This window comes from Alligator mississippiensis, chromosome 16 (assembly GCF_030867095.1).
Source record: "Alligator mississippiensis isolate rAllMis1 chromosome 16, rAllMis1, whole genome shotgun sequence".
NCBI classification, from domain to species: domain Eukaryota; kingdom Metazoa; phylum Chordata; order Crocodylia; family Alligatoridae; genus Alligator; species Alligator mississippiensis.
This window is the reverse complement of record NC_081839.1, coordinates 24137167-24346125: the sequence shown is the minus strand read 5'-3', so window position 1 is coordinate 24346125 and position 208959 is coordinate 24137167. Positions and strand designations below refer to the sequence as shown.

Here is a 208959-nt window from a genome sequence, read left to right as displayed (position 1 = left end):
AGCCAGTCCTACTATCAAGGGCCAAAAAGGAATACAACAGTCACATATGCATGATGTAGGGATCGTGGCTAATTCAGGGCAACCTTCCACGGTCTCTGCATGTTGCTTGCATTAGCCCGGAGCACAATGCATCATCCACGTGTGACTCTCGCACTTTTGGCAGTATATGCCAGCCCCCGATCCAATTCTGCTGCCAGAATTAGGGGCTTATCTGCCAGGTGGAATGGATCAAAATGGGGGGACCCCATTGTAACCTTGTTGGCAGTGAGGAAAGATTTCATCTAAAAGGTCCCCAAACAGGATTTATGTTTGTGAAGACAGCCCACACAGTCCTAACCCTCGGAGATTTTATAAAAGAAAAGCAAACGACCTTTCAAGTGCCTCCCCTTTTGGACTGCGGTGGGCGATGCTTACGTCCTTAGAGACCCAGTTCCCAGTGGGGAGTGAGGGTTAGTTCTGCCTCTTTTGAGACCAGGACCAGACTCTGGACGTTGTTTCCATAACAGCACAAAGGGCAGTGTCACCTTCACAAAAGCATTAGCTTGGCTTTTTCTTTCTTTTCCTTTTAAAACCTTCTAATAAAATTCAAAATGCATTTTTGTGCTGGGGAAAGCTGCCAGGCCTGCACATTATGGAGCCAGGAGGGCACGGGCTGTATCAGGACAAGTTTTCTCGGTCACAACCCTACTGCCTGCCTCCTTTTTGACGCAAATGGACCACCTCTAGGGGAAAGAGAGGAGTGGAGGCTCCAGGGCCCACTGGGTCCTTGGATTTGCAAAGGAAGACACCGATCAGTAAAGTAACAGTGGGGTGCTCTGTGTGATGTGGACATCACCCCACCTGAGGCTGGGCGTTGAACCGCCAGCCTACCTGACATCATTTTGTGCGAGAGAAATATTACTGCACTTCATGCCGTTCGAATAAAAACCTTCCACATTGTGACCAGATTCCCGTTTTCCCTGTTTGGAGACCGAAGCTCTAGTGCCTGACAGATAGTGCCACCTCCTGGTGCCGGGGGTTTTCACACTTGGCTTTGTCGACAAATATGGATGGAGGGAAATAGCAACAGAGGTTTATTAAAATAAAAGGTAGAGGGCATGGGTGGCAGGGCTCTGCAGCGTACCCTCAAAGCTTACACACCCTGTTTGCCGATGTAGTTCAAGTTCTCCTATTTCCTGGCTTTTCAGGCCCCATGTCTTTCTTTTAACCACTCCATGTGTGTGCAAGTGTGTGTGGGTGCAGACGTTGTATTCTTTGGGCTTGATTTGGCCTTACACTGCTGTAAACACAGTTTGTCCACTGATGCGAGTGGAGTCACTCCTGCTTTACGCCAGCATGAGGCCAGAATCAGCCCTTTTGCATGTTGGCTGCCTGGGGGCGACACATTAGCAAGTGTTATTAATGGGAGTTGTGCTGAGACGGCTCCCAAACTGCCTGTGTTCCCCAAGCACAGGCATCAACTTTTATTTTTGCCAGGTGGGGGTGATAAGATTTCATGGACATTAGGGCTGGAAGGGACCTTGGAAGATCATTAAGTCCAGCCCCCTGCCCCAGGGGCAAGAAGTCAGCTAGAGTCAAAGGATCCCAGCAAGACAGCCATCCAAATGTTTCTTCGGATGCCGATCTTGCTGGGATGGACATGTGAAAAGTTTTATGCATTTCAGATAACAGCCCTCTTCCTGAAGGGAGCCAGGGCCCTCAGGTCCCCATGGACTTGGCACCCACGTCCCCAAGAGTACCTGGTGTCTTGAAGAGTCCTGGGTGTTGGCTGGTGCAAGGGCATGATCTACTGTGGAGAAAACAGCATCTCCGAGAGGTCCTCAAATGTATCATCCTGATCCATCCTCCCAATTAACGGGAGTCTTAGTTAAATGTATCATCTTCCCAATTAATGGGAGCCTTTCCATTAATTTCAGTGGGCTCAGGATGAGGCTCGGTATTTGTTTCAAGTACGGACTGGCAGAGGTTGGAAATTAAGAGCTCTGAGGCTTAGAGACAGCCGACAATTCAGAGGCTCTTTGCTGGAGCTCCCTGGCCCTTTTGGTTCTGCAAAAAAATGGTTTGTCTGGACTTCTCATGAGATTAGTGGACTTTCCTGTTTCCCTTCAGGTTGAAAACCCAAGCTATCTTTGTAACGCTTTGGGCAGCCACAGCTCTGGTTCTCATCTGGCTGTGTGGGAAGGCAAACAGAAAAAAGGAACTTCACCAGGGAACTTGTCTTTCAAGGGTCAGCATGAGTCCAGATTCCTATCAAGAGAGATTCCTGTCTATGTTTTGGGGTGCTCAGTTACAAATATTAGTTCATTCCCGCCCCTAAGCTTTAGTAGGCGAGTGCGCAAGCCCTAATATTTATTTTTCATTTCTTTTTAAAGGCCTCCGGGAACCGTTTGTTGGATGGAAATTATGAAGATCAGGTAATATTTCATTCCTGGTTGGTGGAAACAACATGACAGGGTGTGACAGAACAAGTCCTTAGTCTCATTTAGGTAAAAATAAATGGCTCTTTCTGGAAATTAAAATGAAAAAAAAAAGAAAGACTCCCGAAAACAATGACAAATACTAGTTGGGGTTTATTCTATTCCATCTAGGATTCAAACAGCAGAAACAAATTTTTGGGAGTATTCATGGACTGGATGGATATTTTCTTGCGCGCCCCTGTCCGGGGGGGCTCTGGACCCACACCCAGGCTTGAGCATACAACCTTCTGGCTTTGTATCCAGCAGGCAAACCCCTAAGTCAGGAAGCCAGGGCACCCCTATCTCCCCCTGGCTTCATTGCACATAAATGAACCATTCCCGCTGATGACAGCACACCATCTTATGACATTTATAGCTCAAAGGGACAGTCTTCAATCTGTCTCTTCTTGGGAACCAGTGACAGGTTATATGGCTTGCTGTGATCAGCGGTGGCTGTCTGGGGCTTCACATCTAGCCAGAGAGAGGGGAGTAACAGCACCTTCAGGGGGCATTTTAATTTGCTTTGCAATTCGGTCACCAGGAGATGGGCTGTCACTTCATGTTTGTCAGCCATTAACCTGGCATCTTACTAAAAAAGAGCCATTGGAATCGGAGCTAGAAAAGGCTTTAGATCCTCTTGTCCATCTCTGCTCTCCCCTGATGCACCTGAATGAACCCGGGCTGAAGCATCAAGTGAAGCTCCTGGGAATCTAGATCAAAACCAAATGGCAGTCGACTAACTCCGCTCAAGTCTGCTTTGTGTTTTGGGGCTCCTTCCAAGCCGCAAACTCAAAGTGGCACGAGGGAGGTGTGAACACGTGCAGCTGGGGAATGGAAAAGTTTCTGCAACAAACTCCCAGTTTTCCACCTACTTCTGCTAATGAGCAAGTGGAGGAGTTTGCCTGCCACTTGCCTTTGATATGGTAATAAGGAGCTAATGCTAACCTAGGGAAACAGACAGCTCTTCTTAGAGTTATATGAGGCCATTGTCTGTTACTAACCAAGGCCAACAGTGGTCTCCGGTTTTTGCTATCTTTTCAGGTTTTCAATGCCCATAAATGTGTTAGTTCATTACTAGGGCAACCCCCTTCATAATTAGTCCCTCATTTTGCAGCCTCAGTGGAAAAGCCAAAGGCTGAGAACTTGGCTCTAAGTCTTCGTGATGGACCCAGGGTTGAGCACATTTGCAAAGGGCACTGTGTGCATGTTCACAGCGCCTGTGCGTGGAAGCTTTCACTATTTGAGCTGCACCTACCTGGGGGATAAACCGTGACTTGTCTCCAGGGCTGTCTAGCTGTCAACTGTTTGTGAGCACAGAGATAAAAATGCATTAGCAGCTGTGTAGTAATAAGAACATTTTACAAAGACACAATTTCCTTGCTAGGTTACCAGGATGCAAAGCAATCACTTGCAAGAGTGAATCTGTTGGTTTTTCATCTGCGGATTGTATGGCATTAACATTCATCCCCATGTTGCACAGAGTTTCTAACGTGAACACCTATGGGTAGAAACAAGGATACAGTCCTGAGGATTTCCTCTTTCACCTACTTGTTTCCAGCCTGTATGTTTAGCTCCCTATCACCTCCTTCTCTGTTCTGCATATGTAAGGTACATGTTTAGCTGTTCAGAAACAGTGTGAGAACCACACCACTACTGAAGTCATGATATTCACACCGGCCTGCGAAGCAAGGCAGGGCTTTCATCTCCATTGTACATGTGAGGACCCGAGACACGGAGAAATTAAGTGACTTACCCAAGAGTCGGCCCAAAGTCTGATGTAGTTGACCGCTGAATCTGGGTCTCTCAGCTTAGGCTGGTTCCCTAACCTCTAACATATCCTTCTTCTCTTCCTCTGACACCATGAGCTGTGTAAAATGTAGGCCATTTGATTTTTAAGCCCTGTTATATTCTGTTTGACTACATGCCCTACAAGGTTTGTCAGCGCTATTTTGCCTCTGGGGAGGAAAGCCACTATTAACAAGACGCAGGTGGAAAATGTCTGCTCTAGAGAGAGAAACCTGGACCAAGGGAAAACTGTGAGCAGAAGGCAGCTGCATATCCTGCAGCACTGAAATCTCATTGTAGGGTATGTTTTGGGTATTCATTTCCCCTTTGCTATGTCAACTGAGAACATCAGGGTTTGCATTACAGGAAGAAGAGCATGCCCTAAGGAATGGGTGCAGACCAGGGAATTTCAGAAGCGTTCAAGTGAAATTTGGGCCCTGCTGATGTCAATGGCAAAGCTCCCATTGATTTCAGCAAAGCCTTACCCTAGGGTGCCTTAGCCTTGAGGCTTTGGTCTGTTGTATAATAAAGATGCCAAATTTGGATGCTAACTACATTGTATGGCGGGGAGAGGACAGGGGATTTTTGAGATCAGAGCTTGGTGGTTTTAGTTCCCTTTCCAGTGCAGGGCTGAGATAAAACTAGACCTTACTACTTCCTATTTGGCATTTCCTAAGCCACCAAAGAGATTAACACAATAGATTCATCATTTAACTCCTGCTGGGCCCAGCAGAGAATGGACCTGAGTCCAGGCAACTCTGCAACTAGGTTTAAATGCCTGAGCTCTGCAAGGCTAATTCTGCTCTTGGACATCCACATGAGATCAACCATAGGTAGCAGTGTACACCCCAAGCTAGGGGAGGAGGTCTTTACCTTAATTATACAAAGCTAATTACACCTGACACTTCAGAAATTTGAAGCAAAATAAAGCAAAAGCTACTACTACACTTATTTTCCCAAGCAGGAAGCAACTGTGACCACCTGAAATCTGAGACACTGCTCCTGCCTTTGTTTCAAGGTAATTTGCATCCTCACAGAACCTCACATAGAGCTATATCAGCTACAAACTGACTGCCCAGAGGAGTTTTCCATCTATTGACTCCTCTGTGAAATCCTATGAAATGCGAACTTTCATTTCTACCCAGGAGAACTTTTACAATCTTTTCTCCAATGCCTGATGAAGGGTGTTTGTGCCTGAAAGCTTGCAATTAAAGAACTTTTTTTTGCAAAAATCTTGTTGGTCCAATAAAAGATATTGTCTCTACCATGAGGCCTGATTACTAACACACTTAGCATTTGTTTAATGGGCAGCCTGGTAGACAGCACAGAGATGATTCCCGAAGGACAGAGTCTAGGCAATGAATTTCAGCCGCACATTTCACGTCAGCAGCATAGCACAGCCAGTCCATTTATTTGGCGCAGCCTAGTGTTGTCCATCCCGTATGCTAAGCCTGCAAATATGCTTCATTGTCTTGTGCATAGCTGAATCAAAGTAAACTCCCCAGGATTAAGGGCAACTTGGCACTCCATTGACAGTCCAACACTCTGGTTCTTAGTTCATGTTAGGTTCCTTGACTTCTGGTTTTCTGGCTGTAAAACCTTAGGCCTGTTTGTTCAAACAGTTTTATTATCATTGTTTAATCTTGGATGTGCAGTTAGTACCCATGACAACCACAGAATGGCAGCCCTGGTGACAAAAAGCTGTTGGTTAGCTACATAACCAGGAAGCTGGGGCAAAGCTTTTCCAGGGCTGTCCTTGTGTCTCAGACTTATCCAAGTGACTGGACAGACCAGGTGTATAGCCAGAAGGGACCTGTGGGGAGCTGAGAGACAAGTGAGGCAAGTACCTTGATGGATTTGTCTGAATAACTGTCTAATACATCCTGGCTTCTCTGTTGCTATTAGTGCTAGCTGTGAAGGTGGTTTCTGGATTATGGAACCTTGTCTCTTGGAATCTAGATACGGGTCACTGATCTGATGGAAAAAGCCTCAGTTGCTACTAACCTGGACTTGATTTGAATTGCTCAGGGTGCATACCTCCCTATCCCATTCCAATTCACAAGATACCTAGCTCCTATTTAAAAAACGTCCAGATGCTCTTGTGCAAGGTCTGCATGGTAAAGGAAGGGTTGAAAGGAGTAGATCCAATGATGACCCCTGCTCCAACATCGCTAGCAGCTGAAGACCAGACACCTGCTGTGAACTGCCAGAGCAGAGCGTGCTCCATCCTCTCTCCTCCCCCTTAACTGGGGCTGAGACAGCCACCAGCTCTGCCAGGGAAATTCTTAGCTTGGCAGCCGTGGCATGATCGCCATCCACTGTACTGCTTTGGCAATGTAATGTTGCTGGATTGTGAATGCATGTCATTCTTTTGTGCAGAGCAGAATTTCAAATCAATTTGTGAAATGCGTCACAGCAAGGAACCCTGACAATTGTTTAAGTGGGACGTTTCTTTTCCTACAGTGGGTTGTGTCTGTGACGAGTCTGCTAGTCTTACACAGCAGAAACTCCTTTAAGTGCAAACCTCTCAGTTTCTTGGAAAACCCCAGTTATACCAGTGGCTAGCAAGCTTCTGGCTTTCCACATCATTTGCTACCACCGGGCACAATCCCAGCAGTATTTCCTAGCTTAAAGCATAAGGGAACTGCTGCACAAATTTATTTCCAGGCTGTGCAGCAAAATGTAACAGTTATAAATGCCTGAAAGACTTTCCATCTCTGACAGCAGCACACAAATGACTATTAAGGAAAAATAAAGCACACTATAAAAATACATTAATATTTTAAATCTCCCGCAGACTGCAAGATGAAGATATTTCCAGCTAACTGGTTCATATGTAGTTCAACAGAATAACTGGCAAGAGGAAATACATATATTTCCCCTCCCCTCCAGGAATGTAGTTTTCTCCCATCCACATACCTATAAGTATCCATTGAATATCTGTTCATTAGGGAGTGAAATGCACCTGGCAAAAAGCCTAGGCTCCACCTTAGTCACAGGCTCATAAATTTTAAGGCCAACGGAGACCTTTCAATTGTTTAATCCCGTGGTCTCAAACCTTTGCTGGCCCATTGATAACAGTAGTGAGCAAGTAATGTGCTAACGGCAACATCATACTCCGCTCTCCCTGTCAACCTCAGCTTTCAATTTTTAATTTCCTGTGGCTCCAAGCAGACAGAGAGTCTTGCAGGCAGCCTGTTGCCTATGAGCTATTATTGGGGATTGCTAATCTATTCAGTCGTCCTGTGAAACAGAGGCTACAGAGCTGCATCCAGTTATTCCTTTACTTCATACAACAATCAGGTGTTGACTAAAGCAGAAAGTCATTCTGCTCTTTAAGGTGAGGGGCCAAGTGCCACACAGACCTTATAATGATTGCTTGTAAAGGATGAATTTCTCTCTAAAAGAACTGTGTTACTTACCAGTGCACTGGCATTAACTCTTATAATGCTCTTGTGAAGTGTTGTAAATAATCTCCCATAATCTACGAAGTCCTGCAGACTGGGGAGTGGTGTCAGCTTGTTTATGTGACACCCCAGAGCCCATTTTAGAGCTAGGAGTGGGAGTCAGGGTGAGCTGGGTAGCAAAGTACCCATCCCTTCGGACCTGGAGATGCAGCATGAGCAGATACAGCTCTGGGCTGACTCAGTATTTCTGGGTGCCTTCCACCCCATGAGCACGGCCGCTTTCCTAATTGGGAGTTTAAATGCACATGGCTTGCAGTGGCCCAGTGCACATTGTGCATTTCCCTCTCTGTGAGCAACATCCATTAGTACAGCTGAGAAAGAGCAAAGCTACAAGGGGAGACAAGGCAAGAATTCACATAATTAGGGTCTGTCTTTTACTAGGAGTTGTTACTGTGTGACTTGGGGCTTTAATTTGCCAGAACGGCCTGTCACTATTGGGGATTTCTAATTCCTAGAAAAGTCTGGAGGCTTGTGAAGAGTCAAACTCAAGGCCGATTTCTGGCCGGAGTTACACATACACAATTGCCATGGTGCCCAGGGGTAAGATTTGTCCCTAAGTGATCATTTTGTTATAGGCTGGAGGTTAGCAAAAGCCATGGTTAATACACTACCACATACCTGGCCTTTGTGATTCATGACAGCCTCCAGCATGACACTGAAAGGAAACTTATCCATCTCCTGATACATCCCTGGAGTTCAAGACAGCAGACCATTCAGACCTTAGCTTATATCACTGGGGAGTTTAATGCCAAAAGTCAAGAGCTACAGGGCAGGTTTCATTTGCTAACCTGTAGTTCGATCTCCCTCTGTTAATCAATGGTATGTTTTTCAGATTGCTCTCCCTCTTCTTCAGACACGCACATACCCTATAATCATCCTACACTGCACTGGAGGAAGCTGGAAGTAAGACTGGAGATAATTTGCTAGACAGAGGAAGGACTGCCAAGCACATTTGTTAATGAAAGGCAAAGCACCAGCTGACTGCTGATGGGAGCTGCCATATCCTAGAGCAGGGGATCCCAAATTTCTGTTCATGGGAAGCCACTTAATGGGTGGAACACCATGCAGGGGGCCATGTAACAATGAATCCACAGTGTAATATCTTCATTTTCAACAAATGAACCGTACCTTGCTTTACATAGGCAGAGTTACAATAAGGAGAATCCAGCATCATTACTTAGCTTAATTGCTACTGAACAGGCAGTGGCTGTAGCCTTGCCAATAAGCTGGTTCTGTTGTCAAAGGCCACCATTAAAAAGTCCCTTTGTGAGCCGCATACAAATATTTTGCAAGTCCAAGTTGCCCATGGGCCACACTTTGGGCACGTGTGTCCTAGAGGGGAAGAATTTGTGGAGCTGTGATTCCTTCTCAGACTTCCCCCAACATGAGCTGGGAACTGAAGACCACCTGAATCACATGAACTCTCCTAAATGCATGAAACTCAGAGGAGGACAGATGGCTGGAACTAGTAATACAGGAACTTCAAGAGGGGGCTGAGGTTTGAATGGCTACATTTCTAATTTGAATAGCTAGAACAATTTGAAAGTTACCATTTTCTGGGAGTTGTTACCTCATTGTATTCTAGCACCCAGGGCTATACATGTGCCTGATGCCTGCTCTGGTGCATGCTAATTAATTAGCATGCATTGGAGCAGACTCAATTAATGTGGGATGCTATATACATGAGATGCTGTGGGCACTTTAATTACAGTGGCTCCTGAGAGCTGCTCTAATTAAAGCATGGCCCCCAACCCCGGAGCATGTGTAAAGATGCCCAAGATGTCCTTAAAAGAAACATAGCTCTCTTCTCTAAATGTATGCATTCAAACCTCTTCAGTCTTGAAAACTGGGCTGAGCAGCTAGTGCCAATAGATTCGGATCTCAGTGGTGGGCGAGTTGCTGCTTTTGGGTGGGCCAGCAATGCCAAAAGAGAAGAGTCTTTCATTTACGTCTTTTCTAGACTCAGCTGAGAGCAGATGATGCCAAAGCTGTAAGTGAAGAAGAGAGAAAACTAAACACTCCAGAAACCCAGGAAAGGTTTAGATCTAGAAATGAGCAGATACCCAGGCGAGGAAATTTATTTCCTCACCTCTGAAACCAGTGTTCCCATCCCTAGTGGACATCAAGTTCAGCCTCTCTAGGGTTTAACAATGCAAACAGCCTGCCAGAAGTGAGCTACAACTTGCTATTAATGTTAATATGGCTGCAGCCAGTACAAAGGAGGCATTCCCAGGTGGGCAATTAAGCCACCTTTTGTATCAACACGACTGTAATAAAGCCAAAACATGTGAATGCAGATTTGGGGCCCCTTTCTTCAAACTGCAGCACATGATGCCAAAGAGAACTGGCCAGGAATGCCCCATCAAAATCTATATTCAATGAAAATGTAAAGAAAAATGTAATTTCTGCATTTTTTGCCAATTTTCTTGATCTTCTTTCAAGAAAATGTAAATGAAGTATCTCATTTGCAATCTCAGGGTTTCTTTGACCTGAAATGAAACATCGCCTTTTGCAGAACTGAATCTCACTTTTATTTCAAGTTGGTTTGATATTAAACCACATCTGCTTGGCTCAGGCACTGTAATTTGAGTGCCTTATGGTTTGGTGCCTCATTCTCTCATAAGAGCTGGGATCGTTAATCTTATCATATGTAGCAGTCACAACAGAATGAAACAAAATAAACCTTTATCACCTCCCATCTGCATAATGTACAGCAAGGGGGAAGATTCAGTTCTCCAGGCCTGTTCTAGGCAGGGATTTCATTTGATCATGTCACACTTAGTCCAGTGAGCTGCTTAGTAAAACTCTTATTCATTTGGCTAGGAATTTCCAGGAGGCATAAGGTCAGAACAGCTCCTACCGACTGGGCCAGGAGGTGATGAGTATGAGCTGAGAAGTCCAACAAGAGATGAACTCAGAGGACTGCCCCCCTGTGTTTCTGAGCCATTGCACTGTAGCTTTCTTCTGCTGGATATGAGAATGAGTATGAGCTGGGAGGGGCAGAAGAGCAAAAACATCTCCTTTTTCTGTCTCTGACTTCCTATGGACTCGGCAGGTTTAGATGAAGACAATCTTATACCCTAGGCATAGAACGGCATGCCTCTGTGTCTCCATGCCTGAGCCTCTGGTGGTCTCTGCTCCCCTCTGGAAGAGGCCCATGACACTTTCGTCCTCCCTATGAACAGCAGCCAGAGTCTCTTCTCCCTCCTGGAGGGATTGCAATAGCAGCAGAGATAACCAAGTGCTTACTGCAGCAGCTAGATTTACCTGCTTGGGTGGCTAGGATGGGCCCAAAACATCTGTTATGATGCACAGAATCCCCTTCTGGGTTTGTTTGTCAAAATCCCAGAGCAGGAGTTTAGAGATAACTATGATGCATGGTGCAGTTCACATCTTTTTGAACTGTTTCAGGCTGTGTGGTCTGAGGCAGATATCCCTGAACTGATGATACTCAGATCCCATTTTCCAGTTTTTCCTTGTATCTGTGTGTTCACTTGGTGCCTAAATACTTCTAAAATCTGGCCCTTACTTCTTATTTAGAATAGAAGCTGAGATTTATATGGCTCTCATGGGGGACTTCAATCACCCTGATGTGCTGGGAGAGCAATATAGCAGTGCACAGGCAATCCAGGAAGTTTGTGGAGAGCTTTGGGGACAACTTCCTGGTGCAAGTGCTGGAGCGGTCAACTAGGGGCCATGCTCTTCTTTATCTGCTGCCCACAAACAGGGAAGAATTAGTGGGAATAAATGTAGTAGTGGATGTTAACTTGGGCAGCAGTGACCATGAGATGACTGAGTTCAGGATCCTGAGGAAAGGAAGGAAGAAAAGCAGCAGTCAAGACCTTGGACTTCAGAAAAGCAGAATGATTTCATCAGGGAACTGTTGGGAGGCCAGTCTGGGGAGGAGAGGAGTCCAGGAGAGCTGGCTGTACTTTAAAGAAACCTAACTGAGGGCACAGGACCATAGATTCATAGATTCATAGAATAGAGGGCACAGGACCAATGCGCAGGAAGACTAGCAAGTATGGCAGAAGACCAGCTTGGCTTACCAGGGATGTCTTCAGTAAGCTAAAACACAAAAAAGAAGCTTATAAGATGTGGAAACTTGCACAAACAACTAGGGAGGAGTATAAGAGTACTGCTTGGGCATGCAGCGATGAAATCAGGAAAGCCAAAGTACAACTAGAGTTGCAGGGTCCCTTACTGAATGGGGGAGGCAGCTTTGGGACAGAGGATGCAGAAAAGGCTGAAGTGCTCAATGCCTTTTTCACCTCAGTCTTCACAGGCAAGGTCAGCGCCCAGACTACTGCACTGGGCAGCACAGTTGAGGAAGGAGGTGAGCAGCCAACAGTGGTGAAAGAACAGGTTAGGGACTACTTAAAAATTCTGGACATGTACAAGTCCATGGGGCTGGATGGGATGCACCCAAGGGTACCCAAGAAGTAGAGTTCCAGCATTAGTCCTCGTAATAACGCGTCTTGCTATAATCATTGGGCAAGTGAGTTGGCCAGTGTGACTGCAGAGCCACTGGCCATCATTTTTGAAAACTCATGGCGATTGGGAGAGGTCCCAGATGATTGGAAAGGGGCAAACATAGTGCCCATATTTAAGAAAGAGAAGGAGGAGGGTCCATGGACATACAGACCGATCAGCCTCACCTCAGTCCCTGGAAAACTGGGGCAGGTCCTCAAGGATTCCAATTCTAAGAATCTGGAGAAGAAAAAGGTGATTAGGATCAGTCAGCATGGATCCACCAAGGGCAAGTCATGCTTGATCAATCTGATTGCTTTCTATGATGATATTTGGTATACCTTGACTTTAGCAATGCTTTTGAAATGGTTTCCCAAAACATTCTTGCAGGCAAGCTAAGGAAGTATGGGCTGGATGAATGGACTGTAAGGTGAACAGAAAACTGGCTGGATCATCAGGCTCAGAGGGTAGTAGTCAATAGCTCAGTGTCTAGATGGCAGCTGGTATCAAGTGGGGTGACCCAAGGTTTAGTCCTGGGGCCAGCTTTGTTCAATACCTTCATAAATGACCCAGCAGATAGCATACAATACACTCTGAGCAAGTTTGCAGATGACACTAAGCTGGGGGGGAGTAGTAGATAGACAGGAGGGTAGGGCTAGGATTCAGAGAGGCCTCAACAAATTGGAGGACTGGACCAAAAGAAATCTCATGAAGTTCAAGAAGGACAAGTGCAAAGTCCTGCACCTAGGACAGAACAATCCCGTTCTGCACTGGTAGAGGCTGGGAACCAACTGGTTAGCTCTGCAGAAAAGGACCTGGGGGCTACAGTGGACAATAAGTTGAATATGAGCCAATAATGTGTCCCTGTTGCCAAGAAGGGTACCGGCATCCTGGGCTGCATTCGTAGGAGCACTGCCTGCATATCAAGGGAAGTGATTCTTCCCCTCTATTCAGCACTGGTGAGGCCACATCTGGAGTGCTGTGTTCAGTTTTGGGCCCCCACTACAGAAAGGATGTGGACAAGTTGGAGAGAGTCCAGTGGAGGGCAGTGAAAATGGTTCGGGGTTAGGGCACATGACTGCTGAGGAGAGGCTGAGGGAATTGGGCTTATTTAGTTTGGAGAAGAGAAGTCTGAGGGGGGATTTAATAACAGCTTTCAACTAACCCAAAAGGCGGTTTCAAAGAGGATGGAGCTGGACTGTTCTCAGTGGTGGCAGATGACAGAACAAGGAGCAATGGGCTCAAGTTGCAGGAAGGGAAGTTTAGGTTTGATATTAGGAAACACTTTCTCACTAGAAGGGTAGTGAAGCACTGGAGTAGGTTACCCAGAGAGGCTGTGGAGTCTCCATCTTTGGAGGTTTTTAAGGCCTAGGTAGACAAAGCCTTGGCTGAAATAATCTAGTTAGGGATGGTGCTGCTTTGAGCAGGGGGTTGGGCTAGATGGCCTCCTAAGGTCCTTTCCAACCTTAATTTTCTATTATTTAGCCTTTGCCTCATGATATCAATAGATGGAGCCCCTGGAAGAGGGCTATAGTGCCTCTGATTTAATTTGGCTCTTGATAACACTCTATTATAAGATACGTTTTATAAGAACATGTTATACATAGGGCAAGCTGCACTCCACATTCATCAACTGAAAGAAGAACTGGTCTGATATGGGTTTGAGGACTGAAATCAGAGGCAATGAAACAACAGGAATCCTCAGGGATCTAAGCAAATGTAGCTGTTATTAAAAATAAGAAAATGCTTTGGTATTCTATAGTAATAGTGCATAATAGCAAAATCAGTCAAGTAATCTCAACCTAACCTATCCATAACACTGTCAATCATGCTGACATACAGTTGCAAATAGCTCTGAAGGCGTTTCAGAAAGTAATGAAATTTTGAAAAAGAACTATTTTCTGTGCAATAAACATTTACTGGACCACATCACTTCTCTGCATAGTCATAAATGATGGGCACATTTGAGAATGCCATCATCAGTGTTCCCTATGGCTATGTAGTTTCCCACTCACTGGGTATATCTACAGGTGAAATTAAGGTGATGCAATAGACTCTGGCACAGTTCAAGCTCCTGGACACGGCATCAACACGTGTGCCTGGGAGAGCAGCACTTTGAGCTGGGGTGAAGCATCCTTGGGCTGGCAGTGGGCACGGGGGGTCAGCCCCAGGCTCCAGGTGATGTCTTTGGGAGGTGGAGGGACTGGTGTGGGGCACAAGGGTGTTGACAGTGTGGAGCCATGTGGCTAGGCGATGGCTAGCCCCTGTATTTTAGCGCTTTTGTGCCCCAGCCAGCCCCTGTCACTGTCTACACATCCATTTTTAAAGACATGCTTTGGGAGGCAGGGTGGAAGTGCTATGATGAAAAGCCAAGCTAATTAAAAGAGCCCGAGTGTCACATGTATCAGCATCCCCACACTGAAAAATGGCGGCGGGGTAGTTTGAACTAAAGCTCATTGAACGAGTTTAATTTTAAAACACCCTACCACCATATTTCAGCACTGGGACGTTGCTACATGTGATGCTGGAGCGAATTAAAATCAACGCTCCAGCAGACTAGATTAATTGAGTCTGCTCTGACGTGCTGGATTTACAGCCCATAATGACTCTGCCATAGGATAGTACCATCTCCGACAGTACTGTGATTACAGTGGAGTTAATTCACTTAGTGTGCTTTAATAATGGAGCATGCATAGATGATGATACCATACTGCAGAGCAAATTAGTCAACTCTGCAGCAAAGTGCACATGTAGATACACCCATTGTGTGCAAAGTGTTTTTATTTTCAAATTGAAGTTACTTTCTGAAACAACCTCGTATTTCTCAGCTGGAGAATAATAGCATCTTAATGGGCAAGGCAGACAAGGGTGTGTGTGTGGGTGTGTGTAAGAAACAGAATCATGATTTATCTGAGGTTACACAGAAAATCAGTAGCAGAGGCAGAAACAGTAGCATTGGAGACACTGTAATAGGCAGAACAGGGTCTTGCGCCAGGAATCAGGAGACTTACTAAGTCATCACTGCTGGATTTTGTAGGACTTTAATAAGATGCTTCCCTCTTCCATACAAAATGAAGGGATTATGCTCAAGCCAGGATTCTCCACAAAAATGAAAGCAACTCTACTGCTCAATGATGCAATGTAGTAAGAAGGTGATTCTGGATATATCTGTGCCATAAAGCACATTTCTATGAACACCCCTGTGTCTTTGTTGCCTGACTGCATTGGCTACAATCCAAGTCTGTTTATGATGGCAGTACGCCTGGGTCCCTGATTCCTGGCACATCTGTGCCTCTTGTTCTCAGCATATTTGTATCTGCAGTACCAGCTAATCTTGAAACGGTCTCATCACTGAAAGAGTCTGAGGGTTGAGAGCCTGCTGCGCACCCTCTCACACATATATATTTCATAGTTACTCTCAGAATATTCTCCCTCTGTTCAATTTGCAGAGATGACATCCAATAATACTGGAAATGTTCTTGTTGTCCATTGGGAGGTTTGTACAGAGTGAAACTCATGGAAATTAGAGACCTATCCAGCATCCCCCGGTACAAGTTCATAAATATAAAATTACAGCTAATGTCTGGCTCAGGCAATAAGGACAAGATGTCCAAAGACGTTTTGGCCCCAGATTTCCTGTTTCTACCTCCTCCACATTTCCAGCTCTTGCAAGGGAGGGGGGTCCTTGTCACTCATTTTCTCTGCATATTTGCACAGACTGGAATCACTGATGCATTTGCTAGGAGGCTGAGCTGCCAATAATATATCGCTTGTATAATAGGTTAGCAAAGTAATGTTGTGTGTCTGCTTCTTGTAACAGATCCAGAAGATTACAAGGTACTACTACTGCCTGATAACAATACCCATTTTTCCTCAAGTAGCAGAGCCTGTGGTTTGGCATTGAAGATATCAAGATCCCACCCTCCGATCTATCTAAAATATCCATATGGCTCCCTCCCACTGCCATAGTATCCAAGTGCCTAATGATCTCTAATGTACTGTGTTTACTTGAATCCAAGACCCCCCCCCAATTATACAAGGGGAGGGAGGCTCTCATCTTGGATTCAAGTATGGGGTGGTGAGGCGGTGGCAGGCAGCTGCTGCATCTCTGGCTTCAGCTGTGGTCTGACCTGGGGTCAGAGCCAAAGCTGCAGCTGCTGCCTGCCCCACTCCCCCAGCCTTTGTCCCCTACTTCTGCTTGCTCTGCAGCCTCAGACCCCCTACCCACCATTCCCCACCATGTTCCCTCACCATCCCCACCACTTAGCCTTGCTCTGGCAGTCTCTGGCCCTGCTCCAGCCTGGGGCTTGGAGCACGTGCTTGCTGTGGCCCCATCTCAGCCCCACAGTAGTGGTGGCAGGAGCTTGGGACAGGTCCTCAGAGCTTCCACCATGGTGCCGCTACTACTATGGGGCCAGCCTGGGGCTGAAGCAAACACATGCTCCGTGACCCAGGCTGGAGCCTGCCAGAACTGGAGCAAGGATTAAATGGGGGAGCAGGAGGGCGGGGGCAGCAGCTGTGAGGAGGAGAAGACAGGGGGCATCGGGACCTGAGGCCGTGGGGTGGCAGGTATGGGGGGCAAGGAGCAGGGGGTCAAACTGCTTCATACCCCAACCACCATCTGCCCTCCCTCTATTACCACCCCTCATCTGCACCCCCATTGCCTAGCCTGTCCCCCTACCACCTGCCCATCTCCACTTAGCCTCCCAACCCTCCCACCTCTGCCACTGCTTCCCCCACTGCAGTAGTGGCAGGGGACAAATTTAAGATGATCCTACAATAACTAGATTCTACACATGGAAAATTATAACAAATTTATAATGTTTCCACATACAGAATCTGAATGGGGGGAGGGTCATTTTAAATTCAGTGTTGTCTTGGATTCAGATAAATATGTTAACTTTCCTCCTAATGTCTCGGGAGGTAGAGAATCTGGATTCTGAAGCACAATCTTTTGAACATAGTTCATGTAGACTGTGTGCAGATGAAGGAGGTACATGAAGGGAATGATTTCAGGAGGCAATAACCAAGAAGAGGCAACAGTGACAGCCTATTAACATGACAGATTGTTGTGATGCATAAGCTTTTACAAGTGTTCAGAAGGAGTCAGACTTGAGAAAGTCATGGGAGGAAAATATGCCTTTTGCAAACAGTGTTTTTCAATAGGACAGCACCCAGGCAGTTCCTGATTATATAAAAAATCCACTTTTGCGTGTGCAATGTACTGGTGCCAATAAGCCCTTATTCAGAAGTTCAGCAGCATATACTGGGCTGAGCATCTACTGTGCTCATAGTGGTTCTCAGTGTATTTAGACTTGAGGCACCCCTGGGTAGACTTGAGACACCCCTTTGAAAATGCCAGCTCTTAGTTTTCACTCTTTTTTTGACTACAGAAAAATACCAGAGCAGCTTTTCTGTTGCAAAGAACTCAGAAAGACCACAATTGTGGAATACAATTTGAAATCTCTGGGTATATCTTGTAGATTGTATTTGTAAACCTAACAGTGGCGCCATGATTGAGAAGCACTGGCTTAAAGCAATGAGCTTTTCATCTAGTGTTATAGGTCAAGATGCATTGAAAAAGCTTTTGCAGCACTTAGTTCACTGATGCTTCCTCCTTGGCTAAGTCCAGCTCTATCCATCCCTGACTTCCATAGGCACAAATTTGCAGTGAAATAAATCCCCCTCCCTAATTTTTTGAAAAAATAATTTTTAAAATGAATGCAATTCTGGGATTGATTTGTGTCTAGCCTTCCTACAGTGTGGGAATAGCTCTGTGTCAGCCTTAATCAAAATCCCCTGATGCCAAGGGCAAAGCTCCTATTGATTTTGATGTGCTTTGGATCTGACCCTAATATGAGAGTGCACAGTTACAGGCATTATTATTGGCTCCTGCAATACCCACATAATAGCCTTCTGCGAGGGATCACTAAGTCTTTAACCTTTTATGTGGAAGCAATGGTGAACACAGATAGTGCACATGGACAGGGAGGCTGATGTGGAAAGAGTTAGATTTGTGTCAGGAACTTTCAGTATAGTCTTCATTAAGGGATCCCACCTTATTCAGACATTTTGACTAGCCTAAGATAGATGTCCTAGGAAGAGTCACAATCTCTCTTGCTTTAGGATACAGGGGAAACCAGTGATGGGTACCTTTGAGGCAATCCTGAGAAATTGCCTGTCATATCATTTCCAGATGATAATTCCAAGGTTAGAAAGTCTTTGTGCTAGGTGCTATACAAGCATATGAGAAACATCCTGCCTAAAGCAGTAGTGCTTAACTTTTTTGCCAGGTGGGCCAGATGGGCAGTGCCCAGCTTGTCTGTGGGCTGGATCTTGCTGATGGTCCTATTCTAGCAGCTAGGTTGGGTACAGCAGGGCCCCATCTGACTGCACAGAGTGGGGCAGAGGGAAGCCTGGCCCTGATCTAGTTGCAGGTGGAAGGGGACATGGCCCAATCTTGATCTGGCTGTGTGGAAGATGGGTGGGGGCTCAGCTCTGGCTTGCTGTGGTGGGCTTGGGAATTTGGCAGCATGAGAGGGTGGTGGTATTCATTGCCATGGTTCCCTCACTGCCAAATTTTCTGACCCATGAGGGCCGGGTGCCAAGGCTCCAGGGCCGGAGGTTGAACACCCCTAGCCTAAAGCATCTTACAATCTACGTAGACAAGACAGACAGTGGATGGGATGGGAAAGAGGGGCACAGAACGACTTGTCTGTGGTCACAAATCAGTGCAGTAAGGAAGCAGGCTTCCTCATTCAGGACTCCCAAATCCTGATCCAGAGCTGTCTGTTGGATAATGCTTTTTCAAATGACACTACCTTTGCAATATGTTTCTCCAGCATTAGGAAAAATAGCACTGAATGAACTCTGTGCACAAATTAATGGAGAAGCTCAGTGAGCTTCATTTGAGCCCTTTGCTATAAGAACAATTGGTGAGTCCAGGTTGTGGGCAATTTTTTTGTGCAGTTCTGGTCACCACATTCGTTCTCCTTCCACTCTCCCTGAACGCTCCCTGAATGTGTTGACAGCTCCAACTTATCCTGATATTTATCTTTTTGATGGCTAGGATAATTCTCACCTCTTCTGAACATGGATGCTCCCAACTGAATCATTATGGGCAACAACTGTCCAAGAGCCGCAAGCTGGTTCATAGTGAAACAACAACATGCTAGGTAGCATGGCTTTGCTGAAGCTATTCTCCAGCATCAGCTCTGAATGAACTATGTGCACAAATTAATGGAGCAGCTCAGTGAGAGAGACTTTGTGCTAGGTGTCCCTCAATCTTCTACATGCCACAGTGTCTTCTGGAGAGATGGATGGATTGTGTCACCTCAGCACATAAATTGCCCCTGGGTATGATCTTTCCACACTCATACTACCATTGAGACCTACAGAATAAATGCTCTTCTGCATGGAGGTAACTGATATATTCATGTTGACAACTCTTGTCAGGCCATTCAAACTATTGAAACTGGATTGCCATACTAACAGAAAGACTGTATTTGTAGTTTTGGACTGTTTTTCAATGACTTACTCAGCTCTTGGCATCAAAGCCAAGAAAATTAACCTATATACCTAGGCCAGATTCCTATCTCATTTGCACAATTTTAAATGTGGGACAGACAGCCCCAGGACTGAAGTACCCTTGTGCCCCAGCCAGCCCCGTCACCATCTACACCTGCGATGATACAGTATTTGCTGCTATCCTGCTGTGGAGTTTATCAGTTTTGTGCACCCGAGTAGGGGCACACTTGCAGATGCTGACACATTTACTGCATGGTTAGTCAACTGCACAGTAAATGTCTCATGTACATGCACCTTCTAACTTACAAATCTACCTTTCTTTGTTGTGTTCTTGATACCTACCAGTTTATTAGTTACCAGAAACCTTTTTGTGGATTTTGATTATTTTGGGCCATCCTGTGACCCATTCGTGCTTCCCACCCACATTTCTGCAAAACATCCATATTTTCCTCAAAACACTCAGCATATCCAATTCTGCATGTTTCTGGTACAACATGATTTTGCCATAAAAGGCAATGTTCAGTCACATTTTTCACTTGAGAAACTGCTCCTACTTTAAAGTTAAAGCCATGACATGCTGGGGACCTTTGTTTAACCAAAGTAGACAATGTGTAGGAATGGCAATGGAGGATTTCACATTTTGCTTTGAATCTTTTCCCAAGACCCATGGTGTGGTGCCTGCACAGCTACTTCTCTGTGTTACCCAGCAGAGGGGGCTTGAGACCTGCATGGATCGTTTGCTGCCTCCCAACATAAAGGGCCTTGTTACACGTTACATTGTTAGCCGCACAAATATCGATCGGTTTAGTGCTAGTTTGCAGGTCATACCTTCAATTTAAGCAGCACATCTGTGGGGAGTGGCCACCTTAATGGAGCTGCATTATGCAGATCAAGAGATAATCCTGCCCTGTAGTGGTGTCATTTTGAGCGGCATAACAAGTGCTTGGTGTCACTTAAAGGTATTAATGTGGAGACAATCCAGGAGCCCTAGGAGCCCCCAAAATTAATGTGCAATGTGGCCCAAAGACACACAAATTGTTTCTGTTCACAGGAATTTTAAAAGGGGTAGCACAATCTAGAGGCCATATTGAAACAAGTTATTTTTCTATAGATCAGGTATGGATATTTTTCTGCATAGCTCTGTGCATGGAAAGAGACTTCGGGGTGTTTGTAGAAACTAATGCCCAGTATCAGAACTTGTGTCATGCTCTGCGGTATCATGGAGTACTGCACTAGGTAATGCTGGCAGGCCTGGTTAGACTATAGTTCATAGTCTTGGCTCTCCCTACCTAAAGGATCAGCCTCATTTTTGCCACAATGACCCATTCATTACCTTCCTCATCATGGCAAATACATTTCAGCAGAGTGTTTGAGTGAGGCCTATGGGTACATGAGGCAACACTTTCACAGAAGCCAGACATACCGTGGGACTCCCTGCCGCAAGAAATAATCAGGACCATCTGCCTCACCATGTACAGAATTCAGGCACCTGCTCAGAAGGTCACTTAAAACACATCTTTAAGTGCTGCTAAAGACATGGCCCCATGATCTTTTATGAATGCCCAGTAAAGGACTGACCCTAGCCCAGAGAATACAGGCTAAACCAGGGATGCACAGCCCAAACTTTATTGAGGACTTCTTGCCAGGTGCCCTTTCCCATGGAAGCCACATCTAGTGGGATCCACCAGAATCAGCTGCGGACCCTCAGCAGGTTTGCAAGGAGAAAACTGGACTGCATGTGCAGGCACAAGCAGAGAGTAACTAATGGCTGTGCAGCAAGGACATAGCACTTGCTGTTTTGCTTTTCAAATCTTTAAAAAAAAAAATAAAGTAAGCTTAATGAAGATTTATGGCAGGCCACCTGATAGCCTGTGTAAGGCTTGTGGGCCATAAGTTGGGCACCCCTCATCTCAACAGAGAAAGGCAAGAAGGGGAACAAAGGTACATGGAAACAGAGTGACTTCACCAAGGTCACAGACAGAAACCAAAACAGAAAGCCCTACCTATTAAATCACACTGACTCACATTTTCCACCCTCTTTTCACAGACTTTTCACAGTCTAATGCAGAGGTGTCAAATGCATCCAGGCTCTGTGAGCCAGATAAGCATTACTGAGCCAGTCCATAGCTGGCACAGGGACTGCTCCCCTGTGGAGCAGCTGCAGCTCAGGGTTTACTCTTTGCACTGGAGGCAGCATGCTCCAGTCGCCAGAAGCCAGCATGGGGAGTGTGCTACCGATGGCATGTAGGCTGGACTCAGCACTGCAGGCAGCACAGGGGTCCGGTCTGGGATGACACATGTTGCCTGTACCCTGGATTCAGCATATGCACCATGGGCAGCACATGCACAGAGAGAGGTTGGTGCATGCTGTCCATAGTGCTCAGAGCTGAACTACCTGCAAATGGCATGGGGCTGCACTCCATACAGTGCCCTGACAACTGGCCCTGCACACTGCCTTTGGGTCTGGTAGGGCCAAGGTCAGAGCTTGGGGTTGGTCTCTGGATCTGGCCTGCAGGCTGGATGTTTGACTCCCCATGTCTTGTGTATATAAGCCTGCACTAACATCCATCTCTCATGTGCTGGTGGCAGATTATTATGACACAGCAGATACTTCTCTTTGCCTGAATTTTATTACTGAATGCTGTAATAACTGTGCTATCAACCTGTTCTGACTGCCTCCCCTCGTGACTCACTTCCCAGGGCTCACTCAACTGTGAAGCACAATCATTCTTTAGGTGGTCATTTCTAATGGCTGTGACCTTCAGAAACATGCCAGATATAAATATTGCCAAACTGGTCATTTCCCATGATTTTTATGGAACCTCATTTTAATGCACACCTTAATATACAGCATGCATCAGAAATACTTGCAATTCTCAGCTAAGAAAAAAATGAGATATTTTAAATCAAGGCTTTTTTTTTTTAACAACAGTGACATCCTGCAAAAACATGGCATCTTTGCCAATGAACACGAGACTAATTTTCAAATAGCCTTGCTGCGGTGGGAGGCTGTGGCAAAGCTACTGCTTATCTTTCTTGTTCTTCTTCTTAGTAAGCATTTATATTGAAACCCTAGCTAATGGTGTGGAAGTTTTAGCTGGTCAGCAGCAGAGCAGACCTATTTGGAGACTGTCTGTGATCCCTCTGGTGCCACATTCCCACCACTTCAAAATAACTAGATTGCACAAAGGGATTTTATTCTCTTCCTTACTTTGCCAACCACTAGCTATGGATGCAGTCCAGCCCATAGAGGCCAATGAGAGACTGTCCATTGGGAGTTGGATGCAACCCCACGTAACAGTGGGCAAGGCATTAGCAATGTGCTCTTCAGCTCTCCTGACAACTTGCCCTGATCAACCCTCACTGGCTGGAGTGGGGCCAGGATTTCAACCCAGACTTTAAACCTTCTTTGCCCTCTTGGTTTTTGCTTTATCATGACTGAAAATGAGAACATTAGTACTCTCTTATCTCTTAAAAGTGCAGGGAAGTTTTATTTGTTAAAGATAATAAAGGTTGGCATCCTGTCATGGTCATCTAAGTATCCATTTTAGCTGCTTATGGCATTTTTGGCATGTATGCACCCAGAGTCATTCTATTCCTGGCTGCATAGCCTTGCACACATGGATGACTATGTACAACTACATGGTCACACAGATGGAAAATGTGCAGTAGCAGCCATAGCAGATACATGCATCCCTTGCGGATGCATAATAATCCTAGATAACTGAAAACGGGGTCCACTAAAACCAATCACTACCAGACTCAGCGTGAGGACAGAAAAGGGGTATGTGCTCCTGTCTCTCACTCACAGCTCAGTGCCTGGGGCACTCACATGGGAAGCTGGAGGTCTTGGCTCTAGACTTCCCCATGCAGAGGGGTCTCAGATTTCCCAGCACAGCACTCCAACCACCATGCCATGGGTCAACCATTGCGCCCACCCTTCTCCACAACTCATATAGAAACGGAGCCACTAACATTGTCTTTGAAAAAAAAATGAATCAAGAAGCAAGGGGGAAGGTCCAATAGGGGACAGGGCCCAGGCTGGAACACCCACTCCTTTCTGAGCCAGCAGCTACTGAATTAGCTGCCCATCCTCTCACTTGCTGTCTTATTCCTGGTCTCGTTTCTCTCCAGGCAGTCAGCTTCAAAAGAAGCACTAGAAAAGAGCCTGGACAATGGCTGACTTGTTTCCTGGTGGTTTTAGAGCTGTGCTGGGCAGTGAAGGAGACCCCCTTGGATGAAGGGGTGCTAGAAATCAGATCCTCTGACTGACCAGATGAGTGCTGTGGGCATTGAGCTGTTTGGGAGAAAATCTGCCTTGCATGCATTGTGCTGCCAGTCTGAGTGACTACTTAGTCATGCACACGTGCAGGGCTATGCATGCAAAAATAGGATTCCTTTGGGGCATAAGTGCCAAGCATGACCTGTAGAAGAATAACATATTGTTCTGTCCTGAGGAAGGATCGTGTTTTATTATTTATTTTCTATGACTCCTGCCCTGATTGCTAAGCAATTGGGAAGTTATCCAAAGTAAAAGCAATGTACTAGTAATAATAATAAAATAGGCAAGCAAACCAACCATGCCTAGGTTTAACAATCTATCAAATGCTGCTTCTTTACTGAGTGCCAACAGGAAGACCAGTAAAGTGAGGAATAGATCCTCAGTAATTGCCTGTGAGAGGAAAAGTCAGAATGGTCAATAGTGAGCCGATGTCAAGACAGATGCTTTGAAGATGGCTACAGACAAGCATTGCTTGCATCTGATTTTCCCCCCAGCCACTTCCATGCCACAGCCAGTTCACTGTACCAGCTGAGACTCATCACTTCATTGCTCTGCAAGGGCTGGATTCCCAGGACCCATGAAGTAACCCAAGTGGTTTATTGTGGGTTGAGGAAGGTGCCACGCTGGCCACAACCCACCAGGTCCCTATATTTTCAGGTGAAATAAGCACTTGCCTGGGAGTAAACTTCCCAGCCTCTCTCTCGGTTTCACTCTTTGGTCAGTGATCCGTATAAAGCAGCTGAATTTGGCTACATTAAATGCAGGCAATGAGAAGAATTTGGCTTTAGCTCCTCTACTGATCAAGCCACTTGAAAGATACCTCCCTCAGCGTGGCATTAACAGTACAGATGCCCTAACCTGAGGGCTTGCCTCAGGGTTAAGGGGACATCTGAGGTCATACTGTTCCAGGAAACCTTCTTCATCGCTGTTCTTTTGAAATAAAAGGCAAAGATAACAGAGACTTGTCATCTGCAAATCTCTGCCAGGTGAAAAGCAGGATTCTCAGAACAGTACGTGAATGCACACCAGAAAGAGTGTCTTAGATGGTCAGTCTGTTGGTGACCAACTTCTTCTCATCCAGCTTCCCCTTGGTGGAATTGGTTCTGATTTATAAATCACCAGCTCTGCATCTATTCTCCTTCTAGCCACTGCTACTCATGGTTGAGTCAGGGGCATATGAACTATGTTGGCAGATAGTGTCATTTCTAGCGGATAGGGGTCCGTACTGCAAAATAAGTGGTGCACCATTGTTACCGTCAGAGATTAGCCCCTTGTCTGAAGAGAAGCCAGGAACTAACTATATATAGCTATCACACACTGTACTTTCATCCCTGGACAATACTGGGGTGAACTGGGAGCTCTATCATGGTAGTGATTAGACATGGTAGTGAGTCCTCAGCCTCTGCTAGAAGGAGGCCAATTTGGAAGTGAGGCATGATGGCTTGCCCTTCTGCTTTCCACACTGTTTTACAGACAAAGAAAGTGCTGTGGTCTCAGTGCCTGTCAACCTAGACCTTTCATTAGTATTCAAAATCACCTGCTATTTTACCTGTTAAAGAATTACCAAGTGGTCCCACCTAGCTTCAGGCAATGATGGGATGAGCTGTGCTCCACATCACCATGAAAACCTGGTTTGTAAGCCTGTGCATCCACCGTCTGCTGACATGTTTGTCTGTCTGAATTTGTGGTTTTATTTTTGTAAACTAGGACCCTAGCAGGAAGGACTCTAGACTTGCTCTTTCTCTCTCCTTTAACCTTAACACACTTCTTTACCATTCTACCACAGCTTTCCAGGTGCTGAAAGTAGGTTACAAATATTTTATCAATGAATTTAACCTTATAGCCGACAGTACAATTACTCTCATTTCCAAGCTGGGACATGGAGGCTTAGGGAGTCAAAATGATTTTCCAAGGATCATGTGGAAAATCTGTGGTAGAAGTCTTTGACTGTGATATGGGTTTTGGTTGTAGCGGTGTTGGTCTAAGGACAGAGGCAGGCAAGGTTCAGTGTTAGACCAACTGAGTAGCTGGAAAAAAGTTCTTGGCAAACTTTCGGGCGCAGTCACCCTTCTTCAGGCATTGGGAGCTTTTATTCTGGGATCCTATAGAAGTACAAGCCCATTGTTCCTCTTTAAGTACCTCTGACATATGGAGATAACACTCTACCCCACACATGGGGGAGTGCTAGTTTGAGTTAATTGCCAGTCAAGCTGTATGTGCAAACAACTGTCTGTTGCCTATTTTGATGCAAGTGAAAGCCCGGGACAGTTAGACTCAGGATAAACCAGATGATTGTTTTTAGCTTGAGGTTGCTAACTACCTGCAGGATCTCATGGAGACCTGATACGGCAGGGCTGCAATACCATGAGAGAAATGGTTCTCTGCAGCACTGCCAGCTGGACCAAGCAGAGGCAGGTGGGCCACAGCAGGCGGTGTGGACAGTGACCTGCACTGCACACTGGTCTGTACATGATCTGAACATATTTCAGGGTGGAGCAGTAAAGACAGCAGCAGAGAAGAATGGACACGATCCAGGAACCAACCTTTTGTTCTTAATTTATAAAGCATAAGCACACCAGGATCCTGGCCCATAGCTGGGCTTCCTAACATGAATATTGACCGACTTTTCAGGAGCGGCTTTGGGTGCCTCATTATTTTCTAAACCCCAGACGACTTTCCACCCTCAGTGACCTTACACAAACTTGATGTTCAGAAATTGCTGAGCGCTCCTTATTGGAAAATCAGGCCCCTTTTACTGGTGGCAGCTTGGGCATCCAAAAAATGGAGTACACAAAATCCTTTGCCATAGTATTGTTTGCCAACACACTTATGTATCTTGTGAAACATCCTCAAGAGGACTTATATATATGAACCTCCCAGCCTCACTTGGCTCTAGTCCTAATAAACTTACAGCTTTCTGACAGCTCATCCCAGTCTTTCCAAGGGTTGCCCACTGCTAGTTGTCCTTTGTGAACACTAGGTGGTTTGCCCCACCTCAGACCAACTGTACTATACAGGTTTCCCTCACTTTATGCTGTATATGCTTTCCTGGAAAATGGCGCATAACTCAAATTTGCATAAAGGGATCCCACTTTACAGTGTAACAAATAAGGATACGTTCCAAGACCTCGACTGTACTGACCCCCAGGCCCATTTCTACCACTTTTACAAGACAGTTTTGGTACTCACTAGGTCTGTGCGAAGCAGCTAGTATTTGCTTTGGATTTGGCCGATTCGGGGGACAGTGATGATTCGGGGACTGAAGATTCAGCGAGCTTTGAATTGATTCAGACCTTTAAATTGGTCCCCTGATTCAATTCAGATTCGGAGATTAGGCCACCAGATCGGGCTGAATCTCCTCCGAATCAAATCACCACCTGAAACTTCGTACAGCCCTAGTACTCACCAACAGCAGACAGTACACACAAGCCCAGGGCACTATCATAACGCGGATGACAACTACAGAAACACGTGTCGCAGACAATGAGCAAGGAGCACAGATCCACACACAAGACTATAGGTTGGTGTGCGTCACTCCCACAATGCATCGCACAAAGCAGCTGACTGCAGGCTCCCACCACACCGATCGCAGAAGAGTGAATTTACTTTGCATATTTTTGGTATAGAAAGTGTCATCACATAAGAGCAAATTTGCACGTACAGAACCCACATAAAGTGAGGGAAACCTGTACATTATTCTGATTGGACCAGAGAAGAATTAGTGCATATGTGACAAGGTTTTGGAACTGACCTATAAAGTAATGCACATCAAATAGTTGCCACACAGCACCAAAAGTATCTTGATAAGCACTGGAATTGAGTGTGGTGGGAAGGAAACCAGTCCACTTCAAGGGATACAGACCTTGCCATGTGCAGAGTAGCAATAGCTGAGCTGGCATTGCTTGGAGGGGGCAAGCATTTATTTGTGGGAAAGCACATGAGAACTGTAGGACAACCTTCCCACCTTCAGTTAGGCTGGAGTTTTATAGGTAAACTGAAGCCGGCATGTTCTTTTAAGTCTGCAAGGGGGCTTCACAATCCTGTCAGAGCAGGGTTTTTGCATGAAGACTTCACCTGCTCTTTTTGAACTTGGAGAGCAAGGGAGTTATGAATCTTTTGCTCTCATTACCAGTAATCACAGAAGCTAGTGGGAAGGAGGGCAGGCTTAACAGCATGAGTCTGTTCAGCTGCTCTATCGCAGAGGCGCAGCAATGGCCGCCTAACAGCTCAGGATCAACATCAGCCATTGCTTTAAGTCTGTTAACACGCCAAGGCAAGTGGCTGTCCATCTGGGGAGGTATGTCTGGTGACTCATTCTGTGCCATGGGCTCTGAGTGGGGCTGTTCAAGAATACTGATACCTTAAGGTCTTGAACAATCATTGCAAACTACTTCAGTGCTCCTTCACATAGGACATTTTGTCTCAGACCAACACAGCTACCAAGTACACCCCTTCACATAGGGGAATTTTTAGTGAGAAGTTCATTCATCTCTGCTATGCAGACACAAATTAATGAAGATTCAGCTGACAGTTACTTATGCATCCATAACTGCAGTAGCACCCAAGAAATACTCAGCACTTCACAACATATTCCCTGTCACAGGGAGAAAGTAAAGACAAATCTTTTGGGGTGCAGAATGAATTTGCAATGGATTTGAAGGGTCTCCGGGCCCCTCTACATGTGCAGGTAAAGGAGGTGTGATTGTGGGATTGCTCATCAGATCCTATCACACCCTACAGCTGATGCAGAAGGAGCCCAATTCTGCTCCCCCACCCCCACCCCACCAACCCAATGGCTGGGATATCACAGCAGCTGCAGTGTCCTAGCCCCGTGGGGGGATGGGGAGGTGCGCCCCTATGTCTGGCAGATTGCAGCTGTGCCCTGTGGCTGCCCAGACCCAGAGTCCTACAGCTAGTCACCAACACTGTGGGATGCTGCTGTGGGACTCTGGGTCCTGGAAGCCATGGGGCACTGCCAGGACCCAGCCTAGCTCTGCCAGGGCTGGGAGCCCCCTAAGTTGCAGGGCTTCCAGCATTAGCTGGGCACAGTGCACCCTTGTAACTGGGGGCCTGGTCAGCTGATGGGGCTCCCAGCTTCTGGGGGGACCCTGATACAAGTGCAAATTAAAGCTGGATAGCAACCAGTTATTAAGTTAGTACACATTTTTGAGGTCTAACTTTATAGCTGGCTGGATCTTTTTATGGCATGGTAGGTCCTTTGCATGTGCAGTTAATTGTACAATTAACCATTTCGTTCCATAATTCCTGTAACATGTAAAGGGAGCCTCTGCCTCACATGCACAAAAAGAAATCATTGCCAAGAGACTGCCAGGCTGGCTACACTGACTGAAGTTAATGAATAAACAGCTCCTTGCAGTATTGACTTTATCACTGTATTTAAAACACATATGGGAGACATCTCAAGGAAGCCTTTTCCTGTATAAATCATCTTTTCCAAAGATAAAGAAGTACCAACAGCATTAAATCTTTCTGTTGACAAAACTGATAAACTGGGTCAAAAAAATTCAAGTCAAAACTGCTTTTTTGCAGTTCAAGTTGAAACTGCTCATGGGAGATGGGGGGAGGGGTTGGCAAAAATTGGCTCCTCTCTGCAGAAAATGTTGACTTCATGTTAAAAGAGAAAAATCCCAAACCCCTTGAATTTGGAAATGCCCTTGGGTAGCCTCACAGCAGTAATAATTCAGTTGCCTTTTTTCTTCTATTTTTCCATGTATCACGTCCCCCACATAAAGATCTCCCATATAATGCACTGTATAGACTCAGCAAATGAGAAATCATAGTGGATCACAGGAGATGGAAACAATAACCAGTGGGACTCCAGCTTTGAAATACTTGAGTCATCTTTTCAAATATGGGGTTATGTACCTGGGTCATTGAGGTGCTTCTGAAATTTTCACACCCTGTGCTTGAGGTTCACAGTGGCATTTCAATAAAGGAGCTTGAACTGTCAAAAGTGACTAGGAATTTTGCATGTGCAACTCAAGGGACTTTGAATGGGCCTGATTTTTCAGAGAGTGAATTTTCCATATGTTCTGAAAAACAGGTCCGTCTAAGCTATCTCTGGTTGAGCACCCAAAATTCACTCACCACTTTTAATGGCAATTTCCCTCTTTTTTTTGCATAATAAGAAAGAAGTTTCTAAGCTCAGACTAAACAAAGTTGTTAATTATATTCTTGCCTAAACTTCCTCATCTGAAATTCTTTTGGGGAGTCTCTAAAAGTTGTATAAAACTATTCATTTTTACACCAGACCTGCAACACACCACAGACAAAAAAGTCAGAAAGCACATTGTTCTGGATCCTTCTTAAATGTCTTGATTTTGAGGATAATGCTTAATATAATTAGATCACTTTAAGGGCTCAGCCATGCTCTTTAAAACCAGCGGCAACATTCACATTAAATTTGGTTAAAGTAAAATTATGTCATAACTGCAACAGTAGGCTAAATTGCCCTGATTGCTAGGGCTGTGCGAGTCGGCAGCAATCCGATCTGGCTTTGGATCCGGCTGCTTTGGGTAGCCGCAAGCTGATCCGGAGCTCCGGACTGGGCTTCCGCCTCGATCCGCCCAAAGCAGCTCCGAGATCCGGCCATAGGGTATAACGGGGAATCAATAAAATACCTATAACTTTGTTGTTTTTTGTCTGATTTGGACAAAATTACAGGAATGGTAGCCTCTGCTGAGATCATGAAACCTGCCTAGTTTCAAGATTGGTGTAGGAGTTTGGGGGGAACTGTACCCCAAATTCTTGAAAGCCAAACTCATGTCATGGCTGTGTGTCACACCACAGGGGGGTGACAGCTGCAGGGATGTGACGCCTGCGAGCTGTGGAGGAGATCGCTCAGGGCAGCTCTGGGGCCCTGCAGCCCTAGCTGCTGACGGGCAAATCTAGTGCTAAGGCTGTGTCTGTCCTGGGACAGTTGATTGTCTGTATTGAGTCTTTCCTCTCCTTAGCCTGGTTTTGTAGGTGCTAATTGCTGCTCGTTAAGTCGTTATGTAGTAGCCAAGTCCTGTGCATTGAGCTGGTCCCTGAGTGAATCATGACTGATGTAGCTGGGAACACAGCAGCTCAGCAGCCAGGCCTGCAGCAGTGTCTCCCCTCCCCGCCCCACCCCAAGACAGACAGTCAGTCCCACAGCACCCATGGCACCAGTTTTGCTTGTCCGCAGCTTGAGGGGCAGTTCCCCTCAACCCCTGCACTGATCTTCTTGAAACTTGGCAGGCTTTGTGGCCTCAATAAGAGCTACCACCCCTGCAGTTTTTACCCCGCTACATTGTAACGCCTAGACGTGACATGAGTTTTGCTTTCAAGAATTTGGGGTGCCGTTCCCCCAAACTCCTGCACCGATCTTCTTGAAACTTGGCAGGCTTCATCCTCTCTGCAGAGTCTACCACCCCTGAAAATTTCATCCAAATCAGACAAAAAACCAACAAAGTTATAGATATTTTATTATCTATCTATAATCTATCCCATTATACCCTACGGCTGGATCTCCGAGGTGGCTCCAAAGCGCTTCGGGAAGCCGAACGAGGCAGCGCTTCGACCTGGACATGCTGCTTCAGATCCCAAAGCGTCCAAAGCTTCTCCGGATCCAAAGCTCTGCCCGAAGCCTCCACAGCCCTACTGTTCGCACTGCATGGTGTGACAGTCTATCCAATTAAAACAGATACTTGTCAGTCACCATAACTATCCAATGGGTGGAAATTCCCTCCAACGCTCTGCAATGAGTCTGACATAAAAAATATCTGGATTAATTACTTAACTGTATAACATGCCCACTGCTTCAGCCTTGGTTGAGATTGGATGGCCCCATGATCATGATCCCTGAAGCAACCAAAACTAATGCAGCTATCTTTTAAATGCAGCTAATACCCATCTTGCTCACAGAGGTGTTGGGAGATGTGACAAATTGCTTTATGTGCTTTGAAGATGAAGAACGCTGTATAAGTGCTATTAAATGGATTATTACTGTTTGACCCAGTAAGACAATGGGATGACTCATAATAGTGCTTCATCCATTATATCAGTATTTTTCACCTTATGAACATTTAAGGGGACATCCCTTTCCAACTGGAACTGCAGCCTCGTTGCCTTTAGAAATTCTATTTATCTGAGAAGCTCATATAACCCCAAATACCACAGTATCCAAACACCACATGAGCTCCAGTGAATACAGCCTTACAACCCTATGTGAGGTAAGGAAATGCTGTTTTCTCATTTTATTGATTGAAATGGAAGCACAGGCTGAGGTTACATGGGGAACCTGTTGTGGGGCAGGGAACTGAGCTCCAGTCTCCCAAGTTAGTAAGTGAACAGGACCGTCTTCTGTTTTCAATCTGAGGTGTTCACATGTGACCACAATAGGTGCAAAATCTCAACACTGCCCTTTGAGACCCACAACACCCCTGTGAAATCCTGTTTTATGGGAGTGCAAACTGAGGCAGAGAGCAAGGAAGTGACTTGCCTAAGGTCACAGAGTCAGTTAGTAAGCAAACCACTGAGAAAAGGGGGATGATCGTCCTTGATCATCTAATGGGATCATACTTAGATGCTTAAGTCCGTTTTCATGCCTAACAGGCAGGGAAGGGTTGGGCCTCAAGTGTTACAGTGCCTTTGCTCCTGACCAAAGGACCACAGGAGGTAAGGCGACTGGGACCAAAGGTTATCACTAAAATGACTGGGAGCTTTTTGGACTAAAGCAATAAGGAGCACTAAAGAAGCTACTATGAACACCATTGATCACATATTCATTGTATGGCAGTGACAGCAACTGCACTTAAACAAGTAAACTATTAGAGCCCACCCTCAGCAGGTTTTGGATTTAATGCAACACATGGCAAGGATCCTCTGATAAAGGCTTTTCCTTTGCTTGTTCCCAATTTCTACTCAAGATGTTCCCAGTGCTTGGTAGACCATGTGAACTGAAACATACAGTTTGCAGAGACCTTCCCAGAACAGGGCCAGGTATTGAGTTACATGACTATTTTTAACCTGCCAAGCCCACGTTGGGCAAAGGCTTTCCTTTTCTGGGTGACAGATAGAAAGAAACTGGGGAGCTAGCAGGACTGGAGTGGGCAGAGGTTTCAAGTTCTGGGCTGTTGTTTGGGGAGTCTACTATTGTTTCTTATCTGTCAGTTATTATAAGCTGCTGGGAGCCTTTCTGGATTGGGTAGGATGGAAATCTAAATAACAAGAACAACAACAACAACAATAATAGGTTATTGTTAAAAATTGATTCTGATACAGCTAAGCAATTTCCACTGTTATTAATTAGGGTTATTGGAGAGAGAGGCTTACAGGATGGTGGTGATCGTGTTATCAACTTTTCCAGGTAATTCCATGTAGCCTTCTTTAAAGCTTTGGTATATCAACACCTCTGTTATAGTTTAACCTTTTAGGGGCCACTCCTAGCCCTTTCAAGCAGAGGTTTAAAGCAAAGCACAGACGTAATGTGCCATTGCATATAGATGAGCTGGCAACCAGTCTGAGCTAACACAGGGAGATATAAATACCAAAGAAGGCCTTGGGCTCTCTTCCATCTGATGCAGGAACTGTTGGACCAAAGCACTGAAAAAAACTACGGCTACAGAAACTGTGGGGAGTCACTCACTGTGCAAGAAGCAGGGTGGCCTTTTCTTCCTTCTTCATTCTTACTGCTTAGCAAGCAAGGTAAGGAGTGCCATTCCAGATACTGTTGTCTCCAAAGCTGATGGAGATGAATCCACTTCATTCCCAGGGGGATGGACCCAGCTGTTTCCAGGCAAAGATGTTCTGTTATCATATGACACTAGCCATACTAAGTACAACATGCTAACTATGACCTTTTTCCCTTAAGTTCTCCCACATCCTTAAGATAAAACTGCTGCATAAATGAATGAAGCAGCAGACCAAGGCTCAGGATACCTGGGTTGTATTTATGGTTGCCTGCTGGCTGTGATCTTGGGCAAGTCAGCTTTTTGCTCTTTGCCTCAGTTTGCACTCCCATAAAATAGGATTTCACAGAGGTTTTATGGCGCTCAGAGGACAGTGCTGAGATTTTGCATCATTGTGCTTCAGATTGCAATCAATAAAATGATAAAACTGCATTTCCTTACCTGACATAGAGTCATAAGGCTGTATTCACTGAAGCTTGTGTGGTGCTTGGATACTGTGGTATTGGAGATCAAATGAACATCAAAGATAAACACAAGTAAGAAAACTGAAAGAAGGTGCAAAATAACCTGTAATTCTCTATTTTTTGAGTTGGGCCATATGCCAGTATTTTGGCTCAGATCCTATTCCACCTATTAGGTGCTTAAGTGGAATTAGGTGTGTAAATGTGATGTTATTCCATCCTACTCAAGTCCCTGAAAAGCAGTTAATGCCCAAGTGGAAAAGTCTTCCTCCTGCTCACTGCTTTTCATAACTTAGTCTTAAGACTAACGTAATGGAGTGCTACAAAAACAGGCATGTTCACATTTTTTGAAGGATGCAAGCAAGGTGGAATAGGATGATTACACATGGGCACCTAAATCCACTTAGAAATGTAATAGGTGGAAAAGTATCAGATCCTCTGTGTACAGGCTATTTCATTGTCTTCTCTGTAAAAGCAGTGGCTGAAATAACCTTTATAAATACCAGCAGGGAAGCAGGAAAAATAAGTCCACATGTTAAAAATAAGTCCACATGTTTTGCACATGCAAAAGTGAATTTTCTGCATAAAGCAGGAACCTCCTGGGTGCTGTCCTATTGAAAATGCCTGCAAAAAGAGACATATTCTATTTAAAGGGCACTTTACCAGAAACAATTATTTTTTGATTAATAATTTTTTTAAACATTACAACTGTATTCTTTTAATGAATTATTTATAATGTTCTTTGGGATCCTTTGAGGAATGATACCCACAAAAGTGCAATGTGTTCTTACTGGGAGATGAAAGTAAAGCAGGAGAGTTTCTCTTTTTCATGGTGAAATTTCACCAGAGAGAGAAGAAAATGTTCCCTGCTGGGACATAAAGTCACAATTTAGATAATATTCAATGCAAACTGTTGAAAAAGCCACAGGTGCTGCATTTGCTCCCAAAACCTGCTTTGATTTGCAACTCTACAATCCCAAGAGAGATGCATTGTCCAGGAAGCAGCTTCTCTCTATTCCATGCAACTTGTGCTTTCTCTTTAATATGAGCTTCCAAAGATATGGTTCAAAAAGCTTTTGTTTGCTTCATCCCTTACCCTGCAAGTGCTTCTTCTATCCTCAATACCCAAACCTTTCTCCAGGGACTCGCTGGCTAATTAACACAACTGTTTTCTTATCAAATCCTATCCAGAATGAAAACCAAATGAAGCGTGAAATCTAAGTGAGATCGTTTGTGGTCATTATACATTATGCCTGGCTTTGCATAAATATTACACAAACATAAAATAGTTTCAAACAAGCTTAACTTAATTTATTTATAGCAACACTAAGTGCCTGATTCTCATTTTCCCTTTTACCCTTTTACACCATTCTGGCACCGGAAAGGGCACTTGAACTACATGTTAATAATATTTACTTTGGAATTATGTTAAAAACCCTATTGTAAATGTGAATCATGGCTTTAGGATACTGAATTAGGAGACCTAAGTTTTATTCTTTCTTTTGATAATGATCTATTATATGTTCCTTTGAGTAAACCATTCTGCTGTTTGGTGCCTCAGTTTCCCAGCTTTAAAGACAAGATAAAGATACTGACCTCTTTTGCAAAGTGCATTTAGTTCTGTAGCTGTATGATTATTACTTTTGGGTGCAGTATTATGCCATATTTAAATTCAATATTGGTTAAGCAAAGACACACAGCAATAGCAAATAAATAAAATCTTGTTTTGAAATTCTTGTAGTGTCCACAAAGTCCTTAGGATTTTATCTTGTAAAATCAAATATATAGTTTAAAGAGTGATCAGAATTTAACCCAGGGAAGGGAGAGAATAAGGACTGGCAAATACTCTGGGAATGCAATTCATTATAGTTGATTTATGTGGGTGGCTTTTAATTCCTTCTGATTTTCCGGTAAGATCCAAACTGCCTGCAGTTTGCTTTGGACAGTTCCCAGTCTTCTAATTGGGCATGCATGTCTCTGTTTAGTTTTGAAGAAAGTGATTTTTCATGGCTTTGAATGGCTGAGGGTTTTCTAAAGAGCTGGGACAAACCTTCAGCTGACGTACATCTGTGTAATTTGACTACACGGTAGACCGGGGTGAGCAGTTATTTTGGGCAGAGGGCCATTTACTGAGTTTTGGCAAGCCATTGAGGGCCGCATGACAGGCAGCTGGGGACAGATAAATATTAATTTTCTAAATTTTTAGGGGCCCCGCAGGCCGGATAGAATGGCCTGTCGGGCTGCATCCGGCCCCCGGGCCACATTTTGCCCACCCCTGCTGTAGACCCAATTTTTTCTCCCTGGTACAATGTGGTAAACACCATCCAAGGCAAGTAACAAGGAGCAGGAGACAAATGGTCTCAGGATACTAAATTTGGGGGGTTCAGCTTGGGGGTCATGGACTCTAGGGAAATCATAATGAACTGTCAGGGGGTTGAGACCACATTGCCATGGCCCCCTATATTTTGGGAGTCAGTTCCTCGCTAGGTGGAAGAGCGTTTTGTTATGGAAGAGGTGTATACTCCAGAAGAGGGTGAGAACTGAGGGGCTAGATTAACCCAAAGTCTGAATACTTTTCAAACATGCTACAAGATCTTCCTTTCTAATAAACTTTTCCACTACAACTAGCTAGTTCTGTACAAACACACACACATGTGCAATCCAGAGGACAGATGCCCACAGCAGGAGGAGGCCAGAGAGCAGGTAACTACCTCCACTAAGTCCACTACGAGCTCCACTGAGCAGATCTAATTTTCCTAATTTCCTATAAGACTCCTTTGATGGCCACTGCAGAAGACTCTAAAATAGATGAGATAGACCTTCCTTCTTCAGGTCCCGGGAACTAACCCTTGACTTCCAATTTGCTTGGAGGGGACGCTGCATTCTTGTTCAATGTAACCAATAAAATATGAAAGGGACTCAAGAAAAAGGCTTTTCTAAACTGTAATTACGGTTACCTGAAACCTTTGACTGAAAAAGTCCATGTACTGTACGGCTGTTTAGCAAATGTTCTCACGCTGCATTTGTTTCCCGGAAGAGGAGGAAGAAAACATATAGCCAGCATGTGTTGTGCCGGGGACACACATGATTACCTGAAAGGTTAGCTGAGAAAGGCTTTCTAAAGGCCAGGTTCACGCCCTTTTCTGGCCTGAAAAGTTTTGTTTACTTCAATGTCTCTTTTTCATCCTTGGGTTTTATATCAGAAATATCAGCTTTAGGCTGAGTTTTCCTAGAGGTCTTTATGATAGTTTCAGGGACGTTGTTTATTAAGATCTCAGGGGTGTAGGTTGTAGCCATGTTGGTTTAAGGACATAGCAGACAAGGTTATTTGGGTAAATCCAATAGCTATTATTATTAGTAGCAGTAGTAGTATTTATGATCTCACATGCCTGAATGGAGGCTGGGATGCTGGTTCTTTAGCAAAGCCATCTTTTCACCAAAATGTTAATTAGCCATTGACACTAATAAGGTCTAAACAAAAGGGCCACTTATCACCTAGTAACTGCAGCCGAATGCACATATAAGCTACTTGTACACATGAAGGAGGTTTAGTTCTCCCTAAATTGAAACAGTGGGTTTTTAAATGACACAATTAAAAACCCACCATTTTCAATTTAGGGACTTCTGTCACATCACGACGTGTCACATCAAGGCCCCCCATCAGCTCACCCGCCTCCCTCCCCACTGCTGCCGTGGGCAGGCACCACGAGAAAAAAAATTGGTGAGGGGCCCGATCCTTTTTTATTTTTCCAGAGCCAACCTGCCTCTCCCGTGGCCGGGGGGCAAGCTGCCAGCAGGCTGAGTGGTTCCTGAGTGGCAGAAGGGCCCAGTCCTTCCCTCCATGGTGGCAGCATCCCCCAGACCCACCTGGGTGGCCTGCTAGAAGGCAGGGGCTGCTAGGGTGCACTACCACCACCACAAAGGGAAGGACCCCCTTGCAGCTCAGGAATCGCTCGGTCCGCTGGCAGCTTGTCCCCCACCATGGGAGAGACAGGCAGGCTCTGGGAGACACAAAAAAAAAAGAAAAGAAAAAGATCAGGGTGCTCGACACTTTTCTTTTTATTCTCAGTGGAGCCTGCCTGCATGAGCTGCCACCAGGTCGCATAGTCCCTGAGCTGCGCGGGGCCCAGGGCTTCCCTCTGCAGTGGCAGCGCCCCCTGGGACCAACCGGGCCGGGTGCTGGTGGGCGAGTGCCACCTGGGGTGGAGGGTAGGTCTGGGGTCCCCCACAGCTCAGGGGTCTCTTGGCCCACTGGCAGCTCTGCCCCCAGCTGCAAGAGAGGCAGGTAGGCTCCAGTGCCCCACGCGCTGTCTCCCTGCCACCTTCCCACTGTCTGGCAACAGGCTGGCTTGCCCCTGGGGCAATGTGGCAAGGTGGCAGGAGGGTGGCTCGGTGTGCTGGTGATGGGAAAAGGTGGCTGGGACGGTGCACAGGGCACTAGAAGCCCGTCAAGCCTGAGCTTCCCTGAGCATGTCACCATTGCAATGTGTCACATACCAAACTAAACTGCCTCGGATGGGTTTTACCTTGCTATGTAACGAGATCACTTAAAGTGAAATATGCCACCGCACGTGTACATTGTGACAAAATTAAAGTGAAATACGCCACCGAAGGTATAAACAGCAATGCCATTAAAGCAGTGCAAAAGGGCAATTAAGCTGCTTTAAAGGCCAATTTTGCCATGTGTACAAATGCCCATAGCTTCGCTCCTTTCAGTAGTTACACTGGGATAAAACGGAGGAAACAAAACTGTGAATCAGACCCAATCACTTCAAGCCCCTTCCCTGCTCCATTGTGCAATTTTCAGTCTCTCGACTTTTTTGGTGACGTCATAATTTCAGTGCTTCTTCCAGCACTACAGAGGCTCCAGCGTACTTGTGAGTGTTCACGCTGGCTCAGATCTGGGTGTTCTAGTTCAAGACCAAGTTTTTCCCATTTTAGTTCAACCTGCCAGGTTTTTTCCGTTTTAAATCAATTCCCAGCTGCTGGATACACTGGTCTCTCAAAGAAAACCACAGGATTTCTAGGATGGATCTTGAAGTCGTTCCTGTGGTTTTTCTTTCGTCGATCTCCAAGGAGATGCATTCTCCCATGATTGTGCATGTGATGCCTGCTCAGCCACAAGAGACTTAAACTCCCTCTAACTGGCTCATCCCCTGTTCTGGGCTCCTCTTCTCCATGCTCATCTCACTGCCTATGGGGCTTTCATTTTCAGCAGAAATAGAGAGAATTATTGGCAGTAAGAGTGGATGTTTAAACTAATGGGCAGTTCAGACAACTCTGCCCCAAGAAGCTTACCATCCAACTACTTTGGAAACCAACCCTATCTGTAGTCCTCCTTTCTGTCCTTCCCACAGTGTTAGACCCAGAAATATTTATCTTGGCAATTAGCATCAATCCACCTTGTCCAGCCTCCAGAGCTAGTAATTAAGAGTGAACCTTGCATTCCTACCGGTAATAGGCTAATCTTGTTTTTGGACCCTTCCAAAGTGTTTACTGTGTTTTGACTTGAACAGACGAAGCAGGTGACTTCCCTTGGCTTTCGGACCCCCCTGAGGGTGAGAGGAGGGGCAGGAGAAGGGACTGAATGGGGGCAAAAAGGCTCTCATGCTTCATTTCCCTTAATGAAGTTTCCTGCCAGTTTCCAGCTTGATCCAGATCTGTGGCTTGTCCTTGAACATTTGGGGAGAAATCCAACTAAGAGCAGCTGTGGAAATTTGTCTTTCTTCATAGCAAAGACACACTCCATGGGGCTGTCCTCTGCTTGTGTCAGGAAGTCACTCCCATTCACGCCCTGGTAAGTCATTATGTTCTGGGGTAGCAGAGTAGTCCATGAAGCTAAGGCTGGAATTTGTCTGCAAAGTGTCCAGCTTTAGGGGCTGTGAAAGCATTCCCTGATTGGATTGCGCTGTGCAACTGATGCCCGATCCTGGAAGTCACTGAATGCTTCCTGCCAGGTGCTCTGCTTCGTTCCGTGCTCCTTTACGCAAGCAAAAACTAATCACCCAACAAAGCAAGACCACTGAGAGACAGGAAACTTTGTACCTTGTCTCTGCAACAGGATGCACCAAGAGATGGTGCAGTGAGAGAAAGCCATGAAAGCTCCCAGTTTTGTGAATGTTTTCTCTCCAAGAGACAGCCTGTGCTTATCAGCACCAATATTCGAATTTACAAATTAGAATTTACTAGCCGTTTCTGATTTAAGAGGTCCCTTAAGAGCCCATCAGGAGGGTTTTCAAATGTACGTGTTATCCAGAATAGGCAGTTCAGCCATAAACATTCAGATGATGGATGACTTGTGCACGCACTCTTTGTCTGTGTCGTACAAGTGATCGATCATTACATAGTGGGTTTCTGTTCCCTGATTGTATATGTGATTTTTATTTCCAGAAAAAAAGTCAAGAATAGGAAATATCATCAAACTTGCCCAACATGGTTTTTGGGCAGCTATTCATTTGTGCAACTTTCAAGATGAATGGAAATTGTCAAAGATATAAGGTGGCCATTCAAACACTAGGAAACAGCAAAGCCACGGTCATCCTTCTTCTGCATTTAAATCATGATTTCACAGGGATTCAGGAAATTCCAACTTGCCTAAAAATACATTTCTCACCTATTTCACCAAGAACGACAATGAGGTCTTTCATTCTGGCAATGGGTATCAAGTGTGCCTCCAGAGTATGCAAGCACTGAGCAACAAGTAGTTGAAAGGCAATAAAAAATAGGAGGCACAGGGACATGCTTGAACACTCAGGACTGCGAGAAGCCTTCTGTCACATCAGGGTCCAGATTGCTCAGAGGGGAGACACTAGACAACAACCCAAGTCTGCAAATGAGCACTTACAGGGATTTCCAAAAGCACCTGTACCAGCTGGATACCTACCTCCTATTGATTTCACTGCACCTCCACCTCCCTTCTGTCGCGTGCAGCTAAGGACCTTTTTCCTTCTTTCTCTGTGTTTATTAAGAATGTAATCATCTGCAGCAGGATTGATCTCTCCCTAAGTACAGCTCCAGGGAGGCCCCAGAGACCTTTAGGTGGTACTGTGATGGTAATAAAAATAATAATCCAGCCTGGGCAGTCAGACTGACTCCAGTGAATGAGTTTCATTTGTGAAAATATCAGTAAATCACCTTGCTATTTTTCCAGCTCTAAAATGCACTTTACTAGAAGACATTGTGTATTCTCTTCTGTGTTTGTTTTTCACTGTTTGCTGAGTCCAAGGCATTAGTATGCACACAAAAGCTTTTCCTCTCCTTGGGGAATGTGCAAGTTTGTACTGAAATGGCAAGCAAGCACCCGTGTTTTGGGCTAGGCATTTTCTTAGCATCTAAGCACTGCTGCATCTCTACCTACAGCAGCTCCCAGACTGAAGATATTTTATTCACCATAGTACCCTTCCATGCAGACCTCTCAAAGTTTTTTGCAAACATTAATGAATTTAATGCAATTTGTTTAATGTTTCCCTTGACAACACCCCCTGTCATTAGTTCCAGGCTATGGGGTAACCGAGGCACAAAAAAAGGAAGCGACTTGCCCAAGACAGTACAAGAAGCCTGTGGAAGAACCCAAAACTGAGCATACATCCGACTCCCAGGGTGATACCTAGACTGCATTCCTTGAGACTGTCGTAAGATGCCTTCCTGCTAGGGGAAGTTAGTTTTGTCTTAATGAGACAGAACATATTCACTACATTTTCATTTTGCTATGGAACAGCAAAGATAAGATGTGCAGAATACTGGTTTCTGTCCTTGATAATCATTTCAGTTATTTGGGCTTGATTTTTCAATCTAGCGTTTTAAGCCAGCCGTAAAAACTCTGGGAATCAGCATATCACATCTCAGCATGGGAGAGATTTTAAAGGAGCGGAGGGTGCCAAATCTATGCCTTGTGAGACAGGGTTCTGTCAAGGATGAATCTGACCATATACATTTAAATTAAAATTATGCCAGCTCCAAGTGCTTTATGCAGAAAAAATATTAATGACTTGCATCTTCTATTAAGAATGCAAAGCAGCCTTTTCATATGCAGTTTGTTTAGATGCCCGTTCACGTCGATGACCCATGTGACATGTCAATAATTCACTCAGTGCAGAAATCTCTTGCAAGTCAACTACAATTATACAAGCAGAAATGGTTCTGTTGCTTAAATAGTGTACATTTCCAGAATGGTAGGCCTGGTTGCTGCGTTTAGGACTGCACCTGTAGTTCCACTGTCTCATAAGGGGGTAAGGCAAATGCAGCTGAAAGCCCTTAAGCACTAGACATCAGACCTAAAAAGGGACATAGGCGGTTCATGCATTTTGGTGAATAACAGAGATGAATTCCTGCAATTAAGAAGACATTAACATTTTAAAAAGCCAGGATGACAGATTAGACAGGCCAGGCCTGTTGTGCAGCATCATTCATTAATGTTTTTTGGTGCCCTCTCCTGTCCATCATGATAGAGGAGGATAGCAAGGATATGCTTGTAACAGATAGCCAGAAAATTCATTAATGAAGCTGCTGGCCACAGACTAACCCTTTGGGTGCAGACAGAAATGATAATTTTCACCTGATTTGGCCTCTGAAAGTGCTCTACAGCCATGACCAAACAGAAGTGCATGGCTGCAAAGTGTTTTAAAAGGGCCCAATCTTGCAAAAATCTGAGCCCTCACTGCATGAGGGTTCAGATGAAGACATTTCAAAACAGCCTCTTCTGTAACTTGTGTCTGTGATGCCTACCAGCCTCCGAGGTGCTTTCAGAATGAGAGGGGGGGAAACGGAGCGGAGGGAAAGTTCAGTCTGGGGGTTTTTCAGCTGACGCTGAAGGGTGGACGGGTAGATTGGAGTCCCCACCTCAGGGAGGCTCCAATCCATCTACCCCACCTCCCGTGCTGGCTGGAGACCCCCTAGAATGAGCTCCCTCTTCTCCCTCTCCCCCTCCCATTCTGAAAACACTGCCTAGGCTGGGAGAGAGGAAGGGCCATTGCTAAAGGAAACCATCTACAGGCTTGCAGCCAGCAGCTGGATTCCCCACCCCGCTCCCTCCGGGACCCAACAATGAACTTCTGTTTTCTCCAGGGGATCGTTGTAACTCAGATTGCTTCCTGCAAAGTGTTGTGAGTTACTGAGGGGAGCTGATCTTCTGTCCAGACGCTTTGGTTCTCTCTGGCTCTCAGGCTTGCTAAGACAACTAAGTGGACCTGGTTCATGTAGGGGTAAAACACTTCCCACGCCACCTAGAAGCAAAGGGACATGCTTCAGAAATATGGGCTGTTCTGACACAGCCTGGTGCCCCCACAAGCTTGGAAGGTAGCTGCCCCACGAGGGACCACTCCCCATGTCAACTGCCTGAAAGCAGGGCTAACCCTTATTAAACTGCCCATGATGTGGATTAAACACAGTTCAGAAAAGGAAATTCCTGAGATGAAAAAGAGCATAATGGCATAAGATAAATACAGACAGTTTGGGATATTACTGTAGAAATCAGGATGTCTGGCACTGGAATATGAACTGTGGATTGCAGTGCCCTGCTCTGGGGAATCCCAGACACACTTGGACTTGGAGTGATGAAGCATGAGAAGGACTCTTTTGCATTAATGGTCCTCTCTTCTAGTTGCACTTGTATTACTTACGCAAGGGGTGCATCTACATGAGACGCTTAATGCACAGTAGATTTACTGAATGTGCATTATAGCATCATGGCAAAAACCATGCTGTTAGGTTAATGCGCAGTAGTATGAATCTACTGCGCATTAACCATCAGGAAAAAAGCATACGATTGTGCTAATATGAAGTAGGGCAGCACATTTATTTAGTACTTCCTTTCGGTGGCATCTTGGAAGGCTTGAGGTATAGACAATGACTGAAGTTTAAAGATGAAACAAACTTTTCTCTGCTACAGCCTGTTCTGTGACCTGAGTTTCTCTGGCATGATAAAGGAGCATGGCCTCTAGGCCCTCAGCAAACGCAGAAACGTTCCACACAATCCTGAGATCTTAAATGATACCACGTTCCAAAAACACATGAAAGTGAAATCTAATGAAGAGTTCATTAAGAGAACATATGGAACAGAAAGCACGTACAGTTCTAGATGGCATGTGTATGCTGTATTCTAAAATTATTCTATCCTAAAACTTTCAAAAATGTGGTTGATCAAGTCATAGTTATTTACAAGAGTAGTTTATGGCTGAAACTTTAACCTCTTCACCTTTTGATTTACAGTAAGGAATGACTGGAGGCCATAAACTCTCTTCCTAGATATTTCCATTTATTCTGGTACCCGCTGTAACCTACCCTGTTTTGGTCACGGGCAGTGATTTATGAACCTGTATTTACAAAGAGACTATCATGCAATTGCTAAGGATAACAGGAAAAAAAGTCTTGGTACTTACGGAATTTTCTATTTGAAAGGGGTTGGGAATGGAAGGATACTGAGCAACTGAGACTTGCTGGATGCTTCTTAGCACCAGGCTTTCTGCAGAGGCAGACAGACTTTTTTATGGTGTGGGTTGTCCAAGGACATAATAGTGAGCTTGTGAGAGAGGGCCCTCTTTTGTTCTTTACTTTATTGTGTACTTTATCCAAAATGAGGGTCATAAATGCTTGCCCTTTGCTGGCAGAAAATAGGCATAACTTATACTTACAGAGCACCATTGCTCCTCTGGGATCCCAAACCACTTTGCAAGTGACAGCGGTTCAGAGGGATCGTTTCATCTGCCACTGGAGTTAGAGGCAACTATTAGAGTCAACACTACTGAGCAGGACAAATACAACTTGGCAAAAAATACACTTAGCACCATGAAAACATCATAGAACAGTGATACACCCTTGTTGTTACCTGGTGAAGTAGCTAATTGATTATGATTATTTTGATTACAGAGAAGGAGAACCTGAGATGGAAAGGAAATAGGATTTACTCAAGGCCACACTATAGGTGAGTGGTAGAGTCAGATTTAAAACTCAGCAGTTTCTGACTTGGAGTTCACTGCTTCTAGTAACAGGCTAGGAGAGGAAGTGGAAAAATGTACATCCAGATGAAACTGCAGGGATTCATAGATTGTAAGGCTAGAAGGGACCCCAGAAGATCATCGGGTCCAGCACCCTGCACCAAGCAGGAAAAACAACTGGGGTCAGGTGGCCCCAGCAAGGTGATTGTCTAGTCTCCTTTTGAAGATTTCCAGGGTAGGTGATTGCACCGCCTCTGGAGGGAGCTTATTCTGCAGTCTGGACACCCTGACCATGAAGAAGTTTTTCCTAATGTTGAGCCTGAATCGGTCGTCTGGGAGTTTGTGGCCATTACTCCTGGTTTTCCCCAAGGGCACCCTGGTGAACAGTTGCTCACCGAGCCCTTGATGTACTCCCCTAGTGTAGCGGTAAGCTGCTACCAGGTCCCCTCTCAGCCTTCTTTTCTTCAGGCTGAAGAGTCCCAGATCCCTCAGCCTTTCCTCGTATGGCTTGCCACGCAAGACTCTGATCATACGGGTGGCTCTTCTTTGGACTCTCTCAAGCTTGTCCACATCCTTGTTAGTTTGGTGCCCAAAACTGGATGCAGTCCTCCAGCTGCTGTCTCATCAGTGCTGAGTAGAGAGGAAGAATCACCTGAGTTTTGCTGGAGATGCATCGACTGATGCATGCCAGAGTATTGTTTGCCCTACTGGCTACAGAGCTACATGGCCAGCTCATATTCATACCGTGGTCTTTTATTACCCCCAGGTCCCTTTCATTCGTGGTGCTAATCAGTTTGGTGCCACCAAACCTGTAGGTGTGTTGGGGGTTGTTCATCCCGAGGTGGAGCACTTTACATTTCTCGACATTGAACTTCATCAGATTCTGATCCGCCCAACTTGCTCACCTGTCTAGGTCCACCTGTATCTGTAACCTATCTTCAAGCGTGACCATGCTTCTCCATAACTTGGTGTTGTCCGTACTTGGCCAGTTAGCTCTTCACCCCCACATCCAAATCATTAATAAAGATGTTGAAAAGTACTGGACCAAGCACTGACCCCTGCGGGACACTGCTGCCCATTTCTTGCCAGGACGACACATATCCATTCACTATGACTCTCTGGGTCCTATCCTGCAGCTAGTTTCTCACACACCGAACTACCTCAGAGTTATGCTCACAATCCTCCAATTTTCTTGCAAGGACATTTTGGGATACTAGAACAGAGGCATTTTGGAAGTCAAGGTATACAATGTCAACCTGCTCTCTCATGTCCAGGTGGCAAGTTACCTGGTCATAGAAGGAGATGAGGTTGGTAATAGGCCTGTGTGAAACGGCTAGTATTCACTTTGGATTCAGATTCATCTGATTCCAGGAACTGCGATTCAATTCAGTGATTTCCAAAGATTCAGAGAGCTTTGAATTGATTCAAACCTTTAAATTGGTCCCCTGATTCGATTCAGATTCAGAGATTTGACCACCGAATTGGGCCGAATTTCCTCTGAATCAAATCACCACCCGAAGCTTTGCACAGCCCTGGTTGGTCAGGCAAGCCCTGCCCGTGATGAAGCCATGCTGGTTGTCATTCAGAATCTTACCTTCTGCAAGCTTATTGCAGGTAGACTCCTTGATGAACTTCCAGGATTTTCCCTAGGATGGAAGTTAGGGTGATTGGCCTAATTACTTGCATCCTTCCTCCTGCCCTTCTTGTGGATGGGCACAACATTGGCCCTCTTCCAGTCCTCAGGGACTTCTCTAGAGTGCCATGAGCTGTGAAAGAGTTTCGCCAGGGGCTCCCCAATGACTTTGGCCAGCTCCTTCAGCACTCTCAGATGAAGATCATCCAGTCCTGCTGACTAGCATATGTCTAATTTTTTTAATTGGTCATACACCAATTCTACGGCAATAGTAGGAAGATGATTATTCCTACTGTGCTCATCCTGTACTCTACCTGGCATTGTTTTCCCCTTGGTCTGGTGAAAGACCAAGGCAAAGTAGTCATTCAAGAGTTCAGCTTTCTCCTGGATGCCAGTAACCAGCTCTCCTGAGTTGTTGAGCAGTGGCCCCACACTCCCATTTGTTTTCCTCTGGTTCCCTATGTACCTAAAGAAGGACTTCTTGTTGTCCTTGATTCCCATTGCTAATCTAAGTTTGGTTGCCACTTTAGCTTTTCTTATCTGTTCCTTCCAAAAGCAGGCCATCGTAGAATAGTCCTCCATGGGGCCTGTCCCGAGCTTCCATTGTTTATAGTTCAGGGAGGCAGAACGTAACTATATGGTTGTTATCTGGCTCCACCATCATCATATAGGAACAGTTCACCAACTTTAATGTATTTTACCTCACATCCCATCCATAAGGGGGGGAGAGGCTTTCATCCCTCTATATATAGGTGAAGAACTGAAGCCAAGTGACTTGCCTAAATTCACAAAGGACAGAACAGGGAACTGAACCCAATCACCCAATTATAAAGGCAAGGGCTACTTTCCTCTGATTTGAAGCAAGCCAGAACAGCAGTGTGAACACATACACTAGTGCCGTGATTTTCATCAAGGATCTCACAGCACTCTTGGGTGAGATCCTTGTAAGGGTGTCACATGGTGCCATGCAGTATTAGTGCTATTCCATGTGGAAACACCTGCACATGATTCACAAGATCAATCCAGAGATTTCAAATAGAAATCCATAGCGTCAAAAACATCTGGACCAGTTGTGAACTTTGAGTTCTTTGAAACAGAAGGATTCCTCTATTACCTTTTTTTGTAGTCAGAAAACAAGTGAAAGCTAAGAGCTGGTATTTTCTCCTCAAGTCTTAAATGGATGAGAACCACTGTACTAGAGAAAAGGAAAAGGAATCTTTGATAACCACAAAAGACCAGGATATTGGATTTATAGCTCAGGCAGAAACAGTGACTACAGGACTCCTGGGAGAGGATAACGTCCTTAAATCATGGGAGTGTACTCCCTAAATGCTGACTAGGGGTGCATCTACATGAGACACTAAAAGTGCAGTAGACATAATTCTACTGTGCATTAGCATATCACAGCAAAAGCCATGCTAATGCACTAATGCGCAGTAGAATTAGTCTACTGTGCAGTAGTAACACTTAAAAGATGTGTGCCAGCACTACTGCGCAGTAGCACTGCATAAGTCAGAATCTGTTATTACAGGTACTAAACTTAATGCACTGTAATTATGGTGCATTAATGCACATGTAGACGTGCCTTAGGACTGTGAAAGTCACATCCCTGAATGTGGGAGCAGGGAGAGCTACCGCTGCAGGCAGCACAATAGAAACATTTTGTTGCAGTATGAATAACAGAAGCCCAAGTACAGGCCTTAAAACAAGAGTATGACAGCAGCTTTCAGAGAAGCCCTTCTTACACCAGCTTAATCCACCTGGAGCCCCTATGCCCCGCTCTTATAGACACAGTTTGCCTGTCCTTGTCTTTGTCAGTCTGGCAATTGCTGGAATATTATAAAGTTGATGGCAGCCAGCATGGCTTTTGTCATGGGCAGGTCTTGTCTTACCAACCTCATCTCCTTTTACAATCAGGGAACTAGCCACCTGGATAAGGGAAAGGAGGTTGACATTGTATACCTTGACTTCCAAAAGGCCTCTGATGTAGTATCCCATGATGTTCTCGTGAGAAAATTGGAGGACTGTGGGCTTAGCCATGAAACAGTTAGGTGGGCAGGGAGCTGGCTGTGGGGTAGGACCCGGAGAGCTCTCATGAACAGATCTGTGTTGTCCTGGCAAGAAGTGGTCAGTGCTGTCCCTCAGGAAGTGGTGCTTGGTCCAGTGCTTTTCAACATGTTTATCAATGATTTGAATGCGGGGCTGAAGATCTCACTGGCCAAGTTCGTGGACAGCACCAAGTTATGGGGAAGTGTGGTCACACTTGAAGATAGGCTGCAGATACAGGCAGACCTAGACAGGCGAGCAAGTTGGGCGAGTCAGAACCAGATGAAGTTCAACGCTGAGAAATGTGAAGTGCTCCATCTGGGGACAAACCCCCTACACACCTACAGACCAGAACCACGAATGAAAGGGACCTGGGGGTAATAATAGACCACAGTATGAATATGAGTCGGCAGTGCAATGCTGTAGGCAACAGGGCAAATAATACCTTGCCATGCATCAATCAATGCATCTCCAACAAAACTAGGGAAGTGATTCTTCCGCTCTACTCAGAATTGGCGAAACTGCAGCTGGAGTACTACATCCAGTACTGGGTGCTGCACTTTAACAAGGATGTGGTAAAGCTCGAGAGAAGAGCCACCCGTATGATCAGAGACTTGCACAGCAAGCCATGTGAGGAGAGGCTGAGGGGCCTGGGACTCTTCAGTCTGAAAAAGAGAAGGGGGAGAAGGGGCTTGGTAGTGGCTTATCACTGCACCAGGGGCATATATCAAGAGCTTGGTGAACAACTGTTCACCAGGGCACTCTTGGGGAAAACCAGGAGTAATGGTCACAAACTTCTGGAAGACCATTTCAGACTCAACCTTAGGAAAAACTTTTACACAGCTAGGATGTCCAGACTGTGGAATAAGTTCCCTCCAGAGATGGTGCAATCGCCTACCCTGAAAATCTTCACAAGGAGACTCGACAATCACTTTGCTGGGGCCACTTGATTCCCAGTTATCTTTCCTGCCTGGTGCAGGGGCTTGGACCCGATGATCTCCCAAGGTCCCTTCCAGCTTTGCAATCTATGAACTGTGGGTGAAATCACGTCTCTGTGATTCACTGGAGCACATGGTGTATTATTGTCTACTGAGGGGAAACAGCAGGTGAGTAGCGAGAAGGAAAGCGTTGTGCCGATGTGAGGCATAGTGCCTACAGGGCCACAAGCAAGTTTGTACTTCAGCCATGATGCATCACATCTCTGCGCTGGACATAGAATTGGCTACTCCAAGCATTTTGGAAAGAGAAGGTGTTCATGAACATAAACTCTTATGCACTGGGTAACCCTGAACTTTGAAGTACTTTGATACAAGATAAGGAAGCAGCCCCAGTGTGTCACAATACTCAGAGAAGTAATGTTTTTAAGCTGTGGATCTCTTCTAGCTGTAACATCAAGGCCCCAAACCTACTGCCTCTCCGCCCTTGAGGCCCCAGTAAGACGCTCTTTCAGAGTTGTGAACCAGCAGCCCAGACGTGACTTTGGTCAGTTCTGCAGAAATTTTGAGTTAATGATTCACTGTCTTAAATACTTCAGAGAGGGAAAACAAAAAAGAGGGAGAGAGAGAAATACCGGCTCATGTGACCTTCCATTTACCTACTTCCCCCCTAAATACCTAAATCATTAGCATTTTATGTGGGCAGTATCTGCTCAACCCACTGCTCAGCGTTGGACAACTCTTTAGGCATTTGTGTCGGTTGTTCTCAGGTAAGCAGGAGAGAGCCCACTGATGTCAAAATCTGCCTTGCCTCATGCTTTCGTGTTGGCTGCAGCGCTTTTCCTGGCAACACAGGGATGGGGAAACTAGACCTGGTCAGAAAATAAGCCCTCTTTCCTGTGGAAAATGTCTACAAAGAAAAATATCATTGAAGTTTCCCATGGAAAAGAAAAAAAATATATACTTCAAGTGCAAGATGCAGTGGGCAGAGTGCTTCTAGTTAATTAAGTGCCTAGATGTTTTTTCTTGCGGAGCTGATGCATCATGTACATATCTACTGAATAGAGATCTCTCTTCTATGCCTAGCTGAAAACATTTATACTTTTTTACAAAAAGTGCCTGCTCCCCGCAGAAAATTTCCATTTTTTTTCATTAGAAAATGAAACGCTTGGAAACTGGAATAGTTTCAGCCCCCAATCACTCTTGATTTGTATATCCTGCTGCAGTGCCTCATGGGAGAGGAACCTGATTTCTTCATATCCATTTCTACTTTGTGGTCTGGACCCCATGGCAGCCAACCTGTATGCCTTTTAACGAATCCCAGTCTCCTGTGACAGCAAAAGGTGACAACTGCATCATGGAGCTTCCTCGCTGTGGTACATCATGGGAAATGCTGCGTGTACATGAAGTGCGTTTGATCCCGTGCATAATAATGATCACTGCTAACACTGTGTGGCACCCCCTGGCATCCCCAAAAGGATCTCAAGGTACCCTAGGGAGCCGTGGCATCCTGACTGAGAATCACTGCTCTGAACTCCGAGCAGGACAGTCTAACCCCAACATGGGTAGGGGGAGAGAGACGATTTCTCTGTTCCATGGGCCACAAGCAGCTCTCTCCTACCCCAATCCCAGGGCAGACAAAAGAAGAACCAGATTAGCATCATTGCTGAAGAACATTAGCAAATGCTTTTGCATCAGCAGAGTAATTTCATAAGTACCATTCTCCCAATAAGTGGTAGACTAGAGATGATAAAGGACAAATGTAATTCCTTTTTCACAAGCAGCCCACAGGGAAGAAAGGAATGCCATGTATACATATAACCTCTGGCCCTGTCATTAACTGAATCAGAAGTGCTCATTTGGTTCAATTCATCAGGCTGCCTCTCCAAATAAATGCAGTCATGGGTTTTATTCTGCCTTGTGATACTAGCAACAGTAATGTTCGCTGCTAATAACAACAGGAATAATCTTACTGCTGTAAAACGGCTATTTACATCTGCATTGAAGCATTTCAACCTGAGGCTCTGAGTTTCATTTCCAGCCTTTCCAAAAATATTATTCACTTGGAACTTCATTATGACAGCACTTTTTATTGCATTTTATCCATTCGGCCATGTTCCTGTAAAAGAATTACTCCTTTAAGTAGGCTGCAACTTCCCCTGTCACCGCCTGTCCCTGAACCAGTAAACACAGGGTGTGTTCTGAATACTGCACATCCTTGGGTTTGTGTAATCACTGCCTGTTGCTACTGAAACCTCTGTCACACAAATCAAAGGTACAGCAAACTGACCACACACTAGGACTGACCAAATCAGGGAGGAAACGAGTATAAATTTACAAAGGTAACTGGTATATATGGAATAATTAGAAATGGTATATATGGAATAATTAAAACTGTATAGTTTCAAGGCATCAGGATAGGATTCGGGAGATCTGTGATCCAGACTCCCCATGTGACTTTGGGCAAGTCATGTAAACTCTATGAGCTTCTGTTCCTCATCTGTAAGGTAAGGATTACAATAGTTTTCTCTCATTGTCTGCCTGTTTCATCTACTATATAGACAGTAAGATCTTCAGGACAGTGATTGTCTCTTATTACTTACTACATGTTTGGTCAGGACTTCGTCCAGTGGAGCACGCAGGTGCCAGGTAACAATAAAAATAAGGCGAGCAGAAAGATTCGGTTAGGCCCTTAAAACGATGCTGCATTTTATAATGAAACCTTTATGCTGCGCATAATAATGTCCATCTGAATAAGGACAATATTTTTGTATTTTAATAGCTACTTTCACCCAACAATCTCAAAACATCAGCCAGTCCAGTTTCATAACAAACCCAAGTGAGACCAGCAAGAATTATTATGCTTGTGATCTCGGTTTTGCAGATGAGGAAACTGAGGCACAGAGAGTTTAAACAACCTGCTCCAGGCATGCAATAAATCAGTGACGGGGCACAGAACAGAGCCCAGGTGTCCAGGTTTCCAGTCTCAGCTCTTCCAGTCCCTAAATAAGAGTGCTTTCCTGAAACAGTGGGATCTCAACTTGCAAGATACCTGCTGTCAAGACACTGGTTTATATTTGCAGTGGATATTATATTCAGGAGAGTTATAGAATGATATACAAACTGTTGTACAAGCTATATACATACAGGAACCACTTTTCAACCATCACTGAAATGCAGATACCTCTGGAATGGAAAGGACAGGCTCTTTATCAGCTTACACTAACACTGTGCAACAGAAATAGGAGCAAGGCAGGGAATGAAACTCCAGTGTGGTATCCACTTGAACCCTGAGGGAAAGTTTAGGTTGGCAAAGTGTAATTTGGCCAGTACTCCCAGAAGAGCAAGCTAAACTGGACTAAAAGAACCCGGTTCCCATAGAGAACAGGCAATCTGATTAATGTCTCTCAGAATTACAAAGAATGTCACTGGTGCTGGAGTCTATTTTTATGAACAAATAATGATGATGTTGCTGCTGCTGACAAGCTAACAGCTCAACACACTTTCTGCTAGAGCCTTCTGCATAGCAGGGGGCACTATTAGAAAAAGAAATGCAACAGCTTTTCCAAACCCCTTGTTTTCAGAACATGCTCCATCTATCCAAGGCTCCTTTGGGACCACTTTGCTTGGTGCCTCTACCATGCGGACAAAAGGGTTGGGGGATTGTAAGGTCTGGATCACAGGTTTTGGTTTGGACTAATCCCAAACACTAACTTTATACACACTACGTTAGGCATGATTTATATTCTGGCCATGATTGTATTTGCTTCAGCACAAGACCAGCTGACTCTGGTATTCCTCAGTGCTGGTGAAACTTGTGATACAAAGGAGGTGTCTACACAAGATGCTTCATGTGCAGTAGACTAACTCTACTGCATATTAGTACAGTGGGCAAAACCCATGCTTGTGTGTTAATGAGCAGTAGATTTAGTCTACTGTGCATTAACGTCACAAAAAGACTGTTCGTTTGCACTAATGCACTGTAGCACCGATTACAGCTCACTAAGTTAGTACCTGTCATTACAGATACTAAACTTAATGCAACCTAATTATGGTGCATTAATGAATGTGTAGACGTGCTCAAAAAGGTGTAGTTAAAACCTTGTGCCTGATATATCTTATTTAGTTAGTCTGTAAAAGTACATATCTATCCTGCCTTCCACTTGTGATATAACCAGCCTGGAGTATTACCTCAGTTACCTTGGTACTGCAGGCAAACTCCTAGCCTACGCAGGACAGCTGGCTTGGGAAAAATATGCCATGCCCTAGAAGGATCTCTGAACTACCTAGCATCTCCTGCTTGGTAAAGGCAGTCAATGGATAGTGCACGAGTCTGAGTCCCACAAGCAATTTTTAATAAAAAGGATTTTGCAAGGAATTCGGAAGTGGCATTTGGCAGTACTCATTCAGGGAAATTCAGTGGAGGCAAACAATAGAGGAAGGAGTAAAAGGAAACAAATACTGCTTGGAAAGACCTGACCGAGGCTGTAAAAAATGATCCCAACTTTCTTCTGCCTCAGCTTCCCAGAACACCACCCAAGCCCCTCACAGAGACAGATTTCAGTGAGTGCCGCTAGTACAAGGACCTTCTTTCCCCTGTTTCCCTAAGGGCTAGATTCAGTCGGCCTCACTCACACAGAGCGCATCTACATGTTCAGTAATGCACTTTTGCTATTGCACATTGTTTAGTACCTCTAAAATGAGGTACTACATAAAGGCACATTAGTCTGCCCTAATACACAGTAGCAAAAAGCGAACACCTTTTTAGTGACACTTAATGCACAATATACTAATTCTACTGTGCATTAGTGTATTAGCACTGTTTCCTCTCTGACGCCTTAATGCACAGTAGAGTAGGCTACTGCACATTAAAGTGCACCTTTAGACATGCCCACAAACCAGTTTGTTACTCTGGGTGTCGAAGCCCAAATGACACCATGAAGCATTGCACTACTCTATGAGAAAAATAGGTGCTAGAACCTGCCCTCCAGACCAGACCTCCAGTCTCAACACCTTTCCCTTTCTTCTGTCACAAACCCGCTATCCTAATCAACTCAGTTTACAGCCATTTCTTTGGATCAGGATATTTCTCACACTCCATGTAAAGGATTTAGCCAGAAAACAGATAAATCCCCTGTTTGTTAATGCACTCACCCTGCACACAAACCAAAATAACAATAGTTAAAACAGAAGAACTAGAGGAGGAACAGTCTGTTAAGTTGTGAGGTGCCCAGCGTTGGTTTGTAGGCATCAGAATGTCATTGCACCTGCTTGTGATTGTGCAGGAAGGGACGTGGAGGGTGTAACCATTACAAAGAGTTGAAATAACCATTTATTTTCTGGGTACTTGTCAGCAATACTGATGGGAGAGATGGGAGATGGGCAATTAATTCAGTGCAACAGAAATCTAACAGTTTCTGCTTCTCACAGTGATCAAAGTGAAATCCGAAAGTGGAGCAGAGCAGAGCAGAGGAGCTGACTTTGACAGCCAGCCACCTGGGGCATCTACTTCTATTCAAAGGATTATGGGATTGACTTGTTAAATGTCCACAGTTTAAGAGGCCAGGTGATGCACTGCAAATGTGTCAAGTACAGGGGACAAGCTGCAGTTTTGCTCCCCCAGCAAACCTGAATCCACGTGCGATGAACAGGGAGATGGCAATACCCCACGTGAACTGAACAAAGACAAAATGTCCTGGTAAACATTAGTTAAGATGCACTTGGGTTACTATTTGCTGATTTAAACCACAAGAACCTCAAGAGCACTGTATATTATATAACGAGCTTTACATAATCTTCCCTGCACAACCTATGATATATACCTGCCCTATGCTTATGCAGAAGGGAACGTTCCCTCTTGCCAAAGCAAATCAACGCAGGCAAGTTACGTGTGGGAGTAAAAAGGTTTGTCTGACAGTGAATTCTTTTGTTGCCCTACCTAAATAAGGGTATAATTCTTCTGGCTTTTTGTTCTACTTGGGATAGCTTCAACTAGAACAATAAAGTGGTCCCTGAAGGGACGAGGTAAGATTTAAAGAATCAGGCAAAGGAAGTTTGGGGTTTATTTTCAAGCCTCTGATTCTAAAACAACAGTGAATATAGTAGAGAGGGATTAGCTTGCTCTGTCAGTGCTTCTTGTGTGACCAATCTATTGAACCTGGATCCGGCCTTCTCTGTATGTCTATGATGACCCTCCCTATAGCATAGAATGACATTCAGCCTTCTTACAGATCTCCATCACCCAAATTTTTTAGTTGTCAGCAGTATCAGGCAGTTATTTGCTGTGGTTCAACCACAGAAAAAAATCTCATGTATAACATACATTGATTAGCCGGTGAAACCTGGATGTTTTGCAAACCCACCAGTGTCTGCGGATTAGTGCATGTTTACAATGCCAAAGCTATAGCACAATGTCAAAGCAAAAACGGGCCAGAAAGGGAGACCACAAAGGGGACTATGGGCCATGAATTTCTGAGCAGAAAAAGCAAAGAGAAGGAAGAAAGTCAACTACTGGAAAAACTTGTGGGAATGGTCTACTGCACAGGAATATTTTCTTTTTGCTCTAATTGTGTTCTAACATGAGCACATTAGACATGTCTAAGGGAAACAAATCTTAGAGATTACTTGGAAAATGACCTTGTTCCTCCTTCCCTAGCTGATGTCTGCTTAAAGTTTAACTTGTTTTGGTACCTTCCCTAAATAATTAATTCAGCAGTAGAAGTTTAAAACAATGAAAATCCACTTTAAGACAAAAGTGACCTTAAGTTTTTTTTAATGGAAAAAGGGCCATCCATAATAAGATGGAAGAGAATGCAATTGTACCAAATGAAGGGGCCAATCCATTCTCAGTGGTGGCAATATGAGCTGGAGGAAAAGAATTTACCACCAGCTTTGCAAGATAGATATGACTCATATTTATATTATTCCTTCATCTCCTAGATAGTCATTGTTTTCCATAGCTAGGGGCAGAAATTACACAAACTGGTAAAAGTGATCAGAAACTGGTTCAAATCTGTAACACAACACACATTCAGTGCACATAAACTGCTTTCAAATTGGCCAAAACTGATTTAAGATAAACCTGGATGGATGTAGTATCAGACTTAACTGATTTAGGTTAAATTGATTTATTGAACTTCTGTCCCAGATCCCCTCCAGATTCAAGTTAACTCATAGCTTCCTAGCATCCCAGGATGCTTTGCACCTCTCCCACAAGCCCCTGTCGCAGGGTGGGTGGGCTAGGCTTGGCCCAAGCTGTCTGCTCCAGCTGAGCAGGGATACATACTTTAGCACTCCTTGACTTCTGGCCTGGGCCACTGCAGGCATGTAGCTGCACTCCTGGAATCAAAAGTGAACGTCTGTTCACTTGCTTATTGGTTCAATCTATGCAGCTTAAACTAACCCATGAAGATTGGATGGATTCAGCCTCAGCCTTTTTGACTGTCTGTACTTAGCCCTTGTGTTATATTCTCTCTAAAGTATTCCAGTTGTTTAATTAATGGCACATGTAATTAATAAACCTGAACTTTCTTCACAGAAAATTCAGGTGCATTAAACTGTGCCCCCACATGCATGTGAATGTATGCCCATGGGGAGCAACTTTGTTTCTGATGGAAGCAGTTCACTCCAGGGCTGCTCCTGCCCTGCTGCAGCCAGGGTGAGCTCCAGGCTCCCCTGGGTGCCAGCCCACAGCTGCAGGGGGCACAGGGGCTGGTCCTGATTTCCATAGGGTGGGGGAGTGCTGTCCCAGCAGCTGGGATGGCTGCATCTGAGACATATGGAGGTTGGGTTGAGATCTGATCTCCATGTGACTGGGACACAGCACTCTCAGCTGCCAGGACAGTTCTCCTTGCCACATGGGGATTGGGATGGGTCTTGATCCCCATATGGCGGGAGACAGCTGTCTTTGCAGCTAGCGCAGTTCCCCCCACATCAGGGCTTAGCCAGGCAGCAGCGAGCCAGAGAGCAAATTGCTCCTGGTCAGCATCTATACATGCACTACTGCACAGTAGCTAATGCACCGTTAATCTTTATAGGTGCTCCGGGGTGGGGTGAGGGGGCTCTCGGAAGCTGCTCTAATTAAAGTGCCTGCAGCATCTCATGTATTCGGTGCCCCATATTTCAAAATGGTAGCAGAAGCACTTTAACTAAAGCTTATCAAGCAAGCCTTAGATAAGCTTCCCCACCACCATTTTGAAGTGTGGGATGTTGAATACATGCGTCTCCGAGGCTGTTGGAGTGTGCCAATTAGCACATGTAGGAGCAGGCATCAGGCACGTGTATAATGTCCTGTATTTGCTGGTACTAGCAAACAGTGCATTAGCCTAATTTACTGTGCAGGAAGTCCCTTGCATGTGTAGACGGTGATGCTTTACTATGTCTCATATAGATGCATCCAGTCTTGAATATATTTAACTTCACCCCTCTGCAGTGTGAGGAACTGAAGCTCAAAGAGATAAAGGCCAAATCCTAAAGGTATTTAAATTCCTAAGTCTCATTGAAATCAATAGGAGTTAGGCACTTAAGTACCTTTGAGAATCTGGGCCTCAGTGACTTGCCAAAAGCCAAACAGGAAGCCTGTGATTGGGAAGTGAATTGACTTAGGGTCTCCAATATCTCATCTTAATACTGTAAGCAGTAGTACACCCTCTATCTTTGTAGAGTCTCTCTTTACCATTATATAGTGGTAGGTGCAGTTCCACTGCATGTCCCAGCTACAGTCCCTGCATTCATATTCATCAGTAGTTCTCAGGCTCAGGTCTGTGGATGACTATGGATTTGCAGAGCATCTAGGGCCAAATCTTATTCCATCTATTCTGTGTCTAAGTGGAATTAGGTGCATAAGTGAGGTGCCCTGTTTGAGTCCTTCAAGGGCAGTTAACAAGAAGTGATGGGTCCTTTCTCTGCTTACTGCATTTTGTCACTGTCTTATAGCTGATAACATACTTACAAAAGGAGGCAAAATGATAACAGTTTTTTTTAGGGACATGAGCAGTAGAATAGGATCACACTTAGTGTCTAAGTGCACTTAGACACCTAATAGATGGAATAGATGTCCCAGAATGATATCTTGCCCACAGTGTCCATAAAACACTATTTCCAAATAGCCTATGCAATGGACAGGTTTACAAAGACAGAAGACCAAATTCTAGCTTGTGGCAGAAACACCTGCAATGAGTTGCCAGAGAAGTGTCAGTTTACACTCATGTAAACTCATGTTCTTGCTGGCAGATTACCACCACCTTGATTATATCTGCTAAGGGCACAAATGCTGTGAGTACAAGCGTGCACGCATGGTGGTACACTACAAAGTCCTCTAGAGAACAGACCATACTGCAACCTCTATGCTTTTGTGCTATCCCCTCTAATCCCTATATGGGTCCTAAAATGGAAAGCCTGTAGGTCATGTTTTTTTCATATTTGGGCAGTGGTTCCCAAACTAGTGGTTATAGCACTTAAGGTTACAAGAGTCATGGAAATTCAGTTATAGCACCCAGGCTTGCACCCAAAGTGGGGATAGGAAGTGGGGTCATGAGCCTAGAAGTGGAGTCGTCTCTGCAAACAAACTTGGAATTCCTGTTGGAGGCTTCAGCTTGCTGCTGGGCGCATCTACATGTCCCCCTATCGCGCTGTTGTTACTGCACCATCATTTAGTACTTCCTTTTGAAAGTACTAAATCAGGGGCAGGCAATTATTTCGGGTGGAGAGCTGCTTACTGAGTTTTGGCAAGCCATCGAGGGCTGCATGACAGGCAGCCAGGGGCAGATACATATTAAATTTCTAAATTTTTTAGGGGCCCCGCGGGCCGGATAGAATGGCCTGGCGGGCTGCATCCAGCTCACGGGCCGCATTTTGCCCGCCCCTGTACTAAATGATGGTGCAGTAACAGCCCATACTGCACTTTGTTGGCAGCACACAATTATTTTTAGCCCCTACATCGCTGTAGCAATGGACTATACCAAAGGAGCACATTGCTATGGTGATGTAGCAGTGGCGGCGCAGTTTTTGCTTGTGAACACGTTGCCATAGTGCATTGCTCCAGCGACATAGTGTCACGTATAGATGTGCCCACTGACTCTTGGGCTATTGATGGGAGGCTATTCCTGCAGCCACAATTTGGGCCAGAGGAGATATACATAGATTAGGTACTAAAACAATATTAGACATGGGGATTAGTGTGAGATCCAATTCATTTCCCTTTCAAGCCAGAACACTGAAAAAGCCTTTGCTAAGATAATAGCCTGATCCACTGGGACTGCCTTAATTCCCTTATCAGCAAAACACTGCCTTCCTTAAAGACCCATTCCTGTGTCTCTGAAACTCAGTGATCAAAATCCCAGTGAATACAGAGACAACAAGATTGTGCCTTAAGGAGCTAAAATCTGAATTTAAAACTGTTTTTCTTTCCCAAAAGTGATCAGAAGTACTGGCATCTTGAATGCTTATAATTTTAGTAACAGCTGATTTGATGTCAGAGACAGGAAGAGATCAACAACAAAACTAGTTTAATCCACACATAAAGCTTTAAGCACCTCCCTTGTGCATCATTTGGCTGTTCGATTCATGGGCTTTGCTGGTGTCCCAGAGTCTGATCTGTGCTGTTATAGTGCTGGATTTCCTCTATAGAGACCATCGATCACCCTAGCTGCCAGCTTCCAAAATGCACATGACTGCACAGTTGGGGACCCAGTGTCCCTAGAGATGTACCAGGCTATGAGATGCAACAGCCTATAAGTTATAAGGAAGAAAATTTCCCTTTGGGGCCTATTTTTTCATTCCTATTTACTTTAGTTGTTTCTTAGCTGAAACTCTTTGCCCCTGGAAACATGATTACAGAATGAATTAAAACTTACCCAGATAAGAATGTTATTTGACCAAGGCATGGTTAACAGCAGTGTCTCTTGCAAATCAAGGGAAGTTATTCTTCTGATTTATTCAGCGCTACTGAGATCTCACCTGGTGCAAGTACCCTATCTAGTTTTAGGCCCCACATGTCAAGGAAGTTGTGAATATATTGGAAAGAGTCTAATAGAGTGACAAAAATGATTAGAGACATGGGAAACATGATTTATGAGGAAAAGCTGAAAGAACTAACATTATTTAATCTGAAGACAAGACTGACTGGGGATTTGATTAGTGTCTTCGCACACATGCAGGGTCATTATGAAGAGGATGGAGTTAGACTTTTCTTTGTAGCTCTAGGGGACAGGACTAGGAGTGATAGCTTCAAACTGCAGAAGAGGAAATATAGGTTGGAGATTAGGAATAACTTTCTGATAATGAGGATGGTTAAGCATTGGAAAAGGCTACCTACAGAAATTGTGGCATCTCCATCCCTGGAAATCTTCAAGAATAGGCTAGACAGATACTTACTTGGCTGGGATGCTTTAATCAAGAACGATCCTGCCCTGAGCAGGGTGCTGGACTAGGTGGCCTCATACGATACCTTCCAGTCGTACTTTCCTACGATCTTATGGTTAGCTTTATACCCATCTTTTGAAACTCTTGGACATCACATGCATTTGGGAAATCAGGTGTAATGTGTGTAACAACAGGTGGAACCAGGTCCTTGTGGGAGAACCCCCCTTCCCAATCTCACTGCTACCACCACTCGGTGCCAACACTGCAGCCCCAGAAGCTGGCACAAGAAACAAGGGGGAGTTCCCACCTAAGGGAGGGACTGTAGTGACATATACTCAGCACTTTAATTCTCCCCTTCCCCTCCCCACCACACACCTCTGAAAGTGTCCCCAAACAAGTCTTTAGTTTTCCCAGTTTCTGAGTCCAGGTTTTTCAGTCCACAGTCCTGGCTGACCGAGCCAGTGCGATCTCCAGCGCCATTGTGCACTCCTCTGTGCAGGGTTGACCAGATTCCACATGCACACTACTCTCTCTTCCCCTTTCAGCCTCCAACCTCCTCTTCCTTCCCCCTTACCCCCAACCCCTGGGGGCTTTTGGGAGCTGCAGTCCAAATTAACAGACCTCATAGCTCAGCAGGCTGCTCCCTGGTTCCGCCTGCTATTACACACATTATACACATACCTTTCTGTGCTTTGGTTTCTTCATCGGAAACAGGAATATAATTCCTAACTGGTTTGGCGGGGTTAAGAAGTTTAATTCATTCATGTTTGCAAGGCTTATTGAACAAACTGCAATTATTAGTTTTTTCCCTGGAATGCTCCTTGGGGCATTCCTCATGTATATAAACTGGAATCCTTCCCAAATAGCGAAAGGCCAATATCACAACTTTTTACCTACATTGGTCAGCATCTTAAGTCTTTTGCAGGAGTTACTCCTCTGCCTGCAGATGTACATGAAAGCAGTACCAGCCATAATATATTATTGTATATTGTTTTCCCCCCCCTCAGATCACCCTGTAATCAGAAGGGATGTTCAGATACTTACGGAAACGCTTTACCACGCACATGACAGAATGCAGCAGACGGAGAACCAGGCTGGTATCTAAAGATGGAAGATGTAATATAGAGTTTGGGAATGTGGAAGAACAGTCAAGGTTTGTCTTCTTGCTTGACATATGGACCACCATCCTGGACCTTAGATGGAGATACAAAATGTTCATCTTTATCTCAGCATTCTTAGGCAGCTGGTTCCTGTTTGGTCTCCTTTGGTACGTTGTGGCATATATACACCGAGATCTTCCAGAATTTAATCCTTCTGTCAACCATACCCCATGTGTCGACAACATAAATGGCCTGACCTCCGCTTTCCTTTTCTCCTTGGAGACCCAAGTAACCATTGGATATGGCTACAGGTGCGTCACAGAGCAGTGTGCTACTGCTATTTTCCTGCTGATTTTCCAATCCATCCTAGGTGTGATCATCAATTCTTTCATGTGTGGTGCTATCTTGGCCAAAATTTCCAGGTCCAAGAAACGGGCCAAGACTATCACCTTCAGCAAGTATGCTGTGATCAGCAAACGGGGTGGAAAGCTGTGTCTCCTCATCCGGGTGGCCAACCTCAGGAAGAGCTTGCTGATTGGGAGCCACATCTATGGAAAGCTGCTGAAGACCACCATCACACCGGAAGGAGAGACTATCATCTTGGACCAGGTCAACGTAGACTTTGTGGTAGATGCAGGCAATGAGAACCTCTTCTTCATCTCTCCCTTGACTATTTACCATGTCATTGATAAGACCAGCCCATTCTTCCACATGACAGCAGAAACCCTCCTCCAGCAGGAGTTTGAGCTGGTGGTGTTTTTGGATGGCACTGTAGAAGCCACTAGTGCTACCTGTCAGGTCAGGACATCTTACATCCCAGAGGAGGTACTCTGGGGCTACCGCTTTGCTCCCATTGTATCCAAAACCAAGGAAGGGAAGTACAGAGTGGACTTCCAAAACTTCAGCAAAACTGTGGCTGTAGAGACTCCTCACTGCGCTTTTTGTCTGTACAATGAGAAAGAAGCCAAAGCCATAGCAAAGAAAGGTTACAACAATCCCGGCTTCATCTTGTCAGAAGTCAATGAAATCACTGACACAAAAATGTAACCTCGGATGCTCATGGGATGAGGGAATTTTTAACATAATACAAACTCAGTACTAAAAATAACCAAGCCGTACAGAATAAAAAATGAACATGGCTGTTTTTATACTAAAATAGCACCTATTTTCTTAAAGGCATTAAATCAAAGCAGATCGGCATACCAGCGATCTCAGGGGCACTATTTAACTGAACTATATATATAAATATATATATATTCATAGAACATATATTTTTATACCTGCAAGACTTCCAGTAAAGCTGCTAAACTGGAATGTTCAACTCTTGTTTAAGTTCGCAGAGTCACACAAGTCAAAAGGATGTCTAATCTGCCTAAAAATGAAAATATACAAAGAACTTCAGATGTGCTGAAGAGTAACAGCTGTTGGGATGAAAGTGTGGAAAGGAGACACAGAGGGTAAAATTTTCAAAAATACCCAGGAGACTTGCAAGCCAAAGTCCCACTGACTTCTAGTGGAACTTGCATCCCTAAATGCAGAACTCCCTACTGAACTTGAGACTTTGCCTGATAAGTTGCTTAGGCAATTTTGAAAATCCTTCACCAGCATCTTTTTCTTTGCATCTTAGACCCTTGTTAGATTAGTGAAGTACTAATGGGAGATCTCTTTCTGGATAGCTGGAGGCAAAGGCAAAGCCTGAGTTATGATGATGTATTTATAGCAGGTTGGAAAACAGAATCTCTCTCATTGTAAACATTTTTCATTTTGATGGAAAGGAAATCATCCAAAATACAGATGAAAAGTCAAAACTTGGTATTTTCTCAGGTGGAAAAATTTAGGCCCGCATACTATTTCCTGGGGAATACAGAGGCTCCTACAGATGTGCAGAGAGCCTGCTCCAGGGCACTGGAAATCCATGGAAATTGATGTGCTCTGGCAGCCTTCCACGCCACATGTATCAGCGTCCCCATGCGTCCCTGCACTAGAAAAATGGTGGTGGAGCACTTTGAAATAAAACACGTTGGGTGAGCTTTAGTTCAAAGTGCCCTGCCGCCATTTTTTCAGTGCAGGGATGCTGATACACGTGACACGCAGGTACTTTAAATTAGCAAGGCTCACTAATCAAAGCTCCCGGTGCCATGTCCCAGAACACATGTAAAAATGCCTCAGGAATTACCACGTTAACTGCTCTGTGTTAGCTTAGCGCCTCTGGGGTAGATGCTAAGCCTTGCTTAGGGCTAAGCTACTGCAGTTTTACTTTCATCTACTGTTGGGTAGGAATATACACAGGGACAGTTCCAGTGGCATAACTATGGCAGAGCAATCACCCCAGGTGCCAACTTGTGGTGGGAAGGGAGAGGGTGAAAAAAGAAACAGCTGCTCTTGGCAGGTATGCAATTAGAACCACATTGGCAGCATAGAGGCAACCAGAAGTCATTGCTGTCCCAGTTCCCGAGTGCCCAGGCATGTCACTACACTGCTGACAGCTACCACTGGGCAGCTGACATGGGTATGTGCATGCTCACCCCCTTTTGTGTTGGGATAGTATATCAGCTGTCCACACCCTCAGTTCTTCACCTGGAAATGGGGAAACAGCACTTACTACCTAGCAAGAATGCTGTAAGGAACAATTAGTTAAGGCTTGTAAAGCACTTTAAAGGTGACACAGTCCCAAGCATGAAGATTGGCCAATTCTTAATTGCATCTTTGTTTCCACTTCTTCACCCCCGACTATGTATGTTTTTCCTTGTGAGTAGGAGGATCATCTCTGCTTCCCATTGTAGATGGATATAAGGAACTGTTGGTTTCAAATGTGGTGCCACACCACGCATCGGGCTTGTTGGCAGCAGGTGCCAAAATTCTGACTTTCTACTCCTGGGAGCTCATCCCTGGGCTAGACTCAGCATCCCTCCAGCTTAGTTCCCTTCTGGGCTTACAGTTCTTATATCACTGGCAGTACAGTGGATCCACTTAAATAGCAGAAGTGGAGAATAGCCCACTTCACTGAGCTGGTGGCACCTACAGTCCTGCACAAGGCACCTCCGGAGGTTTTCTGGCACTAGTGTAGGGCCCAGGCTTAGAGAGGGCTCCTGAGTCAGTCTTAGGTTTAAGTACCTAATTTTTTTTATGAAACTCACCCTAAGTGGCTCACCCAGGATCACACAAGAAGTCTGTATGAGCATGTCATGCCAGGTGATGGGCCACTTGGGGAAATTGAGGCACCAACCAGGGTCAGGAGGAGCAAGCAGAATGCAGGGAGAAGCCAGGTCAGTTTGTGAGCAGGAGCTAGAAACAAGTCAAAAACAATCCTGAGCCAAACTAAACCCTATGCCCAGACACTTCATGTTCCTGCTTATACGGGGGGAGTGGAGGGTCATGTGAACCCAACCAGCCACTCTGGTGACAGGGAGTGGGTGGTGGGCTAGATCCTGATAGAGGCTTCAGGGCAGCTTTGCCCAGCTAGGGTGGCCCACTGTAGGGTGGCAGGGTAGAATAAGCAGCTGTGCTAGCCTTAAGATCAAGGCCCTAAGTTCAAGGCCTAATAGAGAGTAGGGAATTAAGCCAATGTACTTTTAGTACAAGGCTAGTACCCTGACCACCCTGCTTTTCATCCCCTGCAACCCAGTTTAGCTCCCATTTGCTTCTGTAGTGCTATCACCTGTATAGCATCCCTGGAGAGCAATAATGGCATTACCCAAGGAGAGGTGAGCTCACTTATTTCATTCCCAGCAGAAGACAGATATTAGGATGCGTCCTGAATTCAACCAGAAAGCTATTGTTTCTAACCAACAAAATAAAAAATGAAAGAGCCACTGAAAGTAAGGCCAAATTCAACCCTAATTAGAGCCAATGAAAGGAATCCCACTGTCTTCAATGGAAGTTAATTCAGGTCATTAGGGCTGGAAAAGACCAATTAACTGCAATGCCAATGCAAGGTGGTTCTCTACTGTATGTTCTCCAGCTTAGTCTAAAAGGTCTTGGAGCAATGGGGTTTCCATCCTACTATTAGAAGACTATCTGTCAAGGTACCAAGACTATAAGCTCTTTGGGGCAAGGACTGCTTTTCTGTTCTGTGTACAGTACTGGTACAAACCCAAACACCTGCTCCAGGACTAGAGCAATGCAAATACACAACGGTAAAAAATAAGAGATCTCACTTCAAGGTTGGCTTCTTCTGGCTATACTTTCTATTCTATCAATTCCTTCCCTGTGCTGATACTTATGTCCTTTCTGAAACAGTTTGGTGACTTTTCCTGGCATTTGCACCCTTGCTTTATTTACTGGGGATGTGACATTTCTCCCTAAACCCTTATTGAGCCAAAGGAATGAAATAAGGAGTTATTTGGGAAAATAAATAAGAAAAGGAGAAAATGAACAAGAATGAAAAGGGGGTGCAATGGCTGAGAGAAGAAAGGAAAGCTTGACACTTACCACCTACCTTTTCATGTTCCTTTTAAGTCCTGTACAGAGGGACTGGCTATGGGAAGGTATCTCTCCCCCTCCTGATCCTGCACAACATTAGTGAAGGACAAACCAGAACTTAGCTTATCAGGCAGGTGTTACAGCCTCTTCTTTTCACCATTTTCCTACTGAGTTCTCCTTGACTTGTTAATACAAGGACAGGGAGTCTTGTCTAGTAATCTAAATCACTGCAATGGCAAGTGAGAGAGCTGGGTTTCTCGCTGGCTTTGAAATAAGGCAAGTCTTTTTTTTCTGTCCATGCTTCAGTTTATTCCTCTAAAAAATTAGGCTAATCATTAAGCTCACAAGAACCATAAGATTTTGCAGTCTGCAAATGATATGACAGTCCACCAGTGGAAATGCTACTTAGGACTTTCTGAAACACGTATATCTGCTTCCAAAGTGCAAGCATCTTTGTCCCCATTTTACAGATGGAGAAATAGAGGCATGAAAAGGGGAAACAGCTTGTCCAAGGTCACAGGTTGAGCCAAGATCAGATTCTGGGTCTGCTGACTCCAGGCTGATGCCTGATTCCCTGCACTACACTGTTGAAAGGCTTCAAGAGGCAACACACATATGCGGGTGTAATAATCAGCCTCTATGCTGGTGAAAGCAAGGAACAGACGGATGGCAAACAACCCAACATCAGTGTCACCTACTAGAATCTAGTCTCAAATTACTCTGGGGAAAAACAGGAATAAAATGACAGCACTGTAAATTATATTATTGTTTGCTCTATCCCTGGGTAACCATTTGCTGGCTATTGCCTGCTCCTTACAACCTATTGGGGAAGTCTGAATTAACAGCCTATATGAACAGCTGCTACAAAATGCCTTCTTGTCTGTCTCCTCTTGAATCTGGTGTACTTTACACTAGTACACAAAACTGCAGTAAGCTACACTAGTGCAAATGTGTTCACTATCTGAATGCTACGTGGTGCAGAGGTCTGTAGTATTATTATTTGTATTAGTTCACGTTCATCCTGTGTCATGTACAGCTCCTAAGAAGGCCATGCTACACCAGGGAAAGTGCTAATGATCATATAGATTATTTAGGCAGTGGCTGGTATCAGTGTTTTCTGTACTGGAACCAGCTTGAGGCATCCTTCCTATCTAGCAAAGATTTAACCAGCACCCCCTCCACATTTAACAACCCAGGGATGTAGAGTGGTCATAGCCCCTGACATCTGTTTGCATGCAGCATAGTCTATGAGACAGAAAGTATTGCACAGATAAGAGAAGCTGAGGGGGATACTCTTCAAGCCAATGGGACCATAGTTAAAATGAACCATCACACCTTTAGTTGTTATCTGGAGCTGGATCATGCTGGGACCTCACTGGGCATCCAGGAATGAAGCATACTCTTCCTATAAGTCTTGCATTGATTGTCAGCTAAGGAAATGCCTGACGATGACAGCTTGACAGTGGTGTACCAAACAGGAGATAGAGCACTGTAGTCAGGCTCCAACAGTTGCTGAATAATGAGTGGAATTTCCTCCTTCTGTCCAGAAAGGGCTGTTTGTCACCACAAAGATAACGTCCGTGGGCAGGGAAGAAGGGTTATCAAGAGTCATGCTGGGTCCAGTGCCACTTGGGAGGGCCTCTGTAGGAAATCTATTTCAGTCCCTGTCACCCCACTGCCATTTAAAGAAAGTTCAGTTAGGAGGATGGAAATAAATTTAATCTTGCAGAGCAGACGGGGCCAGATGGAGCCCGTCTACCCGACATGGCAAACCAAGCGGGTTCCTTTTCATCACCCAAGTCAGTGCTTTCACTGTTGCTCTCAATACAGCACGCTTCTCCAGAGCCTTGGGGCCAAAGCACTTTACAACATTCACAGATCTTCCAAACCTGCTTTTCTTTCCCAGCAAGCTAGGGCAAAGCACTATTCCTTTCTGTTGAGAGTGGAAACCAATGCCCAGAGCAGTCAACAGGCCTATAACCAAGGTCAAGCCAATAGATGCTGACAGAGTTAGAATTTGAACTCAGGTCGATGGACTCCTGTTTTGTCTCTAACGACTAAGCTTTGCCAATACTACCCTGCTAAAAATGTCTTGTGGCTGATTCAGCTCCTGTGCTTGGCTGGCACAGTCTTGGAGCACGTGTAGCCTCCCCACACCTAGCAGGCTGCAGAAATCCTCGCTCCTGATTACCAGCATGTGGCAATGTCAATGCTGACTAGTTCGGAGCAGGTGTCTCGATAACTTCCTTTCCATGCACTTCTACCTTTGCAAATAAACCACCTCAGGTCTAACCTGACAAGTCCCCTGGCACCCGGCACTCCAGCCTTGGGCCTTTCCACGGCACAACTGGCACCAGCATCAGGTCAGTCAGAGCAAGGGGAGGATTTCTCTGCCTCAAAAGCAAGAAAAACTGAATCTCATCCATACGGACTGAGCAGCGAGTATCCATCATAAGGATTTTATGTATCAAATAAGGTCTGAAGCCTCTCTGTCTGTCACACAGGACAAATGAGGAACGATGGGGAAGGAAACAATTCCACTCACTTTTGCACTTCCAGTTGCATTCTTCAACAGCTGGATAAGGACATGCAAAGCACACTCCAGGTCCAGCTGCCCTGGACAAATGCATCCACTGCGATGTCTGCAGCTCACAAGCAAATAGCTTTCATTAAACCTGCAGCATAATTCCTGCAGGGAGCCAGTGAAACCGCACAGTGGTGCTATTGGACTGAAGTGGGCTGTTGCATTGTGCTGTGTGCCCGATGGTCAGCAGATGGCACCCCTTGCCTCCAAATAACAAGCCAAGCAACCAGTTAGTGTCTCTATGCAGACTGCAGTAGCCTTGGCAGCTCAGCAGTTTGGACAATGGCAGGCTCAAAAGTGCAAAGCGAGAATTTATTGGGCCTGTTCCTTATTTTATTGCATGAAGTTTAACACAGTTAATGACTTTTTGGCTCAAGCCCTGCAAGTTGGATATATTTAGCCACTCCACCACAATACTGGGAGGCTTAATTCATAGAGGTATATTCAGAAGTGATATCTCAGGGGCTGAACACCATGTGTTTACAGAGGCAACTGTCTCAGGAAGGCTAAATGATCAGGTGGTATCATGGATGGAGCACTGGATCCGATCTATACTCTATTCATAGCTCTGTTGCGTGACTGCAAGCAAGGTAGATCCTTCCTGTGAACCTCACTTACTCATCTATAAAAGCAAAAGTGCCTCTGATCACCCACTCAGCTCTGAGATCTGTGGATGTAATGTATAACAGCAGTGTTCAGAGGCCTCAGCTAAACTGAAGGTCCTTAATGTTAGCCTGGATTTAATGTAGTGTGGGGGGCAATGAGGGTGAGATGCCGCCCTGGCTGCCTGCGGACTGGGAGCAGCAGCCACTGCAGCTTGCAAGGCAGACAGAGGGGCTGGTGGCCCTTCCAGCTTTCCCTGCCGTAGTCATCATTCAGGGGCCCAGTGCACTCCTGCTGGCCCCCAGCACCTCTCATCCTGGCCTTCCTGCCAAGCCAGCTAATGCCGGAGACCCTGCACAGGGGCCATCTAAACCCATGGAAGCAACATGTGGGGGCAGCAGCCGGCACAGGCCTGAAGGGCAGGGGTGCCACAGCTCTTTTGGTGGAGGCAGGGCAGAGCAGGGCCAGCATGGGCTCTGTAGCTCTGGGTGGACCAGGCATAGGAGGCCACTGGAAACCAGAGCCCATGGCCAGTCTGCAGCAGGGCCTGATGGAAAGGGAAAGCAGTAGCCCTTGGGTCAGCTACTGAGTCCTCCTGGCCCTCACCCTGCAGGCAGCTGGCCTGAAGAAACACAGTTATTTGCTGGCTGCTTTCTGCCTCCCTGATAGTCCCTGTTCTGCCACATGCCTCCTTTGCAACACCAGGCAAAGAGCAACATCCATCTCCCCCAGCTCAATTTTTATTCTCTGTGCTCACAATTTTTTGCAGTGGTTCAAGTGGGCCCTGTGCCTCAAACACACCTGGTCATCATCAGCACCGCTTAGCACCCACTGCTTTCCAGGCCTGGCCAAGTAGCACTTTGTCAAGGACATTTAAATATGGTCAGTTCACTGGAGCTAGACGGGGAGAGACAAATGGCTGTTGGGGCAGGGTACTGTCCAGGTGGAGGGAGTAAGGGAACTCAACAAGGAGAATGCTATTTTTCTGTTTGGTTTCATGCTGGCTAAATGTAGAGCAGAAAGTCCTGAATTTACCCAAACTGCATGAGCAGAAGCAGAGCAAACTTCTACCCATGTGCCTCAGCTGCAGCCTGGAGGGAATGAAAGAGGTCTCCTGGTCCTAGGTGTTGTTCATGTGGTGCCAGGGACCAAAGAGGCAAGAAGCAGTATTGTCTAGCTCATGCTTTGATTCATCAGTCAGGACAGCTAGTTTTAGTCCCAGTTTTGCCACATGGATGGGTGTTGCTGTGTGGTGCATCTCGGCCTGTTTCCCAGTGTGTGAGATGATTTTGAGCTCACTTTGCAAAGTGCTTTGAAATACATGGATAACAATTTAAGCATAAGAGCTAAGGATGGTGCTGGTAGGTGTTTCTACTATCCTTGACCTAACAGCATCCCTGAGGTTTTCAGCTCCAAGTACTATAATAAGTGATAGTCGCCTCCCTTGTTAGGTTCAGAGCTGAGACCTAACGAGTTAATTTCCTGTTGGGCATGAAAATATCTATGTCAGGATCATGAGAGCGCACACATGGTCCAGCCTACCATAGCAATACTGCAAAGCAAACTTGTCCCTTTACATGATCTTCCCAGTCTGGTGGCTACTGTTCTGACCACACTGGTGAGTTTGATCACTCATTGCTATGCTCACCATGATTTTCTCCCACTTTTAAGTGCCAATATGGATGCAGAATTTTCATCTGAAAAATACACAGTTTCAGAAGCAAATGTTTGCACCAGTAAAAGAAAAACTCAAGTCTGCCAGGTAACTATCATCCATTGTGGTGGCACCAGGAATGAAGAAGTCTTTGGGTCATTTTCTGGGCCTGTGGCATGTATTTATTTTCTTCCCCATCTCTCCTTTTCTAATAAAAAAAACCAAGGAGGAGTTAAGAAAAGCAAATTCCTTTGCATTTAAACAACATGGCCTCAGAAATCCACAACAGTTAAAAATTCAATATGGAGCCCATATGTAATACCTAGGCATGTAAAGATGACACATTGGGCCTGGCCTCAGTGGTGGTAATTTGATAATTACCAGATTACTAGGTACTTTTGAAAATGTTGACAAAGATTCTGCAGACTAAATGTGGCCCGCAGGCACCTCAGATCCTGTTTTTAGATACTGGGGCTAAAACGCCTTGTCTTCATTAGTGACACCCGTGTACACACAAAGTGCCACTGGAAATGGGTTGACAATTCTATGAAGGATGTGCACTCTGAGATAGGCATGCTAGCTGGGGGAAAAAAATCTTAAGCAACAAAACACTTTCTTTTGTAAGTCAAATGAGCAGCTATGGCTCAACGCACCCAGAGAACAAGTCTGTTTTTTGAGAAGCTGCCTCTTTAACATAGTCATTTTTCAATGTGAAGCCTCATTAATCAAGCACGGGAAAACTATTGTACTGGAAACTTGCTAGCAAAGAGTTGTGAGTGGAGGGCGGAAATGGTGTTGCGAAAGACAGCCATTTGCTGGTGAGGCTTTATCAACTCTGAAGACCGATCGGACTCTCTCTCATGACTGCCATGTGTCTGCAACAGTACAGGAAGTGTCTTTGCGTGACCGCTGTGCACAACCAGGAGTAGCTTTCTTGGTAGTTTTTGTCTGTGCAACCTCTCAGGCAGGCTTTGGATTTAATCTGTTTTGGCCTTTCCTTCAAATTTGGGAATAGGAGGGAAATATGAGCAGACAGGTAGACCAGTAACACATATAACATTTCATACATATAGGGCACGCCTACACGTCACTGTATGGCTATGTAGCTATGGCACTGTGCTTTAATACCTCCTTTTGAAAGTACTAAAACACGGTGCAGTAACCGCCCATACTGCACCGTGAGCATGGTGCGTGGTTAGATGTTGCCATTATGTCATTGCAGCAGCACACTGTAATGGGGGAGTGCACCGCTATGGCAATGTAGCTGCTGATTATGTAGACCCACGTGATCGCTACATTGCTATAGTGTGCCGTACGGCCACGTAATAAGTCGCTACCTCGCTGTAGGGCAACATGTAGATGCACCCATAGTGTATTAAAAGTCTCTTGTAATAATTGCTTAAAATGCCCAAGGCCTGAATAATCAGAAGTGAAACTATTACTTTACTTTTGATTGCAGCCTAGGGAGGCAGCAAGGCCTAAGCATTAGCATGGGCATAGTAGAAGAGTGACTTAATGCCTGGCTTGTGAATTAAGGCATTTGGGTACTACTCTTAGCTCTGCCACTGTCCAGCTGAATGACCCTGGGCAAGTCACTTCATCCATATGTGCCTCAGTCCCCACCTGTAAACTGGAGATCATAACAATGACTTCCTCAGTAAAGTGCTTCTTGACTGAGAACACTGTAAAAGCTGGGTGTTGTTACAATTATTTAGTCCTATTTTTCTCTTTCAACCAAAAATAAATGTAATTTAAACAGGAGGTTCATTGTCCACCCGTGTGTTTGGGGGCGGGGGGTGGAGTGTAACAATACAGGCGCTTAGAGCAGAAAACCATTTATTTCATCACATTTTTTTTACACAATAATCTTCATACAACAGATGGCAGCGTAACACTTAGTACATTTTTTAGAAAACACAAAGATTACTTGCAAAATTATATATATTTTAATATCCAAAAATACATTGCATATATATAGTAGCAAAAGCCCCCTTTCCATGGGTAATTTTTTTTAATAATTTTTGTTTTTTTGTGATTATTGCAGTAATGTTACCTATAAACACCCCCAAAGCACTATGAGAAGCTAAACCAATTGTCTTGATCTAATTTTCCCCCTTTTTAAATAACGGCATCAGTGCTTCTGCTTAAAGTTATGACCGGACTATAATGTTCTGTTTTAAGGCTCTGATCCTGAAATCAAATGAACTAAATCTTATATCCACACAGAGCCTCAGAGGGAATGTCAAGACTAGATATTTGTGCTCCTCCTGATTGAATGTTAATACAAGTTAGCTAACAGTTTGAAAATGCAAGTTTAAGTCGTCTATAAACATCTGCTTCAAGACTCAGATGTCTGTGGTTTACTCTCTTGTTTATATCCCGAAGCAAACATTTGTGGAATGTCTAGCCTAGCATTTGCAAATTAGAGATGGTTGAAAAATTACAAGTGCTTCAAATTTTGATGCAAATATTTGGCAAAAGTTTGCTCAATTATTTTTGTGAAAATTGTGCGCTGATTTTCTCTTATCAAGCATTCCGAAAGTTTCAAAAAATTCTAAATTTTGGTGAAAAATTGTGTTAGAAATGTTCCGTAGCATTCATACAGCTTTAACTTGGAAGTATTAACTTGAGTTAACTAACAGTTAACTCAATCCAAACTGGAACAATATCTGTGCTCCAGGCATACCCAGAGAGGTCTGAGGTGCTCCACAGTAGCACAGGAATCAGTCTTCATGTCTCTAGCCACAGGATCAGAGCACTGTTCCCAACATATACATTATGCATGTCTTCTTTTTAAGATTTTTATTTTTTTTTTTAGCAAAAAGTACAAAGCTACAGCCCAAATGTACAGATTGAAAAGATGTACAAATTACATTAAAAAACCCACACAAACAACTGATCTGATAGTAAAAAAAAACCCTGCATTTGTGACCGAGGTCAACTCGTTTTATTTTATCTTTCTTTTAATACTGCGAGATATAGGGAAAAAAATAACTCTGCATAATTTATACAGTAAGTTGCCTTCTGATCTGTTGACCCTTTGGATGATGGTCTGACAAACGCACAGCGTTCGCGAATCGATAGCATTTAGCGATTCCTAAAACTTTGGCAGAGCTCTAGGACCTGCTGTCACTGACTTTATTTCATTTTTGCTTGCAAGGAATGTCTGTGCCTGACATTAGGTTGCTGCTTCTTTTGTTCTGTCTCATATGTTTCTGGCATTAATACACAGTTCAAGACAAGTTGTACACCCTAGAACAGATCCTTCAATGCCCTTTACTTCTTAAAATATACACGCGCACACACACACGCACACACACATATATATATGAATATATATTTTATAAAATTTCCAGTTGGGTGAAAAACCTCATTGGCCTTAAAGCTAAGATTCCAGTTGCTGTCCCCTGCAATGCCAGGTCTTTACAACATACCATTCAAATCTTCTACCCTCCCCCAAAACCAGAAAAAAACCCCCACTTGGTCATAAATCTGTGATAAACATATTATTCTGCTAAGACCCACAGCTGGATCTTTGTCTTGTTAAGAGCTTTGGCTTGCTAAAGATTTTTTCTCTTGCAAAAAAAAAAAAAAAGGAAAATGCTACTACTCATTCCAGGGTGTGGTAAGCAATCTCCATAGTGAATTTCTGCAGAGGATGTAAGACTTGTAACCAAAACACAATGCAGAGTACTGGCCCAAAGATGTGTCCATCTCTCAGTTCAAAACAGAAGAGGCAAAGTTACAAAAAAAAAAACCAAGGATGATCCAGGAATAATCGATATCCAGTTTCATTTTTTTCCACAACAAAGGCCACAATGTTCATCAAAGCTCCAAAGAAAAAAAATCCCAGAAGTAAAGAGAGCATCCAACCAGACTGATAAAAGGCCACTGATGGTGATAGCATCTAGTAGTAGCTGCCCAAGTGCGATGGTACATGGGTGTTAGGATGGCGTGGGACACTGGGGTTTGGGTAGATGCTTCCTGTAGGGGAGGTCCAATACGTTGATGCTGCTCCAAAGAAAGTGGATGATGTGACAGGCATAGAGGAAGGGTGTGGGGGCGCAAAGTTCACCTTCTGTTGGTGGGCATGGTAAGAGGGCATATAGGAGATATCTGCTGGATACTTGTACATTGAAGACTCAGTTGGGTGAGGCTGAAGAGCCTGGGCAATGCCATGAAAGTCAAATTTGTAGGCATATCTTTTGCCATGCACTTTGGTCATAATGTTCTTGTCATAGTAGTATCGGAGGGCTCGGCTCAGCTTGTCGTAATTCATGTTGGGCTTGCTCTTGCGTTCTCCCCAGCGCCTAGCCACCTCATCAGGATCAGTCATCTTGAATTCCCCGTTGGTCCCCTCCCACGTGATGCAGTTGGCATTGGAACTGTCTGACAGCAACTCAAGGAGAAATTGCCACAGCTGGATCTGCCCGCTCCCTGCAAGAAATAAGCCAAAGAGAAAAGGAAATGACATCCCATTTCCTGATTAAAAGAAAAGACAAAGCCAGGAAACAGAGGGACTATCTCAATCTTTGCTGGGAAAGTTTCCTTGAAGCTTTACCGACTCTTGTGTGAAGCTGCATAAACTCTTCCCGACAAACAAGTTAGCTGACCCCCCGTTCTTTCGTGAGTTTGAGGTCAGGCTAGATGATCATAATACCTTCTCCTGATCATAAAACCTTTGAGTTATACACAAACAGGCTTTTTACAAGCAGGCTGGTTCTGCTAAATTATTCCCTAAAAGCTGACATGAGGGTATTTCAGCCCATGGGTTGCTTCTGTTAGGTCTGAATATGGTTTCAGTGCCTGAAGTTTGGAATTTGCTACATGTTCCTTTGTGATTAATTGTCTATATCACTTGGTATTATTTTTTCTCCCTTTCACGATGCCTGCACAAACACTTAAGGTCAGGATGACCGTGAGAATGTGTTCTGATGTGAGAGTTCAACCTGCTCCCCTGAAAACCTAACCCACATTAATACCAATGTGGGCTTCTAGCACCCTCTAATGGATAGGTCACAGCATGAGGGTTGAGTCTGCTATTGCTACTAAGCAAACAGGACCTGTCCTTTAACCTAAGCAAGAGATGCCTGTGATTTTATTTCTTGAAGGCATGAGATTACTCTCTATAGATGACCTGAGCACAGGGTCATCAGGCAAATATAACACATGTATAAAATGTGTGAGGTATCTTCCACCTGACTAGTGCATAGGGGCCAACTAAATAACAGATATGGTTTTTGTATTCAAGTAGGATTGAAAATCCTGGGTTCAAATATGCTAGCAGCCTGTGCTTGTGGGGAGCAAATTCAAGAAGAGGCCAGTGCCAATGAAGCTGCTTTTACTCAAGCAAAGGTTATTTTCCACTATCTAGCTATGCTTTCAGTTCTCGATCTTCATCATTCACTCCCCACAGGCGCACACTCTCCATAATGGTGAAGCTGCTGAAGACAGACCACTCAGGATCTTTCTCATCACTCAGGGCCCAAGGCGAGGACTACACAAAGACGTTATCAGAAGAACAGCCCTGTGGGGCCCTTGGAGCAACTCTCCATATTAGCCTTCAGGGACAGGACAGAAAGTAGTGAGCAGGGGCAGATGTGGGATCCATTCCTATCCAATCCAATGGCCCTAACTATCTACACAAACAGCAGGACAGCAAGTTCTTGCAGCACCCATTAGATTAGGGTGAATCATGAAGGACTTGGCCCTTTCATTAGGAAATAGCTTTTGTCTTCTCAAGAGTTACCTAGTGTCTCAAGCTGAACTCACCTGGGTTGGCAAGACGGCTGCTAGTAGGTCCCAGAATTTGATAGGGATCTGGACAAAGAGAAGAAAAATATTTCCTTAAACCTACCACACAAAAGAAACCAAGTCCTTTGCTATTTTTCTTTTCAAGAACTGTCCAAATTTCCATTTTCCTTCTTTTGTTCTGCTCCCATCCCCTCCCAGGAATCAGGGCCTGGAAAAGTCTCATTTTCCCTTTGTGTTGTTTAATGAATAGCCACAAATTATTTATGGAGTATTAAATGACGCAGATGTTCTTGCACTGTTTTCATAGAGTGTCCCACTTTTTCAGATCAAAATCCCTCTGGACACAAGCCGCACTTTCCCTGAATGAGCTACAATGCTTGGTTGCAGGAAAAGGGAACCTCGGAACAGCACAGCACTAGCAGATCCCAGACAAATGCATTTCCCTTAATGGAAGGAGTTGGCCTACTTGCTGATATCAGTTGCATTTTCTTTCTGTGTTGATTCCTTATTATCTGCCCAGTCTGCCTCCTATTCCAAGTCAGCCTAATCTACTCCTGATGAAGTTAATGGTGCATTGGTCCAGTTGAGGCATAGTTTACTCTACAAAGTTTTGCCAGCAGAACTTTGGTTGTGTTGATAAAACTCTGAGGATGATCGCACCCAGACTGCGGTGGTGGCACAGCCCTCCTTTCTAACAGCCCGATTACATTCCCTCTGCCAAGCAGAGTAAGGGCCATGCTGCCATTTGGCAGCCAGCAGAAGGTGTGTGCAGACACTCCCACGCCTTCTGCCAGCTGTCCTGTCCCTAGCTGGTGCCCTCCCAATGTGTACTTTGTGCTCTGCCAGAAGAGCTGCTGCAGTGGAACTGCACCAAGCACATGGATGTGCATGTGTCCTGGCAGGTTGATGCTGGTGGCTGCTATCCACTGCCAGAATTTGTCATGGTAAAGGCAGATGTGTACACACATGGTCTTACATTTTCTTTATGCTAATAGAGCATTATCCTGCACATGTCCCAGTGAAGTGAATCAGGTTTTACTACTGAGTCCCATGGGAGCAGGGTACAGCTAACATCGGGTGCTTTTTTGAAAACCCCATTCATTAATCAGGAACAAATTTTCTTCTTTTTCAGGAGGCAGTTCATTCCTGCTCGTCTGCTCTAATTTTTTTATTTCCCCTGACTATGGTGACTGTCGTTTAATAAATGTGCTTATGTCTGAAGTTACACCAAAGACAAACCTAGTCCTGGACAACCCTAAAATAAGGTCCAAAGAAGCTGTGCACAGCACGGAGATTGGTGGTTGACTTGTCAAAAACCCCTCCAGCTGAAAGCATCAGTCCTTGAAGTCTGACAGGCCTTCATTTTCTGAATTACGGTACACTGCTTTGATGCTGGTGTAGCTCCTGTTGACTCTCGTTGGAGTCGCTTCCAATTTACACCAATGTGTGAGAGGTCAGAATTCAACCTGCTGACTCCTTATGATAGTGAGAGAAGCGGGTCTTCAAACTGCCTCAGGACCCAGTATGTTGCCTGCTGTAATGTCCAATGTTAAACCAGCTGACTAGAGATTCTGGCCTCCGCAGATGACTACACTGACACAGGGACAGCTCTTTTAAATGGGGAAAGGGCAACCCATGAGCTGATACTCTGCAGCCAAAAATAAATACATAAATAAATGGATTAGGGCAAACTCTGTTGGTAGCTGATGATGATTTAGTATTATTCCAGTGACACCTCCTTGTACATGTAGCTCCCTAGTGTGCGCCTATGTATCCTGTGCCTAAGATGGATCCTACTTGATATCTGACAATAGCAGAAAGGGGCGTACAGGTGTTTATTGGACAGCTGGGACACACTTGACATAGTTACCTGGTTGGGGTCGTTGTTGCTCTGTCTTATTCACATTTTGTGTCCCTGCAACAGGAGGGCCTGTAAACACAAGGAAAGCGAGATAGTAGAAATTGTGTAAGCAGAGGAGAAGGAACAAACAGGGAGCTAGACAGACACGGTAATACATTCATCAACATGAACAAATCAGCGAAGCTGGGCAGAAAACAGGTTTTCCATTCCAAAGGGAAGATGAGATTTCAACCATTTTCCCCATTCAGAATCAGGACAAGAAGTTTCTCAAAAACTTTCATAAACTCAACCCCCTCCCCTCCAAATATTTCAGACCAGGTCAATTCAAACAATAGGTAATCTTGACCTTTTTATTTTTATTTGATATGTTTGTATTACATTTTCTAAACCCAAAGTTGTTTTGAATTGAAAAAGGGAAGTTTTCATTTAGAAGATAGCAAAATGGGATATGTTGATGATTTTGAAACAGGAAACGCCTTGAAATCAACCTTTTCCTGCAACCAGTTTTGGTTTAAAAGAAATATTTTCTGACTAAAAATATTCAGTAAAAAATTCCCAACCAGTCCTGCAAATCATATCAATCTTTGATATCTCCCTTCCCCATTCAGAGCAGCCTGGTACAGAAACCACCTTATAGAGTGGTCTTCACATCCAAATCAAGCAGGGTTCATACAGCTGAAACAACAACTGAAGTACAGACTTTGGGTCAGATTCTTCTATCCTCACCTGACCTCAGTAATATCCCAGTCATGTCACCCTCCATCGAGTGGAGCTGTACAAAGGTATCAGCTCCTCCCCTGCCTTTTATGTTGCAATGGTAGAAGGAGACCAGAATAGTTAGCTATGCCAGAGAGGATAAAAGTTGTAAGAGCAGGCTATACAGTTTTAAGGACAAATCCATCACCTGTGGTCAGCCAGGAATCCCATCCTTCTCCTGGGCATCTCTATACCAGGATCTCATAGCACTTTATAAATATCAGGTGTCAATTCCTGCTATAATTTCCCAATTGGGTAGCACCTCATTCCATGGATACTGCCCCATAACAGCAATCAAGTACTGATGTAAGGTATTATTATTTGTATCCGAATATAACCTAAGGGGAGTTAAGGTAGCAGTATTCAGTCTTAAGACAGTAAGCTTCAGAGGAGGTTGGAGTAGCTATCTGCAGGGGTGGGCAATTATTTCGGGTGGAGGGCTGCATACTGAGTTTTGGCAAGCCAGCGAGGGCCGCATGACAGACAGCCAGGGGCATATAAATATTAATTTTCTAAATTTTTAGGGGCCCTGCAGGCTGGATAGAATGGGCTGGTGGGCCGCATCTGGCCTGCGGGCCACATTCTGCCCACCCCTGTCTTATAGCCTGTCTAGCACTGGTTACCCTCAGAAACAAGACACTGGTCCTAAAGCATCACTGACCTGTTGCAAATTGGCAATTCCTACCCTCTTCACTAAGGCAACTCAGTAATATAAACACTAATTCCTATTTTTATTTTCTTGGATGTTTATGATACCGAGCGTCCCTCCAATCTCAGTCATTCTGACGCATGTAGAATAAGCAAACCAAATTCATCCTCTGCCCACATTGGAGACTTTCAGCATGGGTACTTACTTTTGGTGAGGCCGGAGTTCATGTTATTGCCCCATCCTGTTCTCCTGACTGCATCATAGGAAGGCTCTAATGATAAAAGACAACAGGCAGGAAGGGGTTGAGTTCAGACCATGCCAGGAAGGTTAGGCAGGGGACTAATTTTGATTATGGCTCTCAAATGATTCAACATATAATACTGTTTTGGTTCCCTTGTCTCTCTACCCCTGCTTGTGCCCACTTAAGTGGGCCATTAGACTCTAAGCACTTTGAGGCAGGGATTTTGATATGCTTGTGCAGTTCTATGGGGCCATAGCCTGTTTCACCTCTAGGCACTGCCACAACATAAATGTTAAATACGTGGCCTGGCATGGGATAGATGAAGTGGGTAGGGGCAGTAAGAGTAAAGGTGAGGTTGGATAATACTGGACCAGATAAATCCCTGCAAAAGGTATGTAAGGACCAGTCCTACACAGTCTCTGAGGGGGGAATGGCCTAGATGACTTGATACAGTAAGACTTTTTTGGACTGATATCATTTATTAGACTAACTGCATGGTTGAGATGAAGCAAGCTTCCAAATGCAAGCAATTCTTCATCAAGTAACTCATCATTAGAGAGTCAACATTTCCCTAAACTGACAGAACATGCTATAGTCATTTCCTTATACTTTTTAGGATGAATCTTGCTAAACATTTAGTAGTGACCATAATAAGACTTTTCTGACTCTTTCACTAGGATCCATGGCCAGGCCTGAGTTATGAGTCCTGATTTGCGGGTGGTGGCAATCAGTGCAGTTCTACTGAAGGCAGGCTGATGGATACCAGCTGAAGATCAGACCCATGATTGATTTTGAAGCTGCAGAAAACACCCTGAAAGGGACAAGGACACCTGGAAATTTCTAGCAAAGCACTAGGACTGAGACACAAGAAAGGAAGAAAAGCAATGTGCTCTGATTGCCCAGCAAGTGACTGCTGGGGCAAAGATGCATTGCCAGAATCTGGCTGACACATTTCACAAATACTCTCTCTCTCCTAACTCTTGTTCTAGATCAAGGAAAGTGGCAGGATGAGCCATGAGGTGATTCAAGAAGAAGCAAGTAGGACTAAAGTCTCAACATATACAGCAAGGACAGAAATAGCCTCAGAGTTAAAATTAAAAATAATAATCGTGATCATAATACTCATCAGAACCCAACTTGGCAAATTAAACACTGCCTCTTCCCAAACCCTATACACTAGTGGTCTCCAACCTTTTTAAGTAGGAGATCACCTTTGGCATTTAAAAGCAACCCAAGATCTACTGTGCACCATCGCCAACCCCCTGCCCAGCAGGTAAGTCTGTGAGATCAAGGCAGAAAAAATTATTTGGGGGTGCACCTCCCCAGCAGGTAAGTCCCACCTGGCCAGGGCCCCACTCAATTTACCCCTGCTCCTGCCTCTGCGGCACTGTCCCTCACCGCGGGGGCCATGATCTAGCCCCTGTCCCTTCCCTCCCTCACGGACTGACCTGCTGGGCTGGAGCGCACACGGGCACTCAGCTCCCACCCCAGCCTTGAATTGACACCAAGAAGCTCTGAGATCTACTGGAAGAGACTCCAAAATCTACTGGTGGATCGAGATCCACTGGTCAGTGACCACTGCTCTACACCAAATGCAGTTGATCACAGGCACACAAGCTGGAAGATGACATTGCTCATCTTATGGTCTTCATCTGGGTCTTGAGAAGAGCAACAAGACAAGAACAGACCTCCTTCTGGAAAAACCCACATGCACTTGCCCATTCTGGCTGACTGGAGAGGCTTCTTCAGTTTTTAAAATTGCAGCCTTTTTGTTATTGGCATGAAAAAGGAAAACGAAGAGTCTGAGAGAGACAAAGATAGAGAGAGTTGGGGTGGGGGAGGAAGATAGGAGAAAAAAGGATGCTTATTTAATTTACCTGCTTTTATTTTTATTTCACCTGTTCTTCTTACTAGAAACCATAATCCCCTCTGCAAATAGACCAGACTTAAAAACAACCCCCTGAGTGTGCAGACTGGTTCAAAGAGTCTGACAAGGCATCTCTGGGGGAGAAGGACTGCAAGCCTGAGCAGATGAAGGCTGCCACGGTCCCTGTCATTACAACAAGAGCGGGGTTTCCTGGCCTAGGTGCCTCGTCCCTCAGGCACCTGTGATGAAAGATGACTTGCAGCCTGGTGTTGTGGGGTGGACTGTTTTTCCCAGGCTGAGGCTTCACTGCCATTGATATGCTTCAGTGGCAGGCATCACTGTATACAAGCAACTATTGCTGTTGGCAATGGTTGACTTTTTCCTTGTTTGAATGAACAGGGACAAACTGCATCTCATCCTGTCTATACCGGGGGCCTGCACTAGTTACACCAGTAACAGAAATCAGGGCAGGACAGCCTCCTCTGCACCAGAAACCTCTTCCCTCCATTTGCTTTGTAACCAGTTGCTGCTTCTTTCCCAGCTCCTGCAAACAACCAGTGACTTTCATTCCTCCCCTTTAAAAGTTATTGGAAAACACGGAAAATTATATTTGGGTGGAAAATGTTTTTTCCCATTCCGTGAGGATTTCCAGCATTGCAGAACTTTTTTTTTTCCATCCTGAACCAGAAGCGAAAGACAAACTAGCAACAATTTGCACAAAGTCACAAACCAAAATGAAAAAAGAAATGTTTTAGATCAGTCAAAAAATTTCAACACTTCTCAAATATTTTGTTTCAGTCTTAATCTTTAAAAAAATATTTTTTAGTATATATTAAATTGAACGGCAAGCTGAAAAATCTTTTGGAAGAAACAGAAACTCTGCTCTAAAAAGTGCTAAAAGGGGTAATTTTAACCAAAAATATTTTTTTTTAGTCATTAAATTCACCCAAACCTACCCTTGCTAGTAAACAGCTTTGGTTTTGATGAACAGGTGTTTTATGGGGAAAAATGCTTTGTTGAAAATTTCCCTACCAGCTCTACATTAAAAAAGGCATTTTACAAGTAAAATATGAAATCACCTTTCCCTTCTAGACGGAGAAACTGCGTCACACAGAGGAAGGAAGTGACTTGCCCCAGGTTATGTGGAATCAGGGTGTAACCCACCTCTCGTGACTGCCTTTCCTGGCTTTAACTGCTACACGATTGTCACTGTAATCGTTCTTATCAGAAATTGTGGTCCAGCGTGGAGTGCTGTAGCTGCCTTTACTCAATGGAATAAATCTCACTGAGGATCTGGCCCTGAGATTGCCTAAAGTGAGGATGCTAAAATGAGGATCAGTTTATGCAAAAGTGAGGATCATTTAACAGCCCCCTGAGCTGGTTTATTGTCCTCTTTTATTTCAAGGTTTACAAATCAGAAAAGGGTGGTGTGGTGACAGTAGCTAGGGTACTAACATAACACCTAGAAAACCTGAGTTCAGGTCCTTTCTCTACTAACTTAACCTTAACCCCGTAGCAAGTCTCTCTCTTTGCCTCAGTTCCCCATATATAAATGGGCACTGTGACACCTCCCTATCTCACAGGGAACCTGGAAGGATAAGTACGGCACACTGCAAGACACAGGGTATGTCCACATAGCAGGCTGATTGGGGCTTATTTCCTTGTGTCTAAATCACTGTGTAGACTCACCCCCAAACACTTTTCTGACAAGGATTGGTCGTGAGTATGATATTAAATAGCTCCTTCATTGCATAGTGCAGTGGTAAGAGGGTTAAGCACAATAGCTGACCATTGAAAACAGGTCTCTTGTGCTCTCAGTGCAAGTTTCCACCTCTTTGCAGAGAAAAAAAAAAACAGGGAAGAAAAAAGTTACCAAATCCGCGAAGCTATTTTTGTTTTCACAAAAATCTGTGCAATGTGAATGAACCGCAGCAGCTCTGTCGGCTTCTAGTCCCAGACACTAAAGCTGAACGTGTTCAAAACAAAATGGAAAAGGCAGAGCCAGGGAACCTATCCAGAGATTCAAGTTTCTGCAAAAACAATATCATTCCCAGGACCTGACGCCCAGTGGCTGAAAGAGATTTTACAGAACTCTGGCCAGACGGTTAGCTACACGGAGAGTCGTTATCTGTCGTAAAACTGCTTGGTTTTAACGCTGAAATGCTCCAAGCCATGGAGTTTCCATTTCAAATATGGATCCAAGTCTCTTCTGGAGTAAATCAGCAATTACTTCAGTGATATTAAGCCAGTTTACGCCGGCTGAGGGTCTCATCCCGAGGCCTGTTTTAGACTTAAAAGGCCCATTTGAACAACAGCCCTGTGACAAATGTGTATTCAATACAAAATGGAATTAAAGAGTGCAAAATAAATCATAGAAGCTTTCAAGAAATGTCATTCTGCAGCTGTCTGGTTTATATCCAGAAATTCCCCAGAATGAATGCATACTCTATTATGAGCAAGGTAAAAGATATTAATAACGCTTTGCACTTTCATAGCCCCTTTCAACTGAAGATCTTACAGCCTTGCTAACATTTTTGCTCATAGCATGCCTGGGAAGGAGGTTAAGTATTTTATTTATTTATGATTTTAAAGGCACTCTAAGTGCCTTGATGCAGGCGGGAGAAGCTGAGGCAGTGCGAGGTGGAGTGACTTTTTGCAAAATTTCACAGCACCTGAAAGTTGAAGGTGGCTTCCAGTCCCCTCTTCTACCTTTTTAACCATACCCCCTCCTCCCAGGCCTTGTCCTGACTCCAGCAGAAGCTGACAGCATTCAGTGTCTTGCAGGAGGGAGACTCATCTGGAATTCTAGGTCCTTTGTGGGCGCCTCCACGTTTGAAATTCGCCAGTTCTGCTGGAATTACATTGACATAAAACTGAAACAAAACAGGCCCGAGTCAAAAGTCCTTAGTTGTTCAGTAAACAAGGTAAGAGCCTGGATCATGTTGAAGTCGGTGACAGCAGGATTGGGCCACAGGCCGGCTGCCCTGTTACACCTGGAGGAGAAGCTCTCACACTCCTCTGATTCCCCTCTCCCCATATTTCAGAGAATTTGGGCTCCCACTGCACCCAATGGCTGACTTCCCATTGACATCAAGAGATGCAAGGTTGCATGCCTGATACCCTGCAAGGTTAACTGTGCAGGACTTGTGTGTAGACATGTGGCAGAGAGAGAGGGGTTTCACGGCAGGGGTGTTTGCAGAAGCTGTCCATGTCCCCAGTCTCAAAAGGAAAAAAAAAAATCTCAGATCAAACCCTCACATGGCAGCAAACCCATCGTGGGATCCCATCCCAACAGTCCCTTCAGCCTCAAAGTGATCCTAGCAAGCACACTGTTATGAAAGCCCTGCTTAGGACACTACATATCAGAGAATAAATCTCCCCCGCCCCTCATATGCATTAAAAGGGGAAATGTGATGTTTTATAAATCCGAGGGGGCGGTGGGATCTTCTATTGAACTTGACTTCCCAAACTGCTGTGAATGCTGACAGCCCCTCTCTTCTGCTTTCTCCAAAGGGTCTTATTCAATCAAAGAAGATGCCAACGAGTGTACATGCTGGTCATCTTCATAAAAGGTGCCAGGAGAAAGGTGGGTACTGGGCCTATATCTGCATGCTTTCCAGGCCTTTCTGAGTTGGCTGTGCCAGTGTTGGGCCAGCTGGTCACATATATAGGGGCCTATGATGACAATCTTATATTAACGAGTTATCCATAGGAGTTTGGTCTTCCTTAAAATCCTACCTGGCCCTAGTGTTGTGTCTTACTGAAAGCATGTCACCTCTATGAGCATAACACCTAGTGCTGCCCAGGGTCAGTACTGAGGAGGGAACAGCACCAACCACTGATTTCATGGCCCCACATGCAGCATTACTGGAGGTCTCCCACTCCAAGCAGTGCTTGCTCTTTGGACCAAGGCTGACAGGCTGATTGTAAAGAGACAAGCTGTGTTATGGAATGATGTCTTTAGGCTCTGACCCCCACTGCCAAACTTACTGGAAGTTTCATAATTGGATTCATAGGATCATGGCCTGGAGTTTCCAAGCTGTACTAGGTCCCAGAATTTCACAGTATTGTTTAGCACTGCAGTGTCCAAACGCAAATCCTACTTCCATAAGCAATGCCATACTGGGTCAGACCAATAGTCCCTATAGCCTGGTATCCTTTCTCCAACAGTGGCTGGAGTGGATGCTTTAGAGGGAGATTGCTGAACCAGATATATCTAAAACGATCTGTCCCCTATTCATTATGCTCCCTGGCATCTAGCATTATTGGTTTAGAGGTGCCAGAAGAAACATCTTGAAGTGTTCTGTTCAGCAGCTATTAATAGAGCTATCATCCGTGAATTTGTGTAGTCCCTTTCTGAGTCTACTTCTACCACCTCCTGAGGCAATGAATTCCACAGATGAACTACATGTTGCATAGAAAAGTACTTTACTTTTCTAATTTAAGTGGGTGCCTCCTCATTCTAGTAGTCTGGGACTTCATGGATAACAGTTCCCTGGTCACTTTGTCCACACCCTTCATGATGTGATAAATCTCTACCGTATTTTCTCCCTCAGGCTTTTTCCAACACACCTTGCCTATATCTCCTTTTTTGCTGTGCAGGGGGCCAATTAAAGAAAGAGCCCCAGAAAGCACTTGCCCCAACTATACTGTATTTTCTGGGCCTTCAGGAGGAGGCTGCTCAGAACCTCTCAGGAAGGGATCAGGATACTTTCCATGACCTTACGATCACAGCCAAAAGTCCCATAAATAATGCCATTGGCATAAACCCAGTTAAACAACAGAAGTGCATCAGTTTATCAGTGGCAGCTGGGTTGAAAGGCAACTTGCTTCTGCTGTTGGTGTTGCTGGTACAGTTTTGCTTTCTCCCGGAGGCAGGAAGCACAGATAAAATACACACACCCTTCTACATCCTCTCCAAATTAGTCACTGAGACAGAGCTCCTTCCCACACAGGTGGAGTCCTACTCTCAGGGACTGTCCCAAGAACCAGCCAGTCAATGAAGATGACATAGCAGCTCCGTCATAATAGCACCTCAAGGCCACAGCGTGATAGGTGCTGTGCAAACACATAGTAACAGGCACCCTTTACCTAGGGAACTTGTGGCCTGAAGGAACCAGACGGCCAAAGGAAGGCAATAGAAACAGTTCAAATGACTTGTCCTAGGTCAGTGGCTGTACTAGGAAAAGAAGACAAGTCCCCTGAATTTTAGTCCATTCTCTGTCCACTGAACTACACTACTTCTTTTATTACCTTTTCATGCCTATTGGTGGCCCTTAACCTAATGTATCCTACTTATACTGTTTCGTAATAATAATCCCTAGCTTCTTCACAGTGAGTAGCAATCAACACACTTTACAAACGAAGTCAGTCTCATTAGCTCCATTTTAGAGATGGCAAAACTGAGGCACAGAAGACTCTAGGAATCCAGTACTGTCCCTGCTCTCCCATTCAGTCTGCCATAAGAGCAGCATGGGGTAGGTGGCCACAAAGGGATGGCCCATACATATCTGATTTCCAATAGGGTCCTGAACAACCAAGGCCTGGCTCTTGCCCAGCCTAATAAACCTTGCAGATGCAAATCAAGGAAAGGAAAAGGGGGCCGAGAATTTAAAACAGGCTATGTGATTTTTTAAATAAAATACGTTTGGCTTTTGCAGAGTCCTGCGTCAGTAGGAAGAAAGATCCTGGCTGGGGAGCTGGAATTTAGATTACTAGCTCTAAATGGAAAAGCAGGGCCAGGCCTCCCTGAGGCATCCAGGCTTGTGATTAATCTAAGCAGCCACATGGGGTCTGTTTTGCAGCAAGCAGATGAAGGAGAGAGTGGGGAATACGAGACCTCGTTGCTCCTCTCCTACACGGGTGGGTTGGGGTGTGTGTTTGGGACTGGCATCGTTCTGGCACTTTGGGACAATCTTAGAACAAAAAAGGACTAAAGAGCTATAGAGAACTGCAGTCCTAGCCACTGAACAAGTCCCACCAAGCCTGGAGCTCCCAGCCCGCACACTCCAGGCAATTTAACCCATGGAGATTATAGTTGAGGGAGGAGGGGTTATATATTTTTGAGTGATTTCAGATGAGGTTTCTGAAAGGGCAAGGGAAGCGAAAGGCACCTCATCTCAGAGCAGCTAGATCAGTGATGCTCAACCTTTTAGCCCTGTGGGATGGATAAGTGGCCGGTATGTAGGCTGGATCACATAGGGTTGGTGCATGGGGTTTGTCCCCATACACTCAAATCTGGTTTTGTGCTGCCTAGACCCAGTCCTACACTCCCAGACCCTGCCTTGCACCACCTGGATTGGGCCCCATGTAACCAAATCCAGCTCCGCTCTGCCCAGATCTGGCCTCACGCTGCCTGGATCAGGCCACATGCCACCCTGATCAGGGCTCAAGTACATGGATGCTGCCTTGTGCCACCTAGATCCCATCTTACCATGCCTTGTACACTCAATATGGTGTGCAGTAGGGCTGTGTGAAGCTTCAGGTGGCGATTTGATTTGGAGGAGATTCGGCCCGGTTTGGGGGCTGAATCTCCAAATCCAAATCGAATCAGGAGACCAATTAAAAGGTTCAGATCTTCAGAAAAGATCTGGAAAGCTTTGATGATTCGGGCAGTCCCCGGTGGCTGCAGCAGGGAGCTGGAGCCGGACTCGGAGCCGGTAAGTAGGGGACAGGGATGGGGGGGGGGGGCATGGGAGCACCCCTGCCAGGCCCCATTCCTTGCCTGCTCCCCCAGCCCCCACCAACCTCTTCCTGCTCCCCTAGCCCCAGCTCTGGCCATTTAAGGAAAAAAAAATTGAAAAAAGCCCTGCACAATTCCAACATCCCCTTTGATATTGTCCACCAAAGCTTCAGGGCAACCCACTCCTTCAGAGACACATCCACGGTCCTTCCTCCTGTCTCACCATTCCTGTTTGGTTGCATGACCCTTCTCCCCTGCTGCTCCTAGTGTCTGCGTGAACCTCCTTACATCCAGCTTGTTTCTAAGGTCTCCTAAAACTGTGCTTTTCCACTCACACTTGGCCCTCTTTATTCCTCTCATTTTGTTCTTCAGAGGCTGATTTAGGAAGGGCCTGGTGTCCAGAAGGATTCGGCCAACTGGTGTAGACTGATCTTTGGGCTAGTTTTGAAAATCTGGCCCATGTGAAGTGCCTAGATGGGACCTGCGTGTTTCCTCTACCTGTACATACTGAGTTCTTGGCAATCTGGCCCTGTCTTGTCTATCGCACTTCTAATCTTCTACCTGGATTTTTATCCATCATGTCAATAACCAATCACTACGCCGTGAATTTCTGTTAAACATTTTGCTCATAGTGAGGCCTCTCCTCAATCACCTGGACCTGGGTATTTCCCAAAGGGGGAAACAGCAAAAGCAGCCCCCCGTACTGCAGGGGTGGCTGCACCCCCTGCTCACAGTCCCACCGGTGTGCTCAGACCATGCTGTGGGAGCTTCTGGGGAAGTTTTTAAGTCCTAAAGCAGGTTAAATTATCTTCTTCCTTCCCCTTCCTGCTCAGAGATAGCCCCTGCCCCACCTCTTTCCCTCGTCCCACCCAAAATCCCCTCTCCCTGTCCCTGTTGCATTCTCCGAAACTGGGGGACAGGGAAGTTGCAGAGCCAGCCAGGTTGAGCAGGCGCTTGGTTCAGTTGAGGAGTAGACAGTGGCAACAGGGGGACTGGGCAGTTCCCCCTCTCTGCCTGGTCGCAGCACAAGGAAGGGGGATCCCTCTCCATCCCTGCCACCCTTGTCCCCATCCCCAGCTGAGCCCAGCCCCTGCACAGCAAGCAGGATTCGCTTTGATGCTTCTCTGCCTTTGGGACAGTGGGAAAAGGCAGGAGGAAGGGGCAGGGAGGGGGCATTTCTTTGAGCAGGAAGGGAGGGAATATTTTCACCTGCTTTAGGCACTTTAAAAAGTCCCCAGAGACTCCTATGGTGTGGCCCAAACCGGGGGGGGGGGAGGGGGGGCAGTTGTGCCACCGCACCCCCTCTGGATCTGCCCCAACCTGGACCCTTAAATTTAAACAAGCATTAACCATGCCACAAAACTTATTCATGGTTATGAATAAGAAGGCAAGACCAATGCCACTTATCAATGTGGCCATCCTTCTAGCTGACAATGTGTGGCACCATCAGAGAGAAATTAAGAAGGTCCCAGGACCTGGTTCCAGAAGTGAAAGCCATCTGGCACCTCAAGAAAGTGATAGCATACTGGCAACATTATCTGTGAAAGGAGCTTTATGAGTGTCAGTTGTGAGGGACACAAGGATGCTGGAAATGGAGTGAACTATCCCACTCATCAAAACAGTTGTGTTTCTCTGCAAAGCAAGGATTACTCAAGAATTACTCAAGGGGCAAGCAGGCATAGCTTGACACAACCTGCCAGCTTCTGTATGCACTTGTTGGTCATCCTTGTCCTCCTTCTTCCCATAATTATCATAAAAAGACATATAGCCCTTGCACTGCACTAAATCCACAGCCACTGTCATCTCACCTGCCATGTCATGGCCATTTTGAACTTCCCTCTGCCATCTAGGACAGTGCAAAGACCCCCACCCTTCAGACATACAACCTCCAACTGCTTCTGCTAAACTAAAATTGCTTTTTTTTTTTAGATTTATAGATTCTAGGGTCGGAAGGGACCTTGGTGGGCCATCTAGCCCGATCTCCTGCCCCTGGCAGGCAAGAAAAGGGTCACCAAACCTGGGGTCATGTGATCCCAACCAGGTGCCTGTCCAGCCTCCTCTAGAAGACCCCCAAGGATGGGGCGAGCACCACCTCTCTTGGAAGCCCATTGCAGATCCTGGCAACCCTGACTGTGAAGAACTTTTTCTGATGTCCAGTCTAAAGTCATCAACACAGGAGAGCAAACCTAGTTTTCTGATTCTGTCCAGTATGACGCAGTAGCTAGCTTACTAGCTTACTATCGGAGAACTGCAGAGTTAATCCATTTTAGAGGCCCATATGGTCCCACAATTATAGTATCTGAGCATCTCATAATCTTTAACATCTTTATCTTCACAATATCCCTGATGTGCTGTTACCCCCAGTTTACAAATGAGGAACTGATGCAGAATGGAAGTGAAGGCCAGACATTTCAAGTTACTTCGGTGCCTAACTCCTACTGACTTTAGCTCCCATTGAAGCCTAGAAGCCTCTGATAGAGCAGGGAATTAAACACAATCCAAAGTTCATACTCTAGCTGCTGCGATATCATCCTGTTAGCATCTCAGCACAGTTAGGGGAGTGAAGGTTGTTGAGGGGTAGCCTTGTACCTGCAGCCTTATGCCAGTGACATAGACCAACTCTGTGAATTATTCACGGTCTGGATCCTAATCCAAATCCAGTTCTGAAATGAATGCTTGAGTTAAGCCCAGAAAGTAGAAGTTGCATATGAGTGAAAATACAATCCAGCATCTTCAGAAAGGGGTTGTTCAGGTTCTGCAGGGGGTAGGATGCTTGCGGCAGGTCTCACCCCTTCTGCAATGGGTCTCTCTTTCCTATTCACCTCTGCTCCCCTTTCTGTCTGGAGTGACTCTTCTGGGTGTTACATGAGAGCTCTCACACCTGAGAAACCTACAGCCCTCATTCAGCTCCAGCTCCCCAAGATGTGGCCCTGCCTGCCGGAGTTGGAATCACTCCTTGTTTGTTTTGGGCCCTAGGCGACGGCCACCAGTTGTGCGAGCTTGTCTGGGAAAACAGCAGCTCCTTGCTGTGGTGGACCTTCCTAATTCATGTCTGCACTACCCTGCGCAAAGCTTATGGAAACACATGATGAAGAACAGGGGGAAGCGCTGAAAAATGATTATGTTATTGCTTTAATATCAGCAAATGAACCCCTGCTGCACAGACTGCAGGGAAGGCTAAAATATATATCAAGAAAATCCCTCCCAAACTCAGCTTCACAGGAGCTGGAGTGACTTTTGTCATACATACACAAACACACAAAACACACAGGCACATGCATCCATCCCACATAAGCGCACACAGCAATATTTGCATGTGCAAAGCCACACATTCATGCATGTGATGAAAAAACAGATATACTGAAAAGCATGCAGCAGAAATACACTCAGAAATACACGTTCCCGAGCATCAAGAAACACACACAAGAAAATAAAGAGGGACACAGTCTCCAAGAGACATACATACATACAAGCACACACACATACGTACTCAAAAAAGACACACACAAGCACACCCAGGGAGAAAAAAGTCAGACACAAACACAGATGTAAGAGAGAAAGGAAAAGAAACGTGCCAACCCACAAATACACACATGTACACTGCGGCTGACGCTGTTTTTACAACATTTGCCCGTTTGCCTCATTATCAAGAAACAAATTTACTCTTGTCTTAGGAAACAGCCTGCCTGCTTCCAAGAGCTTTTCGAGGGAAAGCTCATATCCCAGCGACTGGGCAACCCACACACATGTGCAATAACATTGCATGCAGTGCACCCAAGGCAAAAAAAATAATAGCTCTTTTGCTGGGAGAAAAGGAAGGATAATGGTTACTTAGAAAGTGCTCCAGACAAGCTGTCAGGTTGAATTCAGAGAACTGGAGTCTAGCTCTGGGACAGCGCTGGCTCGGAGAGCTCCCCTGTGAGTTGGGTTTCCTGCCTGCTACAGCTTAAAGACAACGATTCTTTGTTTCCAGGTTTTTTTTGGTGAAAAAACACACGGCTGCCTCCAAAGAGGGTCAGGGAGAAAGCAGACAAAACACGAACTCTGGAATTTCCAAGGAAAACAATTAAAAAAACCCCAAAAAACCAAGAGAACTAGCTACTGTCTCTCCTGAAAGCATAAATCCCTGGTTTGGCCATAGGATGATAATAACAAGCACCAAAAAAAGTCTCTTCTTTTGGTGCAACAAATAGAGCTAAAAATGGATAAGGGTTATTTCATCATCACCAGGAGAAGAAACGCCGCCAACAAATGTCCTGGCATGTAGAAACAATTAAGAGAGTGTAAAGCTGCAACTGCACTGTCTTTGACATGAAGAAAACCCATGTGGACTGATAATCTTCCATACCAAAATGTGTGTAATCATTAATCAATGCACTAGAAAGAGCATTTTGTTACCAGAGCTGATTGGTATTTTATAGGGGTTTTTTTTTAAATGACAACAGAAATTTAATGGAGAACTTCATTTTTGTTTTTTTAAAAAAATCTGCCAGCTATTTGACAAAAACTGAAAAAAAAAAATTTTCCCCCCATGGGTTTTCCCTCCCTCTTTTTCCTTTAATTCCCTTTTTCTCTCTCCCTGCTTCCCCAGTCCTCCTGAAAAGTACTGCTGAAAAGTTATTTTGAAAACAACTTCCAAAAGCTTTGAATCTAGAGATGTCACAGAAATGTCTACAAGTGGTTCTTTTAGAAAACTTAAAAATTAAGACGTTTACATTTTTTCAGGATTTACAACAAAAACTTAGAAATAAGGATTTGGCTTTACGTGCTCAGCTGCACCCATCACATTATCTTTCACCGACCCTCATGAACGCATGCGTGCGTGTGCTCATGCAAACACAAACAGATACAAAACACAAGCATGCGCACACACACACACTGGTCACAATTTTCAAGCCTGACTGCCTGAAGTTAAACACTGAGATCCATATTTGGATGTCCAAATAGAAACTATGAATTACTCCTTTGAACTCCCAGTGAGCGTTTAATCTGCTTTCCCCCTAACAGAAACAACCAGGTCCTTGCATGTTAGGTGCCTAAATGGACTCAGGACCCTCAACTTAGGCACTCAGCTTAGCCATTCTTATTAATAGATCATACTTCCTTAGTGTGGGATGAGGTGGAGTACAGGGAGAATAAGGCTGGCAAGGAGCAAGCAGTGATGGAGAAGGGTAAAGACGCTTGCTAAACCCGGTGATTTAACACATTATATTAACATGACATCCCATTTCCCCCTAGAAACGAACATTCAGACCCCTCCATAGAGTCACCCATCCAAATCGTCGCACACATTACTCTCTACAGCCCTACCAACACCATCAACACCTTTACTCACTCACCCTACACACTACTCCATGAACACCCACCCTGCTTTGTATCAGCAAACACTACCAAACACTATATATGTACTATCATATCCTCCACACATACACACATGCTCTACATATACACATGAAGACATACAAAATCTCACACGCAGGCACAAGGTGCTTCTAGCCATTTAGTAACAAAGGGCTGAGTCTGACAAGGGGCTGAGCACACTGGTCTAATCCGACACAGCATGTAGGCTGACATGTATAGTAGTTAAGCAAGTCAGTAGCCAAACTGGCTTCAGTAGGAAGACACAAATGCTTAAATTAAAGCCTAGGCTTCAGTGTTTTGTTGGACTTGGGCCAGAGTGCTCAGCAACATACAGGATCAAGCCTTTAAGCCTTCAAATCTTAACTATATATGCACAAACTTTATGTTTCCCCATGGAAACCTGTGGAAATGGTACAGCATTGCCAAGCATTTTCTGCAGAGCATTTCGAATCTCCCTGGATGCGCGCAGAGAATGCAGTCACAGAGTCTTCTCGCTCTCCGATACCTACGGTCTATCCACCACCACGAGACAGTCAAGTCATGGAAAATGAAACAGACCTTTCCCCCAATGGAAAGCAGTAGATGGGCACAAATCGTTCCAATTAGCAACAAGCGTAACCTCATTTCATTTACCAGAAAACCGTTCTTTAGCCAAAAATTCCTGATGATTCTCATTAGTGCAATTTTTTTCTCAGCGGCAGCTGAAGACAATTTGTACCAATGACGCTTAATACTGTTCTTCTGAGAGATTATGAAGTTCAGAAGCAGAGAAACTCAGGCAGTGCTCTGAGTCCTTTGGGTGCTAGAAAGAATTCTACTTAAATGCTCAAAGCATGAAATGAATATGCCTTGAGCTTCAGCCTTCCAAGTCTCCTTTATCCGCTACTACCATAGAAACAGTATAAAGCAGACCTGTGAAAGACTGATTCAGGGAGGCACTTAAGCATGTGCTTATCTACGTGCTCTTCTGGAGTGAGTCTAAGACAGAGGACAGATGCAAGTGATCCACTTATCCTGATGGAAAATTGACTATTCTCTGTTGCTAGTTAATAAATAAAGCCCTCTTCAAAGGGTTTGCTTTTGTAAGAGGTATGTCTTACAGAGGTATGTCTTACAGAGGGTGCCCAGGCTGTCAACAGGGCAAGGATCCCAGAATATGTCTGCGCAACAAAATGAAGGTGTGGCTGTACGCATGCATACCTAGCTAGCTTTCATTTCACTAGCGTGGACAAAAATTGCAGCAAATACATGATGATAGCTTCAGTGCAGGCAAACATCTGGCAGGTAAAGCTTCTGGGATCCTGGGTACATACTCCCATTGCTTGTTCTTGCTGGAAACTGTGTAGTATCCAGCCTAGGAAGATTATAATTAGCATAGGAAAACCTACCTGTGCTATAATCGTGCCTTCATTTAGCTATGCAGACATACTGACAGATACAGACTGTATAAAATATTGCGTGAGAATATGTAATGGGTATGTGTCTTGCATTTCACCTTGAATGGAGATATGCTTTATGCCTGGGTGTTAAGACCATGCAAAGAAATGAACAGTAGGTGAAAGCAGAGAAGTTACCAGTGTCTTTCTTCTCTTTGACTTTTCTTATTTTATTGTATCACTGCTAGTGCATGAGAAGAACCCTAAGGTGACAGTGACTAGAAGAACCTGAATGAGTCTATTTTAATTTTCCAGGGGGACATACATGCAGGAAGGTAAAGAAGAGCCTCACCAGGAGAGAAAACAAGAGCTATTTTAAAACCTATTTCATGTTTAATTATCTGAGACATTAAATGAAGGAGGAAAAATCTATTTTACATAAACAAAAATCTTGACTTTTAACCTGAGAGTTTCCTTCCCAAAGAAACATCATCAGTTTGAAATCTAGTCCATTAAAAATGAACAACCAGGGAGCAAGAGAAGTCTTGTTCCAAAGGCACTAGTTCAAGGCTTGGTAAATATGAGTTCAGTTCTCATTTCTACCGTAAATTTCTTGAATGATCTTTAACGTGACACTTATCCTCCTTGTGCTCCACTTCTCCACTGATATATCATATTCCCTTCATCTTCCCTTCTGTATTTAGACTGTAAACTCTTATATCATGGGATCACACAGTAATTAGCACAATAAAACAGGGCCCTAAAAGTTTGTCAAGAGTAGCAGTTCTCAACTAGGGATCCACCGCCTCCTGGGGAGCTGCAAGCAGGTTTCAGGGGGTCCGCCCGACCTAGCTCAGCATGGCATGGCATGGCATGGGGAGGGGTTGCCTCAGCCCCCTGGGGCTGAGGTCAGTCCCAAGGAAGTGGTGGGGGCAGACCCACCCTCACAGCCTCCATCTTGTGGCTGGCACTATGGGCAGGTGTGCAAGCCTCTGTGCTGCTGCTATGCGGGTGAGTGGGGCCCTGGGGCACCCCACTGTCGAGTCTTGCCTGCTGCACCCAGGGCTGGGACTGGGGCACAGGTGGGCTGTGGAGTTTTTACAGCATGCTAGGGAGAGCCTCAGGAAAAAAAAGGTTGACAACCCCTGGTCTAGAGTATGGTAGAATGGGATTTCAAATTGGATTAGGTTTGCCCAATTAATTCCATGAGTGGATACTCTTATTCCAGATTGAGAATGCTTTACTCCTGTTTTGTTCTTATTGTGGAATAAGAACGGCTACACATGGGCCTATTCAGAAGGAGCTATTGTGACATAACTCTCCATGTAGGCAAGCCTGCAGCTGAAGTTCTTAGGTACAGCATTAATGCAATGATGAAAGTACCATGAGGTACTATATTGCCAATATCTATGGCCACGTTACCACATTTTCCTAGTGAAAAATAAACGGTTTTATATTCCTTGTATTTTATGAAAGACTCACAGAAGCAACAGGTGAACCTGACTGTGATGAAACTCACTGCATGCATCGCTCCAAGGCTAGGGACAGACATTACACATAAACCAGTTTAAATGATCAGAAACTGGTTTAAACCTGTAACAGAACAGACATTCAGTGCACATAAACTAATTTGAAAATGGCTGAAACTGGTTTGAGATAAACCTGGCTGAATGTAGTATCAGACTTGACTGATTTGGGCAAACCGGTTTATGCAATGTCTGTCCCAGACCCATGCTCTCTGGGCTGGGCAGGGCTCTCTGCTCCTGATTGGAGCTCCAGCAGAGATAGCAGGCACCTGGTTTCCCCTTGCCCCCCTCCTCCCCTCTCCCACAACACAGACCCTAGCCAGCATATGGTATGCTAATGCTGAGAGGTGTCTGTGTAAGGCAAACAGAACAAAGGCACACAGGGACAGTTTTTGCTTAGGGCAGGGGTGGGCAATTATTTTGGGGGAAGGGCCACTTACTGAGTTTTGGCAAGCCATTGAGGGCCACATGACAGGCAGCCAGGGGCAGATTATTAATTTTCAAAATTTTTAGGGGCCCTGCAGGCCAGATAAAATGGCCTGGTGGGCTGCATTCGGCTCGCGGGCTGCATTTTGACCATGCCTGGCTTAGGACCTTTTGGAGCTACTCAACAGGTCAGCTGGTAATGTCATTCCATTCCTTCCTTAGAAAAAGTTGTTTAAGAAGAGCTTGAACTAATGAGAGTGGCTTTTGTTTTGTTGATGGGCTGATAAATGCTCTGTTATCAACTCCCTGCTGGGCTGGTCAGGAGCAGCAAGGTGGTGCAGGGGGTGGGGGGGAGGAGCGGGGAGACTCCTCCCTAATCAGAGCATCCTGCCAGGGCCTGGCCATGACACCCCTCAGTTCAGCAGTATGGAAGGGAAGGGAGGACTGCTTTAGCGACTCCCAGCACTGCAGGCATGTGCCTCAGTCCAGAGAGGATGTCTGTGTGGTTACAAACTGGTTCAGCCTACAAAGGTTAGACTAACCTGCAAAGATTGAATCAATTCAGGCTCAGGCTTTTTGAATGGCTGTCCCTAGCCCAATAGTGTAACTAAGGGCACTTGGGGAAAGGGGGTGCAAAAGTAGCAGCTGCCGCCATTGCCCTCTTGGCCATTATGATGCCAGCGCCAGCACCAGCATCTGGGCTGCAGCTGCCAGCCTGTATGCCACCACCTCCCAGGGCACAAAGCTGTCCAGTGACACCTCTGTATTAGCCTGTCAAATGCACTAAAGAAACCCATAGGGAATGGGAAAAAAAAAAATTGCTTCTTTTTCCATTGTAGTAACTTTAGGTGTAACTTGCAATGAGAGCAGGTAAAAAGAAATGCAGAAACATGTGAATTTTATATGGAGGGGCTCCCTTGAACAAACTTGTTCAAATCCATGCTTGTTTTTATATTTTATTTTTAGCAACACCACCTGGCCTGAGACAGAAAGAGCACAGTCCTGGATGTGAGTGTATGTTTATGAGCGAGTAGCTGGGGACCGTGTGCTTATGGGTTTGCCTTATTCATACAGGACCTTTCAGTATTTTTAATAGATGACTGCTGGACTAGAAAAGCCTGATTGGCTTTGTCTTTGTAATGGACTATGTTTTATTAACTGATGACTGGCTCATATAGAGACAGCAGAAAAGACAGGGTTTCAGGAACAGGCAGCTCAAGTGGATGGCTATATTTTGGACAAAAGCAGCACCTGCAAAAAGCAGCATTAATCCTATCTATCTCTGTGTCCAGGGACCAGGGCAGATGTCTGTGGTTAAATGTACCATGGTGCAATCAGAAAGCAGCCTGTGCTGAAGTACTGACTCAGAGAGCAGAGCTCTCAGCCGAGCGGAGTCCATTCTGCACTGGCAAGTCATTGAACTTGTGATCTCAGCTCGCTATAGTCAGGCAGGGAAACAGGGCTTCTGCTTCTCTGTGCCACGGCTTAAATAAAATGTATTTCCCTTCCCCCACTGTCCTCTGAAGTAAACACCCGTGGTTATGCAATAAGGCCTTACTGCTCTGAAAATAATAGAAATGCTTATGTGGCAAACAAAGAGAATGCTGCCTAGTGGTCAGAACAAAGACTTGGGAGGCAGAACAATTAGCTCTTGGGCTAATTATCTAGTGGTTAAGGGGAAAGGGAGACAGGACTTCTGAGTTCTATTCCTGGGCACTGGAGGGAAGTGGCTGGTAGTTACAGATCATGTTTTTCTCTGCCATATCTTCTTCCTCTGGATAAGGGGTGCACGTATTTGTTAACAAAGACAGTGTTGCCAACTCCCCAAATATTCTTGTGAATTCTGATATATTTGCTGTTTTTATTAAAATCTCCAAATTAGGTGACAACATAAGAGACAACAAATTCAGAGGCCCTGGAAGAATTTATAGGGGAGTCTGTGTTTCTGTAGATCCAAGCCCCTGAGTCCCTATTCAAGGAAATGCTCACCACCAACCAATTCATTTTTAAAGTTCAAATGGGAAGTGGTTTCTTTCCATTCCTGAACTGAACCCCTTAAGGATTTGAAAGGGGGAAAGAGAGGGAAAGAGAAACAGAGAGAAACAGGAATGGGGAGAGAGAGAAAGAGGCAGAGGTACACTAACCTTCTTTGGTGGTAAGCCGAGAGGAGGCCTCTGTGTGGGCTGGAGTGTTGTAGACCAGCAATGAGCTACCTGCAAGGACAAGAAAGGACATTATTGTAATATTAATTCAGTTTATTCTAGGGAGAAGGGAAGAGAGGTATGGGTAAGAGGCTGTTATCACCAGGAAGTAAGGATCCCATTCTCTAAAGAGCTTGGCATGTTGGTTGCTCAGTAATGCTGAGCTCTTTTGAAAATCTGGTGGTTGTGTTACACTAGGTGCTGTTGGGTGCTAAGAATTGACAGATGAGCCCCTCACTTAGGTATCTAAATGAAAGCTAAGCTCTTCGGGAAATCAGGCCCTAAGACTCTAGGAAAACCTCTAGGAAAACAACAAACAATCTGGTCTCATATCAGTTTGTGTATGGAATTGTTCCTAGTGGGTGGCAGGGCTTACCGGCTCTGCTACTGACACTGCCACACTACTCCTTTTTGTGACTAGGTTTTCCCCTCTAAAAAATTGGGGTAGTAATTAGGGGTAGCTCAGAAACAGATTCTCACTTGCAGTGTTCTGGTGCTTCTGGTTTGTTTGCCTGGTAGAAAAACTTACCTAGAGTCATGTGTACAGACATTTGAACACTGCAGGCGTCAAAAGTGGAAAGCTTGCAGTGCTGACACTGCAGCTGGGGTGGGGGAAGAGGGGGAAGGGTCGGGGGAACTGTGCACACATTTTGGTGTATTTTGCAGGCTCCCTTAGTCTGCCTGGTGACAGATGCTCCCTGTTGGAGCAGCAGAGTTCAGCAAGAAACACACTATCTCCCTGGAGAAGTGAGCGGGGGGATGCTGAAGGATTATGTTCTCTTCTGGGAGAAGCCACAGAATGTACAGATTTGTTTTCCCAGGAGAAAAACTCCTGGGAGTGATTTAAACCTGGTTGTTCCCATGTTAGTTTTCTCTTGGAGCAGCCACTTTTATTCTGGAAGAAAAAGCCTGAATATCTGTACACTCATGATTTATCCTGGGAGAACAGCAACTCCCAAAGGAGAAACTGAATGTCTGTATAAGGCCCAGGTATACAAAAATGTGGCGGCGGTGGTGTGTGGGGGCGGTTAACATTGTGTTCCCAAGCATCGATCAATTAACCCTCACAATCCTCCAGAGAGGCATTGTAGTTTAAGGCATTTGGTGATGATAAAACTGAGGCAAGGTGAGACTATGCTGTCTGCCAGTGGTCATATATCAAATCAGTGTCAAAATGAGGACCAAAATGCAGGTGTCCTGCATCCTTGTCCTGCTTTTAACTGTAAGTTTATTCCCTCCAGTGTAAACATGAAAAACACAGCCCATAAATCAATGTCCTGTTGAATATCTTACTGTCTTAATGAGACTTTCATATTGACTTAAATACTGCATGCATGCATGCAGATACATACACATGGACAAACACTGCCTTTTGCCCAAATTCTTTGGTGTTATTCCTCTTGAAGAAAGGAGTCATGTAACTTGGGGACTGGGACTCAGGAGACTGAGGATTTAGTCCCTACTCTGTGACCAACATTGGGCATGCAACTTAGAAAGGATCCTATTGTAATATTAATGTATTAATATTAATTCAGGGGTCAGCAACCTTCCAGCAAGAACAAGCAGCAAAGCTTGGTGTAAAGGAGGGTGGCAAACACCATAGCTGATTCCACTGCCACTGAATTGCTGATAAAAGTCCCATCTCCGTGGGCTAGATAAAATTCCTCGGTCTGCTGGATCTGGCCTATGGGCCATAGACTGCCCACCCCTGACTTAGAACAAAGTCTTCAGAACTATTCAGTGAGCAATGGGGGCCACCAAGCAGACTGTGTTTCCACTATGGATGGAGTTAGTGGTACAGACAGACCAGACTTTGCCACATTTATGCCAAGCTATTTTGTTCTTGAACTAGCTCCTTTAATTTCAGCATAGATTACTGCAAGTAAGGCACTGCTCCCCATAAGGGGGTACTAAATTAGCTTCTTTAACCCTGATCTGTTGCACAGATTTTTTTCAGTGACCATTAAAACAAAAGTTTTCTGTATGTGGCATAACTAGTTGAGTGGATGAGGGTTCAGGGAATTTCCTTGCTGGCTTGGCTTAGCTACTAACCTGCTGCATAATTTAGGGCAGTTCTATTATTCTATTTTTCCTCTTGATATTGTAAGCTCTTTGCACCTGGAACTGTCTCTTTAAAAAGATCCCAGGAAGCCCTGTGTCTTTTCCTGGCTTTGCCACAGACCTGCATAATGCTCTTGAGCACGTCACATCACTTATCTGTGTCTCGTGCAAAATTGGGTATAAAGACACTCACCCGTTTTGCAAAGTGTTTTGAGTTGTACTGATGAAAAGTACTAGATAAGAGCTATAATGTACAGCACCTATATACATTATAGGGTCAGGTTGTTTGCTACATTTGGGATCAGGAAGGAATTTTACCCCATGGTTAAAGAAGGGACTTAAAGCATGGGCTGTAGGGGGTTTTGCCTTCCTCTATGGTGGGGAGCGCGGTCTTCTTCCTTGGATCTCCTGTGTGTATTTTAACAAACTACTTCCTATCCTTGCAGTGGCAGGCACTGACAGTGCCCTTACTTCTCAGCTTCACCTGTGGCCAGTTAGGGTGTTTTCAGGCATTGTGCATAAAAGGGTTTCAGGTCCGGCAGCTGCACAAAAGAGTTGTTTGTGCAGTTTTGTTTGGAATAGGCTAGACAGACACTCGTCCAGGATGGTATAGTCAGAGACGATCCTGCCCTGAGCAGGGGGTTGGACTAGATGACCTCCTGAGGTCCTTTCCAACCCTACTTTTCTATGGCTATGATTCTTTCTCTCTCTTCTTCCTGTGTGTGTGTGTGTGTGTGTGTATGTGTGTGTTAAGAACACACAACAGAAGCTGCTGAAACTGCAATAATAAAAATAGGCAAGGAAGAGGCTCTTAGTTTATCCACAGCAGATTGCTTCCAGCTTAGCACACAAATATTAGACATGATATAAGCTGCAAAATCCAAATCCGAGCATTCCAAAGTTAACAGCCAGGTTTGGGGGCTGACAGTTGCCCAAGGCTGATTGGGTCCCAAAACCCCCACTCTAGAAGTGTTGTGTTGCATTTTTAGTTCAGATCTTTTTTTTCTTCAAATCCTTTCTCTAAGCAAATCTCTTGGAGCCGTAAGTGCATTACAGGCCATGATAAAAAGCACATGACAGACAGAAGGATTTATGTTTCAAGCCATTGACATTTTAGGGTTCCCTAGTGGGAACACCACTCTTTAAGCATTTTGCTCTGGTCCCTCTGTGGATTCCAGTGGAAACAGGAGAAGAGGCCCCAGGAGCTCTTGAAAGCCAGCATGTAATACACATTTCATGGCTGTCTAGTTACAGGTGTTTACCCTGCGCACTCTTTGGGGGTCATTTTTCAGTGCATCTCTTTGAAGAAGTTTCCACTCCAAAGGCTGGGGGTGACATTCTTAACAGGACCAGGGGCTGTTTGTGGTGATGGCTGATGTCATGAAATGGAGCCAGGAGACTTCCTGCTTGGGTGGAAATGCCCAAGATGTGTTCGAACAAAATCTTCTCACTACTCATGTGTATGCATCCCTTTATTCTGGGGGGCTTGTCAGATATATGTAGGTCCAAGAATACAGCTATACCTTAGCAGATAGCAAACACCCTGGCAGAGAATTCTGCAATGTGCATGGCTTCTGTCCCCAGCTTGGTATCTGGAGTATGTATAGCCTTGTCCTGGTTTCTCTTGCATGCAGTCAAGCACTGACTCTGATTAGGGTCTCCTGAGCATGGCAGCAGGCAGCATCTACCTCTCTTTGTTGCAATGATCCAGACCCCAGTGGACCTCACCTTGCCCCTAAAAGCATTGCCACAGTGGCATGTGAATGCGTCTCACATTCCCGCTAGGAGAAATGCAAGCTCAAATAGTTGAATGCAGAGAGCACTAGCCACTAGGGATGCTGGCACAGATCAGCCGTGTGTCACGGATTTTTTCCCCCATCCCAAACCCTGATAAACCCAGCCTGTGCCTAAAGCCTTTAGATATTAACAGAAAGGCCACTAGCAGCTTGAAAATATCATCTCTTCTGTCATGACTAGGTGATGAATGCTACTGGACACAGCACAGCAGGGAAGTTTGGAGAGCCCTGGATGGATAGCTGAGCAAATTGAGGGGAACAGAACAACTTGAAACAAGGCACAGTCACTGCAATGAGGGGTGCAAGAGAAACACCACAAGGGATCAGACTGGTGGGCTCTGGCTGCTGTCTGAGAAATGCTAGTGCTTTATCCCCCTTGTTTAAATCTATATGTGCTGCTTTCTGGTTCCAATATTTGTTTCACAGCTATCAGGGGTGAACTCCGCTGCACCACCACTGCCACCACCAGCCTTTCATTTTCAGGTTTATTTGAATAAATCCTGAATACAAAGCACAGCCTAGCTTGCCCCAGCCAGACAGGGAAGTGCTGGGGAATTCAGAAACAGCTTTCTATGACTAAACAGGCTGCAAATGCTAGTTGTTCAGACTGGCGGAGTGAGGGGAAAAAATAGCATTGAATAAGATTGTAAGACCAACCTACAGCTACTTGATGCTCAAAAATGCAGGCTAAGCCACTGAAAGGGACGGAGCCTCCTCCAGTTTAATTGCTAAATATTCTCACCTTTGCCCGACAGTCTGAGGTTTCTGGTGGGAACACCACAGAAAAGGAAATGTGTTTCCTATTAAGGTTTTAAATGAAGAGGGCCCAATCTTGCAGCCCTTGCTTCATTCATCCTCCAGCAAAATTCTCATCTTGACTGAGAGTGTTGTATTATCATCGTACGCCTTCGCTCGAGTCAAAAGAACTTAGACAAAGACAGTGTTTTATAAAGATTTGGGCCATAGACAGGACTAGAGTACTGTGCTGTAATTCCCAAATACTCCATCTTATCAGAAGAAATGTACAGTGTTTGGGGTGTTTTCTGATATAGAATTACTTTGACAAGGGGATATGGAGAGGGAATGACAGAGGGAGCTTTCATTACAGATCCATCCCTTAAAAGAGAGCTTATTTTACAGAGCTGCTATGGCAGGAGACCCCAATCTCATGATCTTAGAGTTCATTTAACCTGAAATGCATTTGTAGCTGTCTTCCCAAGAGTGCGTTCTAGCTCATTTTCTTGCCAATACAGCCCCCTGACTTCCTGAAGGCTGTGGGTGCCCCCTGATCAATTTATAGGATTAGGGTTCTGCTGATTTTAGAACCAAAGTTTTGTTTGGCTTTATTATAGTGATCAAAACCACAGACGGTTCATTGGCCTCTAAACCTTAAACACGGTCTGATTCTTTTCTTTTCGCCCTTTTGCAGAAACCACGCACAACCTGCCCCAGTGACGACAGAGGAAAGGATGGGAGGTGACAGTTCAGGCTTCTTTTGAAGTTCATCCCAAACATAGCATGAAAACATCTAAATCTTACTTCCCACAGCTGGCTGGCCATAGAGAGAGGCTTTACCAGGCAGGCTGTGCCTGAGAGAGATACCAGCACAGTGGTCAGCCCAGTTTGGAGACTGACAGGAGAAGGCATGGGGAGTGCAAAAGGGTTGGGGTGATGATAGGTTAAGTCTAATCTTTATCATTCCAGGAAGCGGCTGCAAGAAATGCTTGAGGGTAATGATCTCTTAGAGGGAACGAGTGGTCTGTGTCCCAGGAAAACCAGTGAGGGATGGAGAAGGCTTAGAGAAATAGGGAGGGATAAGCCACTTCAGATATCAGCCTACAGTACAAAGCAGGGATCAAGGTCTGCAAGCTCCTAAAGCTCAAAGGATTTGGTTAGTCCAGGAGCCAACTGACCAGTTCAGGTCTAGATCCAGGCTCTCCCCAACGAAGGAGTTGTTGTGATGTGGGTTTAGTTTAGGCCCATCTGACTCAAGACAAAACTAGAACTTTTCTGAAGTCTGATGGATGTTGCCTATTCATGCCTACCTCTAATTTTTGCCCCTCTGGGTGCTTTCCTGGTCTGGGAACAGATGTGTTGATATATGACACTGCACAGGCTCTCCCATTATACTTTCAACCTGACCAGACCCAGGAAGCAATGACAAAATTTCAAGAAAATCTGTTCTCAAGGACAGGTGACTCTGAATTTGTCAAAGAGGTTTGGAGATCTTGGATTAGCTTTGTCTACCTCACCAAAAACAACCCCGATCCTGGGATTCTCCCATCACCCTGAAACACCCTCCCCACCTGTAGAGGCCAGACACCTTGGGTGGGATGGGACTCCCTCAAAGTGCTCGTCTGAGCTCTCTTCTGCCTGGGTCTCAGCAGGATGGAGACCGCTCTGTAACTCTCTTCCCCCTATGAATGGTCAGATCTACATCAGCCTGTAATTTTCCAACTCCCCAAGGGTCTCCTATATTTTGGTGCCATCATGTCCTCCGCCTCCATCAGTAACAGAGTCATCGCCTCTGAAACAAATAAGCCCAGAAAAGGAAAAACCGACCATCTCCCCTGGCTCTTGAGCTCAGAGGCTCAGCACTAAACATCCGCTGGAAATCAGTCTGGAAAAACAATAAACTCCCTTCGAAGGCGTTACTCCACCAGGGAGTTACCCAGCAATCCAGAAACCAGACTGTCATTAGGCGGACACAGGAACAGCTGTGCAGAAAGGAATTCTCTCCAGAAGCCTGCCCGACCTACACGCAGACAGGAGCCTGCCTAACAAGAGCAGTGCTCGCAGGACTTGTTAGAACAGTTCAAAGGGGCTGGACGGAGCGAAAGCTCCAGTTGTAAAAATCAGAGTTGGAGTCTAGGGATCAGGTTCTGCTCTCCGTTCCATCCTGTACATCTGAAGGAACCCATACCCGGGATCCAACAAAGTCACTCTGGGTTTGTGTCAGTGTAACTGGGATGAAACCATCTAGCTCAGCAGTGCTTAACCTTTTGGCTTTGCAGGCCACATAAGTGACACAGAGTTGGTCTGCAGGCCAGATCAGATCCTGTGCTGCCCCTGTGCCTTGGGATCTAGTCCCACAGCTCTATGCCACCTTTGCATGCCCGGATTTGGCTCTGGGGCTTCACATCACCTCCACCCAGCTCTGCACGCCAGGATTGGGGCCCCATAGCCCAGATTACATGTAACTGGGGGCCAAATTTAACCTGTGAGCGCACTCCTGATCTTGTCTGTTCTTGCCGCAGACTATGATATTGTTGTGATGATTATGCACTTGTATTGCAGTGGCTCTGAAAGGCTGCAGCTGAAATTAAAGTCCTGTCGGGCTAGCCCCATGCAAAACTCATATTTAGGGAGTCACTACCTCAAAGAGTTTGCAGTCTCAATAGACACAAAAGATATAGGAAGAGAGGCAGGGAGGAGAAATTGTATCCCCATTATGCAGAGCAGAAAACGAAGGCACAGAGAAATAAAGGCTGCTTACAGATGCCAACCTCCCCCCACCCAAACCCACTCCCCCAGCAGATCCCATGTAAGCTCAGCATGCCTCCACTCCAAACCCAGTGCATGCCCAGAAGAGGCATCACATTAGTTTGACCTGACTCGCCCAGTGTCTGCATAGATTGGGCACTTCAATGGGGCTTTTTGATGCTTTTATTTAAGAGCTGACCAAGAAACTCCATTGAAGCTCCTGATCTATACAGATGTTGAAGAGCCAGGTCAAACTAACAAGCTTCCTCTTCCAGTATAGCACCATGTTTTGTTTTGTTGCACCCAAAGTGATTTATTTCAGGATAATTCGGAAGTCTTTAGAAGAGGTATCATCCCAGCTCCCTCACAACCCAGTTCGGCAGTACAGTAACCTAAGTCAAGAACAAAATTCCTCTAATTTTGTTGCTACTCTAGTATACATTTCTCAAGTGGTGAGACTCCTATTGTTTCCCCTTTAAGATGACTGTATAGTCAGACACCTGTTCCATCCCTGCTGAATAGCCATCCTCTGGGTCTATAGAGATCACCCACTGGTACTTGTAGCCAAACACACACACAATCACAGTATACTGCACAGAGGACATATTTCTAAACAACTGTGAATTCCCTGCTTGCACAAAGTGCCAGGTTGCTGCCTCTGGAGCAAGATGCGGTCTATCTACAGAGCAGGAGGGCAAGCTCCCCTCCCTCCACAACATGACTCAAAAATGGGACCTGCGCTTTCACTCTCTAACCATACACCGCCCCAAACTCACCCAGCCTTGCCAAAAAAGTTTGGGAAGCTCCTAGACACCCACCCAAATTCCAACCCAGCAAGCTGTGCTCAGTATGGAGTCCAATGAAGATCTAAGCAGAGCTGCTGCTTTACAGCATAACCCCGTGCATAAAAGTGCAACTCCTGCTAAAATCAGGTGCATTGTCACCCCCACCCCCCGATACACCAGGACTGAAGTCAGCCAACACAGCCTTATAAGCAAGACTCAAGGATTCTTGCAGGGAGCAGAGCTGCAGCTTCCCATCGCTCAATCTCCATCTCCACCGTGTGCCCTTCCTGGATGAAAATGTTCCTTGTTTGGAATCAGGTCAGAGGAATGAAACCTCCCTGCCCATTTTGATAATTCAACTGCAAATAGCAATTCAGAAGACAACCTAGTTCTTTTATGCTCATTTTCCATTTATATCCCAGCTTTATGAACAAGAGCACTCAAAAAAAAAAGGAATGTTCCATTTGCATATTTATCTCAGGAGAGTTTTAAATCATTTATGGCTGTAAAATGTGCAATTTGCACTGCTTCTGCAAGCCAGGCTCTGTTTGCACACCCAAGTGGCACCAGTTTCACTAAAGCTGCTTAAAATAATTTCCTTTAAAAAGGCATGACTTTGTGTAGAGCTCCAGAGCAATTTGTCTGTTCATTTGTGACACCTTTGGGATGAGCTGTAGACTAAGAGCTGGTTGCTGATGAAATCTGAAAATGATTTGGGATAAATCTGAGAATTTTGTAATTGTCTGTGGGATTTGTAGAAGCTCCCACTAATGATGTGCTTCTGCTCCCATAGGTTCAACTCCCATTGATTTCAATGGTGGCAGAGTTCGACCAATGTTAAGCGCTTTTGAAAAGGTCACTCTACATATTTTACTGCATTGCCTGACGGCATAATTGCATTAGCCACATATGAGATGTCAATCACTCTCTCTGTAGTATATACGAGTTATAAACCACTGATTCTCTAGGTAAAAGAGTGCACCGTTCTCTCTCTCCCACACCACACCTTCTCCCAGTCTTTCTTTCCTCAGATCCCATGAAATGGTTCCAGTTGAAGATATTAACTCTAGTCTACACGGAGGAAGGAAGGAGAAGAATTAAGGAATGCAAAGCATGAAGTAGACTAGTAAACTAGTGAGTCAAGAGCATGCCAGATCTAAGATACCATCTTATAGGTTATGAGCCCAATCTTATTCCACACGTAGTCAGACAGAGCTTGTTTCTCAATGGTCTCCTCGGCTTGCTCTAGAAGCTATGTAGATGTAACCATTTTCTACTATTACCGTCACAACTGAACACATCACAATGCAAGTAACCTTATCATTCCTCTGTAAGGAAGGGAAAAAAAGGCTTTTGCTTAACAGAAGGCACAGAGAGACAAAGACCTCGATCAAGGTCACACATAGGAAGCTCCTGAACCCAACTCTCCCATGTTCACTGCTTAGCCACTGAACTATTGTTTCTCTCTGGTATGAGGCTGCAGCTCCTTTCCAGGTATAGCCAAGCAGGCTTTCCATGATCCTGGCCTTAGGAGCTTGCTAGAGCAAAAGGGGCTATTAATACCTTCCCTGGTATTGTGCTGGGACAGTAGGACAAAGAGGTTTAACAAAACCCTGCTACCTTTGAACACAAGGTCACTGACACTGTGCCTCCTCTGAACAAAACGAATCAGCAGACAGATCTCTTGTATTGTCTTCTTCAACAAAGGGTCCATAGGAACAGAGGACTCATCAAGCTAGATTAGCATATACCAGGCATTTGAGAGGAAAATGCAAAATTATGGACTAAACTGCATGTGACCGTAAATGTATATTTTTATCACATAAACATGAATGTTCTTATGATCTGTAAAAATGTTTTATTTATTGAATCCTACCAGGTTCTTCATCTCAGTGAAATCGTATGTAAAATCCACAGGCTATGTACTTGGTATATAGCATACACTTAGTGTATAGTACTATTTTATTTGATCGCTTTAAATTACCCTTCTCACTTGCTCAACTATATTCTCTTCTGTTTTCTCTCTCTTTCTTCACTTCTTCCCCTTCTCCTCTGCCTCTGTCTATCCCACCCATGAGGTTACACCAACAACAGAGCACACAAGGGCAACACTTACTTTCCCTGAGGTAACTGAGGTGAGACAACAGGACTTCTGTGTTGTACTGGGAGGTTGTTCGGAGGAAATCCTCCTTGTTCATTTTGCACAGTTCCTTGCCGTCCATGTTCTGGAAGAGGGATGTGTCTATCTCCAGTAATCCATACTCCTTAATAGCCCATTCTAGCCACTGGCGCACGTGTTCCTGGGTCCACAAGGTGGGATCTAGCAGAAAAAACACAGAATAGGTCAACATCAAACACAAAAGGATGCATTTCCACCTGGGAGAAATTTTACACTCTTTGCACTCTCCTATGCACGCGTTCCTGAAAGGGCGCATGTGCCTGAAAGCTTGCAAATAAAGAACTTTTTTTGCAAGTATCTAGTTGGTCTAATAAAAGAAACACCGCCCCAAGAGTTGTGATTACTTTTGCCTGCAGACCACACGGCTACAACCTGTACCCCTTCAGCTTCTTCCAGTATTATCACATTATCAGTCACTCAATCAGCCCATTAATAATATCCATTTTTACACAATAAAACGTATTCAGTCTGCAAATTCCCAGAGTACTTTGTAAAGATGTGCAATTATTAGCTTCATTTATACAGGTAGGGAAAATGAGACACAGATGTTGATATAGGGATTTAAAGGCAGAGTCAGGAACAGAATCCAGTTCAGCTGATAGCTTGTCTGATCCCTTAGCCCCTCAGCTACCCTTAGTAATACCTGAGTTATGACTTTTTATTTCTTTAAAAAGGCTTCCAAGAAGTGAAACCACCCTCAGAAGAGATGTACAAGCCACGCCGTCTGGTCCCTCTACATTGCATTGTCCTATCAGGGTTTCTGAAGCCAGCCAGCCTGTCCCAAGAGCATTGAAAACTCCCAGCAAACAGCATTTTCAGCTTTGAGAAGTGTGATATTTATGGTCAGTGAAAGATCTCTGAAAAAATTACTGGATCTGTTGGCTAGATATCTCTGAGTCATATTTGCAGACTCTGCTGACAAGAGCAAGTTTTTATCCCTGTTAGCACTGTTAAAATCAATGTGGCTACGGAGGGGACGAGGGGAAGTCCTACATCATTATCAACTGTCTGCCAAGTCCCAGGTGCAGAATCCTGACTGCCACTGACGGTGTAAGACGTAGGGTGAACCTGGCTGGAGTCTCAGACCCCCCCCAATAACAATTTGCTGCAGCAGTAGTTAAAAAAAAGATACCATCCTCTGAGTTTTAAGATGAATGTGTGGGATCAGAAAGTCCCAGTGAAAATTAAATGTGCCAAACTGTGATATTAGTTTTACAGAGTCATTTTCAGAGCGTATCTACACTTTCAGATGTTTCCTGTTCTATTTTTCTCATGTCTCCTGTCTAGAAATTAAGCCACAAACTAGGTTGCCTTGTAAGATTACTGGTGTTCGGAGACGTGTATGAACCAAGAGTCCACGACTCTACGGTCCACGTGCCTGAATTTGGGGAAGTTTGGAACAGGACTTAGCCTTCAGATCAGGTTCCTCCGTTTAGGATAGATCCTAGTATTCAGATACACCAGGGCTTTTGAGCAGTCAGGCTCTAGATCAAAGCTCTCCCTCCATGGCCATCTTCAGCAGAGGAACTCTACTTTTCATGAGGTTCAAAATCCCTCAAGTATCAACGTTTCCTGCTACTTCAATTTCTGATGCACACAGGAGGAGGATGTTCAAAGGTATAGGGTAAAAAAATCATTGCCCAGAATGAGGGACATAGATAAGGGATACTTGGCAGAGTTTAGTAGGTGGGTTGGCTGCCATCCCTCTGCTATCCAAGGATCTCTTTATACAGAAGGTGTAATCCAACAGAGACATCTGCAACGTGGCTGCTGTGTATCAATGGTCAGTGTGAAATGGCACAAGAAAATCACAGCAGGGAATGCTAGAAAGTGATAGTGAGATTTTCCTATCTAGTTGTTACTAATACCCACACTGTTTAAAACTGAACTTCAATCCTAGAACTTCTTCTTTGTGTAGTATTAACTTGCAGCACAATTAAAGTGCCCTGAGAAGTTGCACTTTTTTTTTTTTTAATGTCTGCATTCTGGTTATTTTCACGTTCAGCTTCTCATGCACTGATGCACATGTGGTGTACTTGGGCACAAAATCAAAAGAGAATGTCATATGATGTCCTTTTAAAAAATGATGGACAGTTATTTTTCCTAAGTTCTGAAAAAAACCCTGTATTTAGGGCCCAGGGTAAACTTGATGTCCAGGCAGGTTTATTCAGAGGTTTGGGAGCAGAGGCTAAATAATTCAGTTGCTTCCTGTTTCACCCACTCTGGCCTATTTGTCCCCATTAAAGACATCAAGCTTCAGTATCAAATAGTAGCAGAAAACGGTCTTCATGACACATTACTCCAAGTTTACTATCATTACTGCTTTACACCTTACGTGATATTATTTTTGCCTGTCTCCACCCCAGCGTGCTATCAATCTTTACTCTGTGTTGGGTTAAGATCTTACAAATGTACTTCTTGGATGAATTAAGCTACAGCTCTTCCAATCAGAAATCTGGGCTGATTATGAACTAGGCATATCATTTATATCTGTCTTTCAAAGGCCTGGATAAAATCATAGCCATTTCACAGGTGTCTTATAGTTTTGATTTGTGGATGTTCACTAGTGGAAGATCTCCACTTTCGCTTTCTGGCCAGAGGAGGAGACATGAAACTACCTCTTCCTTGAAAAGTTATGGAAATTTTCCTCCCATTTTCACCCTCACTAAAGCTCTTATCCACAGTTTTTTGGGGGTTTTTTTGTTTTTTTTGGGGGGAAGAGGCTAGGGGAGAGGGAATGGCATAATTCCCAGATAGGTGGCTAACAGCCATTATAATGTACCCTACTTAACTACTTTTCAGTGGCCTTCTCTGTATCAGATCACGCCTGTCCACTCTATACCACTGCTGAAAACATGCGCCCTCCTGTTACTCCGATTGGATCATTTTCCCCTCTAAGGGTGAAGCCCCAGGCAGAGGACTTAAAAGAAACCTTAAGCCCAGGGCTGAATTTCATCTTCGGTCTTGTTTTGGCTTCTTCTCATTCAGTTCGAGCTTTATGTCCTCAGTCTAAATGGCAAACAAATGCTTGGGAATTGTCATCTGGTCAGAGTCAGTTCACGATCAGAAAACAGAGCTGCATTCCACGAGCACATTTCTTTCTGCCATTAGTTCATCCAGCTTGAGTCAGCTGTATCTTTCCACACACACGGTAAAATTCGGGCCTCTTGGAAATCAGTGGAATTTCTGTCAGTGATTTTAGTGTATCTTTCCACACACACGGTAAAATTTGGGCCTCTTGGAAATCAGTGGAATTTCTGTCAGTGATTTTAGTGGAGCCAGGAGTTTGCTTCATTGGAAAGTTTCTATGTAAAGACACCTGCACCCAAGACCTTTATCAATGCTGCAGGGGAAAGACACCCTCTCCTTCCAAACTTACACGATATGTACCACAAAGATTCCCAGCCCTTGATCCTCGAAGTAGATTTAGTGTGTCCTGCTATATATGGATAGTCACTGGATAAGAGATAATGGAAAATCTTCCTAAAGAATTATTGTGAGATGGAAAATTTAATATCTGGAAAATTGAAATGTCCTGATTTTCCATTGAGAAAATCAAAACCAGAGTTTACTTTGAGCCTGCCCAGCATTAAAGTGCCCCTGTGTGCTGCAGAGCCCCATGGAAGTGACAGCTTCAGTGTTTCATATGCCCGTCTTCTCCTCTGAACTGGGCTCTGTGGCCAGGCTCTCTCTTAGGCTGCACTGTGTTTTCTCCTTTGCATGAGCTGCGTGATGTAACCCAGCAGAATTCCAGGAAAATTTCAATATCTCCATGTTTCCTTCTAACTTGGGGTGAAAACGAATATGAAAATCTTGGAATTTCCAACAGTGCAGAAATTCTGATTGTGCACGGCTCTGTGCGCCTCCTGCAACTCACCAAAGAACAGGTTTTCTACGCACCCATCCCTACTAAATCAAAGATTTACGATGCTTGAAGGAAATTAAAATACAAATAGTTTGATTCCAATGGTACCTGCTGGGACGATGACTCTCCTCTCATTGGTGGTCATGTTAGGGGGAGGGCCGTTCTTTTCATCCATGTAGGTGCTGTAACTCATCGGGTTGGACTCTGTCCCAGTGCCCACCAGCTTGCTGCATTTGTTAACGCTACAATCTACTGGGGACTCCCTGAAAGATAAAGGAAACATGTTTCATCAAGTTTGTCATTGCTGAGCCTGCATCCCTGCTCTAGGAAAATAGGTGCTGTGCTATAGAAATGGCAGTAAAGGATGAGAAATATGCTGGAGTTTAGAAAAAAGGAGAAAGATCTATATTGTATCTTGTACATGTACATTGCCAGTCACATAAGATCATAGGAAATTAGGGCTGGAAGGGATCTCACAAGGTCATCTAGTCCAGCCCCCTGCTCAAGGTAGGATGATCCCTGACTAAACCATCCCAACCAAGTGTCTGTCCAAGCTGCTCTTGAAAACGTCCAAGGATGGAGATTCCACAATTTCCCTAGGTCACCTCTTCAAGTGCTGCTTGACCACCCTCAAAGTCAGGAAGTTCCTCCTGATCTCCAACATAAATTTCTCCTGCTGCAGCTTGAGGCCCTTGTTCCTAATCCTGTTCCTTAACGCCACATGCAAAAGCCCATGTCTATCCTCTCTGTAACCACCCTTCAGGTTTTTGAAGACTGTTATCAAATCCTGCCTCAGTTTTCTCTTCTCCAGACTAAATAACCCTTGTCCGTTCAGCCTTTCCTTGTAAGTCTTTCTTCACAGGCCTCTAATTATTTTTGTTGCTCTCTGCTGGACCCTTTCTAAACTGTCCACATCCTTCCTGATAGGTGGATCCCAAAACTGGATTCCCAAAATGGACTGCAATTGGTAAGCCTCATGACAAAGTTTGTTAACTGTCCAGCTGTTTGACATACAGATACAAGAAGGGCTGATTTTAAAGAGTGTGAAGCCCCACAAATTCCCACTAAAATCCAGGGGTTTGGGTTGTAGCCGTGTTGGTCTAAGGACATAGGCAGACAAGGTTCCTTGGGTGAATTTGATATCTTTTATTAGACCAACCCAAATGGTTGGAGAATAGTTATTAAGCAAACTTTCGGGTTCAAAAACCCTTCGTCAGGCTAAGGAAGCTTCAGCAGTTGGTGTGCGCTCTTCCAGGGCACCGAACAGGGGCTCAGTGCCTCTAAGAAACCCGGGCTCCCATACAGGGAAGCTGGTCCAACACACTGTAATTACAGTGATTACTTGATTAATCGATTCATTGAGTCAGCAGAAGCGTGGTAATTATCACGCTCCAGCAGACTCCAGCATAATGTGTATCAGAGTCCCTGTGCTGAAAACTGGCAGTGGGGCACTTTAAAGTCAAGCTGGGTCGGTGAGTCCCACCATCATTTTTCAGTGCAGGGACACTGATATACATGATGCTCCAGGGGGCTTTTAATTAGTGCTGTTCTAGGAGCCTAGATTGGGAGCTCTTAGGCACAAGGCTTTTTTTCCCTCTGTATTAGTCTATCAGCTAATGCAAGCCTCTAATCCTTGATGGGAGTCACTACCACAAAATAAATAACATGAAGAAATGCAGTGCTTTCTCCCCGCTTTACCCTGACTAATCAAGTCTGCTGAGAAATGCTAAATGAACTTGCTTAGGTATCTCTGTATGGCGCTGCACTGGGTGGTCAACACACTTAAAATGCCCATGCTGCATAGTGACCAATACTTGTGTATGAAAGTACTGCCTGGTTATTCAGGCCATACTGTGCCAGGTACTCTATATACGCATCCCTAGCAAGCTTGTGTTGATCGTTCTCATCTGTGCTTGCTTGCAGAGAGCTTGGCTTTTTAGCTCCAGCTGTAGTGGCTTATGATCACAGCTCAGCAGGCCCCTGATTTCATCCCTAGCATAGCAGCTGTCACATGCACACAGGGCAGAGCTACACGAGATGTTTACTGTGTAGTAGACTAATTAGCTGTACAGTAAATGTAGCACATCTAGACATGCGTCCCTATTAAGCTGGAGTAAACTAATTTACTCCGCAGCAGCACATGTGTAGATGCTGCGCCAGCTGGCTGGGGCATGAAGATGCTTCAGTGTGGTGGCTGCCTGCTGGCTACCCTCATGCCCCAGCCATCCTCTATGCAATGCATTGAGCTGGGGGGAGCAGCCCTGGGCTGGCAGGCTGACCCCTTAGGCTTCCTGCCAGCCAGGGCTGCTCCAACCTGGCTCAACATGTTGCACTCCTGGGCACACATAACTGTGCACCTGGGAGCAATAAATTCTAGTGCAATAAGCACCAGAGTTTATTGCACCGCATTAATATGCACGTGTAGATGCACCCACAGGCAGTCGGAGGAATATCCTGTGCTGAAGAATTTACAATGCAGAAAGAGATGAAAGAGCATCACTACCCTTGTTTTGCAGGAAGGGAACTGAGGCACAGAGAGAGAATAAGCAGTCTGCCATGCGTATGGTTGAAGGGGGTATGGAACCTATATTACTGACACCCTCGTTCATTTGCTACCAAACAGTCTTTCCTCCCTGCCAAAAATGCAAGACATTGCTTGGGTGGAAGCCACTCTTTAATGGGAAAAGAACATGACAGTGCATTGAATCCCACCCTGTGAGCAAAGCTGAAAGATTTTCCAATTTGCAACATGAAATAAATTTGTTTCTTAATCTGAAGTGGGGGAGGGGGCAGGAATTACCAAAATGCAGTTATCATGGCTGAGAGATAAATGCCCCGCTGAGATATTCTAAGGCAGATGGTAATTTTTTCCTCATGTCTTGCTGGGGGAATGTTGCTTGAAAATGGAAATAAGATGTATAACTTACACATGTTTGAATTTAAGGTTTTACTATTTCGCCTACTGTTTTTCCAGGCATGGAACCAAAATCCGCCTTCGGAGAGGCAAACTGCTGAAGGTTTAATGTCCCTGTGGCAGCCAAAGGAGGGTTTGAGCAACTGCAGGAACATCAGGCTTTTCACCGAGAATCTGATCATTTCCAACTCGTTGCAGAAATGCATGGTGTCAGGTGTTAAATGCTGCACGTACTGGGAGGAAGAGAGCTCTACCCTGAGGGGTCATATTCTTCTCTGAGACACGGGCTGGCCTGAGGAGACTCAGGGCAACAGTGCCACCATCTATGCTTTCATTTCTACCCAGGAGAACTTTTACAGTCTGTTCTCCAATGCCTGATGAAGGGTGTTTGTGCCTGAAAGCTTGCAATTTAAGAATTTTTTTTGCAAAAGTCTTGTTGATCTAATAAAAGATATCATCTCTACTATGAGTCCTGATTGCCTTTTCCTCTAGACCAACCTGGCTACCTGACACCATCCATGCTTAAGATTTAGGGCCTATTCTGCCTGGTGCTGACTGTCACTGGGAGGTGCCTGGCACCCTTAACTTCCATTGAGTTAAATGGGAGTTGAGGCAAGTCTGCACTATTCAGTAACTGGACCTTTAAACTTAGACTTTAAAGTACATTTACAGCCTTCAGATGGGCCTGATCAACCCTCCTGACCCAGACTGAAACACTTGCGGAGAGGGATTTTTGGTTCCAATCTATGCCTGGGGTGAAGCCTGACTGCACTGAATTCAAATGGGAAAGTCCTCACTGACTTCAACGGAGCCAGGATTTCACCCCGGTGTCTGCCTAATTTCTGACAGTGTCTACTACAGTGATAGCTGGGAGTCCCATATTCCTCTTGTGTGACCCAGATACTACTCTTCGGGAGTAATTTGGAAAATAGCCGTCTTTCTTGAAATTTGGTTTATTATGTAACAGAGCAATAATATATATGACAGGCTAATAGAGCAATAATATGTACACTATTTAATTTAAATAATTAAATTAAATAGTTTAAATTAAATTAAATTTAAATGCTATTTAATTATATATGTCATATGATATAATATTATCCAGATTCACTCCCATGACTGTATCTTCTAAAATCCAGTCTGCATTAGAAATGTGCCCAGAGCCTCCCTCATGGAGTGAATTGATGCACATGCCTTAGTTGTATGAGCGCCTTCTGAGACCGAGGGCTTCTTTATTTTCTCTCCAAAGGGCCAAACACACATCTACAGTGCAGTGTACAAGTGTACTATAAATAACAATGACACTGTTGTAAGATCATGCCCAAGCAGTTTCATGATGACTTTGCACCGAGCTCGCACAGTCCTCTTTCCTCGGCTAGTTAGTCACAGTCCTCATTTTTCTATTCTTTTCTGTGTTCACCTCAAAGGCAAACAACAAGCAACCCAAGTAATGAAGCCTGGGATTGGCAAAGGAGCTTAATTAAGGGAGGTAGGTGCACAAGTCCCAAGGTAAAACCCCAGGTGGGAAGCATAGTTGGGTGGAAGGACTATAATGATCCAAGCTGGAGTTTGGCAGGAGAATATCAGCTACCCTTTTGTTCAGGAAAATAACCACAAGCAGGCCAGACTTTCTTTTCATGGCACACCACTCCCTACCACCACACATTTGGGTTGGTCTAATAAAAGATATCAAATTCACCCAAGGAACCTTGTCTGCCTATATCCTTAGACCAACACAGCTACAACCTAAACCCCTACCACCACATTAGGCTTTTACTCAGTAACTCACCCAGTGCTGTCCAACCGAAGCGTATTTGAAGGTCCCAGGTTCCCTTTGGGGATCTCCACCCAAATACTGCCCCAACCTGACCTTGTCTAAATAAGGAACATGATGGGATCACAGCAGAAGATGGTGTAAGTGAGGGGCAAGACAAAGAGGAATTCAGTATGGGGAAAAAACCACAGTACAGAAGGGACACGGGAGAGCCATTAGTAGTGAATAGTTTATTCACTGAATGCAGCCCCTTCCTTAGTTCATTAATTACCCATGAGCAGACTTAGATTTGTATAAATTTGCTCATTATTCAAAATGGTTTATGCGAACATATTTCAGATGCTGGATTGTTCTTTGGCTCTTTGCAGAGGCTGCTGCTTCAAGCTTTCAAGTGGCTGCCCAGACTGGGAGGGGCTTTCTGGTCAGATCCTGAGCTGGTATAAACTGTCATAGAGCCACTGAATTAAATAGTCCTGAGGCAATTTGCACAAGGTCGTTTAAGTGCATTCACGATGGGAGGACAAAACCCAAAAAGGCCAAGGCTGTCCAATTTCCAACCTTTCCAACAGCTCTGAATCCAAAACAGCTACTCTAGCAGTTTCTGGGGACTCCAACAGCTCAGTTTTTTTTAAAGGTTTATATTGGACTAGCCCAAGCTGACAGCAGCTAGCCTGGCACTTACTAATAGTGTGTCTGTGCAACCTCATCCAATCTCCAGATATCTGGAAACAAAGCCTTCCCTGTACCAGGGCCTCTGTCTAGGAATCGCCCTTGGCTTGAGTCTGAATTAGCAAAATAAGAGATTCTAGTGATTTCTAACATACATTCAACCATGGCTGGCAGGAGATTTCCTCTCTCTTTTTTTCCTTCCTATCTTTCCTTTCCTTACCCTTCCATCTCCTTTTCTCCCTTATTGTCTGTTCCCAACTCTCTCCCTTTTTTTATTCTTTCCCCCACATTGTCTCCTTTTTTCTCTCCCCCGTCATTCTTCTTTCCCTCCCCTGTCCCTCCTGTAGTCAGCCAGGTTACATTGAGCTCCTTATATTAGCATCATAGATTCATAGATGCTAGGGTCAGAAGGGACCTCAACAGATCATCGAGTCTGACCCCCTGCCCTGGGCAGGAAAGAGTGCTGGGTCAGATGACCCCAGCCAGATGCCTATCCAGCCTTCTCTTAAAGACAGATTCATAGATAAAATATAGATTCATGATTTGGTATTAATATAACTAACTACCACATCCATGCTAATTGGGCAGCAACCCATCACTGACTCCAACTTGCCAAACCCTGCCCTAGCTGCATTCGATGTCACATGAAATCCAGGAGGGATTCTTTGGCTAGGTATGACATTCAAAAAGCCCAGGGTGGAACTGATCTAAGTTACGTGGTTTTCTGTAAGTGGCGTAGTTTAGTTCGGTAGTGAACAGAACACACATTCACCCTTTGGGGGCGTAGGATGGACACAAATCTTAGACCAGGTTCTGCCATTTTTAAATTAGTCTATGTGTGCCAAACTTCTGTTTTGTTATAGGTATATAACAAAACAGTGATAGGTTTCCTCTCACTTATGCCAGTAAAATTATAATGTCTGTACCTAGCCTTTGGAATTATTGCCCTTCTCCCAGTTGTTTAAATGTTCTGGTATCTAAAGATGTCCTCAATATGGTACCTTCTCCTTTCTGCCTTCCAGCCCCTTTCTTGGATTTATGGAAGCTCTTTATACATGGCACATAGGGCAATAGAGTCTGGATGGTAATTGAGGCTTTGGGGCTCTACAAGTCCGGTAACACAAATAAAATAAGTGTGACAAAAATAAGGTGCATGATGGTAGAGGGAGAGTGCAAGGAGGTAGGAATAGTGGTATTAGACACAAGTGCCTGAAAATGTATGAGGCTCAGATCTTATAGAGAAACTAGGTGAGAGAGAGAAAGCACAGACCAATTCTTAAACACCGCCCCTTAACACATCATACTAGGCCTGAATAAGTAAGCACTTCTCCTTGTGTAGTCCCCATGGCTGTGGCCTTCAAAAATCTCATGAACATTTATCCTTCTGTGAGGAGAGCTGGTCAAAACAGCCACTTCCAACAATATTTGCAATGTAAAAAAACCTCTTAAACAAAACATTTTGACTTTTGCCATTTGTTTAAATCTTGCCAAATCATAGATTTCATAGACATTAGGGCTGGAAAGGCCCTCGGAAGATCATTGAGTCCAGTCCCCTGCCCCAGGGGCAGGAAGTCAGCTGGGGTCAAAGGATCCCAGCAAGATAAGCATCCAAATGTCTCTTAAAAGAGTCCAGAGTAGTGAAATCACTTCACGTTGTTAGGTAAAAATGTTTTACTTCTGCATTATTGTATTGTACATTAAAATATTAAATATTAAATATTCAACTGACATGCTTGTGGCATGGAAGGCATATGGTATTTCATATGTTAACACAGTGTAAACTTGAAATGACATATTTTCACCTTGCAATGATTTAACTTCTTGAAAGCAAAATGTTTGGAACTGCCTAGGATCAAAATAGTTTGGTGTGTTTGGTTCGCTGTGCAGTTAGGCATTTTGCCTTTTTGTTCAGACTCGGAATGAACATTTTTTTTGGAAACGGCTGAATCTCCCAAGGAACAGGAATCGTAATTTCTGAATCCTTGGGGGAGGAGGATTATCTCCCCATTACAGATGGGAATCTGAACCACAAAGAAATTAAGTGACTTGTCCAAGGACTCACCATGAACCTGTAGGAAACTTGAGACCTGAATCCTATCTGCTCAGCTCCAGTCCATAGCCATAAATCAACACTGCCCTGACTATGCAATTAGGTAGTTTATGTATTTAAGTCCTGATTCCCTGGTCTGAGCTATAAACTTCATACTTGAAATTTCCCCAGAATCTGAGGAAGGAAGAGACAGCAGATACTGCTTTCTGCTGGTTTACAGCGATAGGCCAAAGCTATCCCAAGCTTCTTGGAACAGGCATCCAGTATTTCAACTGAGGTCAAATTCTGATATAAATGCCCATATGATGGATTGAGATGCCCTAAGAAATTAGTTTTGATAATTGATTCTGCACTGTGAGGCTAGAAAAAGGTGCAGCAAGATATATGGAAAAAGAGCACAATTAGAGAAATGAAATATGAATTTTCGTTTCTAACTAGGAAAACTTTTACAAATTTTGCAATATCCTACGCCTGACGAAGGGTGCCTGTGCCCGAAAACCTGCAAATAAAGAATTTTTTTGCAAATATCTAGTTGGTCTAATAAAAGATATCACCTCTGCCATGAGTTCTCATTCCTATTACAGAAAGGATGTTGTTTTCCCTTTTACACAATGACAATAACGGTATAAGGAAACTATATGGGCATAGTAGGTTCCAAATACTGTACTTACTCCATGCACACAACATGCAAGAGCTATTTACACCAATACACACTGCTACTGTGGCTAAAACAGCACACCAAGTGTGCACCACCAGAGGGCACACATGCTACTTAAAGGGATATCTCCTATTTTTATAGACTTCAGTGAAAAGAAAACAGAAAAGACATACTGAGTGCAGGGAGTCCTTTTGTTTTACTTAGAAATTGTTCATGGCAACATTTATTATGCCATAAAAATTGTTATGAGTTCCCTGAACTTTAATGTTATTTTAATATTTTGGGGTTGGGAGATATTTTCAAAGCTTGACTTGATTATCCTAGCCAGGCAAAACTCATTAATGTCAGTGGGAATTACACGGCTAAATTCTTTCAGACACATGCACACAACAAACACTTTGAAATATTATCCCACATTATTTACATGCTTATATTGATACTGTCGTCATGGCGTACAGAAGAAACGTATTTTCAAAGGCTTTTATATCTATTACAATGCTAAAGGCTGCAGAGTTTTGAGATTTCTGTGCTCTGCTTTATTTTTTGTATTAGGGTTAAATGAAAATTTGGGACTTATGATGAAAACTTTTGTGAAAAATTCATATATATTTTCCCATTGCAATTCAAATATTTTATTGACAATGAGAATGCCTCATTAAAAAAATGGGATGCATCTGTGACCTGCATTTTTGCAAAATACTCGTCATATTTTTTCACCGAAGTTCAAAATTCCAAAGGAATTGTTTTAAATAATCAACATTAAAACTTTAATTATATTTTTAAAAGATCAAACCAGCTCTATCTGCATCACGAGAGCATGTACAGCTCTTAACTGAAATAGGGGGCTGTTCAGCTGGGCATATTACATGAGCTCGCCCCTTTCCTAAGATGATTCCAATCGAAAAAGACAAAAGAAACAAAGGCAGGGAGAAAAGAAAGGTTATTTTCTGCATTTACACATGGAGGATCGATGCACAGAGATGAAATGATTTACTCCAGGTGATAAAGTGGATTTGTGGAGTAGCTGGAACCTCCACTTCCTTAGTGATAGGCCGGTGCTATAACCACAAGACCATACCCCACTTCTGATGCACAAGGTGGCTTAAAGTGCTCAAGAATTTAAAATTCTCCATGTTTGTAGATTTTAACCACTTCCTGTTCAGACATGTTAAGCACTGCAAAATTTGACTCTGGCAGGGGACGCCTGCCTGTGCAACCTGCTGCTCATGTGTGCACACATATAATTTGTCACTGCAAGAATTACACTCTGATCTGCAAATATAGCTTGCCACTTTCACAAAGCTTTTAGTCCCCAAATCCTACACTGGTCTATAGTTCCCAGTCTCAAGGAAAAGACAGGTGCTGAGCTGCCACTGATTAAATATGCAATATACACAATTAAATATATGCCAAATGCACAGGGAATTCTCCCCAGCCCCTATTTTGGATGTGAAACAGGCAGATTTGATTTGGACTGGAAAGCAGGTTCTTCTTGAAATAGTGTTTGCAGGCTAAAAGGCCTGCTGTGGCTGCACTGTATCAGGTGGGAGGACAGGTCTCGAGAACAGCCATGGGAAAGCTCTTTGATCCTCTAAGATCCATTGTCCCGCCCTAACTGAGACCAAGGCAACTCGGCGCACTAAATGTCACCACAACTGGCCCGGTCTCTAGTTGTTAAGAAAAAGAAGAAAAGCTGGACACTGTCACTTACCCCCATCCAGCTCCCTCCACTGTCAGGATTCATATAGCTAGTGTGTACAAGCCATTCTCCTGTCATGCAGAAAACACTAGTGCTTCAAGCACAGGTGAAGCGCAGAATAAAGGCTGCTCTCTCTAATGAGGCAGCTGGAGCCCGGTAAGAGGGTGCGCTTGAGAAACAAGAGAGAGAGAGCGAAGGGTGGGAGGGGAGAGGTTTTGTTATTCAGTCCACAGTTCGAGTTAATCTGTATTGAGATTGGCGTTTGCCGCTCAGTATTGCCAGGCAGCTGATGGGCAGAGGAACAGGTGACTGGAGTGGTCCAAGCCATAACAATGAACTGGGGCTGAGGCAGGGGGAAGGGGGCAGAGAAGTCTGCCGGGAAGAGGAAGTGGGGTTGGGTGTGCCATTGAAGCAGATGCTGGGCCTCCATCTCCTGGAGCTCTCAGGCTAACGGGTTATCAACCGAGCAAGGCTTGGGGAGGTTTCAGTTTTGTTCTATGTTCTCGTATTGGTTTAATTAGGAGCATCTAAAACAAGCTTTTCTGTTTCTGACAAGCACGGATGTTGCCAGCCCCTTTTCGAATGGCTGGAGGAACCGCTATTTCCAGGAAGACAGTTTGGGATTGAGTAGGCCCAGTGTATAAAGCAAAGTCTCACGAATATCTCCATGCATAATTTCTGAAGTGCCTTTTCCTGTGTGTGTTAAAACACCAGTGAATCAAGCCAGTGAAACAGAAAGGTATCGTTCTCCCTCTACTGCGCTGTACCCATAAAACTTCTCCCCAGAGATTTAAAAGTGGTAGGCTGCAATGATTCCTGTTTCAAATGATCTTCATGATCAAACTTCTTAGAAACCAAGGAAAACATCCAGGCTAACAGGATGGACTCCTGTAAGCATAAGGAGGCAAAGAAGAGAACCCCTTTGCTGAGCCCACCCTGCTGCGACTGGGATCCATGGCTAGAACAAAGCCTGTAATGGAAGCTAAAATGGGACGCAGAGACTTGTGCAGTGTTTTCATTTCTGGAGACTTAGGTGCAAAAATCTCAAGTCATGCATGCAATTCGCTTCGACTCCTCCTAGCCCCCTTTGGTGCCACAGCCAACATGAAGGCATCTCAAAACCACGAGTCAACCCCTCCCTCCCGCATGTGACTGTCTTAAACATGAGATTAAGAATAACAACAACAACGCTCTTTGGGTTGTTTTTAATCTGCCTTTCTAGATTTTGTAATAGTTAGGCCATACCTGGGCCATGTTTTCAATCTTTTCTCCACAACCAGAAGAACTGGAAACACCTTTTTATAATCCAAAAAAGGAGAGCTCCCGATATTCTCTGTATGCCAGGAACAGTGGTTTGGGGGGAAATTCCAAATATCACAAGACTCATGATAGAGTCACGAGAGATTGCAAGTGCATTGGTCATTTGGCACTTGACACACAGCCATCCAAACTGCTGGTCTCTAATAACAACCACCTAACACTTGGATGGCAGCTGGTTAGGAATTTTTTTTAATGAGACATTTCTTTTTTCATTGGGAATTGCCCATTTGTTGAAACTAAACCTGTCTTCCAGAATAGGGCCAATGCTGACTAGTTTCCCATTTAGGAAAAGCACTGGAAACAAGTTTTGCTATTACTAACACTTTCAAGACTTTTTAAATGAAAAAGCTCTGGGTTTAGTTCAAAATGATGCTGTATTTCAGTCTCAGCTAATTTACAGTGAACTATACAAAGTTGTAATTTTTTTTTAATTGAAATATTTTAAAAATGATTGAATGAAAATGTGTTGATTGACCTGATCTGATTTTTTCCCCACATTTTTAATTAGCAGAAAGTTTCAATATTTTGATTTTCATCCCAATTTGGGATGGGGAAAAATATCAAAATCTTGAAAATTGTCATAGGATGGGAAACTTCTTTCCTGCCTAGTTCAAATAATAGGATATTCAGTTTATCCAGAGGACGTGGAAGCTTTTACACTAATATACCTTGGAGGTGGTCACAGATGACCCAAATTTCTGTTTTCTGGCCTTTCCAAAAGCCAGCATGTCTACCCATGTGATGGCCCCTTGTGCTTTGGTGATGTTGAGTTAACACAGAGTGAAAGGCACCACTTACTGAATGGCCAATAATATCTCCAGCAATACAGTAGCGTCCCCTGGGAGTGCTGGTTTCACTGCTGACCTACTCTGGGAATTCAGTGCACTGTAGCACCCGTAGGACCCTGGATACAATGGCAAGATGCAACATCTATGTCAGTGCCTGCATCAACACCTACAGCCGGGAGGCTTCAAATCTCAACTCTTACAACAGTCAAGGATCCTGGAGATGGAGCTAGTCATCACAAGAGTACAAGAGGACAGATCCTGACTCTATTAAAGTCAATGACAAGAGCCCCCATGAACCCAACGGAAGCAAGACATGAACCTAAGTAACGGGTTGAGTGTGTATAACTGAAGTCCTAGACTATATATATGGATGAGATACCTTTTATGCACATTTCAAGGTTTCGCTGAAACAGTAACATGCCAGATGGACAACTGGATGTACACGGACATACATGTGTCCTTCCTTACCTGGATCCATTCATGTGATCATACTCCCTCTTGACGTTGACCCGGACTGGCTGATTGATCCACTCCTGCTGGGGAGGTAAAGGGTTGATTTTGTGCGGCTGGCCATAGTCAGGGTTCCCTGAGGCTGTCATGTCCGCCTTGGGGAGGTGAGCAGCAGCACCGTACGTGGAGTCAAAGAGGGATTGGTCGTCACTCACCACCGACAGAGCCTCCTGAGGAGAAAAAACAAGAGCCCGGCTTCATGACTAAACTGGCAACTCTACTCGCGTTCTCCCTTTGAGCTGGCGAGCAGCTGCGCGGGCCCACAGCTGCCCGGCCCTGCCTGAAAGTGACATCTGCCATGATCGCAGATTGAATCAGATGCTCCGGGCTCCATCAACCCTTATGCAAAACTGGTGGATTCTTTTTCTGGTTACCGTGCCTCTGATCTAGGTGGGGCAAGAGCTGGGGTTAACTGGAGGCCCGGCAAAGTAGTAAATGTAGCTGCTACACACTTCGCTGACTGCTATAACCTGTCTGTGATACGTGTTCTCACCTGCCATTTTATATCCCGTTACCTGCCCACCTGACTCTATCTATTCATACTCCACAAACAGCTGAAAGACCCAGACGGGATAGATCAATTTTGTCAATTGAATGTATATATCATTTTTATATACCTGTTTCAAAAGGTTTTTTGCAGTGCTTATACTTTGCGGTTACTGCTGAAGGACTTGCATTCAGGGCCGGTCAGAGTTATGATGTTTGCGGTGGGATAAAATATGTGTTACTTTACACTCAATGAGAATCGTTTGTTTATTTTGTGGGAAATGTTAGACTTATGAAGTGACAAGCTATTCGTTTCTGGAAATGGGAATAACAGGTGATTATTCCCCTTTTTTGTGGTGAAATTCAAAAATTTGACATGGTTTTCAAGCCTCAGTTTGCTTGAATTGGTGTGCTTGGTTTTGTAACTGGAAAAGGCCAAGCTTATAAAGGCTCAGGCAGACCCCAGTCTTATGAAAAGCACCTCTGACAAGATATATACATTCTTTATGTAACTAAGTTAACCATAGAGGTCACAACTGTCATCTTGACTGAATACCCAATAATTGGACTGGGGTCCTTCCAACTTCAAGCATGAGTTACATTAGCATACATTAATGAGTCATGTCTCCAAAGCTGCAGCCATAAGAGGCCTGTCTCCTTCATGGACTGAACACTGAGAAGCCCTGTAACCCATACTCAGCAGTGGGTCATACATGCAATACTTCACTTTGCTTAAAATGCTGGCGTGCTGTCAGACGAAACACTAGGCCCAGCATTGGTTAGGCCTGTAGACAGTATCTAAGCTCCCAATTCCCAGACCAAGGGCTCAAAATTCATGGAAGGTTCCAACAAGTAAGAAGCTTATAAAATATGAGAGCTCAAAATAAATTCTAGAGGGTTTTTTTGCATTAGACAGTCATTGGATAAAAACCAGAAATAACTCTGGGAGCAGGGAGTCACTGACCCCCCTCAAGCCCCCACCACTTGTTTGCTGAGAGTGCCTTCACCAAAGTGCTTGCTTGTCTGGTGGCCCCAAACTCTTCTAGTCTTGGTTGTGCAATGGTTCACCTCCAACAAGGCCCTTGCCTAGCCTGTTTGAGAGCACGGTGGGCAGTGTACTCTCCTGGGAAGCAGGGAATGTAGGTTTGAATCCCCTCATGCTGAAAAGGGCCTATGACCCAGGTCTCCTTTCTGGTTGTGTACTGTAACCAGTAGGCCAGAGGTAGCCAACCTGTGGCATGGGTGACAGCTGGCACAGAGAGCCTCTGTATGTAACAGATGGTGGGCACGGGGGGCAGGCAGCATAGTAGAAGTTGGGCAAGAAGCAGAAGGTCAGGCAGAGGAAGGGGTTGGGAATGGCATCTGGGCAGGGTACAGAGCTAATTTGTGGCATGCCTGCCAGAAAGGTTGACCCTCAATCTACTAGGTGATAATACAAGATATGAACAGTGGTTTCACACAAACCAGGAGGTGCCTACCCTTACAAGCAGGTCTAGGACCTCCGGATCACAAATGAATGGAAATGCCAAATGTGATGCCTGGGCCATGTTCACCTCTATGTCCAGTGTTTCTTACTGGCTGTGGCTGAGCTCTCCAAATCATCCTTTGGAGGTACCTAACTGCCCCATTCTGTTTCTAGAGGATGTAAGTGCCTTTGCCTCTCTATTGACTGTACAGCAGGGGCAGGCAATTATTTCGGGCAGAGGGCCGCTTACTGAGTTTTGGCAAGCCATCGGGGGCCACGTGACAGGCAGCCAGGGGCAGATAAATATAAATTTTCAAAAATTTTAAGGGCCCTGCAGGGCGGACAGAATGGCCTGGCGGGCTGCATCCAGCCCACGGGCCACATTTTGCCCACCCCTGCTGTACAGGCACCTAGACCTGTCTGTTTGGATGACCCTTACGGGGCTGGGGCCCGATAATTTTCCAAAGCAAAAGCAGGTAGGTGGCTAGTCTGGATGTGTCCCTGTGTCTAAGATTCCTGGCACCAAAGCTTTAAAGCAAAGGAGAAATATTGCAAGGCTCACTCTATCATCATAAGAGCCATCGTAGGATACCTCCTAGGCAAACACTTGGACCCCTCTCTGTTTACCCCACTTAGAAATGTGGCCTGCCCCAATGTTTCGCATTGATTATCATCAACTCCTTTTCCTCTGCAGATCTCAAAGCACTGCATGAAGGTGGATTAGCATTATCAGCCCAATATTCAAGTCTGTCTAAGCCTGGGGTAAACTGGGATATAACTGTTAGGTCAAGGGCTATATATCCTCACAGCTCTGCCATCACCCCGCTATGGAAGCTGCCTCTGAGGTCCTGCTGTCCCTAAAGGACAAAAAACAGAACTTTATGTTATACCAAAGTTGCAATTATAAGAAACCTATAAAAACTCGGTTGGGGGTTGGCCAGAGTCACGCTGAGGCTCTGTCAGAAATTTTGGGAATTCTGTCAGAAATTTTGCTGGAATTAAGAGTTTCGGCAGATGCACCAGTGAACGCTGTCAGCCAATATACACTACGTTTTGAGAAGGCTCAAAAAAACCCAGACTTGACACCTCCATTTTTAGGTGAAGCAAAGAGCATACCTTTCCATGCCAGTGAGGATGTGGTTATTAATCTATTATCTACCTTGGTGAAGCTAAAGTGGTGTCAGGCAGGGATACTGAAATGACATAGGCAGGAAGGAGCCTTTATTGAACTCTTTGGCTCATCACAGCACAAAGGCTGGGACTTCCCTTTATGGCAAAAGGTGCTAGTGATGCCTGAACATTTGAGCTGCTTAGTGTATAACAGTTTTGCTCTCCGGGGATTGGGATGAAGAGAGTTGGCTAAATTTAGCAGCTAAGAATCTGAGGGGACCTTCATGGGTGAGATGAAGGGATACTGTCTGCAGCAATGTGAACCTTAACTCCTGCTCTCTTGGGTTCAGGACCACTGTCTGCTGCCTGGGCGAACACATACAATGTGTTCTGCCCCAAGTGCATTGGGCAATACAGCTGGCTAAACAAGTTTTTTCCTTGCTCTGGTAAAATCTTGATTTTTCATCAAAACATGAACAAAAATAGCCATTAACCAAAAAAGTTAATTGGGGGGGATTCGCAAGGAAAAAATCTTTAATTTGGAGGGAAAGATACTTTCTGCAGATGCTTTCATTTAGTTGAACACCAAATTTGCCAAACTGAAATAGACTGTGAAGGAAGTTTTTTTACTCAGCAAGCCAGTGCCTGAGCTGAATTTGAATATCTCTTAGCCTACCTGATAGGCCTAATTGGGTCTGGTCAGGCAACCAGCCTGGTATGCTCAACGTTAATGAAAGAGGCAAATGCACATAGGCAGTACCAGATGGGGAGGTCTGTTTTCTTGATGAAGCAAGTGAATTCTGTGCATGATTCTCTTGCATGGGACCCACCTACAGCAACGATCGAAATGAATTACGCTCGGTAACGGTAACCTCAGGGTATAGTTCCCCTTAGCCAGACAGCACAGAAGGGAAGAAATGCAGGTGTGACTAGCTAACATCTTGGCTGCCACAGTGGGCAGTGAACCAGGAACTTGTAAAACGAAATAACATGAACATCTACAGTTCAAGCTAAAGAAATACGGCTCTTTAGGTGTGGCTCAACAGTCACATTCCCTCTGCAGCACAGAACATGTGACATGTCCTCATTAGTGGGTTACACCATGCAAACACCAAACAAGTATTAGTGGGTATATAGGAGAGAAGCCAAGTGGCATGCAACCTTCCTGGTACATCTCCAGGCATCTAAGGCTGAGCATAAACACGGAGGGGTGTCAAGGGCCACTGGTGTCTAACTTCCATGGGCAGCAGATAGAATCTCATCTTTTACAAACCTCATTTTAAAGACCCACCTGCAACTCAGCTCATTTCTCTTGGAAGAATAAAGGACTTAAGTGGCCTTAATGGGGTTTAAACCAATGGTTCACAATAGGGGGTGCCAGAGATTTAAACCGTTCCGGATAGGCAAAAAACAGAGACATGGCTAACATGGGGCTACATTATGTTCCTAAGAGCTAACCTGATTGAGAAGTGTTGGGCTTCAACACAAGATACCAGCAGGTACATTTTCCATCCTACTGAAATCTAGAGTTACACGGAGCTTGGGATAGACAGGCAACAGGGAAACAGCATTAAAAGGTGCTAACATAACCTAACAAGGCAAGCCATAGCTGGTTGAAGTCCCACCCCATGCTGTCACCTCCAGAGCTTTGTCCTTGAGCTGACCAGGCTAAGCCTGAGACAGGGGTCTTGTGTGCATTACTGCGGCATATACATTACATTATACTGCCTCTGGGAATATGCTGGCTTCAGCTTTTCCAGGTTTTAATCACATTCTTGGCATAATGCAGCAAGTCCCATCTATGAGAGCTTGCAGAACAACATAGGCAAGCTCAATTCACTGCAAAACCCACCCCCTGCTTTCTCCAGGCAGCACCTGAGCTATAGTGGAAAGACTATTGCTGCTGTTGCTGCTAAAATGATCCTGTGTGCAGTTGGAAAACACCTTTGAAGCCTTATAATGGACAAAAATGTAATATGAGTTTTAATGATAACACCTTGTGTTCTTACAAGGCTGAGCCATAGGCCTCTCTCAGGCAAATACCTACCCCTAGTTCCCCAAGCTGTTTATGTCCCCAACTTCTATATGGGTATACCTTTGAGGAGCTGGGACCTATTGACTTCAATGAGAGTTTCCCTTGAATAAACAGTCAGAAATTCTGGACTTGGTTCTATTGTGCCCATTTATAGGTTGGTTTTTGGAAATGCTGAGCACCCGGCACTTCAGCTGTAGTCAGTGGGAGCTGCTGGTATTCAGCGTGTGTGAAAATCAGACAGATTTGGGTTCCTAAACACTGAGGCTTTCCAAAAATAGTGGCAACTTTTGAAAAGTTGGTAGGATGTCTATGTAGTAACACAGATGGCAGAGAAGGAGCAAAAGAGTCCCAACACAGAGCAAGCTATCACTTTTAAAGAGACCCCTGATTTCTTGACACTACAGTATTCAGCTCCACGCTCTACTGCCCATGTTATATTACCCCATGCTATATTACCGCAAGACACTGTTAATTAAGACTCCTACTCTTGGGAAAATTGCCAGGGATCTGCACTGACTTGGAGGGTATATCTTCATAGACAAGTTACCTAGGGTGATTGGCATCCAGGTTGGCTTAATGTGGGTGTGAGCAGCCTTGCTGCAAGGACACATCGGTGTTATGGTGCCCTGACTGGTGTTGTGAATAAATTGCCCAGCCTTCTGTGGACATCCCCCCGCAGGTCTTTGTGCTGCAGTGAATTGTGGTGCTCTATGAATTGTGGTGCTTTTTGCTCCCAGTGATTTGTGGGAGAACTTGTCTGCCCTTCTTGTCGGCACAAGGGCAGATTATAGAAACACAGTGAAGTACTATTAACACTCAAGTAGCTCAGTTTATGATCTCAGCACAAAGTGAAAGAAGCGGGTGGACTTAGCATGAAGTCCCTGAAGAACCAGCTAGCTCAGACTGAAAGTACCACCAAACATGCAAGGGAGGGGTTATAAGGGCATCAACTGAGTAACAGCCTGACCAACGGTTGTATTCTGTACTCATTAACTTCACATCCTTCTATATGAGAGGACCCTGATACAGTCTTAGAGGAAGGGTTCAGAAAAACAGTGACTTCTTTGCTAGGCGTAAGTCATTTTCAGTGAAAAGCTAACCCCAGGAGAGAAGAATGGCAGATCAGTTTGGGGGTTAGTTAGCCTTGAAGAAAACCCCCAAAAGTTTAGAGGCTTCTCCCAAGGGTGCTCAAAGTTCATTGGCAAGGAAAACTCACACAGATGCCCACAGTTTCCTGGTTTGGGCTCAGCTAGAAACAGTGTAAGAACAAGAGAGAGTGATATGACAGTGAGCAAGTCACGCTTCAGTGATGCATATACACTGAATATTGACTCTGAGCTCTCTACAATCATTTTCTGACCATAACCATATTTAAAAGGCATTTCTAAAGACCAAATGTTCCTGCTCCTACCATAGTGTCTGGCCAAATGAAAGGAAAAACATAAGCTGAACCTTCAATCCTCTATTCAATGCACAGAAAGATTTTGTCACTCTCCACAGGGCAGAACTTTTTACAATCATCTGTTTTATTTTCTCTGCCTTTGCAGTTTTGGGGATTCTCTGACTGTCTTTGTCAGGGGGGATGTTACATATTCACCCCCTCGCTATGCCAGGGCCCAAATTGGAGTGCCTTGGAGTTAACAAAGGGGGACTATTACTTGTGAATAAATACCTTTCTCTACAACTATAGTTTTACAGCTCAGCATTTCTAGTGCCAGCAGCTTATTATAGACTCTAGAGAAAGTGAGATAACATTAGGCTGATGAGAGATGGAGAGAAATATAAATTTCAAGTGGTGTGGAGTCCAGAAAGGACCGAGGCAGTGTGCTCTAAGGCAGGGCTGTCCAACTGGTGGCCCATGGGCCACATGCAGCCCCTGAGGGGTAACCTGTGGCCCTCATGCTCCTGGTCAGCTACTGCTCCTACTGCTATGGCAGCCCCTGTCCCTGCCCCTGCCCCCACCTTCCAGATTTTGCTCCTTCCCCTGCTCCTGGGGGCAGGGTGGTGCAATGGGAGAGACCCTGAGGAGGGGTCCATGTTGTCCATACTTTGCTTGCAGCCAGGGAGAGGGGAGCCAGGCTGCATGTGTAGCTTGGAGTGGAGTTAGACTGTCCACTGCATGTGTAGCTTGGAGTGGAGTGTGCACCTAAAAGAGGAGCCAGGCTATGCACGTGGCCAGGAGAAGGACCGGACTGTCTAGGCTGCATGTGGCTGAGGGAGGGGAGTTGGGCTGTGCACATGGTTGGGAGACGAGGTAGGCTGAATGTGTGATGAGAAGGAGGACAGGCTTAGCGGGTCCCAGCAAGGCTGCCCCCATGCTGTGTGGCCCCTGCTGTATGCAACCCCTGCATGTGTGCCCTCCCCCCCGCCATCGGGAATGTGGGCAGCCCTGTTTCATGGGATCAAGCACTGACCTAGGAATCAGGAAGGCTGGTTGCTATTAACACCCTCTAGCACTGACTTGCTGTACTTCCTCTCTCCGTTTCTGTCCTCCCCTTCCAGCTTTTGTCTGGCCTACTGGGAGTTTGTAAGCGCTTTGTGGTAGAAATGATCTTTTACAATACATATATCCGTTAACCTATGGGATCACTGGCATATTAAGAAGAACCTCCAGGATTCAGACACCCCTAAACTTTGGAGGTGTCTCAGTTTGGAACTTGGCTGTGGATCCATATCCCTGCAACGATCTCAACTTTATAGTGCACCAAGCCAAAACCAATGACCCAAATACTTCTGAAACTCAGATGGATTTTGGACCCATCTGAGTTTCAGAAGTATTTGGGTAACTCAGATGGGTCCAAAATCTTCCAGTGTCACCTCTTTGCTCCCCTACCCTCCTCCCCAACCACCAGTCTGTACCCATTTTGAAAACCAAGTTTAAGAGCACAATATTCTGGAGAAAAGATGTCCAAGCAGAAGTGGAGGTTTGGACAATTTGCTGATGACTGGATATTTACTGGAACTAAAACCAGTCTATGGGTTTTTTCAGGTTTGCTCATACCACTCCATCATGCATATTCAGTGCACTGTGCAGGGAACATACATAAAACTCTGCTGGGGCCCTGTCCTACAATGCTTAAACCATAAATTAGCCCTGTTTTGGCCTGACTCTGCACTGGATGCATTGATGGCCTATGGAGAATCAAGTACAGGGGATCTATTCTTGGCTCTATCTTTGATTAGCTTCCCATTGACTACTTACAAGAGCACACCTGTGTTTCATTAAGTCACACTAAGGAGCAATTATTTCCAGCAGTGAAGTCAGTAGGCTCACTCACTGGAGTGAGAGCTTCACAACCTGGCACCAAGTGACTATGGCTTTCTGAGTCTTAATTGACTCATCTTCATTCTGAGGTTACTAAGGCTTTCTCTGTCTGGCAAAGCAACCTAGAACCTGCAGGGGAAAGTTTCTGTAAATAGTGCTTATAGGTGTTTTTCTCTGCCTGTCTTGCAGCACAAGGTGCATGGTATACTGCTGCCATATGGCTCCTGTCACTGTACAACCAGTAAGTCATTTTCTGGACCATTCAGACGTGTATCTCAAGCCATGCTTTTAATTATGTAGAACCCAATACCTAGGTGATTAAAAAAAAAATATTTTTTTAATTTTAGGTAGTGCCCTCTGGGCTGTATTTAACTTTCTGACCTTAGAGGATTTAATGTCTTCAGAACTGCCATCATTAAAGTGGCCAATGGGTGATCTTTGTCATTACATATTAATACTTGATGTGTTTGAAAAAAGCACTTTACCAACATTAATTAAATCTCCACAACAGTTTGGGAGCTAGACAAGTGTTATATGGCCTGACTTACAATAGCGCTAGGCAGCTGAAGCTCCTGGTTTCCCTATATTTCAATAGGAATTGAGATGCTGAACACTTATTCTCCATCTTATACATGTGGTCCAGGAAGAATCAGTGACTTGCTCAAATTTACCGGTGCACCACACTGCCCTCTGTGTACAATAACCCAGCACAGAGCATTCTTTCTTGACGGTCCAAAGAAATGTGAAAGCACAACTTGATAATTCATGTTAGAAGGAAGCCAAGGGGGAAGATGGATAAGAAAGTCAGAGAGTTCTTAACAGCAAGAATGCACTGAAATGAGAGATAAGAGTAGAGCTGGAAAAAAAAATACAGGAAACATTTTCCATACAAATTTTAATCAAAATATGTCCCCTTTTTGTTAGAAAATTTTGAAAGTCAGCACTTTTCAACCAGCCCTAAGATGATGCCCACTGGACCATCACTTAAGAGCATGCTCAACTTCAAGCATATACTTCTAGGACTTTCACATGTGCTTCAGGTTAGGCATATACTTAAACACTGCCCTGAACACTTCTCCAATCAAGGCTGTATAGTCATTGTAAATTTGGAAAAGGAAACTGAACTCTCCAAAAACAGCCAATCTGAATTCTTAGAAAACCCAATGGCTTCTAAACTGTCCGGATGAGCTAACCGAAAATGCAAATCCAGGTGCTACATATGGAGGAGCCACCCAACCCTACATAAACTTTAAACAGCAGGCTACAGTGCTACAACCTTAAGCCTGTGCTATAACTTTCCACCTGGCTCTTTTAAATTCATGTCCTGATATGAAATTTATCACAAAATCTTTAGGGGAAAAAGAAGAAAACCAGCCCCAATACTGTTTGACACTGAGTTCTCTCCAAACAGCCTAGTATGGGCGCAGCACTGGTAACAGGGCCATTTCCATATACCGACTGACTGCTACTAAACCCTTCATCAAGGCACAGTGGGAAAACTCCCCATTTCCTGCAACCATCTAATTGTCACCAACATGACACCTGTCTCAAAAAAATTCAGGGTCAAGGAGGCTGATAAAGAATGCACCAGTCCACCAGGTTTGTGTGGGTAGCATGCCAGGGCTCCAAGCTAGCATTCAAGAGAGCTCAGCTCTGCTCTTGGATCTGTCTTTGAACTTCTGTGTGACCTTGGGGACATTACTTCAGCCTCCTTGGCCCATGCATGCTGTGGAGATGAGGCTTGCTTTTGCATCTTAAAATGGGAACCTTGAGTCACACCTCCTGACTTCCAACCTGAAGTGTTTGTTGGGATTAGGCAGTAGGAGTCCCATGGAGAGCAAGAGAGCCTAAAAGAGCATCTAGTAAACTGAAACCCTACTGCACAGCCACACAAAACAGCTTGGGAAAGGGGGTAAAGGAAGAGAAGCTAAGAACCAGCAGCCATTTAACAGTTTTTCTTCCTGAGCCCAACTCTGACCAGCCCAAAAGCTGCTTGAATTTGCATCAAACTCAATGGCAGCTTGATATAGTTGGAGCACAGAACCACCCCTCTTTCCAACCCTGACATGTCTTCTGCACAAAGGTGGTTTTAGGAGCCAAAGTTACATTAGCTTTCAGCACCACCGGGAAATCCAAAAGGTGCATCTGTGCTGAGTGGAGCAAAGGATGTGGACTGGGAGGGAGACCTGGTGCTGGTGGTGACCTTTCAGAGTGAACGCATCCGGCTGGACATCGCTGCCGCACTGCCCATGCTGTACTCTTCCTCTGCACAGCCAGACTTAGGAGTTTATTACCCTTTGTCCACTCCTGAAAGTGACTGCTGCACTTTGCAACACCGGTACTCTGCAGCCAGTGCTCCCTACAGCACATTCCCTTCTGGGCATGTAGGGCAACTTTCCAAATGTTTCTAGCTGCCTCTGTGTTTTCTCTTGTGTGTCAGACCTTCCCTATATGGGTATTTAGGTTGGGGATAGGTCTCAGTTAGCTTGGTGGGGGAGGTTTAAAAATCAGGTTTTGTTCTAGCTAGCTGTGCCAACAACTCCTGCTCTCGTCTACAGACCAACAATGGTATGGGTTGCCTGCTGAACTTTTGGCCCCAATGAAGTCAATGGGAGTTTGGCCACTCCAGTGGGTGATGAAAACAGATTCCTAGCCACTGATAAAGTAATGCAAGTTACTCTTTCTTGCCATATACACACACTTTCCCTGGACCACATTACACCACTGACATTGTTGCTTAACTTGACCCATAGCCTATTTCTCCCTGGAGACAAACATGATCCCTCAGGATATGTCTACATTTCAAAGTTACCCTGGGTGTTTGGCATCCAGTTCTGAGCTCTGGAGTTAGTTGAGGCCAGATTCACCTCCCTTTTGGGTTAGTTTCTCCTTAGTACAATGACACAGTTGTCTGATCTCTGGTGAGCCTATTTATTTGTCAACAAAGACTGCAAATATCAATTTGAACATGCATGTATTTTGATAACTGTTATTTTTATGGTCTATTCTGGTGGACATGCATAGAGAGACTGTAATATGGTTTCAGGACTGGGCTTAAAAAACCAAAACACCTTCCTGCATGACATTGCTCTGCATAAACCCTGCAGTGACCTCTGTTGTCTTGAAGCCACTTCTCTAAACTTTTGCTGTTTTGGAGCATCCCGAATTCAGTGCCTAAATTCAGACAAGCAACTTGCAGAACCAGTGCTCAGCACAGACTAATTTCCAACTCACAAGCATCTTTTTTACCTACTCTCGTTTGTCCAGTGACTATAAAAGATAAGAGATTGGAGAAGCTAAGAAACACCCTGGATCATTCTCCTAATGAACCAAAATGACAGAGATAGGGTTAGTTAACTCTAATTCCATGTATTTATTCCATTGTGGAAACATGTATTATTATCAGGACTGGAAATGAAAAGATGAGAAACTAAGAATCCCCCTTTCCCTGTCTTTCAGGCTCGCTAGTTAACTATATTGCTAACGATCATGCTATTTTGTTTTCCATAAGCAAAGAGCACATTGATCTTCTCAGCATAATTCATATGCCTTTTAAATAGGCAGCGGTTCCCAAACTCTGACAGATTGTGCACCACCAATTTAAAACGATACAACTGCAAGTACCACCAGCACATTTTTGTCATATAAAGCAATTATAATAAACCTGTTAGTGCAGGGGTGGGCAAAATGTGGCCCGCCAGGCCATTCTATCCAGCCTGTGGGGCTCTTAAAAAATTTAGAAAATGAATATTTATCTGCCCCTGGCTGCCTATCACGCAGCTCTCGATGGTTTGCCAAAACTCAGTAAGCGGCCCTCCATCCAAAATAATTGCCAGCCCCTGTGTTAGCGTATACCACTACAGATACATACCACAGATTGGGAAATGCTGATATAGGGGGAAAAATAGAAAAGAAAAATAACGAAAAAAAGGAAAGTTGTTATTTGAGAGTACAGTGTATGTCTCTATCCTCTATAACAGGGGTAGGCAACGTTTTTTGGCCAGAGTGCCGAAAAAACCACAATGCCTACCTTGGAAGGTACTGCAGTGCCGACATGCCAGAGCAGCTGCTTGCAGCCTCCTGGCAGCAGCCGGCCCACGGAGCCCCGTCTGCTTGCAGCAGGGCTTGCAGCCTCCCAGCTGCCTGCTGGGAGCAGCCTGGCCTCCATGGCTGGCAGCAGCTGCTTACAGCCCAGGGTTGGCAGTGGTGTGCCGAGCAAAATGGCCTTGTACGCCATGCTAGGCACGCGTGCTGGGGGTTGCTGACCCCTGCTCTATAACATGCTGCATTTGAAAAGGCTACAAAATGGCACCTGCGTATAGCAGATTCTTAGAAACTTAAAAGTGCAGTTGCTAAAGAACAAAATCATAGCCACTGTATAACTACGTGCGGCACACTTATCACCTTGGTATCTAATTGTCAATGTACCAGAGATCATGGCAGAGAGCTTGTTCTTACTAGGCTTCAAGGGCAGTTCTGAAGCCCCAGGAGGTAGGTGTAGTGCAGAGAAACAGGAACTTTTTTGGTCTCTTCCAATCTGAAGCTCTGATCCAGCCGAGCTCTGACTCACTGCTATTCCAACGTCCATTCATTATTTTCTATTTCACTTTGATACCATTGTCCCAGTTACATTCACAAACACTGCGATAGTATCCTGTTTTGTTCTCTGACACCAGTTCCCTCACAATCACAGGAAATCCATCAGGAAACATTCACCGGGTGCTGTTATGTTTCCATCCGCAGAGAACAAAACATGCACTTTCGGCCCAAAATGACTTATTCCAGACTAAGGAAAAACAACAGCATGAAAGAATCAAATTAAAGTCTCCAGGAGAGAGCACAGTATGCACATCTTTCCTGCAACAGGGGACAGTAACTTCTCCAATGGCTGCACTCTGCCCACATGAAGCATTTCAAACTAGAAAGGGGCAGTCCGAAGGAAACAAAAAGCAAAGCTAGTGGCAGTTGTATATAATACAGGTTACAAATGTTTCATCTGTCTTTGTGGCAAGCAGAGTGCCATGTTTGAGATGTCAAGCTATTAGCCCCAAGCAAACACAGACCAAGCTGCAGCTGGATTGAAATGGAAAGCACCCCAGGGTTTAGGCTTGATTGCATCTAGATTGCAACCCCCGGCATGTGACTCAGAGTGTGGCATGCAAAGGCATTTTGCTTGGCATGCGTATCTTGGGGCAGAGGGCGGTGATGGATCCAGGGCTGCACTTCCACAAGAAATATCGGACCCCTCACGGCTCCCCTGATGTCCACCCCTGGCATGCCAACATCTTACAAGTTGAGGTTGTGGGTGTTTTTGACACTCTGCCCAAAAACATTGCCAACCCCTGATATAGGGTTTTGACTTCTAGATGCAGCTTAGTGCTCAGATTTTCACCTCCCCTCTGTCTCTCTCTCTCCTTCCCCGCAGTGAAACAGAGAATGCTTGGAGCCAGCGTTTCGCTCCTGCTCTCTCCCAGCGAGGTCCTCTCTCTTGACGAGATGGGGAAGTAAGCAGCAAAAAGGGGCAACAACAGCTACACCTGCCAATACGTCATTAGTTACCGAACTCCTGTTGGCAGCAGACATGTTGGACTATCCAAAGGCTCCATAAATGGACAGCGGGGATTCAAGTGAGCAGGAGCCATTTGCCTATGTCAACGGCCATTACAGAAATACAGACAGCAACGAAAGTAGACCAGCAAGACGTTGGTAGGTTGGTGGCTGGTTCCTGCTGTTAAATTTTATAATGTGAAGCATTGGAAATAGGAGAAGTTGGAGGTGGTTCAGAGCCTTTATGTGTCTACTCTCTCTCCTAAAATATGCTGCATAGCATGCTGCATGCTACAGGATTGGTCTGGACATCAGCTACACATTCTTCTAACCAAGAACCGTTCCTAAATAGGATAGAAAAGCAACCACACCGGGTTGTCAAATTTCCTAAACCTCAGGAAATGTTAGTGTCCAAATCCTGTTCGTTTTTTGTGCGAAACATGAGCTGAGCTCCCTTCAGTCTCTTTAGCATTTTAGTCTGAAACTTGATGGGACTGGGCAGACAGGGGAGTCAGCAACACAACACGCTGACCGTCCTCCCGCTTACCAGCCCACATCCACTAATCCTGGCTGCCACAGCCGGATGCTCCTCCCACCATACAAGAGCGATCCCAGGGCTGCCCATCAGGGGTGCTCATGAAAGCCGTGCATTGATGCCCTCTGCAGTGTGCCCAGATTCTGCTGGCTCCCAGTCCACTTCCCAACTGGTCTCCCCCGCTTGGCAACAGAACTGAAGGCTGCCACCCCACTGAGATGGCATGACTCTGTGTTTTCCTTACACGCCAAGCCCAGCCCCTGCGGCTCCAGTGACGAGATCGTCTCTGCATACGCCTATAGGAAAAGCAGAGTTTGTGAACAAGGCTGCTTGTGGCATTCCAAGGAAAACAGCTCAGCGGGATTACGGCGAGATATTTTCTTTGTCAATCTCGATTGAGATATTTGAACAGGAAAACCCGTCTTAAACCACTGGAAGTTCCCAGGGGTTTTTTGATTGATCTCACTTCTCTACAAAAAGCCATTAGTGTTCTAATCTCTAAGCAAAAGGCAGGTACCAGCAAGACTCAGTGGGTAACATGCTTGCCTTTGGGACAGAAGGTTAGGGGTTCAATTCCCATGCCAGGACCTGGGCTGCAACCCAAGGCTAACAGTGTAATGCAATAGGGGATTGATAAAAGTGATAAACTGGCTCTCTTTGTAGTGACTTCCCAGAGATCCTATGGCACTCTCACAGAGGAAGGAACTGTACTAACCTCTGGGCTCTGGCAAACTCTTAAGTCAATAAAACAGCTTCTAATATTATATGGAAGTTGTTGCTAAGCTTGAAAGTGTTGTTTCATCTATGCAGTCATCCTATTTAGCTCGACTGGAAAAGGCACCTCCAAACCCATCCCTTGTGTAAATCTACTGAAGTCAACTAGCCTGCTCACTAGTTGTTACAACAGAAGCCTGGGAGTTAAAAGCCCTCGTTTTATTTTCAGTTGTGTCATGGACCAAGTCATGCAATGTCTCCATGACTCAGTTTCCCTGTCTACAATACATTGCTCCTCAGGGTGTTGAAAAGCTTAATATCTGAACAGTGCTCAGAGACCTTTGGAAGAAAGAAGGCATAGAAATGCCAAGTGTTATCCTTGGGCAGGGCTATGAGGCAAAACCAAAATCTATTATAGCTGGAGGCTGGGCAAGAAACTTGCAAAACCTCTTCTCAGCAGCTGCTGATACTGATAACGGTCAGCCTGATGGCTTTATCTGCATGGTACTGAGAAGGGCCCTGATCCCAGCTCAGATAAATAGGATCTCATTGCTGCACATCTCAAAAAATACACACTCGTGGCCAATTTTCCACACAAGCAACAGCCAACAGAGTTTTCCTCCCTGCTCCCCCAACCCCAGTGAAACGGACCTGAATATCAGAGACCATAAATGAGCTCATAGCAATCAGTTCCCAAGAGTTTATAACAATGAAGGCATGAAAGGAGGCAGAGAGCAGACGAAAAGTCTATGCGGAGATGCTGGGAGTCACTGATCCCTCCCAGCCCTGACACTGATTCCTTTCTATGGCTTTATGTACATCACTTAACTGTTGTGTCCCAGTATGGCCATCTGTAGGAGACAACTTTATAAGTAATACATAAGGTGGATTAAACTTTGGCCTAAAAGCTGTCAAGTAAAACTAGTAAAAAAGGCTAGTTTGTGGAAGTTCCCACGTGTAGAATGTAACTTTGGGACGTTCTAGGAAGATCATAAGCTGCTTGGTAAGTGTTAGGATCAAGAGGAACAAAGAAAGTCCATCCACAGCGCTTTACTCTTCTGTAGCACCTTTCATCTGAGGTCTCAAAGCACTCTGCAGATGTGAATAAGCATTGCTTTAACTTGCTGTACAGACAGGGAATTGAGGCAAGGAGCCTATGTCTGCTCAAGGTCACTCAGAGGATCTATAGCAAAACTTCAAATGTGGTTCAGGAGTCCTGCTCAAACAGGCACCTCGTCCTCCTGTGGAAAAGAGGACAGTCTCTGAACGCAAGAGTTTGCAAAGTTTTCTGTGAATTTCTTGCAGCTCACTTTCCTCTTAAACATTTGCTGATGAAGTTGGTACACTCAGGTCATGGTAGGCCAAAAATGGAGCAGACCAGTCACCGCATCCTCATGTTGTCAGCAGAGCTGATATGCTCAGTCTTATCTCTGACATGACAAGTCCCTTGAGTTGTGTTGAAAAGCCTTTTATCAGATGTAGTTTGAAGAGGTTTCTTTCTTAGAGGCAGCAACAACTTTGCAGATGGGGCGGGAAAAGTGAGGCTGTTGGCTAAACTTCTTCTAGTTTAATTCAGTTTTGAGGAGATGGGCTAAGAGGGGGTCGTAGCTGTATGACATGGCTTCTCCCCCTGCCCTCTTTGGAGCACTCTGCTCCCTCAGCAAAAGCAAAACACTGTCAAGAATGGCTTAACGATCTTCTAATATTTCCATGCAATTAAAGGCCACATCTGTCTCGCAGACCCCGTCCTCCTTTGCTAATGTACAGACATGAACTAAACAGTCTGTCTTGTCGATTCGCTGCCTAACAAAGGGGCCTATTCATAACACAGGCGCTTGGGCTATTTTGTGTGTGTGTGAAGTGAAATAGAGTTTGCACTTGGAGAATAACCTGTATTGGGAACTAGCAAGAGATTTCTGCTCTAATAAATCAATCAGCTTTACCGGGCTAATAAAATAGGCTCCTTCCTTATTCCGATTGTGCTGACCAGACAGCTACCCTACAGAGAGGTAGTGATGGTTGCTGTCCTTCTGTAAAAGAGCAAACCCATAGTAACCCACTTTGAAGTGAGATGCTGGAGAGAATATGCATTGATTTGGCTCAAATTTTCAAAGATGCTGAAGAGAATAGAGAGCTCAATCATTCCCAAGGCATGTGGGTGCCTAAACTCCCGTAGGTGCCTTTAAAAAGCTCAGCCACACAGCCTCGATCCTCCCTCTGCGGCGCATCCCTGCTCCTTTCACTACTTTATTAGGAGCAGTCAGGCCATAATTTAAAACAAAGATGGACTTGATTCCACAGATTTTGCTGGTGACATTAAGGGTATTTGCCTTTAGTGGGTATTTGCCCCCTAAAAAAGTGAGAGATTGCAGTTTTGCCCCAGTGGCAGACGGAGCAGATACAAAGCCTTTCCAGTGAGTATGACAGGTTCTGCATGAGCCTGACTAAATATCTATCTTATGTACCTGCAGGGTGCTGAGTACCTTGCAATCTAATGTGCATCTTCATAACACTCTGGTGAGGCAGGGAAGCACTATTATTCCCCTTGCACACACAAGGAATTAAGGCATAGTGAGGCGAAGGGTCAGCATCACTCACGATGCCAATGTTAAAACAGGGAGTAGAGACCCCATGTCCAAAGTGCTAGGCTATTGCCCCGCTACTAGATGTACCTACCTGCCTTACACAATGCCTGAGAATTGATCTACCTGCTGCCACACTGAATTTATAACGGAGCACCCAGAAAGCAGATGCAATTTTTTAAGATCCAGAAGCACAGGCAGGATGAAGAAATTGGCCTTCCAGCATCAGAGATACTGAGGTTTGTTGGGTGCCATGATGAAAGTTTCTAAAAAGCATGAGGGGGCACAGGAAAAGGTGACTGGTGGCAGTGGTTGTGTAAAGCAAACAATTTTCTGCAAGTTAATTCATTTCTGCCATGCTCTACATCATGTTCTACCTCATTGTTCTCCTTTAAATTTCCCCAGAAAACCCTTCCTTGCAGTGATGGCAACAAAATGTTTTGTAATACTTAGACTAGCAATTTCCAGACATTTTGGAGCAATGGCAAGTAGTGTGATTGGAATGGGGCAAGTGGAGCACCAGCCCTAGGTGCCAACACAGGGGGGGCACGGGCAGAGTCCTGCAGTGCTCTGCATCCCCACTCTCTAGTGCTCAATAGCATTTCTGTACCAAAATTTCTTGCTATGCCTCTGCCAGCAGCCCCCAAAATTCCCTATGGACCATCATGCACCTTTTGCATCAGACTTAATTGAAGAAGAACAGCCCTAGTGCAACCTACTGATTATTTACCATGGCCTTGCAGATCATCAGAGGTCTGAGGACCATAGCTTGGAAACCACAGCCTTAAATGATGTGATGGCAACACCCCTCATCATAATAGCCAACCTGATCCTTTCCTTGTGCTCCTCCATCCCCTTATGCACTCCCATCAGCATGTATCTATCTGTAGTCTCTTGTTAGCCTGTCATCTTTTTCATGCAAAAAACTGTCTTCCATTTGGCTCCTGGAACAATGGTCTTCTGGGGTTTCTAAGCACTACCACAATACAAACAAATATTGCTACTAATAATGTTTACTTCCACACTACACACTCATTTCCTGCATGTTTGAGTCATCATACTGCCTACCAGAAAACACAACAAGGATAGGTTTGTGGTTAAGACGCTCGGGAAATAGGGGTTCAATTCCTAGTTCTGCCACAGATTTCTCTGTGCGTCTGGGGGCACGTCACTGAATTCTGCGATACCTTAGCTCTCAATCAAGAAAATGGAGACAATAGTGCCCTACTGCAGTGCACAGGAGTGTTGTGAAGGGAAGCATAGTGGTTGTGCACTCTAAGGTACTATGGTGCCAAGAGCTACAGCTAGAAAGCTTTGCAGGCCATGGAGCTCACCACTTATCTCCTACTTCCCTCACATGTGCCCCATCAGGGAAATGTCGGCTTGATTTTTTTCAGAAGTGCTGAATGCTCACAAAGTCTGCTGAAGCTGAAGGAAGCTGCAAGAGAGCTGAGCAAACAAATGCAAGAGAAAACTCGCTTCTCCTCTGCCCAGTAACAAGGAATAAATACAACTGGACACACTGGCACCACATTGGGGAAGCATGGGAGGCATGTACTTCTCCCCCCCAGGTTTCTGCGCCGAGGGCAAGGCATGAGGCTGCAACCTGGTCAGCGCCAGGACCCAGCAGCATTTGGGGTGGCAGCAGCAGTGCAAGTTCTGCACCAACAGTGGGGTGTGGGGCTGCAACCCAGCCAGACCCAATGCCTGGCAGCAGCGGTGGTGCAGAGCTGTGCTCCCCACTGGCAGCAATTACGCATTGCCTACGGCTGGTCATTAACAAGTTAATGATCAGCTCAATTAGAAAGAAACTCAAGCAGATGCTTGGATGAAATGGTGATCTGCTTAGAGACCTTTCCTAAGGATAACTTTTTCAGTTAAACCATTTATTACACATTCTTTGCTCAGTTCTAGAAAGTGTGATGTGAGCAGAACAAAGGTTGGGATTAGGTTATACAATGGGAGAAGGAGAAACACAGAACTGGGCAAAAAATGGTATTCTTGTCCATAAAGTTAGAGAGATGGTAAAAAATATTCCTGTCCCAAACTGAGATGAAAAAAACCATCAAAATCAACGCTTGTTCTATACTGAGGATACTGAAAATCAAAAAAGAAGCCTTAAAAGACTGCTTTAGGATTTTTAAGGTGTGTCATTTTAATTTTGAGTTTGTTTTTTTTTTACTATAATTGACTTAAGTTTCCAAGTCATTTCAAACCAAACCTGACAATTTTCACGTCAAATGCCAAACTGGTTGTTTCGACAATAGTGAAATCTTTTCCCCGTCATTTTTCAAAATAAAGAATTTATCAAGCTGAACCCTTCCCAGGAAGTGCTGAAGGAAATATGCCTTTGCCAAAGGAAAATAATTTAGCTGCAAAAAGTCATTTTAAACACAGTCCCTTGATCTTCCTACTCCAAGTCTCCCTGTGCACATGCTGAATAGAAAAGAAGAATGAATACTGTTAAAGTTTTTGGAGGTAGGACCAGATTCACTTCTTCTGGCCTGATCTTACCAAGTTAATGGGAGCCTTGCACTGACTTCAATAAGTGCATTATCAAACAATATGTTTTAGCGGATGCACAACAAAGAGAATGCATGTATGTCACATGCATGAATGCTTGACACTTGTATGTTTTTTATCCACTGCTTTTGGGCCCAATTTTTAAAGGCATTTAGGTTCCTAATGGGATTATCAAAAGCACCTAATGCTTCTAACGCCAGAGATTTCATCTACATCTCTAGGTACATTAATACCTTTAAAACATGAATCTTAGATACTATGGTGACAGGGCACTTTGTTAATAGGATCTCCTAATATCACAGACCACTCACCTGCAAAAAAGCCCGGGTCTCCAAGGGGTGCAGATGAAGACAGAGAAGTGGAAGGGAAGCTGGGTTGGGCTTCAGCCCCTCCGTTTGGTACCAGCCACAGCCTGAGCCCTAGTGGAACAGAATGGTTCCACGGATGAGCTCTAGCTCCTTGCCAGTAGTGTGGCTTAGCATCAATACTTCTGCCAACTGGAACAAAAGCAATGATAGCTCAGGGGTCTGACCTTCCCATACCCAACACACACCTGAAGATTCAAAGGTATATTTTGCACTTTGATATGCATAGGGTTTTCCTTGACTTTGGGAGTCAAACAAGCTTTGCTTGCTTCTTTAATTTGGGGTAAGGAAAGGAAAGAGGATAATTTACTTTGCGTGTGAGGGAGCTGGGACATATCTTCATGTCAGCACTACAGGAAGAACAGTTGGGAAGAATTATGGAGCCTTCTACATTTACAAGGCACCAAAATATGTAGCTGACACTAAATAATGAGTGCTGATATTATGATGACAGTTACATTTACTATTGAGGCACCTTGATTTTGTTGTTATAACACCGAGCTAGCAATCAGGAAGCCACAATTCAGTTACTGAACCGCTGGGTGACCTTGGGCAAATCACTTCACCTTTCCGTGCCTCAGTTTCCACATCTGTACAATGGAGATAACCATGATGATATCCTTAGTGAAATGTTTTAGGATCTATGGATGACAAACACTATGTGAGAACTAGGTATTATTCTAATTATAGGAACGCCCAACAGGTGTTATACATTATAGCAGCAGCCATTGCAGATCTTCAAATAAAGCCATGAGCTAGAGGAAATGCTGGAATGGGGGCTCTGCTCCTAAATCCAAGGAGAAAGGAAAGGCTAAGTATTATTGCCACTCATTTGTGTTACAGTAGCACCAGTCTCCAGCAGAGTTCAGGATCCCTCTGAGCAAGAAGCTGCATGCGCATGTATTGTGAAACATACACAAGACAGTCAGAGGAGAAAGGGAGTGTGTAATCACCTACCCCAAAGCTCTGAGCATGTTGCCCAACTAGTCAAAATAGTGAAAACTCATGATAAAAAGTGACTCCAGAGCCTAGCAGATCTCAGTGGATGTGTCTACATAAAATATTTTACTGCACATTAGACTAATGTAATACACAGTAAAGCATCACCATATGCATGTGTGCAGCAATTACTACATAGTAAATTAGTCTAATGCGCCATTTCTAGTAGATACAGGTAGTAGAAATTGGCACATTAAATGAATGCACTGAAGCACAAGTGTACACGCTAACTGGGAGCAAATTGCTCCCAGTCAGCCCAAGCAGCAGGCAGCCATAGGGAGCCACAGAGGACAGGATGCTCCCTGCCAGCCATGATATCCTACCCTCTGGAGCTTGGGGATAAGCTCTTGTGCCCCTTGCCAGCCTGAGACCAGTACCCCGGGGAGCCTGGAGCTCTCCCTGGCTGCTGCAGGGGGGCAGAGCAGGGCAGGAAAACCCCTGGACTGGGCTGCTTCTGTCAGGCTTAATTTGCTCCCGGCAAAAGGCACACATGCAGACGTGCACCAGGAAGTGTTTTAATGAACGTGAATTTTCTGTGCAGAAAATTCAGGTGCATTAATTGCACGTGTAGATGCACCCACAGTGTTTTCCCTGACCGGGTAGCCTCACTCCCCACTCTCGTCCCTAGTGCTCAATATAGACAGTCTGAGCCTTCTTTTCTCTCCTCTCACTGATGAACATCAGGGAATACAAAAATACCCAGCTGGTCCTTGTGAACTATCTGACTGATCTTTACGCTCCTCTGTCCTTTCACCGACTCCTGTGCTCTCATCCCATCTGTCTGTTGTATCCACCTCGTATTTTGTCTTAGGTGTTAATTGTAAGCATCATGGGACAGGGACTAGCCCCTTCCAAGACCTGATCCTTGCCTGGGGATTTAGAAAATACTGTAGCAGAAATAAACAACAATAAACTAGAATCAGAACTACAAGGTCCAACAGCTGTGACAGCCCTAAAGCAGCATGCCTCCATGTCTGTTCTCCAAACCTGTAGCTTTGCTGCCAAAACACAGTGATGTTTAAACCTCTCAAATCACTCTATCTATCTATATATCCATGTACATAAAATGCGTGGCGCTCCTATTCACTTGTATGGGAATGGGACCATCCTTTATGCCTTTATGCCACTCAAGTCAAGTGGAATATTGAGGAATTGCCTTGATCCGAGCCTTTACTTTCTATCGCCAGCTGGGCATCTCATGCAAGACATTAAATGATGCCCCAAAGTCTGGGACACTGAAATATCTCGTCACAAAAGCAGTTCAGAGGCAGTAAACACCCCCCCCCCCCCATGGCATTCATTTGGCACAGCAAAAGTGGCTTCTTGCTTTATTTCACATATTAATACTTGGCATTTACACACTGCTTTCTAGCCATAGATCTCAAAGATGTGGTTGGTATCGCTATCCTCCTTTTTTAGAGATGGGAGAAGTGTTCCCATGGTCTGCCTTACATCCAGAGCAAGTCAAAATGAAGATCATATCTCAGGAGTCCTCCTCACTCCCAGCCCAGCTTCTGGAAATGCCAGACCATGCTTCCATCCACGCATGGCATTTCCTCTTGGGAGAGTTTCAAAGGTATAAAAAGAAATGAGGCACCCAGGGCCTGCACTAACTGCCTTTTATACCTTTGAAAATCCCAACCTCAGCATGATTTCATTTGGGATAAATACTGTATGCAGTTATACACTGAATACCTAGGAACAGAACAAAAAAGCCCTGGCAGTAGTTCATCTGTTTCATCCATCAGGTCTTTTTTCATCCAGCAGGTCTGTCTGTTATTCCCATTTCCCTTCTGGATTTTCATGTATAAAACAAATACATCACACCCACCCACTCGGTCTTATTTGTGCATTTACACACAAGGCATTTTGTGATTACCTTTTTATCATTGTTTTTTAAACATAGCATGGAACGGATGAAGTTGTACCTACACATGGACATTTTGACTGTTTCATGTAATCCTGAAACACTGCCTTATGAATCGTTTGTCCATTTAAACCAGTGATTCTCAACAAGGGTGTAGGTGTGCAAACATGATTCACAAAATAAACCCAGAGATTTCAAATAGAAAGACCACAACAGGTCAGAAAGCTTTTAACATTGTGGTTTCCTGAGTCCTTTGCACCAGAAGAATTGCTCTACCCTTTTTTCTGCAGTCAAAGCTCAAGTGAAAACTAAGAGCTAGCATTTTCTGAGGGGTTCCTTGAATCTAAAAAGGTTGAGAATTACTAGCGTGGACTGAAGTATCTATGCTCTGATTTCTTCTGGGGAAGTAGGCCCTGGCTCAGCAAGGCAAGTAAACATGATGAATATGTGCCTAAGTGCTTTGCTGAATTTCAACTCAAGAGCCTGAGCCAGCAGGCAAATTTTCATTATTCAGCCTTTTAGTTTATCCTGTACAGGCACAAAGAAAAATGTCAACATTTAATAATAAAGAATATAAAAGAAGATTGCCGGTTTAAAAATGATATATGGAAAAGGACTTAGTGCTTCAGTCCTACAAGCACATGGACTTTTTCTTTAAGCATGCAAGCAGTCCCACCGAAGTCCAGGGAACTGTGTGATCTCTCTCTTTGCATTTTACTGGAGTTGGGTAAGAAAAACCATTTGTATCAATTTTACTTTTATTTCTGGTCACTTCCATTTCTAGCTCTCAGATAACAGAACAGCATATCCACTGAGCCAAAGTGTCCAATGCTGCTGAATTTCAATTTGTTAACAATTAGGGAAAATGTAGGCATTTTTTCCTCAGTGAAATATTAAAACATGTTTTTAAAAGGTTTTGCTTAACCTTTTTTGGTTATTAAAGCTAAAGCCAAAACTAAATTTGGAGTCCAAATAGCTTATGATGAGTAAATGTACTTAGATGAGTCAAGCCATCAAAGCTAATAAAACTATTCACCTGTACAAATGTTTGTAGGCTTGGAGTCCTAAACCATTTACAGGAGAAATAAATAAATAAGAGCTCAATTCATCAAGGATGCAATTCATGCAGTGTAGAGCAAATCTCAGACTAAGTGGTAAAAAAAAAAGAAAAAGAAAAAGAGCTTTTTTTAGCATTATTAAGTTTATACTCCAAAAAGCAGAGTAGATGGTTAGTGCATGTCACTATGGGTATTACAGTCACACCCTCACCCAGACTCAAAGCCCTTCATAAGCTACAGTAAAAAACAACAGGAAATGGCTAGGGGTATTTATAGCATTATTGTGTTTATCCTGAAGTGATGTTCTGCATAGATTATGATGAAGTTTTTCTTGGGAGAGGATACAGCTTGTGTGTCAGCTGGAGATTCGCATGCATTTCACCAAAGATATTCCATGACAAACTTGTGTATTCTCTTTCCCCTTCACCTTTCTTTCTTTCTTTGGGTTTTTTTTTTACGGTTTTATTTTATACTAGCCCTTTCCAAAGATGCACAGAAACCAGCCGAATTCTCATTTCAGCCACACTGCTATAAATTTGGAGTAATGGCTTCACCAGACTATTACTTGTAGAAAGGAGGGAGGAAAAAAAAAATCTTAACTCTGCTACAAATTGTCACTTCAAAAGAGAGAGAGAGAGAGATTAAACAGGTCACTATGACTCATTCCTTGCCTTCTCTGAAATACATTTCTCAAATTCAGGGTTAAAACCTAGCTGCCACCTTTTCTGAATTTTAGTTCTATGAAAAGAAAAGAAGATAAATAACACGAGAAAGCCCAGCCCAGCCTGGTCCTGCAATTCCTCCCTTAATACTAGCCAGCCCACACTTTGGATCCTCTCTGTTCAGGGACCCACTTTTCTCCTCCCCACCATGTCCTATATATCTGGGCTCTATAATGAACTATCTGCCCTTTGAATCATCAGCAGGACCTTAGCCCTTCCCTATGAGATGGAAACCTTATTAACAAGCTGCAGTGTTTTCAGCAAACATTGCCTGCCTGTTAGATACCCCTCCTATGCACCCACGCACTGATCAGAGCACTTTAAAGAGGCTTTTGCCGATTCACCTGCAGACTTCCAGTTTGGCTTTTCTGGCAACAGAAAACCCGTATGAGATAAGGTGGCTACTAAATACATCAGTGGAATATCTAGGTACCATAAAAACCACCCACTTATTAAAGTACACTGGTATACAAACATCTTCCATGCAGGCCAGTTCAAATTCAGCCAGTAATACACGGGAAGTAAAGAAAATAACAATTAAAATCCCATTGTAGCACAGGAAACAAAGAACCAGATATAACTTCATTGTCAGAGAAGTTTGTGATATCTTCACTCAGATCTGTGGCCATATTTTTGAGAGCGTCTCAACAGTTGCTCATTTTGCTGTGTACACCACACAATTTCTATAAACCTTGATTAAAAGCAGTCCAAAAAAAATCAATCATATGACACTGGGACCGTTTGCTGCCTGTAACTGTTATTAACAAATTTTAACCTTTCCTCAGAGAATGCAGAAGGAAATCCTGCTGTAATTTAAGCTTTTAACCACTGTCCCAACTTCCCTTCTCTCTCTCTGGAATAAATCAGGGCATCCAATGATTTCATTGTTTGCAAATATAATAAGCCTCTTTTTTGTCCATTTAAAAAACAAACAGAGACGAAAAAGCATTAGGAAATCTTTGTGAATGGCAGCAATGCTGCATTTTTTGTGCGCTGCATTAATTAATGCAATTGAGTCAATATCCAGGCATAGCCCATTTGTATGAACGCTATTCAAATCATTATCAGTTTTATTAGGGCTTCATTATGGTAGAACTGATCAAGCCCAGATTTGCTGGGCTAATTTGCATCATATTCTGACAGGTGCTAGTCCAGGTGTCCTATTGTCATTCTGAAGCATGAATTAATAATACAGTTCAATCCCAGTTGCCAGCCTCCCCACCCCCACCCCTCAATTATCATTTGTGCAAGGGAGGAAAGAATAGAAATTTAGAAGCAGGAAAAAGATCTCTGGCTTCATCTCCCCAATCAGCCCAGGTTTATCCCCCCAGGCATTTTCCAAGGTTTATTAAGGTTAGTCTTGAATGACTGGGCAACCAGTACTCTCTTTCCTTTGCCTGTCAGAGTCCTCCGCCCAGGCTTCCTTGTTTCCTGTTAGTTAACCTAGGGTATAACCTAAGCTATACTGTCTACCATCTAAAATCATTGCTCTCCACTTTTATTTATTTATATCTATATATATTATATATATTATATATATATATTATATATAATCCTTATATTATATATATTATATTTATATGTATTTATATCCTTCCGACATCTACAGCCACATATGTACCTACTTACTCCCTGTTACAATACTGACAATTCACAGGACTGAACCTATCAGACCCTTGAAGTCATGTGAATGATTTAAAAGACAAGAGATGTTAAAAAAATATTTTATTCAAGGGTCTTTTTCATTTAATGTTTGACTTTATTTTATTTCTGGGATTTTAGCCTTTAGGGATGATGGTTTCCAGCTTTTCTCTGCAATCTGGAAGGCTAGAACCGTTCCTAAAAAGCATGCCAAGATTCTGCTATATTAGGATTAAACCCAGGTTTTTCAAAACACCACCAAATATCACGAGGGTTGGCAGCTCAGCTGCCTTGGCATCCAGTGCCTTCCTTGCTCTTCCAGTCCTTGCACACCACTCGAGTCATCCTCCCCACTTTTTGTTGCTCTTCCCTGAGCCCTAATTTGCCAGGGCCTTTCTGGGTCAGGTAGTGTTCAGATTTGAGCTCAGCCTGCCCTGTGCGCTCTCCCTGGAGCCACCCAGACTGCTTATGATGATCGTGGCTCTGTGACTTGGCAGTTGAAACGCAGCCGCTGCACCAGCCCTTCATCTGCTTTCACCTGCTTGGTTTCTCCCACTGACTTAACTGCCACTCAGGTCCCTCCTGCCTTTTCCTGTCAAGGAGGAACAAGCTTGCACATGGTGCCTTTCTGGCTTCCAGCCCTGCTCAGCAGGTTCCTTATCCTAGCTCTTCTTCAGGAACACCCTGCTTGCTGCTCAGGGCTCTTTCAGTGCCAGTCATTTATATCCCTCTGCTGCAAATCCCCTGGATCTCTGCCTTCCACTGTTCACCCATCCTGTGCCCACAGTTCTCCACTAGGACCCACGGGAAGTATCCTTGGGCCAAATCTTTCAATGGTGTGTAAACCAGTGTTCAATGGTGCAGCTCAATTAAAATCAGTTTATATCAGCTGAGCATCTATTTTTGCTCTTTCAGTCCTTGGACTGCTTCAGGACTCCTGGGTTCATCTCAGGGCCTGTTTTACAAAAGTCCTGGGTGCCCATGGCCAATAGGAGCTGTGGGTGACCATCAAATCTACAAATCAGGCCTTTTTTTAATCTCTCAGGGCCCCAGTTGACACGTCACCTGCCTCTCATGGGTTTTGTGAGCTACAGTTACAATCAGTGAAGCACTGATCTCTTTGGACCAAAGGCACCACAGAAGTGCAAAGTACTAGCATTAGTGATAGCACCCTGGGGTCAGTCTCCACTATCCCCATCACAATCAGTGACAACCCCCCCTTTGAGTTTAGTAAAACAGGACAGGGCACTGACAAAGGCATCCAAGCCAAAGCACATTTGAATGGTGTTTTCTCCCTTCCCCAATTTTTTTCTCTCTCAAAAAAAACCAGCTCGCAATAAACGGCACTTGCTAAATGACTGTTTAATGAGACAGAATGTGATGCAACCTCCCCCTCCCATTGGAAACCACTTGTCATCAGCAAGCCAGGCCCTCTGTCCCTGCTTATAGACACTGTCAGGTGCATGCAGAAGAGGGTCCCAGTTCTATAGGGCATTGAGAGACAAGAGCCTTCCCTTGTTGTTCCAGCCTGTAACGAAAACTCGCTCGCCACATATACAAATGTGATCAGGGAGCGGATTTGCACCTGTCTCAGCACACAGAGATAAAACAATGACGGTGTTCAGAGAGCAAATCAGTTAGCAAGCAGCCTGGGGCAGGGAGAATGGTGAGAGTGCCCTTGGCACCTCTCCATTAAAGCACTGTACATATCCTGAATTTAAAATACATCGGATTCTTTTCATCATATCGTCAGAGCATGGACTTTTTTGTGCCTTAGACACTATTCAACAGCATTATTCTTTCCCATGTAGCTCTCAGCTAACATGACCTTTAATGTTAGATTAATAAAATAACAAAGAAAAAAAGAATAAAAGCCAAGTGTCACGAGTGAGAGCACAGGGTGTGTCTCCTTCATAGCATGCTGCATCAGCAACTTCCCTCTAACAGAGCCCTAGAAGTTTTGTCGTACACAGAAATCAGAACAGCCACCAGCTGCATAAACCCCTGTGCATATTGTCAGGGCTTATCAATATTAATCCTTAATATTTTTGTTCATTTGGAGCATGGACGATGTCTTCTGATTTGCAAGTGGCTAGAACATTTGGGTGCAGTAATAATGTTCGTAACAATAAATACATTTCCTCATCCTTGTTGTACATGTTCTCCACCCCTTGCATCCAGCTGGTTGGATCTTTGATGCAGAGGGATTTCGTATGTTAATGCTTTTATACTTACAGCATTTATCCAAGGATCTCAAAAACCATTGTGAACATTTTTTCAGTTCTCACAGTGAGTCAGCGGCAAGTTGGCATTATCACTACTTTGCAGATGGGGAAACCGAAGCACGTAACTTTGAAGAGATTTGCCAGAGTCAGTCAGGGGCAAAGATAGAAACAGAACTTAGGACACCTCACCCACAGGTCCTTTCCTAATCACTAGATCACACTTGGTTCCCCTCAGGAAGCACAGCCTTTTCCAAGTTCACAATCACCAACTGTGCTTTTCAAGAAGCAGGGATATGTGCATGTTTTAATAGCAAGGAACTGTTTGGTATCTACTGAAGCACCAACTCTTTCATTTCTTCCTCTTTGCTAATATGATGCATGGTTTATTATGATCTAAACTACTCAGAAGAGCGGAAATCATTTTCTGCTGAGAGGGTGGCAGAGAATTTTGTTCCGCATTTTGTCAAATTTCTGGACTGTTTCTAATTTATGTTTTGGCCTGCAATAATTAGGATAACCCATAAAACTGGCTAGACTATCTAGAACAGCCAAATCCTGAAATACTTGAAATCAAAGGCAAAACTGCCAATGACTAACTGTATCCTTAGTACTTTGTGTATTGCATTAATGACTAGAGCTCCCATTGTGTTAACACTGCAAATGCACAGTAAAGGAGTCCCTGCCCCAAAGAATGTACAGTCAAAGATAACAGATAGACACATTATTAGCCCCTTTTTACAGCTGAAGCACAGAAAGGTGAAGTGACAGGTCCATGAGCATACAGAAAGCCTGTGGCAGAGTCAAAACTAGAGACAGACCTTCTGTGTCCTAGTTTAGTACCTTAAGCACAGCAGAGACAGTGGGTTGGCTGTAACTCACTGACATCCCCCTTATCACAGCTCTGTTTTAAGATTCCCACGCTGGGACAGTGACCTAATCTGAGCCAGGAACCACCCTGTAATACATTATCTACATAGCACTGCACTCTACATATAAGCTACTGTCATAAAGGGATAGCAATGTTATCATGGAGGGAAACAGACACAGATGGAGTGATGTGAAACAAGGTACTTTGAAGTACTATGCAAACCCATGGCATTATACAAATGAACAATAAAGCTTGAACCAGTGCTCGTGCGAGTCTGATTCTGCTGTGATGAAATTGAGAATTAGGAGTGTCTTATGCCACTCCTAATGGCATGACCTAGTTATAATAGCAGTGTGAGAGGTTCAGTTCAGCTGTTCAGAGACTCAGCTCCAAATTTCACCTGTACCTGTTTAAGCTCATTGATTTTACTCCTGTTTTATACCAGCATGAGAGGAAACCCATGCTCCCTGTATGCACAGTAGCTTTCACTCTCCACAAGGATATTATGTATACTCTAATGTAGTGGGGATCAAGTGATCTGACCTTGTGGGCTGGATAAGTGGCGTAGGGCTGGTCCATGGGCTGGATCCAGCATGGGGTTGGCATGTGGGATCAGTCCAGAGATGCAACCTGATGTGCTGGCTTGGCCCCACATGCCAGATCAGGAACTATCCACATGCTGACACAGTCCAGTGTGTAGGGCCATGCCATGTGGCCCATGGGGCTCCCAACAGGTCTGAAGATTTGGCAACAGGGGAGTGGTGACAGTGCTAATTGTCATGGCTTTGGGCTCTCCTGCAAGCCATAAGTTAAGCACCGCTGCTCTAACAGGTACATTCATTGATCCTTATATCAGTAAGCACTGTGTGTATTCACAGGTATTGCCCCAGATATTGAACACAATCTCAGGTACTCACTAACACTGAGATACCAACTATTCCCAGGTACCACCTATCCCCGCTGCCCCCCGAAGAATCCCTGTATTCCCCACAGGACGCAGAGAGGTCTAGTATTGTTATATATTCTCTACATATATGTGTCCCACATTGTCCCAAGTTCTCCATGCAACCTTGGGTAGTCTGTATGGACCTGATTCAGCAATGTACTTACACAGATGCTAAGGACCTCCTCAATCCACACTTATTTAGCAAGGTATTAAAGCATGTGCTTAACTTTCAGCATATGCCTAAATCCTATCAAGTCAATAGGAATTAAATGCTTTCCTGAATCAAGACCCACAACATCAGAGCAATGTCATTCCCAGAAGATGCCTCTCCAGAGGGTGATCTTTTTTCATGGGTGGTAGCTTTCTCCAATCCATGGCCTCTCCCTTCTAGGTCATTCTGCTGCTCAGGGATGACCTGACATTGTTTGCACTGTTGGATAAAAATGAGGAGGTAGAGACAGGGCGGTAATCTCTTTGCCCCCTCTGAGTGGTTCTGCATAAAGACATTCAAACCAGCCTGAACTAGGTAGGAATTGTCTTAGGATATGTTCAGGCAGCATGGTTTTGCATACCTGTGCTAGCTTTCACTACCTAACTTGGGCAGTAGTGCAGTGGTGATGTATCAGATGGACAGCCATGAAGGGTAAATGCCCTGGAGCCAGAACATGCTTGTGAAGCCCATCCTGATGGCCATGTTACCGTCATGGTTGCTGCTGGTACCTGGGTTAACTCCATTAAAGGCATCTGGGAATGCCAGTTGCTGCTGCAGTCATATACCTTCATTTGCTAGGTAGATATACCCTTAGAGAAAAAGAAAAGGGGTGTGGCAAGGGAGCACTCATGTTTTGGTGGTGAAGCGTTTAAAGAAGTGTGTTTTCATGGTAGGGAAGTATGGAAAGGGTCACTGTAAGCATGTGCTTGTTTGAGGTGGGGAACAGCATGAGTGGGTATCTCTTCAAGGAATGGGTGTCTCTTGGAAAAACTGAGATCAGAACATAGCTGGTTTCAGTCAGTGTAGCTGAGGATGTGGCACTTAAGTGAAGCCATGCTGATTTATGGCAGATGAGTTTCAGCTCCACTTTCTGGGGATCAGGGAAGATGTGAATGAATGCGTTGGAGGTGATGGTTGGGACACTAGCCTGGTACTTAGGAGGCTCAGATTCAGGTTATTATTCTACCAGAGAAGAAATCTGTGCCTGGCTTCCCCCTCATATTGGTACCACCTAGGATGTTGAGTATGAAATATTGGGAGGTGCCCTGATCCCACAGTGGTGGTGGCCATGCAAATACTTTAGATAGACTGAGTCTAAGTGTGGGACAGAAGTGCAAGTGCAGTGATGACAGTGAGTCTGTGGGGGGCAGGGGGAAGTAGCAGGGTGATCTGATCTAGTGGGAGAGGATGCGTGAGTGTGAGAAGGGAGACCTGGAGGTAAGGTCCCGGAGAGAAAAGAAGGCTAGCCACGGACACTTATAGGGGATGAGTCTGATCATTTTCTGGACAGATCACATGAACCATGATACTGAGGAATCGCCTGGGCACTGGAAAGAGCTTCACTAGACTGCCCCTCTCTCCCCTTCTTCCACACCCCAGAGAATCCCCATGTTCCCCATAGGAGGCCAAAAGGTTTCCTATGGCAGACAGGTCTCCCCCTGCTCCCTCTGGCTACGGACAGAAATTCAAAAAGCCTGAGCCTGAATTGATTCAATCTTTGCAGGTTAGTCTAGCTTGGTTAGGTTGAACTGGTTTGCAATCATACAATCATTCCCTTTGGACTGAAGAAATGCAGGCACATGCCTGCAGTGGGGCAGGCTAGAAGCCAGGGGGCAATAGAGAAGCCCTCCCTTCCCTTCCACAATGCTCAGCCAGGGGTGGGGCAAGGGCATGGCCAGGCCCTGGCAGGACACTCCCCACCTTGCTGCTATCTGATAGTTGATGACACAGCATTTAGCACCCCATCAAAAAAAACCAAAAGCCTCTCTCATTAGTTCAAGCTCTTCTTAAACAACTTTTTCCAAGGAAGGAACCGAGGGACATTACCAGCTGACCTGTTGATAAGCTCCAAAAAGTCCTAAGTGGACACTGTCCTGCCTGCCTTATACAGACACCTCTCAGCATTATTTAGCATACCACATGCTGCCTAGGGTCTGTGCTCGGAGAGAGGGGAGGGGGTAATTCCTGCTTGTCAGGGGGAGGGGAGGGGGACACCAGGCAGAGGGGCAGGGCCAACCCTGCTCTGGAGCAGAGAGCTCTGTCTAGGGTTGCAAAGCATCTGGGATGCTGGGGGATTCTGGTTTAAGTTAAACCAGGAAGGGGTCTGGGACAGGCAATGTATAAACCAGTTTGGCCCAAATCAGTTAAGTCTGATACTACATTCAACCAGGTTTATCTCAAACCAGTTTCAGCTATTTTCAAACTGGTTTATGTACACTGAACATGTTTTCTGTTACAGGTTTAAGCCAGTTTCTGATCACTTCAACCGGTTTATGTGTAATGTCTGTCCCTAGCCTCTGTTTCACTGCACCAATGTGCATATTATAATTATTTGTTGCTGCAAACACCCATGCAGCGCTGTCGAACCTCCCTCCCTCCCTCCCTCCCCGCCTGCTGCTCTCAGAGTGGCAGAGAGCAGAGCTGCCTGAGCAAAGTGTCTTTCATAAGATAGGGTTTCTGTGGTTTGGGTTTATTTTAATTTTTTTCGTGAGTTTGCAGCTGCTAGTTTTTAAACTACCAACCTTGGAGCAGCTCACTTGAAAGAAAGACAGAAAGAAAGACAGAAAGAACTGAAAAGCAAGCTAGAAGGAGAAACAGAGGAACTAATGGGAGGGAAAAAAAAGAAAGTGATTGAAGCAGAGGCCTGTCTGAGGAAGTAAGATAGTTTAAAAGTAGCAGCAGCTACTACATGTATAAAAAAAAATTGGCTTATATATAAAAAAACCATCTGGTGTTTAGCTGAAATTGTAGCTGCGTGTGCACCCTGTATGTGCATGTGTGCGTCTGTGTTCTGAACAGCTTCTCTGAAATGCACATTTACTCAGCTGGACTTCTGCACCAGAAATCTGCAAAACCTATCGGTGTTCACACCCTCCTTTCTCCTTCTGGGCAGTTACTGATGGTCTTTGATCTGAACAAAAGCACTTGCGCAGGCGTCATATGCAGCACTGCAAACCCACATAAAACTACAAGTGCTCGGTTTAGAAGGCTGAAAGTTACACTCGTCTCACTAATACTGCAGAACACAGGAGAATTTATACCAAGCATATAATCGGTTTATCAAGTGGGTTCTTCTTATTTGTTATTTGCATTTTATCATCTGCAGTGCTTTTCCGACCCCAGCTGACTTCAGGGTCCTGTTGGGCTCAGTGCTCCTAATGAGATGCAATCCTTCCCGCAAAGGTCTGGTCTAAAGAGACAGGGCAAAAGTTTGAGGGAAAGGAATTATCATCGTCTAAATTTTGCAGATGAGTAACTGAGGCACAGCAAAATGAAGCAGCTTGCCAAGATCACACAGGAAGTGGTAGAACAACACACTGAACCAGGTTGGCAACCACAGAAGAGTAGAAAGACCTGGGTGAATTAACTGATCAGGAATGGCTATGAGCCACTCATGTGATGTAGCCATAAAAAGGGATACAATGTAGTTATATTAGAAAAAGGGCTGTACTGATGCCATTATACAAGGCAATACAAGACCTCATCATAAGCTACTGTGTGCAACTGTCACCCATGTTCAAGAAAGGCAAATTTAAACTACAACGGGTACAGAGGAGCTAACCAGGGGAACTGCAAGCCTGAATTTATGGGAGGAGACTAAAAGAGCATGACTTGCTTAGCTTAGCAAAGTGAAGGCTCAGGGGACAGGCTTCTTCCTTACAAAGACATCCGTGGGTAAACACTAGGGAAAGAAAAGAGGTTTTTCAATGAAAGAGCAGTCTTGATCCAGGAGCCTAGTTAAAATCTGGCCGTGATTAAATTTTGCTTGGAAATTGGAAGACGGTTTTCTAGCCTCCCAGAAGAGCAATGCAATATGGATAATTACTTAACTATGTAGCATTTCTAGGAATCCGTGGGTAGGCCACTAAGAGGGAAATCTTCCGATTATGACACAACTTTTATAATCATAAAATCTTCAGACTATCCCGCTTGTGTCTGTCTATGTTCTCTCTTCCTTCCTAAATAATTCACAGGGAAGATAAAAGCTTACAGAACGTGCAGCGGAGAACGGTAGGATTCTGACCATGCTCACAAAGCTGATCTTTCGCAAGACTGTTAGCCCAGGCCACGTGCTGCTGGAATGGTAGCCGTTTCCCCTCAATTTGCATGAAATGTCTCAGATTGCAACGAGAATCTTGATGTCACAAGAGAATGAGCAATCACTCAGATAAAATGTAGCATACAAATTCATATACATGACTGCCTTGGAGTGAAGGGCCTGTACTGGATGCAGAACTCAAAAAAAAAAAAAAGGTTTGGTTCTTGGCTCTGATACAAGCTTCCTGTATCATCTTGATTTGCCAGTTAATTTCTCTGTGCCTTGGCTCCACATCGGTAAAGTGGGGATGGTCAATCTTTTTCTTCTCTGAGGAGCAATGCCAGGAGGGTATGTGCAGTAGTGCTTGCAGCACTCAGCAGAATGGCCAACTACTGAGCGCTCTAGCCCTGATCGAGCAAAGCATCTGCATGTTTGAATTTAAGCTTGAGTGGTCCTACTGAAGTCAGGTTTATTGAGGTACTTTAGCCCTTGGGAGGAGTATCATTAATATGGAAATGTGTGTGCTGCTGTCTGAGAGAGCAGTTTTGCTGTAGCTTTAGGAAGGAAACTATCCATCTGATATGACTATACACAGATAGAGCCACATGCACAGGAATTTTGCCCGGGATTTCAGTGGGAGCTAGTTAGGATCAGGCCCACAATGTCATCATCATGTATACAATTCTTCTTTCTGCAGGACTACCTAACTGCAGCACCATGACTCACGGAGCACCCTAACACCCAGGACTCAGTCTAGATTCTCGATATGCCTCAATGCCACATACAGTTAAGCTTTACTACTCAAGAGGAGTTTCAGCACTTCAGGATGAACTCACAGATGAAAATCAAGGTGCTTTTTGGTGTTGTATAGATACCATGCCAGTTTATAACTAAGTGGTTTTTCAGAGTGCTAATGGCAAATCTTACTTTCAAAGGGGGCTGCAGGTACCTCCATATACCTTTCAGCCATTAACTCCCAGAAAGTCCTAAGACCTAGAAGACTGGTGTAGTCATCAGGACACCTGGGTTTTAGCCCCCACTCTGACACTAACCTACTGTGTGACAGTGGGCAAAGTCTCTATCATCTCCTGCCTCTATCATCTTCTAGCTTTTCTTCCATGTCTGCTAATCTCTGTGACTCTTGGTCTGGGCCTGTCCAGTGCGTAACAGGAGGCACTGGTCTTAGCTGGGATCTAGTGACTACTATTGTAATACAAATAACAATAACAACACTACCAACTTCTTGTTCCAGTCAGGAGCCCTTCCTAGAAGCCAAACTGTAACATGAGCCCTATGAGCAAACCCTTTACAACTTAATAGGGATTTAATCAACTGGGTTTTATAGCATTTGAGCAGGGCTCTATAGAAATTACCCTATAAATAGGAAGCAGTAGAAACCGCTAAGCTGCCTCCATTTTCTTCCTGAGTTGTACAACAGGGAGATCATTCCTAATTGAATTCTCCTGGATGATTCAAAAATAATCAATACAAAATTATTATTACATTGGACTTTGCTCCCTAGGTCTCGCACAAGTCCCATTCAAATCCTGCCCAGTCGTAGGAATCCAGTCTTGCAGGTTGGGCAATGTTGTTCTCTCTTCTCCCTGGATTAAAGCGGCATAAACCCCAGCTCCTCTCCCTGGCTTGGTGAGCAGTACTCTCCTGTAACACCCCCTCCTACTTAGCTGGTGTGGTGTGATAGATCCCTCCTGTTTCAGTCTAGTTTAACCACTGCCCACCCTGCCCAGCTTTGTAAGAGCGCAAAACACACACAGAAAGCAAATGCACAGCAGAAATGGGTCAAGAACAGAACTTTTTATGCAGTTCCCCGTCTTCCCCTCGGCTGGATTTTGGCAGTTTGGAAAAAATGAACCCCAGACACAGACCAGCTTTGTTGGAGGTGCTGATTTTGCAATACCCAAAGCAAAACCACCCCAGATTGCCCCATTATTTATTTATTAGATTTATATCCCACCCTATACAAAAAGCATTATGGAGATGGGAGGAGAGTGAACCTTTTTTGTTTTTATTTTCCAGAACCCTGCTGAATTTGGTGGTTCAAAATAAATTAATCCTGACCTAGAATCACCCTTACTTCTGATTTTAAAAATGCAACTTATTTGGCTACAGGGGTGTAGGTGGTCGCCATATTGGTCTAAGGACACAGGCAGACAAGGTTCTTTGGGTGAACTGATATCTTATTTGGCTATGCATGTATGTACAACAATACATACAAATACACTTATTTGGCTATGCATGAATGTACACATCTGTGTGCATGCATGTGTGTGTGTGCATATACGCACACGGGTTTCTGAGGCTGGAATTGAAAGCTGTGGTTCCAGAAAAATTTCCCCTGTATTGCTTTTAAATTCCTTAACACTCTAAGAAATGAGTTTCTAGAGTCTCAGCTACATGGATGTCAGTGGGAGCTGTAGCTGACCAGGGCCTCATTCACAACCCTACTTTGAAGTTTATCAAATATCTGCAACAGGATTTACTGCATTGACTTGAATATAAGACAACCCTGAATATAAGATGACCTTCCAATAATTAGATTCTATATGTAGAAAATGTATCCATTTTCTAATTTGGAATGTAATTATTGGAGGTTTTCCTTTAATTTGTCCCTCTCCTGTCTTGAGGGGGTCAAGTAACCCTTTCCCTCAACCACCCCCAACTTCTTCCCCCTGCAGGCAACCCTCCCTCCCTGTCAGACCCCTGCTCTCCCGGAGCACAAGGGGTAAACTTGAAAACATTGATTTTCAAATAAACATACCTGTAGTAATTTGCATATAAGCAAATTACTATGGGTAACCCATAGACTGGGGGGGGGGGGGGGGGGGGGGGGGGCTCATCTTGTTCAAGGTCAAATTGTTTCCAAATTCTGTTGGGCAAAGCCCAACAGTCAAGTGCCAAAATTCAACTGAGCAGAGCTCAATCATCACTGGGCAAGTATCCTCCCTCCCAGACTCACTGGACTGAGGCTTTGGATACTCCCCCCAAATCCAGACAGGCAACCTATGTGCAAGCCCCAGGCCTGGAGGCCTTGGGGTTCAGATGACCGCAGTCTCGCTTATCTTAGCCAAAAGGCCAACACAACTCTTAGGAACTCAAAATACACATTGTAGCTGAGCAAAACAATACACTGTGCAGTAGGAAGTTTGCAGTATTTTACAAAAATAGCCTTCACCCTTGAGGGACAGGCCACACACACAATACAGAATGGTTTTGCCTTTGCACAGTGCAATTACATTTAAATTCTGGTAATCACTTAAGGGATACTGCATGTGTGAAAGGTAGAGTTAAATACCAGGAAAAGGAGAGTGAAAAATGAGAAGCAAAAAAGTCTGCAAAGTAATTTATTAAAAGAAAGAATTTCTGCAAGGAAGGAAGGACCTTGCCACTGAGAATGTGTGAACACAGTAATATATCTTACACAGCATGTATCTAGCCATTTTGGATGACATTTTTGTCAGCAGCTAGAACTTGGTATTAGGATTCAAATATCTAGTCATAGGTTCAAATACCAACACGCATCTTCATGATACCCAAACTGATAAACTTAGCTGCATGCCACCTACTCCACATACATTTTACTTTAAATGAAACGTTCACAATTGATTACCTGCCTGCTTTTTATAGTCACATAAGAGCTCATCTCTATCAGCTCAAAGAAGTATCTGATTAAAATATTCCTCGTCCACACTACTATTATAGTAGTTTGTCTGCCTAGTGGCTGCCTGCCATCCCAGAGATGGTAGCATGTCAACAGCAGAGTCTTGTCCATGTACTGCTAGTCATGCCGAGCACTATTAAGTATGAAGAGGGCGCTAGCAGGCTGGTGAGCTCGCTCCGAGAGCTAGCAGCAAAAAAAAGACAAATGCTGGAGACTAGTGTTATGTAAAGTCCTAAGGAGATTTGGAACAGGAGCAGTCGAGGAGTTATAGTTTCCTTTGTTCTGTTAAAAGGGAAAAGGAAACACATCAGGAAACCAGACTGCGGAGCACAGGAAGTCTCACTTGGGCTGATAAAAGGAACTGATGTGAGGTAGGTTCAGATGCAGTTAAAAGTCAATCAAGCTTGGAACAACAAGAAGAGCTTCTCAGAAGAAACCAGAGAGCCAAACTGTGATTCTTGCTGCAGAAATGTACTTGTTCACATGGTTTAACTCTTTGGTTGCTTTCTTTAAAAAAAAAAAAATCTATTATAAAACTGCTTTAATTAGAATAAATTCTCTTCTCAACACAGATACATTGCTTTCCATAACCTGCTTCCAGGTTTCACCACACCTTTCATCAGACCTCTCTCCCATTTCTCATTTTCACTCATCAGCTCTCTCTGAAAACTTTATGCTTGTTGTTTTCCCTCTTTTTAAGTACAGATTAAAACCAGTGCTAGCACACAAGGGAACTCTTTGCTGCATGAGAAATGACAAATAATTACTTAAAGGTTCTTCCGCCAGTGACATTCTTCACACTGTTATTCTCAATTTTTCTGACTTGTGGGGCTACGGCTCCAAATATAGTTTATAAACGTCCACTACTCTGCAGCCCTGATCCTGACATCTGTGGCTTTACATGTGTCTTTGTTAGCAAACTTCAGTGAGGGATCCAGACCTGACTGCGCCTGTTAGTCAGTGTGCTGAGCATCGTAAGCAATATTTACCACAATGTGGATGACTCCTTTGGAAAAAAAATAAAAATGGGTAAAGAAGAAAAAAAATAAAGTTTGGTATCTGTGGATAGCACTTATTGCACTCTAAACAAAATTCCTTTTCCTCTGCCGTGTACTGTGTGATTTGATGGATATTCTGTGTTAAAGGCAGAAGCTAAGATTTACCCAAACTGTTACCATTGCCCTCCAGTGGTTTGCAATTCTCAGCTAGCACACTGAAGAATTAGGCATAAAAATCTGTATTTGGCATTCAAAAAGATAAGCTAGACACCCACTGAAGCCACTGGGAGCTGTTGGTGCTCATTACCTTTGCAAACCAGCCTACACAAATATGCACTTAAATACCTCATTGTGGCCATATTTTATGGGCCTGATCCTGCAGCTATTTCAGGATCCCCACTGACGTTAGTGCTAGTGGCCACTTAAGAAACAGGACATTTTTGTGTGTCCTCTTTAATAGTCTTTGACAAGAATATCCCCTCTGTTTGTGCCCTAGCTAATGGCAAATCCTCTTATGGTTATTAAGTTCTTGCTGCTTCAATGCAAAAGACGGGTTTCTAGGCTGATGTTACTGGCTTTGCAGATATACATCAGTTAATTATGTGGCTGTGGGTAGAGAGAGGAAGAGAGAGAAGACGTAGTTAGTTAGATGCATTACCGCTTTCAAAGCACTCCTTTTTGAACATTGTGTGCCAGATTCTGCACTGCCCTGCACCCTATGTTGTTATTTATTCCAATGAAAAGAGAGCTTGAATGAGAACACTTCGCACTACAAGTTGCAGACTAATCAAGAATCAGGCCTATAATTAAATGCAACTTTTTGCCTATTTTGGAAAGAGTTTATTTGCATGTTGCTATTTTAGTCCTTTTTTATTCAAACACAACGTATGAATATGCAGCCCCAGTTTTGAATGACAGATATCTGCACGCTCAGAAGTTCCTTAACCGACAATCAAGTAAACATACTTGGCAATTAATGCAACTGAATAAACTCCAATGCAATTTGAGCCAGAGTAAACTAATCCCAACATCACTGTTTAGACATGTATTTAAGCACAGTAATTTACTCCACTGTTGAATCGTACCTGTGTCTCATGAGACTATCCTTCGTTGGATTAAATTAATCTATTGCGCCCTAACTACAGCACACGTGTAGGTGGTGATGCTTTACTGCACCGTAAATTAGTCTACCATGCAGTAAAGCACAAGTGTAGATAAGCCTACCAAGACTATAAGCAACCAATTAAGTATATGTCACATCAGTTATTTGTATATGCCAATATTGCATAGCCACCCATATGCACTCATATCCCCATACAAACCAACACAGGAGATAGACCTGATTCAAAGCAATGCACCTTAACAGCACTCACAATGTAGGGACAGTTTGACTTCAGATCTAGCTGTGGAACTAAGCAACTAAGTTTCATAAATTGGGTCCCTCTCCAAAACGGGGTCTCTCTCACATAGCCAGGCACAGCTACTCATACATGAGTACACACACTCAAATATTAACACCATGCTACTGGAATGTTAGGTGTCTAACAAACCCACAAATGTCTGGAAATTTAAAGTTAAGGCTCCCCTGGCTCCTTTAACTCTCCTGCTCATGCATGTTTGCACTAAGATGGGACATAGGGTCTTTCATTACGTGGTCAAGTAATGCTGGGCAAAATTACATACGTTTATTTTACAAATGTGTCAACTATGCAGAATTCTAGAAATGTTTCACATGCTAACATTTTAAGGGGCAAGTTGTATGGCAGATGCCTCAGGGCATAGTTTTATTGGGACTAAGGACCCAGTTGTACAGAGAGGACGGGGACTGAAGTCCAAGGGAAATCCAGCCTAAGGATTATAAAGGGAGGCAATCATGGATTGAACTGCAGCTTCTGCATAAACAGCTGTAAAGATCATTCTGCCTGTATCTCTCCACCTCATCAGCATGACATCCTGTCAAGGCTCTCAGCACCACTTGAATTAGTGGTTCTCAATATCTTTAGTTTCATGGAACCCCTCATTAGACTCAAGGCACCTCTCAGAAAATGCCAGCTCTTAGTTTTCACTCATTGTTTGACGGTGGAAAAATAATAGAGGAATTTTTTTTCTCTTGTGAAGACCACAACAGGTCAGAAAGCTATTATCACTATAGATATCTATTTGAAATCTCTGGGTTTATCTTGTGAATCATGTTTGTACACCCAACATTGTGGGGTGCCCTGCAGCACTTTGAAAGAATCTCAAGGCACCCCAGAGTGCTGCGACACCCTGGTTGAGACTTAAACCAGCAGACTGAAATCCCAGGCACCTAAAGATTAAGAAGTGGGGCTGTGTACAGGTGGATGATTATGAGAGGAGAGGAAGCTTCTGCCCCCAAACTATCCCCAAACAGCAGGCAAGAGTGGCCACAGTCCTTCTACTGAGTGGTAGAGCTACTGGATTCTTGTCCATCCTGATCTAAGTCATCCCTGCCTAGCCGCACTGCCACTTCCCATCCAGAACAATGGAAGTGGAGTGGGACCCAGTTCTCTGGAGCAGAGACTGGGTCATAACCTCAGGTGACTTTACTCTTATTGGAATAAATGGTTTCATCCCTTCCCAGGGTTTATTAATGGAAGTGCTCAGCAGCCACTTTTCTGCTCCCAACTACTTCAGTTGCTATCTTTTTCAAGCTTCATCTTTCTTCTGTTGACATCACTGAAAAATATCCTTTGACTTTGGTGGGAGCAGAATTGAAACCTTTGTTTAACTAATGGGGATTGACAGCAGAGGCATGATCCTGCAGTCCTTACACTGGCAAAAATCCGATTGAGCAATCCATGCCCCATGGTGCTGATTTCTTTGGGAAAAAAAAACCCCTTAGGTTTAGTGTTAAACTATTTCAGCATAAGAGATGACTACTAAGAGTATTTAGTAACAGCTTTCAACTGTTTTTGCTGATGGCTATTAAAAGGTTTCTATAGAACATAAATTGGTGCGTCACAGATTAAGTGCTGCAATAATGGGTCTACAAATTTACACTTTTCAGAATCCATGCTTTCAGAAAGATGCTTTATAATGCTCTTGACACAGAAAGACACCCTGAACAACTGACTATCCGTATGCACGTAGTCTTCATCCACAGATTAAAACTTTGGCACTGAGAGTCAATGCCTTTTTCCAGGGAAGGGTGCACTGAAATTGCTAGAGGCAAGGAGATTTAAAACAGAATTTTAAACTGAACTTAAAAAAAAAAAATAGGTTCTGGTCTGAGACCTTGTGGGACAAGTTTCAGGGCAAGATGAAATGCCTGCAGTTCAGAAACAGTGATTGCAAGACAGACTTCACCCCACCCTTTGCTCTGGCAACCACCAACACACAAATCACGTATGTGTGTGTAGAAAGGAGAGGTTGGGTGGTGGTGGTGGCTGGCCTTTTGAGTAATGTGGGCTTTTCACTGCATGCCCTTTAAATGGACCAAGCCTTTTTTGCGTCTGGTACTTTGTGGCAAACTGCGTTTTTGCAGAATGAGAGCAGCAGTTACACAAATATGCTTTTTAGTAACAATAGGACTATGCCAAGTGTATTTACATCCCAGTATGTGGCAGAAGAGCATTCTTATGTCTTGTCTACACAAGCTAGAAGCAAAACAACTGAATCTGTTTGTTATTTTGATGCAAGTCTCCACCTGGGTATTTTGTTCAGATTGAGACTGTTGCGGTTTTGTTTATGTACTCTAATTTGTTCATAAATCCATTTATATTAAACCAAAGCAGTATGCTTTGACTCTAAAATAAGAATGTGCACACAAGGGTTTTCACTGAAATAATTAAAGACATTGAAAAAAATAGATTTAGTTATTTGGAAACATGTTTGAATGTGCACCAGCCCCTAGACTCATTTTCTCCTAGCCATCATCTGTCATAATTATTTAAAGAATATGGACAGAATTAAACTTAATTCACATAAAAGACTTGCAGTACTTCCCCTGGATTATGCACTCAGTACAAAGCTTCATGGAATTATTCTGCGTCACCTATCCAAAATCCTTTCCAGAATTAGGTACCAAAAGGATTCCCTAGAAAATGCAAGACAAAGCTTACTGGACTCCCAAAGTGATAAACAATAATTTATAAAGAAATCAAACAGGATTAAAGTCACTGGGCTTTATCCAGCAATGAGCCCAGGGCAAGTCACTGGGTACAGACCAAACTGGTTTAAAGCTTTCCATTGCACCGAGTTGCTCCTGGTGGTGCTCTTTCTTTGTAAGAGAAGCCCAATGGCTGCTCTAATTCATGCTGGCACAGTATCCACAAAGGGATGAAAATGTTATCCAGGATCAGTGTAGCATAAAAGCATCCTGAGCACTTTGCTTCATTGTGACCATGAGCCATTTTTCCACTATCCTAGTTGCAGAGAGGGAGTGTCAGCTTGATGCCAGTGGAGGGTCATCCCTGCACTGGAATAATCCTCTGTGGACCAGTAAGAGTTTAGAACCAAGTAATTTCATACAATGCAAAGCAGCCACTTGAGGATGTCATCTGATGCTGCAGTCTCCACGAGGCATAATAAAACACAAATGACAAAGTACAGACTGCATATGGGGGCTGCAGGGTAAAGAAAAGAAATCCTGATAGTGTCCCATACAGTCGCATTGATCTTATGAATGAATTCCTCACTGGCCCCTGCATCAGTGTACAATTCCTTGAATTCTGTTTATGAGTCTCGGTCACACTACGGCCCAAATGAGAAAGGGATAATCATTTGAAGAACCTGAACGATGCCCATTGCTTGCATATTTTAACACCTGAAGAATACACTGGAGACAAGGACCCTGCTTTCGCTCCCAGCCAAAAAGGATGGAATCACCTGGCAGGTTTTTTTTATCTCTGATTTCCATAAGTCTGTTCTGTGTGACATTCATCTATAATGGAAGGGGCTGAGACCTTGCCTTAATCACACCAGTACACAGGCCTCATCTCTCCTTTCTCTTGCTTCTCTCTGCTTTTTCTAGTACCAGTCCCTTCTCCAGCCCTCACCACAACCTCAACCGTGATGGTGAGAGGACCTGTTCTTCTGCTTCAGCTGGCCTTCCCAGTAATCTCCCTGTATCTCGCTGCCACATAGATTCATTCATAACTCAATAGCCATGCACACAACCTTCAAGAAAGTAAGAGATGACACCAATATTATTTTCAAACTGTATTCCCCATAGACATGGTCAAGTAGCAACTCCTGGGATTGGAAATATTGGTGCATAAAGATGCCTATGAAGTATGATACAAAGTTCAGCACCTAAAAAACATGTGTGGCTCAAACCACATCCTTTCCCATCACCCGCTGTCCTTCACCTTAGAGAAACTGAGGCAGGTGCCTCTTCCTTTTGGTAATGAATTGCAGCAAATCAGCTGGATCCCCCCAAAGGGACTCACTGGGAACCCAGTAGCTTTACTCTGCAGCGAGAAGTGCTACAGGGAACCAACCAGCTGCTGGCCTAAGGGTGGCAGACTTCAGCAAAGACCTCAAAGGGCTTTAAAAAAGCAGGTATCACCCTCTTCTTACAGATGAGGAAAAGGGGGCACAAGCAGCTTGCCCATGGTCCCATAGGGAATCAGAAGCAGAGTCAGTGACCAACTTGGGTTTTCTGGCCCCCCTGTCCATAGCAAAAACAGCAGTTTGCCACTGAAACAGAAATCATCTGCTAATGAGATACAGTCACAGAGGAGCTAAGGTGCCTCCCTACTGCTCTGGACTCATGCCAAAGGTCACCCCTGGCTGGCCCAGTTGTAACTGGGTGCCTGGTCACTGGAGGGGGCTGGGCGCAAGCTAGCCATGCACTCCCGGACGTGTGCTGCCAGCAGACCTTAAGCACGCTAGGCGGGTGGGCTGCTAGCATGGCTGCCAGGGTCACTGGACTGGGATCTGGAAGGCCAGCCTTCAGTTCCCTCTTCTGCTCCCAGAGCGGCAGGGCCTGTCACTGCGCGGCTCAGTTCCCCATCTCTACATGGGGACAAAAGCAGCCTGGGGCTGGGCGGAGGAGCACACCCGGCCTAAATAAACCCTTTCCCCAGATGGGTCTTGACAGGGGCCTGGGCTGCACGCCCGCCCCAGGGCAGAGACAGGGGTGCACTTACTGCCGCACCGCCGGGGTCTTGCGCTTTCATCCTCTCGTCGCCTGGCTCCGGCCTATCCCCGCTGCTCTCCTCCTCCTCCTCCCCGGCTCGTCCCTTGCTTTCCCCCGGGCTCCCTCCGTCCATGCCCTGCTCCCCTCCCCTCTGCACTTGTCTCAGGCCGCAGGCCCGCGACAGGTTTCAGTTCCTGCCAGTTCGCAGCTTCTTTCCCCCGAGATCAGCAAAAAAAAGAGAAGAGGAGGCCCCAGCCCTCCGCGGCCCACACCCGCCCAGGCGATAGCATCTTTCGAAATCCTCCAACCCCAACACACCCCCGGCCTCTCGCTGAGCGCCTGCTCTGCCCCGCGCTGCCCGGGGGTCTGCCCGCCCCCCGGGCAGGGGAAGGGCTGGGCCGGCGAAGAAAAACACCCTCTGCTCCTCGGAAATGAAGACATCCCGCTACCCACCCACCCACCCACCCACCCCCCGGGGCGCCGCTGCCCTCCCTCCAGCCCCGCGGTGCGGCGCGCTGCGCTGCGCTGCGCTGCCCCGACGTGCGCCCCGCAGCCCCGAGCGCCGCCCGCGGACACGCTGGAGCCGCCGGGCAGGGACAGCCGGCAGAGGGGAGGAGACCGAGCTCTCTCTGGGCTCGCAGCTGAACCAGATCCAAGTCCCCCTCCCCCGGGCAGGGCGCCTCTCCGGAGCGCGGACCTCCCCGCCGCGGGGCCGGGGTCCCCCCTCGCCCCTCCGGCCTCCGCTTACCTTAATAGTTCCGTCCATTGGGAACAATCTCCGGCCGCCCCCGCCAATATTCCACACATTGACCCGGCTTAGGCTGGGACCGACCCCTCGAAGTGCTGCCCCTGCCCTCTCGTTCACTTCTCTGCCCCCTTCCCCTGCCTTCACTTTTCCTTTCTCTGCCTCTCTCGCCCTTTCTACTTGTGCGCGTTGCAGCCCAGCGAAGGGGAGACAGTTAACCGGATGAAAGTTTTTTTTCTGCTAATTTTGGGAAGTGAAGTCACTCGAGGAGGAAACCTTCTGTCTCTCCGCCGGTCCTGCCTTCTTGATCAAAATATATCTGCATTTCACACACAGGATATTTGCTCCCTGCAGATAAGAGAGGACCAGAACAATAGCTGGTTCTTTCGGGCAGGTCTCGGGGGGCGAGGGCAGGGGCTGCCACGCACCCGGGCTCATCCCCACGTCTCGTTTCACATGTATTTGGCAATTTTTTTTTTTGATTTTTTTTTTTGGCTGCAGCAAACTAGCCTGAGTCACTGACTTTCCGTCTCTTCCCACAGATTTGTATTAATGCGTTTTCCAGTCATAGGCAAAATTAAGGGGAGAAAAGCCGAGCTGGGCACGCAGGGTATTTAAAAGGCAGCCCCTGTCCCCGCTCCTGCCCGGGGAGACTTTCCGTGAGTCCTGCCTGAGCGGGCTCGGGTCGCCTCCAGTTATGCCCAGAAATTAGCGGTAAGTTGCAGGCCAGGCAGACCAACTACATTCAAGATAAGTTCACCCATGTCAAGTGCTTCCCTACGCTCAGATGCGGGTTTTTTTTTTGTTGTTTTTTTTTTGCTGACTTTCCAAGCAAGGGAACTTCTCGTTCCCCGTCGTTTGAAAGAAGCAGTATTTTTGTTTTTTTAGAAAAGGGTTCGCCTTCACTTTCTCTGGGGCAGAAGAAAGCGTGCTGTGACACGGTTCAGCAAGGGAGGAAAAGCGAGCACGGATCTAAACTCCTGCAGCAGAGCAGCCTGGCTGCAGGGATCTGCTCGAGATCATTTCCTTCCCAACTGGGAAAAATGAAGTCGCGATTCCCGTGGCTCGGGCACTGGTCCATTGCATGCCAGTGGGCTTCAGACCCCCCCTGCAATTGCTATATCTGGTTAAAAGCCACCGATCACCAACCAGGGGGCAGACTGGAAAGCGACAAAAAGATGCCACATGTGTTGAAAAATTCCCTTTTCGCTCCGGAGGGCGGGTCACATACGGTGTTGGTGTCACGGGCACAACATCTTTAAAGCGCTCCAACTAGAGAGTAATTGGCATCAGATCCGGCGGTTCGTTCAGAGGGGAGCGATCACGCACGGGTCCTAGAGAAAGGGACATCCCTTCCCTTCCGTGCTAAAGGAGGAAAGAAAGAGAGGAAAGGAAGCCCGAAGCGGGGGGAAAGCTCTCCAAACAATCAAGGCAGCGGAGACAAAGCACTCCTGTCCAACCTGCCCCCCAGCCCCCTGCAGCACACATCCTGCTGCCCCTTGGGCAGCTTTTCTTGCCCACTCCTGCAATGCGGTGCAAACTGCCGGAGCCCAGAAAGGAAAAGGCGATACAGCCGAGACAGATTGCGAAAGGTAACAGGGCACTCAGCATCCCACTCCTGCTGGAGACGGTTACCTTATCCAGCGCAGCTGTGTCCAGCCTCGGCTTCCCCCCCTGATCTTTAATCCAACCACGGGAAAACAAAATCAAAAAATGATACCCGCGTTAATATTCACCTCCCCCCAAAATAATAAAAAAAAAAATGACTAGGACTCGTGTTTCTATTCGGCGGCGGCAGAGATGCCTTATTCATACTTTATTTCTCCAGGAGCAAAGCTGGCAGCAGAAAGAGTCACAGACCCCCCTTGCCCCTCCCCCTTCCCCCGCCCCCCCCCAAATTAGCCTCATCAATTCAGCTACAATTTTCAGTTCAGATGCAGACAGGGGACTGAACGTGACCAGACCTGGAGCTTTGGGCTTGCTGCTTGCCAGCGATTGAGGCCGTCTCCTGCGAGGAGGTGAAGGGGGGTAGGAGAGGGGACAGGCCGACCCGACCGCCTCCCCTCTCCCCCGCCCCCCTCTCCTGTCTGCTTTACAATCCAGGGGTCTGCAGTGGAGCCCCCTGAGAGCACCACATCTGGATACTGCTAGCGGGGTCAGGTCCCCCTATGCCTAGGGCCACAAGAACTGGAGTTCAATTAAAAGAAATCATGGTTAACCCCTTGCTGTCCTTGTCCCTCTGCCTCCTTCTTCCACTCCCCCTCTGGCACGACCACATTGTAGGCACTAGCTCCAGCAAAAAGGGCGAGCTGCAAGGGAAGCATAGGACGTATCCCTTTTAACCTCCCCATAATTTCCTTTCCATACCAGCCTCCAAACACAAGCAGCGGTGGGAGGACCCCCAACACTAGAAAGACCTTTTGGTCTCGAAGCTGCATTATCCAACTGTTCTCTTTTGATGGGCTGAGGGTGGAGGGATGGGATCTGATGGCTCCATAAACTGGAGCGAAAACAATACCCGCTAAAACGTCCCACGTGCGTTAAAACCGAGCTGCAAATGGCAATTTATTCCCGGCCTCTGCGCTGTCCTAGAGACGCTCTTGGCAAAACCCGCTTTTGATCCCCAGTTCCTTCACAAGCACAAGGGTGTTAGAAACCAAGGACGCACACCTCCGAGTTGCTTACTGTATTGCAAAAAAAAAAAGTGAACTATGACCCCGAAGCCATTACTTTAAACTTCACTCTAAAAATTAAGCACGTTATATATTGCATCTATCGTGTATAAACAGTGCTTCTCTTCCCCCCTCCCGTGTTGGGTCGAAAGAGTTTCGTGAAACCCCAGGAGACAAGGTAATAAGTGAACTTGCAGCATTATAGCAGAAAGGCTGAACAAGGTATGAGCCTCCCCCCCCAATAATCCAACAACTGCAGTTTTTGCTTCATTTCTTTTGCTAAAAAAAACCTGAAGGTATGGCAAACTTTTGAAACAGGCTGGAATATCCATATGCTTCGCTTGCCAAGCTCTGAATCATCCCAGGTGATTGTTCAGGACTTCAGCTTAACTGTTTAATAGAAGAGGGACAAGGAGAGAGCAACCTCAGACAGAAAAGGTTGTAACAACCTATACAAGCTTAGGGGTCCGCTGCTAAGAGTAATGCATTTCACAATGAAATGCTTATGCATAGCTCTGATAAATGTGTGTAACTTTTAATCTGACGGTCGACTTTTTGATGCATATGTATATATAGTGAAAGAATTATGATTTGTTTAATGTGGTTACTACCAGACATCTGGAAAAATTATTTGATGTTGGCAGTTACAATAGTTTTCACCCTGACAGAAGATTTCAAATGTTTGCATTGAGACAGGCTGGTAGAAACCAGTTGCTCATCTCTCTCTCATCTCTCTCTCAAAATGCACTTGTGAATGAAGCTAAACTCTACTCCAAAGGTTTTAATGAGTTCAATATTGATCGCAGGCTCTTCTTTTTCTGCCCTTTATTCTTTAATTGAATAGCACAGAGCAGAGGATCGCAGGCAGGAGCTGAACTCGCAGTCCTCCGTGTAACCCTGTTGAAATCAATGAGGAGCCCTCAGCAGAGACTTTCTCCCTATGATGTGTAGCTGAAAACATCCAGCATGAAATGGGTTAAGGCTGGAGTTCAATGCCAGTCCTTAGCATAGGGATACATCCGCAAATGTGTGTGTTTTTTGTCTTTGATACATGATTATGGTCACAGCTTTAAAAATACCGATTTGTTCTGCAAGGATGAGTCTGTTCCTGGGGCCTCAGCTGCAAGTTTCACCCCTTTTTAGGGTGCAGTTTTGCTTTAATCGTGGTGCCCATTGCAACCAGATAGCATCACCTTATGTTCTGGTTCATGATATATTCTTCAATTCATTCTTTTGTATCAAATTAAGCAATTAAAGAGAGTAACAAACCAATTAACCCCCCCTCCCTTCCCTTGGCTCTCTAGCTAGAAAGTGGCCCGTTTCCCAATCACTGTGTTACAAGTTCCTCTTTTTCTATTTTTTATGTTAAAACAGATCTTCCGCCTCAAGCTGCATCTGCAAAAGCCAGGGATTGATCTGCTGCAGTTATCATACGGGAACAAGCTCCCACTACCCTCACTGGGAGCTTTGAAACTGAAACTGGGTTCCGAGGTGGCACTAACTCCACTGCAGAGAAAAGAAAAGACAACGTGTTTTAAAGTGTGGGGCTCCCAAGCAAAGCATGAAACCCAAACCTAGGGCATGCTCCCAAGGCAGGGCTCAAAGCAAGGCACCAACGCTCTGCTCGCAGCTGCAATGATAAAACCTGACTAGCTGGAGCCCTGCCAGCTTTGCAGCAAGGCAGGGGACTGCAGGATCCGTTCCCCTGCTCCCTATGTCTGGGTCTGTAGAGAGAAATCTTTGATAGTGCAAGTTCCCAAAAAGTTATGTAATGCTAATAAATACTCAAATGAAATCTAAGGTCTTGGAAAGTCGTGTGGAGAAGATACAGGTAGCTTTAAAGCTACAGCACAATCGTGCAGAGAGGTAGTGAAGCTGTCTTGGATAGTTTTATTTGAGTCCCATGTCCCAATAAACCAACCCTCCCCTCCGTCTTCCAGCCCCCCTCCTCCCCCCAATTATTGAAAAGCCAAGCACAAAAAAACAAAAATACTGAAGGCCAAAAAAACAGACTGCAGTGCACCAGCTCCAAACGTCTGGCCCCTCGCTTGAGGCCATAATTAATTTGAGATTTATTTTTATTGGAGAACCCAGTCTCGTCTGACCTTAGCCAAACAAGACTTCAGCTAGACCCTTGATGCGCTTGAATGGAACAGAATATTTCTCTCTAACTTCTCTTCAGGCGTCCGTGCCTGCTTTGAATTTGTTCCTCAGACTTCATATATTTGGAGATTTGAAGGAAAGATTTAAAGCATTTTTCCCCCTTAGCATCCACTTTTTTTTTTTTTTTTTAAACATAGTGGTGGGAGAGTGTAGAGGGGGTTGGAATACAAAATACATAGGAGCTTGCATATTTGAGGGGGGGAGGGAAAAAAAGGTGTTTTTTCTATAAGTTCAGAAAGAATGGAGCTTTTAGAAGGTCAGTAGAGTTAGTGACTTACAGAGGGGGGTTTGGTTACTTGAATTCTGGTGTCTGGAAAAGCAGGAGTCTTTGAATGTAAAAGCTTGTCCCTTGTGCCCTAAAGCCTGGTTTATTTTAAAAAAGCCCCAACATGCTACACTTCCAGGATAAACAATGTTTCCTCCACCCCCCTGCTTAAATTCAAATGATACCATTAAGGTAAAATCATGAAAGAAACAATGAGAGTTCTTTCCCACACACTTGCATTTTGTAGGGGTAAAGTAAAAAGCAAGATGCACATAAATTGGGAAAGAGGGAAAATCTAAATGTTCTGTAATAAAAGGTAGGTGCAAACAAGAATTAAATCCTTAAGCTCTAAGTTGTCATAACGCATTAAATCAAGGACGTACTAAAATATAACACTTGGCAACATTTCTGCCTCAAGAAATGATTGTAAAAAAGAAAGATTTGGTATTTACTAATATTAATCAGCACTAAGCATGTGGATGACATCAGAGTTCATTTCCAGCTCCCATGCTCATGCACATGTCTAGAATTTGTTTCAGCCAAGTTCAAATATCTCCTTGCCTGCAAATCTCTTGCAATCCCCAGGTCTCCTAGAGGATACCTGTTCCTGTCCTCCTGAGCTTGGCTGGGGATCAGGATTGATAACTTTTGCTGGAAGCCTGTAGTTTTAAAACATGGTACAGAAATGGCCAAAGCACTAACAGACTGAATAGGAATAATGCTGGGATCACTGAGCCTTCAGCCCATGAACTTTTTTCCATTTTTTTTGAGGCTAAAAGTCTGCATCATATCTTTAGTGTGCTACAGTTCCTGTCTGCTCCCCAGAAATACATTTTCAGCATTCATGTCTCTTTGAACACCTGTATGAAACATTCCATTGTTGGGTTACCTCGATACACATTTTTATAATGAATGTACTGACTGCGGTATTTTCCCCTCAGCAGACTCATTTTGCATGAACTTCTTAGCACGTTCCCTTTTGCAAACGTTTTAAAATTGGTTTTTATGCTGTCCCAAGGATAGCCTTTGGCTGCTAGTGTTGAGCAGGATATGATAACATGTCAGTGTCAGTGTTTGTCAATAGTTTTAATATTTTCCTCTCCAGTGAAAATGTCAGTGTTTTGGCCATCAAAAATTCTCTCTTTAGGCTTCTGTAAACTTTCCAGGAAGAGGGAAACCAAGAACAAACCAAATATTGTTTCCATCCACCCAGACTATTTTGCCTTCATGAATATGCTTCTTTGTACAGCACCACAAACATTAAAAAAATGGATTTTCATAGAGTCATAAAGCAAGAACTTTTGCACTTAAACGATGGTTCCCTCCTCCCCATCTCATTTAGATTGAAGCAAGGTCCATTTTCAGGCTTGGTTAAAATCTGTCAAGGAGCCTATTTTTTGTACAAGCATCTAAAGTGGAATATGCATATTTGCTCTGTGCATATTTCATACATGTGGCCACAGAGTATAGAGTGGGTGAATAACTAGGGGCTGGGCTGAAAGTGCTCTGCAAGAACTGCCAGAGCTGTCTTTGCTTGAAAATGAATTTGGTTGCTATAAGTTCCAGTTCATTAGTCTGGCTGCTTCTTTGGGGGTCAGACAGGCTGGAATGGTCTAAGATTACCATGTGTTTGTACCGATGCTATTCCTAGCTTGGCGCAGTGGTGGATGACACACTAGCATTTTCTGTGCCCAGTTAGGACTCAGCAGTGCTACCACAGACAGTTCAAATATCAGAAGACAAACCAAGGCCAACCCAGGAGATTCACTTCGAGAAACCTGAAATGGGTGCTAAGTCCACTATTGTAATCTTGTGCATGGTACTTTTTGCAATTATATCCGGAAAAGAGCAGGACAGTAATTCTCCAGACAGGTCTTACCACCCATATGAAAAAGTAAACTCCTAAGAAAAATTGGAAGGAGACTTTGAGTGAAGATGTATCAGTCTTGAAACTACACTGAAGGTTGTGTCATCAAGGAGTGGAAGATGAGAAGGAGGAACCTATTCTAACCATCTCCCCCAACACAGTTGTTTGCTGATATTAAAACCAAGCTGGGTTATTATACTCAACCTGTCTGACCTTCTGCATAACATAAGCCATAGGATTTCACCCAGTGATTCCTGTATCCATCTCCTGTAGCTGATGTCTGTTAGTGGAACTTCTGACAACATCATGTCCCTGTTCTTCACTCCATCAGTTATCTCAGTCATTTGTGGGGAGCAATGGCTATGTTATGTGTCATTCTGCATGGCACAACCAAGGTTAAGCTCACTCTTTCAGAGGAGGAAAGTAAACCTCAATGTTCAAAGCTCTGTGGCTGAAAGCAAAAGCAGTGGCTTTTTTGTTTAAGTGGGAAGATGATGGAGAGGGTAACTGTAGCTGGATTTTTTTTATTGAAAAATTAAAGGAGAAATATTAATGAATCTGGCATCTAAAAGCTATTCGTGCATTGCCTTGATGAACATGTAAACCCAAGACTGACAGTGTGGTAGGAAAATGAATACTGCTAGCAGTACAGGGAAGACTATGTACAATGGTAATGGTAAAATGTTGTATCCAGAGCACATGTTGCTTTGCTGACATCCTTAACACTTTCTATATCCATACAATTAATATTCCAACGCCCTTTTAAAAATTTAATTTGCTAATTGCAATACATTTAATTGTCCAAACAAATACTTTGTTTAGATGAGATTAGCAACTCTGATAATATTCTGATCAAGAAGCATCACAATGGCACAAAAGGATACATATATATTCATTTGACTAAATACATTGAAGAAAACATTCAGAGTTTATAATTAGCTTATAGCTTTATTACTAATAATTATGATTGCCTGCCACATTATCCTGTAGAAAAAAAAAAAAAAAAAGATTGTGCATAGGTGAATAAAAAGTCCCCCCTGCTGAGATTACTTAGAGGTTTATAACCATACTATGGATATGTATTTCTCTATTCAGATGTGTGCAAATACTTGAAAGGGCACATACTGATATACACTAGAAACTCTTGATATAAATTTGGAATACTGCACAGAAATCTCCTAAATTTACCAGTGTGATTTAATAAAACTTACCCTCAGTAAACCAGGCAATATAAAATCTCCAGCCTACCCCTCTTTCAACTGCTCCCCCCTTCCAATCTGCGCCCTTCCATTTTCAAATGCCTTGGAGTTAAAAATGAGAATTGCACTGTGACCTGAAGTTCATGCTATTTAAGTTGCTTCAAACCAAGGGGTGGGAGCAGCAAATTCATGGAATTCAGGCAGCTTTTCCAAAGAACATCCTGCCAGGAGCCCCTCTCACTGTGCCAGTGAGCTCCAGCTGTGACACTGAAACATTTATCTTTATGAGTTAAGCGATGAAATTTTAACGTAATGCTTATATATCTGGTATGTGTAGTAAAGGGCCTCCATAAAATGTTGGACCCATACCCACTTTTCTTCTACGTGCAAATAGACCCATGACTAAAGTGTAAAAAGGGCAACAAGGATTTTACTTTTTTTTTTTTTTTTTTTTTTTTAAAGAAAAGGCTTCCCAACTACTCCTGCCAACAACCCTTCTCTCTACTTTCAGAGATATGAAATGTGATGCAGAAATTGTTAAAAGGCTTTCCAGAACCTCTTGCTTCCTAGACATGTGCTCAGACTACTGGGTCAGCCATCAAGAGTAGGCAAAAATAGATGACAAGTCCTATCTGATAATAATGCCTAGCTCTTAGAAACACTTTTATCAAAGGATCTCAAATTACTTTACAAAGGTCAGCATCATTATCCCTGTATTACAAGAGGAAACTGAGATACACTAATATGAAATAACATGCTCAAGGGCATTCAGGAGACCAGTAGCAGAACTGGTATCCTAAGCCCCAGTGCAGTGCACTAGCCATCAAACAATAACACTTCTCCTACTAGTGAAAGTCATCTATGGGGTGATTGTTTTAATGGTAAAATCCTGGCTACACTGACATCGGAGAGACTTCTGACATTGACTTGAGAGGAGCTAGGATTTCATCCTGTGTACTGAATAGTTAAACCCTAATCCTGCTTTTGTATAGCCTTAATTTGTGCCACCCCATTGACTTCAATGGAGCTACTGATGTAAATAAAATTAAGCATGTGATTAAGTATTTGCATCATTAGTGGCTATTTGCTTGATCTAAACCCTTTTGAAAAAGAAGCTTTGGATCAGTTCCTTTCTTCAGTCAAATCCCTGTTGATTTTTTAGATATGGAAACAATTTTTCCCCACTGACCTTAGTGAGCATGTTACAGGAAAATACTAGACAAGAAAATAATGGCAGCTTGGTAATTAAGAGATGCAATAAATGACTGTGAGTCAAGTAACATCCAAGCCACCTATCTCTGTACTACTGAAGCAATGAGGAAGGTCCAGCCCGGAAGGTCTTTATGAAAACTGGGGCTTTACCTGAACAGAAAGTTGATCTCATGCAGTTTGTTATGTGTTGGTCCATTCCATCCCTGTGTGCACATAAATGACTTAGGCCAAACTCATGAGTTTGTTGAATTTGGAAGAAATTTTGCCACTGACTTCAGTTGCAGCTGGATTTGTAAGCAGCAATCCTGCAAGGATGCTTTACCATAGGATGCTGAAGTGGCTTCACCTTTTAGTTGTGATCAAAACATGTGCAAGATTATCTGCTGCTTACAGAAGGAAGCTCTGAAGACTAAGTTAATGCTAAAACCAGACATACACTACAGACAAATTTCCAGTCTTTCTTTGAGTTTTCAAAAGCTTGCTTTGATGATATTTGCATCCCTTTTGAAGTCATTTTCCATTAAGTTTCTATGATTTTAGGATTTGGTCCAAAGGCCACTGAATTTAAGGAACAACATTGTTGCCAGGAATGTTCACAGAAACACTGGGTTTTACATAGGTTTTGAAGAACATTCTCCTACCATGAAAACATTTCCAATTCAAAGTATTTGCTCAAGAAAACTGGCCCTAAAAGTTGCACTCGCTTATCCATACAGAGAACAGAAACAATACTACACGACTTCGCTGTCATACTACACAGCATGCCCAATACTCCCAACTGTTTGCACAAGCTACAGTTTGAGTATTACATGCAAGAATTATTCAGTGAATCATTTCAAATAATGTACCACGTACATGAAAATTGCAGTCTGCTCATTGGTGACTGACAGAGGGAAAAAGAAGCAATATTCACGTAATAAATCATTCATTACAAATTATTCACCCAGCTCTAGTTAACACCCTCCTGTGTTCCTTCAGCCTGGAAGAGAAGAGTCTTGTGTTTTAGATTTTCTCTAAGTGCTGTGGCATGCAGGGTTTGCCTTAAACGTGTAACCCAGATGTCCCAGGCTTGGTTTATTTACATTCTTGGGAACTGTTGTGGAAAAAAACTATATGATGTCAAATATAATATAGTGCTCAATTGAGCTATAAAGGGACAAGACTCTGCCAACCTTTCTTTGGAATTTGCTTTGGAGCTAGTAGAAAGACAGAAATGACCCCCAAAATACAATCACAGAGTCACAAATAAGACACACAATCCAATATTTGGAGGGCAGGCAATCATAGTTTTTGGCATTAGCCACAACCATTTGGATTAATTAGTTTATTTGCTGGCGAAATTACAAGGAAGGAATGTTTGAGGAAAACCATGAGGAACAATTGGAAATAAGTTCCAATATTCTATACCACTACCTGGGCCAACAACCCACTTACTCAAAAACTGAGAGAGACAATTCAGTTTAGTTCATTCAATTTTGTTTTTTCATTAAACTAATTTTGGGCCCTAAAGAAGAGTACTTTACGTACCCACACAAACATTTTTGTATAATGAGTTTGGTGGTTTGCACAGCAGAAAAGTACAGGGATATTACAATGAAGTTTAGTTTTGGTTCAAGATTAAATGGTATCAAGAAAAGCAGAAAATTGGAAACCAATTTAGGAAACCACTATGGTATAATATTGGTAGTATGCTACCACTATCATATTGGTTTCAATCAAGCAAACCACTACTATAATATAAATCAGGACACCCCCTCTATAATGTTGGTTATGATATAATCTAGCTAACCAAGTACCATAATAATACTGGTTATGATATAAAAGAGGAGACCATCATAATATTTTGTTCTGCCTGATGATTCATTTTTCAAGCTCTGGAGATCTGCCTAAGGACAAGTATGACCATTTTGGATCTAACCCAACCCCCCACTGAAGTCAATGGGAGGCTTTCCATTAAATAAATGGGAACTGGATCAAACTCTTAAACCCATATAAATTATTTTGAATTTTGGAGGATTGTAATTTTTGACATTACCTGTTTAAAGATGCTGTCATGTCTTACCTTGACGTAAGACGAAGTGTCTGGTACTGTCTGAAACATCCTTATTTGCTTAAGAGATGTATTAAAAGGTCCTAAATTTGACCTGAAATTAAAAAAGTAAAAATAAATGCCAGCAAAAACATAACAACACTGTTCTGAAAAAAAATCGAACTAGTCATAAAAATTCAAATAATATGATGAAATAGATTCATTCTGGGTTTTTAAATTACTTGTCAAGGAAAGGATATTGGGAAAGTAATTTCCAGGGTTTAATTTGTACCTTTTAACTAGGGTTTGCAGAAAAAGGCCCCTCTTCAACTTCAGCAGGAGGAGGGAAGCAGGCTTGACGTTTGATTAACTGAATTTCTTACCCAACAATTAAAAGCCAGGAGAAATACCCATGTTTTCATGTTGAGACTAGTTAACCCTATTGACTTGTACCAAGGGGTTTCACTTGGTTAAATGAAATGCAGTTGTACTTCTTGACTCATTGAAACCAGGCTGGGTCGTAACTGTGCCAGCCTTTATTGATTTAAAGAAGCTTGCCCGCAAATAATAATTAAACAATTAATTAAACTAGCAAACGGAAGTATGCTTTTTAATGAGGGGGAAAAAAATACCCGCAACCCCCCTAACCCCACAGGTTGTCCATTGGGAGGGACAGTGCCCTTACATAGCAGGAGAGAGCCTGTGCCAAGACAGGTTATCTGCCACGGTTTGTTACATCCTGATCTCACCATGCCCAGGGCTTTCCTATAGTCATCACGGGAGCAATTTAGACGGTAGCAATTAAAAGATGGTAAAATATAACGGATGGAGAAGTTTGCAATTAAAAAGCAACAGCAACATCAGCAAACCGTAGGTGTTCCCATGACATTTGCAATCACATTAAAATATCCAGCCAGCAAACTACCCAGCCACCCAAATCCTTACCCCAGAGGCCCTTATTCCCTTTAAAAATTGCTAAAAACGATAAGCCAACTCTTATCACCCCACCTTTACCCAACAAAGTCTTTTTTTTGTTACCTCCTACATGAATTGTTGCAAAATTGACATTCCCATTGTCGGGTAGAAAATGTATCTGAGCCAGACCCCTGCCCAGAATCACCAGTATGTGTTATACAAGGGCACGAGGAGTTGTGTAAGAAATGCATCCCTCCGGGAAGGTTGTAAGAAGAGGCTGGAGTTTATTGCATGCACGCAACGAAGGGCTCATCCCCAACCCTGGGGTTGTCCCTGCTCCGTGAATAAAGCAGCGGTGCAGAAGTGATGTCTCCCAGCTCAAGTACAACCGTTCCCCGATGTGCTTAGCTGCTATTCCACCCCCCAATGAGCGTCCCTCTAATTGCACCTCCAACCTGATTAACCTCCCAGGAATGATCCATTCATCCACTCTCCCATTCACCCGTCCACAGAAGGACAGCACCTCTGTGCCCGCACAGCCCGTGCTCCCAAACAGCTGTTGATCAAAAAAAGGCAAATAAAGTGTTCTCTATCTGCACGGAACGCCCTGTTTTTTTACTGATTTTTTAAAGCATTTATTACGAGGCCAGCTGGCATGAAAGGGCAACTGATCAGAGACTCCGCAATGTGTTTCTGATAAGCACAATTTTCCCCCCTCTGTCCTTCCCCCAAACACATTCCAGCTTCTTGGCTTCTGAACTTGCAACAGGGGGAAAAACCCCTGCGATGAGAGACAAGGACTCTTCCTCGACTTGTAAATTGTCTGGGGTCAGAGACTCCCCATACAAAATTTCCCTGCCTCCAATTCACACTCCCTCCTAATCCCCCCCCTCTAAATTCGCACCTTCTTGCATAATTATTCAGGTCCAAATTAAAAAAAAAAATGCATCTGGATTTTTGGATTCAGTTTGAAGAGACAGCTGTGGATTATTCCTCGAGAACTTTACCCTGCCAGCACTTCAAGTATAAAGGGGGATCTTTAATCTGGTTTTCTTTTACCCCGCTGGGTTATTTCAATTATTGTTTTGTAAAAAGAACTCACCTTTTATACCCTTTCCCCTCAACCAGTGGAAGAGCAGTTTGTAAAGATCCAGGGTGAGACCAAAAATAAAATCCCCACCAGTTCTGTATGATAATCCTGCTGCTGCAGTTTTGCAAAGGAGAGATTAAACTGGTTAGATCCAAAGCAGCGCTGGAGTTAAAGTTCCCCAGCCCATCCAGACAGTCTGCATCAACCAGGCATATCCTCAGGGGGCTTCTGTAATGCTCTCAGCTCGAGTGTGTGCTTTTCTTTCCCTCTCGTCTATCCCCTCTAATTTTAATTTGATTTCCGTTTTCCCCTTATCAATATTTCAGCTGCTCGCTCTAATTAATCACCGTAATGTGACATCTTCGCCTGTCACATCCACCCCAAGACCCTCCCTTGTGCTGCTTGCAACTTTGAGGAATTAAAAAAAAAAAAACCAAACCCAAACAAACCCACAACTTTCTTTAAATACATGCACGTATATTGTTGAGGAGTGAAGCCAAAAAGAGACGCTGAGTGGAGCTCAAGTGCTACTTTAAGCCCCTTTTTTTTAAGAAAAGGAAGTTTCAAATATCCGTTTTTAAATCATCGTTCCTTAGTTTGGGCATTTTTTGGGAGATCCTACCTTGCCAACTGTTACCCCATTCCCCCCTGGGCCGGATCTGGAAGAATCGCGCAAGAGTCACGCGTCTGTACACACGCACACGCACCCGCAGAGGGAGAAACCTAGTTTTCTGCACCAGCTCAACAATTTAAACCTCCTGCTTCACTCTGGGCACCAACCCCTTCACATCTTCGTTATTTACCCCTTCACATCTTCGTTTTTTATTTCTGCAAGGGGGGGGGGGAAATCTGGGAGGAAAATGTGTGCTTTGTGCAGGCAGAACTGTGCTGCTGTGCGGGGGGAGGACAGAAGTGACTGGCACCAGCACATGACTTGGCCCCATTTGGAGGCGGGGGGGGGAAGAAGCACAGAGGAATTTGGGTGAGACACCGATGTGAAAGCAGGGTTACCAAAAGTATTTGGGAAATTTCCTTCCCTTCGATCCCGGGTCTCCCTTTGCGCAGCTTTACCCCAGCTCCCAACATATTGAAGCATTTTTCTGCTTAATAAGAGGAGCCCGGAGAGTGAGGAGGTGAAAGGGCAGCGCAGGAGCCGTGCTCGGAGCTCAGCGCAATTTACTGCGGGGCAGACGAGCCGGGGCGCTCGCAATGTCCAAGGGACCGCGCGGGATCGCAGCCCGCCACCCGCAAAGTGCCCCGCATCCCTCGCTCTCCGCAGCTGTCACACGCACAGCCAGGTTTCCAGCGGGACGGGCGAGGGAGGGGGAGATCTCCAAAGATCCCCGGGACGGATGGAAAAACGAAGCCGCTTCCCCAGTGTCGGGGAGAAAGAGGCTTTTCTCTCCTCGGCTCCGGATCCCGTGTCGTGACTCCAGCGGGGACGGTGGTCACGGTCCTGCCCCGGCACAAGGCTGCGGATGCACGTGCCCGGCTCGGCGTGATGCCCGCGGGCACCGCAGGGTCGTGCCTGACACCCAAGCAAGCTGATCGTCTTTCCAAGTCATTTTCCACCCCTTGCATGCGCTTACACTTGTGGACTAAACACAACCTCTTCTCTTTCGTGTGTGCGTAACTGCTGCTCACAAGACTTCCTATTATTTTAAGCGTGGCTTGAAACCAATACGAGAGTGGTAGTGTAGATATTTGCCCTTTTCTCTCTTTTCCCGTATTTTTCTTTTTTTTAGCAAATATGTGTGTCCACATCCTGGCAGCCAAGGAACACAGATTCGGAACAAAAAAGGCTGGGGGTGTCCCCCAAGTGTGGCAATATTGCCTCGGGAATACAGAGCCCTGTAACCCAACCCCACAGTTGAGTCTAGAAACCCATGTGGCTACTTGAAGTCATCTTGGGAGCTTTACTAGCCCAGAAGAAAATTGCTGGCAAATTGGAACCAGCTGCAGGCTCAGAAAGAGGGGGGAAAAATCACCCCTAAGCAGAGAAAGTTGCAGAAGTTTTGTTTACACCAATAGCTTCAACACAGACAGGACAGTTCACGTTTTCACCAACAAACTGTAGGTGACTTGTATGTAAGCAACATTTCAACAGTCTCACAGACAGTGATCTTTTAAAGATGCCTATGAAATCTCCCTTTCTCCCAGACACGCGTCCAGTCCCCTTTTCTGGAGGCTGTTCTTGTCTAGGTCGAACTTATTTAACAGGGTGCGAGCAGGCAAACAGTGACCTAAAATCCACAAACAATTGGATCCAGGCAGGGAAAAAAAACAACCCAAAACCCTGACAAGTGCTTGAATCTCACAAGTCTCTTGGACAATTGCTAGAACAAATGAAACGGTGGAAAAGCTCGGTCCTGCAAAATGTGCTCTTTTCATGTTTTCTATTTATTAGATAGGTTAAGAGAAAACAGACTTATGTGAGTCCCAAATGTAGGCAGAGTATTAAAAGAGGCATGTGTATGCTCCAGCAATTACAGCTGAATTTGATTAAAAACGTCACGAGGGCTGCACAGGCAGGAGTTACCTGATACACCAACCCTGGGGTTGCTTTAGGATGAATTATAACACAATTCATTTTATTTTAATAGGTCGCTATAAGATTAACTGTTTAAGCATGGAGCTGGGCTATAAATGTTTACATCAAAACCTGAAACAAGCAAGCCCTGCTTTCTGGCTTTTTAGAAATAATGTTTATTATAGTCTAAAATTCCTTAACACGCTAATTAGAAATAAAGGGAAAATATTTTAGTCAACAGGAGTCCAAAAAGGACACACAGCCCCACTCCCTTAGGTTCATCAGTTTCTTGTGCTAAAAGGGAAACACGGCAATTTCCTGACATCATTATTTCCACAAATTAAGAGCAAAATAATCAGTATTATTTTTTCCAAAGTCTTTAAGGCACTTAATGAATAGCTTGGTCTGGCATACATAAAAAGGGGGATGAATTCTGTTTCTTCTCCAGTGGCAAAGTGGAAATGTTCACCCCGACAGCACAGATTATCTGAAGAAGAATGGAAGTATTTTGGGGAGCCAGGCAGAGGCTGGGGAAAGGAGATGCACAGGTAATAAGGCCTACCACAGACTTCACTTCCTTCTGGTCCAAATGCATGGTGTAATTTTTCAACCTTGCTTTTGCCAATTTAAACACATAACACTGTGTATATGCAATAGATATAAGAAAAATATGCCTACAAATTCACCCTGGGGACAGTAAGAAAGAAATAAAGAATTAACTACACAGGATAGATGCCGGTCTGGTTGCTCAATGCAATTTTGTGAAATTCTCAAATACGAAATACTATGAAGGGCTCTTTGAGGTGGGAGGGGGGTGGGGACTATAGCTTTGTCTTGCACGGCACCTAGCATCATTGCAACAACAACATCTTTTATATTGCAGCATCTCGAACGCTAAGGATCTATGTTCAAGATCAAAATGAAAGATTGCTAATTCACAGGCTGACAAATCCATGGGATTGTGCTGCTGATAATAAGAATGATAATATCTGTTTGAAAAATACAATTTCTATTCTGTGAGAAGTCCATATATGTTGCAAGTTCCATTCTGACCTAGAAAGAAAAGGCAAACTTTTCAAATAAACCACAACATGATAATTCCAAAACATTTCAGTTGGGAAATGCCAAAACAATATTATTAAAAAGGTAAGAGTGTTATATTTGAATAGAGTTGGAATATTTCATATTAGCCATAACATAACGTTTTGATCTTAGCGAGACAAAACGATCTCATCTTGTTTAAATGGAGCTTTTTAATGATTTCCATTGAAAATTTGACAAAATCAATATATTCTTGCAAAACATTTCAGTCATGTTAACTCTCATGAAGATCTGCTCATTTGCTTATGTATAACGGTTCCACCAGGAAATCACCCATCAGCTCTAATCATGATAATGGCAATAATAGCGGCAATGCAGAATCGGTCATTAAAGATAAATAATTGCAATCACTAAATGGGGGAGCTGCCTGAAAATATAACACTCCTCCATTACATTATTTTAAATATTATTTTTAAAGAAATAAATAATTATATGGGTAACATTTTGAATATCTTCTAAGTGCAAAATGCCTTTGTTTGAAAGACACAGTTCTTGGCCTTGGATTTAAGATTAATCGTAAATCAAATTATCCTTACCATTTATCATTTATTATGAAGTTAATGCCAATTCTTGCTATGCATGAATCAACCACAAGAACATCATATTTTTCTTCCAGTGTGTGTATTATTTACAGAATATTTTGAGGTACAGTTTGCAGCCAGTTGGATAATGTTGAACTGTTCAAGTAAATCGGTTACTATTCATGGTTTGCATTTGTTTGCTTAATATTAAATATAATAATATTAGTTATTTTTTATTATTCATTTATCATTTTCCACTACCTCATAGAGACTCCAGTGGGGATTAGCACTAAGCAATGTATAAGAGGCAGCCCATGCTCTGAATAATTTATTATCTAAGTAGACAAAAAAGTCAGAAGGAAAATATGAAGATAGAGTAGTAAGGTGATTTGCACATAGTCATGCAGCAGGATAGTAGCAAAGTTGGAACAGAACTCATGTCAGTTGACTTCTATCACATCACTTCTATAGACCTAACTTATACTGATTTTCCCCTGTTGTCATGGAAATGACCTTCCCATTTTTACATGGGAAACTGAGGCATAGAAAAAGGCAGTCACTTAATAGAGCTCACATAGGTCAGTGGCAGGAAAAGAAACTCCCCCACTCTTCAGTGCCCCAGACACTAAACCTTCCCTGCTTCCTATTAGCTAAACCATCCCCAGTTATTTTTGGTTCAGCCCCAGAAGCTGAATGATCAAACAATTGAAATCCGGAGTAGAAGAAATAATAAACACCAGGTAATACGGCTTCTTGTGTTTGTTTTTTGGACAAATAATCATATTTAAAATTGTGAAACTTTTATGATTTGTGATTGTTATCACAAGCAACAAATGATTGTTCCAAATGATATGACCTCAAGACTAATGAGACAACTTCAGCACAAGTATTGGTTATTATAAATCAATCACAAGGTATGTGTTGGTAGTACTGGTATCTAAAAATGCCTTTTTTAACATTCAGGACTTGTAACAGAGATGATATCTTTTATTAGACCAACTAGATTTTTGCAAAAAAATGTCTTTAATTGCAAGCTTTTGGGCACAAACACCCTTCATCAGATACAGGAGAAAAGGTTGTAAAAGTTCTCCTGGGTTTAACATTCTGCTTGCGAGGGAGCTCTGCCTTTCCTCCCAGTTGAGGACCTGGGTGTGGATGTTGCAGGCAGGTGTCAGCTCCAGGCTGGCTTACTGCAGTTCACTGTTTCTGAAGCTGAATGTGAAAACAATGCAGAGCTGGGAAAGAACGTGGCTTCCATCCTTCCCCATGGCTTAGGGGACAGCATCGGCTAAAGCCTCTATGCTAGCTTCCAAGGGTTCCCAGTTTGGGGCTTGGACAATGCTTATGGTGCTTCGAAAAAGTGTGAAGGGTGGCCTGTTTCCCTCTCATCCTTACCCAACATAGCTCCTGCTCCTGGGTTCGAATTATACTTTGACTCTTGGGTTGCCCATCACAATGCCCTAATAAAATTGGAGACCCCCCCCCCAGGTTATGATTTTCAAATCCCAGTGCTGATCCTGTTCTGCCCAGTTATCTCCAACTAACCTACAAGACTTAAAAAAAGAGAAAATAAAATATAAATAATCAAAACTGCCCCCTCCCTGCCTTCCCTAGGTTGAGTTTTAAACCAGTGCAAAAAAACAGTGAAGTCCACTGTACGTTTTGCTATTGCTTATATGGAAGGTACTCTGATAAAATGGAGATGGATGGTAGTATAAACCCAAAGACAGACAGGTAGACAGAATTAAACCAGCTTCACTGAAGAGGCACCAGCATAAATGAATGGATGGAAGTGTGGTGAAAGGAAAAATGAGGCTAAAACAGGAGCCTGACTCAACTCCAAGTGCTGTGACGTGGAAGCTTGTTTCCCATCCCACATCTCCTGAGGAGAGTTTCTCTTGAAATTAGATGAGCCATAAAATAAAAAGTAATTCAGAGCAATATTGTAAAGCAGTCTCATGCAGGGCTTCCCCTTTAAGAGTTATAACAACTCTGGCCTTGTTTATATACTCATTTGGTTTTAAATATACCTGTATAGTTCAAGCTGTGCAATCCTTATGCTTTAGATGCTTTACAGTGGCGTAGGTATTCCTGTATGGAAAGGTCTGATGATTGGGGAATTTGTCTTTATCAATTTATAAATTCTGGCTAATATTGTGGAGTTTTTACTATGACAATGTCTTTGTGTCAGTGGGTACATCTATACACGCAATTAGTGCGATGCAATAACCTCCGGGGAAGTTTGAGCTGGAGTCAACTGCTCCTGGGAGCAACATCTACGTGTGCTCCCGGGACAGCAGTAATTTGAGCCAGGGTAGAGCAGGCCCCTGGCTGGCTGGACTTACCAGGCACAACTTATGCTCCCGGTCACCATCTACACATGCATTTTGGCACAGTAAAGTACTCCGCCGTAAGACAGGACTGTCCCCAACAGTACTATCCTACGGCAGAGTTAATTAGTTTACTGCATGCTAATACCAGGGTACGTGTAGACTGTGATGCTTTACTGCAGAGCTAATTTGTCTACTCCCCAGTAAAGTGCACATGTAAACGTATCCAATATGTACCCAATTTTGCTGATAAAGCCTTGAATAGAAATCCACCAGACTAGGGACAGTATAAAGTACTGGAATGTAGTACCTGCTCTTTGACCAGCTGCTGATATTCCAAGGAAGTTAAGATGGAGCTGGAAGAAAGTAATTCTTTCACCTGTCTGCAGCAAGGGGCGTGGGGAGTAGTAATTTCTCAAACAGACAGAAGAGGAGTGGCATAGGAGAGGTTTAAAATAGATTCACAGGGAAAAGCCTCACTGGGCACATCTACACGTGAAATGAGTACACCTGAGTTTATTGCTCCCGGGCACAGCATTTATATGTGTACCTGGGACCACAGCAAGTTGAATCAAGGTCCCAGCTGGCAGGGGAGTCAGTGGGGGATCAGCCTACCAACCCAGAGCTGCTCTGTCCTGGCTCAACGTGCTGCAGAGGGGCTGGCTGGGACATGAAGGTGCTGCAGTGTGAGCCTAGGCAACCCATGCGCTGTAGCACCCACATGCCCCAGTCAGCCCTGGTCACCATCTACACGCGTGTTGCAGCAGAGGAAATAAATCCTTGTGTCAGGCAGTACTATCCTATGGCAGAGTTGATTAGTTTACTCTGGCCTAATAGCACCGCATGTGTGGATGGTGATGCTTTATCGAGGAGCTAATTACTCGAGTCCTCAGTTAAGCGCTTGTGTAGATTCCCCCACTGGGTGAAACAGGAAGGTTGGCCCTGCAAGAGGTTGAGATGGGCATGCTTTCATAGAGGGACTATTTTCTGAGGGATCAATCAAAGTCGGGGGAGGTGACCTGAGCTGGAAAGTCTACAACTCAAGTCCGCACCGCCCCATTCCAAAGAATGCTTCAGACTGGGCTTGTCGACATGAGACAGTAATTTATTTAGTACTTTGTATAATCAAATACTAAACAAATACTTAGTAAATGCATTTTTAGTGATGCTGCTGCACAGTACCTTAATTATCCTGTGCAGTAGTATATTAGCACTGTTTATACTATGACACACTACTGCACAGTATTATTCAGCTACTGAGCAGTTAGCATCTTGTGTAGACATGCCCAATGAGGAGGAAACTGAGGCTAGGGTTTTTTTTCTCTAGCTCCGTTTGTTTCTCATCCTACTGAGAAAACAGTTATGACATTTTAGAATTCAAAAAGAAATCCTATCTTGTTTTTGCATCCATTTGCTTATAGGTATTGTGGACCCCTGAACAGTTTAGCTGTAGCCCAGGGAAGCTGTACTGGTAAAAGTCACCTATATACAGACATTACAGCATCCGCATTGGAGTTATGCCAACATAACTTTATCAGGAACACAACCACACCATCAACCTAAACAGTTATACCCGAACAAAATCTGTAATAAACCAGGTCTAATGCCTCTTTTTTAAAGACACTAATAATGTCCTCTTTGGTCTTTGAGATATCAAAGGAGAAGTTCTGGTTTAAAAAAAACCAACCTCCCAGATTTGAAACATGTGCAGTTGGAATCAGATCTTAGTTATGTCAAAGTGAATCCAGAGCAGTTCATTGGAATTACTCTTGAAATTACTCTGGATTCACATTGATGTAACAGATTAGCATCTAGCCCAGCACTTAAAATTATTATGCAATATATAATTATATAAATAGCCTTCTGGACTAGTTGGTAAAGTTTCTGCCTTTATGTCATGCCATGTGGTTATGCAGGGTGACCCAAAATGAACTTCTTGTTTTCATAACTCATAGTAGGAGTACAAGCTACCACATTCCAATCTGGATTTCACCACCTCAAAGGTCAGCGATGTTCTGCTCTGGGGTCTTGGTTTGTGACCCTGTTTCTGCAACCCCACCATTACAGAAGTCAGCAAAGAATTAATTCATTGGATATTGCATTAATGCACATGCCTAAAAAGTAATTCCTGAATTCCCTCCAGCTCTTTTTGCATGTGTTAGAATCATAGTTCTGCTCTCAACAAAGTCTGAAAGGGGCTTGAGAAGTTCACAGTTTTTAAGTACGGAAGAGACCATCTAGCATGACTTTTTGCCTCACAGTACATAGTATTTTCCCAGTTATGCACTTTGGCATCTTCCAGCTGGGCTTTATGGGTTCAATCCCAATAGGAGAATCCATGCAGGACATCTGTATTTCATTCCATTACTTCTAGCTGGAAAGAAGATTCACAGGACTGATTAAGACTATGAATTGGTGATCTCTAATTCAACTACTCTAGGATAGTCTTGTCTTTGACACGTATGGGGGGTGAGGAGTAAGTTTTTTTACTGCTTATTTTTGGAGGCCTTGTCTAGATGAAGATAAAAACAATTTTAAATGCCCTGGCAAACACATTTTTAAGCATCAACCTGGTCATGCTTAGAGGATCCTTGCAGGATTGCGATCACATTGCTGTCAGTAATGTCAGCCCCAAAATGCTGATAGTCCTAAAGAACAGACATGCAATTTCTCCTGTGACAAAGCCTTTTATTTCAGGGTCCTAGAGATGTATAAATCCATTGTCCCACTTAAAGTACCTGTGAAGTACCTTTAAAGTACTAAGAAGTACCAAGATAACACTTCTCCCATCTCCCCCCACCCAAATCAGGGGCTAATTTGAGTTAATTGCCATTTAAGCTGCTTGTGTCAAGGACTTGTGACCGTTTTGATGTGTCAAAGTCTAGGATAGTCAAGCCTCACAATAAACCCAATGTCTGGTTTTGGCCCCACAGATTAACACATTATAAAACCCTAATGCCAACTGTAGACAGACCCAGCAACTCTGGCTGAACTGAGCGGATGCTCAGCTCTTTCTGAACATCTAATCACTTATTATGGAGCTTGAATACGGATTTAAGAAATTAGATTTGGGATTCTAATTTGAAAATCCCCTCCCTAGATTATATGGATATAGATACATAAAATGACAGTCTCCCTTCTCTGCCACATGCCCCAAGCTCTGTTGCCAAATTACAAAGTTAATCTCCTTCAAGTGGTCCCGCTTGTTGTGGGAATTGGAGTCGTGACACTGAGTCACACATCCTTGGGTATCAGGGGGTGTCTGCTTGCTCACTCAACTCCTTGATTCTGCTCCGGTCACTAGCCCTATTTCCTGGACTTATCTCGCTGAGCAGATTTCCCCTCCTTTCTGTCCCCCCTGTGGCTCATAAACACTTGAAATCTACTGTAAACCCAATCTAGACTCACAGCTTGCTGTGAGTGCAAGCAGGAGCAGATAACAAAAGATAAGAAGTGGGGCCGCATTGTCTTTTTTTCCAGCTTGCACTGAGAATTCACTTTTTAAATCTGAAATTGTTTGCTTAAGGAAAAGGAAATGTGTGTGTGGAGGGGGGGGACTGAGGTAGGGGAAGAGAAAAGAGGAAGAAAGTTGTTTTCAGAGACCAGACTGGGCCATATGAAAGGAAGAATTGATGGAGATTGATGAAGGAAGTTTGATGAAGGCCCCACTGCAACAAGCACTTGTAAACCATGTGCTTCTATTATCCTGCTGGGTTCCTAGCTCGTTGATCATCCTCAAAGGGGAGGTGGCATTTCCGTAGGTAAACCCTGCTGTGAGCATCTTTCTAGACATGTAGGGGACCAGTTCTGCCCTGAGTTATGCCTCCTGGAATCTCGCTGAAGTCTATGGGGCATCCGGCAAGGTAGGTGTTGTTAAGACTAGTAAAGCTATACTGGAAAGCTGGTTTTTCAGTTGGTGGTGTGATTTTTTTTTCTTTTTTTGCTAATATAGTTATAGCGTAAAGCCTAAGGTGGCTGCACTTACACTGGCAATAACATGCCACATTCATTTACAGCTTATTTTACGTCTCAAACTAGAGTAAGGCCAGCTTTACCTTACAGACTTCTGACAGCACAGCTCTGTTGATCAGGGCTTTGATGTAGCTGATTGACATAGCTGTGTCGGCAGAAGCATGGTACAATTGCAGTGGCACTAACAAAGCTGCGTTTTCATTGAGATCATTTCAATCATGGAGGATGATTTTGCTCTGGAAGCACAAAGCACAGCTTTAGTCCAGTTGAGTCTATATGTGCAGTGCTTTGTACTGGATGGGTATCCTACTGGTAGAGTGCTCCTAGCATGTTCATAACCTGAGCTGTACTGATAGAAACACTTTTAGACTGATAAAAACTATAGCCATGCTTGGTGTGGGACATTATTACTCCTTTAACATGCTAGTACAGTTAATGCAACAAAACTTTCTAAAGTGGACAAAGCCACACTAGTTACTTTTAGGTCACAATTCTGTTCCTGCTGAAGTCAACCCCGAAGCTCCCATTGGCTTCCACAGAAGCAGGAGTATACCCCAAATAAACACATGCAAGAACAACTCCCAAAATACTTCTGTCTGGACCACACACATTTCCTTTGATTATTGATGAACTGAGATATTTTGGTGGCCTACAGACTTCCACAGATCAGATAATGACCTAGGACCTGAGGTAGCTGAGGTCTAAATGGAATGATAAAGAACTCCAAGATCCCTGGATGAAGAACATTATCCATTTTTTTTAAAGTTAACCTCCTAATGCTACTGCTTCCTATGCCTGAAGAAGGGTGATTGTGCCTGAAAGCTCACAAAAACCTTTTTTCCCAGCTACTCCGTTGGTCTAATAAAAGTTATCACATCTACCCAAAGAACCTTGTCTACTAAAGTCCATGATACTTTTTCTATTGACTCCACTGAAAACCAGATTCTGTCCCAGTTGATAGTACAGAAAATAAATTTCTGGTGTAGTGTAGTACCCCAAAGCCTCAGGCCCTGGTATTTCTTTGCACATACCTGCAAGGGAACACAGAGGAAAGCCCTATATATTGCATAGCATCTTTCATGTAAGCTGCCTCCCAAAAATAATTTGTGGGAGCTAATGGTAGTGTCTAAAAAGATTCAGATAGGGAAAGAATTTAACTGGTGTACATAAGACCATAAAAACTGCCATTTATTGGGTCAGACTATAGGTCCATCTTCCCCAGTAAACCTGTGCCATACAATGGCAGCGAGTGGATACTGAAAGGGAGAGTGAACTGGGTATGACCAGGGTTTTCCCACTGTTTCTTTCTTACATGCAGCCTTCAGCATTTAAGGTCTAGGAAATTCTGATTCACAGGCTGTACCCCTAACTCCCATGCTCAATAGCTACTAACGTACCTTTCCGCCAAAAATGTGTCCAGTCCCTTTTTGAATCTGGCTAAACTGTCAGCTTCCACAACATCTGGGGGCAATGACTTCCACACTTGAATTACATGCTGCATGAAAAATAAGTACCTTTTTTTTCGGTTTTAAACTTTCTACCTACTAATTTCATGTTGTGACCCCCTAGTTCTTTTATTGTGTGAGAGAGTAAATAATAAATCCCTATTTACTTTCTCTTTGCTATTTAGTATTGTGTAAAACCTTATCATGTCCCTCCTCAAACGTCTCTTTTCTAACAGGCCTAGCCTCTTTAATCTCTCCTCATATTGAAGTCTGTTCATACCATTAATCATCCTTGTTACCCATCCCGCTATCTTCTCTAGTTGTTATATACCATTTTTGAGGTGTGGAGACCAGAACTGGGCACAGTATTCAAGGTGTGGTTGCACCATGGATTTATAAAGGAGCACAATGATACTTTCCATTTTGCTTGCAGTTCCCTTTTCTATAATCACTAATATTTTGTTTGCCCTTTTGATGGTTGCTGAGCACTGAGCTGATGTTTTTAGTGAGCTGTCCACAATGACTCCCAGATCACTCTCCCGTGTGGTACCCGTGTAGAGCCCATCATAATGTAGGTATTGTTTGGATTATTTTTGCCCATGTGCATCACTTTACACTTACCTACATTGACATCAGCCATATAGTTGCCTATTTGCTCTTTACCACTTTGAATAATTTTGTATCATCCACACATTTGACCATGTTGCTACTCACCCCCTTTTCCAGATCATTTACAACAATGTTAAACAGCACTGGTCCCAAAAACAGATCCTTGGGGGACAGATCCTTGGGGGACCTTTCTATTTACTTCTTTCCATCCTGAAACCTGACCACTTACACTCACTCTTTGTTTTCTATTTTTAAGACAATTTCTAATCCACAAGTGGGCTTTCCCTGTAATTATCTCACAAGTGGGTAATCCTGTGACTACCTAGCTTTGTTAAGAGTTTCTAATGGGAGACCTTGTCAAAGGCTTTTTGAAAGAAAAAAGGAAGAAAAGAACTGGGGTATCATTGTGGAGAAGAGATGTGGAAAGAGAAGCAGTGGGTAGCTAGGTATGAAGCAAGGCACTGAGTATGGAGATTACGGTGTACCTTCTTTGGGGTGGTGTGGGCTCATTCACTGACATCAAAGAACTGCTGAAGAAGCTCCCCTAGCTGAGAGAGGAAGGATGAGCCAGTGGTTAGGCAGTTAACCAAGGCCTTCGTAGGGCTAGGCTCAGTTCCCCTTTTGGTGCAATATTGGGCAAGCTACTTCATCCATACCAAGGCACTGAGGCACCTAAAAAGGCAGATGGGACATACTTGGATTTAGAGCTCCATCAGCCATTCAATGTCTATGGGAGGTAGGTACACCTTCTCCTTTAGCACCTTCTTAAATCCTAGTAAATGCTTAGCTGAAGCTTTAGATGTCTAAGTACCTTTGAAGATCTGTCACTTATTCTTTCTGTGCTTCAGTGTCCCATCTGGAAAATGGATGGCAGCACTGCTGAAGAGTGCTAGGAACATGAATGTGCTCAAATGTATGGCAATGAGGGCTGTCCAAGAGATAGCAAGGGGCAGAGAACATAGCTTTTGTAGGAGGGAATGGGCCCCAGTTGCATATATGCTCTTTCAAAGCAGGCTTGGAGAGTTTTTCTTTGCGGGGGGGATGGCAAGAGGTGGCCTGAAGAAGGATACACACGCATTTCAGACATGCCTTTTGCCACCATCTAAGGTGTCCCAACGTTCACAGCAGCCTTGGGACTGACTTGACATTTGTTAGGGCATAAAATATCCTTTATGTCCTTCACCATTGTGTGACTTTACAGTGTACGAAGGGTCTCTACTCCATGTCGCCAGCAGGGATGGGCCTGTTATCTCTCTGACCTCACCCCATCCCTGCCCTTTCATTGTTGCTCCCTGTTCTCCATTGACTTCTTTGAGTTTGCAGCCCCTCCCTTCCCCTGGAGCTCCATAATAAGTTCTGGCATGGAGCCCTTCATTGAGGTCAAGTAGACGAGATCGCCCTTTAGGAGCACTGAGTTTTCAGTGATGAACCTGTTCAGTTTTACCTCACCACTGCCATTTAGCACCCCTTACAATTGTTTTCCCTCTGAGAGGCCCAAGGGATAAAGAAAAAGTGCTGCAGGCCAGGGCAAAGAAAACACTGCATAATAGAAGGAGCTTTATTATAAAACACAAAGATAAATGCAATGAGTATCATGCTCTTAAGAGCTAATCATGAGTATAATAGGGATTCGCTCAGCCAGAACCCAAGTAAAGATCAAAGGCCAATTTCTCTTTTGATTGTCCTTAGATTTGTCATTCCCATTAGTACACTGCTACTGGATCAGAGTGGCCATGCCAGGGCAAAGCAGCAGAGAACTAGGCCCCATGGCTTTTTAGGCAGAATGTCTGAGTCCTTATATTGTAAAAAGTGACTTTTAATACGAGAGCCACCACAGGCACCTGAGAAGAGCCTGATATTTGGAGCATTTTTGAGTACCCGCCATCTGAAAAACACCCCCTTAAGGTGTCTGTAGTTAGGCTTCCAAAATCTGAGACATTCAAACTCACTGAATACTTTGGAAAATGGAAACCCCTATTTGCTTTATTATAGAAATTGTGGCCCTGTGGGAAACACATACTTAATCACAGTGGATAGGGGAGAATTGAAGGCCTCAGCAGTTGCCCAAGCTTTGCATTCAAGTATCAGCCTGTTTTGCAAAGCCTCTGTTCTGTGCATGCCACAATGTGATGGTTTCATCTCTGACCCCGCTCCTATCCTTGACCCCATTTCCTGCCAGACTTTAATTTGCAGGATCCAGTCACCCATAACCACCCAGGGAAATAGAGGTCAAACCAAGCACCCACATTCATTCCCTCTTCCCTCAGGGGTAGGAAAGAAGGTGAGAGATAAGATCGCTTCATTTGAGCTAAGGTCCATTTTTCACTCGTGTCCATACTGAGGGACCAAGGGTTCATCCCATTGGAATACATGGTAAAACAGCCATTGATTTCAACAGTGATCTAGACTTAGAGCAAATATCAGTGCAGGATCAGTAGCAAAACTTCCTCTTCCTCATTATGGCTTCTTGTTCTGCACTCTAATGACTTCTAGTTAGCTTCTGATATATGGATGTGCAGGTGCACTGGCTAACCACTCAGTGGTGCCTGATCTGACTTGGGTCTGCTCTGGCTAGTTAAGATAACATGATGCACTGCAGGGTGTTAACAAGGGTCCATGTAATGAGTAAAGGGAGAGGTCTATGCTTGGATCACAGCAATGTCTGCTGGCATAAAGGTGCAGTGTCTTCAGTAGTGGGGCACCGCTGAGCATGTCTACACAACAGCAGTGAAGTGCTGTGAACGATCTAGCTTGGGCCCCAGATACAGTAGAGTTTCATTAAATTTGTGCTCCATGTGGTGTAATTAACTTTCATGAGAAATATGGGTCTATTAGCCCAGGCAGAGCACTGCACTAATATGGCTATATCACTTACAATATTCAAGCAATCCCATTCAAGCCTTGCTTGGGTATCTCTACAAGACACGGCATTGTGCCATGTAGACTGACCCAGTATCTTTCCACAGTAGCCTCTCCTCGAGTGGAAAGGAAGCCTGCCACAAAGTCTACAAAGGAGGGAATGGAAACATGCAAAACCGTCTACAGGGGGGAGGGAGACTTTACCCAGTCAGTGATTGAGGATGGTCTTAAAGTCATGTGTTTTGCCCTTCTGTCACTCACCCTCTGCAGAATGTGTTCCCATGTGCTATGAAGCGCAGCCATTTGATCCTGCATTTCCAATACCAGGGTGCCAGATGTAAGGCAATGGACGGGTGTGTGAAGATGTGCGTATGCATATACACCAGAGAGAAAGGACTGGGGCAAGACAAGTGGAAAAGAGAAGAATTAGTACGTAAGTGCCATATATTTACTGGCACCAAGAAATCCAAGCTAATTCATGTACTATCGGCATTGTATATTGTTATTTGGCTGTGTAGCATTAAAAAGCCTGACTACAAACAGCTGAATATTCTTTATTTTTATTTCCTCTGTATCGCTCGACTTCAGCCCTGACGGTCCCCATTACTAGTTCTTGTGATGACTATGATGATGATCTTCCTGTAAATTACTTACCACTGACCTGACACTGCTCTTGTGGCCTCTTGAGAGTGTCTTTGCATAACCAGATGCTGCCTTATATCTGAATCCCAGCAAAACAAAGCCAGAAAACCTCAATTTGCACATAACTGGTTGAAAACCAAAGGCTGTGGAGCTAAAAAAAATCAGGAGAGAAGAAAGATGGTAAAGGAGTGTCTTGGAACTCAGAAAACCAAATTTTGATCTCAGTTCTGCTAACTGCCTTCTTGTAACCTTGAGCAAGTCACTTAATAATAATATCTCCGTAGCTCATGGTACTCTTTCCTTTATCTGCTCTACCTGTTTAGATTGGAAAGGTATATTGTCCTGCTGGTGTCAGATAGTGGTTACAGCTAGGGATTAAGAATCAAGAGGCCATGGTTTTACTTCTGGCCCTATCTTGCTTTGTGGCCTTGTGCCTCAGTTTCCCCATCTACAAAGCAGGTTGATATTAATACCTTGCTATAAAACATTTTGAGATCCTCACCTGAAAGACTTTGTTGCAGGAGACTGAGCTAGTCAGCAGTTAGAGAGAAGACAAGGCTTCAGTTTTGTTTCTCTATTCCCTTCCCCACTCTGTCCTCTTAATAAAAAGGAACTTTCATCGGGGCTATTTTAAATGTTTGGGTTTTGTTTGCTACTGTAATCATTAGTCAGCTGCCAGATGGCACAGCAACACAAGAGCGATTGCTTTCCAAGTTTCTGGTTAAAAAAACGACACAACAGAAGACAAATAAACAGAAACAGAAGACACAGAGACTGTTAGCAAGCACAGAGCCCCCAACATATGGGCCTGGGATGGATCCCTGCTGTGTGTAAGGAACAAAGAAGAACTAGACCCTGGGTACATATATTTAATTGTCCATGAAACTCTGTGATTGAAGTGAAGTTCGATCGGGTCCAGAATCCTGTCCTGTGACAACTGTCAGCACAAGATACTTCAGAGGAAGATAAGAGAAAGGCCCTGGAGAACTATGCAATAGTGGAGTTGGGCAACATGCTTCAAATGAAACATTTCTTCAGTCAAATAATGTAAATTTAACCACACTGAAATGGTTTGCAAATAGGTGTCCAACTCAGCAATTTTTTCATTCCATTTTCTTAAGGATTCAACATATTCCGTTCCAACCTTTTCAAAACAAAAGTAATTTGCCCTTTCAAGTCTGAACTGATGCTTTGAGTCAAAATTTCCTTTAATTCTATTTGAAATATAAAATGTGTAGAAAACCAGGCACGGAATCTTTCAGTAGGGTTGAAATGAAATTTTTCAAAATTGACTTGAAATTAATTTTTCCAGATGTTTGATTTTACAGAAAAAAATGGAAAATTTTATTTCCTTTCCAAATAACGCACATTTCAGGGTTGTTGAGAAGTTGGAAAAAGCTATTTTTCACCTAGCTTTGTGCAATAGCCTATCCCTGAGGAAGGTTTCTCCCTAACCTCTGGCTAAGCTGTTTTTTGATCCAGTCCCCCTGAAATCAGAGGATTGGTATTGAATTCAATGGGACCAGAACTTAGTCACTGGGCACGTCTACATGTGCATTTAGGCATGCCTAAATTTAATGCGCATTAGCTTAATGTGCAATACGGTGATTTAGGCTTGTGTCTACATGTGTACATATTAAAGTGCATTAATGCTCTATGTGTGGACTGATGTGGGACTAAAGTTAGTCCCAATTAGTCCATACACAGAGTTAATGCACCCTAATTTGTCTTCACGTGCGTTAATGTGCTTTAGCTATTTGCGCCTAAAATCACCATTTTAAGGTGCATTAAGAGCATGCACATGTAGATGTGCGCCCTTAATCTGCCTTCAATCAGGCTAAAACATCTTAAATTGGCACATGTAGATGTATACACCGATGAGCTTTATTAGAGGACTGGTAATCCAAATCTTATCCCCTTTGAGGAGTGCGGTGGTTGGAAGATCTTGATGGCTCCTGTGTATCCTGGGTGAAATGATTTTGCTGACTTTTGTCATGTTTCCTCATCAACATATCACAAAAAATACCACTCCTTCTCTTGACAATCACAGCAAAGAGTTCAAAGATTGCCTTGACCTGGAGACTGAGCTAGTGAAGGCAGCAGAAGAAACCTGAGGCAGTTATGTAGAGAACAGTATGAATGGGGACAGAGCAATACTTTTGGCACCACGAATTTCACATCATCTGTTTGTAAAACCCCCAAACCTTTTTGTTTTGTAGTACCATAGGTCTGAAAGGGACCTTTTGGTGGTTAGATTCAGTGAGCTACTATTGCAGGTACCACACAATATAGTCTCTTTCATAAATGTATTAAGCAGTATCTTAAATAGTTAGCTTGTTCGCCTTTACTCTTCTGCCTGGGAGGCTCATCCAGAACCTCACTGCCGTGGTGGTATGAAGCCCACTTCTAGTGTCTGGGCTAAATTTGTTCATGGCCAGTTTATACCCTTTTTGTTCTTATGCCAAGCTTATCCTTTAGCTTAAATAGCTCTTCTGCCTCCCTGATATTCATGTTTGAGCCCTCTATTTATAGATGACAATCCTATGCCCTTTGCTTTCTCTTTGCCAGGCTAAAGGTAACTGGTTTTACAAGAGGGTCACTGTTACCCATTCACTTTTCAAAATCTGAAAATATTTTTGAAAAAAAATCCTTTAATTTTCAGCCAACTCTAGAGATGTTCAATTTGTCAGATTTCAAACTTCAAAGTGTAACTGGGAGAAACATTTCAATTTTTCGCCCTCTCGGCGATTTTCCCTTCTGCTTAGCTCTAATCACTCAAATTTGGGAATGAGTCCTGATGATCATGGCAGCTATGGACAACCACTCAAGTGCTAGCAATATAGTCACTCAGTATATTTTCACTGTAGTCACTCATGTTAGTTAGAATTTTCTTTACACCTGTGACACTGTGCTGAATTGTTTGGTGATGACAGAACAAGGAGCAACTGTTTCGAGTTGCAGCAAAAGAAGTTTAGGTTAGGTATTAGGAAGAATTTTCTCACTAGGAGGGTAGTAAAACACTGGAGCAGGTTACCCTGAGAGGTTGTGGAAGCTCCATCCTTGGAGGTTTTCAAAACCCAGCTAGACAAAGCTTTGGCTGGGATGATCTAGTCGGGGATGGTCCTGCTTTGAGCAGGGAGGTGGACTAGATGTGACCTCTTGAAGTCCCCTTTCTATGATTCGATGATGCTCAGAGGACTCAACTGAATGCAATAGTGCATAGAAAGCATCCAAATCTAGGCAAGCATCTCCATTAACAACCAAATCTCTCTGTTAGTTCATTTTAATGCAGAATCTTCCTTTTGCCCATGCATACTTTTCACTGTATGCAATAAGATTCCTGCCTGTCCTGCCTTCCAAGGCCCCAGAAGACTCACTTGTCCGATGCGTCTCCAAATTGCCAAGGAAAGAGATGATTCATGGTTTTTCCACTTGGTCCAGTGGCAGTATGGTACTGCAGGCTGTGCCAGGCTGGAGACACATGTAGCTCCATCATAGAGGAAGAGAGAGTCAACTTGGTCATGCGACAGCAGCTTCCACTGGCTGGAAAGAGAGACGCGCTGCAGGAGATGCACATTTTATTTTACAGGAGGAAGCAGGTAACAAAACCATGACAGCTTTCACATTTTCATAGCCCACATCTCCCTGAGATGTCCAGTTTTTTAAAAATGTCCTTATATATTTAACCTGTATTCCCTGGGGGACCAGAAGCCATAGAGAGCTGTGCTCCGTCTATACCCATTATAGCAAATGAGCTTGGCTAACAAAGAAAAAACTCTTGCAATTCTGCTCCAAGTCCTCTTTAAGTGAGTGAAAGGGATTGAGCTTAAGCAGGCTTGAGAAGGGGCGGTAGAAGGCACCGAGTGGAATATCTGTCTTTATTTAACTTGGAAGCAGCGCTGGTATTGCCTTTCTGTTGCCTACTGAGGTCATTCCTGCAGCCTTGCAGAAGGGCCGTTATGCTCGATGGCTCCCTGGCTGTGGAATGAGCCACCTGAGACTCTTTGCATGCTAGACCCAACATACATCCACATTCACATTTACTTTTATTTGGCCCATCAGTTACCAGTCTCACCAGGAGACCCACTTGCAAGCCAACGCCTGTCACCGGACCCAAGTCCCAACTCTGCCCAGATGATTCATTCCTCCTGGCCTCAGAGTTTCAATTAAAAATAACCTACCGCAGCAGCATCAGGGAGGCAAAAGTGCCCTCTTGTGGCATAGTGTTCCTTGGCGTGGCCCCAGGCAGTCCTCCCACTTACCAGGAGATGCTGGCTTGGGACCACATGCTTGGTTGGAGGCAACAAGGTCTGCTGCTTCTGGGAGACCTGACTTCTAGTCCTAGTTTTGTTCTTGTTCCATAGCAAGGCTTAGACAGACCATTCAGTGATTTCTTTTTTCAAGGTATCGAGCCCTATTGCACCTGTGAATGCAGGCCCAAGCTCTTTTCTGTGTGCGTTTTCCACAGCTTTGTAAATATTTTTCAGCTACTCTGCATCATGCAAGGGGTAAATATTATTACAATGGTATTAGCATCGGCCCATGCTCACCAGTAGGGTCAAACATAGCTGGTTCCAAAATGCATCTGCAGCTGCCCATCCCATATTTGCACAATGAACACAACATGCTTAGCAGTCAAAGAGCTATCACTCATCCACCAAGGTTGAGCCAAGCATAAGCAAATATTGGAGTTGTGATTACTGGGATTTTTTTAAAGCGATTGTGCAAACGTGTATGAAAACCACACCCAAAGTCAGGTTCCCACTGGGTTGCCAGTACAGTCTTGAGGGATCCAAACAATGTGTCGGCTTGGGTTCTTGTTTCCATATAATTAGTCATTTTTTTGTGGGGTGAGCTTGGTACATGCAAAAAGAAAGTAAAGGGTTGTCTAATGGAGCTACATCTAGTTGATTTAAAATATGAGTTTAAACCAATATAGTTAAACCAGTGCAAAAGACCAGGAGGATACTCTCTTATTTCACCTTAAACTGTACACAAGTGAATTAGAACAGTTTTAAGCTAAACTAAAAAAACACAACTGCTCTTAAATTGATATAGGAGCATCAGCATGGGAATTTGCATCAGTTTACTTAAATTGGTTTGACTGAACCAGTGGAGGTGTATGTGTGTAGATAAGATTTCTATGGGACAAGCTCTCCCTATTCCAAAATAATACACTTACAGTCAATGGTCCCTCTTTTTTTCATGCTGTGAACAATATTAAAATCCTTAGCAATGTTGATTTGCACTGATGACTATTCAATTTTAGAGTTGACTGAATGGGAATCTTTACTGTTGAGGGTTGTCTGCTGATGCCAGGAGACATCACTATATTAGTTTACACTCAGCTCACACCATGAAGCTTACAGAAGGAAAGATCATCACTTGGTTAAAGTGCTGGTTTGAGTGGTAGAAGATCAAAACTCCAGCCCTTGCTCCACCACAGGTTTCCTCCATGGAGTCAGACAAGTCACTTAGGGGCAGCTCTACAAAAGCATTTCAATACTTAATCCCTGTTGGTTTCAAATATTTACGTTGAACAGGAATTAGGTTCTTAAAGATCTTTGGGGTCTGGCCCCTAGTCTCTCAATCCCTTGTCTGCAGAAGGGGGAATGACAGTATTTTGCCACTGCACAGAGGTGATGTCTACATTAAAGACTGAGATGTGTGAATGCTACAGTAATGAGGCCATAATTACCTGGGGGAGATACCCATGCAACATCTGTGCTAGGGATTTAGGATGGGCTTGCCTAACGGAGCCAGGTGTCCAGCAGATCCCACTGAAATGAATGGTATGATATATTGGCACGTTTGAGTCACTAGTACTTTTACCGGATGAGCAGCAGTGTTCCTTATGCACCTGAATGGTGCATGTGGCATTGTGCTTTGGTGGAAAGTTCCAGTTCATCCAGAAGGGTTTTATAAATCCTTTCATTTTTTCACAGTTATTTTTTGTTGTTGTTTTCATTTTACTACCCTAGCCAGATGTTTCAAACATCTGGCAAAGGCATGTTTGTTTTTTAAGCTCTTCTGTGTTATGTTAGCAACACAGCAGTGGAGATAGGAGAAGGGAGCGGGATGTTTCCTATCCCATATTTTACCACAATATCCAGATGTCCTAAAATCTTTTCTGTTTGCCACCTGGTGCCAAATATCACCCCGTGGCTG

At 44.4% G+C, this 208959-nt stretch overlaps 2 protein-coding genes and 2 long non-coding RNA genes across 19 annotated transcripts; 3 read left to right on the top strand and 1 right to left on the bottom strand.

Moving 5' to 3' along the window:
* Positions 1-33364: 33364 nt before the first annotated feature.
* On the top strand, positions 33365-81620 carry KCNJ1 (potassium inwardly rectifying channel subfamily J member 1). Of its 9 annotated transcripts, XM_059719655.1 has the most exons (5): positions 33494-33677; positions 44986-45040; positions 50894-51075; positions 55098-55365; positions 62036-64809. In XM_059719655.1, exon 5 carries the CDS (start codon positions 62057-62059, stop codon positions 63173-63175), a length of 1119 nt encoding a protein of 372 aa, XP_059575638.1. In that variant the 5' UTR covers positions 33494-33677; positions 44986-45040; positions 50894-51075; positions 55098-55365; positions 62036-62056; the 3' UTR covers positions 63176-64809. The 9 variants fall into 9 exon arrangements, 5 of the variants coding, with proteins under 5 accessions (XP_059575638.1, XP_019345648.1, XP_019345647.1 ...); XM_019490103.2 differs by lacking the exon at positions 55098-55365; XR_002091028.2 differs by lacking the exons at positions 44986-45040; positions 50894-51075; positions 55098-55365; positions 62036-64809 and adding exons at positions 39764-39919; positions 40513-41195 and having other exon boundaries at positions 33436-33677.
* Positions 73211-187191, bottom strand: FLI1 (Fli-1 proto-oncogene, ETS transcription factor). 7 transcript variants are annotated; one of them, XM_006257960.4, is made up of 10 exons: positions 186795-187191; positions 184784-184892; positions 126601-126812; positions 114369-114523; positions 110333-110536; positions 100035-100103; positions 80617-80682; positions 79016-79075; positions 77164-77211; positions 73211-75828 (listed from the first exon to the last, which is right to left on the bottom strand). In XM_006257960.4, the coding sequence occupies exons 2-10, from the start codon at positions 184847-184849 to the stop codon at positions 75299-75301; spliced, it is 1410 nt and encodes a 469-aa protein (XP_006258022.1). In that variant the 5' UTR covers positions 184850-184892; positions 186795-187191; the 3' UTR covers positions 73211-75298. The 7 variants fall into 7 exon arrangements, with proteins under 7 accessions (XP_006258022.1, XP_019345644.1, XP_019345645.1 ...); XM_019490099.2 differs by lacking the exon at positions 186795-187191 and adding an exon at positions 185816-185939; XM_019490100.2 differs by lacking the exon at positions 186795-187191 and adding an exon at positions 185816-185938 and having other exon boundaries at positions 184811-184892.
* Positions 81639-91465, top strand: LOC132243339 (uncharacterized). Its single transcript, XR_009457848.1, has 3 exons — positions 81639-81925; positions 86033-86105; positions 91131-91465. It is a non-coding gene; the product is annotated as an uncharacterized LOC132243339 (long non-coding RNA).
* LOC109283756 (uncharacterized) lies at positions 175269-177837 on the top strand. 2 transcript variants are annotated; one of them, XR_002091031.2, is made up of 2 exons: positions 175269-176220; positions 177417-177837. It is a non-coding gene; the product is annotated as an uncharacterized LOC109283756 (long non-coding RNA). The 2 variants fall into 2 exon arrangements; XR_009457849.1 differs by having other exon boundaries at positions 175269-176264.
* Positions 187192-208959: the final 21768 nt, after the last annotated feature.

Coding starts and splice junctions, on each gene's coding strand:
- KCNJ1 (XM_006257964.4), top strand. CDS start 62,057: ATGTTCAGATACTTACGGAAACGCTTTACCACGCACATGACAGAATGC.
- FLI1 (XM_019490101.2), bottom strand. CDS start 185,943: ATGCATTTCTTACACAACTCCTCGTGCCCTTGTATAACACATACTGGT. Junction 184,893..185,815: donor TGCAACAATTCATGTAGGAG/GTAACAAAAAAA, acceptor TTTTAATTTCAG/GTCAAATTTAGGACCTTTTA. Junction 114,524..126,600: donor GATCACATGAATGGATCCAG/GTAAGGAAGGAC, acceptor TTTATCTTTCAG/GGAGTCCCCAGTAGATTGTA.